Source organism: Odocoileus virginianus, chromosome 29 (genome assembly GCF_023699985.2).
Source record: "Odocoileus virginianus isolate 20LAN1187 ecotype Illinois chromosome 29, Ovbor_1.2, whole genome shotgun sequence".
Taxonomy (NCBI): domain Eukaryota; kingdom Metazoa; phylum Chordata; class Mammalia; order Artiodactyla; family Cervidae; genus Odocoileus; species Odocoileus virginianus.
This window is the reverse complement of record NC_069702.1, coordinates 34152127-34440484: the sequence shown is the minus strand read 5'-3', so window position 1 is coordinate 34440484 and position 288358 is coordinate 34152127. Positions and strand designations below refer to the sequence as shown.

General features: G+C 36.8%; 1 pseudogene; it reads right to left on the bottom strand.

The window, feature by feature from the left end:
• Positions 1-95180: 95180 nt before the first annotated feature.
• Positions 95181-263838, bottom strand: LOC110137401 (cilium assembly protein DZIP1 pseudogene; annotated as a pseudogene).
• Between the last annotated feature and the right edge of the window lie 24520 nt (positions 263839-288358).

The window sequence follows — 288358 nt, the reverse complement described above, 5'->3', positions numbered from 1 at the left end:
AATATACAAGCAACTCCTGCAGCTCAATTCCAGAAAAATAAATGACCCATTCAATAAATGGGCCAAAGATCTAAACAGATATTTCTCCAACTGAGACAACATACAGACGGCTAACAAACACATGAAAAGATGCTCAACATCACTCATTATCAGAGAAATGAAAATCAAAACCACAATGAGGTACCATTACACGCCAGTCAGAATGGCTGGTATCCAAAAGTAAAAGCATTAAATGCTGGAGAGGGTGTGGAGAAAAGGGAACCCTATTACACTGTTGGTGGGAATGCAAATTAGTATAGCCACTATGAAGAACAATGTGGAGATTCCTTAAAAAACTGGAAATAGAACTGCCGTATGATCCAGCAATCTCCTTCCTGGGCATACACACCAAGGAAACCAGAACTGAAAGAGACACGTGCACCCCAATGTTCATCACAGCACTGTTTATAACAGCCAGGACATGGAAGCAGCCTAGATGCCCATCAGCAGACGAATGGATAAGGAAGCTGTGGTACATATACACCATGGAATAGTACTCAGCCATTAAAAAGATTTCATTTGAATCAGTTCTAATGAGATGGATGAAACTGGAGCTCATTATACACAGTGAAGTAAGCCAGAAAGATAAACTTCAATACAGTATACTAATGCATATATATGGAATTTAGAAAGTTTGTAATGATAACCCTATATGCAAGACAGAAAAAGAGACACAGATGTATAGAACAGACTTTTGGATTCTGTGGGAGAAGGCGAGGGTGGGATTATCTGAGAGAACAGCATCAAAACATGTATATTATCAAGTGTGAATCGGATTGCCAGTCCAGGTTGGATGCATGAGACAAGTGCTCGGGGCTGGTGCATGGGGAGGGAGGTGGGAGGGGGGTTCAGGATGGGGAACACATGTAAATCCATGGCTGATTCATGTCAATGTATGGCAGAAACCACTACAACATTGTAAAGTATTTAGCATCAAACTAATAAAAATAATTGGGGGGAGGAAGAAATATAAGTTCAGTGAAGTGAAGTAATTTGGTCATTGTCATAAAGTGACAATATCTCGGTAAATGCCAGAGTCTGTGCTGTGCTCCTATATTTGCTTTATAAATATCTAGAAAGTATGTAGATGCATTTATAATATCTTACTTTTAATTCACTGTTGATTCATCTGTCAGTGAGCATGTTTTGATGAAATCTTGAGATCTATTGTTAGGATTAAATACATCAGTCTAGGAATTCTTCTATAATTTTTAAATAGACTTCTATCAATTTTATAGATTAAGATTTCAAGCCCACAAGACAGACTTTCTAGATTCAAAGCCCAGCTCCCATACTTAGCAATGTTATTTTGTGCAAAATGCTAAAATGTTTTGCACTTCAATTCCTTCCATGATAAATAAGAATAATATAGTACCTACCTCATACATTTGAGTTGATGATTTATTAAAAACAGTAGACATGTAATAAGAATTCAGGAAATATTAGCTATTACAATTATGTGTAAGAAAGGAGAAATAAGAATGTATATTCACATTTGCTTGTATTTTCATGAAGAAGGAGTAGAAAAATGAAAATAAAAACTAATAAAAATATCCGCCTACAGGAAGAGTAAAAGTGAGACTTTGACTACAATTTTTTATACAGTTTTGACTGTACTTGATTATCAACATCCTTGGTGAATGTATTTCCCGGCAATTATTAAACCAAATTTTTCTCTTTCACACACTATGATATATTTTTCTAATCTACACAAAGTTTTACATAAATTTTGAGTTTTATATGTTAAACTCATAAAACTTTAACATTTGTTAAAGTTCAGAGTGTTTAATAGGTAAATGGTAGGATTCTGTGATACAGTTCCAAATGGCAAATATTAACAATAAAGAATAGAGGGGTAAAAACGAGTATAATACAACAAAACTGGAAAAGGATGTGACTTACACTTCATTAAAAGTTCAGTAAGAGCTACAAAATCCTATTGATAAATGGAAAAAAAAAATCACTACTTTAAGTGAAAAAGAGGTAGCTAGAGAGTGAAGAAGTAGGTAAAACCAGACTCAATTGTCTCAATGTGTGTCTGTGCATTTGTGGAAAAAAAGGAAAATACAAGTTTTCCCTATCCTGAAAAAAATCAAGCCAAAGTAAATCAAGTTAAAGGAAGAGAGATTTCAGCTAGACATAGAAACAACAAAATAGAACATCTTTTGACTATTATGATAATGAAATATTATCCCTGAAAGCCTTTGAGGTGGTTACATGCAACACAAATGTATTCAATATAACCGAGTCACTAACGACTTTCAGAACTACAGATCAGGTCATATCATCTCCAAGAGTTTTACTAACTCTGTTATTCCATGATCTTGAAAATCAAAAGCAGAAAGCAAATCACTACATTTCAACAGTTTCTCCTGTCTTACACAAACATGCACACACATACACACACACGGCTGTATTTTAATTAGATTTTTATATGTACTTTTTCTAGTATCACCATCTTTTTTATTAATTTTGGTCACTTTTAATGCTTAGATTATTTATAATAGAAATAAAGTATTATTGTAAAAATCAACTTTGAGAATTGTATATTTTTCTTTTTACTTTTCTTTTTACTTTGTCAACAACGTCCATCTAGTCAAAGCTATGGCTTTTCCAGTAGTCTTATATGGATGTGAGTTCAACTATAAATGAAACTGAGCACCAAAGAGCTGATGCGTTTGAACTGTGCTATTGGAGAAGGCTTTTGAGAGTCTTTGACTGCAAGGAGATAACACCAGTCAATCCTAAAGGAAATCAGTCCTGAATATTCATTGGAAGGACTTATGCTGAAGTTGCACCTCCAATACTTTGGAGAAAAGACATGTATATTATCTAGGGTGAAACAGATCACCAGTCCAGGTTGGATGCACGAGACAAGTGCATCAGGCCTGGTGCACTGGGTAGACCCAGAGGGATCAGGTGGAGAGGGAGGTGGGAGGGGGGATCGGGATGGGGAATACATGTAAATTCATGGCTGATTCATGTCAGTGTACAGCAAAAACCACTACAATATTGTAAAGTAATTAGCCTCCAACTAATAAAAATAAATGGAAAAAAATAGAATAAAAATAAAATACACCATTTTATCATCATGCATTAATAACTGAACTACAAGAATAACCATGGAAAAAAAATGTTTACTGTATATTAAACTGAAAACAATGAACAAAAAAATTAGAAATAAGTACAGATAATGGTGATTGAAATCAAGCAAAGTTTTTCCATAATAAATAAAATTACTTTTCTGAAATTTGTAAATTACAACAACCAACTCTAAAGCAAAAGTTTTGAGAAATCCTAAAACATGTATGTATTGACACATTAATTTTCCATCCTCTGAAAACTCTCATAGACTGCAGGTTGGAATATAGATTGGTACTTTTGAGAGAAACATATCAAAATATAGTAAAGTTCAACATGCATATATATAGTACTCTAGCAATTTCACACATAGTAGGTATAAACCACAGAAAATCTCATTCCTATGTGCAAAGGAGTCATGTAAATGACTGTTGAATGCAGCATTCTTGTGATGAAGCCTAGTGGAAACTTTCCCAATGTCCACTCAAAAGAGAAATGCACTATGACATTTTATAACTTTATAAAGTGAATCAGAATTAAGTACATTAATATGAATGTGTTAAAGATAAATAAAACTTGTGCAGTCATGCCAAAATAAGAATCTATAGATGGATACATACAGATATATATAAAATACAAATGGATATATTGGGGAAGGATGTGATTTCCTCAGTTCCGTCTCACTGCAGCAAAGATTTGAAATAGCAGACCAGCGTTACAGCTTGGTTACAGCTCAGAGTTTTATTCAGCAAAAGAAGGATAGCACACCCTCCAGGTGTGGGGGGGGGGGGCAGCGACCCCCTAAAAGATGACCCACTCCTTATTGGCTCCCTCTTTTTACAAGTTTTGTCTGCTCCTCCCTCAGCCTGCCCTATGCAAATTGGACTAGCCAAGAAGGGGGCATGTTTGTTTCACCTGAAGTTCTCACAGAGGTCTGCTGATTTTCTTTTGTTCCTTTTTCATGGGCTTTTCCCTTTCTTTTTCTTTTAGCCGCCACCATTTTGGACTCCTTTATGGATTTATACATTTATAATAAAATCTTGTATGAAAGAAGCAAAGAATTTTAAGTAATGCCTACCTTGGTGTAAAAAGCTGTGGAAAGGCAGGGGGCCTCCAACTGTATTTTAAAGATTTTATTTCTTTAAGAAAAAGTTTAGAGAAAGTTCTCATAATAACCAGTAAAATTCTAAAAGAGTAGGAATCATAAAGTTGGCCTTTGATGTAGTTTAATGAACACTGGCTTTCTTCTATTTTGCTTTGTTTGATTTTCACAGTGAATTAACTCTCAATGTGAATGTTGAGGCAATACCTTGAATAAGAAAATAATAGTTTCCCTTACCCACTCCTTACAAAATGTGTTTATTGACTAGATGTTTAAATATACATCTGTAAGTCACTAATTTAAATGAGTGAATGCAAGTCATGAAATGACACTTTACTGCCGTTCATTTTCTCTATCTTTACCATTTTAAAATATGCCCCTGGGAGAAAAATGTTTTTCTTTGAAAAACTGTTTTTGTTTTTTTTTACCCTCAAAAATATCCCAACTTATACTTTATGACACTTTAAAATAATGAAATCTTTCACTTTCAGGATAAACCAATTCAAAAAATATGGGATTTGATGTTAACCAGCTTCCAGCTAATTTTATTATTGCTGCTGGATGTGGGCGAATGTGTCTATTGCCTTTAACACTATCAGAGTTAAAGACAATAGCAAAGCTGTGGGTAAGTCAGTCTCTACAGTGATTTCAAAAATGCCCATTTGGTCTACAAATTAAAAGTATATTTTAGATAATAAACAGCAACTTCAACATCATTGATTATGCTTTCTCCCCAGTCTTCTCCCATCTGGCATATTTTTTTGGCATCAGACCAGAAAATCTGGAATTCAAAAAAAGTTTCAAGAAGAAAAAAAAAAAAGTAGATTTCGCAGCACTGACAGAGTTGGATGGCAGTGGGAGGGATGCTTATGAGTACAGGTCTCAGTAGGGTGACAAAACAGGAATAGAGAATCTTCCCCATGATAGCAAAGCTCTCAGGTAGACAAAAGATCTGCTTTGAGAATGAGAACACTGAGGTACATTAATTAGGATTTTGACTGACAAAGAATGTAAGGGAAGCAACTATGAGAAGCTGTGAGCTTACTTTCTTGGTTGGTATAATATTTCATGATCACTATGCTCAAATCAAGATATGAACCATAAAGGAAAGAAGTTTAGGTACCTGTATTATATTCCCATACATTTTTGTTCTATTGCATTTTCTTGTTAAACTGAAACAATTTTACATGCTATTCCTGTTCAGAAATATTTTTGGATCCTTTTTTCTACATTTTTAAGACAGCTTATTTTCAAACCCTGATATTACATATTTATTTTAGGCAAATAATTGATGGATAGATTCTGAACATTAATATATCTCTTTATTCTAATCAGAAGAGATTCAGAAATATTGCTAAAAGAGAAAAATTATACCTTTCCAGATTTTCTGCAATATACAGTGAATTCAATTCTCAGTTTTCATGATCCAGTTTCTGTTAGGACAAGAATTTGAGTGAACTAGTGTTATACATGAATTTTGAATTTATTGTATATTTTAATTTCACCATATATTTAATTGCCTGCACTTATCTTATACATTGGGTTTCCCTTGTGGCTCAGCTGGTGAAGAATCAGCCTGCAATACGGGAGACCTATGTTCAATCTCTGGTTTGGAAAGATGCCCTGGATAAGAGAAAGGATACCCACTACAGTACTCTGGCCTGGAGAATTCCATGGACTGTATAGTCCATGCGGTTGCAAAGAGTCAGACAACACTGAGCAACTTTCACCTTTGATCTTTGCTTTCTTTGGGAAATTCTTCCCCAAAATTCATATGAGTCTCTCCGTCATTTTATACTTAGTACTTTAAAAAGCAATGTTGTTGAGTGGTAATTTTACTTCTATTTGTAGGCTACTAAGTATGGATATTTACATGTGAGTATTTCTAGTGGCTTATCTCAGCTTCCCACTATTCCATTTAACATACACTTAAATCTATATCCCTTTCTTTCTCTCTCTGTTTTTTGGATGTAGAATCTTCTATTATACTTTACACTTTTAGTTTCTCTCATGTCTATTTGGCACTGTATTTTAACACTCTTTATTAGGCCTGCTTCATACTCACACTTAGGCAATTGTAGCCACTCCTGCAATTTAATTTATTTTTTATATAATGATTCTTAGGCATATATATAACATGTAATATATATATATATATATATATACAAAAGCAGAACACACACACACACACGTATATATATAGTGTGTACCAAGAGACAGAGCATGAGTGTATTTTGTATTTCTAGCTGCCAACCTGTTATAGTTATTGGCTTTATTACACACTCAGCACATCTAAAATTGAACTAATTTTGAACTAAGTCCTGCTCTTTTCCTATTCCCATCTAACTACACAAATTTGCTCTTCTTACAACATCAAATTCTGCTAAGTGCCCCCAGTATCTTTGCAAACAAAGGACCAGCTCTGTCCAGTTCAGTCAATCAGTCGTGTCCGACTCTTTGGGACCCCTTGGACTGCAGCACTCCAGGCTTCCCTGTCTATCACCAACACCCAGAGCTTACTCAAACTCATGTCCATTGAGACGGTGATGCCATCCAACCATCTCATCCTCTGTCATCCCCTTCTCCTCCCACCTTCAATCTTTCCCAGCATCAGAGTCTTTTCAAATGAGTCAGTTCATCACATCAGGTGGCCAAAATATTGGAGTTTCAGCTTCAGCATCATCCTTCCACTGAATATTCAGGACTGACTTCCTTTAGGATTACTTTTCTCTATATCCACCAACAATTTTCTGAGTCTGGGCCACCATAATCATCTGTCTGGATTTTTTGCCATCTCTACTTTTTTTGCCATCCTCCTGTTTTCTTGTATTCCATATAATTACTAACTAGAGTGAGTGATTTCTCCAAAATGAAGAATGAGTCACATTACTTGCTGTTTACCTTCAGTGCCTTCAAATCCTTGTGAATAATATTCAAACTCTTTATTGTAACTTCCGAGACAGTTTTCTATTGTCTCTGTCTATGTCTCCAGATTCATCTCTTGTTATATCACGTCTCCACTCTAATCTCCAACAATATTTGCCTTTTAATTTTTGAATCTACCTAATTCTTCTTGGCCTCCAAGACTTTGTATTTGTCAATAGCTTTGCTTACAATATGTCCCCATGTCTCTTCTTAGCCTGGACAACTCTTAAGCATCATTCAGGTACAAATTGATAACCATTTTTTCCAGGATACTTTCCTTATCCTTAAAGGCTAGAGTAGGTCCTATTGTGTTTACCATGTCATCTATCCTGCATTTCCCCTATCACTGCACTTACTATACTTTTTAAATTGTCTTCCTAACTGAACTTTAATCACTATGAAAGCATGGACTATATTTATCTTGTTCACCATTATACATCTATGATCAAAAAGTTTGCATAGGGCATAGATGATAGTAATTATTTTTTTAAGTGTGCAAACGCAATAGTGAACTAAAGGAAAACACTGAGGCATATGCTTTTAATAGTTAGGCAACTTTGAAACATCTATTAAAAAATCACAAATGATCAAAATAATTGTATATATGTATATATTTGTTTCACTTTATTAAAATATTTCCATAAATTTATTGACAAGTAAGTGAGTTATTTTCCCCAAGGCACTCCAATAAATCTAGAATTTCAGTCAATTCTAGGCTTTTTTTGGTTTAATATTCCCCCCTTTGTATTTTTTGACATTTTCTTTTGCTCAGTTAAGTTTGGTAAAACTATGACATTCTTTACATGCAAATAAATAATCCATGGGACAATAATACATACAGATAAGATAATACATGTAGATAAGAATAATTCTTTAAAATATAGTATCTATGCAATAAGAATAAGTGGAATAGACTAATAAAATTGCCCTTTCAATATTGAACACAATTACTAGATTTAGCTAATGGGTTTTAGTTTGTGTGCCCCTTCTGACCAATTGCTAGAGGCTGTTTTATATTCAGTTAGGAGGAGAAGTGAAAAGGCATGTGATAATTAACAAGAAAAAATAACATGATTAATTATTGATTTCAACCAGGAGGGTGGGAAACAAAAGTGATGGCACGTCTGCCACATATGTGCCATCATAATATTGTGCAATTATTCAGTAGAGAAATAAAAATAAATGCAAAAGGACTTCAGTAGCTTGCATAAAAGGGGTAGAAATTTGAGCTAATAGTACTTAGAAATACCCTATGTATAGCAAGCATACATTTATACTCACATATACTCAAAAACTCACACAAACTCTTATACACATATAAAAGGCTGTCATTAGTTTATGATATTATAATATTTTTGAGGTAACTCTATTAAGAGTCAATTAGAAAAATTTTAGTGAATCTTCCAAATCTGGTCTTATAAATGAGCTAAAATATAATTATATATTTTACAATATGCTCCATTTCTAAAAGCATAAATAGAAATATTTTATGAATTTCTATGTAAATGTTATATTAATAGAACTTGAAAAGTTTAAGATTTAGAAAGAGTCTAAATTTAATTCAGTATTTGCCTTCCCTAAGCAAATATAGAGGCATGATTGTATTGTAATAAAAATTTGTGAAAAGTTGAATTTTATAAAGCTCATTTTTTCCTTTTATTTAGAATAGTTACATAATTTCAAATGTTTTTAAGAGCTTTTATGATATCAAACAGCAATACTTATAAAATTTACTAAAATAAGTTATCTAATACCTTACATAATTGTCTTATGGTTTTTAGCAAAAAGTATTATAATGCCATTGAATGTTGAAGTATACACTTAAATTATGCTTTTAACTTAGAGGATTAAACTTTTTCCAAATAAGAATCTTTTATTATAGTTAAATTTGATTAACTTTTTCTTAAATGATGGGCACCTTAAATAGAGATAGTATTCTGGATTTCTTTTTCACGTTACTCACTTTTATGCATAAATTACATTGCCTGGAAATAGTTTGTACTTAAAAAAATTCCAAAGGCTACTTCACAGAATGTACATTCATGACATAATTAATAAATGTAGAAATATACACACAATGAATGATAGTATTGATGTTTTTTGAAAACAAAAGCATAACTTTGATTTAGTGGCTGAAAAACTGAGTTCAAAGGAGATTGAATAGCTATTTGTGGATGTAAAACTTGAATTCTGATATTTTCTGTTCTCTGACTAAAATGTACTTCACAGAATGTAGTCATTAAATTAAATCTTTCTATAAAGAAATTGGTTATATTTGACTAATTCCATAAAATAATTCACTTACAACTGATATAATCTGTTAACACAATGTACCCATTTATGCACTGATGAATTACCTACATAACAGCTCTTAAGTAAATCTTCAAGAGAATTATTTGAGCCCTAGAGCTGGAATCAGGCCAGGGATGTTTAATTAACTGGTTTACATCCAGTCATTCCACAAGATGGCAGTGTAGCATTACTACAAATAATACCCCTCCTGCATATTTGTAAAAATTTAATAATGAGAAATTGTTTTCACACACATTAGCAAATTGTTTTGCTTCCCCCCCATAAAAAATATCTTGAAGCTAAACAAATTCTAAATGAATATTAGACATCATAAATTGTACAAAAAGGACAAAATGAGCTTGTTTCTGATCCGCGAATGATGCAGATGATCCAAGATTTATTAAGTATCATTTCAATATCTTGAAGAGAAATCTAACTTTATTTAAATAAGAAATGTCATGTATATATGATGAGGAAACAATGGATTTTATTTCTTTCAGTCTTACAAAACCACAGTATGTTGAAAGTGATGATTTCTCACAGTTTATACTGGGCCAAACTAAACAGGGCTTCTCTGGTGGCTCAGTGGTCAAGAATCTGCCTGCAGTGTCGGAGACCCGGGTTTGATCCCTGGGTTGAGAAGATTCCCCTGGAGGAGGCCATGGCAACTCATTCCAGTATCCTTGTCTGGAGAATTCCATGGACAGAGGAGCCTGGCGGGTTACAGTCCATGGGGTTGGCACAGAGTCAGACAAGACTAAAGTGACTAAGCGGCAGCAAACTAAGCTAGTAGTCTGCTTTTAAATTTTAATTTCATATTTGCCTATATGCTTTGCTTATCATGAGCAAGAAAAAAAATCACTTATAATTATTGCATGTATAAATTGATATCACCAATAGATACTTCTATTTTAAACTATAGTCTTTTAAATAAGAATCACTAGAGTCATACACATCAGTAAATGGAAGGGTTTTTGTTTGCTTCATTCATTTTCCAACCATAATTTTGAGTTAACAGGAACCAATCTAAGTCTCAAATAGAATTCAAGATGGGCAGTTAATCTACACAAATATCCAAAGTGTATCTCATCAACACTTGGTATTTGTAATACTTTTCACAAAATGACTGAAGTCATGCTCTAGTGTTCCTGATACTCAACAGACTGCATGGGCAAGGGGTTAGTTATGAAGCTTACAACACAGAAACATCGAGATTTTGGCAGATAATTTATGATATATTATTTTGTTGTCCTTCTTGTTTCAATAACTTGAAGTGAAATATGCTTGAAGTCTTATGTGCTGTAGGAAAAAAAATGTCTATAGAGAAGCAATTCTATTGCATATCTTTACAGAGTTATATACAAACTAATGAATGCATAAGATAATAAGAACAATTTTATCACTCATCTTCTTTATTTGCTTTCTTCTTTTTCTCAGTCTCATTTTCTGACCTAACCAGTAATTGCCTACTGGAAAAATAAATAAATGAATAGTTCATAAAGTATGAACTATTGTAATATTAAGATTTCCTGAATTTGGTTTGATCTTTCCACAATTCGGTCTTTTCACTTTTTAATGGTAATAGATACTCCTCTTTTCTCCAGGAAAAAAAAAAAAAAAAAATTTTTTTTTTCTTCTACCTAACACTTTTCTGAAGGATTTCCAGTTATAATGCTCAGACAATCTAGTTATAGGGTTGAATCAATATCCCAGACCTGGGTAAACATTTCATTCATGCCTATGGTCAGAAAAAATAATTTAAAGGCAGACTTATTACTGAATCCAGGCCAATCACAGACCTTCCCTGGAACACAATATAATAGAGTTTAGAGAGAGAGAGAGAAAGAGAAAGTTCAACTGCCATATGAAAGGATTTAGCCAAGCAGAGAAAAGATGAAAGAGGTTGCAGGGCAGGGAGTGGAGAATCTTGACAGTACAAGATAATTCTTGCTTATCTTACATTAACTCTGTGAGTCACCACAGGATCTTTCCAATGAATGCCATTTTCTGCTTCACTTAGTTTATTTGGGTCTCTGTTGCTTGCAACCAAAAGAATTCTGGCTGGAATAGCTATTTTTCAAGATACTTCTTTATTAATATACAATGTATTTTAAACATTTGAAGATGGTATTCAAAAAAAATGTCTTTTGATCATCTGGAGTAATACTGTAGATAAATCACAAAAAGTATAACATAGCCTAAAATGTATAATGACCATATAGACCCTTATAAATATCAGATTTGGAAGTAGACTTACATTGCAAAAAAATATATTAAAAATAAACAAATATGTTGTTATAGTTTAGACACAATTTTAACTTGATAAAGGGTTGTGTTTCTTCTTAATTCAGTTTTCAGCACTACATCAACCTCTCCCACACCCCATACCTTTTCCCCCAGCACGAGTATGCAGGGGAAAGATAAGTAAGTGAGGAGGGGAAAAGGTCAAAAGTAAGAAATATGTTTAACGTTATAGACTTGTAAAACAAAGAGCAGAAGCCTGGAGGGACGATACCTATGGAAATATCAAGGAAATAGCAGACTCTATTTTTACGTGGAGTTAAGGAGAATAACCAAAAGTCAATGGCCATGAATAACAACAAGATGCATGAAGACCAAACTCTAGAATGTAAGAATGGTAATGTAGAAAGGAATAGTAGGAACCAGTAGAAATAAGGAAATTATGGAAGTATGGGGGTTTATTAAGGATATTTGGGTATTGTAACTTGATTATTATGGAGAACATCTTCTTTGGCAAGGCATATTTTGGTTTATCATTCTTCAGCTTTGCTTTTAGTTTCTTGCACTCTTTGTTTTTCTTGTTCTGACATATTTTTAAGAGGCAAACTGTGTATCTGTTTGATTACAAATGAAGATCATCTTAAGAGTCACCAATTTAAAAAGAGAAGTAAAAAGATTTAGATCTTTATACTTTTATAGTCCAAGAAAATCATGTTGTCTTTTACATCTAAATTTTTTATAGTAGTGTGCAAAGTTAGTTGAAAGCAACATCTTTATCTTATAATAAAGGTGGCAAAACTAATTAAAAAACCATTTTAAATTTGGAGAACAATGAAAGTGCCAATATATTTTTGAATTAGAAAACATATGCTATTGATCAGAAACAAAATCAATGATAGTGCTATGGTTATTAAGTTTTCAAGAGACACTTTGTTTCAGAAAGACAATATCAGAAGAAAAGGGCAAAAATCTCATTAAAGGACAGATTGTACTAGTGTTCAATTCTACATTTTCAGTGCTTCACTGCCAATTAAGAAAAAGCAATGAGATAAAAATTCCTTCAGACTATGGGAGATTAGCTTTGCTACCAGTGTGGAAGATAAATATTTTTAGGCCACATTGATGGGCAATGTAATAAGGGAAAAACAATTCTTGACTTTTTCCCAAAATTCATTCTTCCTATTTTCATTAAACAAACTTAATGAGTCAGAAAAAACCTAGTTGATCTCTCCCAGATACACGTCCTACATAATGAACCTCAATTATAATTATTTGGAAAGCCTCAATTCTGTATTAGTGTTTCATTTTTACTTTCAATCCAAGCCATTATCATGCTTCCCATTCTTTTTATTCCCTTTAGTGAATACAAACAATGGTGATATATCTTGATTTGATAGCATATACTTTGAAATATTTAATCTGGAAAAGTTAAAAAAACAAATAAATGCAAGTTGTTTTATGTTTCATTTTGCCAAAATGGTAATTTGCCTAAAGAGTATAACATCATTTTTTCTGGAATTATGACATAGTGCCACTTTTTACTTTTTAGGGAAAAAAAATGAAAATAGTGAAGCTGTTTTCAAGGAGACCTATAGTATTATATTCCAATCACAACACTGAAAGAAAAGCAAAACCTTTAATAAGAGTTACTATTGCCAAATACATGTTTAACAATGGGGTATCAGTTGTGGCAAAAAATAAAAATGGCATAGAAATATTTTTGAGTAAAAAGACTGAAGGAGTGGAGACAGTACAAAAGATTATTATTTGGGCAACAATCAGCACAAATGTCTTTTTCTCAGTGCCAGTCTGAGAAAAGAAATATGATTTTTTTTTTCCAAGAAACCTCAGAAAGCATTTTATAGAAGACATTCACCTGCCAAAACTTTTGACATATTCTATTGAAGAAAAATATAACTTTAGTAGTATTTTTATTTTCTACACAGATTGTGTAATCACCATTAGGATCAGAATTAAGTATGAGAAGCTAAGGAAAAACATATTAAAGGTAATTCTCTTTTTAGTAATTTTTAGAGAGATTGAAACCTGTATCACAGCCTGTATAGCAGAAAGGAACCACATTTGTTAATATATTTCACTATGAAGTATAAAATATTATAAGATGTCAGGAAAAGTAAACCTGGGCCATTCTGATGACTTCCAATTAAGAATTTAAATAATTTCCTAATTAAATATTGAAGTGGTCATAATAAAGATACAATAAGTATAAATGTATATTCTCTGAGCTCATTTTAATAATACTTTAATAAGACATATATTAAATAGAATAATTATTATGTAAGAAATCATATACAGGTTTCCCTCGTGGCTCAGTCAGTAAAGAATCCACCTGCAATGCAGGAGACTTGGCTTCAGTCCCAAGATCAGGAAGATCCCCTGGAGAAGGAAATGGCAACCCACTCAGTATTCTTGGAGAGAATTCTATGGACAGAGGAGCCTAGTGGGTTAGAGTCCATGGGGTTATGAAGAATCAGACACAACTAAGCAAATAACACTAGTGTGTGTGTGCTAAGAATATACAGTTAATTCTTTCCTCAATATATTTTTTCTAAACAATTATGTTGTTTTAAAACTAAGTTAACATTTCCATGCATACATTACTAATATTAACACTTAAATCCAGTAGACCCAGCAATCATAAATGGTGACTTAGATATAACCTTAAATTTTGTAAATATTTAAGTATTTTATTTAAAACCAATTTTAGTTTACTACTCATTTGTAATATTTATGAGATTATACTATATGCACCATATCAAGGGCTTTCCTCATAGCTGAGTCGGTAAAGAATCTGCCTGCAATGCAGGAGACCCAGGTTCAGTCCCTGTGTCTGGAAGATCTGAAGAAGGAAATGGCAACCCACTCCAGTATTCTTGCCTGGAGGACAGAGGACAGCCTGGCAAGCTACAGTTCATGAGGTCATAGAGTTGGACACAATGTAGGCAACTAAACCACCACTACCACCATATCAGAAAATCTCAAAATGGTAAGATTTTAAGTTTTCACCTTCTCTAACATATTCATGGATTCTGGAACATATTCATGCAAATTTCCTTTACATGAACTTTTTTTAAAAAGTATTAGAGACTTCAACGTTTTAGTGCAGACATCTGTAGAGATCATACATAATTAAACTGATGGTACTCCCCAAAGAGCTATGAAAATAAATGCTATTCAGTAACTGTTTTCAAGTTCATATATTTAAGAAGGTACAGAATTGTTGTTTAGTTCTGTGATGTCAGCGAATGCCTTAGAGATCAATGGTTACACGCTGTCCCGAGGCTTTAACTACTCAGTGTCATGTTGCAGATTCTGAATGGTGTTTCTAAGAGTAACAATAAGAGAGCATCCATATCTCAGAGACTCATGTGGTGAAACAAATAAGGCACAGAGTGTCTACCACTTAGCTTAAGCCACCTCTTTGTGGGGAAATGATGATGAATTTCCTGTGAACATGCTCAAATGACTTAGGAAATGACTGGAGGGTAGTTGATATTCCAAGATTCAAGCATCTGGTGTTCGAATAAACACAATTTAACTGTGTCCTATTTCTACAAATTTGTTGTCAAGACAATTTGGGCTAAGCAGTATGGTCATGTACTTATTCCAGAGCACAACAGTCCACTAATCTAATTACAAATGGGTTCTAAGAAGAAGAAAATTAAATTAAGAAAAAATGTTTTGCATAGCAGTGATTTATAGCCTCCTTTACTCCCCAAACTTGTCAGAAATGTGAACTGAAAGATATTCAGAATATGATTTTAATAGTAAAGAGGAAAAATTTAGTATGAAGAAAAGGGGGGAAAAAAAAGACCCATCAAACTAAAACCGGAAGTCATACATTTACTGTTTTTAATAGTAGCATTTGAATAATAATGTTTCTTTATTCTTGTAAATAAAATATCCATTATTTTTCAAGTATAGCAGATTAGTTCAGTTTCCCGATTGTAGTGCAGTATAATTTTAACTTCTTGTGTATGCAAAATATTTATGTATTGATAATGTGATTTTTCCTATTATATATTCACTTTCAAGTCCTGATTATTTAAATTCCTCTGAGCTTCTTACTCCATGAAATTAGTCTTTGGACTCAGAATAGAATGTTCTCTCATATATCTCACCTAAATTACGTCCAGTTATCTCATCATAATACTGCATGCTAAGCCATACTATATTAAATACATAAATCAAAAAGTGGTTAACTGTAGGTTGCAACATTTTCAGGCTGAAAGCATATTAGAAATATTGTTAAAATTATAGTTTCACATACTTTACACTGAAGGGATTTTAAAACAAAAAGTCTTACAAAATGTTAGATCAATAAGTGATTTCATAGTGAAGTAATTAAATTATTTGGAAAGTTATTTTCTCATTCTACTATAGTGTCAATCAAAACTCTTCCCTCCTACTTCTTTCTTTTTCTCCTTTCCTCCTTCTTTCTTTTCCTTCTCTTTTCTTCAAATCTAATATCCAGAGAGCCCAATTCCCTGTAAAGTTCTTATGGGCTTAATTGCCAAGTGAAACACTACTTTCTAAATTTATATTTTTGGTCACATTTTCTCTAATGAATGGATGAAAACTATGCAGACTTATTACAGGAAAAATCATTTGACTATATAACTATTTTACAGATTTATAGAATTATAAGATTGCTCAACCAAGCCCAAACACAGGCACCACAGTGACTGATTCTTGAAAATTCTCTCTTAAAAAGCACTTGAGTGTATGTTATTTGAAATAACTGAAAGTTAACTTAACTTCTCAAGACAAGCAGTACCTCACTGTACTCTATGAAAGATGGAGAAATAGGCTAAATTTTATTTTTACTAGAAATATTCCCTGACTTTCAACATACTGAATTTTATGCATCACATGTAAAATCATGATTCATCCAAAAATTGTTTTCAAAAGTTGTTCATGTACTGAACAACTACTGTGAAATAAGCATTGTTTTTATTTTACAGGAGTATAATTATACAGATATGTTCCTGCTGCTGCTAAGTCACTTCAGTCATGTCCGACTCTCTGCAACTCTATAGAGGGCAGACCACCAGGCTCCACTGTCCCCAGGATTCTCCAGGCAAGAACACTGGAGTGGGTTGCCATTTACTTCTCCATTATACAGATATATATATCTATATAATTATATATATTAGTTCAGTTTAGTCACTAAGTCATGTCCCACTATTTGTGACTACATGGACTACAGCACCCCAAGCTTTCCTGTTCATCACCAACTCCCAGAGCTTGCTCAAACTTATGTCCACAGAGTTGGTGATGTCATCCAACCATCTCATATTCTGCCATCCTTTTCTCCTCCTGCCTTCTTTCTTTCCCAGCATCAGGGTCTTTTCCAATGAGTCAGTTCTTCACATCAGGTGGCCAAAATATTGGAGTTTCAGCTTCAAAATCAGTCCTTCCAATGAATATTCAGGACTGATTTCCTTTAGGATGGCCTGGTTGGTTCTCCTTGCAGTCCAAGGGATTCTTAAGAGTCTTCTCCAACACCACAGTTCAAAGCATCAATTCTTCAGTTCTCAACTTTCTTCACACTCCAACTCTCTCATCCATACATGACTACTGGAAAAGCCATAGCATTGACTATACAGACCTTTGTTGGCAAAGTAATGTCTCTTCTTTTAAATATGCTGTCTAGGTTGGTCATAGCTTTTCTTCCAAGGAGCAAGCATCTCTTAATTTCATGGCTACAATCACCATCTGCAGTGATTTGGGGTCCCCTAAAATAAAGTCTGTCACTGTTTCCACTGTTTCCCCATCTATTTGCCATGAAGTGATGAAACAGGATGCCATGATCTTCATTTTTTGAATGTTGAGTTTTAAGTCAACTTTTTCACTCTCCTCTTTCACTTTCATCAAGAGGTTCTTTAGTTCTTCTTCCCTTCCTGCCCAAAGGGTGGTGTCATCTGCGTAGCTGAAGTTATTAATCATTCTCCTGGCAATCTGGATTCTAGCTTGTGCTCCATCGAACCTAGCAGTTTGCACGATGTGCTCTGCATGTAAGTTAAATAAACAGGTTGACAATATACAAACTTGAGGTACTCCTTTCCCAATTTGGAACCACTCTGTTCTTCCATGTCCAGTTCTAGCTGTTCCTTCTTGACCTTCATAGAGATTTCTCAAGAGACGGGTGAGGTGGTCTGCTATTGCCATCTCTTTCAGAATTTTCCACAGTTTGTTGTGATACACACAGTCAAAGACTTTGGCATAGTCAATAAAGCAGAAGTAGATTTTTTTTTCTGTAATTCTTGCTTTTTCAATGATCCAACAGATGATGGAAATTTGATCTCTGGTTCCTCTGTCTTTTATGAAACCAGATTGAACATCTGGAAGTTCATGGTTCACATACTGTTAAAGCCCGGCTTGGAGAATTTTTAGCATTACTTCGCTAGCATGTGAGATGAGTGCAATTGTTTGGTAGTTTAAACATTCTTTGGCATTGCCTTGCTTTGGGATTGGAATGAAAATAGACCTTTTCCATTCTTGTGGCCACTGCTGAGTTTCCAAATTTGCTGGCATATTGAATGCAGCACTTTCACAGCATCATCTTTTATGATTTGAAGCAGTTCAACTGGAATTCCATCACATTCCCTAGCTTTGTTCATAGTGATCCTTCCTAAGGCCCACTTGAATTTTCATTCCAGGATGTCTGGCTCTAGGTGAATGATCACACCTTGTGGTTATCTGGATCATGAAGATCTTTTTTGTATAGTTCTTCTGTGTATTCTTGCCACTTCTTCTTAATATCTTCTGCTTCTGTTAGGTCCATACAATTTATTGTGCCCATCTTTGCATGAAATATTGCCTTGCTATCTCTAATTTTCTTGAAGAGCTCTCTAGTCTTTACCATTCTATTGTTTTCATCTACTTATTTGCACTGACCACTGAGGAAGGCTTTATCTCTCCTTGCTATTCTTTGGAACTCTGCATTCAAATGGGTATATCTTTCCTTTTCTCCTTTACCTTTCACTTCTCTTCTTTTCTCTCTCTCTCTCTCTCTCTCTCTCTATATATATATATATATATATATATATATATATATATAGATACAGATATAGATATAGATAACTCATTAGTTCCATGCAATTGTGCCATCATTTCACCTGTTTTCTATATAATTCTAACACATAGCATGAGGGTATAATTATCTGTCTCATAAAATATCTTAGCAGTGGTATTAATAATAGATATCAATTTTTGAGCACCAGTACCAATTAATATACCATTAATAAGTTCTTCACAAGTGTTGTCTCATTCAATTTTGAAACCTGAGAGTAAAAAATAAAACTGTAATATGATAATAATAATTATATTAAAATGTATTATAAAGTAGAAAAAAATTGCCAACTTTTCCATAGAAAAAACATATGATCTGTGGAATAGTAAACTTGATTCCTGGATGGTTTGAAGATATTAAGTGAACTAACCCATTATGAGCGGCAAATTTTAAAAATATTCATGTTTTTTGGTTCCCAGGGGACTTCTCTGCAGGTTGATCCCTGAGGCACAGAAATGCCTCTGCTTCCCACCAAAGCCACTTCCCTGGAACCTATAGATCCATTCTTGCCCAGAACCTTGGGATTTCTTGCTATGATCTATGAAAGTCCCAAGAAACTACTGTCTGGTCAAGGTTGGCCAACCTCCCTGTAAAAGCTAAACAAATGCCCAGGATACTAGGCACCTGCATGGAATGGAGAGCCCAGTCTCCACCACAGAGCAACCATAGGATGGTGGGAAATCAGACCTTGTCCAGCAACAGACCCAGGATTTTATTGTTGATGTTCTACAGCCTTGAGGGAGAGTACAGCTGCTGCCTGTCAACCTAGCATATGTGTTCTCTGGCCCTTCAATACTAGATCTCAGCCTCTCCTGGCTTTCTCGCAGATGATTCCCCCAGGTGGTATCTGTTGTCAGCATCCTTGCATGGTCTGGCAGAGGGGGCCCCTTTGCCTTGAAGAAGACCAGGCTGGGGAAAGAGTTCCCTCAGTACATCAGCATGAGTACTTAGGAGTTGTCACTCTGCTCCTAACCTCCATCTGACACCCCATAACCTCACTGTCACCAATCAACCTTTTGGCAAATCCTTCCCATGGATGACTCAGATGGAAAAGAATCTGCCTGCACTGCAGCAGACCTGGCTTCAGTACCTGGATCGGGAACATTCCCTGGAGAAGGGAATGGCTACTTGGTCCAGTATTCTTGCCTGGAGAATTCCATAGACTGAGGAGCTTGGTGGGCTACAGTCCATGGGACCAGAAACCAACCCAAAGAACAGGTTCACCACATTCCTAGCCTCCAGTGCAGTGATCCATCCTCTGGAAGAAGAAAGCAGAAGCAGGAGGGGCAGATGGATACTGGGAGGGAATCTTTTTTGTGACATTCAGAATGGAAGTACCTTCCATCTTTCACCCAAAAGCATGTCTTGAGCACCAAATGCTGTGGTAGGAAGCTATAACCATGAATAGAGAAACATGACCCTGCCTTCATGGAATTTATCATCCAGTGGAGGAGGCAAAAAAACAAGCAAGGAAGCAAAGTCAAGAAATAACATTTATATTATAATGAGTGCTCAGAAGGAGATAGTTACCCTAATAGAAAAAAAGTTTCTATTTTTGTCATTTAAATAAATTGCAAGAACATTTATATTATATTCTACAATGTGTTTCAACATGGGAAAAATGTATAAGGTGCTAGGTAGGTTAACTATTATATATCAAATATTTGAATAAAAATAACTATCCAAGAAAATACACTGTGTTCTTGTTCCAAACCTTTACAAAATCTTGGCACTTCATCAAGTACCTGGTAAGAGATTAATGTATTCTGACATGTGACTAATCTGGAATCCGTAGGAATAGCCTTTATCCCACTTGGAATATTCATCTCTTCCTTGCTCTAGCTGTACTCACCTGCTTGCACACACATACACACACACACACACACACACACACACACACACACAAGTTCTTGGGGAGATCCGAAGTGGCAAACTGCCGGTGGCAAAGGGAAGTAGAAAGCAAGAAGAGGCAGATAAGTCCTCCAAGTCACAGTAGTCGACCTCTCTACCACTTCTTTTTTTTTTCTCTCTACCACTTCTCACCCATGATGGTTAGCTACAAACTTGATCCCACAGGTAGTTTGCTCAGGATCTCTTCTTTATCTTTACTTCTAGTCTCCAAGAGTTCCTGGGATATCACTGTAAAAGAACTTATGAATGTGAAGGATGTAGAGACAGAATATTCTGATTTGAATCCTGCTCAGGTTCTTGGTTGGAGAAGGAAATGACAACCCACTCCAGTACTCTTGCCTAGAGAATCCTGTGGACAGAGGAGCCTGGCGGGCTGCTGTCCATAGGGCCTCACAAAGTCGAACATGACTGAAGCGACTTAGCATGCATGCATATCCTGAAAAAGAAAATGGCGACCCACTCCAGTATTCTTGCCTGGAGAATCCCAGGAACAGAGAAGCCTGGTGGGCTGCCACCTATGGGGTCACACAGAGTTGGACAGGACTGAAGCGACTTAGCAGCAGCAGCAGCAGCAGCAGCAGGTTCTTGGTGGCAGTATGAAATTTGCCCTATCTAGGAACATGATCATCTGCTTATCTGAGGTTACTGATATTTCTCCCAGCAATCTTAATTCCAGCTTGTGCTTCATCCAGCCCAGCATCTCTCATGATGTATTCTGCATATAAGTTAAATAATCAGGGTGACAATATACAGCCTAGACGTACTGCTTTTCCTATTTGGAACCAGTCTGTTGTTCCAGTTCTAACTGTTGCTTGCTGACCTGCATACAGATTTCTTGAGGCAGGACAAGTGGTCTGCTATTCCCATCTCTTTCAGAATTTTCCAGACTTTGTTGTGGTCCACACAGTCAAAGACTTTGGCATAATCAATAAAGCAGAACTAGATGATTTTCTGGCACTCTCTTGCTTTTTTGATAATGCAACAGATGTTGGCAATTTGATCTCTGGTTCCCCTGCCTTTTCTAAAACCAGCTTGAACATCTGGAAGTTCACAGATCATGAATTGTTGAAGCCTCGCTTGGAGAATTTTGAGCATTACATTACTAGTGTGTGAGATGAGTGCAATTGTGTGGTAGTTTGAGCATTATTTGGCATTGCCTTTCTTAGGGATTGGAATTAAAACCAAATTTTTCCAGTCCTGTGGCCACTAATGAGTTTTCCATATGTGCTAGCATATTAGATGCAGCACTTTCACAGCATCATCTTTTAGGATTTGAAATAGCTCAACTGGAATTCCATTACCTCCATGAGCTTTGTTCATAGTGATGCTTCCTAAGGCCCACTTGACTTCACATTCCAGGATGTCTGGCTCTAGGCGACTGATCACACCACTGTGACTATATGGGTCATAAAAATCTTTTTTGTACAGTTCTTCTGTGTATTCGTGCCACCTCTTCTTTTTATCTTCTGCTTCTGCTAGGTCCATAACATTTCTATACTTTATTGAGCTCATCTTTGCATGAAATTTTCCCTTGGTATCTCTAATTTTCTTGAAGAGATCTCTAGTCTTTCTCATTCTGTTGTTTTACTCAATTTATTTGCACGATCATTGAGAAGGCTTTCTTGTCTCTCCTCGTTACTCTTTGGAACTCTGCATTCAAAGGGTATATCTTTCCTCTTCTCTTTTGCTTTTTGCTTCTCTTCTTTTCATAACTATTTGTAAGGCCTCCTCAGACAGCCCTTTTGCTTTTTCGCATTTCTTTTTCTTGGGAATGGTCTTGCTGCCTGTCTCCTGTACAATGTCACAAACCTCCATCTATAGTTCATCAGGCACTCTGTCTATCAGATCTAGTCCCTTAAATCTATTTCTCACTTCCCCTGTGTAATCATTAGGGATTTGATTTAGGTCATAACTGAATGGTTTAGTGGTTTTCCCTACTTTCTTCAATTCAAGTCTGAAGTTGGCAATAAGGATTTCATGATCTGAGTCAGAGTCAGCTCCTGGTCATGTTTTCTCTGACTGTATAAAGCTTCTCTATCTTTGGCTGCAAAGACTATAATCAATCTTATTTCAGTGTTGAGCATCTGGTGATGTCCATGTGTGGAGTCTTCTCTTGCATTGTTGGAAGAGGGAGTTTTCTATGACTAGTGCATTCTCTTGGCAGAACTCTATTAGCTCTGGTCTATAAAGAAAGCTGAGCACTGAAGAATTGATGCTTTTGTTCTGTGGTGTTGGAGAAGGTTCTTGAGTGTCCCTTGGACTGCAAGGAGTTCCAACCAGTCCATCTGAAAGGAAATCAGTCCTGAATATTCTTTGGAAGGACTTATATTGAAGCTGAAACTCCAGTACTTTGGCCACCTGATACAGAGGGCTGATTTATTTGAAAGGACCCTGATGCTGGGAAAGATTGAAGGTGAGAGGAGAAGGGGACGGCAGAGGATGAGATGGTTAGATGGCATCACCGATTCAATGGACATGAGTTTGTTTAAGCTCCAGGAGTTGGTGATGGACAGGGAGGCCTGGCGTGCTGCAGTCCATGGGGTTGCAAAGAGTCAGAGAAGACTGAGCGACTGAACTGAACTGATAAACATGATCACAATAATATATAATTTCTCAGATTGTCTTGAGGATTCAATGACATAACACTTATAAAAACATTTTGTATCTTAAAAATGTCATAATAAAATTTTGTGTTGGCTATACAAATGCTGGAAAACCTAAGCAATACTTAGGAACATAATTGTTTTTAGCCTGATATATACGCAAAGATTCTGTTAAAATCCACACAGTTCCATTTTTTACCCATACAAAATCTAAAGGATACATAGAAAGAAGTGGCCTTTAAAAAAGCATATACATTAATAATTATTATTTGTATGTGATTCCAAAGTGTTGTGTTGTTGCTACATACACATAACAGTGTGTATAGTTTTTTCTTCAAATCGTCTTCTTTCCTAACCTCCTCTAGATGGGCAAAATGGAGTATTTTCCATGGACGACCAGGGGAAAGAAGTAAAACTTATGTCAAAAGTTGCAGCACAAGGGGCCAGGTAAAATCAGATGGTTTGCACAAGAAAAAAAAAGAATGGGTATGAATGCAAAGAGGTCTGCAATAAAACATATCCATAGAGCATGGCATAAGTAAGCTACCTTGCTCATTCTGTTTCACCATATCACTGAAAGACAACTAAGGCTCTCAGCTTGGAATTTAAAGGGATCCAACCAAAATATTACACAATTTATTTCCTCAGGACACCCCTACCCTAGACAAAATCTATAATCAGATAAAATTCTAGTTGACCAAATATACATTGGACATTTATACTCCTGTATGCTTATTCTAGGACTAGGTGTTAGTTTTCCATTGCTGTTAAGCAAATTACTGTAAACTTGGTGGTTTAAACAACACCAACTTAATACTGTACCATTCTGAAGGTCAGAAGTCTGAAATGGGTCTCAATGTACTGGGAAAAAAAATAGTGTACATCAGGTTGTGTTTCCTCTGGAAGGTCTAGGGGAGAATTTATGGTCCTATCTTTTCTGGCTCCTTGGGCTGCCTTCTTCCTTGTTTGTGGCCCCTCTCTCCATCTTCAAAACCAGCAATGTAGGGTCTTCCATCTCCTTCTGATTCCACAATCTCACTTTAACTGATCATTATGAATATACTGCATCCAATTGGATAACCAGGGTAAATTCCTTATTTTAAATCTGATTAGCAGCCTTTATTCCCCTTTGCCAGGTGACATAACATACTTATATTTTTAGAATTAAGACTTGGACTTTTGGGGGTGGCCATCATGCTGCCTACCACAGATCTTACTCCAAACTAATCTCTCATATTCTCAAACCTACAGCAATATTTTCTGTGTGTGCTGTCACTTCAGTCATGTCTGACTCTTTGCGACTTTATGGACTATAGTCTACCAGGCTCCTCTGTCCATGGGATTCTACAGCAAAAATACTGGAGTGGGTTGCCATGACCTCCACTAGGGGATTTTCCTAACCCAGGAACCTGTGTCTCTTACATCTCCTGCATTGTCAGGCAGATTCTTTACCACTAGCACCACCTGGAAAGCCTCATTCTCTGTATTCTGCAGTCACCTATTGTTTAACCATGAATTGTTTTATAGTATTATTTTCATCATTACTTGTTTATCTTATACTTCCAGACAACGATCTTAATACTTTAGATTTTCTGCCTTCATTTAAGGGCTTGAGGCACCGAGGTGACAGTTTAGCAGCCCAAATGCAAGGATACTTTCATTCCCCTGCTAAGTATTTCTTTGAAAAGTCTAAAATGAAAACATTCACTTTATTCATTTAAGGTATTGCTCTTTGGGAAATTCATCTGGTCATTTGATGCTGCTTGACAATCCACAAATATCCTTATGTGATTCAATAGGAATTCTTATCATACCACAAGACCTATGCTGATACAACAGCCAAGGGCAGGCATAATTTATTCGGAAGCTACATTTCTCAGACTTGGTGCAAAGTAAAGTAGGGTCTCTGCAAACCAGCCAGGCACTAGGAAGCAAGTGAATGGGGAAAGCTTGTTGATGTTGTCTTCTGATCCCTCTGGCTCTCCTTGCTCAAGTACTCTTGCAGTTCAGTTCAGTTCAGTCGCTCAGTCATGTCCACCTCTTTGCAACCCCATGGACTGAAGCACGCCAGGCCTCCCTGTCCATTACCAACTCCCATAGTTTACCCAAACTCATGTCCATTGAGTTGGTAATGCTATCCAACCATCTAATCTTCTGTCTTTCCCGTCTCCTCCTGCCCTCAATCCTTCCTAGCATAAGAGTCTTTTCAAAGTAGTCAGCTCTCTGCATCAGGTGGCCAAAGTATTGGACTTTCAGCTTCAACATCAGTCTTTCCAATGAACACCCAGGACTGATCTCCTTTAGGATGGACTGATTGGATCTCCTTCCAGTCCAAGGGACTCTCAAGAGTCTTCTCCAACACCACAGTTCAAAAGCATCAATTATTCAGTACTCAGCTTTCTTTAGAGTCCAACTCTCACATCCATACATGACCACTGGAAAAACCATAGCCTTGACTAGACAGACCTTTGTTGGCAAAGTAATGTCTCTGCTTTTTAATATGCTGTCTAGGTTGGTCATAACTTTCCTTCCAAGGAGTAAGCATCTTTTAATTTCATGTCTGCAGTCACCATCTGCAGTGATTTTGGAACCCAAAGCAATAAAGTCAGCCACTGTTTCCACTGTTTCCCCATCTATTTGCCATAAAGTGATGGGACCAGATGCCATGATCTTAGTTTTCTGAATGTTGAGTTTTAAGCCAACTTTTTAACTCTCCTCTTTCACTTTCGTCAAGAGACTTTTTAGTTCCTCTTCACTTTCTGACATAAGGGTGGTGTCATCTGCATATCTGAGGTCATTGATATTTCTCCCGGCAATCTTGATTCCAGCATGTGCTTCATCCAGCCCAGCATTTCTCATTATGTACTTTGCATATAAGTTAAATAAGCAGGGTGACATTATATAGCCTTGGTGTACTCCTTTTCCTATTTGGAACCAGTCTGTTGTTCCATGTCCAGTTCTAACTGTTGCTTCCTGACCTGCATACAGATTTTTCAAGAGGCAGGTCAGGTGATCTGGTATTCCCATCTCTTTCAGAATTTTTCACAGTTTATTGTGATCCACACAGTCGAAGACTTTGACATGGTCAATAAAGCAGAAATAGATGTTTTTCTGGAACTCTCTTGTTTTTTCGATGATCCAGCGGATGTTGGCAATTTGATCTCTGCTTCCTCTGCCTTTTCTCAAGCTAGCTTGAACATCTGGAAGTTCACGGTTCTCATATTGCTTAAGCCTGGCTTGGAGAACTTTGAACATTACATTGCTAACATGTGAGATGAGTGTAATCGCACAGTAGTTTGAGCATTCTTTAGCATTAGCTTTCTTTGCGGTTGGAATGAAAACTGACATTTTCCAGTTCTGTGGCCTCTGCTGAGTTTTCCAAATGTGCTGGCATATTGAGTGCAGCACTTTCACAGCATCATCTTTTAGGATTTGAAATAGTTCATCTGGAATTCCACCACCTCCACTAGCTTTGTTTGTAGTGATACTTCCTAAGGTCCACTTGACTTCACATTCTAGGATGTTTGCAGAGATGGTCCATAATGACAGTAATTGAATTAAAAGGCAGACCTATGTGTACATGGAGCGAGTTCATCTGGAGGAAAACCAGAGCCTGTGTCCAAACTGTGGCAAAGTAAATGTCGCATCTAAATCGTCCTCCTCACATGACTGCCACCACTGAGACAGGCCCAGCAACACACTGAGCTAGGTTGACAGAGAATGCAAATTATCTTCCTGTAATTTTTGATTAGAATCAGAATGCTCACAGGTAGCTTGTTAAGAACAAATTTCCTAATTCATTTTCCCTGGAGAGTCTATATGTTCATGTATATTTAAAATTAAAAGCAATAATATTTCCCTGTTCCAGAGTGTGGTTTTTCACTTTTGGAGAGATATGAAAAGCTCACATATAGTGCAGAATTAATTTCAGATTTATAGTAGATAGGAAATGTCTGTTTCTCCTTCTCTCCTTTGTTCCTTACCTATGCTTTCTCTCTTCAGATACTTAGAACATTTTGCAATTTGTGAACTTAAACTTCCATTGCAAAAGTATACACTAATAACTATTTTGTTACTACAAATTGTAAGGTTGTAAACTTTTATACATACCATCACATCTTGCTCTCCACTGAATCGATAGGTGTAATATTGCCAAATAGAAGGAGAACTATAAAAGTGGGTTTAGTCAGTTTGATTAATTCTCCAGGGAAATGATATAGTATATCCTAGACAAAACAAAGGGGCAGATTTGACACTTAGATTATTTAACCTATGCCAAAAACCACTTTTTTATGTCATTGTATTTTGTTAATATTTTTCTTTTCTTCCAACAAGGAGGAAGTAAAAAGTAAAGATGAAAAAAATACATGATTTTTATCCAATTTGGCAGTGAACATCTATAGCTTCCAGTTCTTTCAAAGTATATATATATATAATTTTATTCTTAAATAAATGTATTAACATATATGTATATATTAATTTATTTGAAAAAATGCAACTCCTTTGGCCATGGATGCATGAAAGCATGCTTTAAGACTTAATTGATTAGATTAAAATATTTACATGAGTTCTGCAATAATGATGCTTGCCACTGTGCACTTTTTATGAAATGTAAAGTTTTAGGCTTTCCTTTTTTTCTGGTGTTATGCATAGTTTAGGGCTTCCCAGGTTGTAAAGAACCTGACTGCCAATTCAGGAGACATAAGAGAGTTGGATCCCAGGGTGAGGAAGATCCCCTGGAGGAGGGCATGGCAACCTGCTCCAGTATCCTTGCCTGAAAAATCCTATGGACAGAGGTGCCTGGTGAGCTACAGTCCACAAGGTTGCCAAGAGTCGGACATACCTGAAGTGATAGCAAGCATGCACACACATGTATAATTTACATACAGATAAAAATAATAAATGGATCTCTGTAATTTTATTGAAATACTGGTAGTTCAGCATTTCAATTTCATTTGAGAGATTATTTTCTTGTCTCTGTGCTCTGCTGCATCAATGCGGGGAGAAGGTCCTTTCTTGATTGGCTCAGTGCTGAGAGAGAGCACACAGGATGCCAAATACCTAAAATTGCATCATGCAGGACGAAGTGTAAATGTTTTCCTCTAATTTTTAGTGAGTGCTTACTATCATAGCCACAGCTCTCAGCCTATATGTGCCCTGTATCATTTAAGTCTAACTTTAGGTAGGGTTTCTCTGGTGGATCAGATGGTAAAAAAGCTGCCTGCAATGCAGGAGACCCAGGTTTGATGGTCCTATATTAGTTTTCTGTTGTCATTGTAACAAATTACCACAACCTTACTGACTTAAAACAATGCAACTTTATTCTCTTATGGTTCTGGAAGTCAAAAGTCCATGCCAAGATCAGTTTCATTGTGCTAAAGTCAAATTGTTGGCAGGGCTGTTTGTGGAGGAGAATGTGAGAAGTTAGCCCATTTTTTTCACACTTGGCTTCTATGGCTGCCATTAGTCTTTGGCTTGTGGCCCCCTCCTTCTTCAAAGTGCATTAATCCAACTTCTCTTTCTGCCATGTATCACTATCTCATCTTCTGTAGTCAAAAATCCCCGTCTCCTTTTTTTTTTTTTTTTTTTTGGACAACTGTAATTATATTTAAGGCACATAGGGTTAATATAAATGGTCTCTCCATCCCAAGATTTTTACTTATTTTCCCTTATTATTAATTTAATCACATCTGCAAAGTCCCTTTTTCCATATAAAATAACATTTATAGATTCTGAGGATTAGTATTTATATATTTATAACTGTTAGATTCTCTACATGTTTTGGTTCACAAACTTCTGGCTTTCAAGAGAAATACCTGTGACTAATAAGGTACAAGGATTCTTAATGGAGAAAAATATATTTTTGAAAATGTCATAATTTTATAATGGTTATTATTTCAATACTTACCAAGAGTAAAGAATGTTTTCCATGCAGCTTCTAAAAATGTTTTACCCCTTGGCTTTTGGCTTCCATAATGATATCATTAGAAACAAACATTAAATGACCTTATATGCTCAATAGTTTTTACTCAATGGAAAAATGAAAAAATGTCAAAATATAAAATGTGTGTATCATACTACTGAGTTACTAACAACCTTCCAGGGAAAACAGGCAAGTCAGTTTTGTATGTAGATGCAAACTTACTATTTTAAGATTCATCTCTATTCTTAGGAAAGAAACATATACATTCAGAACTTTAAACAAATTTTATTTTTATTTACAGTAATAATTGATTAAACCCATTGTTTCAAATTGGGTTCCCTAGAGGCAAAACTTGAAACATAAATTTGTTTCACATGACTTATTGAGGGAGCATTCTCAAGAGAAGGGGAACAAGAAAAAGATGTGTTTCAGAGGCTGTAGCTGTGGACTAATACCCCAGGGATCTCTGTAACATGAACTGCACAACAGATTTAGTCCCTTGAAGCAACAGGGTCTGGGCAGCTGTAGCCCTGATAGTCAGTCATCAGTGGCAGACTGTGCCTGAAGTTGGGGTTAGACATGTGCAACTTATCTGACAACCTGACTCCCAGTCAACATTCAGGCAGGAGCCAGGTCTCAGAGAAGAGGTCGGCTGTAAGCTGGTATCAGCTAATGGCCACAGCAACTTGGTTCAGCACCAAAAATGTCCCTTATATCCCTAGGGCCCCAATCCTGAAATACTTTTTATTAAAAAATGTAAGTTTTTGGAAAAACCATTTAATTATTGTATTCCCTATCTCTCGCTTCATGCAACACTGTAAATTTCTCTGGCTTCTATAATGACTTATGGCTATATCTACATAATTATATCAACCTGGCTGAAAGGGGTAAAGTTATTTAAAGAATTAATTAATTAAAACAATTCAGTGTATCACATTGTTTGGCTTCAGATTATTGACAGATATCCTCTATTAAATTGTCCCTCTACAAATAGTGGGTAACTGAAATACTAGTACTGTATATTTAAATACCATCCTACTCTGCTTCATGAAATTGAACTACAATACATTGGATGGGAAATATTAATCATTTTGTGGTTTCAAAATAACAATTATTTTATATTGAATATGTAATAGCAGTTCTCATTTCTAGTATTATCCATATAAAATAATGACCTGTCAAAAAACTGGTCAGTGGATGATCCACTTCATGAAGAATAGTTTTTTTATCCTTACTCCAAGGAGGAACATTGTATTAAATAAACAGCTCTCACATCAGACCGTGAAACTCAAAATAACTTTACCAAGTGCATTTGTTGAATACATGGTAATTTTCCTACTAAATTAATTTCTCAGTGATCCATGACCTCAAAGAAAGCAGAGGTGGTACATCAACTACTTGCTATGCATCTGAAGAAAAACTATGGTTCCAAGTTCACCATACTTGTAATTAGCAGTCTGAAAATGTTTTCAAATGATCCCTTATTAATAGAAAGCTGTGACATTCTCACACTTCAGGCCAGTAAGGGCACAGACATTATTTGATATATAGTTAAGAAAGAGGCCCTGCTTTTAAATATACAATACAATATTTGGTTGATAAGCTGCCATAAGCCCGTCCAGCATAGGAAATGAAGAAATTAAAAGAAAAAGTTTCTTTCTGAGGTCACAAAAACACTGCATTACTAATTTCCCAGCTTCATCAGTGGAGTAGACATGAACAATTAAAGATTCCAAAGAAATCTCGCAGTCTTTGCTATCTAAATTTATATGCAATGTTTTACAAATATATAATGACAAAGCCAAATATTCATTTCATGGGCTTTTCTTCTTGTCCTAATCTGAGTTCCATTTTCCCTTTTAATGTTTCCTTCTTCATCATAAACACATATGCACATTTGGCAACCCAATACTCTATAGTTCTCAAAAAATCCATTACTTCTTTTCTTTCTCCATTCTGAGGCCAGATCTGATAACAAAAATACACAGGAAGGAAAAGCAGACGTTTTGGACATCATCCTCCTCAAATTCACCACTGGATCAGAATAGTATAAAATACTTCAAATTAATTTCACTCTCAAATCAGTCTTTTCCAATATTCTGCAAAGAGAATGTGAATTTTTTCTTCCTGGTCTTCTAAGACTTTGGTTGTTTATATGAATGAAGCCAATATAAATCTACATAAATTACATAAAGGAGATGCATATAGAAGTTCACATAAATCAATTAAGAAAATTACATGTTGCAATGATTTACATAACCTTAAAATGATTGCATAGAGCTTTAGATTCTCATCTAAATAACAATATCCATTAACAGTCTTCTGTCTTACTAAATCCTTCTGACACTCCCAACCTTTCAGCAGTCCAAGACCATAACTCCTGGGAGTATACATATTTTACTCATTTAATTTTCAATACTGTGGAGCCAATCAGTATATTATGTACTGATTACATTTATCTACTCTCTTTTTTTCCTAAGTAATAAAGCAACTCTGATCCCTAGATTAGTTATCAAATCTTGACCTAGCTCAGTATATTTATCTATAAAATGGAGAAAACATCTAAATCTCATAGTGTTTAAGAGGAAAGTCAGACACAATACTTAGGAGATAAACAATGGATAAAAATTGTTCCTGTTTAAAATTTGCTTTGGATATTGTTCAAAAGCTAAATTAAAGCAATAATTAGACTCATATTCGTATTCTATAAACTTCTGCCAATGAGGCTTACCCTCCCTAATTTGCTACAGCTTGTTAAAATTTGTGTATATTATTAAAGACTTTATATTGTGTTATGTAACTGTTTCACAGTATAGTGGAAGAAAGTTTTAGATCCCTTGTCTTTATCTTTTTCAACCATTCCCCAGGGAAGAGGAATGACTAATAGAATTATTTATGTTCAGAGGTCATTAGTTAGCTCACATTTACTAATGAGTAGGATGGGTATTCTTTAAAAGGTTCATTTGCCTATATATGGTTTTCTTTCTACTGATTTCACATCATTAGTCTACAGAGAAATAAACAAACTCAAATTATTTGACAATGGTAATTTCTCCAGCTCTTTATATGTGTATGTACAGAGGATGACTGTTGATAGCTTTTTTTTTTTGTTTTGTGTTTTTGGCCTCTCTGCATGGCATGTAGAATCTTAGTTTCCCAACCTGGGATCAAACCCACATGAACCGGCACCCCTGCAGTGGAAGTGCATAATCTTAGCCACTGGACTGCCAGGGAAGCTCCTATTGATACATATTTTTATAACATGGAGCCATACAAAGCATGATAAAAAGACTTGGATTGGAGGTAAGCCCTTAAAGACATTCTTCCATCACTCATTTAAACCAGGTGCTCCTATCAATCCTTACCCATTATCTGCACTTGGGTTTATCAGGCTCTTGCTTAGTGATGAGTTAATTGCCTCATGTTTATCATGTATAGCTCCCTTAAGAGTTCCCTAAGTGGGAGATGTATACCAAAGAGAGGTAAAGGTGATTGAAAAACTGGCTTAAACGTGCAGATATGTGTCAGTTAAGGCTTAATGGCAGATGACATGAGGCAAGTTTGCTAGTTAATGTGGAAAGGATTTAATCCTGAAAATTGGGTTCTTGCCGAACAAGGCACAAAGAAGCAAGCTCCATACTAGCTTTCTAGAAGTGATCCCTAGAACAATCCACAGAACTGACTCACAAGTTGCCGCTTCTGTCATGATCAGGAAATTGAAGACTTGGGGAACTTCTGCTTGAATTTCTGAGTATAGATCACACCACCATCCCTTCCAGAACTGAGGAATCTGAAGGAAGACAATCCTGAAAATATTGTCCCCAGGTACACACTGCTTTAATCATGATCCAGGATAACAAAAATGAGCCTGTGCTCTGCCACTCACCACCCAGGTAATCTTTTGAGATTGTACTCTCATCATTGATAGGAAAACAAAAAAACCCATTACAGCAAAGCAACTGCTTACTCCATGATGAAGCTTGCCAGCAAGAACATTGCCTGTCTTCCCCACCTAGTAGTGTGCACAAGACACAGAAGAGCATGCTGCTTACTGCTTCAGCAGATCCAAACATTATAATGTCATCAATTTGTTGTGTTAATGTACAGTGCCCTGGGATGGTGAGATCATCAAAATTTCTCCAGACTAAATTACAGCATCAAGTGAGACAGGTGTTATATTTCACAAAAATAGCCAAAGTATACTGCTTTCTACTCAGTTGCAAACAAGCAGATTCTACATATTATGCACCAAGTAGCAATATACAGAAAATAATGTGTAAACTTTCATTATCTGTAGTCACATATTAGATGTGACCACCAGTGAAAAGATCACATCATCTCTATAAGAGCAGCTACCATTGGTGTCACCACCTGATCACATGCCCTTATAATCTCTATTTCATTCTTTAGGTTCTGTCTATCCTATGTATATTGTCCTATGTATAACAAACAGCTAATTTATGTAAGTATGTGATAGAGATCAACACTCCTGAATCTTTTAGATCTTTGGTAGTAACATTAATCTCTCTGGTGGCCCTGGAAATTATGATTTTACTTTATTCTTTCTATAGGGAGAAAGTGGCTCTTCCTACTATAATAAACCTTCATTTCACAAATAAGAAAAACAATGTGAGAATTCTGCCTGTGATACATATAAATATGCCAACTACAGAATCAGAAATATATGATATATTCCTGGAACCACTGCCCTTACTACATTTTGAGACAGATCAACCCCACGTTCCTTTTATATCCCTTGACTTCCCTAATCCCTCAATCAAACTGGTGAGTGGGCCAGTTTGCTTTATAGATGTTTAGACAATAGGGTCAACCTAATGTCAGTATCTATCAGAGAAGGCAATGGCACCCCACTCCAGTACTCTTGCCTGGAAAATCCCATGGACGGAGGAGCCCGGTGGGCTGCAGTCCATGGGGTCATGAAGAGTAGGACATGACTGAGCGACTTCACTTTCACTTTTCACTTTCATGCCTTGGAGAAGGAAATGGCAACCCACTCCTCGGTTCTTGCCTGGAGAATCCCAGGGATGGGGGAGCCTGGTGGGCTGCCATCTATGGGGTGGCACAGAGTCAGACATGACTGAAGCAACTTAGCAGCAGCAGCAGCAATGCCAGTTATCTATGAAACTCTTCACAGACCAGGAAGAAGCTGTATGTCTGTGGGTTGACAGTCCTTTCAAATGTGTCCCAACTTCCCTTCATTCAAGGTCTCATACCTGTGAACTGACTAATGTCTGAGAACTTGAAAAAAAGTAGTGAATCTATTTACAATGCAGGCACACATCAAAACTCTGTTCATTAAACTTCGTGAATTTTGGGATTTTTTTTCTATATAACTCAAGTTTGAAAATAAAGGCTGTCAGACTATTTACTGACAAAGACTGATCAACTAACCCCTGTCAAATATCCATGTGGGTCAAACTGTTAAACTTACTCTGACCTAATGTCTGTTCTAGGAGCTTTCGTTCATTGACAGGGGGGTTAAATGCTACTACTTGTCTGCTCAAGCACTTTGCATATTGAACTGTTCACCTAAAAAATGAAAGATATTATTATCCTTATTTTTAAGTTAAAGATATAATTATGTGTATATGGGTGAATATGATATAATGAACTTATATAAAGAGTGAGGACAACTAGTACGTTTCAGACCATCGAAGAGATACACAAGAGATGGTGAAATCACGTGCTTCAAATACAAAAATAATGAAAAATGACAAGAGGATCCTGACAGAAATATTTACATGAAAGGTGTACAAGTGAATGTCAAGAATACTTCAATTATAGAGGCAATGAGATAAAATTTTAGTAACTAACAAAGCAAACCTGCACTACTCTAAGGAGAGAAGCCCTGCCAACTAACGCTGATGTTGCAGGAACACTGCAAATGTTGTAGCTGAGTTTCTGATGTAATTAGTTCCCGTATGGCAGTAAACTGATCTTGAGGCTTTATAATCTAGAGTAGTGGCAATGACTGTAGAAATAATGCATGTCTTGCAAGTAACAAACTTCTGGAAACTAACCAAGTGACCTCCAGTGACAGCCAGGAGAGTATGCTGACTACACCAAGAAAACCTGTGACCCTCTCCCATAAGGCACTGTATTTTTAAAGACGTTTGTCTTCAGAAACTTCGAGGCATGCTGTTCAGTGTTCACTGGAGCTTGTAATTATGTTACCTTGTCACCTTTACTTTGCCAGACCCTGACTTACATAACTGTTAAACAATATCTTGTTAAAATATGAGGATTTGATGTCCCTGAAAACAATAGGAAGCAATCGAGGGAAACCCGGTAAAGGGTAAAAACATGACCCAACTTGTGTATTAATAAGGATCATTTTGGCAGAGTGTGGCATGATGGATTCCAGGTGGACACAAAAAGACTGAACATATGGAAATGCTTAAAAGCTAACGAGGGTAATCTAAGTATGAACCTAAGTCCTGAGAAAGAAGGGATGGATTGAAAAACATTTAATAGGTTGACTTAGTAGATATAATGAGCAGTCAAAATGCCAACATTTTGTAAAGAGAAATCTAGGATGATTATCAATTTACCTTCTAAATAACTGGGTTAATGATGGTGGCATTTATGAAGATTGGTAATATGGTAAGCATAAAGAGAAACACTCTTTAATTTGTTCTATCCCCCCCCACCACCACCCCGCAAACTCCACTGAGTGTTTGTCTCCATCCATATACACAGAGATTAATTGAGTGGGAAAATTGGAAGGGACTTTACTGACAAAGGAGATAAGTGATAAAGATTCAGAGCTTAGAGGAAAATAGAATGAGACTTTTTCCTAGAACATTTTCACTTGGAATAGTTTTAAGTCTCTTGGAGAAAGTACAGGCAAAGAACCTGGGAGAATATTCAAGCCTTGAACATAAGAAAAGAGATGTCATGGACCCTGGTAGCACCGGAGAAAGCATCTTAATAATTATGCTGCCAATTTCATGGTGGGCAAAGGCAACTATGAGTCTCCAAAGAGCTTTGTAGACATCTCCTGGGAAGGATGATCACACATGCTCACAGGAGCTGCAAGACATAGAATAATTTGTAGGCATTTATTGAAAAGTTTCTTGGTCTACTTCCAAAAAATATTAATACTTATGGTATAGGACCAAGGTTGAATATACGAAAATTTGGAAAAAAAAACCTAAAAGAAGACAAGGAGTTCAGATTTTATATGTGATATTGATAACAGCAGATTAAGTGCAGATCTTAGTATGCATGAGGATATATGAATCTGAGTATTTTGATGCTGGTTTGAGTTAGCTGCATAGTATCAGATATTTTGGAGAGTACTGATAGTTTGAAATATATGTAGGGGTCATTCAACAACTAGAGTACTTCAGTTCAGTTCAGTCACTCAGTCGAGTCTGACTCTTTATGACTCCATGAATCACAGCACGCCAGGTCTCCCTGTCCATCACCAACTCCCGGAGCTTACTCAAACTCATGTCCATCGAGTCGGTGATGCCATCCAGCCATCTCATCCTCTGTCATCCCCTTCTCCTCCTGCCCCCAATCAATGTAGGGGTCATTCAACAAGTAGAATACTTAGGGGAAACCAAAAACAAAAACAGAGCCAAGATGGAACTCTGCATAATGGAAATGTGAGATTTAGCACCTCGTTGAACATCTTGATCTGGAAATGTTCCCATTTAAAATAGCAATGAGATTGAAAATCATATATTGTGACCTGTTCACTTTTCTCGTCTTATTTAATTTTCCTCCTTTGTTCCCACATACATGCAAAACTTCTCATCACACTTAACCTCTCTCTTTGGAGAATTCCAGGTGCCTAGACTGGCTTTATATGAATGATTTCTAAATTAAAGGAAAGACTTTCCCAGACCAATTGATAGATTCCTAAAATTAATTTAGCATAAAACAAAATTTTAAATTGTATTTATTTATTTTCACAGTTTTAAGCACTTTATACACATTGTCAGTCTACCCAGGTGGTGCTAATAGTAAAAACCCACCTATCAATGCAGGAGACATAAGAAACATGGGTCCAATCCCCAAGTTGGGAAGAACCCCTGGAGAAGAGCATGCCAAGCCATTTCAGCATTGCCTGGAGAATCCCATGGACAGAGAGTCCTGGTGGGCTACAATTCATAAGGTTGCAGAGTCGCACATGACTGAGGCAACTTAACACACAGGCACACATACATTAACTCACTTAATCCTCATAACAAGCCTTGGGCATGGGTACTATTAGTATCATCAGGAAACTTACACACACAGAGGGACGTCATTCTCCCAAGGTCCCACAGCTAGCAAACGACAGACCTGGGCTTCCAATCCAGACATCCTGATCCTAGGGGCATTAATCTCAAGCACCATGCTGACTGTTAACTATGCCTTCCTTCACTGAGCTATACAAAAAGCAAAAGCAGGAACAAATAAGCATAAGTGACTTTCTAAAGTTGTATCAAGAGCTGATGAGGAGGAGAAGATGGAAAGGAGCCTGTCAATTTGGGAAAAAAAAAAATTAGAGATAGACTCAATACAAATATCTCTGGAGGTGGGCACACAAGACTTGATTATGTGATTATATGCAAAGACTAATATCAGAATGTAGATTGGGCTTGAGGGAGTTTGCTTATGATTAGCCAAAGAAGTAGTGTTGACCTACTTCCAAAAGTACAGTTATTTCCAGATACATTAGTACTCATTGGCACTTTCAAAGACTATTAGACCATCTTCTGCGAAAGAAGAGGAAGACCAGTAATTAAATTTCCATTCTTTATAGAGGCCCCTACAGATTTATAACTATCCTGAATATTAGGCAGAACTTTAGTCTACAGGTTGAAGCAATTTATTTAAACTTACTTAACTCCTAAGAAATATTTGATGAATCAGTTTGGTTCTCCTAAGGAGTATTTTGAAGATAATCTTCAACTTAGTGATTTGCAATGCAGAAAATCTGCCTTTGAGTTTCTTTTTGTTGGTGGCCAAATGTATCAAATATATTTAGAAAAGTTTTTATCCAGTTTCACATTCCAAAATATAAGCCTTGAAACTGACCAAAGGCTCCTCAGATCTATTTCCTCCTCTCTGTTGTGCTGTGGTTATGAACTCAGTCTCTGTAGATAGATGGACCACAGTTGAATCCTAACTTCATCATTTATTACGTTTTGTTTGGGAAAGCCAATTAAGCTTTGTAAGCCTGTTTTTTAACCTGTAATAGAGAAAGTAACCTGGTATCTCAAATGAATACAGTGAAGTATAAAACAGACAAAATTGTCAAACTCTTAGCATATATGAAGCATACAATAAATATTAACTATCATCATATTCTGCTTTTATTTTCTATTTTTGTAATTTGCTATAAGCCCCTTTCACAGGCATCCTAGCTGTGAATCTGAGTACTGGGAAAAAAGAAAAATATTTAAACAAAAGATAAAAGCCAACTGGGGAAAATATCAACAAGAAAAGGTGATTAAAATACATAACTTGTAAAATAAAAAAGTCATTTTAATTGAAAATTAGGTATATTTGAAATTATCCATAACTTCTCCACTAACAGATGGAAATAGTCAAAGATGTCAGGAGACTATCTCTTAGAAACCTGTCATATCAAATTGACATAATTATACTTTAAAATACCTCATTATTCATGTGTTAACATGAAAATCTCATACTAATGTACTCCTTTGTCCATATACATGCCCAAATTCTACTATATGAAAAAGAAATAATGCAATATTCAGTTTATATTTTGACATCTTTAACATAATTTCAAACCCTGTGGTGGAGAGTGTTATAAAGCTACTCCTTTTCTCATTTCTTTTTTTGTGTGGCAAAAATGATGTATTTTTAGCATACTTTATTTGAGCAAGTTCCTCTGTAGGGCATTGACAATATTACCATATAGTCTTAAGCACAAAGGTAATTTGAAGTAACTTTTTAATGTTCTATGATTCTTTGACACAGTTTGGAATAACCTAAGAAATAGTCACTATGTGGCCTTTTTCATCAAAGTCACATGTTCTGTGCAAATGGTTATAAAGGCAGTCTAAAATAAATTCTTTTTTAGATGACAGAAATCATCATATTTTAAAGGAATTGGGCATAAGGGAGAAACTATATTCTTCTTTACCTACAACTTAATACCTAGAATCATCATATCTATCACCATCATTATGTTTTCCCTTCCTGGCCTTTCAAGCATACCTCACAGAAAATTCTCATGCAGTTATATATTCTGTGGGAAGGCACTATAAAACCATTTTCTTCTGCAAACAAATTCTCTCTACAAAAGCCTGAATTATTTCTTTTGCTTCTTTAGTTGTGCTTCTTGAACACTGCCTCCATAAGAGTAGTCAAACCTATCATAAACCATGATGTTTATGCCTATCAGAATACACAGTCTAGAAGGAGTCATAATCTTTGCAAGTCTGTTCCTTTTTCTGTTCTGCATTGTATCTTCAACTCAGGCTTTATTTTTTCCCCTAAAGATCTATCATAGCTTATCTTTTTTTTCATTTTGCTTTCTTTTCCATTATTTAGAACTCCATTACCATGGCTTTATTGTTAGACCAGTGGCATGTGGATGGATTTTTCCTTGTTCCAGGAGGCAGATGACACCACCCCTATGGCAGAAAGTGAAGAAGAACTAAACAACCTCTTGATGAAAGTGAAAGAGGAGAGTGAAAAAGTTGGTTTAAAACTGAACATTCAGAAAACTAAGATCATGGCATCCAGTCCCATCACTTCATGGCAAATAGATGGGGAAACAGTAGAAACAGTGGCTGAAGCTGACTTTATTTTTCTGGGCTCCAAAATCACTGCAGATAGTGATTGCAGCCATGAAATTAAAAGACACTTACTCCTTGGAAGGAAAGTTATGACCAACCTAGACAGCATATTAAAAAGCAGAGACATCAATTTGTCCACAAAGTTCCATCTAGTCAAGGCTATGGTTTTTCCAGTGGTCATGTATGGATGTGAGAGTTGGACCATCAAGAAAGCTGAGCAGTGAAGAATTGATGCTTTTGAACTGTGGTGTTGGAGAAGACTCTTGAGAGTTCCTTGAACTGCAAGGAGATCCAACCAGTCCATCCTAAAGGAGATCAGTCCTGGGTGTTCATTGGAAGGACTGATGTTGAAATTGAAAGTCCAATACTTTGGCCACCTGATGCAAAGAGCTGACTCATTTAAAAAGACCCTGATGCTGGATAAGATTGAGGGCAGGAGAAGGGGATGACAGAATAAGAGATGACTGGATGTCATCACAGACTCAATACATGGGGTTGGGTGGACTCTGGTAGTTGGTGATGGACAGGGAGGCCTAGCGTGCTGTGGTTCATGGGATTGCAAAGAGTTGTATAAGACGGAGTGACTGAACTGAACTGAGGAGGTAAGTACAAACCACACTTATCTTGTGTTTAAGAACCCCAAGATGATAAAAATTCAGTAATTATTGCTGTCTTTTTACATAGTTTCTGCCCCGGATTTCCTGTTTTACTTGGCATTATTTTACTTTTATTTTTAAATATATTTGCTCTGTGGTAACTATCTTATTCCATTAGCCCTTCTTTTATTCTGCCAGTCTGAGAATATTTTATTTGTACCATTGGAAATGATGATTTATCATTCCCTGATTGTTTAATGATTATTTTATATTTATTTTTTCTGTCATATGCTTTCCCTCATTATTTGCTTTCCTTACATATTAGTTATCCTACTGTAAGTAGTGATACTACTACAAATTTTTTCCTTGGCCCTGAGTCTTTCAGTATCATTATCAGCACTCTAACTTTCCCCACAAAAATAATCAACACAAAACAACATTTTTAAGACATGCTGTTAAGTCACTTTAGCAAAAACAAGTTTATGGTTCTAATAATTTTTTCAGTATCATGCAAATTTCTCAACTTGCAATTTCTATGGCAATCTATATTTTATGAAGTGACATTTGTAGGACCTGTAGGAATTTTGAACAACAGCTTCATTTTTTTTTTTTCTCATCTCTAATTTTAATGTCTGCCCACATGGGGTAATATCAGGTTGGCCAAAAAGTTCTTTTGGGTAAAACTTTATGGAAAATCCAAATGAAAATTGTGGCCAAACAATATAAGGTTGCGTAAAAAACTCATTAACATTAACTCAAATCCAGTTCTGTAAAAAAGTTAAGAGAGTTCAGAGATAAATGAAGCTAATCTATTTCTTTAATTTGAGGGGAAATTTCCAGAAACTGCCCAAAATAAACACTTCACTCAAAATTCTAACTAGATCAATATTATTTTACTATTGATGAACTACTGCTTAAATTTACAGATTTGTATTATGTTCTCCATGTAAGATTTGTTCTTTCTTGGGTTTTATATCAGATAAATTACCTCATTCATCAGTTGAAAACAGTTTAAGTCCTAAATTTTAATGATGATTATTATGTTAAAGTACAGAAAAAATTAGGGAAAACTAAAAAAAATGTTTTATACTTCCTTGCCTTTAACTGTGTAACAACCTCAGTAATAACTTACTGCATATTTATTTTATTATAATTATAAATGCTGATTTTAGTGTTTAAACTATGAAGGAAACTAAAAAGCATTTGCAATCTCACCAAATGTCACTGAATATTTATGACAGGAAATTAGAAGTCACATTAATTTCTCTCTGTGTGCTGTTTCTATCCACAGTAATAACATGAATAATGCTCTTGAACTGAATTATTTTATTAACTCTTACAATAATGAGTAAAAATAACTGGCTCAGTTGGAGCCTTCCATTAAATTGAGTACTGTTTATTTGTTTATATTTTATTCATTCATTCAACAGTTATTTATTGGACTCTGACCATAAGCCAAATATTGAAATAGAAAAAGGGAATAGAAAAATATATGAATGTTATTCCTCCAAGCAAATTGCTCATAATATGATGGGTCAGCACAAATATATGCAAAAATCATACCATGATGAGTGTTATAATACCAGTGTGATAGAAACATAATATAACATAACTATGGACAAAGGTTTGTGACACTGTACAGGTGACAGGGATCAAGACCATCCCCAAGAAAAAGAAATGAACAAAGCAAAATGGCTGTCTGAGGAGACAAATAGCTGTGTATTTGTGTATTTGTATATTTGTATTTGTGTATTTGTAAGGACAAAGAGCTGTGAAAGAAGAGAAGTGAAAAGCAAAGGAGAAAAGGAAAGATATACCCTTTGAATGCAGAGTTCCATAGAATAGCAAGGTGAGATACAAAAGCCTTCCTCAGTGATCAGTGCAAAGAAATAGAGGAAAACAATAGAATGGGAAAGACTAGAGATCTCTTCAAGAAAATTGGAGATACCAAGGGAACACTTCATGCAAAGATGGGCTCAATAAAGGACAGAAATGGTATGGACATAACAGAAGCAGAAGGTATTAAAAGAGGTGGCAAGAATACACAGAAGAACTGTACAAAAAAGGTCTTCTTCATGACCCAGTTACTCACGAGGGTGTGATCATTCACCTAGAGCCAGACATCCTGGAATGTGAAGTCAAGTGGACTTTAAAAAGCATCACTACAAACACAGCTACTGAAGGTGACAGAATTCCAGTTGAGCTATTTCAAATCCTAAAAGATGATGCTGTGAAAGTGCTGTACTCAATATGCCAGCAAATTTGGAAAACTCAGCAGTGGCCACAGGACTGGAAAAGGTCAGTTTTGATTCCAGTCCCAAAGAAAGACAATGCCAAAAAATGTTCAAAGTACCGCACAATTGCACTCATCTCACACGCTAGTAAAGTAATGCTCAAAATTCTCCAAGCCAGGCTTCAACAATACACAAACCTTGCACTTCCAGATGTTTAAGCTGGTTTGAGGAAAGGCAGAGGAAGCAGGGATCAAATTGGCAACATCCACTGGATCATCAAAAAAGCAAGAGTTCCAGAAATACATCTATTTCTGCTTTATTGTCTATACCAAAGCCTTTGACTATGTGGATAACAATAAACTGTAGAAAATTCTGAAGAGATGGGAATACCAGGCCACCTGACCTGCCTCTTGAAAAATCTGTATGCAGGTCAGGAAGCAACAGTTAGAACTGGACATGGAACAACAGACTGGTTCCAAATAGGGAAAGGAGTATGTCGAGGCTATCTATTGTCATCCTGCTTATTTAACTTATATGCAGAGTACATCATGAGAAACGCTGGGCTGGGTGAAGCACATGCTGGAATCAAGATTGCCGGGAGAAATATCAATGACCTCAGATATGCAGATGACACAACCCTTTTGTCAGAAAGTGAAGAGGAACTAAAAAGCCTCTTGATGAAAGTGATAGAGGAGAGTGAAAAAGTTGTTTTAAAACTCAACGTTCAGAAAACTAAAATCATGGCATCCGGTCCCATCACTTCACGGCAAATAGATGGGGAAGCAGTGGAAACAGTGGCAGACTTTATTTTGGGGGGCTCCAAAATCACTACAGATGGTAACTGCAGCCATGACATTAAAAGATGCTTGCTCCTTGGAAGGAAAGTTATGACCAACTTATACAGTATATTAAAAAGCACAGACATTACTTTCCCAACAGAAGTCTGTTTAGTCAAGGCTATGGTTTTTCCAGTAGTCATGTATGGATGTGAGAGTTGGACTATAAAGAAAGCTGAGGGCTGAAGATTTGATGCTTTTGAAATGTGGTGTTGGAGAAGACTTTGGAGAGTCCCTTGGACTGCAAGGAGATCCAACCAGTCCATCTTAAAGGAAATCAGTCCTGAATATTCATTGGAAGGACTGATGTTGAAGTGGAAACTCCAATACTTTGGCCACCTGATGCAAAGAGCTGATTCATTTGAAAATACCCTGATTCTGAGAAAGATTATAGGTGGGAGGAGAAGAGGATAACAGAGCATGAGATGGTTGGATGGCATCACTGACTCAACGGGCATGAGTTTTAGTAAACTCCAGGAGTTGGATGGACAGGGAGGCCTGGCGTGCTGCAGTCCATGGGGTCGCAGAGTCGGCCATGACTGAGCAACTGAACCGCACTGAACTGAACTGGGAAACATAATAATGCATTCTAAAGAAGGAGTGTTACCATGGAGAAGTTGATTTTTTTTTTTTCTGGACTTTATTAAGTAAGTAGAATTTTACCAGGCAAGAAAGAGTAATATCACAGGACAGAGTAACAGCACAGAGAGCTAAACAATGTGGTAACTTTGTATGCTGTAAGTATTGTCACCCACAGCATGCATGGTGGCATTTGATAGAGGACGAGTCTGGAAAATTAGTTTGGTATAATATTGTTCAGGAAATTGAGTAGATTGCTTAAAGAAATTAGATTTTTGTTTTGCTGAAAATTAGAAAACAATAAGATATTGTCCAAAGTCTCAGAAGAGTATACAATACACTCAAAATTTGACTCCTGACACCCTCTTCAACCTAATCGCTTAGATTTACCAATAAATAATTTATGTATTTTAGGTTCTTTTAACTGATTATAGTTCTATATCACATCCCTGGCTTTACAGGGATGTGACTTTCCTATGACTGGGACTTATTTTCCTTTCTAGCCCTCCTTCACTTGCCTGATTCCTACTTTGTTTTCAAATCAAATCTCAGATTACACATCACACCCTCCAGGAAATGTTGCCTAATTCTGATAGAGAGTTAGGTGTGCTTTAACAATAATCATATCACTATCAAATTTATGATGTATTATATTTTTTCTCTTCTATCAGACAATGAGCTAATTGAGGACAAGAACCATGTATAAAAACTCCTCATACAATGGAGAATCCTAAACTATTAACTTAACCTAGTGGTCAGAAGTATTGTGACCAGTAATATGGCATACAGATGTTGTGCACTCCACGAAAGGATAAACTGAGGAGGGCACATCGCTTTTCTGGTACCGTCACAAAAATTCATTACTTAGTCTCATCATGAAAAACCAGAAACAAATCCAAACTGAGAGGCTTCCTGCAAAATAACTGATCTTCAAAATGGCAAAGCCATGAAAAACAAGGAAAGATGAAGGAGTTTTCACAGATTAGAGAAGGCTAAGGAGACATAACGGCTACATGCAATGTAAGATCCTGGATTGGATCCTGGAGCAGGAAAAAAAAAAAAAAAAATATATATACATATATATATATATATATATATATATATATGAAAAGTAAAATCTGAATAAAGTCAGTAGTTTAGTTAATAATATTGTACCAATAGTAACTTCTCAGTTATGTACTACGATTATGTAAGATGATTGCAGAATACAAAGCAGATTGAAGGGTATAAAAGAACTCTGTACTATTTTTGCAACTTTTCTGAAAGTCTAAAATTATATCAGAATAAAAAGATAAAAGAAGCTCCTTAAGTATTTGTTAGCTAGGTAAGTTACTGATACATGGTGTTTTGGACTGTAAACCACTATTTTCCTATTCTGTATTTCCAAGCTGTATTTATTGAATACCTAGTCTATAACTTGTACTGTTAGGCACTCAGAAATCTCTTAATAACAGATGAATAATAATCACTGAACATGCACTTTAGTGAACTATTATCAAAAATTTTAATTAAATGCAATTCAATGTAGTGTTAATTATATTATATATAATATATAATTCATTTGCACAAATTTTAATATGCCAGTAAGCTTTTTTCTGCTGTCAATGTGCTACATATGCTGTATTACTGTAGTAATCTTTATTAATATCAAGTTAGTAAATGTTACATAATGTCAGGTAGCAACAAAGAAGCCATACTACCATGAAAACATTCAATTTCTTGTAGAGTGAGCTGTATTGGGTAGCTTTTGAAGATCAAAAGATAAACTTCCTCATGAATGTCAATCATGAAAGTTCTCAACAAACAATCCAATATAATCAAACCATTACCTGAGAAGCAGACACAGTTACAGTCTTCAAAGACATTATTTTTTTAAAGCAATAATCCAAAATATACTACAGAGAATAGTTTCTTAAAATCATCCTCAAGGGGAAGTAAAAACAATATCTTATGATATGCAGTAAATTAAAGCATCATATTAAAAATGCACTTGGAAAATGTCTATAAATATTGTAAATTTGATTTATTACTGACTTCCTCTTATTCTAGACTAATTGGATATTTTTCAGTTTTGTAACTATAAGGTGTAACTCAGCTTATTTAAGCTAAGGTCACATTTTATTGTTTCATTTTCACAGAATTTCTAACAAATAAAATATTGTACATAGATTTAAATATTCCATTAGATGTTACAGGAAAGAAAATGTTGGCATAAGCATTTTAGAAGCGGGAAAAAAAAAATTGAAATTACCAAGATCTTCTGTTATACCATAAATTGTAAAGACCAATGTATATTTTAGCCAACTTCCACTTCTGCTTCTCTTAAGGTTTTAAAATTTCTTTTTAAAGCTATACCATTCACAATCTGGTATTTACCTACAATCTAAAATTTACTCAAATTAAGAGCCATTGTTTTGGGGGGGAGAGAAATTAGGAGACATTGGTTTCCACAGACACTCCCAGTCTTAGTGTACGACTCCTTAAAAAGGACCCAATGTCTCAGAAGCAATCTCTCAAAATGAAAGACTGCTAAGTCTTTGTGACGGTCAAACCTCCTGTTTGAGTACCACAGTTTTTGTCACTCTACAAGCATCTCTATTTCTTTATTTAAATTACATTTTATTGTTGAAATAATACTAAATATGAGATGTTGCTGCTGCTGCTGCTAAGTCGCTTCAATTGTGTCTGACTCTGTGCGACCCCATAGACAGCAGCCCACCAGGCTCCTGTGTCCCTGGGCAAGAATACTGGAGTGGGCTGCCATTTCCTTCTCCAATGCATGAAAGTGAAAAGTGAAAGTGAAGTCGCTCAGTCGTGTCTGACTCTTAGCGACCCCATGGACTACCAGGCTACCAGGCTCCTCTGTCCATGGGATTTTCCAGGCAAGAGTACTGGAGTGGGGTGCAAATATGAGATGTATTCTCTAAAAAATGTTTAAATATACAATATATTATTGCTAACTTTAGGTACAATGTTGTACTGAAAATCTTTAGATACTATTCCTCTTAACATAACTAAAATTTTATGCCTTTTTTCTAGAAACTGGACATTTCCCCCTCTCTTGCCAACCTCTGGAAATTAACATTCAACTTTTTGATTCTATTTGTTATCGTTCAGCTGCTCAGTCATTTCCAACTCTGTTCAACCTCATGGACTGCAGCAAGCCAGGCTTCACTGTCTTTCACCATCTCCCAGAATTTGCTCAAACTCATGTCCATTCAGTGGGTGATACAATCCAACCATCTCATCCTCTGTCCTCCCCTTCTCCTCCTGTCTTCAGTCTTTTCCAGCATCAGGGTCTTTTCCGATGAGTCGGCTCTTGGCATCAGGCGACCAAAGAATTGGAGCTTCAGGTTCAGCCTCAGTCCTTCCAATGAATATTCAGACTGATTTCCTTTAGATTGACTGGTTTGATCTCCTTGCTGCACAAGGGGCTCTCAAAAGTCTTTTCCAACACCACAGTTCAAAATATCAATTCTTCAGCACTCAACCTTTTTTATTGTTCAGCTCTCACATTAGTACATGACTACTGAAACAACCACAGCTTTGACTAGACATACCTTTCTAGGCAAAGTAATGTTTCTGCTTTTTAAAATGCTGTTTAGGTTGGTCATTGTTTTTCTTTCAAGGACCAAGGGTCTTTTAATTTCATGGCTGCAGTCACCATCCTAAGTAATTTTGGAGCCTAAGAGAATAGTCTTCACTGTTTCCATTTTTTCCCCATCTGTTTGCCATGAAGTGATGGGACCGGATGCCATCATCTTCATTAATTGAATGTTGAATTTTAAGCCAACTTTTTCACTTTCCTCTGTCACCTTCATCAGGTCTCTTTAATTCCTCTTTGCTTTCTGCCATCAGGGTAGTGTCATTTGCATATGTGAGGCTATTTATATTTCTCATTGCAATCTTGATTCCAGCTTGTGCTTCATCCAGCCTGGTATTTCACATGATGTATTCTGCATATAAGTTAAATAAGTAAGGTGACAATATACAGCCTTTACTTATCTCTTTCCCAATTTTGAACTAGTCCATTGTTCCATGTCCCATTCTAGCTGTTGCTCCTTGACCTACATACAGGTTTCACAGGAGATAGGTCAGGTGGTCTGGTATTCCCATCTCTTTAAGAATTTTCCACAATTTGTTGTGATCTACAAAGTCAAAGGCAGATGTTTTTCTGGCATTTTCCAACTTTTTCTATGATCCAACCAGTTTTGGCAATTTGATCTTTGATTCTATAATTTGACTATTTTAGATATCTCCTATAAGAAGAATCATGCAGTGCATACCTTTCTATGACTGGTTTATTTCACCTAGTGAAATAAGTAAAAGGTTATATTCTAAAGGTTCACTCACGTTGTCACATTTTCCAGAACTTCCTGTTTTATTAAGCTTGAATAATATCCCATTGTAAGTATATGGAACAGATCCTTTAATCATTTATCTGTTGATGACCATTTATGTTATTTCTACATCTGTGATAATTCTCAATGAACATGGGAATGCTAATATGTCTTTGATATCTTGATTTCATTTGTTTTAGATAAATATACAGAAATGAAAATTCAAGATTATACAGAAGTTCTACTAGATGGTAGAGTAACTTAAAAACAATTAGTGCAAAACAATAGACTCAATTAGTATATCACTATCTTTTGTTGTTGTTGTTTAGTTGCTAAGTTTTATCTGACTCTTTGCAACCCCATGAAATGCAGCACACCAGTCTCCTCTGTCCCCCACTATCTCTTGAAATTTGCTGAAATTCATGTCTATTGAATCAGTGATGATATCTAACCATCTCATCCTCTGCTGCCCTCTTCTCCTTTTGCCTTCAACCTTTCCCAGCATCAGGGTCTTATATAATGGGTCAAATCTTTGCAGAGATGGCCAAAGTATCGGAGCTTCAGCTTCAGTCCTTCCAGTGAATATTCATGGTTGATTTCCTTTAGGATTGACTGGTTTGATCTCCTTGTGGTCCAAGGGACTCTCAACGGTCTTCTCCAGTACCATAATTTGAAAGTATCAATTGTTCAGCACTCAACCTTCTTTATAGTCCAACTCTCACATCTGTACATGACTACTGAAAAAGACATAGCTTTGACTATATGCACCTTTGGCAGCAAAGAGATGTCTTTGTTTTTTAATACACTATCTAGGTTTGTCACAGCTTTCCTTCCAAGGAGCAAATATCTAATTTCATGGCTGCAGTCACCATCCACAGTGATCTTGAAGCCCAAGAAAAGAAAACCTGACACTACTTCCGCTTTTCCCCCTTCTATTTGCCATGAAATAATGGGGCCAGATGCCATGATCCTATTTGTGAATGTTGAATTTCAATCCAGCCTTTTCACTTTCCTCTTTCACCTTCATCAAAAGGGCTTTAGTTCCTCTTCTCTTTCTGTCATTAGGGTGGTGTTATCTGCATATCCAAGACTGTTCATATTTCTCCATCAGGAGAAATCCTGATTCTACCTTGTGATTCATCCTGTCCCGTGTTTCACAAGATGTATGCTGCATATAAATTAAATAATCAGACTAATATACTGCCTTGATGTACTCATTTTCCAATTTTGGACCAATCCATTGTTCCATGTCTGGTTCTAACTGATGCTTTTAGATCCGCATACAGGTTTCTCAGGAGACAGGTAAGGTGGTCTGTTATTCCCATCCCTTTAAGAATTTTCCAGTTTGTTGTGAATCACACAGTCAAAGGCTTTAGCATGGTAAATGAAGCAGAAGTAGATGCTTTTTCTGGAATTCTCTTGCTTTCTGTATGACCCAATGAATACTGACAATTTAACTCTGGTTCCTCTGCCTTTTTAAAACCCAGCTAAAACACGGTAATCATCTAACATGGGTAATTTATGCAAATCCCATTCTATGGTATATATGACCTTCCTAGAATACTGAAAAATTTACACAACAAAGATGTTTTAGTTTTATTTCCTCTAATTTTATTTGGTTGTTGATTTAAGTGTATAAGGGGTCATAAGTACATATTTTATATTTTAAGCTAATTTTAAAAATGAATTTTGAAATCTTTCTGTGCTAAAGTGGGCTTGAGTAAGTAATTAAATACATTGATAAAATGATGTAGATAAAGGTAAAATTGAATTATTTCCTGACCTTTACTTCCCCAAATAATTTCTTCAAGTAATGTTTAATATACAGTTATCCACAATGTTTAAAAATAAAAATTTCTCCATAATCCTAAATTTGCACATACATAAACCCTCTTTTAACTGTATTGAAAAGTGTTATTGACAAAAGGCAGCATCTCTTAACCACAGTAAGAAAGACATCTATATTTAACTGGGAAGACAAAAATCTCAGATACTGAAGAACACAGGACATCTGTAGGGCTTTATTACATTTAGTGGCACAATTTCTCCAAGGCCCCAGTTTTCTGGGATGATAATAACACATTCTTTGCGATATGAAGCTCCTGTTTCTCTGTGTTTCCTGCCTGTTCCACATTCTTTTTGTCTGTAGCATCTGATAGGGGTACACAGTTGGAAATATATCAAATCAAAAATTACCTAATTTTAAATTCTTCTAATTATCTAATGTGAAATCAAGGAAGTGTATGTCATTTTCTGGGAAAAGATCTGGGTTTTAGTAATAAGTGACTGATAAACATGAAATGCTTGAAGAAACAGAACCTGCTAATTCTCCAAGTACAGAAAAACAAAACAAGATAAAACATGGGCCTGGTTAGACAAAGAGTCTTCTAACAGAGGTTGTCCTCAATAATACTCCTCTTTTTCCCTCAAGGTACATTTCTGAAAACAAATGCTTTAATATCTACTTTATGTGATGAGGGACACTAAAATTTGAGACCTTTGTAACTATGTTTATTTTACTAGTATGCTTATGTTTCTTCATATCATGTTTTTATTTCTATTTTCTAATAAGCTGGGTTAAAAAAAATTATAAATGAGGGTTCTTTCAGAACTACAACTATCAAGAAAATGAAAATTTAAAACTCTTATTTACAAATGTATTGTTATTATCTAATTAAAGCTACTTTTATTTAAGGTAAACATCTTGGCAAGTAGCCTGAGAAAATGTATCTATACAAGTAATACCTTTTGCTTCCCACAACCCTGAATATTCACTGGAAGAACTGATGCTAAAGGTGAAGCTCCAATACCTTGGTCACTTGATGCCAAGAGCTGACTCATTGGAAAAGACCCTGATCCTGGGAAAGATTGAAGACAGGAGGAGAAGGGGATGACAGAGGATGAGATGGTTGGATGGCATCACCGATCCAATGGACATGAGTTTGAGCAAACTCTGGGAGAGAGGAACAGGGAAGCTGGGTGGGCTACAGTCCATGGGGTCACAAAGAGTTTGACATGACTTAGCAACTAAACAACAACAAAATTAAATGACTTAAGATATTAAAGAGTGATAAATATTGTGTCTCTTTCCATTAGCAGGAAAAAAAAATGATTTTAGGAGTAAAAAGGTAACACACCAATAGCGCATACATCCCTCTCCCCTCACAACCTCCCCCCCAACACACACACACACACACACACACACACACACACACACACACACACAACTCACTCACTCTGAGAATGACTTCAAAGTTTGGAAATGTTTACATCTCTCTATCTTCCAGTGATTTTTTTGTCTTCCTAGCTGAATGAGATAGAAATCCATGCAAAACACTCAATGCAAATACCTTTCTCTCCCTTTCTTTCTGCTTTTCCTCTTGTTCTATATGCCACAGAAGTTAACCTTTCATATCTGACATCTTACATATAAAAGGCCTACCAATGTTTACAATGTGTAAGAGGAAAATATTGTCCAAGTTCTTAACTAGGTCATGGAACCCAGTCAGTGAGTTGCTGTAGGTTTTGACAGCTGTTCTTTTTCCTGGCTGTAGCTCTGTTGTGTTCCTAGGGGTTGCACCTCTCTCCAGATGCCAAGTAGCAAACCAGCAGGGTGCTGATGGCAATTAGAGCTGTGATAGTCAGCCAGTTTGGTACATCTCCCCAGTTGGAAGGCTACTGTCTTCAAAAGTTAGCTTTGGGTACTGCTTTCTCTGATGTTTACAAGAAAATCACAGCCAAATGCCTTGCCTGTCCATCTGTGCCATATTAGACATCTGGACAAACTTGGCCCTTGTATGCACATCAGTGGGATGGCTTGCAGATTTGTTTTGTCAACATTCACAGACCACTGGTCAAGATATGATTCCCAAAGAAAGTCTCCTTACCGGTATTTCTAAGAAGTCCTTTGTCTTTGGATATGACTCATAAATTGGATATATTACAAGAGAAGATTTATATCATGGAGGTTTTGAAAAGTCTGTTCATTCTAAAAATTCCCTTGCTTACTCAACTTGCCAATATTTAAGTGCCTTCCCTTAGCTGTGATATTAATTTTTGTATGCAGTATCTCATTGCACCAAGTCTCTATAGCTATTTACAAATTATACAACATAATTTCAGGTGGAAATTCTTGAGGATGAAATCTTATTTAACATTTAACAAATCTAACATTTAACATTGAAATCTTACTTAATATTTAACAAACATGAATAAATGTTTTATATAAATATTTTTTACTTCAGTGCTATCTTGTCCACTGTCTTTTCAATCCATAACCCATTTCCTCACCCCTTTGTCTGCACCAGCCATCATTGCCATTGTAAATGTGTGTACTAAGTCACTTCAGTCATGTTTGACTCTGTGTAACTCCATGGACCATAGCCCTCCAGGCTCCTCTGTTTATGGGATTCTCCAAACAAGAATACTGGAATGGATTGTCATTTCCTCCTCCAGGAGATCTTTCCCACACAGGGATTGAACCTGAATTTCTTATGCCTCATGCATTACAGGCAGATTCTTTAACACTAGTGCCACCTGGGAAGTCCCACCTTTATAATTAATTTACTACAACTTCTGGACTAAGGATCAAAAATGGCCACCACGTAAAGAACAAATGTATGGATATCAAGGGGGGAAAGGTAGATGGGATGAATTGGGAGATTGGAATTGACATATATGCACTTTTGGTTCTATATATAAAATAGATAACTGATAAGAACCTATTCCATAGTACAGAAAACTGTACTCAGTGCTGTGTTGACCTAAATAGGAAGGAAATCCAAAAAAGAAGGGATATATGTATACATACAGCTGATTCCCTTTGCTACACAGCAGAAACAGACACAGGATTGTAAAGCAACTATACTCTAATAATTATTTTTTTTTTTAATGACCTTCCACTTACCAGTACTCTTCTGATTCAGAAGTCTTTGGCGTGGCTGGATGCATGCTCTTCTTGCAGCCCTTATTCCTATTTGTGACAGTGACCTTTGAAATAGCTGATTTTTATCTCACCCTTTCTTGTCTTAGTCTATTTTAATAGCTACTTTCCTGCCCTCACACTTCAGACTGGCATTTTCAAAGTTCTGGCTCCATTTTCTTTCCTATATTATTTTGCTCTTGACTCTCTTGCCCTTAACATAGGATCACACATTGTAGACACAGTTAGTCTCCAATCCTCACACCTGCTAAACTCAGGTAATGATAACTATGTACTAAACATACTGTATAGAACAGTTATCATGTTATTCAAGAGATGGGAATAGCAGACAAACTTACCTGCCTCCTGTTAAATGGGTATGCAGATCAAGAAGCAACAGTTGGAACCAGACATAGAACATAGGACTGGTTCCAAATTGGGAAAGGAGTATGTCAAGGCTGTATATTCTCACCTTGCGTATTACTTATATGCAGAGTACATCCTGTGAAATACTGAACTAGATGAAGCACAAGCTGGAATCAAGATTGCAAGGAAAATATCAATAACCTCAGCTATGTAGATCACACCAACCTTATGACAGAAAGCAAAAAGGAGCTAAAGAGCCTCTTGAAGAAAGTGAAAGAGGAGAATGAAAAAGCTGGGTTAAAATTCAGCATTTAAGAAACTAAGACCATATTCATGGCATCTGGTCCCATCACTTCATGGCAAATAGATGGAGGAAAAAATGGAAACAGTGAAGATTTTATTTTCTTGGGCTCCAAAATCACTGCAGATGGTGACTGCAGCCATGAAATTAAAAGACTCTTACTCCTGGGAAGAAAAGCTGTGACCAAACTAGACAGCATATTAAAAAGCAGAGACATTACTTTACCAAGAAAAGTAATAATTTTTCCAGTAGTCATGTATGGATGTGAGAGCTGGATCATAAAGAAAGCTGGACACTGAAGAATTGATGCTTTTGAAATGTGGTGTTGAAGAAGACTCTTGAGAGTCCTTTGGGCAGCAAGAATATCTAACCAGTCAATTCTAAAGGAAAGCAGTCCTGAATATTCGTTGGAAGGACTGGTGCTGAAACTGAAGCTCCAATACTGTGGCCACCTGACGTGAGGAAATGACTCATTGGAAAAGACCCTGATGCTGGGGAAGATTGAAGGCAGGAGGAAAAGGATGAGGTAGTTGGATGGTATCACTGATGAGTTTGAGCAAGCTCTGGGTGTTGGTGATGGACAGGGAAGACTTGAATGCTGCAGTCCATGGGGTGGCAAAGAGTGAGACTGAACTGTGTGTGTCTGAACTGAACTGAGTATATGTACCACAGCTTCCTCAGTGTTTCAAAAATAGTTTGCACAGTACGTTTTAGCATGTACTGTGTATTAAGTTAATTTTTAGCTGTTTTATTCCCTTTTGTGTTAGTTTACTATTCCTACTGAAACAAATTAATGTAAATATAGCCATTCCAGTTCAGTTCAGTCATTCAGTCCTGTCTGACTCTTTGCCACCCCATGGACTGCAGTATGCAAGGCTTCCCTATCCATCACAAACCCCTGAACCTTACTCAAACTCATGTCCATTGAGTCAGTGATGCCACCCAACCGTCTCATCCTCTATCATCCCCTTCTCCTTCTTCCTTCAATCATTCCCAGCATCAGGGTCTTTTCAAATGAGTCAGCTCTTTGCATCAGGTGGCCAAAGTATTGGAGTTTCCGCTTCAACATCAGTCCTTCCAATGAATATTCAGGACTGATTTCCTTTAGGATGGACTGGTTGGATCTCCTTGCAGTCCAAGGGACTCTCAAGAGTCTTCTCCAACACCACAGTTGAAAAACATCAATTCTTCTGTGCTCAGCTTTCCTTATAGTCCAACTCTCACATCCACACATGACTACTGGAAAAACCATAGCTTTGACTAGATGGAACTTTGTTGGTAAAGTAACATCTCTGTTTTTTAATATGCTGTCTAGGTTGGTCATTGCTTTTCTTTCAAGGAGCAAGTGTCTTTTAATTTTCATTGCTGCAGTCACCATCTGCAGTGATTTTGGAGCCCCCCAAAATAAAGTCTGTCACTGTTTCCACTGTTTCCCCATCTATTTGCCATGAAGTGATGGAATCAGATGCCATGATCTTAGTTTTCTGAATGTTGAGCTTTAAGCCAACTTTTTCACGCTCCTCTTTCACTGTCATCAAGAGACTCTTTAGTTTGTCTTTGCTTTCTGCCATAAGGGTGGTGTCATCTGCATATCTGAGGTTATGGCTATTTCTCCCAGCAATCTTGATTCCAACTTGTTCTTCATCCAGCCCAGCATTTCTCATGATGTTCTGTGCACATAAGGCAAATAAGCAGGGTGACAATATACAGTCTTGACAAACTCCTTTTCTGATTTAGAACCAGTCTGTTATTTCCTGTCCAGTTCTAACTGATGTTTCTTAACCTGCATACAGATTCCTCAGGAGGCAGGTCAGGTGGTCTGGTATTCCTGTCTCTTTAAGAATTTTCCAGTTTCTTGTGATCCACACAGTCAAAGGCTTTGGCATAGTAAATAAAGCAGAAGTAGATATTTTTCTGGAACTCTCTTGTTTTTTTGATGACCCAGCGGATGTTGGCAATTTGATCACTGGTTCCTCTGCCTTTTCTCAATCCATCTTGAACATCTGGAAGTTCATGGTTCACATACTGTTGAAGCCTGGCTTGGAGAATTTTGAGCATTTCTTTGCTAGCACGTGAGATGAGTGCAAATGTTTGGTAGTTTGAACAATCTTTAGCATTGCCTTTCTTTGGGATTGGAATGAAAACTGACATTTTCCAGTCCTGTGGCCACTGCTGAGTTTTCCAAATTTGCCGCCATATTAAGTGCAGCACTTTCACAGCATCATCTTTTAGGATGTGAAATAGCTCAACTGGAATTCCATCACCTCCAGTAACTGTTCATAGTGATGTTTACATTGCAATTTAGCACTGTATAACATTATTAATCTTACAATTTTATGGTTCAAAAGTTCAAAATGGGTCTCACTGGAGTAAAATCAAAGTTTCACCCTGGCTGTATTTTTTTCTGGAAGCTCTATGGAATAATGGATTGCCAAAAGCTTTCAGATTCTAGAAGCCACACACCTTCTCTGATTTGTGGACTTCATTCTCTAGCACCAAGGTGAACAATAGCAGGCCAAATGATCTGATCTCGTATCACCCTGACCTCCCTTGCTGACTCCCTCTTTCATTTATAATGACCCTGAGGTAACATTGGGTCCACCATGATAATCCAAGATAATCTCCCTATTTAAGGTCAGTTGATTAGCAACCTTAATTCTCTCTGCCCATTGCCTTCTCTGCCCTTTGCCATCTTACTTGACATCTTCACAGTTTCTTGGATTTAGTGATTTATAACATAGACATTTTGGTGGGGATTACTATTCTGCCTACCACACTTTATCATCTCTTTGCCTGAACTATTATTTCAGCACAACATTTTCTTGATATAATCCGTCAAAATTTAGGATAAAATATTTGGAATTTCATCTCTGAGTCTTGGGATTGGAGAGATTGTGGGGAGTAAAAATTTCACTTTTTGAGACACTTCTGAATCTTGCATTAGGCTAAGTGTATGGTATTGCTGCTGGCGATAAGAATATGATGAAGAAGGTGCTGTATGGAGGGAACGTTGGAACTGCTGGGAATGATTACAAAATGAAGTAGAGAGAGTATCAAAGAAACAAAAGGGTGGAAAAATAAAAGTTTCTGACTTCAATGGGAGCTTCCATAATATATGTAGGCTGTTCATAGTTTTCATGCTCCATATAATCATCTATTCACAGCTTTATGAAATTAGAAGTTATAATGACATCTAATGACACTGCATTCATTAGATGTATATACTATGTATGTGTGTGAGAATTACTTTAAAAGTGTTTTTTAAAATGTTCATTTAGAGTTTACTCTGTTTAAAGCTTGCTAACAATTTCAAAAGGTACCAAGATGATAGCACACAGTCATTGCTCTGCTCTCCAGAGGGAAAAGAGACAGAGTAAGACAGTCCTGATGGAGAAAATGAGTTGCTTTACAAAGGTAACACTCTTCTTAGAAGAGTTAAATATATGACAGAGCCTTCTGCCTTTAATATTCCCATGCCTCCCACAGGAAGAGAAACAAGGATTTCTGCAGAAAAAGGATTCTAATAGTTTAGACTCTTATCTGGTTCACCTTGCCCTTGGTTCATTAGCCAGGATCTTCCTTAAATATTGGGATTAATGTCAAGGTCCCACCTTGTTTTTTGGAGTTTTGAATTAACACTTCCACCCTTAAATCCTCATCTTCATGGTTATTCATGCCATCATTCATAACTTGTCGACAGGACTATTACCCTCCAGAGTATTGTCTGCTCTTTATGTTTGGCCTCTCAGTTCAGATATTTAACAGCTAAGATTTCTCAGTATTTTTTTGTTACTGATTCTCATGATTGTCTGCCTTAGCCTAATGAGACTGTTTTTGTTTCTCAATATCAGTCATTTCTGCTGGCTAAGCCTTGGTTCTGGCAGGAACCATTCTAAATACAGCATATTCACTTATTTTGAATACGGACTGTATCTTTTAATATTAACAGTTCTCCCTTGTACCAAGTATCCACATAACACATTTAACATTACTGCAGAAGATATTTGTTAGTTGAAACAAAGAATTCTAGCTCCACACTTCCTGCTTTTTCTCCCTGCAGCATCTTTAAAATTTACTGTATTGACATTAGCCAGTGTTCTACAGAAAAATAAAACCAATCAGAGACTGATAGATGGATTAACTGATTGATTTTACACATTGGCTCACAAGATTATGGAGCAGTCTTAGAATCTGCCTTTGGCAAATGGAGAATCAGGAAACTAAATAGTGCTATTCAGTCCAGAGAACCATTAAAGGTGATGGTGAAAGTGTTTGTCCACAGACCCAAGAATTGAGGAGCCCATGGTCTTAGTCCTGGTCTGAGTCTGATGACCCAAGGACCAGGAGCAAAGATGCCTGAGGGCAGAAGGTGCATATATCAATTCAAACAGAAAGAGAAAATGTGCCTTTCTTACTCATTTCTGTTCTATTCAGAACTTCAGTGAGCTTGGATAATGACCACCTGTATTGAAGAAGGCAATCTTTTTTACTCAGTCTACTAATTTTAATGTTAATATCTTCTGGAGATGTTCTCATGAACACACCCAGAAATACTTTACCATCTGGCTGGACAATCCTTTGCCCAGTCAAATTGACACATGTTATTTACTATTAATGTTATACATGTTAGATTATTCTTGACTTTTTTGGTCCTATGGTTAGTAAAATCTTTGCAAGAAACTTTGGTATAGAGATTGAAGTTCATTGCTAGATACCTACAAAACACATTTCCACTTGAACTACTGCTATATTTATTTTCTTTACTTTTTACCAAAGCTCTTGAAATAAATTTTCACTTTTTACTGTATCCAATGTTTCCCTTCCCATTCTGTGTTGAACTCACCCCCACTGGAGTTTGAAATCCATCACTCCTCAGAAACTTAATCATGATTCTTTTCATAGTCACCTTTCTAGATCTATGGCCAATTTTCAGACCTTACTTTAACTTCACCTATCAGCAGTATTTGGTACAGTTTGTCGCTACTTCATCTTTCATGCATTTTTCTTCATTCAGTTTTTAAAACACAGTCTAGCATTAGTTCCATGATACCTGAATGACTAATCCTTTTCTTTTGTCGTTTGATGATTCTTCCTCTTTTTCCCAACATTGAAGCACTGAGATTTTTATTCTTATTTGTTCTATCATATACTATCTATAGGCCAACAACTCCAATATTGACATCTCTATAGTAGACCTTTCTTCTAAATTTGAAGAGAGTCCGATACGAATGTGTAACAGACATTTCAAATTTAATACACACAGACAAACCTAAACTTAATCTCTTTCCCTCAATCCTACTCCTGCTTTAGTTTTTCAAATTTCAGTTAATGGCATTTTTTCTTTTCTTCAAAATGACACAAGCCAAAAGAATGTGGAACCATCCTTGATTCTTTTCTTTTTCTCTTACACCACATCTAGTGCTTCACTTAATGCTGTTGGATATACTCCATCATCTCTATTGCTAATATCCCAATCTAGGTTATCATCTTCTCTCATCTGGATTGTTGAAAACCCTCTTTACTAATCTTACCACTCTTGACCTTGCCATTCAGTCTATTTTTAATATAGCATCAAAAATGATGCCATATTTTTCCTGATAAAAAGTAAGTCATATTTTTATTATTTATTTCTTCAAAAGCCTTTAATGACTTTATTTATTTATTTGATGTTTATTTACTTATTTGATTATACTGGGTCTTAGTTGTAGTATGTAGGATCTTTAATTTCAACATGTGAACTCTTAGTTGAAGCATGCTGGAGCTAGTTTCCTGACCAGGATTGAACTTGAGCCTCCTGCATTGGAAGCATGGAGTCTTAGCCACTGGACCACCAAATAAGTCTCTTTTTTTCTTTTCTTTTTTTCATATATTTTTATTAGTTGGGGGCTAATTACTTAACAATATTGTAGTGGTTTTTGCCATACATTGACATGAATCAGCAATGGATTTACATGTGTTCCCCATTCCGATCCCCCCTCCCACCTTCCTCTCCATCCCATCCCTCTGGGTCTTCCCAGTGCACCAGCCCTGAGCACTTGTCTCATGCATCCAACCTGGGCTGGTGATCTGTTTCACCCTTGATAGTATACTTGTTTCAATGCTATTCTCTCACAACATCCCACCCTCGCCTTCTCCCACAGAGTCCAAAAGTCTGTTCTATACATCTGTGTCTCTTTTTCTGTTTTGCATATAGGCTTATTGTTACCATCTTTTTAAATTCCATATATATGCATTAGTATACTGTGTTGGTCTTTATCTTTCTGGCTTGCTTCACTCTGTATAATGGGCTCCAGTTTCATCCATCTCATTAGAACTGATTCAAATGAAATCTTTTTAACAGCTGAGTAATATTCCATTGTGTATATGTACCATAGCTTCCTCATCCATTTGTCTGCTGATAGGCATCTAGGTTGCTTCCATGTCCTGGCTATTATAAACAGTGCTGCCATGAACATCGGGGTGCACATGTCTCTTTCAGATCTAGTTTCCTCAGTGTGTATGCCAAGGAGTGGTATTGCTGGGTCATATGGCAGTTCTATTTCCAGTTTTTTATAGAATCTCCACACTGTTTTCCATAGTGGCTGTACTAGTTTGCATTCCCACCAACAGTGTAAGAGGGTTCCATTTTCTCCACACCCTCTCCAGCATTTATTGCTTGTAGACTTTTGGATAGCAGCCATCCTGACTGGCATGTAATGGTACCTCATTGTGGTTTTGATTTGCATTTCTCTGATAATGTGTGATGTTGAGCATCTTTTCATGTGCTTGTTAGCCATTTGTATGTCTTCTTTGGAGAAATGTCTGTTTAGTTCTTTGGCCCACTTTTTGATTGGGTCATTTATTTTCTGGAATTGAGCTGCAGGAGTTGCTTGTATATTTTTGAGATTAATCCTTTGTCTGTTGCTTTGTTTGCTATTCTTTTCTCCCAATCTGAGGGCTGTCTTTCACCTTGCTTATAGTTTCCTTTGTTGTGCAAAAGCTTTTAAGTTTAATTATGTCCCATTTGTGTATTTTTGCTTTTATTTTCAATATTCTGGGAGGTGGGTCATAGATGATCCTGCTGTGACTTATGTCGGAGAGTGTTTTGCCTATGTTCTCCTCTAGGAGTTTTATAGTTTCTGGTCTTACATTTAGATATTTAATCCATTTTGAGTTTATTTTTGTGTATGGTGTTATAAGGTGTTATAGTTTCATTCTTTTACAAGTGGTTGACCAGTTTTCCCAGCACCACTTGTTAAAGAGGTTGTCTTTTTTCCATTGTATATCCTTGCCTCCTTTGTCAAAGATAAGGTGACCATAGTTTCGTGGATTTATCTCTGGGCTTTCAATTCTGTTCCATTGATCTATATTTCTGTCTTTGTGCCAGTACCATACTGTGTTGATGACTGTGGCTTTGTAGTATAGTCTGAAGTCTGGCAGGTTGATTCCTCCAGTTCCTTTCTTCTTTCTCAAGATTGCTTTGGCTATTCGAGGTTTTTGTATTTCCATACAAATTGTGAAATTATTTGTTCTAGTTCTGTGAAAAATACTGTTGGTAGCTTGATAGGGATTGCATTGAATCTATAGATTTTTGTGGGTAGTGTGGACATTTTCACAATATTGAGTCTTCCAATCCATGAACACGGTATATTTCTCCATCTCTTTGTATCCTCTTTGATTTCTTTCATCAGTGTTTTATAGTTTTCTATATATAGGTCTTTTGTTTCTTTAGGTAAATATACCCCTAAGTATTTTATTCCTTTTGTTGCAATGGTGAATGGTATTGTTTCCTTAATTTCTCTTTCTGTTTTCTCATTGTTAGCATATAGGAATGCAAGGGATTTCTGTGTGTTAATTTTATATGCTGCAACATTATTGTATTCATTGATTAGCTCTAGTAATTTTCTAGTAGAATCTTTAGGGTTTTCTATGTAAAGGATCGTGTCGTCTGCAAAAAATGAGAGTTTTACTTTTTCTTTTCCTATATGGATTCCTTTTATTTCTTTTTCTGCTCTGATTGCTGTGGCCAACACTTCCAAAACTATGTTGAATAGTAGTGGTGAGAGTGGACACCCTTGTCTTGTTCCTGACTTTAAGGGAAATGGTTTCAATTTTTCACCAATGAGGATAATGTTTGCTGTGGGTTTATCATATATAGCTTTTATTATGTTGAGGTATGTTCCTCCTATGCCTGCTTTCTGAAGAGTTTTTAACATAAATGGATGTTGAATTTTGTCAAAGGCTTTTTCTGTATCTATTGTGATAATCATGTGGTTTTTATCTTTCAATTTGTTAATGTGGTGTATTATGTTGATTGATTTGTGGATATTAAAGAATCCTTGCATTCTGGGATAAAGCCCACTTGATCAAGATGTATGATCTTTTTAATATGTTGTTGGATTCTGTTTGCTAGAATTTTGTTAAGGATTTTTGCATGTATGTTCATCAGTGATATTGGCCTGTAGTTTTCTTTTTTTGTCGCATCCTTGTCTGGTTTTGGAATTAGGGTGATGGTGGCCTCATAGAATGAGTTTGGAAGTTTCCCTTCTTCTGTAATTTTCTGGAAGAGTTGGAGTAAGATAGGTGTTAGCTCTTCTCTAAATTTTTGGTAGAATTCAACTGTGAAACTGTCTGGTTCTGGGCTTTTGTTTGCTAGAAGATTTCTGACTACAGTTTCAATTTCCGTGCTTGTGATGGGTCTGTTAAGATCTTCTGTTTCTTTCTGGTTCAGTTTTGGAAAGTTATCCTTTTCTAAGAATTTTTCCATTTCTTCCAAGTTGTCCATTTTATTGGCATAGAGCTGCTGGTAGTAGTCTCTTATGATCCTTTGTATTTCAGTGTTGTCTGTTGTGATCTCTCCATTTTCATTTCTAATTTTGTTTATTTGGTTCTTCTCCCTTTGTTTCTTGATGAGTCTGGCTAACGACTTTTCAATTTTATTTACCTTTTCAAAAAACCAACTTTTAGCTTTGTTGATTTTTGCTATGATCTCTTTTGTTTCTTTTGCATTTATTTCTGCCCTAATTTTTAAGATTTCTTTCCTTTTACTAACCCTGGGGCTCTTCATTTCTTCCTTCTCTAGTTGCTTTAGGTGTAGAGTTAGGTTATTTATTTGACTTTTTTTTTTGTTTCTTGAGCTAAGCTTGTAATGCTATAAGCCTTCCCCTTAGCACTGCTTGTACAGAGTCCCATAGGTTTGGGGTTGTTGTACTTTCATTTTCATTCGTTTCTATGCATATTTTGATTTCTTTTTTGATTTCTTCTATGATTTGCTGGTTATTCAGAAGCATGTTATTTAGCCTCCATATGTTGGAATTTTTAATAGTTTTTTTTTTTTTTCCTGTAATTGAGATCTAATCTTACTGCACTGTGGTCAGAAAAGAAGACTGGAATGATTTCAATTTTTTTGAATTTACCAAGGCTAGATTTATGACCCAGGATGTGATCTATTCTGTAGAAGGTTCCATGTGCATTTGAGAAAAAGGTGAAATTGATTGTTTTGGGGTGAAATGTCCTATAGATATCAATTAGGTCTAGCTGGTCCGTTGTGTCATTTAAAGTTTGTGTTTCCTTGTTCATTTTCTGTTTAGTTGATCTGTCCATAGATGCAAGTGGGGTATTAAAGTTTCCCACTATTATTGTGTTATTGTTAATTTCCCCCTTCATTCTTGTTAGAATTTGCCTTACATATTGTGGTACTCCTAAGTTGGGTGCATATATATTTATAATTGTTATCACTTCTTGGATTGATCCTTTGATCATTATGTAGTGTTCTTCTTTGTCTCTTTTCACAGCCTTTATTTTGAAGTCTATTTTATCGGATATAAGTATTGTGACTTCTGCTTTCTTTTGGTCTCCGTTTGCGTGGAATGTTTTTTTTTCTAGCACTTCACTTTCAGTCTGTATGTGTCCCTTGCTTTGAGGTGGGTCTCTTGTAGACAGCATATATAGGGGTCTTGCTTTTGTATCCATTCAGCCAGACTTTGTCTTTTGGTTGGGGCATTCAATCCATTTACATTTAAGGTAATTATTGATAGGTATGGTCCTGTTGCCATTTACTTTGTTGCTTTGGGTTCGTGTTCATACAACCTTTCTGAGTTTCCTGTCTAGAGAAGATCCTTTAACATTTGTTGAAGAGCTGGTTTGGTGGTACTGAATTCTCTCAGCTTTTGCTTGTCTGTAAAGCTTTTGAATTCTCCTTCATATCTGAATGAGATCCTTGCTGGGTACAGTAATCTGGGTTGTAGGTTATTCTATTTCATTACTTTAAGTATGTCCTGCCATTCCCTTCTGTCCTGAGGAGTTTCTATTGATAGATCAGCTGTTATCCTTATGGGAATCCCTTTATGTGTTATTTGTTGCTTCTCCCTTGCTGCTTTTAATATTTGTTCTTTGTGTTTGATCTTTGTTAATTTGATTAATATGTGTCTTTGGGTGTTTTGCCTTGGGTTTATCCTGTTTGGGACTCTCTGGGGTTCTTGGACTTGGGTGGCTATTTCCTTCCCATTTTAGGGAAGTTTTCAGCTATTATCTCCTCGAGTATTTTCTCATGGCCTTTCTTTTTGTCTTCTTCTTCTGGGACTCCTATGATTCGAATGTTGGGGCATTTCACCTTGTCCCAGAGGTCCCTGAGGTTGTCTTCATTTCTTTTGATTCATTTTTCTTTTTTCCTCTCTGCTTCATTTATTTCCATCGTTTTATCTTCTACCTCACTTATCCTATCTTTTGTCTCCATTATTCTACTGTTGGTTCCCTCCAGAGTGTTTTTGATCTCATTTATTTCATTATTCATTTTTAATTGACTCTTTTTATTTCTTCTATATCCTTGTTAAACATTTCTTGCATCTTCTCAATCCTTGTCTCCAGTCTATTTATCTGTAACTCCATTTTGCTTTCAAGATTTTGGATCATTTTTGTTATCATTATTCTAAATTCTTTTTCAGGTAGATTCCATATCTCCTCCTCTTTTGTTTGATTTGATGGGCATGTTTCATGTTCCTTTACCTGTTGGGTATTTCTCTGCTTTTTCATCTTGTTTAGTTTGCTGTGTCTGGAGTGGGCTTTCTGTATTCTGGTGGTCTGTGGTTCCTTTTTATTGTGGAGGTTTCTCCCAGTGGGTGGGGTTGGACGATAGGCTTGTCAAGGTTTCCTGGTTAGGGAAGCGTGAGTCGGTGTTCTGGTGCGTGGAACTGGATTTCTTCTCTCTGGAGTGCAATGGAGTGTCCAGTAGTGAGTTTTGAGATGGGTCTATGTGTTTGGTGTGACTTTGGGCAGCCTGTATATTGACGCTCATGGCTATGTTCCTGCATTGCTGGAGAATTTGCATGGTATGTCTTGCTCTGGAACTTATTGGCTCTTGGGTGGTGGTTGGTTTCAGTGTAGGTATGGAGATTTTGGATGATCTCTTATTAATTAATGTTCCCTGTGTCAGGAGTTCTCTGGTGTTCTCAGGTTTGGGGCTTAAGCCTCTTGCCTCTGGATTTCAGTCTTATTCTTTCAGTAGCCTCAAGATTTCTCCCTCCATACAGCACTGATAATAAAACTTCTAGGTTAATGGTGAAAGGATTCTCCACAGTGATGGACACCCAGAGAGGTTCATAGAGTTATGTGAAGAAGAGGAGAGGGAGGAAGGAGATAGAGATGAGTAGGAAGTGAAAAGGGGGGATTCAAGAGAGGAGAGAAAGATCTAGATTGTACTCTGTTCCCTAAGAGTTCTCCACAGCCTAGAATACCCACAGAGATTCACAGAATTGGATTGAGATGAGAAGGGGGAGGGAGGAAATAGAGGTGATCTGGGGGAGAAAAAGGAAAATCAAAAGGGGGAGAGAGTGATCAAACCAGTAATCACACTCCTGAGTAAAAATGGGTACTGAAGGTTGGATTCTTAAATGTCCAAAATTGATATCAAATACTGAAAAACAAAGATTAAAAATCTAGAGTAGAGGTTGACTCTTAAAAATACAATAGTGAAAAACCACAAAAACAAAAAAATTTAAGAAATGGATATGGGGTTCGCTTTAAAAATAGGGTCCTTTTTTTTTTTTTTTTTTTGCCAGGTTATAGTGGGTTATAAAAATGAAAATTAAGGAGTAATAGAGGACTTAAAAAAAAGAAAAAGTAAAAAAGAAAAAGAGAAAAAAAATTTTTAATTAAAAATTTTAAAAAAAATAGTAGTAAAAATATATCTAGGAATTTCTCTGGAGCTGTTGTGGGCAGTGTGGGTTCTGTTCAGTTTCAGATAGCTCCTTGTTCCAGCTTACACTTCTTGATATCTATAGGCCCCTTCCAGTGTGGTCGGTGTTACCTACAGCGATTTTAATCTGTTGCACCAGTCACTTCTGAAGTGGTTCCCTTTGTTTTTTTGGCTTCTGTTTGCAGGTCTCTTCACTGTCTAATTTCCGCCCTGACACAGGCAGGTGGAGGTGGTCTCTTGTTTAGGTTCGCTTGTTCAGTCGTGCTGTGGGGAGGGAGGGGCACTGCAGACAAATGTCACTGGCCTGTGTGGGGAGCACTCGCGGTTTTCCGGCCACACTGGGTTTGCCCCTGCTTGGGGCGAGTGTGTGTTCTTTTCCCGTCTACACTGCTCAGGCTCCAGGCTGCTCTCCAGGGAGAGGGCCCTGCATTGCGTGGACTTCCCAGGCCTAAGCAGCTCAGATTCAGGTTTTCAGGTATTCCACAAAAGCACAGACTCGGTTGGGCCTGCGTTTTGTGCCTTCCCCAGTCAGAGCAGCTCAGGCAGCCAGGAGCTTGACGAGCACACTCTCCCCGGGTGCAGGGTGCCTTGTCCCTTCTGCGGTCCCAGCCTCAGTTTCCACGTGCGCCAGTCGAGTGCGCCTTGTGTCAGTTCTGGGGAGCTGGACTCTAGCTGCAACCCTCCAGTCGGATGTCAACCATCCAAAATCTCAAGGAAGTCTTTGGTTAGAAGCTGGAAGCCTGTTTGCAGTTTGGTAGGGGATGCCATCTCTGGGGCCGAGTTTGCCCCTTTCCCCTCCCCGCTGCCTCCTGCCTCCGGTGGGGGATGGGCCAGTCCAGCGCCGGCTAGCTCTTCTATGGTATTCTCTCAGTCCTTCATTCTGGGAACCGGTGGGTAGTGCCTAAGTTTAGGGCTTTTCCCAATTTAATTCTTTCTCTCTTGCGATCCCACAGTTTAAGTTGCTATCTCATATTAGCTCCCTCTGATTGCCCTCAGGGTATTCAGGTCCAATCCTTACCCTAAGCACTGCTGCCGGCTCCTCTCTGTTCCGCCCCCACTTGCTGGTGGCGGATGCGAGCATCTGAGGTACTTTTCTGCCGGGAGTTGCTTTTAGGCATGTAATCTGTGGGTTTTATTTATTTTTCCTCCCAGTTAGGTTGCCCTCCAAGATTCGAAAACTTCCCCCAGGCCCGCCAGCAAGAGGGTTTCCTGGTGTTTGGAAACTTCCTCTATTAAGACTCCCTTCCCAGGACAGATCTCAGTCCCTAACTCTATTGTCTCTTTTTATCTTTTATATTTTGTCCTACCTCCTTTCGAAGATAGTGGGCTGCTTTTCTGGGTGTCTGATGTCCTCTGCCAGCGATCAGAAGTTGTTTTGTGGAGTTTGCTCAGCAATCAAATGTTCTTTTGATGAATTTGTAGGGGAGAAAGTGGTCTCCCCATCCTATTCCTCCGCCATCTTAGTTCCCTCTCCAATAAGTCCCTTATAACACAATAAAAAATAAAAACCAAAATCCTGATCATAGTTTAAAAGGCCTTAAGGGATCAGAATCCTGTTCAGCATCTCATTTTGTACCCTGTATTCTCCCCTCACTCACCCTGTCCCAGCTACACTGACTTCTGCTTCCCTTTAACACCACCTAACTTCTCCCTCCTCAGGACCTTTAATTTACTCTTACCTCTTCCTGAAATTCCCCAAGGCATTCCACAAATACCAACAGGGCTCTGTCTATCACGTTTGTTCTTTATGAGCCTCCCTTTCCAAGAAAAAAAAAATGAAATTCAGACTTGCATAAAGTTTTAAAAATCTTCCATCTTATGATGCTTTTTCTTTAACACATTTAAAACCTGTGGCTAGCAAGCTGCACTACTTGTCATCTCTCATTTCTTTTTACATTTAGTGTGACAATTAAAAGAGGTGGATTTGCATAATGGTAAAGAAAATTTCAACTGACACAAGACTTTCTGAGTTTGACTTATTGATCTCTGCTACTTTATAGTGTGATACCTTGAGCATGATAATTTTACTCTCTGTATTTCAATTTACTTTTCTGAAAAAAATAAGAAAATAAAATACCTGCCTCACAGGGTTATTGAAATAAGTGAGTTAAAACAAAATAATTTAGATCAATGACTAGCAGTTTGGTAGGCAGTAAGTATGGGTCTGTATTCACCAATCATTTTTGACTGATTAGAGGAATCAAACTCATGGGTAAAATTTGCATTATGACTCAGATTGAGTTATTTTATGTCTAAGTGACTTCACATTGATTTCTTAAATTCTATGAGCTTCATTTTCTACATCCAAAAGTGGAGGTGGTGTCACCCTCTCTCTTACTTACCATAATAGTTGTGAGCAATAAGTTTGTGAGAAGACTTTGAATTCCTAAAATTACTCCTTGCTATTAAACTAATCATCAATTCTAATTTCTTGGACATGTATTTTCTTATTAACATCAAAGCAAACATGACTACTGTGCATCTCAGGTATATTATTTTCAGTAACATCCATCATTTTTATTAAAATAAGTGTGTAAAACTTTAGTGAATACCAGATGTAAAGACATGGTAGTCTTTGACCTCATGGAATCTAAAATATAACCAGATTGTGAGATACAGCTGTGGTAAAACAAATAAATAAATAAAAGTGCAGGGTAAAAATAATAAACATCTGTTGGAACATAGCTTTAAGCATTCTTGGGGGGGTGGGGGAGCACACTTTCTTCATCAACACTCAGCACAATGCCTGACACAATTTATTTTATTCTTTAACTTTTAAATTAATGAATGAACTAAAAAAAAAATAACTGAATGGATTTTAAAGCTGTAAGTCCTGAAGGCAACACAAGGAGGTGGAAATAATTTCCTCTTTTACTTTCAGGAAAGTCTTAAGTTAGACTTTCATTTGATCTACATCACAAAGGACAGTATTTATACTAATTGAAAGTGAAAGTGGGGGGAAGGGTGAACCAAACAAGGTGTGTAGAAAAGAAAATCCTTATTCAACATCCATTTATGATAAAAATCCTCCAGAAATCAGGAATAGAAGGGACATAACTCAACATAATAAAAGCTATATATGACAAACCCTCAGCAAATATTATCCTCAATGGTGAAAAATTGAAAGCATGTCCCCTAAAGTCAGGAACATGACAAGGGTGCCCAGTCTCACCACTACTATTCAACATAGTTTTGGAACTTTTGGCCACAGCAATCAGTGCAGAAAAGGAAATAAAAGGAATCCATATTGGAAAATAAGTAAAACTCTCACTGTTTGCAGATGACATGATCCTCTACATAGAAAACCCTAAAGACTCCACCAGAAAATTACTAGAGCTAATCAATGAATATAATAAAGTTGCAGGATATAAAATTAACACACAGAAATCCCTTGCATTCCTATACACTAACAATGTGAGAACAGAACGAGAAATTAAGGAAACAATACCATTCACCATTGGAACAAAATAGATAAAATACTTAGGAAGATATCTACCTAAAGAAACAAAAGACCTATATATAGGAAACTATAAAACACTGGTGAAAAAAAAAATCAAAGAGGGCACAAATAGATGGAGAAATATACAGTGTTCATGGATCGGGAGAATCAATATAGTGAAAATCAGTATACTATCCAAAGCAGTCTATAGATTCAATGCACTCATCATCAAACTACCAACGGTATTTTTCAGAGAACTAGAAAAAATAATTTCACAATTTGCATGGAAATACAAAAAACCTCGAATAGCCAAAGCAATCTTGAGAAAGAAGAAAGGAACTGGAGGAATCAACCTGCCTGATTTCAGTCTCTACTACAAAGCCATAGTCATCAAGACAGTATGGTACTAGCACAAAGATAGAAATATAGATCAATGGAACAAAATAGAAAGCCCAGAGATAAATCTATGCACCTATAGACACCTTCTTTCAGCCCAATGTTTCTCAAAATGTACTCTGTATATAAGTTAAATAAGCAGGGTAACAATATACAGCCTTGATGTACTCCTTTTCCTGTTTGGAACCAGTCTGTTGTTCCATGTCCAGTTCTAACTGCTGCTTCCTGACCTGCATACAGGTTTCTCAAGACGCAGGTCAGGTGACCTGGTATTTCCATCTCTTTCAGAATTGTCTACAGTTTATTGTGATCTACACATTTGAAGGCTTTGGTGTAGTCAATAAAGTAGAACTAGATGTTTTTCTGAAACTCTCTTGCTTTTTTGATGATGCAACAGATGTAGGCAATTTGATTTCTGGTTCCTTTGCCTTTTCTAAAACCAGCTTGAACATCTGGAAGTTCACGGTTCATGTTATCCTGAAGCCTGACTTGGAGAATTGTAAGCATTACTTTACTAGCCTGTGAGATGAGTGCAATTGTGCAGTAGTTTGAGCATTCTTTAGGATTGCCTTTCTTAGGAATTGGAATGAAAACTGACCTTTTCCAGTCCTGTGGCCACTGCTGAGTTTTCCAAATTTGCTGGCATATTGAGTGCAGCACTTTCACAGCATGATCTTTCAGGATTTGAAACAGCTCAACTGGAATGCCATCACATCCACTAGCTTTGTTCATAGTGATGCTTTCTAAGACCCACTTGACTTCACATTCCAGGATGTCTGGCTCTAGGTGAGTGATCACACCATCGTGATTATCTGGGTCATGAAGATCTTTTTTGTACAGCTCTTCTGTGTATTCTTGCCATCTCTTCTTAATATCTTCTGCTTCTGTTGTTAGGTCCCTACTATTTGTGTCCTTTATTGAATCCATCTTTGCGTGAAATGTTCCCTTGATATAAGAAGCACAAGCTGGAATAAAGATTTCTGGGAGAAATATCACTCACCTAGATATGCAGATGACACCACCCTTATGGCAGAAAGTGAAGAGGAACTAAAAAGCCTCTTGATGAAAGTGAATGAGGAGAGTGAAAAAGTTGGCTTAAAGCTCAACATTCAGAAAACTAAGATCATGGCATCTGGTCCCATCACCTCATGGGAAATGAATGGGGAGACAGTGGAAACAATGTCAGACTTTATTTTGGGGGGCTCCAAAATCACTGCAGATGATTGTTGCAACCATGAAATTAAAAGATGCTTACTCCTTGGAAGGAAAGTTATGACCAAACTAGACAGCATATTAAAAAGCAGAGACATTACTTTGCCAACAAAGGTCCATCTGGTCAAAGCTATGGTTTTTCCAGTGGTCATGTATTAATGTGAGAGTTGGACTGTGAAGAAAGCTGAGTGCTGAAGAATTGATGCTTTTGAACTGTGGTGTTGGAGAAGACTCTTGAGATTCTCTTGGATTGCAAGGAGATCCAACCAGTCCAAACTAAAGGAGATTAGTACTGGATATTTATCAGAAGGACTGATCCTGAAGCTGAAATTCCAGTACTTTGACCACCTCAATGGCCAGTGGTTTGACTCCAATGAGTCAATGAAGAGTTGACGCCTTGGAAAAGACCCTGATGCTGGGAGGGATTACAGGCAAGAGGAGAAGGGGACTACAGAGGATGAGATGGTTGGATGGCATCACCAACTCAATGGACATGGGTTTGAGTAAACTCTGGGAGTTGGTGATGGATAGGGAGGCTTGGCGTGCTGCGATTCATGGGGTCATGAAGAGTTGGACATAACTGAGAGACTGAACTGAACTGATAAACTCCTTATCTTTGACAAAGGAGGCAAGAATATACAATGGAGAAAAGACAATCTCTTTAACACGTGGTGCTGGGAAAACTGGTCAACCACCTGTAAAAGAATGAAACTAGAATACTTTCTAACACCATACACAAAAAAAAAAAAAAAAAAAAAAACTCAAAAAGGATTAAAGATCTAAATGTAAGACCAGAAACTATAAAAACTCCTAGAGGAAAACAGGCAAAATACTCTCCGACATAAACCAACAAAGGCTCCTCTATGACCCACCTCCCAGAATATTAGAAAGAAAAGCAAAAAATAAGCAAATGGGTCCTAATTAAAATTAAAAGCTTCTACACAACAAAGGAAACTATAAGCAAAGTGAAAAGACAGCCTTCAAAATGGAATAAAATAATAGCAAATGATGAAACAGACAAAGGATTAATCTCAAAAATATACAAGCGACTCCTCCAGCTCAATTCCAGAAAAATAAATGACCCAATCAAAAAGTGGGCCAAACAACTAAACAGACATTTCTCCAAGGAAGACATACAGATGGCTAACAAACACATGAAAAGATGCTCAACATCACTCACTATCAGAGAAATGCAAATCAAAACCACAATGAAGTACCATTACATGCCAGTCAGGATGGCTGCTATCCAAAAGTCTACAAGCAATAAATGCTGGAGAGGGTGTGGAGAAAAGTGAACCCTCTTACTCTGTTGGTGGGAATGCAAATTAGTACAGCCACTATGGAAAACAGTGTGGAGATTCCATAAAAAAATGGAAATAGAACTGCCATGTGACCCAGCAATCTCCTTACTGGGCATACACACTGAGGAAACCAGAATTGAAAGAGACATGTGTACCCCAATGTTCATCACGACACTGTTTATATTAGCCAGGACACGGACGCAACCTAGATGTCCATCGGTAGACGAATGGATAAGAAAGCTTTGGTACATATACACAATGGAATATTACTCAGCCATTAAAAAGAATACATTTGAATCCATTCTAATGAGGTGGATGAAACTGGAGCCGATTATACAGAGTGAAGTAAGCAAGAAAGAAAAACACCAATAGAGTATACTAAGGCATATATATGGAATTTAGAAAGATGGTAATGATAACCCTGTATGCGAGACAGCAAAAGAGACACTGATGTATTGAACAGTTTTTTGGACTCTGTGGCTGAGGACGAGGGTGGGGTGATATGGAAAAATGGCATTGAAACATGTAAATTATCATATGTGAAATGAATTGTCAGTCCTGGTTCGATGCATGAGACAGGGTGCTCAGGGCTGGTGCACTGGGATGACCCAGAGGGATGGGATGGGGAGGGAGGTGGGAGGGAGGTTCACGATGCAGAACACATGTACACCCATGGAGGATTCAAGTCAATGTATGGCAAAACCAATAAAATATTGTAAAGTAAAATAATAAATAAATTAATTTTTTTAAAAAAGAAGTTGAGCAGATGTAATTTGAAAGGCAATGACTTTTAAAAAGAGAGAGCAGTGGTGTCAGAAACTAGGTTCTTATTCTTGTTCAGCAAATTGGGTCAACTTGAGCAAGTGTTTGACCTCTGTGCTCAGTATATGAAATTGGCAAGTAGTGGTTGATTATCCCTAGTTCATACAGCTAATGTAGTGTTATTGTGAGTCATGTCTAACTCTTTGCAACCCCAAGGACTGTATCCTGCCAGGTTCCTCTGTCTACGGGATTTTCCAGGCAAGAACCCTGGAGTGGGTAGTCATTCCCTTCTCTGGGGTATCTTCCCAACCCAGAGATTGAATCCATGTCTCCCACATTGCAGGAAGATTCTTCACCTTCTGAGAAACCAGAAAAGCAAAAGTGAGTAAATATTATGCATAAGAGATTGTGAACTGTGAAGATCAAAACAATTTTAATATTAGCAAAAACTGAATTCACCCTAAAAACAAATATATAGAACTATGACATAAAAATGAAAAAATAGATTTTAACTGTATTTAATCAGTTTAGATTATGAATATTCAGGAAGTTACCATTTTATTGAAGTAGAGTTGATTTACAATGTTGTGGCCAATGCAAGTTGCTTTTTAATGAAAATATGACTAAACTAATTTTGCTATTATTGTTTAAGAATAATTAATCTAACTGGAGATCCTGGAAGAGTCGAATGAAGTAAAATATTTGAATTAAATAGTCCTTGCAATAATCCTAGTGTTAGAAGATGAATAGCTGTAGTGTTATTATGCACAATGAATTTATGAAATATGGAAAGGATAAAAATATATAATATTTCAACACTGCTTTATAAATAAACTGAGGAAACTGAATATTATTATACAATGATAATTTGGTACAAGAGTAACTGAGAAAGTAAGCAGGTTGAGGTGAAAATATTTTGAGATCTAAGTAGGAGTCAATTAGATGATTTAAATGTTTTAGAAAATTTGAGATCACAGAAAATGCCAAAAGAAATAATAAGAAGCTCAGAAAGCAAGAGAAGGTCAGGTTTAAGAGAAAGACATCCCATAAATATTGAGGGTGTTAGTTAAGATATAATTTTAACATAAAGTTCGTCTAAAAGGAGCTATCCTCATCTCTTTGTGTTTTCCATATTGTGAATCTTGTTACAACTTCTCCTTAAGAAATGACTCTTTTTTTTCTCATTGTCAGAGATCCTATGAGTAAAACTGATAAGTATTAATTACAGGAATCCAGAGATTTTTAAAGTAGCTCTGTTTTATCGTTACCAAGAGAAATAGCAACAAAGGATCAAAGACATCCAGGGTACAATTGAGCGAATCAAATCAATTCAGTATATCACAGAGTAAAGTCAATAGCCCAAGGCTCTTTGATAATTAATACCAGAAGCTGTAAAATTATGATTCACATCATGATCAAATAAAGCATATTATATATTCAATCAAATATGTCAATATGATTGTCAAAATACACATACATCAAGTAAAGATTTATCCAAATTAAATTTGACAGTCTCAGATGATTACTTGTCTTTTCTTTCTTCCTTTATTTATTTTTTAAATTTACTTCTATTTTTTTTTCAGGTTGAAAGTATACATTTCAAATGTGGAAAGACTTTTTTGTTAAAAAACAAAAATAAGCAACGATAACAGCAGAAACATCAAAACTTTGTTAAATTTCAAATGTTTATAAAATTCAAAACCCAAGGTTTTTCTGGATTTTGTGTATATTGCTGCTGTTTTCTTCACAGAGCCACCTGCAAGGTCAACTTTCAAAATGCTCCCAGTTGCAATCTTGACATTATTATGAGGGATTATGCTGCAATATTTGCAGAGAACCACTGTCTAAATTCTTAGAGTGCATTAATAGAACAGACAAGAAATTGAGTCTTTAGGCTTAAGAGAAAAAAATCAGATGCCTTTTTACTCTTACAATTGAAATCTTAATAACAATGATGATAATTACATGATAGTGATCTTAAATACTCATTTGAGCTGGAACTTATAAGAATAACAGATATCCACAGTAGATTTATAATGGCATTTTTAAATTATTCAAATTAAAGGTCATAAAACCTTTTAAAGTTATTTTATTTGATTTATTAAACTATTCAGTACATTCCATAGTGATGATAGTTTACATTCATTACATAAGATTTTGAAAATAATTTGAAAATTCCTATCTGTCACAGATTTGTTCTCCAGAAATCAAATCTTGCTTGCTTGCTTTGCTTGCTTACTTAGTTGCTCAATCCTGTCCTACTCTTTGTGACCCTTTGGGCTCTAGCCCACCAGGCTCCTCTGTGCATGAGATTTTTCAGGCAAGAATACTAGAGTGGGTAGCCATTTCCTTTTCCAGGAGATCTTCCCAACCCAGGTATTGAACCTGCTTCTCCTGTGTCTTCTGCTGAGCTATGGAAGAAACTGGTCTTCATCCCTGAGAGGTCTGAACCTCTGGTCATTCTGCTCTTTGGGGGCTATTGCTGCTGAATTTTGCCATTTAGTGTGAAAATTGTTTAAGAGAGCACCCAAAATAGAATCCATTATGTAATAGTAGTGCTATAAGTTTCTGATGATTAGAATCAATGATTGCTGCCTGGTGTGTGTAACTTCTTTTCTTATCTGCTGGCTCCTTGGCATGAGGAATTGGAAACCTATATAGTTAATGCAACTTTCACTATGTCCTCATTTGGGAACCAGGGCCTGTAAAGCCACTTACAGCACAGATTTGCAGTGTTAATTCCTGACTTCAGCCCTGGATTCTTAGAGCAAGTTATCTCACCTGTTAGAAATACTAGTTTTCCCTGCTTAATATACATACTGAGACTCAGAGATTGGTGCTCCAGTCTTACAAGTTCTTTCCTGTGAGTGGGTGATACATTTGTGCCTTCAACAGGCTGCTCCATCATTCTATCTGACCAGAAGCTTCTGAGTCATACAATGTTGTTGTTGTTCAGTCATGCCCAACTCTTTGTTGGAATGCAGCATGCCATGCTCCTCTGTCCTCCACTATCTCCTGGAGTTCACTCAAACTTATGTCCATTGAGTCAGTGATGCTATCTAACCATCTCATTCTCTGCCACCTCCTTTTCCTTTTGCATTTCTTTCTCAGCATCAGGGACTTTTCCAATGAGTTGGCTCTTCACATCAGGTGGTCAAAATATTGGAGCTTCAGCATCAGTCCTTCCAATACATATTCAGGGTTTAGTTCCTTTAGGATTGACTGGTTGGATCTCATTGTTGTCCAAGGGACTCTCAAGAGTCTTCTTCAGTATCAAAATTTGAAAGGATCAATTCTTTGGTGTTCAGTCTTCTTCGTAGTCCAACTTTTACATCCATACATGAGTACTGGAAAAACCATAGCTTTGACTATACAGACCTTTGTCAGCAAAGTGATGTCTTTGCTTTTTAATATGCTGTCTAGTTTTATTACAGCTTTCCTTCCAAGGAGCAAGTATCTTTTAATCTCAAGCTGGAGTCACCATCTGCAGTGATTTTGGAGACCAAGAAAAGAATATATATTACAGCTTCCACTTTTTACCCTTCTACTTGCCATGAAGTGATGGGAGCAAATGCCATTGCGAGAGTCAATTCCTAGGCAGATTGATAAGAAGTTTGGAGGAGATAGGGGTCTGGGGTTCTTGAAGCAAAGATAAGGGTCTGGAATTCTCAAGGAGGAGGAAAGGACAAACATCTTTTTTTTTTTCTCTACATTCCTTAGTCTTAGTCACATAAAACGTTCTTTTTCTTTAAGCCCAGAACTGATGATCACACAACAAACAACTCAGTTTCAACTCTGTACTAAGGATTATATAACGACACTGTATCCTGCTTGAGGATAGTTTCTCCTTCCTAAAAACCTTCTGGCTAATCCTGTTATCCTAAAATGTAAGTTATGGGAGTGTTTCTAGTAAGATATTTACAACCTTGACACATTGTTTTGATTTATTGTAATAACTAATTAAAAAGTATATAACTCCCTTGCTAACACTAGCGAGGGGGTATTCTCCGTCCCCCTTCTGACGTCTGTCAGAAGATTTCTCTGTCCCTTTTCATTCTTTAATAAAACTCTGCTACACAAAACCTCTTGAGTGATCAAGCCTGGTCCCTAGTTCCAAAGCTAAATATTCTTCTTCGGAGATCAAGAATCCAACACCATTCACCATAAGCTATCACCATGATCTTAGTTTTTTTAATGTTGAGTTTTAAGCCAGCCTTTGCACTCTCCTCTTTCACCTTCATCAAGAGGCTCTTTAAGTCCTCTTCACTTTATCTGAGATTGTTGAATTTTCTCCCAGTAATCTTGATTCCAGGTTATGATTCATCCAGCCTGGTATTTCTCATGATGTACTCTGCATATAAGTTAAATAAGCAGGGTGACATTGCTGTACACCTTTCCCAGTTTTGAACCACTCTGTTGTTCCATGTCCGGTTCTAACTGTTGCATCCTGACCTGTATACAGGTTTATCAGAAGGCAGGTAAGGTGGTCTGGTATTCCCATCTCTTTAAGAATTTTCCACAGTTTGTTGTGATCTGCACAAAAGTTTTAGTGTAGTCAATGAAGCAGATGTTTTTCTGGAATTCTCTTGCTTTTTCTATGATCCAACAGATGTTGGCAATTTGATCTCTGGTTCCTCTGTCTTTCTAAACCCAATTTGTGTATCTGGAAATTCTTGGTTCACATTCTGCTGAAGCCAAACTTGAAGGGTTTTGAGTATGACCTTGCTAGCACATGAAATGAGCACAATTATACAGTAGTATGGACATTTCTTTGACATTGCCTTTCTTTCGGAGTGGAGTGAAAGCTGACCTTTTCCAGTCCACTGCTGAGTTTTCCAACTTACTGACGTATTGAATGCAACACTTTAACAGCATTATATTTTAGGATTTGAAATAGCTCAGCTGAAATTCCATCACCTCCAGTAGCTTTGTTCATAGTAGTGCTTCCTAAGGCCCACTTGACTTCACCCTCTTTCTGCTCTGGGCCCCCTCGAAACTGAAAGCCTTTTGTGTCACCCAATTTGTGGTTCAAATAGTATTTTCAGATGTATAATATGGCAGTCTCAGAGTCTGAAGAGATGTATTCTGTGGTGAGGTTCTTGTGTGTGTGTGTGTGTGTGTGATTAGCATACTTTGTTTGGATATTCCAATATGTTCTAGACCACTGAAGAATTTTTCAGGTATACCAGGCCCCTATGTACTATTGCCCACCCTCCATACCATCCTTGTCTTATTAAGACTTCTAAAGTACTAGACACTAATTGCTCAGATAATCCAATTAGCATGTTGCCATTGATAGAGTGGATCAGAGTGACATTCTATAGGATAGCTAGACTGTTGAAGTCTCTTTGGATTCTATTTTTATATAGGATGGGAAAGATAACAATCCTGATGTATCCAAATGAGAAAGACAGTCTATTTCTTTTCTTTCTTTCTTTTTTTTTTTTATAGGAAAACCCCATACACACACACACACACACACACACACACACACACAATGGTCTCATTCTGTGTATCAAAGACAGTGAATCTATTCTGGCAAAAGCCCAGTGTCTGTTACAGCAGATACAGTTGCACGAGCTTGTTGTAGATAATGTCATTTCCCCAAATCCATCTTGTTTTTATAGGTGCCAGATTGCTGAATCAAATAGTGAGAACCACCACTTCTACATTCTTTAGTTTTGAAAGGTGGCCATAATTCTAATGTTCCCCTTGGAATGCAGTATTGTGATTTATTATCTTGTTTGGGTAGATGCTGTTTCATAGTGGCTTTTCTTAGTATAATTGACTTTCCTTCATAAGCCAGTAAACCAATGTAAGGGTTGTACTGACTCCCAAATAGATCTGTTGTAGTTCTGTACTTGGGGAACAATAAAATGAACAGAGAATACATCCATGGACACACTGTAAACTAGACCTGGATCAAGACTGTTTATTATCTGATCCTTATGAACTCTACTCTAAAAGGGGACCCAGTTTTCTCGAATTTTTGTCCCAAAACCTCTAAAATATATGGATATTCCCTTCTCTAGTGTACAGTTGCCTAAATAAATGGCTATGGAACCATTTCAGGAAAGACTAGTGAATACATTATCATATAGACTTCTAGTGATTTTACACCTTCCATTAGAAGATATAAATTCTCTTTCAGTCAGTGTGTATGAAGTACATTAACATAGGTCCAGAAGCTGGATCATATTTTTAATTAATTTTAAGCTAATTAATTCATTATATTACTTTTTATATTGAGATATAGCTTATTTATGGTATTACATAAGTTTTAAGTGTACCACACAGTTTTTCACAAGTTGTAAAGAGTATGCTCCATTTATAGTTATAAAATTTTGGTTATAGTCTCTGTGTTGTACAATATATCCTTGTAGCTTATTTACTTTATACATAATAGTATATACTTATTAATCCCCTACCCCATTCTTTCCCCACTACTAACTACTAGTTTTTCCTCTATATTTCTGAGTCGCTTTCTTTTTTTGCTATATTCACTAGTTTGTTTAACCTTTCAGATTCCACATACAAGTGATATCATACACTATTTGTCTTTCTGTCTGAATTATCTCACTAAGCCTAACACCCTCTATATGCACCTCAGTGTTCCTAGCAGCACTATTCACAATAGCCAAGATATGAAAGTAACCTGTGTGCATCAACAGATGAATGGATAAAGAAGTTACAGTATGTGTGTGTGTGTATATATACATATACATATATATATATATATATATATATATATATATATATATATATATATCAGTTCAATTCAGTCGCTCAGTCATGTCGGATTCTTTGCAACCCCATGAAACGCAGCATGCCAGGCTTCCCTGTCCATTGCCAATTCCCGGAGTCCACCCAAACCCATGTCCATTGAGTCGGTGATGCCATCCAACCATCTCATCCTCTGTCGTCCCCTTCTCCTCCTGCCCTCAATCCTTCCCAGCATCAGAATCTTTTCAAATGAGTCAGCCCTTCACATCAAGTGGTCAAAGTTTTGGAGTTTCAGCTTCAACATCAGTCCTTCCAATGAACATCCAGGCCTGATCTCCTTTAGGATGGACTGGTTGGGTCCCATTGCAGTCCAAGGGACTCTCAAGAGTCTTCTCCAACACCACATTTCAAAAGCATCAGTTATTCGGTACTCAGCCTTCTTTATAGTCCAACTCTCAATTCCATACATGACCACTGGAAAAACCGTAGCCTTGACTAGACAGACCTTTATTGACAAAGTGATGTCTCTGCTTTTTAATATGCTGTCCAGGTTGGACATAACTTTCCTGCCAAGGAGTAAGTGTCTTTTAATTTCATGGCTGCAATCACGATCTGCAGTGATTTTGGAGCCCAGAAAAATAAACTCAGCCACTGTTTACCCATCTATGTGCCATGAAGTGATGGGACCAGATGCCATGATCTTAGTTTTCTGAATGTTGAGCTTTAAGCCAACGTTTTCACTCTCCTCTTTCACTTTCATCAAGAGGCTCTTTACTTCTTCTTCACTTTCTGCCATAAGGGTGGTGTCATCTGCATATCTGAGGTTATTGATATTTCTCCCGGCCATCTTGATTCCAGCCTGTGCTTCCTCCAGCCCAGCGTTTCTCGTGATGTACTCTGCATATAAGTTAAATAATCAGGGTGATGATATACAGCCTGAATGTACTCCTTTTCCTATTTGGAACCAGTCTGTTTTTCCATGTCCAGTTCTAACTGTTGCTTCCTGACCTGCATACAGGTTTCTCAACAGGCAGGTCAGATGGTCTGGTATTTCCATTTCTTGAAGAATTTTCCATAGTTTATTGTGATCCACACAGTCAAAGGCTTTGGCATAGTCAATAAAGCAGAAATAGACTTTTTTCTGGAACTCTCTTGCTTTTTTGATGATCCAGCAGATGTTGGCAATTTGATCTCTGGTTCCTCTGCCTTTTCTAAAACCAGCTTGAACATCTGGAAGCTCACAGTTCACATATTGCACTAAGTCACTAAGTGATTTAGTCACTAAATCGTGTCCAACTCTAAGACCCCAAGGACTGTAGCCCATCAGGCTCCTCTGTCCATGGGATTCTCCAGGCAAGAATACTGGAGTGGGTTGCCACTTCCATATATATATATATATATATATATATATATATATATATATATATATATAAAATACCTCTCAGCCATAAAAAAGAGTGAAAATTTGCCATTTGCAACAACAGGCATCATATTAATACTTTTTAAATTTGGTAGACTGCTGTTAGTCTCTGGATAAACCACTCTTTATTTCTTTTAAATGTACAGATGTAACAGTATCTGTCTTGGCTTCCCATTGGTTTGTTTCTATATAACATATTTTGTCTATACCATAATGTATTAGCCATCTCTATAACTCCCTGTGGGTCAGTATCCCCCACTTTGACTGACACCATGTCTTTGCCACTCATTTACAATAATTTTATCTTGGCATCTGATGACAAGGCAGAATAACCCAGTCGCATGTAGTTTAGCTCTATAGTGACAGCTATTACTATTAGCTGTGTTTAAATGAAAAGAGACGCCATTTAATTTAGTAAATGATGATGGTACATTGCTCAGTGTCCTGGTAAGTGTTGCATCATGTAGAACTCCCCTCTGGTTGGTTTTCCAGACTCATTTAATATATCCACTCTGGTTCTTTAATCCTTTTAATTCCTTCTTCTACTATTATTCCCACTTTAGTGAGTTTGGCACTACTGTGTCATTTAGACTGAACCATAGATTTTTCCATCCTTCTAGTTTTTTTCCATGCTTCTTCTATTTTATATATGTATATCATATACACCAATTTATATACCATATAGTCACACACACACACACACACACACACACACATATTGGTGTGTGTTAGTATATATATATACCAATTTGATAGACTTTCTCTTATTCAGTCTATGTTGTGTCACTCTTGTTCCTCAATATATAGCCTCATGTGTGTTTTCCCAGCTTGAGCTAGTATAGGAAGACTGTATCCTGTGGGTACTTCAGACTATAGTTTTCTTCTTTCCTTGTCAAATTCAGCACATTTTATTGCTACTTAATGTCCTTGTAGCCAAAAGTGAACCTGCAGAGGACTTTATGTTGTCTTAGAAAGGTGATGCCTCTGGGTCATCTCCAACAAGTTGAGGAGGGCAAGATTCCTAAAAAGGGAAGGTTGGGCCATTTCTGTATATTAAACATTTTCAAGGGGACTTGAAAATTCAAAAATTCTTAGCTCATCAATCCAGAGGTCTCTATCCAATTTGGTAAAACCACATTCTTTTTCCACCTGGGTCTTTACCTTAGTGTAATGGACCTGCAAAATTACTGGGGCTTTAGACACTTTTATGCTTAAGTCCTAGACCTTGTCTACCATTGTACATGACTTTCTGCATTATGAAATGAAGACCTCTTTCTATAATACTAAGGAAGACTTCTGAACTGCCTACTTATTAAAACAATTTTATTACCAATTCATGATCCTCAACCTTTAGTTATTCTACTCCAAAATATTAATTGAGATTAGCAACAGCAGTCCAATTCCACCATCTTTATATTTATTCTTTCCTCCATACTCTCCAAACTCTTGATCATCATGCCAGACCATATTTCTTTTTACAAGTAACTCATCTCAATTTGCAACAAGTAGAAGATTTAACAACTGAACTGAAAAATTGTGCTAGTTGTCAGCTGTAATCTATTTACAACACTGATGTTCTTATTGCCATATTGACCTAAAACAAAGAGACTGTCATATATTTCTCCAGCAAAGGTAGATTTGTTTTGGATCAACAAAGAACTTCAGTTTTAGGTCTTCAACATTGGTGAGCCATGTGCATGTCCAAGTTTGCCAAGGCAAAGGAAGAAATGCACTTTTATAGAGGGGACAAGGAAGATGGCAGGGTTGTAATAAACAGCCTTTAAACAGGGTTTTCTTTGGCAGGAAAGAAAAGGAGTCTTTCTTTTTGTTTGGCTCTTCTGTCCTCACAGGGTGTGAGGGCTTTCCCTTCTGGCCTTCCAACTCTATTTAACTGAGGTTTTTAATTGTTTATTAATTTTTACAGCCAACTGAGTGGTGGATGAGCCAGCTTCAAAATTCCACCTAAGTTTTCCCTCACCTGGGTCATTTTCTGAACCACCTGTTGTAGATTAAAACCCACTACAAACAAACTCTAATATAGAAATTAGCTAGGAGGAAGCTCAAGCTACATAAAAGAAAGGACATATAATTGAAAATAGGCTACGATACTGTCTCAACAAAGACCTCAGTTGATCCTAGAGGGATCTCTGACTCTAGGATTATCCTTCAGATTTGTCCAGTTTGCAATGAGGTATGTATAACCTTTCTTGACCATTCATTTGATCCTGGCTTCCTTAGAAAGGAGATGATTTTAGGTGATGTGGCTCATGTCAGCCAAGATAATTGCAAAGAAGGTTAACAACTGATGCTATTCACCAGCAGCACTTCCAGCAGTGAGAGTAATAAGGTCTCTGAGTCTTAAAGGGAGATTTGCACACTACATTCAAATGCAAATCTGTAGTTCAAACTCTCATTGCCACTATACTCTTTAATTAGGATTAGTCACATATTAGTACCACCGGAGTTTAATAGAGTTAAACTTTGTGTCCACTTGGTTTCGGCCCCAAACATTTGCCCTGACCTATTTTTGCATAGGATAACTGAAGTGGTTAAATAAAGTTGTATGCTGAAATTCACACAGAAAATTTGAAAAATATGTATTGGGGATATATTATTATTATTTACCTCTAACCATATTTGTTCATATTCTTTGCTCTACTGAATTTCCTCTTATAACACATCAGATGTCTAATATAATAAAATGTATGTCCTTGTCTATACAGTTTTAGTCTGAAGGAGACTTTGATGACTTAGAATTAATTTCCTCTCTTCCAAGTGGACTCTAAGAAATATAAATACAATCAACATTATTTTCTCTTCATTCTTATAATTCCTGACAATGAAAATGAGGTCACTGATTTTACTTTCATGAGCACTTTTGTCTTTGATTAGAAACCTGAATCTCCTATTTGGCCCCACAGGAATTGCCTTAAGTATTGTATTTAGCATATTTGACACCTGGAACATTATTTTTTTAACACCATATTTCTCTATATGGCAAAATTTTTATCAGTAGTAACAGTGACATAAAACGAATAATAGTAACAGACAGGAAAAAATACTCATGGGGGGAATTTATTGTTATAAAACTTTATGTGGCATTGAAATTTATATGTATAATTATATAAAGGAATATGAAGTAAAAGTTATGAACAATTCTTTTCAATTATATTAGTGTATTTACAAATTAGGGGAAAATAAATATATACCTAAATATATAAATATATACCTAAATATTTAAAATAAATAAATATATACCTACATGTTGATTTGTCTTCAGTTCAGTCAGTCGCTCAGTCGTGTCCGACTCTTTGCGACCCCATGAATTGCAGCATGCCAGGCCTCCCTGTCCATCACCAACTCCCAGAGTTTACCCAAACTCATATCCATTGAGTCAGTGATGCCATCCAGCCATCTCATACAGCCACCTCTGTCATCCCCTTCTCCTCCTGTCCCCAAGCCCTCCCAGCATCAGGATTGAGTCAACTCTTTGCATGACATGGCCAAAGTATTGGAGTTTCAGTTTCAGCATCAGTCCTTCCAATGAACACCCAGGACTGATCTCTTTTAGGATGGAGTGGTTGGAAGTCCTTACAGTCCAAGAGACTCTCAAGAGTCTTCTCCAACACCACAGTTGTCTTAATAATGATTAATGACTACAATTTCTACTTTTTGAGGTGTAACTTCTGGAAATTCATCAATGACTTCATCAAAACTGATCTCCTTAACATAATCATGTTCAATAGATAGTCTAGTCAGATTTGCCCATCTAGCTTTGCTCACAGTTGATTGAAGAGTGATAGTGAAAGTTGCTCAGTCATATCTGAATCTTTGGGACTCCATGGACCATGCAGTCCATGGAATTCTCCAGCCTAGAATACTGGAGTGGGTAGCCTTTCCCTTCTCCAGGGGATCTTCCCAGCCCAGGGATCGAACCCAGGTCTCTAGCATTGCAGGTGGCTTCTCTACCAGCTGAGCCACAAGGGGAGCCCAAGAAAAAGGGAAGTGAGTAGCCAATCCCTTCTCCAGTGGATCTTCCTGACCAGGAATCCAACAGGGGTCTCCTGTATTGCAGGCAGATTCTTTACCCATTGAGCTATCAGGGAAGCCTGATTGAATAATGCTTTTTATTAATTTTTATTTTAAAAATTTCCTTTCACATGAATAATTGAGATATACAAATAGTTTTGAAAAGTCTTTTTTTTTTTTTGAAAAGTCTTAAAGATAAGTTTGACAGAAATTTATAAAAATCCCATTTCATAATGAATTTTAGAAATGGGAATGTTGTCTTTGTTTCTTCAGGATTAATTATAGAAGCTTTGAAATGCCTCTGTAGAAAACAATATGTATATAAATATATGGAGAGAGAGAGCCTAAAATAAAATAAATAAATAAAACCAAAACTCTAAGTAGTCACATTGAATGACAGATGAAATTAACTTAGGTTCTTTTCTTTTGTCCTTTAAATCACTCTGCAATCACTATTCATTCTGAGTTAACAGATTAATACCTGAAATATGTGGTACTGGAAGAGTTAAAGACTTTCTTCCAGAGTGAGCTCAAACAATCCCAAGTTTTAATGAGTTTAGTTTCAATACAAATATATGTATTTGAATCCACAAGGTTTGAGGGCAAACTGTAAAACCCAAGTTAATTTGCATATAAAGTATATTGAATAAAGGGTAAATATTAAGTATCTGTTAAGTTGAAAATTGCATATGTACCTAAATGTAAAAATAAATATGTTTAGAACTTAATAGGTGCAGCAGTTGCTTAAAGAAGTATTTTATCGCTAACATAGAACTGCTAGCACATGTTTATAATAAAAAGCCATCCATGTTTTGTTGTCAGATTATTGGCACTCAAATTGTCAGGCCATCAAATATAGTCAACACTGTGGCCACAACAATTCACATCTTTCCCATGTGCAAATACATTCATCTCTTCTCCAAGTCTCCTTCTATTAAATAACCAACTTGAAGTTTAGGGTTTGATTATCTCCATCAAGATGGAATGCAAATAAAGATCCTCAGGTGTGGCTTTTCTCCAGATGAAGACCTTGAACTAAAGAAACATGTTATTGTCCCCAAACACCTAGCACCAGCATCCCTTTGTAAAAGAAGAGTGTGATTAACACAGTGAAAGTGTTAATCACTGAGTCATGTCTGACTCTTTGTGACCCCATAGAGTGTAGCTTGCCAGGCTCCTTTGTCCATGGAATTCTCCAGATAAGAACACTGGAGTAGGTTGGCATGCTTTCCTTCAGGGGATCTTCCTGACCCAGGGATCAAACCCATCTCTTGCATTGCAGGAAGATTCTTTACTGTCTGCGCCACCAGGGAAGCCCAACACAGTAGATACTGCCATATAAAATGGGAAGAAATAAGAGACACCAAGCCATAGCTGGACCCATGTTGTCAGAGTTCCTTGATTAAGCACTTTCAGGAGAGCTTCTCTGAAGCTCTCAGCTTCACCCTCCATGCTCTTTGTCCCCCAACCCCTCCCCACCCCACTCCCATTCTCACCAATCTTCCTCTTTTTTTATTAAAAAAAAATGGTCCAGTTTTACAATTGAAAGACTTTTCTTTGTCATCCTACAAATAAAAGTTGTATATCAGAGGCTTGTATTCATTTGGTCTCTTTCTCTGTCACTTTTAGTTCAAAATGGATCACTCTTTTAAATTATTTAAGATATTTTTATATAACAATTTATAATTCACTCCTTTAGACAAAAGCTACCACATAAATTCTTTGTGAAGAGCCTCTCTTTACTTTGGGCTGCAAGTGTGATGTTGTGGAGAAATACTCTCAACAAACACTTTTTGTTTACCTACGAGGGTCTGCAGGTCCTATTTTGAATCATTAAAAGGTCTTGATAATGGTGTCTTTATTTGTGCCAAGTCACTTCAGTCCTGTCTGACTCTTTGTGACTCTATGGACAGTAGCCTACCAGGCTCTTCTGTCCATGGGATCATCCAGGCAAGAATACTGGGCTGGGTTGTCATGCCCTCCTCCAGACCAAGGCATCCAACCTGTGTCTCCTGAGTCTCCTGCATTATCGCTGGTTTCTTTACTGCTGAGCCACCAGGGAAGCCCAGCAACCTCTGTATGAATTATCAGTTGCTGTAGAGTCAAGCATAAAAAAAGAAAATTAGAGATACCAAGGGAATAATTCATGCAAAGATGTGCACAATAAAGGACAGAAATGGTATGTACCTAATAGAAGTAGAAGAGATTAAGAAGAGGTGGCATGAATTCACAGAAAATCTATACAAAAAAGATCTTAATGACCCAGATAACCACAATGATATGATCACTCACCTAGAGCCAGACATCCTGGAATGCTAAGTCAAGTAGGCCTTAGGAAACATTAGTACTAACAAAGCTAGTGCTAGTGATGGAATTCCAGCTGAGCTATTTCAAATCCTAAAAGATGATGCTGTTAAAGTGCTGCATTCAATATGCCAGCAAATCTGGAAAACTCAGTAGTGGCCATAGAACAGGATAAATGTCTGTTTTCATTCCAGTTCCAAAGAAGGGCAGGGCCAAAGAATGTTCAAACTACTGCACAATTGCACTCGTTTCACATGTTATCAAAGTAATGCTCAAAATTCTCCAAACTTGATTTCAACATTATGGGAATCAAGAACTTCCAGATGTACAAGCTAGTTTTAGAAAAGGTGGAAGAACAAGAGATCAAATTGCCAACACCCCCTGGATCATAGAAAGAGTAAGGGAATTCCATAAAAGCATGTACTTCTACTTGGTTAACTATGCTAAAGCCCTTGACTGTGTGGATCACAACAAACTGTGGAAAAGTCTTAAAGAAATGGGAATACTAGACCACCTTACCTGCCTTCTGAGAAGTCTGTATGCAGGTCAAGAAGCAACAGTTAAAACCCAACATGGAACAAATAAGTGGTTCAAAATTGGGAAAGGGGTACATTAAGGCTGTATACTATCACCCTGCTTATTTAACTTCCATGCCAAGTACATCATGAGAAATGCTGGGCTGGATGAATCAAGATTGCCGGTAGAAATATCAATAACCAAAGATATGCAAATGGCACCACCCTTCTGGCAGAAAGCAACTAGTAACTAAGGAGCCTCTTGACAAAGGTGAAAGAGGACCTTTAAAAATTTGGCTTAAAACTAAACATTCAAAAAACTAAGCTTATGGTATCTGGTCCCATCACTTCGGGGCAAATAGATGAAACAATGGAAACAGTGACAGACCTTTACTTTCTTGAGCTCCAAAATCACTACGTGTGGTGACTACAGCCATGAAATTAAAAGACACTTGCTTATTGGAAGAAAAACTATGACAAACCTAGACAGAATATTACAAAGCAGAGACTTTACTTTGCCAACAAAGTATAGTCAAGGTATGGTTTTCCAGTAGTCATGTATGGATATGAGAGCTGGACCATAAAGAAAGCTGAGTGCTGCAGAATTGATGCTTTTGAACTGTGGTGCTGGAGAAGACTCTTAAGAGTCCCTTGGACTGCAAGGAAATCATACCAGTCAATCCTAAAGGAAATCAATCCCACAAATTCATTGGAAGGACTGATGCTGAAGCTGAAGCTCCAGTATTTGGCCATCTGATGCAAAGAACCAAATCAGTGGAAAAGACCCTGATGCTAGGAAAGATTGAAGGCATGAGGTGGGTATGACAGAGGATGAAATGGCATCATGGATTCAAAGGACTTGAGTCTGAGCAAACTCTGGAAAATTTTGAAGGACAGGAAGCCTGGCATGCTGCAGTCCGTGAGGTCACAGAGAGTGGAACAAGTCTTATTGACTGAACGACAACAACAAGAAGCATAATTTAAGCCCAAATCAGGGACTATCTATTGCAGATATTCAACTTAATTATCCCCAAAATTTAAAGGGTAGATTTTAGTACACTGCTTAAACTGGGTGAGGAAATCTGCTTATCTAGTTCTAGGGTTAAATATTAGGCAGCCCAAAATTTCTATGGGTAGAAACGCTGACATTTTCTTCTCTATGTACTCCTTTTTTTTTTTTTTTTTTTTTCATCAGTTGGAGGAGAATTACTTTACAATATTGTAGTGGTTTTTGCCATACATTGACATGAATCAACCATGGATTTACATGTGTTCCCCATCCCTATCCCCCCTCCCGCCTCCCTCTCCACCGGATCCCTCTGGGTCTTCCCAGTGCACCAGCCCCGAGCACTTGTCTCATGCATCCAACCTGGGCTGGTGATCTGTTTCACCCTTGACACTCTTTTTTGTTTCCTTCTGAAAAGTTAATTTAGAAATTAATTACATCATTCGTTAGTCCTCTCAGGCCACAATTTGAACTGCATTAATTTACCATGTGTATCCAAAACACATTGGGCTTCTCTGGTGCCTCGGTGGTGAAGAATCCACCTGCCAATGCAGGAGACACAAGGTTCTATCCCTAGGTCTGGAAGATTCCCTGGAGAAGGAAATGGCAACCCACTCTAGTATTCTTGCCTGGATAATCCCATGGACCAAGAAGCCTGGCAAGCTATAGTCCACGGAGTTGCAAAAGAGTTGGGCATGACTTAGTGACCAAACTACAGCAGCATAACAAATACATAACAATGCCAAGATCATAGTCATCTTTCAAAAGATATTTGTTAAATGAAAAAATTCTTAGCTGTATAATATGAAGACTTCTTGGAGACATCCTCAAAAAAGACTATCTGCAACCTAGAGAAAATATTTCTCCTAACTTTCCTCAAATACTGCCCTTTGAATTTCTCCTAACCTCCAGGTTGTGCATCCAAAACTAAATAATTCATTATACTAAATAAATTTTATTGTCTATGATTTTTGAACTCTGGTGTACTTATATGAGTCTGTGTTTAAAACAAATTTCAGCATGTATTTGTCAAAACATTATACTTAGAGATTATAACATCATAAAATCAGGGCAAGATATAAAATCTACAGAGAGAGATTCCACTGCTTCTCCTTTAGCATCATCAACCCCTAATTAACATTTCAAAATGTAACAGTTGAAAATCAGAGCTGCTTGAAAGTGAAAACATGTATTTTTTTTTTTTTTTTTTTGGTCAGAATAGCAATAGAATGTTGCCCTTGATTCAGTCTTCTAGATCCAAGGAAATGATAGTCATCTTCTTTTAGATTACCTCCAATAGCAATATAACAGACATATACTGAAATAATACTCAAATTAATCACATCTAATTTTGAAAATGAGAAGCAATTTTTTTATGACTAGCTGCATAGGAAAGAATAACAAATATGTACAAATAGAGTGTTGCAAGTAAAGCAAATTGAATATATTTGGTTCTAACAAACTAATAGACTTAATAGGAAGGGTTTACAATATGTGGGTTTGATTGACAGCACTGTTGTGAATGAAAATCAGTGTACACTTTGGAATTTCAAAAGATTACTGATTTATATGAACTTCCCCAGTGGCTCAGTGTTAAAGCATCCACCTGCAATACAGGAGACATACGTTCCATCCCTGGCTCGGGAAGATCCCCTGGAGAAGGGAATGGCAATCCACTCTAATATTCTTGCCTGGAGAATCCCAAGGACAGAGGAACCTGGTGGTCTACAGTCCATGGGGTTGCAAAGAGTCAGACATGACTGAAGCAACTTAGCACACACTAATGTATATATACACATATAAATAATTGAATATACTTGTTTTTACTCTGAATATTTGTTTAGCATGGCATATGATAAACATATGGCATAAAATACATGTCTTGGAAAATAAATTCTTCTTTCCCTATTATGTGCATGCCCATTTTATTTTATGGTTATATCTGTGAGCAGACAGATTCCAATATGGCCCACAAGATTTCCACCTCCTGTTGTGAAAAGTCTTGTATAGGCTCCCCTTTTTGTGTGTGGGCAGAACCTATGGATATGATGCACCTTTTCCCCTTAATACCTTACATTGTATGTGGAAGGTGATTCAAATAATAGTAGTTTGTGTGACTTTGATTTAATCATAAGGGCTTGGGATGGGGTGGGATATCCTGACCTAATCAGGTGAAAATTTAAAATAGAGCTTATTCCTTCCTTAAGATGAGAGAAATTCTCCTTCTGACCTTAAAAAGCTGCTACTGTGAGATATGAAAGAAATGAAGTGTTCCAACAACCACCTGAGATGTTAAGAAGACTCAGAGCTTCAGAAAGGGAGGCTGCTTGAAGTGGTCATCAAAAAGGTGGCAAGGAGACTGCAGACACCATCTCCCACCAGAGATCAACAAGTAGATAGCTGTTTGCAAACAAAAGCAGCCATAGAGCTCTTAATTCCATGTTAGAAATTTCAGCAACACAGTGAAACAAAAACCTTGAGAATAACTGCACAAGACTCCATATGTGAGACAACAAAAGAGACACAGATATAAAGAACAGACTTTTGGACTCTGTGGGAGAAGGCGAGGGTGGGATAATCTGAGAGAACAGCACTGAAACATGTATATTACCATATGTGAAATAGATCACCAGTCCAAGTTTGATGAATGAAATAGGACACTCAAAGCTGGTGATCTGGGACAACCCTGAGAGATGGGATGGGGAGGCAGGTGTGAGGGGGATTCAGGATGGGGGACATATGTGCTCCCATGGCTGACTCATGTCAATGTATGGCAAAAACCACTACAATATTGTGAAGTAATTAACCTCCAACTAAAATAATTAATTAATTAAAAAAGAAAAGAATAAACAGCTTCATTTTGCCTTCATCATTCTATTCCCAAAGCTGGCATTGCTCAATGCCAAGAAAGAACTCCCCAGCTAGAAAGAATCCCCTCACCAGGCAAGGAAGAGCAAGATGAGAAACAAGCTTCCCATACAACACATTCAAATCACATAGAACTTTTCTGGGTTAGTGGCAGTCTGCTTTCTCTGTTTAGAAGATCACTATGTGTGGCTGAACATTAATCTTTAATAAATTATGAGGGCTTGTGTTAAAACACAGAGAAAATAAAATTTTAAAAACATTACATTTTAAAACAAAAGAGAGAAATAGAATGAAGAATGATTCTACCAGAAAATCTGGGCAAGGTTACTGAAATTGAGGGTAATCCTGAATGCTAAATTTCAAACTAGTCTATGAATATTTGCATCAAAAGAGAAAAATATTTTCTTGGCTCTGAATTTCTAACCTGTAAGTTTCATAGAAGTAATTTGTTCTATGGTATAAATTAGAGTTCTGATTATTTTCATCGATTAAATTGATTAATCACCAAATCCCATAGGTGTATATTTTTATAGGTCTAATTTAGATTAGGCAGTCCCTGAGGCATATATTCACATACACTGTGGAAGCTCTAGCATTCCAGGTCTTGGTCTTCCCCAGTTCAACACAGCCTCATAGAATAGTTTCTAAATGTGGAGAACAAGAAGGATCCAGGTTACCAAAGAGAGCTGCACATAGCCATGGAGTAGGTCCCTTGACCCAACCCCACATTGCTCATCCAGCATATTTCAGAAAAGTCCTACAGATATAAGGTAAGATATCTGTCTTTTCTTCAGGGCTGATTCTTCCACCTGTATTCATACCTTCATTTTCTTTTTCCCTTATCCCCACTGTTACCTTGTTCCATCAGTAACTGCAACTTCTGTTTACATTTCAAGCATCACCTCTTTATAAAAAGCTATTCCTTTTTCAATATTTATCAACATGCACTCCTACTGTAAAATAAAACAAAATCTTTCATTTGATCCTCCCTTTCTCCTCTAGTTCATATTGCATCTTTCTTCTTCTCTTCATTTCTGATTCCCTGGCATAGAGATGGGGATGGAGAGTACAAATTCTGTTAAAACTTTCTTATCTTTCTGGCACTTGTTTCCTTGCTTTACCGCCCCCCCCAACCCAAGAGTTTATATCTTCTCTTCTGATGCTTAAATCTTTCCAAATACACTTACCATTGCTCCTGTAACTTTCTGGTTTGGTATTCTCTTGCTTTCATAACAATCTCTTCCATTACACTTAAAAATTCTTAAGAGTAAGAACATTTACTCATATTAATGTCATCCCCAACTGGTCCAGTGCTTCCTACAAGGTGAAAGTGAAAGTGAAAGTCGTTCAGTCATGTTTGACTCTTTGGGACTCCATGGCCTATACAGTTGATGAAATTCTCCAGGCCAGAATACTGGAATGGGTAGATGTTCCCTTCTCCAGGAGATCTTCCCAATCCAGGGATGGAACTCAGGTCTCTGGCATTGCAAGCATATTCTTTACTAGCTGAGCCACCAGGAAACCCAAGGTGAGCATGAAGCAAACACTTTAAAATAAAATGTGATGAAAATAGTTTTCCTGAACATATATTAAAGATGTTTACAACTGCTGAATTCTCACCAGTTGGACACATCTTGGAAGTCAGAACCCAGACTGATAGACAGAAAATTGCCATCATACCAGAAGTTCCCTCATTCTATTTTTTGTTACAAATTCACACTTCCACAGTAACAATTATCCTGACTTTTAACAGTGTAGATTAGTTTCAACAAGTTTTGTACCTTATAAAAATGGAAATACATTGTTTAAACTCTTTTATATATGAAGCCTTTTATACAACATTTGTTTGTGAAATTCATTCATATCATTGCTTTTAGTTATAAATTGCCCACGCATCAATGTCACATCATATTAATCTAATTAAATGTTGATGAACATTTTAACATTATTTTTAGTTTAGGGAAAAAAAGAATAGTGCTTCTATAAACACTTTGGCATATGACCTTAGATGATGTATATCCATATACATAAATTTATATTGAATGTATACCAAGAAAATAATTGTTGGTTCATAACATGTGTATATATTCAGCTTTAATAAATATTTTGAAAATAGAAATAGAAAATATGGATATTTTCAATATACATAAATATAACAAGATACTTTCTTGACTTACTTTAAAATATATTGCTGATTTTGTTATTTCCCCAATACCACTGAAACTTTTCTAAATCCAGCTTAAACATATGGAAGTTCCTAGTTCATGTACTGCTGAAGACTGGCTTAGAGAATTTTGAGCATTACTTTGCTAACATGTGAAATGAGTGCAACTGTGTGGTGGTTTGAACATTCTTTGGTATTGTCTTTCTTTGGGATTGGAATGGAAACTGACCTTTTCCAGTCCTGTAGCCACTGCTGAGCTTTCCATTTTTGCTGGCATCTTGAGTGCGGCACTTTCACAGCTTCATCTTTTAGGATTTGAAATAGCTTAGCTGGAATTCCATCACCTCCACTAGCTTTGTTCATAATGTTGCTTCCTAAGGCTCACTTGACTTCACACTCCAAGATGTGTGGCTCTAGGTGAGTGATCACACCATCATGATTATCTGGGCCATGAAGATATTTTTTGAATAGTTCTGTGTATTCTTGCCACCTCTTCTTAGTATCTTATGCTTCAGTTATGTCCATACCATTTCTGTCCTTTTTCATGCCATCTTTGCATGATGTGATCAATGTTAAGAAATAAAGGGAAGCAATAGAATGGGAAAGACTAGAGATTTCTTCAAGAAATTGTTTTCCTCTATTTCTTAGCATTGATCACTTAGGACGACTTTCTTAACCCTCCTTTCTACTCTGCATTCAGATGGGTGTGTCTTCCTTTTCTCCTTTGCCTTTAGTTTCTCTTCTTTTCTCCACTATTTTTAAGGCCTCCTCAGACAGCCATTTTGCCTTTTGGCATTTCATTTTCTTGGTGATGGCTTTGATCATCTCATGCTGTACAATGTCAGGAATCTCTGCCTGTAGTTCTTCAGTAACTCTGTATATCAGATCTAATTCCTTGAATCTATTTGTCACTTCCACTGTATAATATGAGGGATTTGATTTAGGTCATACCTGAATGATCTAGTGGTTTTCCCTACTTTCTTCAATTTAAGTCTGATTTTTGCAATAGGGAGTTATCTGAGCCACAGTCAGCTCCCAGTCCTGTTTTTGCTGACTGTATAGAGCTTCTCCACTGTCAGCTGCAAAGACTGTAATAAATCTGATTTTGGTATTGACCATCTGGTGATGTCCACGTGTAGCGTTGTCTCTTGTGTTGTTGGAAGAGAGTGTTGGCAATGACCAATGCTTTCTCTTTGCAAAACTCTGTTAGCCTTTGCTCTGCTTCATTTTATATTCCAAGGCCAACCTTGCCTATTACTCCAAGTATCTCTTGACTTTCTACTTTTGCATTCCAGTCCCCTATGATGAAAAGGACAGGGTTTTTTGGTGTTAATTCTAGAAGGTCTTGTAGGTCTTCATAGAACCATTCAACTTCAGCTTCTTTGGCATTAGTGGTTGAGGCATAGACTTGGATTACTGTGATATTGAATAGGTTGTCTTGGAAATGAACAGAGATCACTCTGTCATTCATTTTGAGATTGTACCCAAGTACTGCACTTCAGACTCTTTATTTGATTACGAGGGCTACTCCATTTCTTCTAAGGGATTCTTGCCCATACTTGTAGATATAATTGTCTTCTGAATTAAATTCACTCATTCCAGTCCATTTTAGTTTGCTGATTCCTGAAATGTCAATCTTCACCCTTACCTTCTGCTGTTTGACCACTTCCAATTTACCTTGATTCATGGACTTACCTAATATCCCAGGTTCCTATGAAATACTGTTCTTCACAGCATCAGATTTTACTTCCATCACCAGTCATATACACAGCTGGGCACTGTTTCTGCTTTGGTTCAGCCTCTTCATTCCTTCTGGAGCTGTGTCTCTGCTCTTTTCCAGTAGCATATTGGGCACCTACTGACCTGGAGAGTTCATCTTTCAGTGTCATATCTTTATGCCTTTTCATACTGTTCATGGGGTTCTCAAGGCAAGAATGCTGAAGTGGTTTGCCATTCTCTTCCCCAGTGGACCATATTTTGTCAATACTTTAGCCACTTGACATGATGAACTAACTCATTAGAAAAGACACTGATGCTGAGAAAGATAGACGGCAGGAGGAGAAGGGGACAACAAAGGATGAGATGTTTGGATGGCATCACCAACTCAATGAACATGAGTTTGAGCAAGCTCCAGGTGTTGGTGATGGATACGGAAGCCTGGTGTGCTGCAGTCTGTGGGGTCAAAAACAGTAAGGCATGACTGAGTTACTGAACACCAAAAAAGTATATGTCAAACAGTGAAGTTTTTAGTAATGCCTCATATATGAATTTAGAGTCCTTTTTTGATGCCTTCAAAGCAGATCAAGTATGTAACTAACATTCTATTCATGTGTCCAAGGAGAGATCTTTTGCTAGAGTTTTTCTTGTGGTCATCCATCAAATCCTGGGGAACTGAACTTTAGTCATGTTGATTCAAATTCTATCAGGCTAACCTGGCAGAGCAGTTTGTCTTTGAATATACATCATGTAAGTTATTACTATTGACAAGTTGTTCTTTAGCCTTCTGTATTTCCCTTTGTCTTCTCACTGAGCATTTTCCATCATTTTTGCTTCACTCTAATTACCAAAAGTAATCAGGTGCTTTTCTAATTCCCCAGGCTAGTACATCATTACTCTGAGAGATCATTTATTTAATTGAGAAGGATGTCTTGGAATCCAGGTAGCAGAGTTAATAATTTTCAACAAGATTCATTAGAGACTCTAAAATCTTGTTGACCAGTGAAGTCTCCTTAAATTTCCTGAGTGAAACTGCACTTACAAAATACAGATAAGAGTGTTCTTCAGTGAAACCTGCAACATGTTTCTCACATAGAATCAGATTAAAAGGATGAAGCACATCTGGAATCAGCATCTGCTTTCTTAAATTTAATTTTCTAGAATTTCAGGGGAACTACGATCCCATGAGCTGTGCAATGCAGCCAAAAAAAAAAAAAAAAAAAAACAAAGAATGAATAAATAAAGAAATAAAATTTCAGACAACCTATTTCTAGGATTATACTTTTTTCCTTAGTGAACTAACATCTAGAGAACAAAAGACTATGACCCCTACACTCTCCCCTCCAACTAAATGCTATTCAATACTTACACAAGGAATATTGATAGTATGAGTACTCCAGTGAAGTGTTAATTCCATTTCTATGACCTAGAAAAGAAAACTATCTGATTCTTTTCACAGAAAACAATGACTAAACTGAAAACCAAAAATACTAATAACATAATATTTCACATTCTCTGTCAAGTTCTGGTTTTATATAAGCATACCTTTTAAACATAGGTACCAAAACAAATATCACTTGTATATATTTTCTTAAAAAATATTTCTAATTACTTATGTAGTCCTCAAAATAAATCAAATGGTTTTTGTGCATTTTGCCTGTGCTTTAAAAAAAAATTAGTTTAGATCACTTACAGTTAATCTGATTTGTCTCACTATGATGATGTCTATGTAAAATGAATGAGTCATTGGGAGATATAAAGGGTTAATTTAAGGTGACCATGTCAAGATTCGCATATGCCTTTGAGTAGATGCACACTAGAAAAGCTTTTAGGATGATGCAGCCAGGAACCAAGGAATACCAGTGGCCTCTAGAAGTAAAACAGTCAAGGACAGATTCAACCCTGAGGGCCCCAGACAACTGATTCAGCTGACATCTTGCTTTACCTTTAGTAACACTTTTTTTCTTTCATTTCTTCCCTTTAGAACTATAAAAAATAAGCTTGTATTGTTTTAAGCCACCAAAAAATAAAAAGCTTTTAGTTCTAGGATTCACATCTGAGTGTAAGCATACAGGATATCACAATAATTTACAGTTGTTCTGAATGTTATACAAGCCCAGTGGCTACCATATAACCTCAAATGCTGGAAAGTACATAAGCAACATAAGAAACTTTGAGACTCAGAGAATTGGCAAGAAAAGTAATTTCTGATGGGAGAGGAAAAATGGAAGTTAAAAACGGATAAATGCATGAAATATATATGACTTTTGCACGTATCAATCTAATAAGAATGCAAATATTGTGAATACTTTCTACTCATACAGTACTGACATTTACCAAATAGAATTCTGTTATTTGACCTCCTTCTGTAAACATTGACATTGCAGTCACATTTATAATAGATTTCTGTCTGTTTTACTGCAGCTGAATGTTTCCACCGGGAATGTTATTAGTTATTATGGCTGAAAATGCACCTGCACCAGCTGTGCGGCTAAGCATAAAGAAGGCACCAGCCAAAATCCCGGAGTCTCTTAACAGACCTCTGCTGCATTACTGCCATGAATCCAACATCCATCCTGAAACAGCAGGGAGGAAAAGTTCTTCCAACACTTCATTTCCATAGAAATGAGGATCTGTCTTCTACCCTTGCTTTCCCTCATAACAGTATCTGCTCTTCCCTTCCTTGAATCCTAATCTTTCGCGTTTATCCATTAGCTGTAGACAGCCTCATGTTGCGTTAGGAAAAACTACTGGAAGAAGAGGATGAAGTCAATTAAGTCATAATGTTGTTGTTTAGTCTGTAAGTCATGTCTGACTCTTTGCAGTCCCCATGGACTGTAGCCCACCAGGCTCCTCTGTCCCTTCGATTTCCCAGGCTCGAATACTGGAGTGGGTTACCATTTCTGTCTCCACAATTGAGTCATAAGACAATATAAATGTAAAAAGAAAAAAAAAATAGGTCAACGAAAGCAAATTTATTTAAAAGCACAAAGAGAATGGGGAAAAGCAAGAATGTGTTTATTTTTCAAGTTATTGAATTATTAACACAAATTACATAATGGAGATGCACATTATTTTATAAAGTAATTGACATAAAATAACAATATTATCATTAATTAAATGTGCATTCACTTGAGTTATAAAATGAAAATAGTAAAAACTAAGTATAATATTCTTGTGACTCAACAAATGCAAAAATGCACTTTGATCAAATGTAGAAATAAAATGTAGAAGAAAAGAAAGATAAAAATAGTTTAACTATCTTCATTGATTAATTTCTTTATCAAATATTAAGAAAATTTCAAAGCAATTATCTAGATTCTTATAAGGGAAAATGTGAAGGATGAAATAAAGTTTTGATTACTACAGCTTTTGACAGAGGTATAACTTCATATATTCTGGGTATATAACAAGAATTAAATGTATGAATATAGTTCAACATAATATATCTGCAAGAAAATTCTGCCAACTATTTATGGTCTTGGAAAAAGCAACTGATCATTGAGTAATAATTAAATTATTCTTAACCATCTCATGTGTGGCAGAATAGTTGCCACACTTACTTTGTTAATCAATGCATTCCGATGTCAAAGTAGCATTTTGATTACCTAGAAACTACTGCAGATAATATGTATTTCCATGGTGCTCATAGCAACAGAGGCAAAAAATAGGTAGAAAATAATGATACCAAATTTAGATGGCAAAAGTTGATAATTATCTTATATTATATGTCAGTTATATTTAAAAACATATTATATCAACTAAACAATTGTGCAGTCAACAGCAGATAGAGATTTCCAAACCAGAAAGAAAAACTTCAGAGTCAAAAATTAATGTGAATACAATGTAAGCCTTGTATGAATCTTTTTTTCCCTCAAGTTAGTTACTAATTTCATAAAAGCTAGACAAGATATTATAGCAGAACCTCTTCTCAAGTACAGGCCAGATCATGCTTCCCTAACAGAATTCCCCAGAGAAATTCTGCTAGAGAATTTCCTATTCTATATCTTTAGACATTTTTTTCTCCAAATTTTTTTTTAGTAATTAGTTCTATAACTAGATGTTCTTTCAGAAGAATTTTCATTGCAATTACATTGAAATTGTAAATATATTTTATTAAAAATTTTCTAATACTCCACTAAATAGAATTGCAACACAGCTTTGTTATAGAAGTAATTTTCAAACTAGCTGCTCAGTGAAAATACTTTATGCCAGCCCATTTACCATTACAGGAATGAAAATAAGGTAACAAGATAGCTGATCTTTTAAAGCATGTTTTCCACACCAAATATTATACAACGTATGAAAAATGTCAAATTTTGCTTAATGCTCATTACAACCTTGAAGTGGATATAATTATTACATAGGTATAGTAAATAATAAAAGTGAAGGTTGGATGAGTAATGTACTCTAGGTCACAGTCATTACATGACAGAGGCAGAGTTCATCCTTGCATATGTATTGAATAAAGTACATGGGATTTAGTTCAGGAGAAAAGAATAACAGAAAAAATCCACTGTTCTATACCTCGATTTTTACATTAAAATGATATGTTTTATAATAAAACTGAAGCTACACAATACATTAAAATCGATTGTCCTAGTTTAAGGCAGAAAATAAAATGAACTCAAATATGAACAACATCCCAAAATATGGATTCTAAATCTATCTTTAGTACTGCATAACTTGAGGAAGAATCATTTTGAAATATTCAGGAGTGTACTTTTTCATTTATGAAACATGAAAATTAGACTAGCTGGTATTTAACATCTTCCCAGATCTAAGATCTCTGTTATCTTATTTTCTCAGAGTTGCCAAAGACCAGTGATATTACTGTGAAACAGGGACTAGGTAAAATGTTCCTTATAACCCGTGTATTTCATAAAATCCATGAGTGATTAAATAACTTTCTCTAAAAAATAACTGAGTTGTTAAAATCTAAGAATAACATAATATTACTAAAATATCTCTCTGACTAGACAGTAGAAATGACAGATATAGATTAAACAACACTTAATTTTGAATAACACAGAGAATGGGGAAAGGGGAGTGGCCAGGTAAAACAACTGGATAAGTAGAAGCAACTTTCTAGAATGGTGACCATTGCGGAAGGCTAAGTTTGAGAAGGACAAGCTTGTTTTGGACATGTGCTAAATTAATGAGATGTGTTAGGTACTTGATTAGGCATTTAATTTTTATTAACCAATATATTGAGATAATGAATAAAAATATTTAAGGCCTTACAATATATCACCAAATCACCCTTTGAAGTGTTTGTACAATTTATCTTGTCCGTGGGTATAGTATGAGAATGCCCATTTTCCCATACTATTGCTAAGTGCTATTATTTTATATATACAGAGACTGTTGCCAGTTTTTCAAATTAAAAAAATATGACATCTTTCAGGGAGAAATAGAACGTTGCCTTAGAAAGCTTAATCTGTGATGTAAATTTTATCTGAAGAGGTCATAACTGGTTTTAGATCTGGTCAATTGGAGTTGATCATGAAATTTAAATTACCTATCATAGCAAGTATTGGAGACTTGATGTATTAGTTATCAAGTGTTGCATAACAAATGACCAAAAGCTTAGAGAGGCACAAAATAGCATACATTTATTATCTCATTATATCCGTAGGTTAAGAATCTGAAAGTGGCTTGGCCGGATCATAGTCTCAGTATCTTCCAAGACTGCAATTGTGGTGTGAGCTGGGTTGTGTTCTTTTTGAAGCTCAATATCCTTTTCAACTTCAAATAGTTGCTGGTAGAATTCAGTTTCTTATAGTTGAAAATTGAAGGATGGAGGCTCCTTTTCTTTTCTGTCTGCCAGCCAGGGATGCTCCCAGCTCATTGAAGCTACCTTCAGTTCTTTGCTGATATGATCCTTTTAAAAAATGCAGCTCCGGGGGAGGAGCCAAGATGGCGGAGGAATAGGAGGGGGAGACCACTTTCTCCCCTACAAATTCATCGAAAGAACATTTGAACCCTGAGCAAATTTCACAAAACAACTTCTGAACGCTAGCAGAGGACATCAGGCGCCCAGAAAAGCAGCCCATTGTCTTCGAAGGGAGGTAGGACAAAATATAAAAGATAAAAAGGGAGTCAAAAGAGCTACGGACGGAGACCCATCCCAGGAAGGGAGTCTTAATAGAGGAAGTTTCCAATCACCAGGAAACCCTCGCACTGGCGGGACTGGGGGAAGTTTTCGGCAATCTAACTGGGATGAAAAATTAAACAAGGCCCACAGATTATGTGCCTAAAAGCAACTCCCAGCAGAAAAGTACCCCAGACCCCCGTACCCACCAGCAACAAGCGGGGGCATAACAGAGAGGAGCGGGCGGCATTGCTTAGGGTAAGGACCGGCCCGAAGACCCTGAGAGCAATCGGAGGGAGCTTTTTTAAACTGAGGGATAGCAAGGGACAAAATTAACAGGCCCGAACACACTGCCGGCGGTTGGCAAAACAAAGGGACTGAGAAACTCCAGAGAAGAGCCAGCCCATCCCCGCTGGAGGTAGGAGGCAGGGGGGAGGGGAAAAGGGCAAACTCAGCCCCTGAGAAGCCACCCCCTCCCACACTGCAAACAGGCCCCCGGTTCCTATCTAAAGACTTCCTGAGACCCGACTGGTGGCGCGTGCTGGGGCCGCGGAGGGAAAAAGTGCGCCGTACCCGGGGAGATTGCGCCCAAGCCTCTGGCTGCCTGAGCCGCTCGCCACGGAGGGAAAAGGCGCGCCACATCCAGGGAGAGTGCGCCCAAGCCTCTGGCTGCCTGGGCTTCTCGACGTGGAGGGAAAAGGCACGCCACACCCGGGGAGAGTGCACCAAAGCCTCTGGCTGCCTGAACCGCTCAGGCCGGGGAAGGCACAAAACACAGGCGCAACCGAATCCGTGCTTTTGTGGAGTACACGAAAACTGGAACCGCACTCAACGCAGGGCCCACTCCATATAGAGCAGCCGGGAGCCTGAGCAGTGTAGACGGGGAAAGCACTGACACATGTGAGCGGGGCAAACCCAGTGTGGCCAGTGAGTGCTATCCACACAGAGCGGTATCTGTCTGCACCACCCCGCCCTCCCCGTAGCAGGACTAAACTGAACTAGCGAACCTAAATAAGAGATCACCTCCGCCCGCCTGTGTCAGGGCGGAAATTAGACACCAAAGAGACGGCAAATAGAAGCCAAATAAACAAAGGGAACCGCTTCAGAAAGGACCGGTGCAACAGATTAAAATCCCTGAAGGTAACACCGACGATACCGGAAGGGGCCTATAGATATCTAGAAGTATAAGCTGGAAAGAGGAGCTATCTGAAATTGAACTGAACCTACACTGACCGCAACAACTCCAGAGAAATTCCTAGATATATATGTATTTTTTTTAATTAAAAAAAAAAATTTATTTCTTTCCTCTTTTTTTAATTTTTTATTTTTTCTCTTTTATTTTCTTTTAAAATTCCCTATTACTCCCCCATTACTCCTCAACTTTCATTTTCATATATTTTTATGAATTTTTTTTTAATTAGGGAAAAATTTTTTTTCTTTTTCTTTTCTTTTTCTTGTTTTTCTCTCCTATTTCCTTTCAAAGTCCTTTAATACTCCTCTATTATTCCTTAATTTTCATTCTCATTTCACTATAACCTTGCCAAAAAAAAAAAGAGAGAGAGAGAAAAGCCCTATTTTTAAACCAAACTTCATATCCATTTCTAAATTTTTTGTGTGTTTTTGTTTTTGTTTTTAAATATTGTATTTCAAAGAGTCTAACCTCTACACTAGATTTTTAATCTTTGTTTTTCAGTATGTGATATAAATTTTGGACATTTAAGAATCCAATATTCAGTTCCCATTTCTATTCAGGAGTGTGGTGATTACTCTCCCACTTTTGACTCTCTGTTTTCTACCTCAGAACACCTCTATTTCCTCCTTTCCCCTTCTCTTCCCAATCCAACTCTGTGAATCTTTGTGGGTCTCTGGGCTACGGAGAACACTTTAGGAACAGATAACTGCGTAGATCTATCTCTCTCCTCTTGAGTCCCCTTTTTCTCCTCCTGCTCACCTCTATCTCCTTCCTCCCTCTCCTATTCATGTAACTCTGTGAACCTCTCTGGTTGTCTCTCACGGTGGAGAATCTTTTCACCATTAACCTAGAAGTTTTATTATCAGTGCTGTATAGTTGGAGAAGTCTTGAGACTATTGGAAGAATAAAACTGAAATCCAGAGGCAGGAGACTTAAGCCCAAAACCTGAGAAAACCAGAAAACTCCTGACTACACAGAATGTTAAGGAATAAGAGACCATCCAAAAGCCTCCATACCTACACCAAAACCAACCACCACCCAAGAGCCAATAAGCTCCAGTACAAGACATACCACGCAAATTCTTTATCAACGCAGGAACATAGACCTGAGTGCCAACATACAGGCTGTACAAAGTCACACCTAACACATAGACCCATCGCAAAACTCATTACCGGACACTCCATTGCACTCCAGAGAGAAGAAATCCAATTCCATGCACCAGGACGCTGACACAAGCTTCCCTAACCAGGAAACCTTGACAAACCAATCGTCCAACCCCACGCACTGGGTGAAACCTCCACAATAAAAAGGAACCACAGACCACAAGAATACAGAAAGCCCACTCCAGACACAGCAATCTAAACAAGATGAAAAGGCAGAGAAATACCCAACAGGTAAAGGAACATGAAAAAAGCCCACCAAGTCAAACAAAAGAGGAGGAAATAGGGAATCTACCTGAAAAAGAATTCAGAATAATGATAATAAAAATGATCCAAAATCTTGAAAACAAAATTAAGTTACAAATAAATAGCCTGGAGACAAAGATTGAGAAGATGCAAGAAATGTTAAACAAGGACATAGAAGAAATTTTAAAAAGTCAATTAATAATTAATAATGAAACAAATGAGATCAAAAACACTCTGGAGGGAACCATGAGTAGAATAACAGAGATAGAAGATAGGATAAGTGAGTTAGAAGATAAGATGGTGGAAATAAATGAAGCAGAGAGGAAAAAAGAAAAAAGAATCAAAAGAAATGAAGACAACCTCAGGGACCTCTGGGACAATGTGAAACGCCCCAACCTTCGAATCATAGGAGTCCCAGAAGAAGACAAAAAGAAAGGCCATGAGAAGTTACTCAAGGAGATAATAGCTGAAAACTTCCCTAAAATGGGGAAGGAAATAGCCACCCAAGTCCAAGAACCCCAGAGAGTCCCAAACAGGATAAACCCAAGGCGAAACACCCCAAGACATATATTAATCAAATTAACAAAGATCAAACACAAAGAACAAATATCAAAAGCAGCAAGGGAGAAACAACAAATAACACACAAAAGTATTCCCATAAAGATAACAGCTGATCTATCAATAGAAACCCTCAGGCCAGAAGGGAACGGCAGGACATACGTAAAGCAATGAAAGAGAATAACCTACAACCTAGATTACTCTACCCAGCAAGGATCTCATTCAGATATGAAGGAGAACTCAAAAGCTTTACAGACAAGCAAAAGCTGAGAGAATTCAGCACCACCAAACCAGCTCTTCAACAAATACTAAAGGATCTTCTCTAGACAGGAAACACAGAAAGGTGGTATAAACGTGAACCCCAAACAACAAAATAAATGGCAACGGGACCATACCTATCAATAATTACCTTAAATGTAAATGGGTTGAATGCCCTAACCAAAAGACAAAGGCTGGCTGAATGGATACAAAAGCAAGACCCCTATATATGCTGTCTACAAGATACCCACCTCAAAACAAGGGACACATACAGACTAAAAGTGAAGGACTTGAAAAAAATATTCCATGCAAACGGAGACCAAAAGAAAGCAGGAGTCGCAATACTGAGATAAAATAGACTTTCAAATAAAGGCTGTGAAAAGAGACAAAGATGGACACTACATAATGATCAAAGGATCAATCCAAGAAGAAGATATAACAATTATAAATATATATGCACCCAACATAGGAGCACCGCAATATGTAAGGCAAACGCTAATGAGTATGAAAGAGGAAATTAACAGTAACACAATAATAGTAGGAGACTTTAAAACCCCACTCACAACTATGGACAGATCAACTAAACAGAAAATTAACAAGGGAGCACAAACTTTAAAGGACACAATGGACCAGCTAGACCTAATTGACCTCTATAGGACGTTTCACCCCAAAAAATCAGCTTTACCTTTTTCTCAAGTGCACACGGAACCTTCTCCAGAATAGATCACATCCTGGGCCATAAATCTAGTCTTGGTAAATTCAAAAAAATTGAAATCATTCCAGTCATCTTTTCTGACCACAGTGCAGTAAGATTAGATCTCAATTACAGAAAAAAAAATTATTAAAAATTCAAACATATGGAGGCCAAACAACACGCTTCTGAATAGCCAACAAATCATAGAAGAAATCAAAAAAGAAATCAAAATATGCATAGAAATGAATGAAAATGAAAACACAACAACCCAAAACATATGGGACACTGTAAAAGCAGTGCTAAGGGGATGATTCATAGCATTACAGGCCTACCTCAAGAAACAAGAAAAAAGTCAAATAAATAACCTAACTCTACACGTAAAGCAACTAGAGAAGGAAGAAATGAATAACCCCAGGGTTAGTAGAAGGAAAGAAATCTTAAAAATTAGGGCAGAAATAAATGCAAAAGAAACTAAAGAGACCATAGCAAAAATCAACAAAGCTAAAAGCTGGTTTTTTGAAAAAATAAACAAAATGGACAAACCATTAGCAAGACTCATTAAGAAAGAAAGGGAGAAGAACCAAATTAACAAAATTAGAAACGAAAATGGAGAGATCACAACACACAACACTGAAATACAAAAGATCATAAGAGACTACTACCAGCAGCTCTATGCCAATAAAATGGACAACTTGGAAGAAATGGACAAGTTATTAGAGAAGTATAACTTTCCAAAACTGAACCAGGAAGAAATAGAAGATCTTAACAAACCCATCACAAGCAAGGAAATCGAAACTGTAATCAGAAATCTTCCAGCAAACAAAAGCCCAGGACCAGATGGCTTCACAGCTGAATTCTACCAAAAATTTAGAGAAGAGCTAACACCGATCTTACTCAAACTCTTCCAGAAAATTGCAGAAGAAGGTAAACTTCGAAACTCATTCTATGAGGCCACCATCACCCTAATTCCAAAACCAGACAAAGATACCACAAAAAAAGAAAACTACAGGCCAATATCACTGATGAACATAGATGCAAAAATCCTTAACAAAATTCTAGCAAACAGAATCCAACAACCTATTCAAAAAAATTATACACCATGACCAAGTGGGCTTTATCCCAGGAATGAAAGGATTCTTTAATATCCACAAATCAATCAATGTAATACACCACATTAACAAATTGAAAGATAAAAGCCATATGATTATCTCAATAGATGCAGAAAAAGCCTTTGACAAAATTCAACATCCATTTATGATTAAAACTCTCCAGAAAGCAGGAATAGAAGGAACATACCTCAACATAATAAAAGCTATATATGACAAACCCACAGCAAGCATCACCCTCAATAGGTGAAAAATTGAAAGCATTTCCCCTGAAATCAGGAACAAGACAAGGGTGCCCACTCTCACCACTACTATTCAACATAGTTTTGGAAGTGTTGGCCACAGCAATCAGGACAGAAAAAGAAGTAAAAGGAATCCAGATAGGAAAAGAAGAAGTGAAACTCTCTCTGTTTGCAGATGACATGATCCTCTACGTAGAAAACCCTAAAGACTCTACCAGAAAATTACTAGAGCTAATCAACGAATACAGTAAAGTTGCAGTATATAAAATTAACACACAGAAATCTCTTGCATTCCTATACACTAACAATGAGAAAACAGAAGGAGAAATTAAGGAAACAATACCATTCACCTTTGCAACAAAAAGAACAAAATACTTAGGAGTATATCTACCTAAAGAGACAAAAGACCTATACATAGAAAACTATAAAACACTGATGAAAGAAATCAAAGAGGACACAAACAGATGGAGAAATATACCGTGTTCATGGATTGGAAGAATCAATATTGTCAAAATGGCTATACTACCCAAAGCAATCTATAGATTCAATGCAATCCCTATCAAGCTACCAACGGTATTTTTCACAGAACTAGAACAAATAATTTCACAATTTGTATGGAAATACAAAAAACCTCGAATAGCCAAAGTAACCTTGAGAAAGAAGAATGGAACTGGAGAAATCAACCTGCCTGACTTCAGACTCTACTACAAAGCCACAGTCGTGAAGACAGTATGCTATTGGCACAAAGACAGAAATATAGATCAATGGAACAGAATAGAAAGCCCAGAGATAAATCCACGAACCTATGGTCACCTTATCTTCGACAAAGGAGGCAAGGATATACAATGGAAAAAAGACAACCTCTTTAACAAGTGGTGCTGGGAAAACTGGTCAACCACCTGTAAAAGAATGAAACTAGAACACTTTCTAACACCATACACAAAAATAAACTCAAAATGGATTAAAGATCTAAATGTAAGACCAGAGACTATCAAACTCCTAGAGGAGAACATAGGCAAAACACTCTCCGACATAAATCACAGCAGGATCCTCTATGACCCACATCCCAGAATATTAGAAACAAAAGCAAAAATAAACAAATGGGACCTAATGAAACTTAAAAGCTTTTGCACAACAAAGGAAACTATAAGCAAGGTGAAAAGACAGCCCTCAGATTGGGAGAAAATAATAGCAAACGAAGCAACAGAAAAAGGATTAATCTCAAAAATATACAAGCAACTCCTCCAGCTCAACTCCAGAAAAATAAATGTCCCAATCAAAAAATGGGCCAAAGAACTAAACAGATATTTCTCCAAGGAAGACATGCAGATGGCACAAAAACACATGAAAAGATGCTCAACGTCACTCATTATCAGAGAAATGCAAATCAAAACCACAATGAGGTACCATTACACGCCAGTCAGGATGGCTGCTATCCAAAAGTCTACAAGCAATAAATGCTGGGGAGGGTGTGGAGAAAAGGGAACCCTCTTACACTGTTGGTGGGAATGCAAATTAGTACAGCCACTATGGAAAACAGTGTGGAGATTTCTTAAAAAGCTGGAAATAGTACTGCCATATGACCCAGCAATCCCACTTCTGGGCATACACACCAAGGAAACCAGATCTGAAAGAGACACGTGCACCCCAATGTTCATCGCAGCACTGTTTATAATAGCCAGGACATGGAAGCAACCTAGATGCCCATCAGCAGACGAATGGATAAGGAAGCTGTGGGACATATACACCATGGAATATTACTCAGCCATTAAAAAGAATTCATTTGAATCAGTTCTAATGAGATGAATGAAACTGGGACCCATTATACAGAGCGAAGTAAGCAAGAAAGATAAAGACCATTACAGTATACTAACACATATATATGGAATTTAGAAAGATGGTAACAATAACCCTATATGCAAAACAGAAAAAGAGACTCAGATGTATAGCACAGACTTGTGGACTCTGGGAGAAGGCGAGGGTGGGATGTTTCAAGAGAACAGCATCAAAACATGTATATTATCTAGGGTGAAACAGATCACCAGCCCAGGTTGGGTGCATGAGACAAGTGCTCGGGCCTGGTGCACTGGGAAAACCCAGAGGGATCAGGTGGAGAGGGAGGTGGGAGGGGGGAACGGGATGGGGAATACATGTAAATCTATGGCTAATTCATTTCAATGTATGACAAAGACCACTGCAATGATGTAAAGTAATTAGCCTCCAACTAATAAAAATAAATGGAAAAAATTTTAAAAAAATTAAAAAAAAATAAAAAAAAAATGCAGCTCATTTATTTAAGGCTAATAGGAGAATCTCACCCGAGTCGGCTAAAACAGTTTCATATAATATAACTTAATTGGGGAGTGACTATCCCATCACCCTCCTGTACTCTATTGGTTAGAAACAATTTACACATGCTTCCTGAATTTAAGAGTAAGAGAATGTAAAAGGGTCTGATTCATTGAAGAAACCCCTAGGGTATATTCATCACTTCTCTCCTTTAGGTTACCAAAATGCATTGTGTAAGTTTTGGTTAAGATATATATGTCTCCAAGTATCAGAGTCTCTTTCTAAAACTAAATAAAAATTGGTGGGTTTACTATCTCACAGTGTAAGAAGAATAACTGTAGGATAATTTCAACATTGATGTTGTAGCTTCATGAAACAGCTAATGGTTTTTGGTGGTTGTTGTCTCTGTGCTGTTTCTATTCTTGAGGTCACAAATTGAGCTCAGCAGTTCTAGGCTTCATGTAGAGGCATCAAGCAATGAAGAGACAGAATGTCTTTCATTCACTTTCTTTTTTTTTCCTTTTTTAAAAAAAGTATTTATTTTCAATTGGAGAATAATTGCTTTACACTATTTTGTTTCTGCCATATATCAACATGTATCAGCCATAAATATATGTATGTCCCCTCCCTCTTGAAACTCCCTCCCACCTCCTACCCCATCCCCCTGCCCCCCTAGGTTGTCACAGAGCACCAGATTTGAGCTCCTGGTATCACACAGTAAATTTCCACTGGATATCTATAACTGAAAAAAACACATGCATCCCAGTGTTCATTGCAGTACTATTTAGAATAGCTAGAACATGGAAGCAATCTAGATGTACATCAACAGATGAATGGATAAAGACATGGTACATTTACACTATAGAATATTACTCAGCCAAAAAAAGGAACACATTTGTCTCAGTTCTAATAAGGTGGATGAACCTAGAGCCTATTATACAGAGTAAAGTAAGTCAGAAAGAGAAAGACAAATATTTTTTATTAATGCATATATATGGAATCTAGAAAGATGGTACTGATGAACCTATCTGCAGGGCAGCAGTGGAGATTCAGTCATTCACTTTTAACATGAAAGAAAATGTCTCAGAAAACATCTTGGATCCCATTGGGTTGGATTGAATACATAACTAGCCCTAGCAGCAAGGGTGTCTGGAAAAACATGTGGTATTCTCAGATGTGACAGTTTTGGAAGGAAGTCTTCCATCAGAGATGGAGCATGGCAATATGGCTGTTGGGTGTACTAACAGATAGTATCTTCCATATTATTAAAACATAATTTTAACAAAAATATCACCTTTTATCTAAGGCCTGCATGTAAATATATTTTAGTATATCCAGAACTTGTAGGACAAACTACTCTCTTCCTAAAAGACTCAAAGTTTCATCCTATCAATAAGAAGCATCTGTTTTATTTCAGTTCAGCTTTGTTGCAGAGAAATCTGTTTCCAATCTTTTACATAATGGTTCCTCTGAGAGAAAAGAAATACCAGTGAGATAGGTCCCACACTTTTCACCTCCAAGCTCACTGGAAACAAACTGTCTTCAGGATTTCAAACACCCTCACAATTAGAAACTCTGATAAACAACTATGTTTGAGATCTCCCTTCAATAAGTTCCATACAATGTGTTATTTCATTTCCCCATCTAAGGAAGACTTGCATGGGAGATGAAAGCATGTGCTTGTTTAAAATGATGCTTTGGCTCAGGTCAAATGGCACTCCCTACTTTAAAGAAAAATGTCATTTGAAATCCCAAGATAAGGCAACAAATTGGCCATAATTCAACAAAGTCTAGGTTTTCTATGACATTTGGCACATTTGAAATCCTCAAACAAATTGAAGTTTCAAATTACTAGACTATCTTCCTGCATCATGAAAATTGCTTCAAAAGGCTCTCAGGCACTAATATATTTAGGATCCAATTACAGGCTTTCTGTAAACAAGTAATTTTCCTAAGTAGCTGATAAAGTTTTGTGTCTTTATTATTATGCTGCCGCTGATCGATGGCAAAGAAAACACAAATATGACAAAGAATTCTTTTTCTGGCATTTGAATGTTTCAGAAATTCTCTTATTTTCCATTTTGGCTTGCAAACTGCTATTGCTAGTGTCCACTGACAAAAAAAAAAAAAAAAAAAAAAAATGTTTCCCAGATGTGCCAACAAAAAACAAAATATTTAAAAAATGAGACTTAAATAATTAAATGTTTGAAACAACACATAATTTAAAATAATAGCAGTTGATAAGTAGGATAATGCTACCCAAAGCTAGTATATGTTTTCTTAGATGCATATGTTAGTGGAAGAAATATATACGTATATTATATCCATTAAAAAGTACTTCCATACAACTTGCTATTTATTTGTCTTCTCATCAAGTGATACTCTTATTTTTTTTTGTAGTTGTTGTTATTTTAGACTAAAATGAGGCTGGAAATTTCCAGAAATAACACCCTAGTTGTCAGGAAAATGTGTATCTATATCTTTGTGCATACACACATACAAATATGCATACACATATATGTAAATATTCATGTATAGACACCCGCATGTACATTTATAACAGTTTCTACATCTAACTCTGTATACATACACACATGTATATATATATATGACATGAATTTATACCAATATTTTAATTTTAATCCATAAAGGAGTCTGTCAAGGCTATGTATTGTCACCTTGCTTATTTATCTTATATGTGGAGTGCATCATGCAAAATGCTGGGCTAGATGAAGTACGAGCTTCATCAAAATTGCTGGGAGAAATAGCCATAACCACAGATGTGCAGATGACACCACCCTAATGGCAGAAGGTGAAGAGAAACTAAAGAGTATCTTGATGAAGGTGAAAGAGGAGAATGAAAAAGCTGGCTTAAAACTCAGCATTCAAAAAACTAAGATCATGGCATCCAGTTCCATCAGTTCATAGAAAATAGATGGGGAAACAATGGAAACAGTGACAGACTTTATTTTCTTGGGCTCCAAAATCACTGTGAACAGTAACTGCAGCCATGAAATGAAAAGACTCTTGCTCCTTGAAAGAATAGCTATGAAAAAACTAGACAGCATATTAAAAAGCAGAGATGTTACTTTGCCAACAAAGGTCTGTTTAGTCAAAATTATGTGTTTTTTCTTTCCCCAAAAGTCATGTAAGCATGTGAGAAATGGATCAATAGAAAGCTGAGTGCCAAAGAATTGATACTTTTGAACTGTGGTGTTGAAGACTCTTGAGAAGACCCTCAAGAGGAGTCTTCTCAAGAGTCTTTGGACTGCAAAGAGATCAAACCAGTCAATCTAAAGGAAATCAACTCTCCATATTCATTGGAAGGACTGATGCTGACGCTGAAGCTCCAATACTTTGGCCACCTAATGTGAAGAGCTGACTCATTGAAAAAGACCCTGATGCTGGGAAAGATGGAAGCCAGGAGGAGAAATGGGCAACAGAGGACAAGATGGTTGGATGGCATCACCAACTCAAAGCTTGTGAGTTTGAGCACACTCTGGAAGATGGTAAAGGATGGTGAAGCCTGGAGTTCTGCAGTCCGTGGGGTTGCAAATAGTCGGACATGACTTATCAGCCAAACAACAACAGCAACCGTAAGATTTTTTCTAGCCTTCCTTCTTCCCTTGTTTGTAAAACCTCTTCAGTTATATTTAATGGAGAACGCTGTGGGAAAGGGGAGACCACTTTACTTATTACATTTATATATATATACTTATTTACTTGTATACGTTTATAATATCAGTTCAGTTCAGTTTAGTTGCTCAGTCATGTCCGACTCTTTGCGACCCCATGAATCACAGCACACCAGGCCTCCCTGTCCATCACCAGCTCCCGGAGTTTACTCAAACTCATGCCAATCGAGTCGGTGATGCCATCCAGCCATCTCATCCTCTGTCATCCCTTTTTCCTCCTGCCCCCAATCCCTCCCAGCATCAGGGTCTTTTCCAACGAGTCAACTCTTCGCATAAGGTGGCCAAAGTGTTGGAGCTTCAGCTTCAGCATCAATCCTTCCAATGAACACCCAGGACTGATCTCCTTTAGGATGGACTGGTTGAATCTCCTTGCAGTCCAAGGGACTCTCAAGAGTCTTCTCCAACACCATAGTTCAAAAGCATCAATTTTTTGGCTCTCAGCTTTCTTCACAGTCAAACTCTCACATCCATACATGACCACTGGAAAAACCATAACCTTGACCAGATGGACCTTTGTTGGCAAAGTACTGTCTCTGCTTTTTAATATGCTATCTAGGTTGGTCATAACTTTCCTTCCAAGGAGTAATCGTCTTTTAATTTCATGGCTGCAGTCACCATCTGCAGTGATTTTGGAGCCCAAAAAAATAAGGTCTGACACTGTTTCCACTGTCTCCCCATCTATTTCCCATGAGGTGATGGGACCAGATGCCATGATCTTAGTTTTCTGAATGTTAAGCTTTAAGCCAATTTTTCACCCTCCTCTTTCACTTTCATCAAGAAGCTGTTTAGCTCCTCTTCACTCTCTGTCATAAGGGTGGTGTCATCTGCATATCTGAGGTTATTGATATTTCTCCTGGCAATCTTGATTCCAGCTTATGCTTCATCCAGCCCAGCATTTCTCATGATGTACTCTGCATATAAGTTAAATAAGCAGGGTGACAATATACAGCCTTGACATACTCCTTTCCCTATTTGGAACAAGTCTGTTGTTGCATGTCCAGTTCTAACTGTTGCTTCCTGACCTGTATACAGATTTCTCAAGAGGCAGGTAAAGTGTGTGGTATTCCCATCTCTTTCATAATTTTCCAGAGTTTGTTGTGCTCCACACAGTCAAAGGCTTTGGCATAGTCAATAAAGCAGAAATAGATGTTTTTCTGGAACTCTCTTGCTTTTTCAATGATCCAGCGGATGTTGGAGATTTGATCTCTGGTTCCTCTGCCTTTTCTAAAACCAGCTTGAACATCTGGAAGTTCATGGTTCATGTATTGCTGAAGCCTGGCTTGGAGAATTTTTAGCATTACTTTACTAGCATGTGAGATGAGTGCAATTGTGCAGTAGTTTGAGCATTCTTTCGGATTGCCTTTCTTAGGAACTGGAATGAAAACTGACCTTTTCCAGTCCTGTGGCCACTGCTGAGTTTTCCAAATTTGCTGACATATTGAGTGCAGCACTCTCACAGCGTAGTCTTTCAGGGTTTGAAATAGCTCACTTATTACATTTACTTTCTAAAAATTCAATTTATTTAAACAAAAAATGAAACCAAAACAATTCACTCATTTCTCACACCACCCGATATCCCTACCTCTGGCAAACATTCTTTTATTTTTTGTATCTATGAGCTTGTTTTTTTTTATGTATTTATTATTTTTTGGATAGTGCATATGAGAGAGATATGATAATTGTTCTTATCTTTCTGACTTATTTCACTTAGCATAAAGCCATTGCAGTCCCTTCATGTTGTTACAAATGGCAAGATTTCATTCTTCTTTATGTACAAATAACATTCAATTGTATAAATTCTTTATATATGTTGGATATTAGTCCCTTACCATTCAGTAGGTTACATTTTTATTTTTGTGATGGTTCCCTATGCTGTGCAGAAGCTTTTGAGATTGATGCAGTCCCACTTGTTTATCTTTACTTTTCTTACCTTTGTGTGTTCAGATTTTAAAAATCATTGTCAGGACCTATGTCAAGAAGCTTACCACCAAAGTTTTCTTCTAATAATTTAGTGGTTTCAAGTCTTACTTTAAAGTCATTAATCCATTTTGAATTAGTTTTCATATATGGTGTAAGACAGTGGTCCAGTTTCATTTTTTTGCATGTGGTTGTCCAATTTTTCCAGCACCATTTATTGAAGAGACTATTCTTTATGCAGTGAATAATTAGACTCCTTTGTTGTAAATTAATTGACCATATAAATGTAAGTTTATTTCTGAGATATTTATTCCATTTGTCTCATAAATATGTTTCTGTGTCAAAACTATCCTCCTTTAAAAAATATATTGTAATATAGCTTGAAGTTGTGATATCTCTGACTGTTCTTCTTTCTCAAGATTGCTTTGGATTTTCAGCATTTTCTGAGGTCTGATACAAATTTTAGAATTATTTGTTCCTTTTATGTAAAAAAAAAATGCCATTGGAATTTTCATAGACATTGCATTGAATCTGTAGATTATTTGGGGTATCATAGATGTTTTAATAATGTTAATTCTTCCGATTCAGAGTATGTAATATCTTTCCATGTTTGTGTGCATCTTCAGTGTCTTTCATCAGTGTCTAAAGTTTTCAGTGAGTACGACTTTCACCTCCTTGTTAAATTTATTCCTAGGTATTTTATTCTTTTTAAGAGAATTGTTTTATTAATTTCTATTTCTAATAGTTATTAATGTATAAAAACAACAAATTTCTGCATATGAGTTTGTATCCTGCAGTTTAACTGAATTAGTTCTGACAGATTTTTTTGGTGGAATCTTTAGGGTTTTCTATATACAGTACTATGTCATCTGCAAATAGTGACAATTTTATTCTTCCTTTCCCTTTTATTTACTTATTTTCTTTCCCTTTACTTACTGTTCCTTCCTAAGTTGTCTAACCTGTTGGTGTATCATTATCTCTCAGGGGCAGGTCTTAAAAAACTTAAAAGTTGGGGTGCCTTATGTGGAGCACAAACCCTTCACTCCTCAGAGAGAAGCTCTGGGTTTAAGTTATCTCCTGAGTTGACAGTTGGGATGGTGTCTCAGCCTATCCTACCATTTTGATGTGGAATCCTCTTTTGTTTGATGTGAAGGGATCACTCCACCAGATTTAGTTTTTGTTTGTTTGTTTGTTTGTTTGTTTTCTTCATAGGAAATTGATGTTTAATGATTACACAGATAATCAATGATATGTTGAATAAATTGTACTTTTCTGTAGGTGATGCTTTCCTAACACCAAAGACAATGTATAGTCATAATGACGAACTTCTATCATTATGATGGGTGTTAGCCACTCAGCTGTGTCTGACTCTTTGTGACCCCATAAACTATTCTTGCCAGGTTTATCTGCATGGAATTCTTCAGGCAAGAATATTGGAGTGGGTTCCCATTCCATTCTCCAGCGGATTTTCCCAACCCAGGAATTGAACCCCAGTCTCCTGCATTGTAGGCATATTCTTTACCATCTGAGCCACATGGGAAGTTGATTTGGGTTATTCTCCTATAAATTTTCCATATCAAATTGTGATTTAGCATGTTATCTAACCCTAGGTTCCTTGGCTAGAAGATATCTTCTGCTAACATTCATAACTTGTGAAAAAATATTTTAAAGAAAATTTGTGAAGATTTACAAAATAGATTATACATAGCCTAATAGTTACTATACTGTGCTTTCAGGTTTCACTAGTTATGTGGGTTTCTGAAAAGGAATGTGAGCAAAGATAAAATGAATGATGTTATATTAATTAACAGCAGATGCCTACTATATGTCAGAAAACCGCTAAATATTGTCTCAATCAAAATTTTATACCAGTGAGCTGTTATTTTTGTATTCATTGCACAAGTGATGAAAAATGCACAAGTTCACAGAACCAGTAAGCTATGCAAGGATTCAAAGCCAAGAAGCCTAGTGTTAGATAAGATGCTAAATCCCGATTTGATGTGAAAAATTTGTAGAAAAATCACCAAATCACCAAAATAAGAACGTGAAAAAGGGCGTATAGGAGAGAAATAAAATGCCTACAGCAGAATCTTCAAATCCAAGAATTATACTAAATTACTTCCAAGATCACCATCCTAGAGCCAGACATCCTAGAATCTGAAGTCAAGTGGGCCTTAGGAAGCATCACTATGAACAAAGCTAGTGGAGGTGATGGAATTCCAGTTGAGCTATTTCAAATCCTAAAAGCTGATGCTGTGAAAGTGCTGCACTCAATATGCCAGCAAATTTGGAAAACTCAGCAGTGGCCAAAGGACTGGAAAAGGTCAGTTTTCATTCCAATTCCTAAGAAAGGCAATCCCAAAGAATGCTCAAACAACTGCACAATTGCACTCATCTCACTTGTTAGTAAAGTAATGCTCAAAATTCTCCAACCAGACTTGAATAATATGTGAACCATGAATTTCCAGATGTTCAAGTTAGATTTACAAAAGGCAGAGGAACCAGAGATCAAGTTGCCAACATCCACTGGATCCTTGAAAAAGTGAGAGAGTTCCAGAAAAACATCTATTTCTGCTTTACTGACTATGCCAAAGCCTTTGACTGTGTGGAGCACAACAAACTCTGGAAAATTCTGAAAGAGATGGGAATATCAGACCACCTGACCTACCTCTTGAGAAATCTGTATACAGGTCAGGAAGCAACAGTTAGAACTGGACATGCAACAACAGACTTGTTCCAAATAGGGAAAGGAGTATGTCAAGGCTGTATATTGTCACTCTGCTTATTTAACTTATATGCAGAGTACATCATGAGAAATGCTGGGCTGGAGGAAGCAGAAGCTGGACTCAAGATTGCCAGGAGAAATATCAATAACCTCAGATATGCAGATGACACCACCCTTATGGCAGAAAGCAAAGAGGAACTAAAGAGCCTATTGATGAAAGTGAAAGAGGAGAGTGAAAAAGTTGGCTTAAAGCTCAATATGCACAAAACTAAGATCATGGCATCTGCTCCTGTCAGCTCAGTTCAGTCATTCAGTTGTGTCCAACTCTTTGCAACCCCATGAATCGCAGCGTGCCAAGCCTCCCTGTCTATCACCAACTCCCGGAGTTTACTCAAACTCATGTCCATCGAGTCAGTGCTGCCATCAGCCATCTCATCCTCTGTCGTCCCCTTCTCCTCCTGGCCCCAATCCCTCCCAGCATCAGGATCTTTTCCAATGAGTCAACTCTTCACCCGAGGTGGTCAAAGTATTGGAGTTTCAGCTTCAGCATCAGTCCTTCCAATGAACACCCAGGACTGATCTCCTTTAGAATGGACTGCTCCTGTCATTTCATGGCAAATAAATGGGGAAACAGTGGAAACAGTGACAGACTTTAATTTGGGGGTCTCCAAAATCACTGCAGATATTGATTGCAGCCATGAAATTAAAAGACACTTGCTCCTTGGAAGAAAAGCTACAACCAACCTGTACAGCATATTAAAAAGCAAAGACATTACTTTGCCAACAAAGTTCCATCTAGTCAAAGCTATGGTTTTTCCAGTGGTAATGTATGGATGACAGAGTTGGACTATAAAGAAAGTTGAACTATAAGCTGAGTGCCGCAGAATTGATGCTTTTGAACTGTGGTGTTGGAGAAGACTCTTGAGAGTCCCTTGGACTGCAGGGAGATCCAAACAGTCTATCCTAAAGCAAATCAGCCTGAATATTCATTGAAGAACTGATGCTTAAGCTGAAACTCCAATACTTTGGCCACCTGATACGAGGAAATGACTCATTTGAAAAGACCGTGATGCTGGAAAAGCCTGAAGACAGGAGGAGAAAGGGGTGACAGAGGATGAGATGGTGAGATGGCATCACTGACTCAATGCATATCAGTTTGAGTAAACTCCAGGCATTGGTGAGGGACAGGGAGGCCTGGCATTCTGCAGACCACGGGTTTGCAAAGAGTCAGACACAACTGAGCGACTGATCTTAACTGAAATGAACTGAGTTCCAAGAGGTCAATTGATGTCCCAATGAACTTAGAAGTTTAGATGAGGCCTAATTAAATATTTGATTCAGCACCTGTTTTCCATAAAATAATAGAGATTTTTTTTTTTTTCAGGATTATGTAAGGGCCACTACCTCTTTATATAGTACTTGATAATATGTTACTGTTTCCATGCAAGCTGCAATCCATGGGGTTGCAGAATCAGACACGACTGAGGGACTGAACAACCACAGTATGTTAGTGAAATAGAGTGCCTTAAGGCCATCCTTTCTCCCCATCCCTATGTCACTGGCTCAGTAGGACACCACAGGCCCCACATTGAGGATCTCAACATATTTAATGATGATTCATCAATTAAATACTATTTATGGCTTATAAGAAATACACAATATGATTGACTCTTTAGCCCCAGTATTCAATTACTGAAGTATTAGAAGTTTTGAAACTTCTTGCCACGTAATAAACAACAAAATTTCATTTTAATTGGTACTTTTTAAATTTATAACAGTTTAATACTATCTGTGTCTCAGCACTAAATAGTCTGTGTGCAATGCAGAAGAATCAGGAGACACTGGTTTGATCCCTGGGTCAGAAAGACCCCCTGAAGGAGGGCATGGTAGCCCTCTCCAGTATTCTTGCCTGGAGATTCCCATGGACAGAGGAGCCTGGCAGGCTACAGTCCATAGGGTCACAAAGAGTCGGACATAACAGAAGTGACTGAACATGCATGCAGCAATATTATATCTTGATTGACTTTATATTTATTTTCTAGTGAAATGTTTGATAAAATACTTGGCCCTTCTTTACAAGGTGATATAGATACAGACAGCTATTATATATGTCTGTGTTTGCATTATATTTAAGAGCTATATATAGAATATAGATATTTTGAAATTTTAATACACAAATCAAGTAATATTCCCAATTCATAAATGGCATGCCAAATCAGTTTACTTAAAGTTCTGTTTCACTGATTAAAAATTATTATAGGAAAAGATAGTCATGATTTGTCTCTGGTTTCTATAATACCTTAGGGTCAAGACTGAAGAGCTCCTTCCAGCAAACAGCATTCACATAATATTCAGGGGAAAGGACACCAATCACTTAATGCTACAGGTAAGAGGTTTCCTGAAATTTAGCAACACAATTAGTTTTCTTAGATTGGGCTTTCCTATCTCCAAAATTATTTAATTATCTCCAAACTTTTGTTCTTAATATGTTTATGGTTCAATACTTTTTACAATTAAAAATTTAATTTAACTGGAATACAGTTTCATTTTATTTTAAAATGGAAATTTTTTCAATATTATGAATAAACATTTAAGTTCTTTCCTCAACAAGTAAACTGTTGCAGCAATATGTTTTTAATAAGCCATTCTTTTATCTTTGATAAGAAATCTCAGCAATCTTATAATTAAAATTTGACATATATTTAGTAGTATTAGGTGTGGTTAATTCTATTCATCTCATTCATTAGTCATTTATCTTGGCAGAAGTATCACTCTGTTCTGATTATGGAGATTTTCTAATATGCCTTTGTATCTAATAAGATGAAACACTCCTTTTGCTACTTTTTACTATCCAAATATTCTTCTAAAAAGAAAAAAAAAGCAATTCAGGTAATAGAATACTGTATATATGATGACTGTGAATATTAAATGAGGTGATTGCTTAGTACTATGTGAATTAGTAAGTGCCCATTAAATGTCAAGTTTTAAATAGTATGATTCAGAATTAAAATTAACATTTTCAAGGGGGAGAAAATGTGACACAAATGAAGGGTGTGAATTAATATAAGTATGCACATATGCAATTGTTTCAAGAAACAAATGCAACAACAGAATGGAGAAGTCTTGGAATCATGTCAGCTTAGAAACAAAAGTTCCAGGGAATCCATTTGTCTAATAGGTCAACCTGAATCCACAATCTGCAGTATGGAAGCAGCTTAGGGTAATGCCCTAAACAGAATATATGCATTAAACAGACAATATGTGACAGATTATCTTCACAATGTAGAATCACACACAGGATGGTATCCACAGAACAACCCAGACAATGAAGGACCCAGAAACACTTCATATACGAAAGGTTTGAAAGAACTAATCATTGTTTTTTTTGGAAAAGAATTCTAGGGAAATAAGAGAAACATGAGAAATGGTGATTAAATTATTCTGCTTTCCCAGAAAACAGAGTAATCATGATTGTGTGCAATTTTAAAGAAATCAGTTTTTTAGGGAGTCACTTATTTGATGTAAAAATTAAATTAATAAATCTAACCAAGAAGTAAGTTTTCTCTTAGTTTAATTATGTGAATGAAGGTAGATACCTTTCCATTTGAATGTGCTTAGAAACTGATGAGTGTCTAAGACTTCCTTTGTTATCAACAAAATCTGCAAATCAATCCAAGAAATACTGAAAGGATATGAATCAAACTAAATCAACTGTTGTGAGTTAGCACAAGGTTCATTGTGTATATTTTGGGGGCTCATTGTAACATTGGGTATTCTACTCAGGCAAATACTGAAAGTAGCATTTAGTTTAGTATACTAAGGCTACATTTATTATAGCATAATTTAAAATATAATTTATTTTTAAAAAACATATTTCACCTTTCACAATTTGTTTAAAACATATTTGTTACACTAGAGTGATTGCATGTCTAAGAACCTGATATTAAAATAACAGATGTTAATTCCCATCATTATTTGAAATTCTTTGTTCACAATATCCTGAACTCCATCTATTTACTTAAATACTGCATTTTATAATTTAAACACCTGCTACTTTGAACTCTCAATATAAATAATTAAGAAGAAAGAGTTTAAGATCCAAATAACCCTGGTCTTTATCTGGTCTGTTTTGTTTGTTTGTTTTATTTATTTATTTATTTATTTTCACAAAAGGGAAGAGTTAAATCTCCAGGAAAGAGACAACAAAATTATTAATCTCATCAGTTGGCATTGTGATGAAATAATTTTAATCATAATGCCAAAAGTGGCTAGACTTTTAACTTTCAAGCAATCATTAGTCAATGGGCTAACTTCTATATTTGAACTAATTCATGTGTTAATTACAGAAACTCTCTAAGGTAGGATGAAGAAAATGAAAAACAGAAATATTTTATTAGACCTAGGTCACACAATAGGTAAGTGTCCTAGCCACAATTTGTCCTCAGTTTGTGTGGTTATAGAATCTTCATTTTAAACATATTCTTTAATTATTTCAGTAGAATAATTAAAACTTGTGTATGTCAAATTATAATAGTACACTAATTTTTTAAAGTAATGCTATTGAATATCTACACAAATAATGAAAAAAGGTACCAAACATATGACTCCACAGCATATAATAAGGAAAATCTCATATTTTAAAAAGACTCTGTTGATAAAGGGAATATTTCTGTGAATATTTCTTAGAATTTCCTTGAAAAGACTTTAAGAGAGGTTGAAATAATTACAAAATCTAGGCCTTTTCTCACCTCCTGTAGCAAGATACTTAAAGAAATCTTATCTCATCTAAAGCTGAATGTATCTCACAAAATTCCTCTGTTTGGTAACATTACATCATTGCCATTTTCCTTGACCTTCCACCAGATGGAAAGCATCGACTCTAATAATTTTGCCTTGGAAATCATAATGTTTGTTGTTCTGTTTGAGAGGAAATAGCATATTGTTGCATCTCTTCCAACAGTGTTCTTGTTATTAAATCAATGATTCCATTTCCATAAAAAGGGTTCCATAAGAACATAACAATCTCATAAATAAAACAGGCCCAGCTTGTCTGGTGAACTGTTTCTTACACATCAAACAGTGCCAGATGCTCTAAGGGTACTGGTACTGGGCCACAATATTATTTTGAGCAGATTATTTACATCACATTCATTCATCCAGTTCTTCCCTTGAATAAATATCATTATTTTGTTAGCCATAGCACAATTAAAAAGACTTCTCATAATTTCATAATGATTTTTCCAAAAGGAAGTTAATATTCAAATCAGATCCAAATCAAGGAAACAGACCAGGGCTACCTAGAAGTAACAAGATTCTCTTCATCTTGGTGGACTTGACATTATGATTCATTACAGACCAATTGATTGCTATTGTTGCTTGAGAAAGGGGAAGCACCTTACCCTTAGAGAAGTGTAAAATTCTTTTTTGAAAAAACTCGTGATACTGTAACTCTTTAGCCAGATACTATGATCCGTAATATAGGGTTTAACTGGCGACAAATGGGAAGATGTACCTGAATACAGGATTGCTTGCTTTTATTCATGTCAGATGAATAAGAAGAGACAGACTCAGTTTATACAACATACACAGATACACCCATTACCATCACCGTCACCACCACCATCACCACCATGTCTTAAAAGTCATGTTGGACTCTTCAAAGTTAACAACAGAATGACAATATCATCATATGGGAGACAATTTGGTTAGCATTTTTAAGGGTGGTATTTAGGATTTATAATGCTTTTCTGTATTTGATCTTAAAACATTTTTAACATTGCATATATCATTTATTCACAATTAAAGTCATATAATTGTTAGTTGAGAAGCATCAAGTGACTCAAGCACTGTTATAGAAATAAATGTATAGTTATTAATGAAGTCTTCTTTAACATTTTGAATTGTGTAACTGTAACTCAAGACAAAATTACTTTACTTCATCTATATAGCAGGAATATATTGTATTCATTTCATTCCTGCAACAATCCATTCCTGACAAGTTTTATATATGAAATTACACCTTTAATGTTACCAAATTATAACCATCTTTCTGAATAGTTTTAGCAACAGCAAACCAAGAACAAGAATCAATGAGCTATTGTTAGCCAATATTTAGTGAGCACTTATATGTTAGTTTACTTAGTACAATATATTAAATAGTAATTAAATATTAATATATTAAAATATACATAATCATACCTAATAGGATTATTCTTTTGTGTATTTTACTATGAGTTACCACACTACCATGTTATTGAGAAAGAAAGGGACATAAAATATGTTTCTAGGACTTAGAAGTTCTATGTTTTTTTAAAAAGATACAAAACTAATGATGCCAAAATATTAGAGAATAATTGACTTTGTTGGTGGTGTAGTAAAAATTACTAGCTCAGAATATTTGATAATTAATATTGACAGGAAAAATACTTATAAAACTTGTAGGCTACATAAAAACTGAGCCACACTTAACATAAAGGGTAGAATTTTTATAATTAAAAGAATAAAAAGAATTCCTTCCTAAGTAGGTGTCAAGCACAGAGCCTGTCATCCACGTTGAATGTATCAAACACAAGTTCCAACATGGGACAAAGAGGTTTCAAAGGGTAATACTGAGAAATAGGATTAAATAGATGAAAGAAAAAACTAACACCAATCTCTATAAAGCTGAGGGCTTGGAGTTTAGCTTTTGATATAAAAGATCATTAAGAGCAGTTATATAATAAAATTTCCCTTCTGTCATGCTCTATTCAAATAAAAATTTAGGTTATATTCTGTTCTCAGTAGTTCAGTCATGTGTCCAACTCATTGGGATGCCATGGACGATATAGCCCACCAGGCAAGAATACTGGAGTGGGTTGCCATTTCCTCCTCCAGGGGAACTTCCCAACCCAGGGATCAAATCCAGGTCTGTTGCATCTCCTGCAGTGGCAGGCAGATTCTTTATCACTGTGCCACCTGGGAAGCCCCGGGTTATGTTCAACTATTTAGTATTACTTTTACGGCAAACTATAAATATTTCATTAAAACTGATTCCAATATCCAACTACATGTCGGTTACTCATTAAAAAATACTTTTGCTAGAATTACAAAAGGATGCGGACTGAAATAGAATCAGGACTGGACTACAGACACGGAGATCCTTTGTATTTAAAAACACATGTCGTTAATAGAAGAGATTGATAGCATACTGTGAACTAAGATGGAAAAGCATTGAGAGGAAAACAGAACTAAAGAACATATTTCAGAAATTTCTCAGCAATGCAAAATGTGAATACTCTAGGTTAATTCCAAAGAGGTATTAAGGCAATAAGATATGCATGATTCTTCAAGACCTCAAGAGTTGAAATGCTCTGCAGAGACTGGGACTCAAAATTTGCAGCTGTGGTGAGGGATAGGAGAACATCTCTATTTAGATAGCAGGTAGACTGTCCTTAAGGTTTATGTGTCTTTGAAACTTCCTTGGCAGTCCAGTGGTTGAGACTCCATGCTTCCACTGCAGGGTGCACAGACTCGATTCCTGGCTGGACAGCTAAGACACTGCATGCCAAGCAGTACAGTCAAAAAAAGTAAATAGGTTAAAGCTCTTTTTTAAAAAATTATGTATCTTCAACAAAGAAAGAAAACCTCAGGCTTCTCAACTGAAACTAATGAATAACTAAATGGAAAAATGTGTATAGACCAATTCAAGATTAGTAAATATATTTTCAAACTTTGATTTGATATCAAAGGCATCATCCCATAAAATTCAAGGTGAACAGGCTGAAGTTCATGCTAGAATGAAGTCCAAAATAAAGATAAGTAGTTATTTGGAAGTTTTTATATAACTCAAAACATCTTCCTTCAGTATTTTAATACATACTTGAATTTAATGCAAGTTTTCAAAACAATGAGCAATATTCAGTTGGTCCACTCCTTGAACATTATCCAGCTTTCCTATAGATATTGCCTTTGTGAAAACTAAAACACCCTGCACAATGATTTTGTCTTCATCTATTTTTTAAATGCCTATTTGATCTAGCAATTCCTTCAAAGAGCAAAGTGAATGTTTCAGATTATAACTGTCAAGCTCACAGCATGTTCAAAGGCTTTAGCATTTGGAAAACATCTTATATTCATTTGTCCTGGAACAATAATCAGGGTTACTGTGATCTCCCAATATGTGTGACCAAATTTAAATGTATTGACTACTATTAGCCTCGAGAAGATATCAGATGAGGGATTTTCTCCAAGTAATTTTTCCCCAAGATATTCTCAACCCATAGAATCTTTCATGTATAACTATCAGGAATTTAATAATGACATAATTTGGAGGGAAAGCATTATTATTAAAATAATTTATTTCTAACTCTTTAGGAAATTCACCCCCATTTAATTTTTTTCATTCTAAAATATTTTAGCTTTTTAAAATTTTTTTATTTTATGTTGGAGCATAGTTGATTAACAATGTTATGATAGTTTCAGGTGTACAGAAAAGTGATTTAGTTATACATATATATGTATCTATTTTAATTTTATTTTAATTTTTTCCCATTTAAGTTGTTACATATTATTGAGCAGAGTTCCCTGTGCTATACAGTAGGTCCCAGTTAGTTATCCATTTTAAATACAGCAATGTGTGCAAGTCAATCCCAAACTCCCTAACTACCTCTGTCCCCACCCTTCTCCCCTGGTAACCATAAATTCATTCTCTGAGTCTGTGAACATGCTTCTGTAATAAGTTCATTTGTATCATTTCTTTTTAGATTCTGCATGTAAGAAATACCCTACAATATTTCTCTTTCTCTGTCTGACTTATCTCACTTAGTATGACAATCTTTAAGTCCATCCATGTTGATATAAATGACATTTTTTCATTCTTTTTAAAGGCCAAGTATATTCCATTTATATACCACATTATCTTTATCCATTCTTCTGTTGATAGACAATTAGTTTGCTTTCTTGTCTTGGCTATTGCAAACATGCTACAGTGAACATTGTGATGCATGTACTCTTTCAGACCATGTTTTTCACTTGATATATACCTAGGAATGGGATTGTAGGAGCATATGGTAGCTCTATTTTTAGTTTATAAAGGAACCTGTATACTGTTTTCCAGAGTGGCTATATCAATTTACATCCCCACCAACAGTGTAGAAGGGTTCCTTCTCTCCACACTCTCTCCAGCATTTATTGTTTGTGGATTGTATTGATGACTGACATTTTGACTGGTGTGAGGTAATATCTCCTTGTAGTTTTGATTTGCAAAACTCCAATACTTTGGCCACCTCATGCAAAGAGTTGACTCATTGGAAAAACCCTGATGCTGGGAGGGATGGGGGACAGGAGGAGAAGGGGAAAACAGAGGATGAGATGGCTGGATGGCATCACCGACTCGATGGACATTAGTTTGAGTAAACTCCGGGAGTTGGTGATGGACAGGGAGGCCTGGCGTGCTGTGATTCATGGGGTCACAAAGAGTCGGACACGACTGAGCGACTGAACTGAACTGAGCTGAATAAGTCACCTGCCCATGAACTGCTGCCAGCTTCTCTTGTGCCTTTGTCTCAGTCCTCATGTTGGATTTCTTCTTGAGTGAGAGAGCATGGCTTGTTCTGAGATAGAGCCTTAGCACAAACTGCAAATATGTTGGAAACAAAGATTATAACAGGAGGGTTGTCTTTGCTTCCACATCTCATAAAAGTTGTATTTAGTGTCTAGGTTTCTTGTGGAAGATAATCAAATATTTGTCCTTTCACACACATTAATTTCTCCTCTCTCTTGGCTATAACATCAAGGTAGCTTTGATGTTTCTGATACATAATAGCAAGAACAGTTTGGGATATGGTGGCCACTGATACTAAATAGCATTGATCTGAAATTTATTGTCTAAATGACTTGCCTTCTTGGCACCAATGGTTTATCCTAAATAACTTATCATTTGATTAATTTTTTTCTTTGTTATTTTTCAAGACAGCATCATATAAACTCCATATAATTTCCATGATTAACTTTATTAAAAAATTATTTCCTTTTGCCTGATCATTTCTCCTAATTTTCATTATTTATAGTCATGTAATAGTCTCCTCATAGGTTTTCAAAGGAACTTACTTTTTGATGCCAATTTTTGACTAGATTTTTTCAAGGAGCTCAGTTCCAAAGTCTCACCCATCCAATGCACTGGTAACCATATTTCTTTGATCTGGGAGAAGTAACATGAGATTATCCATATCTCCTGAGCCAGTTCTTCAAATTCTTGTTCAGAATTTGGATTCATATTCAATTTAGTCTCCCTCTTTCTGCTCTTCCTTCTAGAATGTTAGAAGTAAAAGAGTCCCTGAGATTGCTTTAATCTCTCCTAAAATATATGTCAGATGAGAATAGTCCTCTTGAGGGGTGACTTTCAGTTCCACTATCAAGATCTTCTTTACTAATCACTAAAACAAGATGAATATTTTTGATCTAGACTTATCACAGAATTTCTTATACTGCAGAAAGACTCCTTCCATCACATCAAACACAATGATGTACCCATCACAAATGCAATCAGCTGTTTATATATCAGAGGTAAAATCCATGTGTACTAGAGTGTATCAGATTAACCAGAAATCTCCCATTACTTGGGTATATGAGGGCAGCTGTGTATTGCCTTCAAGCTGGTCAGAGATCCCCACCTGCCTCTAAGCCTGACACTTTTGCATATTGTAGTGAGGTGGAAATGGATTTCATAGGGATCCCAATCCTCTGCTCATTTTCTCTGCGGTCCACATACCTTTACCCCTCCTCAGATATGTCTTGACTATCATTGGCTCTTTGTTCTTCTATATGAATTTTAGAATCAGTATATCAAGTTCCTGCTTACCAGGCCACTGCCATTATTAAATATAAGAGAGTCAGTCGTTGCAACAGGAGCGAACCCACAGACATGCCTGATGTTGGCAGTGTTTCTCTGGAGTTGAATCATCTTATGCAAATGCTTGGACCCTGTGGCCACTTTATTTCTCAAAACAACTTGAGCCCTCAACTCACTTCTCAGTACCCAGCACCACACATTTGAGTGAGGTGTGAAAGCCTCCAGGATTTTTGTTTGTTTGTTTCTGTCATTGTGAGACTTCATAATTGACAGGACTTTCTACTGCCTAAACTTGCTTTTTTAAAAGACCTTTGAGAAGTGAATCAAACATCTCTGAGGCTTGCACAGTATTGGACTAACAGACTAAGTGGCTCCTTAATACTTTCCCTGACAAAATGACTCCTTTGGGAGTTGTAACAGATCTCTCAGCAGTCTCTTCAGCGGAGGGAGGGCTATGCTAACCTAACATCCAGCCCACTCACTCAGGGCTCACAGAGAGTGACCAGTCATCACAAGTAGGAAGAAATATTATCCACCCATGAATAGGATAGCTTCTTTCCAAAAATTCATTGGCAGAGTGGAGTATGTCCCTTAATAACTAACAATTGTCTTTAAAATATAGAGTGTAGACATAAAATGATAGTACCATAAAGGCACAGATAAGTGATGGGGTTTACTAGGAACATCTTAGAAGCATATAAGGAAGAGAGTGTCTAAAATATGTTATCCTATCTCATAGTCTCCACTGGACATAACTGAACTTACATGCATGTTGGCCAACATTTGAGGAGAGAGGAAGACTGTCTCAGTGATGCACTACTAGTTATAGGGGCAGATGAGCAGGAAAAATACATGGGACTATGTAAGGGTAGAAGCTTCTTGGTTTGGGAAGTGACTTTATTATAAGGGGAGATAATATGAAACCCATTGACCAACATCAAACTCTTCTGCCCTTGAGTAAACTTGGATCTACTGAGGATCTATCCATCAAACAACCAAAGAGGGGAGAAAATAAGTTGCCACCACCTTCCAAATCTGTCTTTCTTCACTGATGTTTAAAAATCTACTCATGAAAATATTCTTTATAATTTCCTAGTTTTTTTTTTTCACATCTCTCATATCTGAGTCTATACTCCATCTTGTATTGTTTTTATCTGTACAATATAAAATAGAAGCCAACATCTGTGTATGTGTGTATGTGCAAATGTATACATATTTTCCAGGCTGCCAGGCTCCTCTGTCCATGAGATTTTCCAGGCAAGAATAGTGCGGTGGGTTGCCATTTCCTTCTCCAGGGGATCTTCTTGACCCAGGGATTGAACTCATGCCTCCTGCATCTACCTGCATTGGCAGGCAAGTTCTTTACCACTAGTACCACCTGGGAAGAACATATTTTTCCCATATGAGTATCTAACTAACATGAAGCAATTTATTGAAAAGGCTTTCTCTCCTGAGTACATGGCTATTGCAGTGGCATATCTGTAAAGTAACTATATATGCAGGTTTGTTTCTTAATTCTCTCTTGGTTTATTTAACTGTTCTGCCAATAAATGTCTATCTTATTCAATGTTATTTCATAATAACCCTTGATATTGTTGGAAGACAATTCTCCGGGTGTCTTTCAGATTTCTTCATGTTTTGCAAGCATAAGAATTGACTACTGTTGTTCTGGTTTAACTTTTCAAGGGAGTTAGTAAATTGAGAAGTAGTAGAAGATAAAAGATGGCCTCTTTTCCCAGAGCAAGGGGAAACTTGGTTTATTATCTCAGAAGGTAGGGATAGTATCTACCTCTGGAATGAAAAGGACTTCCCAGGTGATGCTAGTGGTAAAGAATTTGGCTGACAATGCAGTAGACATAGGAGATATAAGTTCAATCCCTGGGTTGGGAAGATCCCCTGGGGTAGGAAACAGCAACACACTCCAGTATACTTGCTTGGAAAATCCCATGGACAGAGGAGCCTGATGGGCTACAGTCCATGGGGTTGCAAAAGAGTCAGACATGACCGAGTGACTGAACATGTAGCTTGTAAAGACATCTGGAACAAAGAACAAGAATGCTCACTGTCTATTATAACAGAACAGGTTCTATAAGTTCTGATGCAATACTCTGCATATGCTGGTATCATCTGGGCCTCTTTGCATTATCTTGTAGGAATTAGGGCTTAGGGAACTGGCACAAATATGCTGTTGCTGTTCTGACTCAAGGATAGATGCTTGTGTGATTTTGTCATGTGAAGGATGCTGGACTAAACTACTAGTTTCTTTCCTTCAATAGACTGAATCATAACACTAGACCAAAAGGCAAAGGTCAAGACTGCAAAAACATACTGATTTTCAGGGAAAGCATAGAAGCAAACCATAAAGAACCACCAAAATGAATAAGTAAGGGAGATATAATTCTGTCTGCAAACACAATATTAACCCATGTTTTGATAATGTGATGATTATGCACTATGTTCCAGACATATAAATTTTATGGTGGTAATTTAAGTAAGGAGAAGCAAGTCTAACATCACAGGTTTCATATGTTTTATTCATTGATTCTTTTTTTAAAAAAAATTAACTCAATGTTTATCACAATAGTAATAAAGAATAATATCTAAGCATTTCATTTTCAGAAATCAAGAAGTAACTCTGATACAATTTCATGGAATTATAAGAGATCAGATGAATGAGATTTTGATATGTTAAACCTATCCAACATTCACATAATGCAGTTCTGTTTGATTAATTTCATTGTACTTCTTTTTATAGTTAAAGGATGTTCTTATCCATCTTGTCTAGGTATAAAATGCACACAGACTCTAAAAGCTAAAGAATGCCAGGATTCAGTGTTAAATTTAAAAGACAATGTGTTTCAAAGCAATTAATTAAAGTTGGCTCCTATCAGGTAAAAAGTGCCATATAATAAAGTCCTTAGAAACCGATGTTAAAATCTAAGAGTTAAAACAGTTAGTTTTAGACCTACTCTGCTATTGACTTGATTTGTAAGGAGACAAAGGGTTAGTATCCCCCAGTCTTGTCCCCACACACAGTTAAACCAAAGTGTTATTGCATTTTTCATTTCATACCAAATCTTGACATCCTTTTGAATTTATTTTACATACTTGGAGAACATGAATACAACTTCATGCTTTCATCCTTTTATAAGACATTCATTATGTGCATTAACTGACAGCTGTGAAATTATCTGCCACTTGTCTTAAATAAAAGCCAGAAAATTCAAAATAGATGTGCATTCTGTACTTAGGCAAATTTCACAGAATCTTCTTTAATTCAAATTTCTCTAGACACTTCTTTTAACATAAGCTTTAAGTACAGTGAATATGTTCAGTCATTACTACACATTGAGTGTCTGATGGTTTTTGAAAGCTCAGGAGGCAGTCTACATTTTTCTCACTTGTTTTTAGTGTAACTAGGTTTTGGCAGCTCTATATGAGTTTTTACATCTTAAAAAATCTCCATCTCTATTGCATTTCATTGTATATTAATGCTGTTCTTTAAATTGTTTTAATATTCATTTTGCTATTTAAGGCAAAGTTGTCCACACAGAAATGACTAAAGAGCCCAGCATTTTCAGCCAGTGAAGCTCATGCCTCTTTTTAAAGATCATTTTGGTTACAAATATGAAAAAATAGCTAGTGAGAAAAATGTTTCCTTTAAGGAAGAGTGTCTGGGAAAATATTAATGGTCATTTCTAGATATTGGTCTTTGTTCTGCTTTTCAGAAAGATAAAGAAGATCTGATCAGATCAGAAGATAAGGACACAGGATTTAAGGGAAACAAAACTGTGTAAACTGAGAAAAAGTGCAAAACCTTGTCCTAGAAATTCAACTGTGGACACTCTCATCCTCTTTTCACTATTATTTAGATTGTCTAGCAGTAAGTTGCAGTAAACAAAATAATAGCTTCTCTGTAGAGTAAAAGATAAGTCAACACTTAGTTTCAATTCTTGGGCAAAAACTTCTTTTGGAACATGCACACATACTTTACTAAATTGATGTGTACTTTTGTATTTAAAATATAGATATTAGAGACATAGATGGGTAAATAGGTATATAGTAGATGTTCTCTTAATAATTAAATAAGCATAAAGATATGAGACCTAATTGCTTTTTAATTTGACTTCTTTTACTTTGAATGATACATTTAGATATATATTATCTACTATCTTGTGCTTCCGAGATCTTCTGTGGAAGGTATAGGTCTGCCCTAGATAATTTATCTGCTGGGATACTAACTTCAATCACTAGGGTATACAGCTTCACTTCAGTATTTACCTCAGTTTGTGTGTTTATGTTTGTTGCCTAGGTATGAGTAGTTATGTTATTTTTAAACTTATTACTATGACTATTAGTATTATTACTAGTATCATTAATACAGAGAACACATGAACACACAAGTTCAGAAACAAATATAATAATATAACTGTAGTAAGTGCAACAAGGCAGAAGTATTTCAGTGAGACAAGATAAAGGGATAAAATTCCACTGGAGATATTGTGGATTGTTTTCAAGTAGAAAAATCTTTTAAAATGACATCTGAAAGATGATTAGGTGTTAATTAGGTTAAGTATTTGCAATTCCAATAAAAACTCTCTCCATATTATTCATGAGGTTTGACAGGCTTCTTCTATATTTTACTTGGAAAAACAAAGTATTAAGAAGAGCAATGTTAATTTTGAAAAAAGATAGAAAAAATGTTGAAATGCTTGTCCCATCAGATATCAAAGTATGATAATTAAAAATATGTTATTAACCAATGAAGAGGTAATTGGAACAGTGGAACTAAATAGAGAACAAAGAAGCCTATGCTTATAAGGAAATGAAATATGATATAGGGAGCTTTACAGATCAGTGTGAAAAGATGGGCTGATATTAAATGCTTCCTGCACAATTAATTATCTGTGTGGGAAAAATGGATCTTTGCCTGACATCATATATATTTAAAAACTTTAATTTTGTAACAAATGTTAAACTTAGGGAGAAATATACTCTCTTCATAAAATCTCCAATTCTTCAAAAAAATCTCTAAATAAATTTCCAGTAAGACATAAAACACACCAACTTTAAAGAAAAATGTTGATAAATTTGATTACTTTATAATTTACAACAATTTATATTCATAAAAAGACCAGCCAAAATATAGTCTTAGATTGGGAGATATTTCCATGAGTTTGTATCCATAGGATATTTTTAAAACTTAAGGAGAAATGCTAACCCAGTAAACCAACAAACAAAGTGTTAAATCGGACAGCTAACAGACTAATAATCTGCCTGCAATGCAAGAGACATCGGTTCAATCCCTGGGTTAGGAAGATTCCCTGGTGGAGGGCATGGCAACCCACTCCAGTATTCTTGCCTGGAGAATCTCCATGGACAGAGGAGCCTGGTGGACTACAGTCCATGGGTTCACAGAGTTGGACACGACTGAGCGACTAAACACAGCACAGAACTCAAATTTTCTACTATCAGGAGAATGGAACTAAAAACCTAGTAAAATAGAACTTCACAGTAAGTGATAACAAAAATGCAGAGATATGACATCTCTTTAGTCTGATAAAGATATATGAACTGGTGTGATCATTTTAGTCAGCAATATGATAATTCCTAGAAAAACTGAAGATGCACATACATTGAATTCTACCCAACCATACATATGTACACAAGAGAAATATACTTGCTTGTTCATATCAGCATTTGTTTTATCATTCAAGAAAAGAAAGTGCAGAGGAAGGAAGGGAGGAGAGGAGTGAGATAAGTAGGGAGGAAGGATGAAAAGAAAGAAGGAAATTTAAAACCTTAAATGTAATCTTTAGAACGGATGAGCAAATGTTAATTGCATTCCTAGATTACATATCAAACAACAATAAAACTCTTTTACTTACTCTTTATAAGTTTATAGAGCCTATAAACTAGTTCTATATTTATAAATATAGATGAATTTTTCAAGTACTGTTGCTTGTAAAAAAGTAAATTGCATGTGCATATATATCATGATATTCAATGGCATCTATCATGATCTTATTTATATGAAGTATTAAAACCTGGAAAACAGGGACTTACTGTACAAGGATACAAGTATATGTAGTACAAACTATTTGTTAAACATGTGGGATTGAAAAACCTTTAAATCAGAACATTGGTTACCTGGAGTTGAGAGTGAGAGGGGAAGTAGATATGGATGGAGTGACAGGAATTCAGCTCTATTGGCAATATGTTATTTCTTATGTTCATTGATGTAAACACAATTGTTGGCTCTAGTCTCTATCCCTTCTTTTGTGTGTCTAACAGGACATGGAAGGTAAGGACTTTTCAGACAGAGGAATTGGTATGCACTGAGGCCCAATGGATGGGGCTTCCTTGATGGTTCAGTGGTAAAGAATCTGCCTGCAATGCAGGAGACAAGGGAGACAAGGGTTCAGTCCCGGTTAGGGAAAAATCCCCTGGAGTAGGAAATGACAACCCACTCCAGTATTCTTGCCTGGGAAATCCCATGGACAGAGGAGCCTGGCAGGTTACAGTCCATGGGGTGGCAAAGATTTGGTTGTGACTGAGCGACTAAACGATAATTAGGCCCAGTGGAAGGAAGGCGCTTGACACTAAATGAAGGCCAGGTGCCTAGGTGGAGCCCACCAGGGCCAGTGTATGAGACGAGACCAAACAAGTTAGGCAGGTAGGAAGACCATGCAGATAGATTCTTGCTAGCTGTGCTAAAATAGCTTTGTTCTCAAAGTCATGAGGAGATTTTGAAAGAATTTAAGTGGAAAAGTGATGTGACCGTATTTTTCTTATAAAACAATATAGTCCCTGTTTTAGTGCTTAAAAGTGATTTCCTTCTGCCTGGTTTTATGGATATAACCTAAATTTGGGCTTCCCTGGCTCAGTGGTAAAGAATCCACCTGTAATGCAGGAGACCCAGGTTTGCTACCTGGGCTGGGAAGATCCCCTGGAGAAAGAAATGGCAACCCATTCCAGTATTCTTGCCTGGAAAATCCCCTGGACAGAGGAGCCTGGTGGGCTAGGGGTTGCAAAAGAGTCGAACAGGACCTAGTGACTAAAAATAATAACAATCTAAATCTAACCATAGATATTTGAAATAAAAATATAATCTAAATTTGTACTGTCCAATGCAAAAGTGGAAAATCTACAGGAACATAGGACATACTTGCTTTTTCACTAGGGATTTAATAGGACAGTAGATTTTTCTAGATGTCAAAAGATTATTCACAGAAGGCCATTCATGTCCCTGGCATAAAGTCAGTGTACTGAACATTTTCCCATAAAGCTACACATGGAGCAAAATTATTGTCTTCCTTGTCTCATTTAAGTATTAGTACTAAATTTTATTCCAAAATATTAGAAGGGCTAGTATTTGGATACACACTTAAAACAGGATTTTTCACACATGGTTAATTTTTATAATTTAGCTAAACACAACTTCTTTAATTAGACTGAGTGCTTTTCATAAACCTGAACCAGGTTTTTTTATCTTTTTTCTTCAAATACTACCATTTAGGATGTTCTGTATAAATAAGTAGGTGCTAAAGATGTTGCACATTGACCAAAATTTCTTATACTTAATAGAAATATTTCAGTCCTCTAATCAGCTGTACAGTCCTCTGGAGAAAGGACACCACCTGATTTGCTTCATAGAACAATGCTCGTAACTCCTGCATTAGCTTCCTCATCAGAGAAACAAATGCACTACAGACTTCTTAGTAACTGACTGAGTCTTCCTATGGAACTGAAGCCACTTTGTTTTCTAAGTCTCATTCTTCTTCAGCAAGTGAACAACTCTGAAGAATACAACAAAACTTAACGTTCATGATGAATTATCCAATTCATCACTTGAACTATCACACTGCCGTGATGTTCATGTCATAGATCTTTGGTACAAAGGCACCATCATGATATATTACTCAAAAGGTAGGTTCTTCTTAACTGTGGATTCAGCTTAATAAGAACCTTGCCAATTGTTTGGAAACATAAATTTTCAAAGTGACACTTTATGCCAGACCCAATGCCACCTTTCACTCAATAAACAAGCTACCTGTTATATTAGACTGCTTAGTTGTTCAGTTATGTCAGACTCTTTGTTACTCCATAAATTATAGCCTGCCAGTCTCCTCCATCCATATGATTCTCCAAGCAAGGATACTGGAGTCAGCAGTCGTTCCCTTCTCAAGGGGATTTTCCCAATCTGTGGATGGAACCCGGGTGTCCTGTATTGCAGTTACATTCTTTACTGTCTGAGCCACCAGAGAATGAAAGGTATGAAAACATGCTTTTGAATGCTACATATAAATAAATCAAAAGGGACAATCATATGATTTTAGAACTTAAATTTAATAAATCTATATATCTAGTGAAATTAAGTTTAGAAGAAAATATACATTTTAAAGCTAACAGACTGTCTTAAATGCTTTTCTGTCATTTTTCTCCTACAGCAATTACTCATATATATACATAGTATCTCAGTATATTTAAGAAGTATAGCAAAATTGCCTTAAAATAAATATTACAAAAAATCATACTACAATTTTTCAGGATGTACTCTTTACTTTTTTGTCTTTTGAATATTAGATTCATTGTATGTAATTTATCATTTGATCTTATTAGAAAATAAATATTGATTCTTCAGGGTTTTCATGGAATTAAAACCTGTTAGATATAGTTTATTTTACCAGACAGGCTACACTGAACAAACAGAAATCATCCACAGTATACAGGACTGATTATCATTCCTACCCATAAAGATAGGCATGGGAATGTAATCAATCTGCTTTCGGAAATATAGTCAATCTTTTTTCTGGGAGGTGTTATGACTTTATTAAGAAACAAGTGTTACTGAAAATAAATTACCTTTTTTTTCCTGTAAAATAAGTATTCTTTTTACTACAAATGAACTTTTATTTGGGTCCAAGTTACTTCTCTTATCTTTATTTATTAAGTACACATTAAGGCCATTCCGACGCCGTGAGTGATGCTTTTGTGTAGTATTCCATTTGGTTGTGTGGTATCTCCTTCAGTATATCAGATTTATTTTGAACACTTTTAGGAATAAAAGATTCAGAATATCAAAAACCAGTCAATAAAAATCATACTTTTCCATAAAGGATCAGAAACCACATGATGGGAAAAAAATATATATGTGTATATATATACTTTTTATTGGAGTATAATTGCTCTACAATGCTGTGTTGGTTTCTGCCTTACAGCAGGTGAATCAGCCATAACTTCACACATATATCTCCTCTCCCTCTTGAGCCTCCCACTCACAGCTTCCCACTTCAGGAAAAGTAATTATCCAACCAAGTATCCTTGTGGTTCTGACACTGCTGAATGGCAAGGTAGTCTGGGTCAGAAAACTAAGAATGACCCTCAATATTATGTTATGTTATGTTACATGGCATAAACAACTTTAAATACGTAATTAAGGTTTCTAGTGAGGTGAAGTGAAATGAAAGTCACTCAGTCCTGTCCAACTCCTTGTGACCCCATGGAGTGTAGCCTGCCAGGCTCCTCTGTCCATGGGATTCTCCAGGCAAGAATACTGGAGTGAGTTGACATTCTCTTCTCCAGGGGATCTTCCTGACCCAGAGATCGAACCCAAGTCTCCTTCACTGAAGGCATAGGCTAAAAGAGAAGCCCATGACCCTCAATACAAGACAACAAATCATCGGCAAATAGCACTTCCAAAAATACATTAATTAAAAGAAGGAAAAGGCCACAAATGTTATCTGTATCTATCTGTATTTAAATCTATATGTGTGTGTGTGTGTATATATATTCTCTCTTTCCTTCTCTCAAATAAAACCAGATTCCATAAGGCCATACCTAATTCTAATTCCTTTCATACATTAATATTTGACAATTATTAAGATACCTGAGTGATTTATAACCTCCCAAAACACAATGATTTAATAAAATTATTTAAAAGGATGATAGACACCAGTGCTAAATAACCTTTTCCTTTCATGAGGATTTTTAAATGCCCATCCTCCTTTAAAATATAGTAAATGCTTTTAAAAATAAACAAAAACTTTATTGTTAAATTCTAATAATTTTCATACAGAAATATTTTCCTCTCAGATCAATGCTTTCCTTGTGTTTGTCTTAATCAATGGCATTGTATCTTTTGGACAATATCCTGGCACTTTATGCTTTTATATAATCATAAACCACAAAACAATGGTTTTTATTTAAATCTATTTTTGCATACATCCCGTAATTACAAAAAGAACATGGGTCCATTTGTTCTAATCATAATACTATTGGTTTATATGGTTAAAAAAATGTTAAGTGAAAAAACAAGTAAAATAATAAAATGAAACAGATTTCTAAGACCTGAAAAGAAAGCTCTACATAAGTGTAAGCCTCATTCAAAATTTAACTACATTCTTCTTACCAAGTATCCTAGAGTGTGAAAAATATTGTCAGTTCACGTCTGATATAGAAATTTGGTAGCACAATAAAAAGTTTTTTGTGTGTTCTCATAATAAGATGAAAATTAATTGATAAGTTTCTTACCAACATTTCTACAAAACTACAATATATCTCTTAGTTTTTTTCTTAGATAGAATTCTTCAATGAAATCTAATGAAGAACAATATAGAAAATGAATATTTGTTAACATTATCTTCTACTTTTCATACTTCCAGGCATCAAATATCCCGTAAACATTCCTTTGCTTCCTTCTTTCCACACAGAAAATACTCTGAAATTTCTCAAGAGAAATAACCCATCTTCCTGTCCAGTCAACTCAGTTTAAAGCCAAGTTCTCTGGGTAATGAATTTTGTGCCATATTTGGGTGTGGCTCCTTTTGGTCCACTGACTTAAGATGTTATCTGCCCATATGCTTCATACACACACACACACACACACACATACACACACACACCATGCAAAATGGTAGAAGAATGGTAATTAATATCTCTTATTTGAAATGAGGAAGAAAAGGGAAAAACACTATAATTCCTTATATTCAAGTCAAAACCACAGAGACATACCTATACATCAAGAGATATCTCACTTCCAAAATATTTTCTCCCTCCTTCAGTTTCAACTCCAAAATAATGATGTGTGGAATCTTTACATACTTTTCCTCACACCATTAAAGATTTTAAAAACAATCAAAAGACACATTTTTTCCTGTATTTTGAAGAAAAATCAAAACATTTTTATCTAGGAATCTATCTTTTTTCCTACCTGTGTATTCATATTTATTATGTGCCACCTATATATCTTTTTTCTTAATATTGTGTCATGAATTTTCTTCCAAATCAATGTAAATAGGTCTAAATAATTTTTTAAAGAGCTAGAAAGTACTTTCTACTATATATGTGCTCTATGTACAGGCTAAGATTTACTCCATCATTCTCTAATTTATAGGTTTTCAGAGATTGTTTTCCTCAATTATTTCCCTGCAGCAGATTATCACACACACTGTGCATTTATTTTTGTGGAATATAATCTCAAAAGTGGATTTTGAATCAAATTTTATTTATTTTATAAATCTATGATTAAGATTTCCAATACTATGTTCAATAAAAGTGGCAAGACTGAATCCTTGTTTTGCTTCTGATATTAAAGTAAATGCTTTCAGCTTTTCATCACTGAGCATGATGTTGACTGTAAGATTGTCATATATGGCCTTTATTATGTTGAGGAATGTTCCTTACATACCTGCTTTGTTGAGAGCTTTTATCATAAATGGATGTTCAATTCTGCTGAAAGCTTTATCTGCATCTATTGACATGGTCATGTGATTTTTATTCTTCAGTTTATGAATGTGGTGTATCTCAATGACTGATTTGTGTGTTTTGAAGTATACTTGCATCCCTGAGCTAAATTTCTCTTAATTGTGGTGTATGATCTTTTTAATGTATTATTGAATACTATTTGCTAATATTTGGTTAAGGAATTTACATCTATGTTCATCAGGGATATTGGCCTATAATTTTTTTATATACTTTCTTTATCTGGTTTTTCCTGTCAGTGTGATGCAGTCCTCATAGAATGAGTTCTGAAGTACTTTTTCCTGTGCAATAATTTGGAAAAGTTTTAGAAGGATACACATTAACTCTTCTTTAAATATTTGGTATAATTCAACTGTGAAGACATTGGGTTCTAGATTTTTGCTTGTTGGGAGTTTTTGATCATGATTATTGTGATTACTGATTCAGTTTTATAACAGGTAAGTTGTCTCTTCAAATTTTGCAGTTCTTCCTGATTCAACTTTTGAAGATTGTACACTTCTAAAAAAATATCTATTTCTTCTAGATTGTCCATTATATTCTTATGTAGTTGTTCTTCTAATTAATTTTTTGTGAATTTTTGGGGAGTGGTATTGTGCTGCAAATATTTCTTTGAGACAGTTTTTCTTTATTTGTATTGTATTTGAAGGGAGTTTCTTTTCTTAACTTTAAATTTTTTATTAATTGAAGGATAATTGCTTTACAGAATTTTGTTGGTTTCTGCCAAACATCAACATGAATCAGTCATAAGTACACATATGTCCCTTCCCTCTCGAACCTCCTTCCCATATCCATCCCCATCCCACCCCTGGTTTTGTTGTTACAGAGCCCTGGTTTGAGTTCCCTGAGTCAGACAGCAAACTCCCATTGGCTGTCTACTTTACAAATGGTAATGTAAGTTTCCATGTTACTCTCCCCATGCATCCCACCCCCTCCTTTCTCCCCTCCATAAGTCTGTTCTCTATGTCTATTTCTCCATTTTTGCCCTGCAAATAATTTCAACAGTGCCATCTTTCTAGATTCCATATATATGTTTTAGCTTAGGATATTTGTTTTTCTCTTTCTGACTTACTTCACTCTGTATAATACACTCTAGGTTCATCCACTTCATTAGAACTGACTCAAAGACTTCCTTTTTTAGCTGAGTAATATTCCATTGTATATATGTACCACATCTTTATCCATTCATCTGTCGATGGACATCTAGGTTGCTCCCATGTTTAGTTATTGTACATAGTGCTACAATGAACATTGGGGTATATGTGCCTTTTTCAACTTTGGTTTCCTCAAAGTATATGCGGGGAAAGGAAATGGCAACGCACTCCAGTATTCTTGCCTGGAGAATCCCGGGGACAGAGGAGCCTGGTGGGCTGCCGTGTAAGGGATCCCACAGAGTCGGACACGACTGAAGAGACTTAGCAGCAGCAGCAGTAAGGTATATGCCTAGTAATGGAATTGCTGAGTCACATGGTGGTTTTATTCCTAGTTTTTTAAGGAATCTCCTTACTGTCTTCCATAGCGGCTTAAAAACAATCTTTTATTTTAATCAAAAATATATTGTGTAATTAAATATATTTTCTCTTTAATTCTGGATTCTGAGTTTCCTTTCTAACTTTTAAAATTTTCCCCAACCCGAAGCTTACATAAATATCTTTCTATTATTTCCAATATTGTATTATTTCACTTTTTATACTTATATTTTTAAACCAAGCTTATAATCAATCTAATGCTTATTTTGTAGATTTGGAAGTGCATTTCTTCCTTTCAAAACTATAATAAAAATTTCAGTGGCATTTATACAATAAAATATTTTTCTCAAAGAGATGAAGCTTATTGTAATACATTTTAATACTCCTATATGCATGTTCTGCTTATCAGTTCAGTTCAATTCAGTCACTCGGTCATGTATGACTCTTTGCAACCCCATGGACTGCAGCAACTTCAGGTGATGCCATCCAACCATCTCATCCTCTGTCGTCCCCTTCTCCTCCCACCTTCAATCTTTCCCAGCCTCAGGGTCTTTTCCAATGAGTCAGTTCTTCCCATCAGGTGGCCAAAGTATTGGAGTTTCAGGACTACTCATTGGAAGGACTGATGTTGAAGCTGAAATACCAAAGCACTGGAGATTTTGCTTATGGAGTACTACATTTTTATATTCACTGTATCCTCAGTTATTAATTTTAAACAATGATGTGAACATTATTTTCTGTAGCAGAAGCATGTTTTCTTCTCCTCAGTTATTGTTTTAAAATTATATTGGAAGTCTTATCATGATTATTCTTTCAAATAAACTAATTATTTTCAGCTCTAAGAAAACAATCCAGTTAAGATTTATATCAAAATTTATTTATTATCAAATACATTGAAATGTTCATGCATTTTATATATCTCCATTTAGTCAGTTTATGAATATTTTTGCATAATACACTGTTATATTTTCTATTTTTTTCACTTATTTTCAGTATCTCCTTCTATATACTATAAAGTGGTTTTATATATTAAGGGATTAGAGGATTCCACTTTTTGCATAATTCTGATTATGAAATTTCATTAATTTCCATATAAATTTAAATGTATTTTAACCTTTCTACTTAAGAATATATACATATGTATGGTTATATGTATGTGTATACATATGTGTATATATATACACAGTTATTTTTTAAATGCTATGGAAAAGTTGAATTAAGAAATGGAATGTTTTGTATAGAGAAAGCAAAGTAATAAAATAATGCTGATTTTCATTGGTCAAAAAAAGAAAAGGAAATCTAATGCTTTTTTAAATGTGGGAGTCTAATGGATATTCTAACCTAATTTTATCTTCATGCCATTTCTGCCCAGTTGTGAATTGAGAATGTATCTAATAGAGACCCAAACTATTCTTAGTTAATTCCTGAGATCCTTCTGTTCCATTCCCTGAAAGTGGAGGAGTAGCAGGAGAACAAAGAAAAGAAAGAGGAGGAAGAAAATTCTCAGTGTAATTAACCAGCTCTTATATGGTAGAATATGAAAAACCTGAATACTTTAGTCCAGAGTCATAATCACGTACTTCAGCCATAAAGTATAAAGGGAAATATAGAAATAGAATCAATCAAAGAAATGCACTCATAACATCACTTATTTTGACAAGTTGTTCTTCCAAGGGAACCAATTAGAATAAATTAGTTTTAAAACAAACCTGTTACCAACTATATGCTTTCAATCACCATATGATTGTTAGAATAAGTTAATTTAATCTGAGAGTACTTGTGCCCAAAAAAAAATAAATTTAGTTCTAGGAAAATTTATCTAACTATCAATCTCTGTAAGTGTTTAGTTATCATAAAAGTATCTACAGTAGTAGCATCTGCCTATGAAATCATAACATTATTTAGTGGCCTACAGTTATGATTTTGTTCATGGTAAATGAGAGGTGTAAATCTAAATTGTGGAAAATAGTTTCAAATCAAATAGAAAATGTTAGACTGGAACAAGCCAAAACATACCCTATTATACACTAATCAAAATTTTTACTTAGATAGGATATTGTGCATTTAAAAAATTACAAGCTCTGCCTCAGTTATTTTTATCTTTTTAGAGACTGTAATTATTTCTATGGACCTCATATCTTTTTAATAATGGTTGATTGTTCTAAATATATGACATTATTGAGATATATACATATATGTATATTTATTGCTATAGTAACTTACTAATATTACATATTTAACTATAAATAAATTGCGTTCAGAAAATAAAGGAATGGATGATAATTTTCTATATATATGGTGATAATGATGACAAGTGATGGCTGTTAGGAATTTTACATGTCATTATAGGTTGTACTTCACTTCAATAGTTTCTAAAACTATTTCCAATATTTTCACAGTAGAAAAGTCAACTTTCTTATAGTCCTATCTCCCTGTTATAGTGTCAAATTCACTGAAATCACTAAAATCTAAAAGATTTTGAGGTCAAATTTATTAAATATTATCTTTCAGTTATACAACATGATACACAGTGAAAATTAGGTAGTGGCCTAAAACTACACATAATCTGTTTGGGTGAATCTGCTATTTTGAAGAACAAATAAATTATCTTTTATGCAGTATAAATTAATTAATATTTACAGTTAGAGGAGAACAATTTTATAATGAAATGTCAAACAGTTAAATGATGTGTGCAATAGAATCAAGATGACTTTTGCTGTAATTTCACTGCTAAGCATATATTTACCTAATGAATACTATGCATCTCCTAGTTCATCTATATATTGACCCAGTTAATTCTTACCACTAACCTATAAAGTAGCTACTAATAGTATTAAGCTAATTTTGTAAATGAAAAAACTGACACACAATTTATGTAATTTGTCCAAGGTTAAATAAATAGTAATTCATTTAGAGAGAATTAAATTCAGCCATGTGATTGTGGAGACATTCTATGCTAGAATTATTCTCATCATTATTGACTCAGTGCAAATTTTAGACTCATGGCATGCACCCTAGACAGTCAGCTGTCATCTCAGAATGAGAGAAATTAATTAAGCTCAGAAAGAAATGGATAATCACTCTAATTCATTACAAAAGAAAGGATTAGAGATCAAAAATAATAGTTCTTTCTAGAATCCTCTGTGATAAGAGAAACTTAAATATCATTGTGAATAGAAAAGTGTATCCTGCTAACTACAATCACGATGAGATACACACTTTCTTCCCTGATGTGGAAAGTGACAATATGCATCTTTGGAGGAGGAGAATTAATGAATTTAATCAACTAAGAAGAAACATGTATTAATGTTTAATTGTGTGTGACCTTAATATTTAAAAGTCTTAATTGACTTCACCATTTTTTTTCATTCTTTCAAAAGATATATATGCAACATTTATAAGGTATCAGATGCTATTCTAAATGCCATTGTTATAATGATGAAGCACAGATTGTTTTCCTTTCATAGTATTTACATTATTTTGTTGTGTGAGGTGTAGGAATAAGCAAGTTAATGTAAAATCACAAAATGAACTAGGTGATTCTGAATAATGATAATTTCTATGAAGAAATGAAACACAATGACTGAATAGGATTAATTTAGATTGGGTAGCCAGAGGCTTTATTGAGAAAGTGATATTTGATCAGAAACAGAAATAAGAAAATAGGGAGGATCTAACCATTATAGTATTTGGGAGCCAGAGAGTTTTAGGCAGAGTGTTCCATAAAAGCAAATATTATGAATCATAAATGAGCTTAAAATGCTTTAGGTCCTGGCAGAATATCAGGATGGATGGAATGAAGAGAGTATAACAGAGAAAGATAGGCCATAAGTCAGAAAGGTTGAGTAGAACTAGACAGTGTAATGCCTTGTGGGTCACGATGAGATTTTCAGGTTTATTTTCTGATTGTGATGTGAAATCATTGAAAGGTTTGTATAAGTGAGTAAAACAGATAATTTTCATTTTAAAACAATGTCCAGTTTTGCTTGTAGAGAACAGAATCTTAGATGAGAATAGGACTAAGGAGACTAGTTAGTAGGCCATTTCAGTAGTGAAGATAATTTTTTAAGTACAATGATATACTAGTATCCTATTGCTGCTATAAACAATTACCACAAATTGAGCAGCTTAAAGCAGTAGACATTTATTATCACATAGTTCTTGAGATTAGAATTCTGAAATAGGCATCAGTGGGATAAAATCAAGATGTAACAGAGTATGTTCCTCCAGGAGACTCTAGGGAAGTCTGTGCCTTGCCTTTCCCAGTTTCTGGAGGCCACGATACTTCTTACTCATGACATTTGCTTCTATATTCAAAGTCAGCAATGTCAGCTAGAGCCTTTCTCAAACTGCAGTCTTCCCTGGCCTCCCTCTTTCATGTTTAAGGACCCTTGTGATTACAGTGAGACCACCCAGAAAATCCAAAATAACCTTCTCCATAAAAATCTATGGGCTTCCCTGGTGGCTCAGTGGTAAAGAATTTGCCTGCCAAAGCAGGAGATGCAGGAGACCCAAATGCAGTTTCTGGCTGGGGAAAATCCCCTGGAGGTGGAAATGGCGATCCATTCCAGTATCCTTACTGGAAAAACCCCATGGACAGAGGGGCCTGGCAGTTACAGTCCATGGAGTTGCAAAAAGTTGGCCACAATTGAGCAACCGAGCATGCATGCATCAAGAGCTACTGATTAGCAATCTTAATTCTATCAACAACATTAATTATTCTTTGTCATGTAACCAGGATTAGGACACAAAACATCTTCGGTAGTCTGTTGTTCTGCCTATCACTGATAACAACATTAAGAATTGTAAGTGGTGGTCAGACTCAGAATATAATTTGACAATAGAACTAACAGGATTTATGAATGCATTGGATGTAGAGCAGAAAGCAAAAATCGGTAAGGGAAGATTTCTTAAATTTTTGGTCTTAGTGAATGGTGATATCGTTTACTGAGAGTGGACAGTTCATTATAAGAAACTTGCTTCCAGATTACAGCTTAAGTCTACAGCTGGAGATACACATTTTGGAGAATTCAAACTTAAGTTTGTTTTTTCTTCTTGAATGTGTTCCATTCAGCCTTCTACTTTGCATGCCATAATACTAGTAAATGAATTATTCTTCACTCTTTCTCATTTACTTGATTTCATAATGGCTGCTTTATGTGTGTCTTCTTATGTAAATTTTAATTATTTGGTGCTAAACAAAAGAGTAATTCAATTTGGAAAAGAGACATTGCCATCCATCACTCTTGTGTTTTGACAATGTAATGAGAAATCTCTTACTTGATTTGCTGTCTCACTCTTAATAATACAAAGCACTCAGCATAATCCTGCTAGAAGGGTTGCATTAAACCAAGGAGTGGATAATTACTCTTCTTACTTTTAAAGGAAAATCTTAATTCACTCCATTAAAAAATGAATTTAATTCTAGTAAATGAGGCCTGTAGATCTTCTAAAACTGAACTTATCTGTAGAAAGAGGTCACTGCTCTGAGAGTTTTCAAATAATTCACCCTATATGTAAAATCTTGTAAAATCATGGGCTTCCCTGGTAGCTCAGCTGCTAAAGAATCCGCCTGCAATTCAGGAGACCCCAGTTCAATCCCTGGGCTGGGAAGATCCCCTGGAGAAGGGAAAGGCGACCACTCCAATATTCTGGCCTAGAGAATTCCATGGACTGTATACTCCATGGGGTCACAGAGTCAGACAAGACTGAGCAACTTTCACTTGTAAAATCTAATATTATAGTCATTAACAGTAGGTAAATAATTTACATGTACACAGATTTTATCCTTAATTTGGCTGAAGAAGTACATGTAGCAAAGTAGAAAGAACTTTTATGACTTTCCAAAACATAGAGGAGATGAAAAGGCAGATATAGATACAAATAATCTGTTTCATGTGTCCAAAATTGCATTCACCAACTGACTTGGAACAGATTGAAAAGCAATAGGAGCAGGTGTAGTTTCATAAAAGACAGTCAGTCCATCACTCATGGACTCTGAGAGGGCTTGAGGGACCACAGATCTGGGTCTCTCAAAAATTGTGAATGACAGTAGATTGGGGAGGAATACAAGCAGCATATTACATTTGTAACTTAAGAAAATGTTTTTAATTGACTGTTATACAGAGCCTTGAGTATGGGAAACTGCTATGCTTATCTGTGTGAACTGCCATCTGTATTTAACCACCAACATTGTCATGGATATGGCCATATGTATAGGTTTAAAGTCATTTACTACTTTGATGAACAGTTGGGGTTTTTTGTTTGTTTGTTTTCCTCACAAAGGCAATAACATTTTGTTTACAGGCCTGGCTGTAGGTGATTTAACTTCATAAAATCAACTATTAAGTACATACTATTAATTTTATTCATTTTTTTTTCATTTTATGAGTAAAGTCAATTAAAGAAAATCAGTGGTATCCAATTTAGACAGTTTTGTGAGGAAAATATACTTAAATGATCTTAGTAGTTGAAAAAATTTAGTCCACCTAAGTTACTAGAGAAAAGGTAGTGTGTAAATTCTTAACACACTCTGACCTTATTACTTACATTTGACAAGAAAAAAAAAAGAATTTTTGATTAAATATTAACTAACATTTTAATTATACATACACACGCACACACGTGCACACAAACAGTTTGACTAGCACTGTGATTGCTTACCATGTCTGGCTATCATTTATTAAGTGCATTAATCAGATTCTCAGTACCTCAACACATAACAGTGCATTTGTCTCTCACACAAAGTCGTGCTGGTCTGGCACCTCTTCAGGTTAGCTCCCTTCAAGCAGTGACTTGTGGATCCTGGCCGCTTCCTTCCCGTGACCGCTGTCTCACCAAAGAACCTTTATGGTCATCACAGCCGAAGAGAGGCTGATGATGGAGCAAGAACATTAGCTCTTTAATTCCTCAGCCTGGAAGTAACACTTCATTTCCTTGAATAAATTTAGTTCCTTTCAGCTAAGCGCAAAGGATCTTGGGAAATATACTTTTCCTATGTTCTCAGGAAGAGAAAAATCAAAAGGAACGGTGCTCACATAACTTGTTCTCTGCTGTAGTGATTGCTATCCTGGAAAATGTGCTACATGCTTTCCAAAGTGAAAGTCACTCAGTTGTTTCTGACTCTTTGTTACCGCATGGACTGTAGCCTGCCAGGCTTCTCTGTCCCTGGAATCTTCAGGCAAGAATGCTGGAATGAGTAGTCATTCCCTTCTCAGGGGATCTTCCAGATGCAGGGATCAATCCCAGATCTCCCACATTGCAAGCATATTCTTTACCATCTGAACCACCAGGGAAGCTCTGCTTTCCAAACATCATTTCATTTAATTTTTCCCTCAACACTAAGAGGTACGCACATTTTTGTTTACATTCTTCAGGTAAGATAACAAGTCACAAAATACTCAGAAATTAGTAGCTCCTCTATTAAATGGAGAGGCTTTTATTTAAATCTGAAGCTATCTGAATTTTAATACTAAATTTTAATGTAAGATTTAGTGCTTCAAGATATAAGCCTTATTTTCCAGAATATAAACCTTAACAAACAAATGATATAACTCTGCCCAGTATACATTGGCTTTTGAATACATATTCATTATTGGAGCATTTTTTTAATTTGCAAGTTTTGATCTGATTACAAATTATATCAAACTTGATATCCCAGCAGTTATTTTATAAACTTGAGCAACATTTGTCTAACTATATGGTTATTTAGGTTGAATAGATGAGCAATTGGTCAATATGTTAAAGTTCAATTTTAATTAAGCTTGGTATAATATGAATAGAAATATTCCTTTGTAGAAAAATTGGTTTAAATTATTTAAAATATCTAAAAAATGTAGACATATTTTAAAGTATTTTAATGGACCAAAATGAAGAAACAAAATAATCTTGCAAGCTGACTACAGAAATATCAAATTATTCACACTGTACTCTGCATTTCCACTAGGAGGCACAGGTCTGATCTCTGGTAGAGGAAGATCCACATGCCATGTTCTGCAACAGAGAAAAAATATCATTTACTTCGTACCAGAAAGACCAATGGCAGCAACAAAATTCTATCAATTGTCCCAGTGGAACATTAACAAAATGCTTTAGTCGCTAGGGTTTCTATAGGCTTTGGTAGCTCCTAATCACTAGGTGTGATAGACTAAATACAGTTTTAAGAAAAGTGATAAATTCTATAAAATGTTCAATCAAAAATGCCTCATAGAATCAATGAGTGGTAATTCCACAAATAGTTAAATTTAGCAATTAATCTATGAGTATGGCTTCTTACATGGAATTTACTAAAAATATATTATTTTTAATACCTAAATTTATATTAAGCACTTATCCAAGAAATAATTTTAATATTATCCAAAATTGTCAAAACAAGTTGGAAAAATTTAAAAAAAATCATTTTGCTGTTGGTTATTAGTTTGATTGATTAATAAAGAAAAATACATATTCTTATAAACTTATAAAAATTTTACCAAAGTCACTTACTTGTATAATGTATTTAATCATATTTGTTTGTGTATAAATACTTTCAGTTTGATTCCTGAAATAACATAGTATACACAATAGTTAAGGGCTACATAAAATTTGATTTAGATAACATTTATTGATATAATTTTAGTATCATTTTAATAAAAATCATGCTCCTTGCACTAACAGAATAGAACAATACATCTTATTGTGAAAAGAAGTGAAAGTGTTAGTCACTGAGTCAGGTCCAACTTTTTGAGAACCCATGGATTGTAGCCCACTAGGCTACTCTGTACATGGTATTCTCCGGGCAAGAATGCTGCAGTGAGTCTCCATTCCCTTCTCCAGAGGATCTTCCCTACCCTGGGATCAGCCCAGGTCTTGTGCATTGCAGGCAGATTCTTTACCATCTGAACTACCAGGGAAGTCCACATTTTATAGTATGAAGTTAATAAATGTAGTTATTATTGATTAAATTAATAAGATAATAGTGATGTTTCCATTGAATTAAGAATTTAATCATGTAATTCACAGGTCAGGAATTCAGGGAGAGAAGAACCAGCAACTTCTTAGTTATTCTGGAAAAGTTGTTGGTGAAATGATTGTGTACTCATAGGTCAAATTTTGTTATTAAGATAGCCAGAGCTGTTATTGTTATTCAGTCATCAAGCCATGTCTGACTCTTTGCAACCCAAGGGCTGTCAGTGTAAAATAATGCTTTCTGACCTCAAAGGATTATTCAAAGAATTGTTCAGCAACCCTTGCCCTCATATTACATAAAGCTGACTTACTAGGAACTGAGAATAAATCAAACCACGAAGGTATCTCTATATGTGCTTAGCCTTAGCATAGTGGCTCTGTCTTAATACAGTACACATTTCCAACTCTCTAACACACAGTAATGCTTAAAGCCCTTATGAAAATATATTTTGTATGAATTAAAGACATAGGGCGAGACTCTCATCCTTTGTAACTTCAGGGGAATACCTACTCATCAGATCTACTTACACTGCATTTCCCTAGAGTTAAGACAATGAGATTCTGGCCTGTAGTACTTTATTCTCTTGCCTTGGAGTGCTTTAGCTTTTTCAGAAACTTCATAATTTGAAAATCTTACTGTCCCAGTTTTCTCTTCTTCTAACATATTTCTGCCAAACTCTGAGTCTTGTTGCTTCATTTTATTAACTTTTATTCCTGACATTTTGGGCACTTAATCTTTTCTGAAATATTACTGATGCTCTGAGGTAAAAGGTTCTTTTGTTTCTGTTTTGTCCATATGCTGAGATGATCAGCAGCAACACATAGAAGAAAATGGTCATTTTTTTTTTCCAGTGAACATAGATCAGTGATAAGAAAATTAGTGCCAGATCTTCCCTTCTTTTTTTCCTACTATATATACTTAAGTGAAGTGAAATGAAAGTCATTCAGCCATGTCTACCTCTTTGCAACCCCAAGGGAAATTCTACAGGCCAGAATATTGGAGTGAGAAGTCTTTCTTTTCTCCAGGGGACCTTACCAACCCAGGAATCGAATCCAGGTCATCCACATTTCAGGTGGACTCCTTACCAGTTGAGCTACCATGGAAGCCCAAGAATACTGGAATGGTTAGCCTATCCCTTCTCCAGTGGATCTTCCTGACCCAGGAATGAAACTGGAGTCTTCTGCCTTGCAGGCAGATTCTTTACCAATTTAGCAATCGGGGAAGCCCTACATATACATAGGCTTCAAACAAAACATAATTTTTTCTTTATTTACTTACAATAAATGCATATGTGAGGCACATAGTAGGAATTCAATTATTATTTAATGGATAACTAAAGAGAAAAATATGGCCAACTCATCAAAAAATACCTATCTTTTCTATATTTTAACACATCTTTAAGAGAATTATCATTAACTGACTGATCTATCTATTGATCTGGGTGTCAAAAGTACTGTTATGACATATAAACACATTATTAGTTTTTGTTTTATAATTTGAATTCTCTTGGCCTCACAGAATGCCACTACCTTTATGCAGCCACTTCTTTTCATAGATCAATTAATGGATTATTAATTCAATCTATTAAGTCATTTCTATGTGACTGATGCTGGATTGTTCTACTCAGTTTGGATATGTTGGTAAAACAGGAAAGATACTCCTCTTCATAGAGCTTACATGAAGAAGAGATTTAACTTAAAAAAAACACAAATGAGAAAATAACATAAACGGCACTAGTTTAAAAAAAATGACAAGCAAACAAAAAATGAAGCAGAGTACAAAGCAAAAATACAATTTTAAGTAGGAAGATCAGAATTAGATTTACTGGGAAAGTGATATTTGAGTAATGACTTAGATCAGTGAAAAAGTGTAATCTTACAAATATATGAGAAAGTTAAACTAGAGGCAGAATAAAAGGACAACATAAGTGTCTGAAAGGAAGAACATTCTCAGTCCTTAGTAAGTGCATCTAGGAGGGCAGTATGGTGACAAAGAATATGCAAGAGAATTAGAATATAAAATTGTTGAGAAAGGAAAGGAAAGATCACATTGGACCTTAGAGCACTTCATGTACCATGGTATTTTATTTGAGTGAAATGAAGATCGATTATATAGTTTTGAATTGTGAAATGACATGATCTAATTTAGCATGTCACTTAAAAAAAATTCACTGTGGCTGTTGTGTTGAGACTAGACTGCAATATCTAAGATTTTATCCATGTGGCCAGTTTAAAGGATAATTACAGTAATCCCAGCAGGAGATAATGGCAACCTAGTACAGTGCTCTAGAAGTGAAGCTGGAAAGAGTGGTCAGAATCTGGTGATGCTTGAAGGTAGAGGCAACAAGATATGATGTGAGATCAGCTTTGAAGTGTGAAAGAAAGAAGATGTCAAAAGAGTCTACATTTCTTTTAACTAAAAAAATTAAAATATCATGAAAAGGGGGAGAAACTCACAAGAGTTCTGAGATGAGTGAGCAATAATATAATAAGAAAACCTAAGAGTATGTCAACATTAAGCAAAGTGAAGAAAGTGTTTCAAGGAGTAGAATGGGATCAATTGCATCAAGTGCTACTAACAGGTCAATTAAGGAGAGAAAAGAACTGAGAACTGACCGCCAGACTTAGCAATGTAGGGCCAGTAGTGACTTTTTTTTTTCCCAATTATTTTTATTAGTTGGAGGCTAACTACTTTACAATATTGTAGTGGTTTTTGTCATACATTGACATGAATCAGCCATGGATTTACATGTGTTCCCCATCCCATCCCTCTGGGTCATCCCAGTGCACCAGCCACAAGCACTTGTCTCATGCATCCAACCTGGACTGGCGATCTGTTTCACGCTTTATAATATACATGTTTTGATGCTGTTCTCTGAGATCACCCCACCCTTGCCTTCTCCCATAGAGTCCAAAAGTCTGTTCTATACATCTGCGTTTCTTTTTCTGTCTTGCATATAACGTTATTGTTACCAACTTTCTAAATTCCATATATATGCGTTAGTATACTGTATTGGTGTTTTTCTTTCTGGCTTACTTCACTCTGTATAATGGGCTCCAGTTTCATCCACCTCATTAGAACTGATTCAAATGAATTCTTTTTAATGGCTGATATGCCATTAAATTCTTTTTAATACGCCATTGTGTATATGTACCACAGCTTTCTTATCCATTCATAGTGACCTTAAAAACAGTTTTAATGTGAAGATATAGACAAAATCTTGATTGAAATGGATTGAAATGTGTTCTCTTAAAAGATTCTGATGTTTTAACTCCCAGAGTTCCTGAATGTGATTTTATTTGGAAATTGTCTTTGCAGATGAGCAAATTAAGATGAAGTCACTAGCTGTTCTAAGTAATTCAGTCATGTCCATGCAACCCCATGGACTATAGCCCACCAGGCTTCTCTGTACATGGGGATTCTCCAGGCAAGAATGCTGGGGTAGGTTGCCATGCCCTCCTCCAGGAATCTTTCCAATCCAGGGATTGAACCCAGGTCTCCTGCATTGCAGGTGGATTCTTTACCAGCTGACCTACCAGGGAAGCCACTAGAGTTGACCCTAATATAACATGATCACATTCTTATAAAAAGAGAAAATTTGAACACAGAGGCAGACATGCATAAAGGAAGATGATGTGAAGACACCAAGAGAATGTTATCTCCAAGTCCAGAAACACATGAAGATATCAGAAGCTAGGAGTAAGTATGAGATAGATGCTCCTTATGGTCCTTAGAAAGAACCGGCCCTGCCACACCTTGACTTTGTAATTCCAGCCCCTAGAACTCTGAGATAAATTTCCAGGGGTTGGCCACCCTGTTTACAGTACTTTGTCATGGCAGCCCTAGGACTCTAATACAGAGTGCATGTAATAATGTGGGGAGAAATTGGAAACAGAGTACAGTCATATGTGGTAACTATAGATATGATAACAGAAGATGGAACTTACATGTCTCTATGCCCTTTAGTGCCAGTGTGTTTTTGTATGCTCAATCACTCTGTCATGTCCCACTCTTTGTGACCCTATGGACTACAGCCTGCCAGGCTCCTCTGCCCATGGAATTCTCCAGGCAAGAATACTGGAGTGTGTCACCATGTTCTCCAGGAATCAAACCGAGCTCTCCTGCATTGCAGGCAGATTCTTTACCATCTGAGCCACCTGGGAAACCCCACTTTTATATAGGTAAAAAGTGAAAGCCAAAGTCACTCAGTTGTGCCCAACTCTTTGTTACTCTATGGACTACACAGTCCATGGAATTCTCCAGGCCAAAATACTGGAGTAGATAGCTGTTCCCTTCTCCAGGGGATCTTCCCAACCTAGGGATTGAAGCCTGGTCTCCCACATTGCAGGAGAAATTTTTACCAGCTGAGCCACAATGGAAGCCCAAGAACACTGGAGTGGGTATCTATCTATCTATCTATCTATCTCTCTCTCTCTCTCTCTCTCTCTCTATATATATATATATATATATATATATATATATATATATATATACATATCTGCAAAATAAGAATTATTACACATTTTACAGGTGAAACACTTCCCAGCACAATGATTTGATTTGATTCATTCTCAAACATCTGTTTATTGAATGGGCCATTTAACTTTGATAAATCGGCAGTGGAGAGTGGGAGTTACAGAGCATGTTATCAGGCTCTCAGTCACTAGTGAACCTCTGCTACATTTTCCTATTTACAGCTTTTTCTAAAAATAAAGCTCTGCTTGATGTCACCATCCAACCCCTGCCTGCCCAACCCCCCCCAGTTCTCAATTCTGACTCTGTCTTATGCCTCTCCTCCCCTCACTCATTCTGTTTCACATTCCTGATCACCTTTGAGGGATCAGGCTTGTTGCCTTTGAAGAAGTCTCTGCCTATGATGTTCTCATCCCAGTTTCGCTACAATTCCCTCCCTCCCCTCCTTCAGGCCTTTACTCAAGGTGCATCTTCTGTGAGAACTTTCCTAATCAGAACTTTCCTAAAATTTTTACTGTCCTCCTTCCCACCATGGAAATATAAGAAGGTAGAAAGAGCAGAAATAGAACAGATCAGTAGTAGAAGACTCTTTGTAAAAGACAGAGCAAGTGTACAGAAAAAAAGATATAAATAGAATAATGAATAGCTAGATTTAATAAATAAATTGTATATATACATACCCATATGTACACATAGATGATAATAGAAGATAATGTAATCAAAACACTTACACTGACATGAGAAACTAGGAAATTGGGCTTCCCTGGTGATTCAGTGGTAAAGAATCCGTCCGCCAATGCAAGAGACATGGGTTCAATCCCTGGGTTGAGAAGATCCCCTGGAGAGGGAGATGGCAATCAAGTCCAATATTCTGGCCTGGGAAATCCATGGACAGAGGAGCCTGGCGGGCTATAATCTGTGGGGACACAAAAGAGTAGCACATGACTTAGCAACTTTTTAGTCAGAAAACAAAGAACTAGACTCTTTTCTGAATCTTAGAGTGCATTTATAAAGATCTTCTATATATTAAACCAAAAAGGAAATCTCGGTGACTTTGTTTCTCCCTGCCAGATTCTGTACCAAAGACACTGCCGAGGAGTGGGTCCAGGTACAAGAAATGGGAACAGGCAGGCAGCACTTTGGGAACCACAACTATAGCAATTTCCTTGTTACTGTGATTTGAGGAGAGAATATGCACTGACTAGGCTGCTCAGCATCCTTCTTGCAGCTCCTTACCCCCTAATCACCCACACCAGCAGATCAAGCGTGTCCACAGTAAAGGAAGACTTCATTAAAGTATTAAAACTTCTTAAAAATGAAAAGACTAGATCAATTAGCCAGAAAGTAATTACTATTCATCTCCTATTTTTGCTGCTTTAGACTTGAAGATCTGAATTAGAATAGCTAAAAAAAAAAAAAAAAGTAAATTCTTAGAAATTCAGTTTAACAGCCATTGCCTTATAATTTCAGGTAATTTCCCTTTAGCCAACTTTGGTGAGGCAAAATTACTGGCAAATTTCTACCTCTTCCTTCTCCCATCAGTCAGTCAGTCAATTCAGTCACTCAGTCTTGTCCGACTCTTTGCAGTCCCATGAATCACAGCACACCAGGCCTCCTTGTCCATCACCAACTTCCCAGAGTTGACTCAGACTCATGACCATTGAGTTGGTGATGCCATCCAGCCATCTCATCCTCTGCCACCCCCTTCTCCTCCTGCCCCCAAGCCCTCCCAGCATCAGGGTCTTTTCCAATGAGTCAACTCTTCGCATCAGGTGGCCAAAGTAGTGGAGTTTCAGTTTCAGCATCAGTCCTTCCAATGAACACCCAGGACTGATCTCCTTCAGGATGGACTGGTTGGGTCTCCTTGCAGTCCAAGGGACTCTCAAGAGTCTTCTCCAACACCACAGTTCAAAAGCACCAATTCTTCGGCTCTCAGCTTTCTTCACAGTCCAACTCTCACATCCATACATGACCACTGGAAAACCATAGCCTTGACCAGACGGACCTTTGTTGGCAAAGTAATGTCTCTGCTTTATAATATGCTGTCTAGGTTGGTCATCACTTTCCTTCCAAGGAGTAAGCGTCTTTTAATTTCATGGCTGCAATCACCATCCGCAGTGATTTTGGAGCCCCAAAAAATAAAGTCTGACACTGTTTCCACTGTCTCCCCATCTATTTCCCATGAGGTGATGGGACCAGATGCCGTGTTCTTAGTTTTCTGAATGTTAAGCTTTAAGCCAACTTTTTCACTCTCCTCTTTCACTTCTCCCATAGCACCCTTCAAAAACCTCATCTATTGCCTTTTAAAAGGAATATAAATAGATTAGTAAAAAATATTTTTGGCAAGCCTAAGCATTTACAAATGTGCAACACATACACCACCAGAGGGAGAAATTTGTCTTAATTAGCATTGTTACTCATCAAACACAGAACGAGTTGCTGAAAAACTGATTATCTGGAAGAAAAAAAAAAAAAAAAAACCTAAATTTCATTACCACATATAGCTTTTGCTGGAAACTGCTAAGTTTCAATTAAAGCTGCTATTTATAGGTATATTAGTGACTCCAGGTATGATGGAATTGTTTTATTCTTACAGCAGAATATAATTTGTATATAAAGATAGTGGGTTTTAATACCATTGTATATTTTTTGTACTGAAGACTTGATTCTTGCTATTACTGAAGAGACCATGTGATGAGCAGGCTGAATACATTTTAAGGCCATATTACTGAATGGTGGCCAGAGTTTTTGCCCCTTAAGTCTTTCTGTGTTATTTTGGTCCTTTATCCTTTTCACCAATTCTAGCCAGCATTTCCTTGTCCTTCTCCCTAGGCATTAAGCTAACCACAGAATAGGCACTTTAACCAAGAATCAAATTTAGAAGGAACTAAAATTACATCTGCCTCTATTATCTAATCCATATTGGTCTAGGTTAGCCACAGATTTGTGAGTCAGCTTTTTGAATTTATCCATTAATTTTTTTTAAATGATGTAGAAAGTTAACCAGTATTATATTTATTGGCATAATATAATTTTGCATGTTCCTTAATACTTTTACTGTATTAATGGCTCAGGATATGATGAAATTGTTTTATTCTTACAGGAGAATGTAATTTGTGTATAAAGATAATGGGTTTTAATACCTTTGTATATATTTTTTTTAACTGAAGACTTGAAAGAATGGAAAGAATGCAATATTTTTTTCTTTTCTAAGAATATGTCATGCTCACATCAATTTGTATAAAGAAATATGAATGGGCTGAAGGGAAATATTTGGATAATAATTTTCCATTGAATGAGAATCCTCAGAAAGAATTGACCTTATATCTATGAGTTTTAAATCAAACAAACCACTGAGCTTTTCTGATGTATGGAAACACACTGTTGAACTGAATCATACTTTATTAAAAAAAATCAAATTCTCATTGTCTCAAAAATGAGGAGCTAGATTAGTTCCTTAAACTCCAGTTATATGCTAAACACTGTTTTAAGTACTAGAGACTAGAAAAGTACAATGGAATCCCTGTTCTTAAAGAGCTTATATTCAAATAGCAGAAATAGAAAATAAATATGCAAACAAAAAAATATATAAGAAATATTATTTATAATTACTATGAAGAAAATTAAGTAAGGTATGGTAGAGGGTTACTGGGGGCTGGTCATTCAAAGAATTGATTTGAGCTAGCCTGAGGGCAGAAGACCTGTGAAAGAGAATTATGTTTGAATTCACACCTCAATGATAGGAAGGAAGAAAGAAAAGAACTGTGAAAAGTGTACTTCAAACAAACAAACGAAGAGAAGAGGAAAAGCGAAACATCCTAATTAGCACAAATTTAGAGCAACTCAAGTCAGGACTCTTAAGCAGTAACTGCAGCCTAGTCAAAGTGGAATGCTGAAAACACAAGCTGGAGACATTTGCCTATTTGACTTATAAAGAAATATTACTAAATATCTGGAATGTATTTTCTACACTCCAGGCTTTAGACCTATAAGAGTCTATGGTTTCTAAGTGTACCCCGAGGGGCAATAAAGCAATGAAATCAACAAGCCCCAAAATAGAGTAAATACAGAACTGACTTTAACAAAATTTATAATATCTAGGAAAGTTCAAAAGGAAATAAAAAGGGAAAAGAAAATATGAGCTGGCAATTAGAGCCAGGGAAAGGATAAGATAGACGTGAAATAGGCATTTCAAGAGTCAAGCAATTATAACATAATTTGAGAGATTCCTGGGAGATCAGAGCTAAACCTAGAGAATAATCTTTGTCTTTGCAGATCTGATTCAGGTTGGAGGTTATTTTCTGTCCAACAATTTAAAAAAAAAAAAAAAGAATTCATTTGAATCAGTTCTAATGAGATGGATGAAACTGGAGCCCATTATACAGAGTGAAGTAAGCCAGAAAGATAAAGACCAATACAGTATACTAACGCATATATACGGAATTTAAAAAGATGGTAACGATAACCCTATATGCAAAACAGAAAAAGAGACACAGGTGTACAGAACAGACTTTGGGACTCTGTGGGAGAAGGTGAGGGTGGGATGTTCTGAGAGAACAGCATTGAAACAAGTATACTATCAAGGGTGAAACAGATCACCAGCCCAGGTTGGATGCATGAGACAAGTGCTCGGGGCTGGTGCACTGGAAGACCCAGAAGGATGGGATGCGGAGGGAGGCGGGAGGGGGAATCGGGATGGGAAACACTTGTAAATCCATGGCTGATTCATGTCAATGTATGGCAAAAACCACTACAATATTGTAAAGTAGTTAGCCTCCAACTAATAAAAATAAATGGAAAAAAAATAAAAGAAAAAAATTATCCTTCGAGATTTTGAAACTCTTCACTTTATGAGATTTCTGTGTCACTATTCTGGGTTTCTTGTTTTGAAAGAGATCTGGATAATTGCCTCCTTCACAGAAAAGAAAGAAAAATAATGAAGGGAAAAGATGTATAAGAAGTAATGAAAACTGGGAAGGAGAACTCAACTAAGCAGACAAGTAAACAAAAGAATACAGGTAATAGTTAAAATTGTTTCTTCCAATTTTGAAGCAAAAGGAGAAAAGCAAAAGATTAAAATATATTCTGTTCCATGTTTGCACTTTCAGAGAGGAGGAAGAACTACAGTTGAGAAGTTGCAAAACTGCAAAATTGAGAATTGCAAAACTTTTTCAAGCACCAAAGTCTAAAATAAATTCTTTACTTCTTCAATTTCTTGAGTAATACTATGAAAATGCACAGTAAAATCAATCATTCAATATTTTTAGCAAAAAAAATGAAATATTTCATATGATTCATCTTATGATATTCTTTTGTATATGGTTCTTCTTATAATATTTTTGATAACAGCCAATAATATAAAAGTATAACATGTGAAAGGTATTTTTTGGTAAAGCTAAAAAATCATACCTGATAACACTTAGTTTTCTTATTATCAGGATTTATTCAAGGAGAATGCAAAGAGTCTAAACATGGCATATCTTTCAGAAATGTTTTCTAAATTCCTTCCTCAGGTGCGGTTTTGATAGGAACTTGAGAGAAAATACTTCATGAGATCTTTTAAAAGGACTTCAATTGTTAACATTTTTAGGTAGAGACTGAAGTTGCAAAAAAAAACTCCATAAACATTATGTAAATGTGTAATAACATAAACATTCTTCTGTGAAAAGTTAAGAACCTAAGCAAAACCCCCAGTTATTGATTTTAGGTTAGTTGGTTTTGTTTATCTTTATTATTAATGGCTTTTTCTCTATATATTTAACACAAAACATTAGAAATTTCTTTGGGTGCATAAAAGATCCCCTGGAGAAGGAAATGGCAACACACTCCAGTATTCCTGCCTGGAGAATCCTATGAACAGAGAAGCCTGGCAGGCTACAGTCCATGGGATCGCAAGAGTTGGACACGACTGAGTGACTAAACCACCAAACCACCAGTATAAGGCAGGCTCTTTTTTATTTTAAGTTTTCTTTTTTAAATGGCTCTTCTGGGTCTTCATTTCTTGGCTCTGGCTTTCTTTAGTTGCCGTGTGCAGGCCTTTCATCGCGGTGGCTTCTCTTGTTGCGGAGTTCGGGCTCTAGGTATGCGGGCTCAGTAGTTGTGGTTTAAAGGCTCTGAGTGTGGCCTCAGTAGCTGTGGTGTGCGGGGTTTAGCTGCCCCACGGCACGTGGGATGCTCACAGAGCAGGGATAAAATCTATGTCACCTGCATTGTCAGGTGCACCCCCAACCACTGGACCACCAGGAAAGTCCCAAGGTATGCTTTTAGCACAAAGTATTTGGTAACTCCACTTGAAACAGTGATGAGCACGGTGTGTCTTTATGACTAATGGACTCTCAAATTGGGTGTTTCTAATCCTAATCTATTTAAGAGTCATACCAATTTCCAAAACATCCTAAATTTGCCTTCTTTTTAAAATCTTCTTATCTATTATTGTTTTTCTGTTTTACATAGCATGTCTGTTAATTCGGTCTTTTGTAGGTTTGTCTTCTTTGAAAGTGGCTATTGATCTTAGTCTTATGTGATTGAATTTTTTCCCCCCCTTTGGCATCATGCCATCTTTCTGTTTCTGTTCTCTGAACATAGGAAGCAAAAGATGGTACAGGGCACTCTGAAAGAAAGTTCCAAATATGTTGCAGAACCCTAGGGAAATCCAATTGAGCTCAGTAAGGGAAACGCTGGGCAGGTATCAAAGGAGATACTGTTAAAAAGGTAACAAAACTAAGGCACCCAAAAGATAATCAAAATGTGTCCCAAGTGAAGACAGCTAACATATCATCTAAACAAATGTAGTGGTATCATCTATGGATCCTTTTTGGAAACCAGGAAATGTAGTAGATTATTTTCCATATCAAGGGTAGCCTTTCTAACAGGACTGTTCATTGGATATTTTACAAAAGAAATTGTGAAAAATATGCTAAGGTAAGTAAAGTTAAATGTATTTCTTTACAGCAAGATAGTTCAGTCTCTGAAATGCCAATACACTGTTGAAATCTCCAACAGGAGAAATATGAAATGTGACTTTTCCCAAATAGGTATACAACGTTCTCATGTGACATCCATTAATCTCACAGAATTTTGCTTCTGGAATTGTTTCATGGAAAAAGCGCTTGGGGAATTTTCTTTCAAATGTGAATTATCTTTCTGCTAGCTTTCTCTTGTATGTCAACTAGTTGCTATTAGTGATTCCTAGAGTCCAGAGAGGTTTTCCATTCAGCTGTTTGTCATTCAGTTGACTGAATAAAGAAATTGAGTTTTTTTGTGTGTATATAAAGGCTTGCATGAATATCAGGGAGTGGTCTGAAATGGATCAAGAGACAAAAAGAAAATAACCTCTTTCCTGATTTCTGATTCAGCATACACTATACACTGAAGACTACCCTTTTCTTGTCTTTGAATGATAAAAGTTATCTTTCCCCTCTAGACTTTTTAGTTTGCTGTAGTTAATACCATACCACTCACTTGTTTTATGCATTAATAACAAATACCTAATCTTTGATTAGACTATGACAGCAATTACTTTGGTGAAAGTTATATTGGTGATTTGAAGAGCCACAGTTTTATTCTGTGGTTCCAAAACTTGATTTTAAGTGCACCTCCCATTTTCCCATCTTTCTAATCCAAAAGAATGTTGCATAATGGGTGAGGCTCAATTCATAGAAATAGCTGCACATAGCTTTACATATTTGACTAACTTCTAGATTATGGTATTTTTCTTATCAATATTGTAAGTAGAAATGTAACTAATTTGTTTCATTGAGTTAGCCAAGCCACTTTAAATTTATCATTTAACTTCTTAACTCAACCTGTATCCAGAAGTAACCATTTTCTCCCATGATATGTGACATTTTACCAAATTCATGAATATTTATATCTTCTCTATTTTGTGCTATTTTAAATGAATATATTTGATGAACCAACACAATAATGAAAAATATTGATAAGTGGATGTGCCTTGGATTTTTTCTTCAACTACTTAAAGATTTATATAAATCAGTATTTTTCTAACATTTCTAAACTGAAAATTTTTTATATTCATAATTAAAGGCTCACAGTCACTTCCATCTTTAATTGACGCTACTCCTTGAAACATGGTTGATTCATTAATACATGTGTTTTTCAGGAAGTATAATTTTATTTCAACCCAGTTCTTCTGAGATATTTCAACAAAGTCCTTCTGAGAACACAAGTCTTTCTAAAACAGAACATATGTTCCATTTTACAACCTGTCTCACTTTCTTAGTGATTGTGTAGATTTATTTCCTTCCAAGTTGGCTAAGATGTTTTCCAAATAGCTTCATAGATATATAGAATGTTTCAAAAGTTTTATAGTAAAAAGTATTACAAATGTGTGTATATATGAGTGGATTACATATAGTTAAAAGATACTTTAAAAAATATAATGTTCTCTGGAAGTGGGTAGAATCTCATTTTCAGATATTGGTTAGTATCCAAACACATTTGAAACAAGTATTGTTCTCACTTGAAGTCATAGCTTGAAATAGTAAAATACTAGAATTTAAAAGAACTGGTTCTCAAGGGTGGTGAAGGAGCATAAGTAGACAAAAAGCAGGTCAAATAAACGAGTTTAGAAACAATGAGTATCTTAAGTCAGAGATTTACTTCTTTTGTATCCATATTACTCTTATAACTTAGTTCAGGGGGTGCATGTGTGCGAAGTCACTTCAGTCATGCCTGACTCTTCACGACTCTATAGACTATAGCCCACCAGGCTTCACTGTCTATGGGATTTTCCAGGCAAGAATACAGGAGAGGGTCGCCAATCTCTCCTCTAGGGGATTCTCCTGATGCAGGGATCGAACCAGCATCTCTTATGTCTCCTGCATTGGCAGGTGGGTTCTTTACCACTAATGCCATCTGGGAAGCCCAACTTAGTTCAGTAATAAATACTTATTGAGTAAATGATTAAATAAATAAATAAATGAATAATACATCAAGAACATGGTTTGAGCTATGCAGGCCCACTTACATATTATTATTTATTTATTTATTTATTTTTTCATTTATTATTTTTTTCAATAAATATACAGTCTACCTTCTGATTGTACAAGCTTCACATCCTGTACTATGTTTATGCACCTGGTTGGTTGAATTTTCAGGTGTGAAGCCCCAGGGTATGGACTGCTGACCTTGGAACTTCAACATCCCCAGATTTTAGTATTTGTGGTGGGGTCAGGAACCAATCACTCACCTCAGAAACTAAGGGATGACTGCATAGTACCTCACACCCTTGAAGATGACCCCATTAAAAAACTCTGCATGGGAGTTTCCCTGTGGCTCGGTGGTAAAGAATCCACCTGCCAATGCAGTAGACACTGATTCAAATGCTGATCTGGGCAGATCCCATAGGTTGCAGAACAGCTAAGCTCAGGGGCCGTAGAGCCAGTGCTCTGCAACAAGAGAAGCCACACAAGAAACCTGCACAGCACAATGAAGAGAGCCCCTGATGCAACTAGAGGAAAATCCAGGCAGCAACAAAGACCCAGCACAGCCAAAAATAAAGAAATTAAAAAAAAAAAAAAATCAACATGAAAATCAATTCAGATCTATCCATTTCTTAAAAAAAATTATTAAAAATAATACTGAAAGTTTGCCCCATGTGTGTCAATGTACACAGATAGTTTTAGTGCATACCAGGTTGTATAAGAATATTTTTGCCCTCTATATTCCTAATCTAGTTTTACAGATCCCAAAGGAAACCACACATACACATATTATTACTTTCTTGCATGAAAATGTCTCTTCAAGAGGTATATATTGATAGGAATCTTAAGTATCAACTCTGTCCTTAGAGTAAATGACAATAAGCTAACAATTTGACAACTTCAAAAAATGCAAAGTGGATAAAAAAAAAATTCCATCTAAACTAAAGTGGAAATGAAACCTATCAGGGTCCTTGTGATGCATAAAAGTATATGTATAGCCAAGCATTATCTTGACTCTCAGGATATAAGCAAAACTTGTGATTTGTGATTACTGCTTCTCTCTGCAGAATATAAATCCAGAGCAGACTCTCATTGACAGGGCTGATCTAAAGCAACACAGGAGACTAACTAAATTCCCAAAGTCCATCCCTTTGTATCCTGACATTCTCAAAAATCTTCTGGGGAACTTCTGAGGTTAGTTTCTATTAAGTTCACCTTAGGGATTTTGATACTTGTATCACCATTACTGCTAGATGTTGCATGGAAATTCTTTATGATTGATTTTTTATCAGATAATAATGCCATTTTCATGAATTTTATGGATTCTAGATACTATTTATTACCTCTTAATAGTATTTGTAATGGAAGTGCTGAAGGGATTGTGACACCATGGTTAAAGGGATAATAGAAAAAGGTCACATGATGACCAGTGTTTCTCATAGGTAGGCTGATCTCTGACAGCTGCTGTGATGAGAAAGGCCCGACTCAGTAAAGGATGTATATAACTTCTCTTCATTGGCCTTCAGTAAAAATAGCTGTACACAGTCCTAGATTAAAATTTCTAATTGACAGTTTAGATGTAATTTACATACTCAGGGTGCTGGATCTTAAGTGGTGATACTTTGTATGTATAAAGTAATAGTTGCATTTTATTCAATGTAGCTTTCAAAATATGATTATTTCATATTTTAATAACAAAAGATTTCATTAAAATATCAGGTACATGTATGCTTGCATGATTGTTTTAATATATCTTAAGTCAGTATAAATAATACACATGAAATTTTGAGATAATGTAAAAAGTACATTTAAAATTTTAACAAATTATTTCCCTCCTAGAGAGCTGACAAGGACTAGACAGTTAACAAGGATTTACAAATTCACAAGAGTGTCCAAAGGGATTTGTTCCTATACTTTTGCCAAAAGGCACTCAGAGTTTTGAAATATTTTTCAAGATATTAGGTGAAAAAATGCTATATAGGGAGTTTCCTGATAGGCCAGTTGTTGGGACTCTGAGCTTTTACTGAGGAGCCCAGGTTCAATCCCTGGTTGAGGAGCTAAAATCCCATAAGCCACTCAGCATGGTCCAAAAATAAATAAATGAAACTTTAAATGCTATATATTTTAAATGTTTATCTAAAGATGAGTGAGAATTTTTTCACACTGTATTGAACTTTATTTTTCTATTCACAATCTTTTAATGCCATTTGGATAATTTTCTATTATTTCTATGTTATTAATTTTTATAACAGCTAAAAAGCTAGAAATTGCTCAGCCTATCTTCTCTGTATGAATGCTTTCTGCTGAAGAGACAAAAAATAAAATCATTATCAACAAAAACATACACACAGACAACTACTAACTTCTCTTGAGCCAGAAGCTAAGAGGATATTGGTTTGAGAGTCAAACCACAGAAGCAAAGTACTGTCAAAGAAGTAAATAAACAGAATGCTTGTAGGAGCATTAGAATATGCTTTATTTTTTTTTTTTTTAGTTTTATTTATTTTTTCACTCATGAATTTTATCAGTAAGAGTTTGGGGGGTTTTTGTTTGTTGGGTTTTTTCTATCTTTTTTTTTTTTTTTTTCCCAAGAAGCTCAAGTATTCTTTATTCAAAGCTTAAAATGTAGCACAATTCACTTTTGAAAAAATTCACTGGTACAAAATATTTTGAAACAGCCAAGAAAAATTAAAAGTTGATTTTTAAATTCATTACAGCAAACTGTTCTTACAGTACTTTGCAAATTCAGAATTTCAAACTGCATTTTTTTTTTTTATGTTGTCCATAGTACTCAAGGTTCCTGAAGCTAAGGGGATTAGGAAAAATGTAGATAAATGTTTTCACTCCAGAAAAACTGCACAAGATGTATAATTACTAAAATCTAGGGATTTAATGTATACTATACCCTGTTCTCCATCTTCAAGTTGAAATATTAAATGAATATTCTATAAGAGCTCAAGGGAAATTAATATAACCTGCCTAACAGAAAGTAATGAATCATGATAAACATCTTCAAAGGGACATTCAAAAAACACTGATATGAACACACAAGAAATTACAGAACAGAGTTTGAACATTGGGATAAAACAACTGTGTCTATATTCTCAGAATATTCTCCTAGCAGTGTGAAGACTGTGAAGACAAGTACTATGGAAAAACATCCCAAGAGAAGTTATTACAGTAGCTCAGGCAATAAAAAAGATGGTGAAGATTCTAAAGTATTAAAGCTAAACATGTAATAATGAGGGTGTATTAAATGTTTAAAGATAGAATTAATATTAGGTATTTGAAGTGTTGTTGAGTGATGGTACTTAAGGAAAAGGGAAATATCATTGAAGACATTGATGACATTCTGGGATACACTGTTAGGTGGTTTTGATGCAGGACTGAGACAGATGTCCCTGGAAAAAGAGGAGGATTTTGTGTTGTGTTTTTCTGAGGTTACAGAGAAATTATGAAATTAGGTTTGTTCAAGTTTCCTGTGAGACATCAAGGTGAGTTTGTTAAGTCAGAGTCTTGGAAATGAAGAGAGTTCTTACCGAGAGCTATACATTTTCAAATAATAATCAAATTCATGTTATGGGACTAGATATGATCACTCAAGGAGACAGTGTAATATAAGAAAAAGAAGAGCCAAGGATTGAGCCCCTTAGAGGAATATTGTCATTTTGAATGCAGACAGAAAGATCCAAAAACAGACCTATAAGTTGGAAAGTTCTCTCTGACACAAGTGAAAAACCAGGTGATTATGGTATCACACAGGCCAAAGGAAGAGAATTTTTAAAGGATGGTATTAACAACTGAAAGCAACAAAATGCATCTGGAAATTTAATTAGGATAATTTTTGCAAAAATGATGGAAATTAGAAATTTCATCAAATGAAAACCAGAAAAAAAAAAAAGAAAATTAAAGAGTCCTTTATTTCTCTGTAAGTAAACAAAGAAGTTTGTTAAATAAACATTTTAAAAATGAAAAGCCTGAAGATTTTTAAAATGAGCAGCCACCAATCATTCCTCTTGTCTGTTCAGTTGCTAACTGAGGAAGTTTCAGGGAGCTAAGTCCTCCAAAAAAAGGCTGATGTGTAGAACACAAAACCTCTGCAAAAAGCTAGCAGGTAAAGATGCTCAACCCACAAAGGGCTCATATAATCAAATATAAAAATATTTGCGGAGTATCTAGTAAATTGATGAAATGCTTACAATACAAGAAGTTAAAATATGAGAGTTAAAACAAACAAAATAAAACTTCGTTATATTTCTAGTTATTTTCTTGTATATGTATTTATACCAAATGTTAATAATCATCTCCTCTGAGTAGTAAGCCAATGCACAGTTTTTGAGTCTTTGCTAATTTCTTTATTTTGAAACTTTTTAACTATGGAAATATATTCAGGAAAATGTTTCAAGAAAAGTCTGTTCACAAAAGCCCATGAAACGAAGAACACAGTCAAACTTGAGTGCTTTTGCACACTCAGTCTGATTCTTTGTGACCCTATGGACTGTAGCCTGTCAGACTTCTCTGTCCATGGAATTTTCCAGGCAAGAATAGTGGAGTGGGTTGCCTTACCCTCCTCCAGGGGGATCTTCTTGACCCAAGGATTGAACCTGAGTCTCCTGCATTGCAGGCAGACTCTTCATCGCTGAGCCACCAGGGAAGCCCCTTGAATACTGTTAGTTGATTCGTATTCCAAATCTGGAGCCTCCAGTTTTCACAAGTAGTGGGAATTAGGTGGTCTGGGGAGGATCTCTGGAATCCACAACTTGTGAAATGAAGATTGGATTTGAGGAACAAGGCCAATGTTTATGTTCATAAATGATCTGAGAATGAATACCTTTTTTAATTAAAAATAAAAGTTTTGAAATACAGTTCTTTACAAAATATTGTCATTATATTTCTTTTTATTTTGTGGTTTTAAAATGTTTTATAAAACTGGGCTATAATATCTTGGGATGTTAAAAGTAACAGATGCATCAAAGTCTTGCTAATAAAGCACAGGAGTAGTGAATGACAGGCAATTTCAAAACCAAAATGATTACATCTTTTCACATAGTTCTCATAGCTTTACCACCAGGGAAACTGTCACATTTTTCAGTAAAGCCCCTAATTTTAAAATAGTTCCTGCCAGCTTCCTTCATTTTGTTTTATTTCACCTGACAAAACTAGTATTTACTTCATGTGATAGGAACAGTGTCCCGGTAGTAATTAAGAAAATGTTATGAACAGAGGTTGGTGGCAAAACACTTTATTGCTGATTTTTGGTCATGTCTTTTCATTGTCTATCAGCTTATAAATTCAGAATATTGTTGGCACTTATGGATAATAGGATTTCTAATAAAAATCATAATACTTGGTAAGTAATATCTCATAAACAAGATTCATTGTATTTTTCAGTGAAACACAATCCTTAATGGTGAAAATCTCAAATCAGAATTCAGTACTCTAAATATCAAGTAAAAACATTTTCTTTTAAGTATTGCCCTGCTTTCTTCAAGTTAGCTTCACATTTCTGTTACTGTTATTTCACCTCCTTCCTCTCTCTCTCTCTCTCTCTCTCTCTCTCTCTACATATGTATATAGAGAGAGATCAACTGAAACTATCAACTATGGATGAGACACATATTGAAAGATACCTCATACCATATGATAATGGAAACCTGAATTTAGTGAAAACAACAGAAATCATAATAAGTTTTGTCTGAGTATTTTACAAACCAAATTTCACTTTAGGACACTCAGACAAGTAGTATACTGTTTAACTGTATTAGATGAGGTTATTTCAATGTTCACTGTAAAACAAGTTTGTGGGATATTACAGGTTAAATGTTAACAGTTAAACATGTTTGATCTAAGAAGACATCTGGAAATGCTTATTTACATAATTTAATCATTACTGACTGGAGAACTTGTCAGAACATTTTCAAGAACTGTGAAGGTCTGGGCTTCTACCTTGCTTACAAGATAACAAGTTAGCCTGCTAGGGTTTCATGGATTCCTGGGTCAGAGACAAGTGACTTTGTTATTTACAGCACAGCAGGCAGCATGAACCTCAGCATATTTACTTCAGTTCCCTTTGCCTTTATATCCTATACAGGCAATGAGAATGGGCCCAGACAAAGCCAGCACATGCAGTGGGTTGCATTACAGTAGAGGAACCCTGAGTTTAGGAAAATCAAATTTATTATACTGGGCTGTGAGCATTCTTCTCCTTTGTTTCTATCTTCCAAAGCTATTCACTGTACAAATATTCTTGAAAAGACAGTGCAAATCAAAACACATTCTCTGCCTTCCCCTGCAAAACATTCAGACAAGAAATATCCCATAGAGAATAGCCTCCTAAGAATCTTTTTAAATGATTATTTGATTGTGAATCTATTAATAGGATTTCCCAAGTCCAATTTAAAATGGAAATTGTGTATCTGTGTATGTATGTGTGTAAAAGTTCTCTTAGATGTAGAAATCAAGAAAAAATGAAATAAATCATTTTCCATTTCATATTCTGGTTTACATCAACCTGACATTCTCTTATCACTGCATTCTTATCCATTTCAAGACATAATAGGAAATGGAACCTCTTTGTAATGTTCAGTTAAAATATTTACTTAGGTATAATAACCTGTGGAGGGATCTCAACTTCAACACTTACTGTTTAGAAGTAGAAGGAAAATTAAGAAAACATTCTAAGAACTTTAAGTTTTTGTCTCAAAATCTTACCTGGTGAATAAATTTATTTCATTAAATGAAACAATTCATTAAATAACAATGTTTTGCCTCATTATAGATATTTTATGGGGCTTTCCTGGTGGCTCAGATGGTAAAGAATCTGCCTGAAATGCAGAAGAAACCTAGGTTCAATCCCTGGGCTGGGAAGATCTCCTGGAGAGGGAATGGCTATCCACTCCAGTATGCTTACCTGGAGAATTCCATGGAGAGAGAAACCTAGTGGACTACAGTCCATGGGGTTGCGAGGAATCAGACATGACGGAAGTGACTAACACTAACTAGGTATTTTGTATTAATATCTTCCATAATATTATGTATTATTAATAAAATATTAAAATCATAAATAACCATAAAATCTAAAATTACATTGATACAGATGTATAAACTAAACGTCAAGTGAAAACTGAAATAGTTACACACAGAAGCACATACACACACATAAAACATTGTCATTGGAAAGTGACAAATACCAAAAACCAAGCAAATTTTAATATCTAACAAATGTCAAATACAAGATAAAAACACAAATAATAAGGACAAAAAACACTTCATTTTAAATACTTCACATTTGTTTTTAAATTATCTGTATAGATGAGATCAGAAAGCAAGGCTGTTAACTGGTCTATCATACTTATAGTTGGAAGCAAAAATAAGGGTATTAATATTCCTCCTGAAATTGTATGAAAATAATGCCAACAGACAAGTTTATATGCTTTATATTTAGTAAGAATTAATATTATAATTCATAGGAACCACAATATTATAATTCATAGGAGCCACAATCACATTAAAATTTGTTTTAAAATGTGTCAAAATAATTTATAATTAGAAAAATATTAATACTTTCCCTTTATTCAAATCAGAAGAAACAGAAAAAGAATGTTTCAACCAAATTCCTTTTAAGTTGTATGAAACTTAGACTAAATGGGATCAGAATAAGGGCATCCAAGGATAAAACTCAAACATTATGTGCTCATTTACTTCTGTTGTATTCAATTACTTTACTATAAGTTTCTATTTGTGTATAGTAGTTAATGAATACAAAAAAGAGATTTTTCTTTCAAGTTTTACTGCTGTCTTAGGTTACTTATTCTAACAAATTAGCCAGAGTTAAATATATTTTTTCAAAGATGCTTTAAACAAAAGTCATATAAAACATTGGTATGGAAGTTGTGAACTGTTTAAACTACCAAAGCTCAAAAATACCTTGGCAGCATTGCCTTTGTTAATGAATTTGGCATAAAAATCCTCCAGATGAGATATTAAACTAAGGTGTTTTCTGTAAAGTCAAATTTTCTTACTTGTATTTTTTCCAGATGGCCTTCTGAAAGCCATCATTTTTCAGCTGTTCATGAAACAAATGCTAGGCCATCTATTTGGGAATTACTTCTCCAGAATCGTTAAACCCATGTTGAGGGTAGCAATGTGAGAACTCCACAAGAAGTTTGAGCCATAAAATATTAATAAAATACTTGACCAAGTAAAATGGCTTAAAATGTAGAGTACCGTGAGTGTAAGAAATCCAAAATCTCAAGACTTATGTGCCTGATACATAGCATTCATTTAGTTAGATGCAACCACTGCTTAATTCTCTACAGGGTCTTGAATATTTCTTTGATAAAAAAATCAATACAATATTCTGTGAAAATAATCATGTGTCAAGAACTTTTGTGTGTTTTGAAGCACTATTATAATCAAAACAAGAATAAATAACTTTCAAACATAAAACAGTAAGTAAAAGTCTGAAAGAATGATTGCAGTTTTAAGGATGTGTGTATTTGACTATTAAAAAATGTTTTGCTAACTATGGATAACAGAACTATTGCTCCTATAAAGCAATTAATATTTTAGAAAACACATGGATTTTGTCTCTAGAGATGAAGTAGTCAAGTGTTTAGAAAATTGGAGACTAGGAATTTATGAAATGCAACATGGTTTCTATTTTCTTAATTTTTTAGACTATTTCTTTGTGTTTATTAGTATGTGCTCAAGTGCTGTTATTTATCCTTTATTTCAACTTCATTTTTTTGAACTTGAGCTAATAAAAGATTCCAAATAATTATTTATGTTTAATATCATTAGAGTCTTAATTTTGTCCCTATGCAGCTATACAAATCAATATGGCAGTATTAATCTAGACATGGTTATGTACCATATACGAATTCATAAAAGTCAGAATTTTTATTATGAAGCCATTTGCTTAACCATTTCCATTTTCTAAATAACTTGGTTGAAATGAAAACCCAAATACAGTTGAACTCTTTCCACAAGAAAAGTATTCATGTTTTTCACTATCACTTGATATTAACTGTTACTAGTCAAAGGCAAAAATATGAGAATCTAGAACAAGGACCTACCTGATATAAGTAAACAGAATACAAAAATTAACTCTAGGCATAAATTACCAAATTAGTAAATCAAGTTAGTCCAAACATATATATTAATTTGTGTAAAATGGAGACTATACAGTGCATTAGTTAGGACCCTGAAATTTCTCACATGTGACTGTATGTATTCTTCATTCACTCATTCAAAACTAATCTATTGTATACCTATAATTGGATAGGAACTATTTTAGGCACTAGCGATACAGTGGTGAGCAAAACACTAAACAAATAATGTCCCTATTTTATGGATATACTAGTTGGAAAATAGAGAAAGTAATATTAAATAAACATAAAAATTCAGCCATAAGTTTCACCATTATAGAAAAGTGGATGGCTGCCGAGAGCCAGCACACAAGATCCTACCCATGACAAGGTCATGAGGAGAAGACCTGACAAGCAAGGCAGATCAGGATCTCAGGGATTTCGAAAAGCTGCCCCGGCACTCACCTTAAAGATGATCTCTGTCTTTCTGATGCTACTATATTAGACTACTCCCTAATTTCTGTGACACAGGTCAAAGGCCTTCCCCGATCTCTTTCCAACCAGAATCAACTTAGAATGTTATAGCCATGCTTTCTGGGAAACAAACTCACTCAGAAGCACAATGCAGATAGTGGAGTACAGTTTATTACACCGGTGGGTTTAAGGCAGAGTCTCCTCTTAGCCAAGGACCCTGACCAGCATTTGTGAAAATCTTTTATACACCATGTGTACGTGTCCAAATCCACCACCCCAATTCCCTTGAGACTTACATAAACAAAGGTGTGGTAAATACAATCACAATAACCCCATCATTCACGTGTTATGTGTTCAAACAGTCAATAATCAATAAGCCCGCAGTTACATTCCAAACAATTAATAATCAATAAGTTTGTGGTCACATTCCAACCAGTTAACTATCGATAAGCCTCTGATTACATCCTGATAGATACGGGAAATGTTTATGACCTGTCCGGAGACAGGGGTGATTACGGTATGTTTCCTCTTAGGCAATGAGTAACCTGGATGTGATCTTCAAGATTCCCCTGTCTGGAGGGGGTCTTATCCTTCCATTGTTGTTCCCACAGGCACTAAGCAGAGAGTTCAGAGTCCACTGAAGAGGCAGCCGAGCATGATCAGCACAGATAGGCCTGAGATGGAGTCCTGGCCCTATGAATTCCTTCTTCAAGAACTTTAATCAATTTGTCCCCCAGACGGTGGTATCCTATAAGATTATCCAGGATGAAAGGAGTGTTTCAATCTAGATCCCTTTACTGGCATTCTAGCCTGCTTGGCAAATGTATACTAATGCACATGACTGCTCACAACACCTTAATCATAAACAGCATAAAGAACCTGATCACATAAAGGCCCTAATAAGCACAGAGCCCTTCGGGGGTGAAGAAGCCCTATTAGAAAACATAAAATTATTATTCTAAAAGTGGTTATAGTTAATGATTTAGAAAAATAAGAGTTTAGAATTGTTCATTTTAACCAGGAATGCTAAACAGGGGCTGCCTCACTGGAGCTGCACAGCCTCTGTGTGGTAAACCTTTTAGATAAATTTAACTGATAACTTCTGCAAAACGACTGACCTTTGTGTTCATTAAAGAACAGATTACAGAAAACAGTTTTGAAATTCACCTAGGTCATAAAATGTCAATAGTCCCCAAGGCCAGAAGATAATGTACAAGATTCTCACAAAGAAGTATGCAGAAAACACCCTGGTTTCGTGAAGGATAAGCCAATGTAATATTAAACTATCTTCCCCTTAAAAAATGTACTAACTTAGAATATAAAAGCTACGGTAAAAAAAATAAAGATTTGCCAGACTCTGCTGCACATCCGCAGTCTGCTCTCTCTCTCTCTCTCTCTCTCTCTGATGCCATTCATCCTGAGGGTACCCCTGGATCCTGCTGAGGCTGGACCTCAGCAGATGGCTTTATTAAACCGTAAGGCTAAAGAACTTGGTGATATCATCCTTGAAGAACTGACAAATAAGTTGAGATCTTAAGGATAACTCAGGGAAACTAAAAAAAAAAAAAAAAAAAAAGCGTAAGAATTCATGAGGGAAGAAAATGAATTGTCCCCACTCTGTAGTAGGAAGCATCATGGTATATACAAGAAAGTGCAAAGTTCGTTATGACTGAAATGGAAGTTGGAGACTGAAAGAGAGAGTAGGATAGAAAGGTGGGTGAGGGGACTGCATGTGGTATTGAGGATTTCAGTTTTCTGTCATTGAAGAAGGAATTCATAGGGCCTGGACTCCATCTCAGGCCTGTCCGTGCTGGTTGCTAGTGGCCACCTCTCCAGTGGACTCTGAACTCTGTGCTTAGCGCCTGTGGGAATGACAATGGAAGGATAAGACCCCCACTCTGGGCAGGGGAATCTTGAAGAGCACCTGTGGGAATGACAGTGGAAGGATAAGAGCCCCTCTGGGCAGGGAAGACACTAATCACCCCTGCCTCCGACAGTGTCTATTGGAATGTAACCACAGGCTTATCGGTTATTAACTGGTTGGAATGTAACCTCGGGCTTATTGATCTCTAACTGTTTGAACACATAACACGTGAATGATGCGGTTATTGTGATTGTATTTACCCTTCCTTTGTAAGCCTAAAGGGATTTGGGCTGGTGGGTTTGGACACGTACTCAAGGGGTATAAAAGATTTTCACATAATGCTGGTCGGGGCCCTTGGCTAAGAGGAGACTCTGCCTTGGGCCCGCCGGTGTAATAAACTGCACTCCACTATCTGCATTGTCCTTCTGAGTGAGTTTGTTTACCGGAAAGCGTGGCTATATCATAAGGGCCAGAAGAAAGTCATCAAAGGCTTTAAGTAGGAACACAAGTTGTGACATATTCATATCAATTCTATTTTCCTCTGAAAAAATGTACTTCTGTTTACATTCTAGAGGCCATGTTGGAGGGAGGAGGTTGAGCAAGTCAAAATTTTGAGCAAATAAGAAAACTCCTGCAGCAGTCCAAGTGTGAACTGTGTAGCTATGATGGATGTGGAGAGAGAGAGAGAAGAAAAAAAATAAGATTTAAAGCACATTTAGTGGGTAAAAAGGCTTCCCTGGTGGCTCAGTGGTAAAGATTCCTCCTGCCTATGCAGGAGACGCATGTTTGATCCCTAGGTAGGGAAGATCCCCTGGAGAAGGAAATGATAACCTGCTCCTGTATTCTTGCCTGGGAAATCCCATGGACAGAGGAGTCTGGCTGGCTATAATCCATGGGGTCACAAAAGAGTTGAACACAGCTTAGCCACTAATTAACAAGCAGTGGTTAAAAAGAGAAGTTTTGGAGATGGATAGAAGAGGAACTTGGAATAAGGGTGAGTGATGAAGTCTAGGTTTCCAGATTTCACAGTTAATTGGATGGGGGTGCTAATCTCTGAAATGGAAAACTCTAGGCTAGAATGACTGGGAGGTATTGGGGGAAGATGACGAGTTTAATCTTGGAAGAACTGAGTTGAAGTATCTTTCAAATATCCAAGAGGAACTATCAGAGAGTTAGGCAAATATACAAACATGGTGTCCAGGTGTGAGGTCTTGATGGAGATTTAAATTTGGAAGTTATCTGGGTATAATTGATAATTAAAGCTGCCAGTAATGATTAGATTCCCAGGAGAGGAAGTATAGGGGGAAATGTTGTAGGACTCACCTGAGGAACTCAGACATTGAGAAGAAGAGACAAATTGGAAAAAGAGATGAATGGACATAATTTAACAGGTAGGAGAAAACCAGAAGGGAGTGTTGTAGAAAGAAAGTTGATGAGTGTAGTTGGTGATGTTTGGAATTATAATAAGGTTTCCCAGTTGGGGCAGTGGTAAAATTATGGTAAAAATTATGCCTGCCAATATAAGAGAGGCAAGAGACATGGGTTTGATCCCTGGGTCAGGAGGAGGAAACAGCAACCCACTCCAGTATTCTTGCCTAGAAAATCCCATGAGCAAGGGAGCCTGGCGGGCTATAGTCCACGGAGTTGCAAAGAGTCAGACACAGCTAAACACACACTCACAAATAATAAGGCATGAAAAATATCCTTAGAATTTAATGATAGAGAGATCACAGTTAGCTTAGCAGTTCTGAAATAGTAAGAAGTGGAAATGAAAACTACATACACCAAAGTGTTAGTCTGGGTATGTTTAATATAAATATTAGGTTCAGAGAATTAATGCAGTTACTATATAATGGACTTCCCAGGTGGCAATAGTGATAAAGAACCTGCCTGCCAATGCAGGAGACATAAGAGATGTGGGTTCAATCCCTCAGTCAGGAAGGTGGGCATAGCAACCCATTCCAGTATTCTTGCCTGGATAGTCCCATAGACAGAAAGCCTGGCGGGCTACAGTCCATGGGGCCACATGGACATAACTGAAGCAATTTAACACTCATATGCACTCTCTATAATATGAGTATAATGTAAAGTGGGAAAGTGTTCCATCTCACCAGCCAAAAGAAGGGTTCTTTAATATGTTTACTATTTAAAATTGACAATACTTAAGTATTCTAGGCACACAGTTTTACATGGGAAACAGTGTTGGATGTCAATAAGAACCTTGGCCCTGAAGTTATAACACACTGAGTCAAAGCAAAACTTCATGTGGCTAAAAGCAAGCATCTCTTGTGAACCTCAATATCTTCCTAAATGATAGATTTAATGGTAATCACTAACATATATCAGGATTGTTTTGGAGATTCAGAAAGAAAAAGAGATGGAAAATATATAGGATATACTCTATAAAGCTTATGTAAATAAATCAGAAATAGATTGTTCTGATTGTGTGAAATGGCGTCCTAAATGGTGTCTCTATGTCAGGTCTTGTTACCCAGGATTCTACCCTCTAACTAGTACCCTGTGTTATCCCTGCTATATTCTCCCCTCTGAAGTTCTAGTGCTTAATATAATATCTATGTCTTATACCTTTGTGTCTCCCTACAGTGCCCAAGGCTTCCTTAGTGGCTTGGTAAAGAATCCACCTGCAATACAGGAGCTTGGTTTTGATCCCTGAGTCAGCAAGATCCCCTGGAGGAGGAAATGGCTACTTACCCCACTTTCCTTGCCTGCAAAATCCATGGACAGAGGAGCCTGGTGGGCTACCATACATTGGGTTACAAGACTTGGACATGACTCATTGACTAAACCACCACCATCACAATGCCCAAAGTAATACTTTTCACATATTATAACCACAGATGTATTATTTAAATCTCCAAAAAAAAAAATTAGATACATTTATTGTTTGTTATATATTCAGACATACCTTGAGAGATTCTGCTTCACTGCTGTCATTTCTTATTGTGTTCACACAGTAATTTTTTTCCACTGGCTTTTAGAAAGTGTGATTAATTGAAGTAAATAATTACAAAGCAAAGCAGTCAGTATTGACATTTGCATTTTTTAAAACCCTGTTGAATCAGTGTTGTTTCCACATTCATCTGAAGTCAAAATGCTGACAAACTTATTAAACACACTTATGTGTTCTAACTTTGAAATACAATTGTATTTTCTCATCTTTCTTAGCTGTTTTGCTTTCTCCTACTTCCTCTACCTTGAGTCAGTTAAGGACGGCCGTGTTTCACTCAGCACTAAAGGATATACACAGACTTAGCTTAATAAATACCAAGTTGAAACCTGACAGGAATCAGCTGTGCCCCTCTCCAGATTGATGGGCCCTTTCCAGGAAGCTTTAATGTGCACATAAAATGTCAACTCTCTGAAATAATTTGCAGAAGATTAGTTCCATGGTGATTCAATTTGATAAGAATGGGTATTAAGAACTACCTCGGAGGACTTATTTGTACCAGTCTGGCTTATTGGTCATTTCCATAAAGATCACTGAAGTGTAGATGATAAACTAGCAGGAGGAATAGCTCTCAAACTGCCAGCCCCCAACCATCCTGACCTGCCAGCCTTCTGGTTGCTGAATGCTTTCAGTTTGCTTAATATATATCTCTGTTACATACATTTATGACCCAGGATTCAAATATGCAGCTATCACTGCCAGCCTTTTGGCCTCGAATTATAACACCTGAATTCCAATTGTCTTCATCATATTTTATTTGTTTTTAAATGAGAGACCTGTACTATTATTTGTCATCTTAAAAGAAATAAGCTGGAGGGAAATGTCAAAGTAGAAAATATGTTTGCCTGTGAAAGGTGGATTCCTGGATAACATTTCTGATTTGTTTCTTTTTGTTTTTGTTGTTAAATTTTCTTACTTTTCAAATTCTTTGGTCACCAGGAAAAAAAATATCAAATAGAACATATTTAAAATGATGAATTAATATATTTGGCAAACAGTCATTTACAATACCCAGAAACAGTAAAACAAAGAATTCTCTGTAACCTAGAAAAGATCCACTGTCATTTTGTTCCCTGTAAATTTGAGGTTACGAACGTCACAGAAAGAATACAGTGAAAGACAGAGTGGTTGGTAAGAAATGGATTTATTTAGAGAGAAACACTCTCCACAGACAGAGTGTGGACCATTTCAGAAGGTGAGAGAGCCCCAAAATATGGCATGACTAGTTTTTATGAGATGGGTAATCTCATAGGCTAATGAAGGGGAGGATTATTTTGATTATTTTCAGGAAGGGGCAGGGATTCCAAGAATTGAGCCACAATTTGACCTTCTACAGTTAGCTTTAGAACTGTCATGGTGCTGGTGGGTGAGCCACTTAACTTATGCTAATATATTGCAATGAGCATACAATGAGGCTCAAGATCTACTAGAGGTCAAATCTGCTGCCATCTCGGACCTAGTTGATCCTAGCCAGTATTTGTCAGATCCTAAGGATATGCATGTGTACTCATGCTTAATCATTCAGTCATGTCTGACTCTTTGAGATCCCATGGACTGGAGCCTGTCAGACTCCTCTGTCCATGGAATTCTCCAGGCAAGAATACTGGAGTGGGTTGCCATGCCCTTCTCCAACGGATCTTCCCAACCCAGGGATCAAACCCAGGTCTTCACTGCAGGTGGATTCTTTACTCTGAGCCACCAAAGAAACTTTCTTTAAAGATTATGTCTTTACCCCTTCCCTCCTGTTTCAATTTTAGTTGAGACAATGAGTGCCATCAAACTATAAAACTTAATATATGAGATATATAATATAAAGCAGGAACATAAAGAACATTTACAGGTAAAAATGCATAAAGACTATCACACTGTAGTAGCTATTATGCAGAATATCCAAGGATCAAAGGGTAGCTTTTCAAAAATTACACATAATGATTATTTTGTGAAGCTTTTGTTAACCATTTGCTTTCACCTTCTAAAGTCTTTGGAAAGAGGTTCACATTCGTTCATATTGCTCCTCTTCACCTCCTTATTTCTTCCCTTTGTGCTTAAGACGACTACTTCATATTCTTAAGACATTTCCTTTCTTTGCAACACTATTCTCTTCAGATGGTTTCCTACTTAAATGTTAAGGAATACATTGAAATAGACTACAAAATCATAAAAATCACAAAATGAAGCCTTTAATATGTCAGCATCCAGTAGTTGAGTTACAACACTAAAATAAAGTTAGAAAAATGGTTTTTAATACTAAATTTAAAAAGGGATATGATTCACAGTTACAGAAATCTGACAAGAATGAATACGGTGATGATGATCTTATGCTAAGTGGCTTCAGTCATGTCCAACCCAACTCTTTGTGACCCCATGGACTCTAGCTCACCAGGCTTCTCTGTACATAGGAATCTCCAGGCAAGAATACTAGAGTGGGCAGCCATGCCCTCCTCCAGAGGATCTTCCCAACCCAGGGATCAAAACTGTGTCTCTTATGTCTCCTACATTTCAGGCAAGTCCTTTCACTACCACCACCTGGGAAGCTCAATGATGATTTTAAATGAAAATATTAAATAACCATATTTACATATACCCCAGCAGCTGAAAGTTACATAAAAGGAGGAATACTGTTTTTAATTCATGTTTCCACATTATCTTTCTAGTATATACAGTAGAGTTAGTACCTCTTTGGTCACTGCTGCTGCTACCACTCATCCTGCAGTGCCATCCCTCTCGCCTCAACTAGCTCCACATACGCCCTTCCACAGCACTCCACACCTCAGTATACTGGACACAGATGTGGTACATTGGATCCAGAAGCTAAGGATTACTCATGTTTTCCTTCCTGTGTGTGTGTGTGTGTGTGTGTTAGTCACTCAGTCGTGTCTGACTCTTTGCAACCCCATAGACTGCAGCCCACCAGGCTCCTCTGTCCATGGAATTCTGGCAAGAATACTAGAGTGGGTTGCCTTTCCCTTCTCCAGGGGATATTCCTACCCTAAGGGTCAAACTCTCATCTTCAGATTCTTTACCATCTGAAGTACCATGGAAGCCCATCTTTTCCTTTATTCCTTGGTAAAGGTAATCTTTACTCTCACCTTACTACTACCAACTTTTTGGTAAAGCCACTGTCATAGATTTACATTACAGATCCCCCCCACCCCTGCCCCGCCCCAGTAACTACAGATGAGTGCATGAGGTGAGCTGGTGAAGGACTTGGGTAACATATCCCATACACTAAAATAATTTCTTCTCTCCAAACTTGACACTCTCTTATGGAGTCAAGTTTGATTCCACAAAACTTATTTTTATTTAAAACATTTATAAAGCACTTACTTTGTGCCAAAAGGAAAGTGAAAGTCACTCAGTCGTGTCCCTCTTTGTGATCCTGTGGATGGTAAACCGCTAGGCTCCTCTGTCCATGGAATTCTTCAGGCAAGGATACTGGAGTGGGTAGCCATTCCCTTCTCTAGGGGGTCTTTCTGACCCAGGAATCAAATCTGGGTCTCCTGCATTGCAGGCAGATTCCTTACTATCTGAGCCACCAGGAAAGCCACAATCTGTACCAAATGCTATTTTAAATACTTTATTAACATTAATCCCTCTAATTCTTACTCTAGATCTAAGAATGAATTGCTCTTATTAGCCTCATTTCACAGATGAAGAAACAGCAGCAGAGAAAGGTTAACTAGTTCAAGGTCACACAATGAATGAAAGAGTCAAGCTTCAAACTCAGGCATGCCGGCTCCAGCTCTGCGCTATTTTTTTTTTCCATTTATTTTTATTAGTTGGAGGCTAATTACTTTACAATATTGTAGTGGTTTCTGCCATACATTGACATGAATCAGCCATGGATTTACATGTGTTCCCCATCCTGATCCCCCCTCCCTCCTCCCTCTCCATCCCATCCCTCTGGGTCTTCCCAGTGCACCAGCCCTGAGCACTTGTCTCATGCATCCAACCTGGGCTGGTGATCTGTTTCACCCTTGACAGTATACTTGTTTCAGTGCTGTTCTCTCTGAATATCCCACACTCGCCTTCTCCCACAGAGTCTAAAAGTCTGTTCTGTACATCTGTGTCTCTTTTTCTGTTTTGCATATAGGGTTATCATTACCATCTTTGCTGTGGTACATATACACCATGGAATATTACTCAGCCATTAAAAAGAATTCATTTGAATCAGTTCTAATGAGATGGATGAAACTGGAGCCCATTATACAGAGTGAAGTAAGCCAGAAAGATAAAGACCAATACAGTATACTAAGGCATATATATGGAATTTAAAAGATGGTAGCTCTCTGCTATTAATAGCTCCACTGAAGCAGTCTGCCTCTGTCCTCATGGAAAGTGACTCAGTATCTCATGTAAATATACACCTGGCAAACCTGACCCACATTCCATCTTAGTCTGAAACCACAGCCCGCTACAGAGACATCATGCCCTCGATTTGGCTTCAGTCATATGAAACTGAATGCACCTATTCATCAATCCTTATCCTTTTGTTTCAAAGCTTAGGCAATTGCTAAGGTGCATATTCCCATCTTTCCTTTTATTTCTGAATATTCCTCTTCTAATCATATTAACTTGTTTTTGTACAATGCAAAATAAGTAGCCCCTGTGATGGAAAGGACAACTTTTGTAGGAAGTCAAGAGACTTGGAAGAACACGCAAGTTTGGCCTTGGAGTACAAAATGAAGCAGGGCAAAGGATAACAGAGTTTTGCCAAGAGAATGCACTGGTCATACAAAACACCCTCCTCCAACAACACAAGAGACAACTCTACACATAGACATCACCGGATAGTCAATACTGAAATCACAGTATTATATTTTGTGATTATGTTATAATAACATTATTAATATATTATTTATACTATTATATATCAATAATTATTATTATATTAATATTATTAATTTATTACTATATTATAATTTATGAATTGCATTAATTCTTGATTATATTCTTTCTCTTTGGAGAATCTCTATACAGTCAGCAAAACAAGACTGAAAGTAGAATGTGGCTCAGATCATAAACTCCTAATTGCCAAATTCAGACTGAAATTGAAGGAAGTAGGGAAAACCACTAGACCATTCAGGTATAACCTATATCAAATCTTATGATTATACAGTGGAAGTGACAAACAGATTCTAGGGATTAGATCTGATATAGTGCCTAAAGAACAGTGGACAGAGGTTCATAACACTGTACAGGAGGCCATGATCTAAAAAACCCCCAAGGGAAAAAAATACAAAAAGACAAAATAGTTGTCTGAGGAGGGCTTACAAATAGATGAGAAAAGAAGAGAAGCAAAAGGCAAAGGAGAAAAGGAATGATACACCAATGTGAATGCAGAGTTCCAAAGAAAAGCAAGGGGAGAAAAGATAGCCTTCCTCAGTGATCAGTGCAAAGAAATAGATGAAAGCAATAGAATGGGAAAGACTAGAGAGTTCTTTAAGAAAATTAGAGATATCAAGGGAACATTCCATGCAAAGATGGGCACAACAAAGGATAGAAATAGTATGAACCTAACTGAAGCAAAAGATATTAAGAAGAGGTGGCAAGAATACACAGAAAAACTATGCAAAAAAAGATCTTCATGACCCAGATAACAATGACAGTGTGATCACTCACCTAGAGCCAGACATCCTGGAGTGTGAAGTCAAGTGGGCCTTAGAAAGCATCACTACGAACAAAGTTGGTGGAGGTGATGGAATTACAGCTGAGTTATTTCAAATCCTAAAAGATGATGCTGTGAAAGTGCTACACTCAAAATGGCAGCAAATTTGGAAAACTCAGCAGTAGCCACAGGAATGGAAAAGGTCAGTTTTCATTTCAATACCAAAGAAAAGCAATCCCAAAGAATGTTCAAACTACTGCACAATTGCACTTATCTCATATGCTATCAAAGCATTGTTCAAAATCCCCCAAGCTAGGCTTCAGCAGTATGTGAACCAAGAACTTCCAGATATTCAAGCTGGATTGAGAAAACACAGAGCAACCAGAGATCAAATTGCCAATACCCGTTGGATCATAGAAAAAATAATTCCAGAAAAATAATCTACTTCTGCTTCACTGACACACTAAAGACTTTGATTGTGTGTATCACAACAAATTGTGCAGAATTCTTAAAGAGATGGGAATACCAGACAACGTTATTTGTCTCCTGAGAAATTTGTGTGCAGGTCAAGAAGCAACAGTTAGAAGCAGACATGGACCAAAGGACTGGTCCAAATTGGGAAAGGAGTACATCAAGGCTGTATTTTGTCACCCTGCTTATTTAATTTATATACAGAGTGCATCGTGAAGTTCTGGCTTGGATGAAGCACAAGCTGGAATCTAGCTTCCTGGGAGGAATACCAATAACCTCATATATGCAGATGACACCACTCTCATGGCAGAAAGGAAAGAGGAGCTAAACAGCCTCTCGATTAAAGTGAAAGAGGAGAGTGAAAAAGCTGGCTTAAAACTCAACATTAAAAAAACTGAGATCATGATATCCAGTCCAATCACTGCATGGCCACTAGATGGGGAAACAATGGAAACAGTGACAGACTTTATTTTGGGGGGCTCCAAATTCACTGCAGATGGTGACTACAGCCATGAAATTAAAAGACACTTTCTCCTCGGAAGAAAAGCTATGACCAAACTTGATAGCATATTAAAAAGCAAAGACATTATCTTGTTGACAAAGGTCCATATAGTTAAATCTGTGTTTTTTCCAGTAGTCATGTATGGATGTGAGTGTTGGAACATAAAGAAGACTGAGAGCCAAAGAATTAATGCCTTTGAATAGTGGTGTTGGAGAAGACTCTTGAGAGTCCCTTGGACTGCAAGGAGATCCAACCGGTCAATCCTAAAGGAAATCAGTCCTGAATATTCATTGGAAGGACTGATGCTGAAGCTAAGGCTCCAATACTTTGGCCACCTGATGTGAAGAACTGACTCATTGGAAAAGACACTGATGCTGGGAAAGATTGAAGGCAAGAGGAGAAGGGGTCGACAGAGGAGGAGATGGTTGGATGGCATCACCGACTCGATTGTCATGAGTTTGAGCAAGCTCTGGGAGTTGGTGATGGACAAGGAAGCCTGGTGTCCTCTAGTCCATGGGGTCGCAAAGAGTCGGGCATAACTGAGTCACTGAACTGACTGAACTGAGGCAAATAGCTTAGAATAGAATTTAATAAGTGTGTGGATTTCGCCCTGATCTGTTTATGAGTCCAGACTGCCAATTTTTATGTGAGCTTAGGTAAGTTATTTACCCTTTTTGTGGCTCAATTTTCCAAAATGTAAAATAGGGAAACAATAAAATCTACTTTATAGGGTACTAATTAAATTATTTACAGTGTGTGCAGCACCTAAATAGTGTCTAGGATGTGGTAAGCATTATGTCAGAGTATATATTGTGTATTTGTAAAGCCTGATACCATTTCTATACTGTAGCTTGAACCTTGATAATTATTGAACAATTATTATTCATACTTCTTTGTAATTCTAGAAGTGCACAGTTTTTTGCCTAAATCTGGTAAGCATAGTAAAGCAACAATAAATGAATTAGTATATCCACTTACCCTTATATTGTTGACAAGAAGCCAGCTAAAAGGTAAAGACTTAAAACAGGAATATAATACAAATTTCTCTGTGTTTGTGATAGCTCTTACTCTGTGTAATTCCACCCAGACTTCAGATCTTTTTCTAACCATGTGGGAAGCATACCTGCTAAATTACAAAATATTTCTGAGAGAAAAATACCAATGAGATATTGGAAATTTTGATGGAGTTATTTTAACTTTTGATTAATGTGCAGAGATACCAAGAATCAAATATATTAAATACTTCAAACAAATAGTTCATGGACCATATTTCCATGCATTTTAACCATTTAACCTGTAATAGGTTGACTTTTGAAATGACAGGCCAAATAACTTACCATAGCATATGTAAACACTGGTATAGAACATTTAATTTCTGATGTTATTATTGAGTGGTATTTTAAAACTCTGATAAAGTAACAGGATTTGATCACATATGATTACTAATATGCTCACAAACTGAGGTCAAATATAAGATGATTAGTCAAGTTATATCTAATATTGTTTATAATCCTGTGCTATTAGAAATGTCAACTGAGCAGTAACTTTAAAAAAATTGACACTCTATTTTCTTATCTTTTTTTTAAATGTCATACCAAAGAGCAAAATATATGTGGGACAGAGAGTATTAAGAGTTGTTCTCAGACTAAAGTTTTTGTATGTTGAAGTCAGTATGTGTTTTGGTTTCATTTATATGATATCACCTTATTTCAATGAAAACTGGAATGCAAACAAGTTGAAACATAGCATAAGAGGGAAAAATCTAAAGATGCTGACAGTGAGATGAGAGAGCTTAGTGCTTCCAATTCTGGGCCATTCAACTCCTGCATCAGTTCTCCAAAGTACATTCAATTGGATAGCTGGGTAGAAGCCATTGTTCTTTGGTATGTTTTTCAATATTATTCAGGACTTTCAGAGTCAAGTTTCAGATTCAGATTCTGGCTCCAGGAGCTCCTGACATACATTTACCAGATTTCCATAAGTAATGAAACTCTGTTTATTCATGCAACATATATTTATTGAAACTTGAATAATTAACCATCTCTGTGCTGAGATCTGAAATGGTTCCTACTCTAGAAATGTTTATAGACCACTGACAAAAATATACAAGTTCACACAGGTACTTCATGTCAGATATATCTACAAGACATGATGGAAGCTTATGGTCGTGATTCCCAGTTTAGAGGGGACACTTAGAGAAGGAATCTGGAGGAAGGAAAGACAACACATCTGAGGTCTGAAGCATTAACAAGAGTTACTTGAGAGTCTGAAGAGTGTAGTGTCAAGAGACACATGCTTTGAAGTAACTGAATCTCAGTTCTACCAACAATAGATTATATAAACTTGGCAGACTGCAAAGTGTCCATTATAACATGGTCTCTCATCAAAGAAGCAAGTCGTGGTGAAAACCAACCAAAGCTCTACTTAACAACACACAGGTCATGGAAATACCTGTAGCTGTTTAGAGTATACATTTTCTAGTTCACAGGCACGTTAGGGGCTAAAGACAGACCTGATGTTGGTTTAGGGACTTGACATTATCCTTCAGGTTATCTAAAATGTACATTATAATAGTAACTATCATATAGTGTTGTGAGGATTATATGAAATAACTCCTATAATTTGCTTTGTAACTAGGCAATGAAAGCCATTGAGTCATTTCTAAGTCTTTGCGACCCAATGAACAGTAGCACACCAGGATCATTTGTCCATGGAATTCCCCAGGCAAGTATACTGTACTGGATAAGCAGAACACAATAAATGGTTTGTCTTCACTAGAAAAGATGGAAATGGGAAGAAAACATGGAGAAGAGTGGTTTCCAACTCCAATATTCTTCCAAGTTGAAGTCTAACACTACGAAAATGAGAAAAAAAGAGAAAATATACTGAGATATGGGACAAAGATCATGGCATCCAGTCCCATCACTTAATGGCAAATAGATGGGGAAGCAGTGGCTAACTTAATTTTGGGGGGCTCCAAAATCACTGCAGATGGTGATTGTAGCCATGAAATTAAAAGATGCTTGCTCCTTGGAAGGAAAGTTATGACCAACCTAGATAGCATATAAAAAAGCAGAGACATTGCATTTCCAACAACAGTCAGTCTAGTCAAGGCTATGGTTTTTCAGTGGTCATGTATGGATGTGAGAGTTGGACTGTGAAGAAAGCTGAGTGCCAAAAAATTGATGCTTTTGATTTGTGGTGTTGGAGAAGACTCTTGAGAGTCCCTTGGACTGCAAGGAGACCCAACCAGTCCATCCTAAAGGAGATCAGTCCTGGGTGTTCATTGGAAGGACTGATGCTGAAGCTGAAACACCAATACTTTGGCCACCTCATGCGAAGATTTGACTCATTGGAAAAGACCCTGATGTTGGGAGGGATGGGGGCAGGAGGAGAATGGGATGAAAGAGGAAGAAATGGCTGAATGGCATCACTGACTCGATGGACATGAGTTTGAGTAAACTCCGGGAGCTGGTGATGGACAGGGAGGCCTGGCATGCTGTGATTCATGGGGTCACAAAGAATTGGACACGACTGAACTACTGAACTGAACTGAACTCCTTGGGGGGAAAGTTATGACCAACATAGACAGCATATTAAAACGCAGAGACATCACTTTGTCAACAAAGGTCCATCTAGTCAAGGCTATGGTTTTTCCAGTGGTCATGTATGAATGTGAGAGTTGGACTATAAAAAAAGCTGAGCACTGAAGAATTGATGCTTTTGAACTGTGGTGTTGGAGAAGACTCTTGAGAGTCCCTTGGACTGCAAGGAGATCCAACCAGTCCATCCTAAAGGAAATCAGTCCTGGGTATTCATTGGAAGAACAGATGTTGAAGCTGAAATTCCAATACTTTGGCCACTTGATGTGAAAAACTGACTCATTTGAAAAATCCTGATGCTGGGAAAGATTGAGGCATCACTAACTCAATGGACATGAGTTTCTGTAGGCTCCAGGAGTTGGTGATGGATAGGGAGGCCTGGCATGCTGCAGTTCATGGGATCGCCAAGAGTCAGACTTGACTGAGCGACTGAACTGAATGGGACAATCACAAACATGAACTGTTAATATATCTGACATGCTGAATTTAGAATAAGTTATTTTACACTAGATGAACATTGTTCTTTACTTCTTGTATTTTTCTTTACTTTCTATCCATATTTTATTTCTTCTCACTTTCTAGTCTTCCTTTTCCCTTTACATCCACTATATAACAATGACCTACCAGTCTTGCTCATGAATGTTGCTAGTAGCAACTAAAAGCATCAAACTCCAAAACATACATTTGGCTAGCCACTGAACATTTTTTAATATACATGGTCTTGAATATGCTAATAGATTAATACATTACCTTCCATTTTAATTTTCAAAACAAGGTAAACAGAATGATATTTTAAATATCATACACTTAGCCTCTGCTGATTATATGTCTTTCTACTGAGCTTCTCATACCAGTACCAGTGCCAAGGAAATGATTCTTTTTGATTAGAAAATAAATGGAAATTGAAGATCTGTCACAATGTATCCAGTAGAATTGCACAAAGCAAAATAATTCTTCAACACTGGGATGAAAGGATGAACTCCCTCTGTGATCATCACTTCCTAGGATTGAACAGTTCATGGTTGTGTGGTTTGAAATTAAACTGAGTTCAAAAGTGTGAAGTGGTTTTTTGTTTTGGGTTTTTTTTTTTTTTCTGTTTATCTTCTGGAGGGGGGGGGGAAAAAAAAAACTGAAAAGACCATACCAATGGGATATCTGTATTACTGTGGAACATAACTCACTAGTAACAGATTAAGAAAGCAAATAACGGGTTATTAATAATTTCTTATATCATTGTGTTACTCAGAAGCCCATACAATTAAAACAGAAATTACCATGAGTTTAGTCCATAAATGTTAATCTCTAGTTTTCTGTTTTGCCATTATTATATTTATGCTCCTCAACATAGCTAAAAACTTCTTAAATATATTACTAGAAACAATGGCAAAAGGCAGACTTCCCATGTGGCTCAGTGTGTAAAGAATCTGCCTGCGATGCCAGAGATGCAGGAGACTCGGGTTCTATCCCTGGGTCAGGAAGATCCCTTGGAGGAGGGAATGGCTACCCACTCCAATATTCTTGCCTGGAGAATCCCATAAACAGAGGAAACTGGAAGGGTCCTAGAACAGTCCATAGGGTCGCAAAGAGTCAGGACATGACCAAAATGACTGAGTACACACGCATGGACATAACAAATGGCTAGTTTATGTAGAATGTTCAATAAAAATAACAGGGAACTTGGAAATATCTTAATAAATTGAATAGTTAGTGAATAAAAGCATACCTTTTAGGCAACTTCCGAAAACTTTATTCTGAGAAAAACACAAAACAAAACAAAGTATTATTCTTCAAAAACCATCACATCATGGTTAAAGATTACAGATGTATCTCCTGCAAACTTCTGCAATGGGAAATACAAATTGCAAGTAATATAAAATATTAGCAATATTGGAATTCGCATAGTAAAGTACATCTTGATTTTACAACAGTGTAAACTTCTCATCAAATTAAAAACTAAATTAGCAATTATTAACAATAATAGAACACAAGTACTTACTTTTGGTATACAACTTTCTTACTCACCTTTAGTCATTTGGTGTTTTGGTCATGATCTTTTAAGGATCTATTTTGAATCAACATTTATCCAAAAATAATGTTGTGCCAATTATTTTATCTCTTGTTTCTCAGTTCCAATACTTTTTCAATCCTTGCTCCATTTCCCTTACTAATTTATATGAGGATTGCTGGTTAATTTTACATTCGACCTTAGGCTGTATGATATTCAGGCGAATATCATACTAAATAAAACTAAATATCATACTAAACAAGAAGTTTAGAATATCATACTAAAAAAGAAGAGGGATACTATGGCTGAGATCAGGAGATGAAAACCACAATCCTTTGGAATTTGCATCTAGCCTTTATGAAGTGAGGGTGAGAGAGGCTTAATTTGTACCAAGGAGAATTACACTTTATTAGATGGAAGCCTATAGTTCGCATTTGTCATAACATATTTATAGGATGATGTATTCAAGCTATGAGTAATGTGCACGTAACTTGCCAATTTTCTCTCAGCTCCAAATAAAAGAATTAAAGAGCCTCTTGATGAAAGTGAAAGCGGAGAGTGAAAAAGTTGGCTTAAGACAAATTCAAAAAACTAAGATCATGATATCCGGTCCCATCACTTCATGGCAAAGAGATGGGGAAACAATGGAAACAGTGACAGACTTTATTTTCTTGGGATCCAAAATCACTGCAGATGGGGAATGCAGCTGTGAAATTAAAAGATGCTTTCTCCTTGGAAGAAAAGCTATGAGCAACCTAGACAGCACATTAAAAAGCAAAGACATTACTTTGTTGACAAAAGTCTGTCTAGTCAAAACTACGGTTTTTCCAGTAGTCATGTATGTCTGTGAGAGTTGGACCATAAAGGAGTCTAAGCACCAAAGAATTGATGCTTTTGAACTGTGGTGTTGGAGAAGACTCTTGAGAGTCCCTTGGACTGCAAGGATATCCAACCAGTCAATCCTAAAGGAAATCAGCCCTGAATATTCATTGGAAGGACTGATGCTGAAGCTAAGGCTCCAATACTTTGGCCACCTGATGTGAAGAACTGACGCATTGGAAAAGACCCTGATGATGGAAAATATTGAAGGAAGGAGAAGGTGATGACAGAGGATGAGATGGTTAGATGGTATCACTGACTCAATGGACATGAGTTTGAGCAAGCTCCAGGAGTTGGTAGTGGACAAGAAACTCTGGTGTGCTGCAGTCCATGGGGTCACAAAGATTCAGAAACAACTGAGCAACTGAACTGAACTGAGAAGGAAACTGGAATAAGAAGAGAAGATCGCATTTACTTCTTGCTGTCTCTCATGGTGGTGTCCAGCCAGAGCGCTTTCTTCCAACATCTTCAGGTGGTTCTCCTCCTGCTTCTTTTGACAGTTTTAGAATGAGTCTCATCATTCTGCCTTAGTGGGACCAGTCACACATCAATTACAATATTTTTCCCCTAGAATCTAAGTTCTACATCACTGTTGCCCTTTTCAGAGATTCTCAGTCTAACAATCTAATTTCTTCCTTTTGTCCTCCTAGTTCTGCTTTTTTTGCAGTTATTATCTCTGATTTATTTCTGTGCTCTCTTTTTACTCAGAAGGCCTTCCAACTGCTTTAAAGCAAATTCTTTATGTTAAATATCTTTTGTTGAAATACTTGGTGTGGTTTCTGTTTTCCTGTTGGATCCAAACCAATAGAAATATTGAAACCAAAATATCTTATTTGTCAAAAATAGTTGAACTTCTATTATAAACCTTTACTCTGCCATAAATCTTGCATGTATTTTGAAAATCACAGAAAGAAAATGCTACATATCAACCTTAACTTTACCATAAAATATTAAAGTTCAAATTGCCTCATAATTTTATATGGAATCTTGACATGTGGATATATGATGGATTTAACTTTTTGTTACTTGTTAAGGCTTTTACACTTTTGAAAAAAATTCTAATTAAAGAATAACTAAAAACAAGATTTATATTTTAAAATAAATCAAAATGAACAAAAACATGAAAATCAGTGACATTATTTTGAAAAAGTGATTTGGAAGTGAATATTAATTCCTTTTAAAATTTTCTGAAAATTATCTTCTGTTTTCTTGAAATAGTCAGAAAAAAAAAAAGAGGTGTAACTTAAGATATTTCATTTTTGAAAATGTTCTTTGAAATAAAACTGCAACTTAATTCTTTGAATAAAGTTATTTGGAGAACTATTAGAAAACAGACCAAAAGTAAAGGAGAAAAATATGCCAAGTTATATATCCATTCATTAACTGATTCTTTGAAAAATAGACAAATCCAACAAAAAAAGTAGAAAAATGGAGACTGAATTGTTGTTGGTTGACCCAGTGATCACAGCTGGGTCTCCAGCATTGGAGGTGGATTCTTTACTATCTGAGCCATCATAGAACCCCAGTAGATACACACTACTATATATAAAATAGATAAACAACAAAGAATGACCATATGACACAGAAAACTATATTCAATACCATATAATAATTTATAATGAGAAAGAATATAAAAAATATACAATATATTCAAACTGAATCAATTTGCTATACACCTGAAACACTGTAAACCAACTATACTTCAATTTTTAAAAATTTTTAAAAACTAATAGTACAAGTTTATAAATTAGCTCCATTATCAGTATAATTTGTTTTACTACCCTTTATTTTTCTATCTGTGTCTACTTGGATTTATATATTTTTACATTTAATGATGCAAATCTCATTAAATCCTTTTGGGAGATAATTTAATATGCAAATATATGCATGCATATCATACTCTATCTCAAATGAACTAGTCCATGGGGTCCCAAAGAGTTGGACATGACTGAGTGACTTTCACTTTTATTTTTTCCATTATTTTCAAACAATTTTAATCAATTCGATTATCTATTTTCCACCCTTTCCTTCATATACTGTTATCCAGTACACCATCCTTGTGTATTTCTATTTTTATACATATATGTTTGTATTTATTTTAATTTCACAAAGAACTGTATGTATCCTTATATGTGTTTACCTATTGGTTCACACAGTATAGAATCTGCCTGCAATGCAGGAGACCCAGGTTGAATCCCTGGGTTGGGAAAATCCCCTGGAAAGAAATGGCAACCCACTCCAGTATTCTTGCCTGGTGAATTCCATGGGACCTGATTGGCTAGAATCCATGGAGTTGCAAAGAGTCAGACATGACTAAATAACACACATATTCACAAACACACACACACATACACATATCCTCAGCACATTATGCCTTAAATAATTCTTTTTAAAATACTTATTTACTTCTGTTTTAAATTTTTTACTGTCTGTCTTAAATTAGAGTCCCCCCCCATGGTTGCCCGATGCATATATACACTGCTACAAGATGAATTCTTAAAATTAAAAACAAAAAGTTTGGTTTCTATTTTTAAACTTTTGATGTTTCAGTCTTATCTATTATTTAATACCTGATACTTTCAGCCTCCTTATAAAGTTTTCCAAAATCAGACCTGACTTGGGACTGCCCTGGTTGGGGTTAAGGCTCTTCTCTTCCACTGCAGGGGGCCTGGATTCCATTCCTGATCAGGGAACTAAGATCCTACATGCCTTGAGGCCAGAAAAAAAAATTAGGCCTGACTGTAAGAAGATAATAACCGCTTTTCCCCAGTCAAAACCTACTTCCCAAGTAGGTTTCTTCTCATCTGTTATTAACCTTTCTTCTCATCTATTATTCATTACCCCTAATAAAAAGAGAATATATTCTCCAGTTTGGGGACTCTTTCTTCTTCTATTTTTTTTGGTAATAGTGGTTTAGTCACCAAGTCATGTCTGACTCATGTGACCCCATAGACAGTAGCCCACCAGGCTCCTCTGACCATGGGGTTTTCCAGGCCAGAGTACTGGAATGGTTGGCATTTCCTTCTCTAAGGGATCTTCCTCACCCAGAGATCAAACCCCAGTCTCCTGCATTGCAGGAGGGTTCTTTACCTTCTAAGCCACCAGGGAAACCCATTATCTATAATAAAGCAATATATCAATATTTTCTCAAAGACAATCAAAATTCTTACTCTCTAGCATCCTTTATCAAAATTCATCAGTAAGCATAATAATTCTATAGGATTTATTTTCTTTATTATTCCTTTGATTACTTAATTACATGTACTGCTATCATTTTTCAACTTTGTATTCAGTTTCTCATGTCTCTACCTTGGTGGAAGCTTCTAAATGAAAATTTTAGAGGTAATTACTTTTTACATTTACATTTCCAGATGTACAAGCTGGATTTAGAAAAGGCAGAGGAACAAGAGGTCAAGTTGCCAAAATCCATCAGATCATAAAAAAAGCAAGGGAACTCCAGGAAAAGCCTCTACTTCTGCTTCATTGACTACAACAAAGCCATTGACTGTGTGGATCACAAAAAACTATGGAAAATAGTTAAAGAGATGGTAGGTAATACCAGACCACCTTACCTGCCTCCTGAGAAACCTGTAAGCAGGTCAAGAAGCAACAGTTAGAACCGGACATGGAACAGACTGGTTTCAAATTAGGAAAGGAGTACGTCAAGCCTGTATATTGTCACCCTGCTTGTTTAGATTCTATGCAGCATACATCATGTGAAATGCCAGGCTGGATGAAGCTCAAGCTGGAAACAAGATTGAAGGGAGAAATATCAATAACTCAGATATGCAGATGACACCATCCTAATGGAAGAAAGTGAAAAGGAACTAAAGAGCTTCTTGATGAAGGTGAAAGAGGAGAGTGAAAAAGCTGATTTAAAACTCAACATTCAAAAAACTAAGATCATGGCATCTGGTCCCATCACTTCCTGGCAAAACAATGGAAATAGTGACAGACTATTTTCTTGGGCTCTAAATTCATTGTGGACAGTGACTGCAACCATGAAATGAAAACATGCTTGCTCCTTGGGACAAAAGCTATGAAAAACCTAGACAGCTTATTAGAAAATAAAGACATCACTTTGCTGACAAAGGTTCTTATAGTTTAAGCTATGGTTTTTCAGTAGTCATGTATGGGTGTGAGAGTTGAACCGTAAAGAAGGCTGAGCATTGAAGAATTGATGCTTTGAACTGTGGGGCTAAGAAGACTCTTGAGAGTCCCTTGGACAGCAAAGAGATCAAACCAGTAAGTCCTACAGTATGAATATCAACTCTAAATATTCATTGGAAAGACCGATGCTGAACCTGAAGCTCCAATACTTTGGCCACCTGATGCAATGAGCTGACTCAGTGGAAAAGACCCTCATGCTGGGAAAGATTGAAGGCAGAAGAAGAAGGGGGCAACAGAGAATGAGACAGTTGGATGGCATCACCAATTCAAGGGGCGTGAGTTTGAGCAAACTCCAGGGGATAGTGAAGGACAAGGAAACCTTGCTGCAGTCCAGCAAAGAGTCGGACACACTGCGCCAACTGAACAACGACATGCTCTCAGTAATTAGTAAAATGCTGTAATTGTAAATGGCCCCTTAAATGGTTCCTAATAAATATTATTTGCAGACACTCTTCTTATATGTTTCTAATATATTTACTATTAACAACATTTGACAGCAACTTCATTCATTTTGTTAAGTACTCTCTAATTGTACTTATTTGGAATGGACCATCAAATATTTGGAAATAATTTTTTAAAAAAATCAAAATTATCAAATGAAAATTCACAGTAAATGGTTTTCCAAGTGTGCTTTTGGGGATAAAAAATTACCATATGGTTATAACAACAACAAAATCCAATTCAAGACAATTTTGTGTACCTAACAGATTGGAGTTTTATTACAAATATGTTGGTTAGCTAATGAATTCATTTGAGTGTGATTAACTTCTGGATTGTAGCAAACCTGTTTATGTATGAAATTATGGTTTGGAACCATCATCACTCGTTGGCTTGTGAATCAATAATTTGGTTTGTATGTGGAAAATTCAACGTGCATATGGTATGAATGCCACTTGTAAGAGTATAATTCACAGGAAATGGATAGTGTGAATTTATGGTGACTGCAAATTGGCTGACAACTTGTTTTGTCACATATGCCCAGAAGGAATGCTTTATGTAGCCCATAAAAGAGGGTTTTAAGTCCTAAATCTTATTTTCTCCATAGATTGCAGTCAAAGGGATATGAAATTATATTTTTGGATTTCTTTGCAGTTAGTTGAAATGATAAAAGTGAAGGAATTAAGGGTTTCTCAAAAACTTTTTATACTAATAATTTCTACTAATTGTGAAAAAGCCTTTTGAAACAGTTTTTGATTTATCTATGTTTTTACATGTAGAATATGTGTAATGTCTACATTACATAACTTTTATAACATAATATTGAAATTAAGAGAAATTTTCAATGATTTGAAATCTGTACATAATTGGGTAAGATGAGGAAGGTTTTGAAGTAAATATTTACTAATTCTTTTTTCTTTTAGCATCCGTTTTCTTTAGTTTCACCTATAATTACCATTTTGGTTAGTTAATTAGCATCTCCTGCATTGGCAGGTGGATTCTTTACCACTGAGCCACCAGGGAAGCCTTCACCAGTGATTTACTTGCTGCTAATTTAAATGGACGTATTTCAGCCATTATTGTCCTTGATATCTTAACAATTTTGCTCTGACTTGAGAAGTTTGGAAAGGACAACACTGAAAGTGCTCAGAAATATTACCAGATATATAACAGGTAAAACTGGAATGGATCCATTAGTATGAAAGATTGTGAGAATGATTGTGGCTTTAAAAAATATCTTTTTATTTTAACTTTTTGGAGCAATTTTATCTTCACAGCAAAACTAAGAGGAAGGTATGGAGATTTTCTACAGACTACTGTACTCCTACATATACACGGCCTCCTCCATTAAAAATATCTCTTAACAGAGGGGTACATATGTTAAAATTGATGAACCTACAATGATACATCAATATCACTTAGAGTCATAGTTTACATTTAGACTCACTCTGGCATCACACAGTCTATGGGTCTGTACAAATACATTCATCATTACAGTATCATACAGAGTATTTTTACTACTCTCAACTCCTATGTATTTCATCTATTTGTCCCTCCCATCTCCTCACCCCAACCCTGGCAATCACTGATGTTTTAACTGTTTCCATAGTTTTGCATTTTCTAGAATGGCCTATAGTTGAAACAATACAGCATATAGCTTTTATATGTCTATTTCTTTCACTAGAAATATGCATTTAAACTTCCTCCATCTCTTTCAGTATTTGTTGTTTCATATGTAATATTCAAGGGAGGGCAATTTTTCACTGAAAATTTGAAAAGAATACAGTAGAATGATCTAAACATGTATTTATAAATTCTGATGGTGCAAAGGTGATCATGGTGATGGGAAAATTATACTGAACTTATATTGCTCCTTAAGTCATAGTCTGTCCTTTGCCCTGGGAATATAAAAAGCATGCTCTCTGAGCAAAAGGGAATCCTCCAGCAGATTGCCTTCAGCCTTCATGTGCTCAATCAGCTCTTCTAGGTCTCCAAGATTCTGGCCTTTGTCTTGGGGCTGGAACATCATCTCTTCAGGCTTCAGAACTCAAAGTTTGGGATAAACAGCTTCCATAGTTACAAGAGTCAGTTCTTTATAAATAAATATATTTCTACATATTGTTGTTTGGTCACTCAGTTGTGTCCCACTCTTTGTGACCCCATGGACTGCAGCATGACAGGCTTCCCTGTCCTTCACCATCTCCTGGAGCTTGCTCAAACTCAAGACCATTGACACCATCCAACCATCTCATTCTCTGTCGTCTCCTCCTCTGGCCTTCTGTCTTTCCCAGAATCAGGGTCTTTTTCAATGAGTTGGCTCTTTGCATCAGGTGGTCAAAGTATTGGAGCTTCAGCTTCAGCATCAGTCCTTCCAATGAATATTTAGTGTTTATTTCCTTTAGGATTGACTGGTTTGATCTCCTTGCTGTCCAGGTGATGCTCAAGAGTCTTCTCTAATACCACAATTCGAAAGCGTCATACTTTGCCAATCAATCTTCTTATGGTTCCATTCTCACATCCATACATGAATACTGGAAAGATCATAGCTTTGACTATATGGACATTTGTTGAAAAGTAAAAACTCTGCTTTTTAATATGCTGTCTAGATTTGTCATAGTTTTTGTTATAAGGAGCAAGCGTCTTTTAATTTCATGGCTGCAGTCACCGTCCACAGTGAATTTGGAGCCCAGGAAAATAAAGTCTGTCACTGTTTCCATTGTTTCCCCATCTATTTGCTATGAAGTGATAGGACCAGATGCCATGATCTTAGGTTTTTGAATGTTGAGTTTTAAGACAGCTTTTTCACTCTCCTCTTTCTCTTTCATCAAGAGGCTTTTTAGTTTATCTTCCCTTTCTGCCATAAGTGTCATCTGCGTATCTGAGATTATTGTTATTTCTCCCTTCAATCTTATTTCCAGCTTGAGCTTCATCCAGCCCAGCATTTCACACGATGTATTCTGAATGTAAATTAAATCAGCAAGATGACAATACACAGCATTGACATACTCCTTTCCAGTTGTGAACCAGTCGATTGTTCCATGTCTGATTCTAACTCTTGTTTCTTGACCTGCATACAAGTTTCTCAGGAGGTCGGTAAGGTAGTCTGGTATTCTCATGTTTAAGAATTTCCCAGTTTGTTGTGATCCACACAGTGAAAGACCTTAGCATAGTCAATGAAGCAGATATTTTTTCTGGAATTCTCTTGCTCTTTCTATGATCCAGTGGATATTGACAATTTGATTTTTTCTACATATACACATGGCTTATTAGTTTCATTTCCCCAGACAACCCTAATATGCCTACTTTCTCATTAATACACATTTCAAATCTGGGGTCTATGTATCTGTCTTCTATTTGTGTGTAAATATGATTAGAGATAAAGATAGCCAAGTTTATATGAACAACCCTGTCTCTAGTAGTCTGGAGGATTTCAGGCCTTTTCCATGTGAAAATTCTTTGTCATCTAGAAATACTTGGAATTTGTAAATTGTCACAAAGAAAACCTGATAGAACCAGGCTTAAGCCATTCCATTCCCATGAGGCAATTTAAGTCAGTTATAACAAGGAACTAGAATGAAAGCACACAGTGTCCCTTTGTCTTTGTTTCCCACATTATGTCATGAGAAAGTCTTTCATGCCTGCCACGTTGTGATATCTCTGATGGTGAATAGAGAAGCCGGTCCCTTAGTGATGCAAATGAGAATGGAAAAGTTGTAATTAGATGTCATCACAGTCAATCATCTTAGACATAAAGGAGGGAGGGAGGTTATCTCAAGGGGGAGAAGCAGTGTGTCCAGATTGTGTCCATGGAAACACAACCCCTTTGTCTACCCTTCTTCAGACATAGAGTGTGGAATCTAAGGTCAGGAACCAAAACTGTCAAGGAAAAATACTTCATCATTAGAAGACCAGGAAGCAAGTATCAGTTATTGTATTTATTAGGCCATGTTACCTTTGGTAGGGGAAAAAGAAAAACCTTGGTAAAAACTTTTGCCTCTGACTGATCTGCCTTTTAACTTTTCAATATCACAAAGTTACAACTGACAAAAAAAAAAAAAGGTTTTTTTTTTTTTAGTAGAAACCTTGACAAATTAAAATGCAACTTCCCTAATATTGGCTAAAATTCTCTTAAACAATCAGCTTATCCTAATTCTAAAGATAAAATTTATTATTCTAGGGGATTAAATAACTTGTTTATTTAATCACTCAGCATCCCAAGGGACATCCTGAGAACATTTAATTTCTGAAGAAGTCAGATTCTAAATCCCAGGCCTCTGACTGGAGGACACTTAGCACTCAACCACTCTCTGCTTCTCCCTTTTGGAATGTAAGTGCCATAGGGCAGAGACTGTCCTGTATTTTGCTCGCTGCCATATTTCCAGCACCTTGGATAGTACTACACACATAGCAGGCACTCTATATGTATCTGTTAGGAAGGATATATATCCAATACAATTTGAAATGGCTTGCGAATATTTTTCCTTTCTGTGTGTACATACATGTGTCTATATACACACATATACAAGCATATATGAGGAACACTATTCAAACTAATAGAATATTCTCTATATATTTTTGTTTTCTAATATGTGTCATTCATATTTTTCACTGGCAAATTGACTAAGCAACCAAATTAAAGTAATTCTTCTTTTTTTTAATGATGTATTTTGCAAAGTTCATGGTTGATTTAGGACTTGAATTCCTCCTCTGATGTCAGTCTTGGTCACAAGTCACTGAGCAGGCAAAACCTGAAAAGAATGTCATTTACTTTGGTCAGCATTTAGTACTTCAGTATGTAAAATTTCATGCAAGATATTTTTGATGTTATAATACTTGAGATAACTTCTTCTTGGTGTTCCAAATGAAGTCAATGACCTATGATATATGCTGCTAGAAAGATTTTTTTAAAATAAAGAAATTAAAATAATGATAATTTGAAATCCTACAGTATCTTTCTTTCTAATCCACTAGTAGAAATATTTTTCAGTATGTTCAGTTATAGAAAGCTTTTCTAAATTCCAGTTCTGAAGCATTTTGTCTACAAAAGAACGACATTTTGGTTTAAGAACATTATTAAAACTTGAGTCTTTGTTTAAATGTCAACCTTGAAATGTATTGCATTTCAAAAAAATCAATAAGGTTTCAATTTCCTTTTGGTAAATATATCTTTCATATGAAGAAAAGTAAGAAAGTGTCAGAGGATCTAACCTCTTGTGGTCACTAACATAGGATTTCTTCTAATTTACCTAGAGTCTTACAAAAAGAGCACTTTCAGTTGTTCAGTGTCATTCTGTGTTTTTAAATTGCTTAAAATAAAGGAATTCCAATGTTTTATCTTAATTGTTACAGTATTCTTCCATTGTTTACATATTGATTTGATTTATTTATTCAACTTAGGTAACACAAAATCTGATATTTTGATTCAAAGTGATATATCACATACATTTATGAACATTTATTTTCTAATTATTTTATCATTTGAAGAAATAGGGTTTATTACTTTCTATCTTTCTTTAGTATGTGGGGGTTGAGGGACACCCAGGAAGATTTTTTTTTTTTTCTCTTCAGTTAAACACTACTGTTGGATGACTTCAATCTTTTCCAAAAGCAAAGAAATGTCAGCCTGTGGCTCTTGAGAGACACAGTTAAGGGAATTGTTTCTTCTGATAAACCTGCAATTGACCCTCATGGTCTATTTTGAAGAAATGGGTCAGATTGGTGAAATGTCATTTTTGTTATTTGTCTTTTGCAGTTTGTAAGCTTAGAATGCCGCAGAATTTTGAGAGCCAAGAGCAATGCTGGCATGATCGTCAGGTCGCTGTACCTTAACACATGCCAGACATAGGAAGATGGGTCTCAAAACACTTACGTTCAGAGAAAAAGATATCAGAAAATTTGTGTGCCAAGTTTTTAATGGAAATAATTATGTAAAATTATTCTACTAACCTAAGTCATGTTCATTTGATGCTGTACTTCCATAGCTCCTGAGATTTCAAAATATAGAGCAGCTGTTTAAATAGCAGATGTATGCTACGTATTAACTATACATTAAAGATTGTCAACAGTTGTATTTCTCTGGAGATCCTTGAATGTTACTAAGGATTTTGGAAATGCCCCAAACACAAACACATATTGTTTTAACTATTTTATATTCTGAGATGTGGCCATAGCATTTTTTTAGGAACATTATTAAACTGCCTTAAATGAATTTTTTACAGCTTGTGATTCTCCAACTAGTCTGTATAACTACCACCACCATTGTTATCAGGACTAATTATTCTATTTTCTAGGACTTTTCCAAAGTCTTTAGTTATTATATATTATTTAATAATAACATCCTATAGCAAAACTATAGTTACTCTTATTATGGATGAGAACATGGAAGCACAGAGGATTTAAGTCACTTGTTCACAGTCCAACAACTAAGTATCAGAGCAAAACTTGATCTTATGAATTCTGGCTCCAGTCACGAACCTGCTTCTTAGTGTGAAAAGAAGTGTATATTAGTCTTCTTGGGCTGCCTACACAAAATGTCACAAGCTATAGAATTTGAAGCTATGGTACATATACACTATGGAATATCACTCAGCTATTAAAAAGAATTCATTTGAATCAGTTCTAATGAGATGGATGAAACTGGAGCCCATTATACAGAGTGAAGTAAGCCAGAAAGATAAAGATCCATACAGTATACTAACGCATATATATGGAATTTTAAAATATGGTAACGATAACCCTATATGCAAAACAGAAAAAGAGACACAAATGTACAGAACAGACTTTTGGACTCTGTGGGAGAAGGCAAGGTTGGGATGTTTAGAGAGAACAGCATCGAAACATGTATACTATCAAGGGTGAAGTAGATCACCAGCCCAGGTTGGATGCATGAGACAAGTGCTCAGGGCTGGTGCACTGGGAAGACCCAGAGGGATGGGATGGGGAGGGAGGTGGGAGGGGGAATCGGGATGGGGAACACATGTTAATCCATGGCTGGTTCATGTCAATGTATGGCAAAAACCACTGCAATGTTGTAAAGTAATTAACCTCCAACTAATAAAAATAAATGAAAAAAAAAATAAACAATAGAAACATATTTTCTCACAGTTCTGGATGTTGGAAATCTGAGCTCAGGGAGCCAGCATGATATGGTCAGCTTCCAGTAAGCCTCTCTCCTCATCTGGCAGGGAGGCACCATCTCTTTGCTTCCTCACATTGCCTTTCCTCTGTGTACACATAGAACGAGGTTGCTCTCATCTCTGCTTCTTCTAATAAGGACAACAGTTCTATCAGAGTAAGGTCTCACCCTTGAAATAATTTTCTTAACCCTAATTGCCTCTATAAAGGCTTTATCTCCAAATATTGTCACATTGGAGGTTAAGATTCAACATATGAATTTTGGAGGGACATAGTTTAGTCCCCAGTACAAAAGTATATAAACATAGTATTCAATACTATGCCAAAATGTTTTTTTCTAGAAATTTAAACTTTATATTGATTCAACCTATTTTATTTTCATTACTTCATAGCAAATAGATGGGGAAACAGTGGAAACAGTGGCTGACTTTATTTTTCTGGGCTCCAAAATCACTGCAGATGGTGATTGCAGCTGTGAAATTCAAAGACACTTACTCCTTAGAAGAAAAGTTACAACCAACCTAGACAGCATATTAAAAAGCAGAGACATTACTTTGCCAACAAAGGTCCGTCTATTCAAGGCTATGGTTTTTCCAGTGGTCATGTATGGATGTGAGAGTTGGACTATAAAGAAATCTGAGTGCAAAAGCATTGATGCTTTTGAACTGTGGTGTTGGAGAAGACTCTTGAGAGTCCCTTGGACTGCAAGGAGATCCAACCAGTCCATCCTAAAGGAGATCAGTCCTGGGTGTTCATTGGAAGGACTGATGTTGAAGCTGAAACTCCAATACTTTGGCCACTTGATGCGAAGAGTTGACTCATTGGAAAAGACCCTGATGCTGGGAAAGATTGAGGGCAGGAGAAGAAGGGTACGACAGGATGAGATGGTTGGATGGCATCACCAACTCGATGAACATGAGTTTGAGTAAACTCCGGGAGTTGGTGATGGACAGGGAGGCCTGATGTGCTGCGGTTCATGGGGTCGCAGAGTTGGACATGACTGAGCGACTGAATTGATACTAATTTTATTTTCAACCAGGTTTAAAATATCTTATAGCTCCATTAATACATAATCTTAAAAAGCTTAACTGTGGTGACCTAAGCTGAAAAGAGGTCTATAGTCTTTTGAACAGTTGATGCCTAGACTGTGTTACAAAATGTAAACAATACAAGAAGTAGATTTAAAGAACTAAGAAAATGGACTATTTTCTAGGCTCATACTTTGTTTATAAGTATTTATACCTGACTACTAAAATTTTGGAGGTAAGATTCACTGCCAACTGAATAGGTTCTCATATAGAATAACTGCATTAGAAACTGCTGCTTCATTTTTTTACATTGTAGAGTGTGGGAAAATATGCACCACTGAAGAACGGGTGAAATAAATTATAATATTGCTTCCTCTAAGAATTCCAAAATGTTGAAAAATATGGACAAAGTGTAACTTCAGTTGAGAAGCCATGTACAGGAAATGGGATTTGGTATGGAACTTTGCTTCTCAAGGTGTGGTTCAGGGATGGGCAGCACCAGCATCACCAGGATGTTGGAGATTCTCATTCCAGGTCTACTGAATCAGGATCCGCATTTTCTCAGGATCTTCTGGTGAACTTCAAGAACATTATTGCATAAGATGCATTAGTATAAGGAATGTGTTCATGTGGTGGTGAAAAAATTTTGTGGGGAGGACAGTTCTTGGATTTTTATCATATTACCATATTACATGAGTCCAGTGATCTAGTTTTTAGAGATTACATAAGAATTATGTAATGCCTCTTCTATTTATTTCCATTAGGATGATAAAAATAATAAGGAAAATGGCCTAGACACAGACTTTATTGCTTTCATTTAAACTTGGAATTTTGCTTCAACTAATTCGAAATAACACTTTTGATTCAGAGACAAATTGATTAACAAGATGAAATAGTGAGATAATCTTCAGAAAAGAACTTTTAATCAGTCCATGAATTAATAATTCTAGAATTTTTTTATATATGAAAGTGGGCCAGAGTAGAAATCAGAAAGAGCAGATTGATATAAAAATGCAATATTCATCAAAATTGATATAGAAGAAGATTGTAGTAAATTCTCCAGAAGTTTTTTTAAATTCCTATTGTTTACCACAGTTCCTGGCTCATAAATGGTGAAAATAACATTTGACAAAAGAATTAATACATTTTTGGTAGAAAACTTTCTAACTTGAAGATAGGGGTTCAAACTTTTTATGGCTTTTTGAATAGAGATCTCCATGTCACCATGCTACCTTGTTATTTGGGATAAGAGGCTTTTGATTTAAACCAGTGGGACTTAGGCAAAGCATTAATTTCCTATTGCTGCTGTAACAAGTTACAAGTTTAGTGCCTTAAAAGCAAATTTATTTTCTTACTGTTCTGAAGGTCAAGAGTCTGAAATAGGCTTCAAATGGGCAAAAAGCAAGGTGCTGGCAAGACTAAATTCATTTCTGGAGGCTTTAGGTAAGAATTTACTTTCTTGCCTTTTCCAGATTTTAGAAGCTGCCTGCATTCCTTGGCTTGTAGCCCTCTTCCATCCTCAAAGCCAGCAACCATTAGTGGAGTATTTCTCATACCACATCACCTTGGCTCTACTCTTATACCTCCTTCTTCCACATTTATCAATCCTTGCAATTATATTGGGCCCATCCAGATAATCCATGATATTCTCTCTATTTAAAGGTTAGATGACTCATTAGCAACTCTAATTCTATCTGCTACCTTTATTCCCTCTGCTATGTAGCATAACACAGTCACAGATTTCAGGGTTTAGGACGTGGCCCTTTTAGGGAAAGCTGTGATTCTACCTTCCACAGAGAGAAGTCCTAACCGGGAAGGCAAGATAGTTAACCTTGTGAGTAGAGCCCTTTGGAGCAACTTAATGTACTGCAATTACTTTCTTAACACATGAATGTATAGTAGGGGTTGCTGAGTTATATGCATGGATATTCCAGACCACCTTACCTGCCTCCTGAGAAACCTGTATGCGGGTACAGAAGCGACAGTGAGAACTAGACGTGAAACAATGGACTGGTTCCAAATTGGGAAAGAAGTACATCAAAGCTGTATATTGTCACCCGGCTTACTTAACTTATATGCAGAGCACATCATGTAAATGCCAGGCAGGATTTGGCATTTCAAATCCAGCACAGGCTAGAATCAAGATTGCTAGGAGAAATCAACAGTCTCAGATATGCAGATTACACTACCCTTATGCTGGAAAGCAAAGAGGAGCAAAAGAGCCTCTTGATGAAAGGGAAATAAGAGATTGAAAAAACTGGCTTAAAAATCAACATTCAAAAAACTAAGGTCTTGGCATCTGGCCCCATCACTTAATGGCAAATAGATGGGGAAACGATGGAAACAGTGACAGACTTTATTTTCTTGGGCTCCAAAATCATGGCAGATTATGACTGCAGCCATGAAATTAAAGACCCTTGATCCTTGTAAGAAAAGTTATCACAAACCTAGACAGTGTATTAAAAAGCAGAAGCTACTTTGCCAACAAAGGTGAGTATAGTTAAAGCTATGGTTTTTCCAATAGTCATGTATGGATGTGAGAGTTGGGCTATAAAGAACACTGAACACTGGAAAATTGATACTTTCAAACTGTGCTGTTGGAGAAGACTCTTGAGAGTCCCTTGGACTGCAAGGAGATCAAACCAGCCCATCCTAATGGAAATTGGTCTTGAATATTCACTGGAAGGACTGATGCTGAAAGCTGAATCTCCAGTACTTTGACTACCTGAGGCAAACAACTGACTCATTGGAAAAGACTCTGATGATGGGAAAGATAGAAGGCAGGAGGAGAAGGGGATGACAGAGGATGAGATGGTTGAATTACATCACCAACTTAATGGACTTGAGTTTGAGCAAGCTCTGGGAGTTGGTGATGGACAGGGAAGCCTGTCATGCTGCAGTCCATGGGGTCACAAAGAGTCGACATGACTGAGCAACTGAATAACAACATGCATGGATTTCCCCATTTTGCACATTACTTCAACTGGGGAACACTTCATGTAGAGAAGTGCTGCTATCTTTGTGATCTCACAACCCTAAAGAATATTTTGAACTACAAATCCTGTGACTGATAATGGCATGTTATGCAATATACATTTGATCTTTGTTTCTGGGTCCTGAGAGCTTCTAATGTGCTGTGCTAAGTAGCTTCATTCATGTCCAACTCTTCATGACCCTATAGACTGCAGCTCACCAGGCTCCCCTGTCCATGGGGTTCTCCAGGCAGGAATACTGGAGTGGGGTGCCGTTTCCTCCTAAACCTATGTAATTTCCTGCGTGATAGGGTGACAGCAGCATCTTTTGCTTCTGACACAGAAAATCCCAAGGAATTTTCAGGGTGATAGGAGCCTCTTTTTTTCTAATGATGTGACTCTTGGTGAGACCCTAAATAAATTCAGGAAAGGGGCTGGTTACTGGAAAGATTAAGCTTTGATTAGACACCTCGAAATTTTAGCTACATTCTATCCAATCTCTGAGGAGGAAAAAGGATCTGGAGATTAAGTTAGTAATCAATCAAGTCTATGTGGTGAAATATCCATTAAAGCACCTAATTGGTAAGGTTGGAAGAGCTTTGGAGTTGTTGAAAGCATCCATGTGGCAGAGAGTGGCATATACTAACTCCATCCCACTCTCAGGAACCTTCTGAACTTCACCCTGTGTATCTCTTCATTGGGCTGTTCATCTATACTTTATAATATTCTTTGTAATTAACCAGTAGATTTAAGTAAAGTGCTTTTCCTAAATTCTGTAAGCCATTTTAACAAATTATCAAACCTGGGTTTAGCGGGTGAATATGGAAATTGCCTAAATCTGTAGCTGGTCAGTCAGAAGTCCTAGAAGTTTGGAACCTGACTGGCATTTGCAAAACAGCCAGACAAGATTGAGCAGGTACATACGCACTAAGCTAATTCCAGAAAGTTAGTGTCAGAAATGAATGAAATTGTAGGACACTCAGGTGGTGTCCAGAGATCTGGAGAATAGATTGTTAGTGTGAGGGAATATCTCATACATTTGAGGACAGAAGAATTGTGATTTAAAAAAGAGTTAGTGCTGATTACTGCACTAAATTAAACTAGGAAACTGAGGCATCCTCCAACTTGGAATGTTCCATAGGACTTTGGACTCTTAATATTAGTAGTTTCCTTCCTGATACAGATACCAGAAATGTCTCCTTGGAAAAATAGTTATTATTTTTGTTACTGAACCCTGGCAGAAACTGTCATGTAATTCTTAGGCATCCATTCTGAGTATTTAGACAGATAGTCCAACTAATCATGCCTGGACATCTATTAGATCAACACAGGATGGTCTCTTCTGCATCATCCATGCAAATATCTGCCAGAATCCCTGGATGTCTGCCTCACTCCCATTCCTGTAGTTGTCTCTCAGTCATCCGATGGATGAACAAATGTCATCCAGTCCATGAGTGGACAAACAAGACAGGTTGTATTGACTGCCTTTTAGCAGTTTTGACATAAGCATGCACTAAATGTAATTATTCTAACTGAATTAGGACTCCAAGGCTCACCAGCCAGCCAGAGGCCACGTTGAAGATGTCTTGAACTTGCACTCGCTGAGTGATGTAAGTCAAATTTGAAAATCATGAACGATTGTCAACAGTTCCCCACAGTGGAATCACAATTTCCCACCAGGGTATCACACTTAAAGAGTACTTCTTGTGGAAAGCCAAGAATTAACTTGCCTCTGAGAAGCATGGTGATTGTATCTTGGTGGTGGTAAGGGGAGCCTTTCAATGGTTTAAGTCAATACCACAGTCAATCCTGTAACTTTCAAATGGCTGTAGAGAAATCTCAAAAGTGAAACTATGCTTGCTTACTTATTGTATTTAGCAGAATAGTGGCCTCCAAAATGTACATCCTAATCCTTAGAACCTGTGCATATTACTTTATTTGGAAAAAACATCCTTGTAGATGCAACCTAGTTGAGAATATTTAGCTGATGTGTTTATCCTGGATTATCAGGTGAGACAAGTCTAATGAATAATGTTCTTATAAGAGAAAGACAGATGGAGAATTGACAAACCGAAAAGTTGGAGGCAATGTGACCACAGAGTCAGAGATTAGAATGATTTAGCCACAAGCAAAGTGAAGTCTGGAGCCACCAAAATTGAAAGAAGCAAGGACCATGTCTTGCCTAGAGCCTGAGAGGTAGTGCTAACTTGTTGTTGCTCTGCTCATTCGCTAAATTGTGTCCTACTCTTTGCCATCCTGTGGACTCCAGAACACCAGGCTTCCCTGTCCTTCACTACCTCCCGGAGTTTGCTCAAACTCATGTCCATTGACTTGATGATACCACCCAACCATCTCATCCTGTCGTCCCCTTTTCCTCCTGTCCTCAATCTTTCCCATCATCAGGGTCTTTTCCAAAGAAGCAGCTCTTCACAACTGGTGGCTAAACTATTTTGGACTTCTGGCCTCCATAATTCTAAAAGAATAAATCTCTGATATTTCCAGTGACCAAATTTGTGGTAATTTATTACAGGGACCACAGAAAACTAATTCATTCAAAAAGCTTCCTGGAAGGATAAATGGTCCATTAATTTTCTGTTTCTCAGAAGAGACAGTTATCCCAAGGAAAGGAATCCTTTAATTAGAAAGATCATATTAAATCTGTACCTAACTTTACTCAGTGTAATCAATGCCACAATTCTGGCCTTTGGAGGCAGTCAGGACATCCTCAAGTCACTGACCTGTGTTGTTAGGAATGATAAAACTTGCTCTAAACTTCTCTCCATGAACCAAGGCAGTTATATGTACATTTACTAATATGTCCTGCTGCACTTAGAACAATAACTTCTGCCAAGAAGAAAGTTCAGTTTATAAATCTAAGGAGAAATCCATGTGGCTTTCTAAGATAGACACTGATGGTTTGGCCTGGGGACTAATTCTCCAGGTTAGAGCCAGAACTCTTGATTATGAGGCTGTCAGTTTGGTAAGCTGGTTTCATCACACTGCTTGGAATCTTACTGATAATAGTCTTAACTAAATACTGATGGGAGAAATTGAAAAAAAATTGTTATTTTAGTTTTCACAACCTGGTGTAAATTTCTGGCAAATATGCAAATACTCTGAGATACTATCATCAGAATTTGCTTGCTACTTGTCTTAGTTTTATGTTGCTTATCACAAATTTACTGGTTTAACCAGTACAGATTTATTATCTTATAATTCCGTGGGTTAGAACCCCTGCACATGTGTCACCAGGCTCAAGTCAAAGTATTAAAAGGCCTTCATTTCTTTCTGGAGACTTTCAAAGAGAATCAGTTTTCTTACTCTTTTTGCTTCTTGGCAGAATTCTGTTCATTGTGTTTTCAGATTGGTTATCAGCTGAGGTACATTCCCATATCCTAAAGGCCACCCACAGTCTTTGGCTCCTTTCTCCCCTGCATTTTCCTCAGAGTCCACAGGAGTGAATTGAATCCTTCTCATATTTCATCTCTGCCCTTCTTCAGTTGCCACATTTCTCTCTGAAAAGAACAGGAAAAGTTCTTTCTTTTAGGAATTTGTGTGATTAGACTAGGCTAGAGCAGAAAATCCAAGAAGTCTTCTCCATCTCCAGGTCCATAATCTGAAAAAGTCACTTTTGCACATGAGATAAACATGTAGAGTTTCCAGAGATTGTGGTGTGGACATCTAGGGAAGGGATGTTATGCTGCCTAATACAGAGTGACATATTTGTTCCTTGATGAGTCAGTGTATTTTACCCATAGGAAGACTTAATAGTTTGATGTAGAAATAATAAAATAAATTCAACACATAAAAACTACTTTCAGTAGTTAAAAGACTATTATGTGCATATTTAGAATTATTCACATGTTTTTGAAAGAACTTGGCTTAACTGAGTAACAGTTCTTCCCAAAGTAATTTATGATACTACAATATGTGTAATTATTATTATAAGCTGAAATTTTACTCAGGCTATAAACTTTACTGGAATACTTAAATGAACTTAATAGTAAAGATATTTATAAGTTTAATTTATCAGATTCACAAGTATTACTTAAGTACTTGAGAAGATCTATTGCTGTACTTAATAAGAAAATCAAATGCATTAAATATGTAAATACAGTTTAAAATTTTAGCAAATGTATCTAAGTTTATATATTAGAATGGGTGTTAATCAAAAGGCCAATTAAAGTAATAGTTAAAGTGTGCTAGTTTTATAAATAGAAGAGTAATATTTATAAGGTGTAAATAAACATTTAAGAAAAATATAGTTTTGAGCTTAGTAATTTGAATTAATATAATAAAATTTAACTTTAAATAAAAAGAAAAATGCAAGTGGTATATTCTGTGCATGGGATGTACAAACACACACATTTACTGTTAACAAGTTAACATAAACATCATGTGTCTTAGGTGGGTACCATAAAACATGTATAAATTAGTCAAGTATAGACAGAAAAGAGGAAGGAGAAGAATGGGCAAGTAGTAATTTAAGTGGCAGGACAAAAAGAAAGTTTGACTCTTTCAAGCCAAAAGAACAGACAACAGTCTTGATGCATTCCATATATAGACATCAAGATATGAGAGAATGGAGTATTCTTTACCCTAAGATACTGGGTTCTTGTTGGTTGCCATTAATTATACTGAGAAATTGTAGACATGCATACATTAAAGTTAGTTGTACATTAATACATTAAGCATGCATAGAACTTCAAGTGTAGGCAAATACATTTATTCTAAACTTTCTTAGAATATGGGGACCATGAACTATGCTTAGTTGCTCAGTAGCGTCCAACTCTTTGTGACCCCATGGAGCCCACCAGACTCCTCTTTCCATGAGGATTCTCCAGCAAGAATTCTGCACTGGGTTGCCATGCCCTCCTTCAGAGGATCTTCCCAACCCAGGGATCGAACCTAGGTCTCCCACGATGTGGGCAGATTCTTCACTGACGGAGCCACCAGAGAAGCCCAAGAATACTGGAATGGGTAGCCTATCACTTCTTCAGGGGATCTTTTTGACCCAGGAATCAAACTGGGGTCTTCGGAACTGCAGGCAGATTCTTTAACAGCTGAGCTACAAATTCCATGTTAACTTTTTTTTTTTTTAATAAAACCCCAAATTCATGATCTGTACTCTCCAATTTTTTCTTTAGAACAAATTTGGAATTTGTAAAGCAATATAGGCATTTGTAAAGCAATATGATGGTGGTAATTTAGTTGCTCTCTTGTGTCTGACTCTTGCGACACCATGGTTGCAGCCCTCCAGGCTCCTATGTCCGTGAGATTTCCCAGGCAAGAATACTGGAGTGGGTTGCCATTTTCTTCTCCATGGGATCTTCCTGACCAAGGGATCAAACCTGGATCTTCTGCATTGCAGGCGGATTCTTTACTGACTGAGCCACGGGGGAAGCAATATATACATTTGTAAAGCAACATAGGCTCAGATTTACACGTGTATTATCCTTTTCACTTAATTTACTTACTCAGCTCAATTATATTTTTATAAATTTAGTTTTCATGGAAATAATGGGCTTTTCCTTCGCATATTTCATTGGTTTCAGCTCAGTTCAGTCACTCAGTCATGTCCAACTCTTTGCAACCCATGAACCGCAGCATGCCAGGCCTCCCTGTCCATCACCAACTCCCGGAGTCCACCCAAACCCATGTCAATTGAGTTGGTGACGCCATCCAACCATCTCATCCTCTGTCATCCCCTTCTCCTCCTGCCCTCAATCTTTCCCAGCATTAGGGTCTTTTCCAATGAGTCAACTCTTCGCATAAGGTGGCCAAAGTATTGGAGTTTCAGCTTCAACATCAGTCCTTCCAATGAACACCCAGGACTGATCTCCTTTAGGAGGACTGGTTGGATCTCCTTGCAGTTCAAGGGACTCTCAAGAGTCTTCTCCAACACCACAGTTCAAAAGCATCAATGCTTCTGCACTCAGATTTCTTTATAGTCCAACTCTCACATCCATACATGACCACTGGAAAAACTATAGCCTTGACTAGATGGACCTTTATTGGCAAATTAATGTCTCTGCTTTTTATTATGCTGTTTAGGTCGGTCATAACTTTCCTTCCAAAGAGTTAAGTGTCTTTTAATTTCATGGTTGCAATCACCAACCATGCAGTGATTTTGGAGCCCAGAAAAATAAAGTCAGCCACTGTTTCCACTGTTTCTCCATCCATTTGCCATGAAGTGATGGGACTGGATGCCACGATCTTAGTTTTCTGAATGTTGAGCTTTAAGCCAACTTTTCACTCTCCTCTTTCACTTTTATCAAGAGTCTCTTTAGGTCTTCACTTTCTGCCATATGGGTGGTGTCATTCATTGGTTTACAAAATGGTTAATCAAACCATAAAAACAATAACACCATAAAAGTACTTGGAAACAAATATACTCCTGGGAAGGATCAAACTCACTAGATAGAAGAAGTGTTGATTTTTATGAGGAAGAACTGCTGCAATAGCCATGGGGATCTATCAATATGATTTACAGAGTGAATGACAAGCCTTTCTTAATCGAGAAATAAGGTGAAGTGGGGGTTGGTTATTTAATAGAATTTCACTTTAAAAAATAAATACATAAATTCAGCATAGAGTGTGGTAGGGAAAAAGGTAACTCCAAAATGAATCAAGTCCTTAAATGCTATCATAAATAGATATGCATGCAGGAAATTTCCTAACATTATATATTTTTCTTAGCTTTTACCATCTTGATTACCTACCTCAGAGCATTGTACACAATAAGTACTTAGTAAACTGTTGCTGCACTGCATTTAAGTAAGGTACCATCAAGAAAAGGGAACTTGAACAGAAGACAGGAGACTTTAAGAGACTTAAATTATACTAAGTAACTTTGAGTGCTTAGTAAAGTTAAAAACAGCAGGTGCTATTTGTTATAACTCACTAATTTGTGAACTATTTTTATCCTCTCAGACTCTCATGTTATTAAAATAATAACTCCTCAAGTGAAAGAAGAAATGGCATGAAATCCATAAATTCCACAATGCCTAATGCAATTAAAAGAACAAATCCTCTTTTAGAAGTGAATCCTAAAACTATCTGAATCATATTCTCTCCTGTTGATCTAACCTGATTAGCCATAGCCCTAAAATTGCACTCAATCTTTGACTCAGACTTTGGCAGACTACTGTATCCAGTTCTCACAAACTAAAGTGAGGCAGGAGAAACCCACATGTTATCTGTTTTGGGGTCAATGAGGCTGCAGGGGTGTAATGAAAGATATTCCCTGGAAGAATTGGTCCATCAGGAAATACTTTCTATGAAAAGATCTGTTGGCAAAGGTTTTCTTTTATATGAAGACAAAATGTCAGTCTTTGTAGCTTAAAAACGTGCAGTGCTTTGCATCTTATGTGAAGTCTCACTGTTATAGGAAAAGAATGTAAATACAGGTATGTCACTGACAGATTGGAGGGATGCGGGAGGAGGGGACAGAGAGAAATGAACAAAGAACAAATCTAAATGACTTCAGGCTAGGTGAGATTTTTAATTTAGCCAGGATGTTATCTCATTAACAAAGTGTCTTTATGCCCTGAAGGTGTCTTTATTCTTTTTTCTTAGAAACAAATTACTCAACTAGTCTTCTTGTTTTACAGCTGCATCTTGCAGTAGTCAATTCATAAGTTTCTTGGGGTTTGTAGCCTGAGGACAGGAGGGTAGAAGGATAGGCTCAAATTCATCATGGGTAGTATTCTACAACAGATTAGGGATTACATGTCTAGGAATGTTGCTCGCTCAGTGCCTGGTGGAAAATTTTCTCTTTTCAGTTAAAATTTTTCATCAAAATAACTTAAAAATATTATATTTCATTTCAAGCATGATCTTAGAAGTAAATTACTGCTGATCATTTAAAGCCAAGCATATAGTCAGAAATCTTCTGTCCCTGTGAATGTCACTGTTTTGCAGTGCTGGTACAATAATGATTAGAATATTTGTGAAGGAATATTTGTTGTAAGAGAATAGAATATTTGCTGTGTTAATGCTCTGCTAGTTTTGATATTTTTAATTGCCTGTAAGGCTTCAGACATATTTAAATAGCACCACAGTGTTTTAAATATTTCTAGTGTTAGAATAGGCAGAGAACTTTCCTTTCTAATATCACACAGATTCCTTTGTGTACAATCCCACAGAATGTTGATCTCCAATTAAATGTCATAAAAGCTCTTGGCTGGGAGCATTGCAGTTTGCCAAAAATTTCCCCCTGAACTTGCAGCTGGTTGTGCCGCAAGATATACAAGCCATCCAGTTCCACAGAACTTTAAAAAATGGTTTTATATCAGAGATTGCCCTTTATTTTCTTTCCAAATAATAGCATTTCTCAGACTCCACTTCTCTGTACATTCTAAGCATAATTTATATGCAAATAGCCTTCTTATTATAAACCTCGATCCTCCTCAGATGAAGCTTAGAGAAGATTCTAAACGTATTTTTGGCTTGCTGACAACAAACATATTTAGGAAAGAAAGACTGCAACTTACAAAAGCCTCCTTACAAAAGCTAAACTGATTTCAAGGCCTCTGAACTAATCAGATAGAATTAGCAGGGAGGAGTGGAAGATGATGAGGGAGAAATGTGTTAAGTGTTAAGAATATCATGGTGGTTTGCTTCCTCTCATGGCCTGACAGCCTTGATCAGCTAATTAGGAAACCTTTACCCAAACTAGTGTCAATTTGTTATTTAACCCCCATGGGAAATTTTCACAGCTAGAAGTCACTTGTGTGAGAACATGTAGAGATATTTCATTTGAAAACAAGGAGAATCTAAAAAAAGATAGATGATAAAGGGAGGCCATTCTTTACAGATTATCTTTTTTGTTATTTTCTGTTATCTAAACGATGATCTTCAGAATGAGAAGAGGCATTTGTGTGCCCTGTGTCAACTTTTGATCACTTGACATATAATGTAAATCATATGGCTGATTAAATCCATCTCTTATGCTAAGCATGAAGCTTAATTATATCAAGATCGCCAAAGCCTCACTGGCTGGTTGGGTCTGACTGACAGGAACAGCATTTACTGTCAGATTCCATCTGAGCCTGGCCCTTTCCCGTCTTAGAGCTTTCATTCATCAGACAGTGTGAATGTTAGACCCATCTCTTGAGATGGGGCCTCTCAAATAGTAATAGTGAAGCATTCTGTCTAGTGATGTACTTAGGCTTTTGCAAGGGAACTGCAGTGGGTACCAGCACAGGAATTAAAGCAATAGCCTGCCTAGAAGCTTGATCTTTATTTCATTGAGAACCACAGTTTTTTAAGGTGGTGTTATTTCTCTGAATTATGCACTTTTTTTTTTAATTTCTGAGAAGAGAAAAAGGATTTTCACAAAATCTAAACATTTAGAGAACTCCAGCCTATCAGTTTCAGAAATAAAATACTAGATTCAAATATACTTAAATCTTGCAGATTTTATTTCCTCTTAAATTTAAAAGGGAAATCTTTAGACAAATAAATCTTAAAATTAATTTTTAATCTTTCAAACTGCTAAAGATGAAGATAGATTGAAGAAAAACAAAGCTATTAGGTTGGTGCAAAAATAATTGCGGTTTTTACATTGTTGAAATTTGCCTTTGATATTGGAATACATTCTTAAATAAATGTGGTTATGTTATACTTCATTTTAATGTACATTTCTCATTTGGTGGGTTTTTTTTTTTGCTAATAGCTTATTACTTGTTTATTTTATATTTATTTTAGACTATGTAAATGGTGTTAGACAAAAGCAAATTTGAACAATTTTCTTATTTCAGTTCAAAATGGGCCATAGAGCAAGGGAGACAACTTGCAAGATCAATAATGCATTTGGCCTAGGAACTGCTATTGAAGGTATAGTACAGTGGTGGGTCAAGAAGTTTTGAAAAGGAGTCAAGAGCCTTGAAGATGAGGAGCATAGTGGCCAGCCATCAGAAGTTGACAATGACCAACTGAGTCATCATTGAAACTGATCCTCTTAAACTACACAAAAAGTTCCTGAAGAACTCAACACTGACCATTCTGACTGACAGGAACAGCATTTACTGTCAGATTCCATCTGAGCCTGGTCCTTTCATGTCTTAGAGCTTTCATTCATCAGACAGTGTGAATGTTGGACCCATCTCTTGAGATGGTATCTAAAGATCCCATTTGAAGCAAATGGGATTTGCTTCCTGTTTGGCATTTGAAGCAAATTGGAAAGGTGAAAAGTTTGGTAAATGGGTGCCTCATGAGCTGACCTAAAATCAAAACAATCATCTCTTTGAAGTGCCATCTTCTCTTATTCTATGCAACAACAATAAACTATTTCTTGATCAGATTGTGATGTGCAGTGAAAAGTGGATACGAGAATTGGCAATGACCAGCTCACTGGTTGGACTGAGAAGAAGCTCCAAAACACTTCCAAAGCCAAACTTGCACGCGAAAAAGGTCATGATCACTGTTTGGTGGTCTGCTAATTCACTGCAGCTTTTTGAACCCCAACGAACCCAATATATCAGAAAACTTCAATGCCTGCAGATGGCATTGGTCAACAGAATGGGCCCAATTTCTTCTCCATGACAACACCCAACTCCACATCGTACAACCAACACTTCAAAAGTTGAACAAATTGGGCTACAAAGTTTTGCCTCATCCACCATATTCATCTGACTTATCACCAACAAACTACCACTACTTTAAGCATCTCAACAACTTTTTACAAGAAAAATGCTTCCACAACTAGCAGAAGAAGAAAGTGTTTGCCAAGTGTTTATTGAATCCCAAAGCATGGATTTTTTATGCTACAGGAATAAACATATTTTTCAGCAAAAATGTGTTGATTGTAATGGTTCCTATTTTGATTAATAAAGATGGGCTTGAGCCTAGTTATAATGATTTAATATAATGATTTGAAACCAAATTATGTTTGCACCAACCTCATAATTCATGTTGCTAACTTATTATATATTAGATGAAGGAAACCAGAATATGTTCCCCCAAAATATGCCTTTTTGTTGTAAAAATTGTTTTAAGCAGAGCAAGTAAGGAGTAAGCACAGAAAAAGCCCCCCTTTTTTGCCTAAAGGCAAGAAATAAAATTTCCTTTTCTGGAGATATCCCTTATTATCTACAGATGGCATCAGAGGAATCTTCAACCAAATTTTGTTAAACTAACATATTTCTTCTGACTTAAAGAAGATAAGGAACTACCAAAACCAAATTTCACCATCCCTAGCCCAAATCCCTTTGTCTTGTCAATTCTTCATAAATTTATTTATTTACTGTCTTCTCTAGTCACTTCAGTTCAGTTCAGTTCTGTCACTAAATCATGTCCAACTCTTTGAAACCCCATGGGCTGCAGCACACCAGGCCACCCTGTCCATCATCAACTCCCAGAGACCACCCAAACCCATGTCCATTGAGTTGGTGATGCCATTCAATCATCTCATCTTCTGTCATCCCCCTTCTCCTCCTGCCCTCAATCCTTCCCAGCATCAGGGTATTTTCCAATGAGTCAGCTCTTCACATCAAGTGGCCAAAGCATTGGAGTTTCAGCTTCAACATCAATCCCTCCAATGAAGACCCAGGACTGATCTCCTTTAGGATGGACTGGGTGGATCTCCTTGCAGTTCAAGGGACTCTCAAGAGTATTCTACAACACCACATTTGAAAAGCATCAATTCTTCAGCACTCAGATTTCTTTATAGTCCAACTCTCACATCCATACATGACCACTGGAAAAACCATAGCTTTGACTAGATTGAACTTTGTTGGCAAAGTAATGTCTCTGCTTTTTAATTGCTGTCTAGGTTGGTCATAACTTTTCTTCCAAGGAGTAAGTGTCTTTTAATTTCATGGCTGCAATCACCACCTGCATTGATTTTGGAGCCCAGAAAAATAGTCAGTCACTGTTTTCCCATCTATTTGCCATGAAGTGATGGGACCGGATGCCATGATCTTGGTTTGCTGAATGTTGAGCTTTAAGCCAATATTTTCACACTCTCCTCTTTCACTTTCTTCAAGAAGCTCTTTGCTTCTTCACTTTCTGCCATAAGGGTGGTATCATCTGTGTATCTGAGGTTATTGATGTTTCTCCCCGCAAACTTTCTGCCATAAGGGTGGTGTCATCTGTATATCTGAGGTTATTGATATTTCTCCCCGCAATCTTGAGTCCAGCTTCTGCTTCCTCCAGCCCAGCATTTCTCATGATGTACTCTGCATATAAGTTAAATAAGCAGGGTGACAATATACAACCTTGACATACTCCTTTCCCTATTTGGAACAAGTCTGTTGTTTCATGTCCAGTTCTAATTGTTGCTTCCTGACCTGCATACAGATTTCTCAAGAGGCAGGTAAAGTGCATGGTATTCCCACCTCTTTCAGAATTTTCCAGAGTTTGTTGTGCTCCACACAGTCAAAGGCTTTGGCATAGCCAATAAAGCAGAAATAGATGTTTTTCTGGAACTCTCTTGCTTTTTCAATGATCCAGCGGATGTTGGAGATTTGATCTCTGGTTTCTCTGCCTTTTCTAAAACCAGCTTGAACATCTGGAAGTTCATGGTTCACGTATTGCTGAAGCCTGACTTGGAGAATTTTGAGCATTACTTTACTAGCATGCGAGATGAATGCAATTGTGTGGTAGTTTGAGCATTTTTTGGCATTGCCTTTCTTTATTGGAATGAAAACTGACCTTTACCAGTTCTGTGTCCACTGATGAGTTTTCCAAATTTGCTGGTATATTGAGTGCAGCGCTTTCAGAGCATCATCTTTCAGGATTTGAAATAGCTCAACTGGAATTCCATCACATCCACTAGCTTTGTTCATAGTGATTCTTCCTAAGGCCCACTTGACTTCACATTTCAGGATGCCTGGCTCTAGGTGAGTGATCACACCATCTTGATTATCTGGGTCATGAAGATCCTTTTTGTACAGTTCTTCTGTGTATTCTTGCCACCTTTTCTTAATATCTTCTGCTTTTGTTAGGTCCCTACCATTCCTCTTCTTTATTGAGCCCATCTTTGCATTCAATGTTCCTGTGGTATCTCTAATTTTCTTGAAGATATCTCTAGTCTTTCCCATTCTATTGTAACCCTCTATTTCTTTTCACTGATCACTGAAGAAGGCTTTCTTAACTTTCCTTGATATTCTTTGGAACTCTACATTCAAATGGGTATATCTTTCCTTTTCTCCTTTGCTTTTTGCTTCCCTTCTTTTCAAAGCTATTTGTAAGAACTCCTCAGAAAACCATTTTGCTTGTTGGTATCTAGTCACTTATTGAACCATAAAGAAGGGTGAACACTGAAGAACTGATGCTTTTGAACTGTGGTATTGAAGAAGAGTCTTGAGATTCCCTTCGATTGCAAGGAGATCAAACCAGTCAATCCTAAAGGAAATCAGTCCTGAATATTCATTAGAAGGACTGATGCTAAAGCTGAAGCTTCAATACTTTGGCCACCTGATGTGAAGAACTGACTCATTTGAAAAGACCTTGATGCTGGGAAAGATTGAAGGCAGGAGGAGAAGGGGATGACAGAGGATCAGATAGTTGGATGACATCACTGATTCAAAGACCATGAGTTTGAGCAAGCTCTGGGAGATGGTAAGGGACAGCAAAGCCTGGTGTACTTTAGTCCATGGGGTCACAAAGAGTTGGACAGGATGGAATGACTGAACAACAACTGGTCACTTCTTAAGGTTTTTATTCTCTTGTGAAGGCCCCCATGTACATGTAAAAACTCAATGAAATTTGTCTGTTTTTCTCATATTAATGCCTTTGTCAGTTTAATTTTCAGACCCAGCCAGGAAACTTTAAGAGGGTTGAAAGAAACTTTTTCTTCTCCTACATAAATGTTGTTCAAAGTATTTTATATGTATTAAATCATTTATTTCTCACAACAACCAAGTGAGATATGTTTGTTACTATATCCATTGTGCAAATTAGGAAATTTAAGCTCAGAAATTTTAAGTAATTTGCCCAAAGTTAGATAAGTAGGTGTTAGAAATTCATTTCAAGTTTTCAAATGCCTCTAAGGTAATATACACAAGTTAATACAATAAATGTATATAATTATCATGATCATTTTGCCATGTGTTCATTGTATTTCCAAAGCTCCTTGAATCCACTTACTAGCCATTTATGGAGTTCTTTCAGTTACTGCTGTAAGCACGGAATATGTCAAAAAATATTCAATTTTAGCAGACACTCTAACGTTGAAAGCCATGCCCTTCATCTTATAGCCTGAGGCTATTAGTGGCTAGGGGATCTTTTCTAATAGCCCTTGGCATTTCTTTCATTCTCTGTTTGTTTAGAGTGAACTTCATAACCTAGGTGAGTGCTTATTTTCTCTGTAGGTGAATCTGAAATTACCATATATCTAAAAATTTAAAGGCTAAGAAAGTCTTTAAAAATTTTGCTAAAATGTTCTTAGTTCAGACTTTGATTTCACAGGTCTTCATCAAATAAGAAAAATCCATTTCTTATCAGTTTAAGAATTAGAAAGCAAAGAAGATATACTGGTTAATTAACAAGCTTAAGTGAATAAAGATAAATTTTAAACACATGAAGATTAAAAATTATTAATTTAGATTATTCTTTTCATTTGACAAGTCTTTGTGAAAACTATCATGTTAAGGTACCCTGTTGGGCTGCACCCTGCAGGCCTGCAAGACCTGTACTTGCACAGCCTCGAGTTCAAAGAAAGAGCCTGGAGTCAGCAATGGAGATAAATGTCAATAGTTTAAAGGATGACAAGGGGGGATCTTACACGTCTGAAGCAAGATCTTACAGTGACACCCCACTATGTGCAGCAAACAGTGGGCAAGACAAGGTGACAGTCTTTGCTCCTGGGGGAGGGAAGGGGGACCTTGACAATTAGAGTGGGAATTGACATTAGATTTGCTCATCAGTTATCAGGGAAACCAGCATGTGGCATCCCCACCCCCATCACTTTGATAAGCAGTGTGGAGAGTTTTGATCTCAAGTTATAACAGTCATTATCTGGGGCCTGGGGCAAGTATGTAGGAAGGTGAGTCATGTGAGTAGGGTGTAGGTAAAGCAGGCACTGGTCAGCAGGGTATGGAAGAGAGGAGGAACAGACCCATCTTGAGCAGCCTGACCATTCAGTACCTCCTTACCCAAATAAGGCATTCATCCTAAAGAATGAAAAGGCTAATGAACAAATAAGTATTAATAAATACAGAAAAGGTCAAATGATTACAAGGACAAAACAAAAACCAAATCAGAGGACTAGAAAGGATTACTGCTTTTTTATCTAGAGTTATTGGGAAATGATTCTCTATTAAAGTGACATACCCAACCATAAAGAACATTCTCTGGAGAGAAGTATAGTGACCTACTAAGTGGCTACTGGAGATTAGTGAAGAAATGACTCCAGAGAAGAATGAAGAGAGGGAGTCATACCAAAAACAACACCCAGTTGTGGATGTGACTGGTGATGAAGTAAAGCCTGATGATATAAAGAGCAATGCTGCATAGGAACCTGGAATATTAGGTCCATGAATCAAGGCAAATTGGAAATGATCAAAAAAGAGATGGCAAGAGTGAATGTCGACATTTTAGGAATCAGCAAACTGAAATGGATTGGAATGAGTGAATTTAACTCAGATGACCATTATGTCTACTACTGTGGGCAAGGATCCCTTAAAAGAAATGGAGTAGACATCATAGTCAACAAAAGAGTCTGAAATGCAGTACTTGGAAGCAATCTCAAAAATAGCAGAATGATCTCTGTTTATTTCCAAGGCAAACCATTCAATATCACAGTAATCCAGGTCTATGCCTTTACCAGTAATGCTGAAGAAGTTGAAGTTGAAGAATCCAATGAAAAGCTATAAGACCTTCTAGAACTATCACTGAAAATAGATGTCCTTTTCATTATAGGGGACTGGAATGCAAAAGTAGGAAGTCAAGAAATACCTGGAGTAAAAGGCAAATTTGGCCTTGGAGTATAGAATGAAGCAGGGCAAAGGCTAATAGAGTTTTGCCAAGACAACACACTGGTCATAGCAAACACCCTCATCCAACAACATAAGAGAAGACTATACACATGGACATCACCAGATGGTCAATACTGAAACCCATGAAATTAAAAGATGCTTGCTTCTTGGAAGGAAAGTTATGACCAACCTAGACAGCATATTAAAAAGCAGAGACATTACTTTGCCAATAAAGGTCCATCTAGTCAACGCTATGGTTTTTCCAGTGGTCATGTATGGATGTGAGAATTGGACTATAAAGAAAGCTGAACACTGAAGAACTGATGTGTTTGAACTGTGGTGTTGGAGAAGACTCTTGAGAGTCCCTTGGACTGCAAGGAGATCAAACCAGTCCATCCTAAAGGAGACCAGTCCTGGGTGTCATTGCTAGGACTGATGTTGAAGCTGAAACTCCAATGCTTTGACCGCCTGATGCGAAGAGCTAACTCACTGGGAAAGACCCTGATGCTGGGAATGATTGAGGGCAGGAGGAGAAGGGGACGGCAGAGGATGAGATGGTTGGATGGCATCACCAATTCAATGGACGGGTTTGGGTGGACTCCGGGAATTGGTGATGGACAGGGAGGCCTGGTGTGCTGCAGTTCATGGGGTTGCAAAGAGTCAGACATGACTGAGTGACTGAACTGAACTGAACTGATATTCTTTGCAGCCAAAAATGAAGAAGGTCTATACAGTCAACAAAAATAAGACCAGGAGCCAGCTGTGGCTCAGATCATGAAATCCTTATTGCCAAATTCAGACTTAAATTGAAGAAAGTAGGGTAAATCACTACACCATTCAGATATGATCTAAATCAAATCCTTTACAATTATACAGAGGAAATAAGAAATGGATTCAAGGGATTCGATCTTATAGACAGGGTGCCTGAAGAATTATGGACAGAGGTTCATGACATTGTACAGGAGACAGTGATCAAGACCATCCCCAAGAAAAAAGATGTAAAAAGGCAAAAAGTTTGTCTGAAGAGGCCTTACAAATAGCTGTAAAAAGAGAAGCAAAAGGCAAAGGAGAAAAGGAAAGATATACCCATTTGAATGAAGAGTTCCAATGAATAGCAAGGAGAGATAAGAAAGCCTTCTTCAGCGATCAAAGCAAAGAAGTAGAGGAAAACAATAGAATGGGAAAGACTAGAGATCTCTTCAAGAAAATCAGAGATACCAAGGGAACATTTCATGCAAAGATGGGCATAATAAAGGTCATAAATGGTAATGGTATGAACCTAATAGAAGCAGCAGATAGTAAGAAGAGGTGGCAAGAATATACAAAAGAACTATACAAAAAAGATCTTCATGAACCAGATAACCACAATCATGTGATCACTCACCCAAAACCAGACATCCTGGAATGTGAAGTCAAGTGGGCCTTAGGAAACATTGCTAGGAACAAAGCTAGTGGAGGTGATGGAATTCCAGTTGAGCTATTTCAAATCCTAAAAGATGATGCTATGAAAGTGCTGCACTCAACATGCCAGCAAATTTGGAAAACTCAGCAGTGACCACAGGACTGGAAAAGGTCAGTTTTCATTCCAATCCTTAAAAAAGGCAATGCCGAAGAATGCTCAATCTACCACACAGTTGCACTCATCTCACACGCTAGTAAAATAAAGCTCAAAATTCTCCATGCCAGGCTTTAACAGAATATGAACCATGAACTTCCTGATGTTCAAGCTGGATATAGAAAAGGCAGAGGAACCAGAGATCAAATTGCCCACATCTGTTGGATCATCAAAAAAGTGAGAGAGTTCCAGAAAAACAACTATTTCTGCTTTACTGACTATGACAAAACCTTTGACTGTGTGGATCACAACAAACTGAGAAAAATCCATAAAGAGACAGGGATACCAGACTACTTTACTTGCCTCCTGAGAAATGTGTATGCAGGTTAAGAAGCAACAGTTAGAACTGGACATGGAACAACAGACTGGGAATGGAGTATGTCAAGGCTGTTTATTGTCACTCTGTTTATTTAACTTATATGCAGAGCATATCATGTGAAATTGTGGATTGGATGAAGCACAAGCTGGAATCCAGATTGCTGGGAGAAGTATCAATAGCCTCAGATATGCAGATGACACCACTGTTATGGCAGAAAGTGAAGAAGAACTCAAGAGCCTCTTGATGAAAGTGAAAGAGGAGAGTGAAAAAGTTGACTTAAAACTCAACATTTGGAAATCTTAGATCTTGGCATCTGGTCCGATCACTTCATGGTAAATCAATGTGGAAACAGTGGAGACAGTGACAGACTTTATATTTTTTGGCTCCAAAATTACTGCAGATGGTGACTGCCACCATGAAATTAAAAGAGGCTTGCTCCTTGGAAGAAAAGCTATTACCAACTTTGATAGCATATTAAAAAGCAGAGACATTACTTTGCCACCAAATGTCCATCTAGTCAAAGCTTTGGTTTTTCCAGTAGTCATGTATGGATGTGAGAGTTGGGTTATAAAGAAAGCTGAGCTCGATATTTCTGATGCTTTTGAACTGTGGTGTTGGAGAAGACTCTTGAGAGTCCCTTGGACTGCAAAATCAAACCAGTCAATCCTAAAGGAAATCTTTCCTGAATATTAATATTCATTTTAAGGACTGATGCTAAAGCTAAAACTACAATACTTTGGCCACCTGATGCGAAGAACTGACTCATTTGAAAGGATCCTGGTGCTGGGAAAGACTGAAGACAGGAGTAGAAGGGGACAACAGAGGATGAGATGGTTGGATGGCATCACCGACTCAATGGACATGAGTTTGAGTAAGCTCTGTGAGTTTGTGATGGAAGGGAAGCCTGGCATACTGCAAGCAACGGGGTTGCAAAGAGTACGATATGACTGAGTGACTTAACTGAATTGAACTGACCTACTAAGCAGAGAACACTATGTATAAATGCCCAGAAGCAAGATTATGCTTTGAGGAATTCAGAGAGATTCAAAGAAGTCAGCTTGGCTGAAGCAATGATAAGTAAGAAGGTACTGGATACTGATGATTTTAGGTTGTAAGCAGAGGGCCAGTTCATGCAAACTTTGTAACAACCTTGAAATTTACTCTCAATGAGATTGAAAGGATATGGCATGACATAATCTGAACTACATTTGGAAAATTCCAATCTATATGGTGCATGGAAAATAGACAAAAGGGTACAAAGTTGGAAAGAGAAAGACCAGTTACGAGTCTTTAGTTAAGTGAAGCCAACTCTAAGGAAAGAATGGCTTAGGTAGTAAAAAGTCATTGGACTCTGGGTATATTTTCAACATAGATTTCAAAGATTTCTATTGACTTCATCAATAGAAAATACCAATGGAATGAATATGGAGAGTGAGAGAAATGGGTTAAGGATGACCCCAGCTGCTTATCCTGAATGGGAGGAGAGAGCTGCAATTAATTGAGCTGAAGAAGAGTAGATGAGGGACAGATTTGAGGTGTGAATTAAAAATTCTGACTTGGGTACATATCAATGTTTGCAGTACCTGTTAGATTTCAAATATAGGTATCTAATAATTGGTTGGACAGCAAGTCTTCAGGTGAGAGAAAAGGCCCAGGCTGAAACAATGAATTTGGTATCATATGCATTTTATTGTTGTTCAGATGCTAAGTTGTGTTCAAGTGTCTGTCCCCATGGACTTCAGTGCACCGGACCCCCCTGTCCAAGTTCATCTCTATTGAATTGGTGGTGCTATCCAGCTATCTCAACCTCTGCCAATCATATTCATAGAGATCACAGTTAAGATTATAAGATTGAATAAAATTACTATGAGAAGATAAGATGTCTGAGGAATGATCCCTAGGGCACTACAGCATGTAGCACTTAAAAAACACACAAACAAACAACAAAACAACAAAATCCCACACAATTAAATAATTAAGTTAAAATCTGTAACACTCCTGTAAAAAGAAAAGAAAAGCCCAAAACCCCGGATTTAGCAGTGAAAAGGTGCTGTTGTTTTTAACAAGAGATACTTGGGCATAGTAGGGGCAGAAATGCCCAAAGGAACTTGATTCAAGAGGGGAAAAGATCAAAAAATTAAGAAAAAGTGAATAGTGAAAAACACTTGATATTTTACTGTAAAGTAGAATGAAGAAAATTGATAAACCAAGTCTCCCTAAAATTGAATTCCTCTGCCAAGCTTATGATTAACCTCTATCTAAAACATTATTCCCTTTCTCTTCCCACACGTGTGTCTCTCCAGATTGAAAAGTATCAAAGAAATGGGAATACTAAAATCAAGCAGGACCCTGGGAGGCCCTCACAGTACAAATGCCTTTCTGTGTCCCCTGTTTCTTGTTTGTTGGAGAAAGGCTTCAGCCTTCTAGACCTTCCCTGAGTTCCAAAGGGCAGCTGTTAACAGGAGTGAGGTAATGCAGAAGCAAAGCAGGAACAGGCAAGAAACAATAGTGTAGGAATGGACCGGGGTCCTGGTTCCTCTTTAAGGCATATAGGTAACAATCTGATACATATCTCAGTTCTTTTAAAGGAACAAAGGGCCCTATACATGTGGAGAAGGATAACTTCATGCTGAGCACAAATGCTGGACCCCAGACTGATCAAACTAAAAGGTTGCTACTTGAGATTCCTGAAACACCACCCTTTTATCTCACCACCAACCAATTAGAAGAAAATCAAGCTGTGGTGTTGGACAAGACTCTTGAGAGTCTCTTGGACAACAAGGAGATCAAACCAGTCAATTGTAAAGGGAACTGACCCTGAATAATCATTAGAAGAACTGATACTGAAGCTGAAAGTGACCTGCAATACTTTGGGCACCTGATGCAAAGAGTTGATTTGTTGGAAAAGATCCTGATACTGGGGAAAACTGAGAGCAGGAGGAGAAGAGGGTGAAGAGGATGAAATGATTGGATGGCATCACCGACAATGAGTATGAGTTTGAGCAAGTTCCGGGAGGTGGTGAAGGACAGGGAAGCCTAATGTGCTGCAGTCCATGCGGTGGCAAAGAATCGGACACAACGTAGCTACTGAACAACAATACACACTTTGCAGCTCTCCCTCCAAATTTGCCTGTAACTAGTATCACCTCCACTCTCAATAATTTCATAAATGAAAATAAACCCAGAAATCTTTAAGAGGCCATGTGATTGAGGATGAGAATCAGTGGTTTACAGTAGAAAGACTAAAGGCAGAGGAAATGAGTGAAGGTGCAAGTTGACTGACGAAGGTGGAGATGTAAGAGGAGTTCATTGTGTTTCTCAAATGTGAGAAGGAGGAGGATGTATTGGAGGTTGAGAAGAGGAAAACTCCATGAGTAAAAGAGATAACAAACTGAGGAAACTAAGATTTCTGGAAAGAGTTCTGGACTGAAATATTGCTGGTGATCCAATAATGCTGATCAGGCATCATGGCTTTGTGACTTTTTCCTTGCCCCGTTAGCTGCACTAGTTGGACTTACTCAGGTCAGAACTGATGGAGGGGAAGCACTGCAGATAATACAACTGCCGGTGGAGTATAAAGTGGTTTGTTTCTGTGGCATAACCTTAAAACTGAAACTTTCAGGATGGAGGGACCATAGCTCTAAAATGATGATAAACACACGCCTCCTGTCATCTGTGTCTGATAAACTGCCACTACTGTATGAGGTAACAGCATCCTGAAAGGAGAACCTCCTTTTAGTTGATGTAAGACAGTTCAGAAGGAATACTTCAGACGGTGGGGGCTGAGGGATTTTACTGAGACAGGACTATACGGGAAAGCCGAGGAGAGTGACATAGGGACTAGAAGGGAGAATTACAGCGGACTTTCTTTCTTCCCTGAAGGAACAAGAGGAGAGAACAGAGAATGAGAGAGAATCGCATGAAGAGCCCACTTGAAAGAAGTTAGACCTTTGGTCTAGAAGAATCCAACCCCACAGAGCGCCCACAGTGAGGGAGACTGAGGGACTTCTCCAGTCTTCTCTGATTCCCGTTGGCTGTGTCCAGTCAGAAGCCAAGTACAAGAAAAGAGTTGGTGTAGCCTATGTTGGTCAGCTCTCTGGGGACACAGACTGAGTGGAGAATTCTGGAGAGTGAATTTGAAGGATTGGGAAATGCAGTCAGGTCATAAGAAGCACAGACCTCTAACTGGGTGAGAGGAGAGCTTCCCAGGTGGCACAGTGGTAAAGAATCCGCCTGCCAAAGCCAAAGATGCAGGGAACGAGTGTTCAATCCCTGGGTTGGGAAACTCCCTTGGAGAAGGATTGCCTGAAAAATTCCATGAACAGAGGAATCTGCAGAGCTATACTGTTCATGGGATCACAAAGGGTAGAACATGATGGAGCGACTAAGCAAGCACACACACCAGGTTCTGAAGGATGATACAGGAGTCCTGGGACTTTATATGGCCTTTGTCAAGAGGGAAAGGCATGTGATTTAATTAGTCCTAATAGTCTCCTTGGTAAGCTGTGATAAGGTAGTTTCCCTCAAATAAGGATTTGAGGAAAAAAAGAGAGAAAATTTTTGAAGGGACATATGGGACTCTCTGGCCCACTGTTAAATTTGTTATGCTTTGGATAATACTTTACTACATATTTAGCTCCATAAAAGGTTTTTAACAAATTCTGAATGTAAAATTTCATTTAACACTTAACAAAGCAAATTTGTACCTAGCACTTTTTGTGAGCTGGGGTATGTTTCATGTGCATTACACATGAATTAATTCTTTGATATCTTATGCAAAGCCCTATGAAGTATGCAATGCTATTATTCTGGAAAAAAAAAAAAAATGATGTAAAAAGAAATTACAGAACCTGTCATGTTTGAACAGGCAGTTAATTGACAGATCCAGAATCCAAATCCACCTTGTACTCACTAACCAACTTAACAGATATGCAAGAAAATATAATGCAATCATATTAATTCTCAAAAATGAGAGGGATAATACTAATAAAGGAAAAATTCTGAGTTAAAAATTATTTTTAAAATGTCATTTCAAAACTGAATTTTAGGCCACTCTGGCCTTCTGAGATATAGTGTGTTTCTCTCTAAATAAATTCAGTTCTAAAAACAAAAACACTCCTGCATTTTAAAATTAAAACATCAGTAATCTGAAATAGTGATAACTTTAATTTAATGGGTAAATTAATTACAACTTTTAAACTCTGTGTATTAAAAAAAAAAATAGTGTAAGGTGGTGGTTTGTATGCAAAATCCAGAAGTGGATTCTCTGCATTTAAGTTCCAACTCTGAGTCCTTAGACACGCTCTCTAAAGTTTCTGAACTCTCATCTGAAATGGAAAAAACTAATACTGCCCAACACTTGATATTGCTATGGGGGCAAACATGAGAAATGTGATACTCTTAAGAGACTTTCTGAGCTATAGTTATTGCTCAGTGCATACTGGGAAAAAAAAAAAAATGAGTCCATTCAAGAACTGAGGGGAAATCTTAATAATGTTAAAGAACGAAATTCAACTAAGTAAAAAGTAAAGATCTATTTGGTTTTATTCAACAATTCATGAACTGTGCAGCATCCCAGATAGCAAAAAAATAGAAAAGAGTCTGAGGAGCTCCACAAAATGGAAGACTTTTACAGGCAGAAGGAAGCAGGCAAGGAAATCATTCTAGAACAGAGTGGATTGTTTCAGGCAGATCACCTTCTTTTGGGGAAAGGTTGTGGTCAGTCATGCAGATGACCTCACTAGTGCTGACCAGGTTATTCCAGAATGACTGGTTGAAGGCCACATTGCTGTAAGAGGCTGGAACTGAAATTAGGTTGGGCATTAAGTCTTGGTTTACTGATGTGAGGCTTTTGGTGTTTGTTCTTTTTTAATAATAATAATAATAATATCATAAGTATACTCACACATTAATAATTATTTCCTAGACCTACCATTTTGAACATAGAATTACTACTGAAGCAAAATAAGATTTTAATGAACTTGAAGCATATCACTATGTGAATAAGGGGGAGTCTATGTTAATGAAACTTGTAAAATCACTTGAAGTTATGAAATATAACTAAATTAGATCATTATCTTCTTGGGGGGGAGTGGAGTTATTATAAATCAGTGGTCAAAGAAGATCATCACCACAGTGACTTAGAGAAGAAAAAGATTTTTTGTTTAAAAATTGGTTTAGAGCCACTTACTAAAATTCTATATTGCTATTGTTCAGTCACTAAGTCATGTCCAGTTCTTCTTTGTGACCCCATGAACTGAAGCACGCCAGGCTTCCTTGTCTTTCAGTATCTCCTAGAGTTTGCTCATATTCATGTTCATTGAGTTGGTGATGCTATCTAGCCATCTCATCCTCTGCCACCCTCTTCTCCTTTTGTCTTCTATCTTTCCAAGAATTTGAGTCTTTTCCAATGAGTCAGCTCTTCTCATCAGGTGGCCAAAATATTTCCCAAATTTAGAGGCTTAGCCAGAAAAAAATAAAAGAGCATTCTGTGACAGTGAATTGGTCAGGACACTGTTAAAGTTGAAGTTCTAAGAGAATGTTAATTTTAGAAAAACTATTACTTAATAGAGTATCACATGTGAAATTTTCAGTTTCTATACTTACTGAACTCTTCATTGTATTCTTCCAACTTATTCCTTACACATATAGACCCTTTAACTCAATAATGTGACTTGGCATGATATGTCTATGACCCATCCATTTTCAGTGACTTGATCACAGGCTTCATACTCAGTGGGTTCTCTAACTTACCTCCAGTCATAAGGATTGGCAATGTTTGAGCATTATTGCTCCCTGATGTTTCAAGCCCTTGATGGCTTTTTTTTTGTAATTGTGATTTGAGTCTAATTACAAATGTACAGAATAAATTATCAAAAGAACTCAGTGTACTAGGATAATGTCTTTTGTTTCAAAAGCCTCTCTTATTAACATTTTGCCTTTTGTATTAGCATCTGATTTTGCCTTGCCATCTCAGTTCCCATTTTTATGTAAATAATGGCTGACCTCTGGCACTCCGTGTGTTATTAAAAATGCACACTTGGAAGGACATGTATTTACTAATTAGAATGACTCAGAGACTTTTCAGGGCCAGTAAAGAACAGTGTTCATGATAATTAAGCTTCCCCACTTCTCGCTATTGCTTAAATTTTAAAATGTTGTTCTTTGTTCACCTGAACTCTATCCACTTTTTAAAATAATATTTTAAAATACAGAACCAAAGACACTTGGCAAATAATTTTTAAAAATGTAACTCAGTGGAGCTGAAAAGTCCTGAAAGCTCAATAAATCTAATATAAATTTGACATTTTGCTGCTAAGTTTATGTTCAAGAAAACATAAACATTTTTGTTATTGTGTGTAAGACAAACTTCATATTTGTCAATTACATCATTAGAGTTTAATTTACAAAATCCATAAAGTCATTCTTTAGAACTCTTCAATTCTAATTAATTTAAACCACGTTCTGCTTTAAAAACATTTAAAAATCTAGTTTATAGTTATTCTGAGCCCTTCATAGAAAAATCGCTATTAGTCTATTTAGTTTTGTGATTGAACAGATTAAATAGTAACATATTGGAATTTCACTACTATTTATAGTAGTGTTACTGAGAAAAAACATGTCTTAGGGTGTCTCATTATAGATGATTTGGTAGAGTATGCTACCTTTAAAATTGATACTCTAATATTAATAACATTATGAGTTTTTAAAATAGATGCTTTAAACATTTAGTCTTCCTTTTTCCCTTCATCTGCTCCAATAAGCAGAACAAATTTGGATAGATAATTCAATTCATTACAAGCAATCTTATAATTTGACATTCATGTGTGTATTTGTGTGTGGATGTTTCAAAAATATAAAAATTATTTTTTCTTGATAAAAATGTAACATATTTTCATGTTAAAAAACAGAAATTAAAAATTTTAAGTTAAAGTTGCCTAAGAACTAACAATCCAAAAATAATTCTTTTTAGTAAGTTCTTGCTTAATATCATACACTTACTTCTTATATGGGAATGGGGATAGAATACTCTCCCTTCTCCCTACAAGTGTGCTCAAACTTCCAAAATATCTTGTAATTTGTTGGTTTAAGTTAACATTATATAGTGAATATGTCATAGATTAATAAAAATTATATGGTGAATATTTGATAATTTTATTTTATGTTTTATTTTATGTTTACCCCGTGTCCAAGGTCAGGAGCAGCAGCCGTGAGGAGATGCCCCACTTCCAAGGTCAGAAAAACCCTAGTAGGCCCTGGAGCAGCTATGAGGAGGTACCCCACATCCAAGGGCAAAGGCGAAGCCCCAGCAAGACGGTAGGAGGGGCAAATTCGAGTTTAGAATCAAACCTTGTTCCTGCCAGAGACACTCAGAGGGCTCAAACAAACCTTGTGTGCCCCAGGACCCAGGGACCCCACAGAGACAGACAGAACTGTGTTTGAGCGTCTCCTGTGGAGGTACAGGTCAGCAGTGGTCTGCCACGGGGACAGGGGCCCTGGGTGTGGGTATGGCATAAGTCCTCTTGGAGGAGGTCACCATTAATACCACTATAGAGCTGCCAGAACTTACATAGGACTGGGAAATAGACTCGGAGGGCACAACAGAACTTTGTGCACCAGAACCCAGGAGAAAGGAACAGTGACCCCACAGGAGACTTGCCTGTGGGTGTCTGGAAGTCTCTGGTGAAGGCTTGGGTCAGTGGTGGCCTGCTGCAGGGTTGGGGGCACGGACTGTGGCAGTACTTGCCTGGGATCTTTTGAGGGAGGTCACCATTATCTTCATTATATCCACTATAGTCTGATCCCAGGTAAATAGCAGGGAGGGAACACAGCTCCACCCATCAACAGAAAATTAGATTAAAGATTTACTGAGCATGGCCCACCCATTAGAACCAGACCCAATATCTCCCTCAGGCAGTCTATCCCATCAGGAAGCTTTCATAAGCCTCTTATCCTTCTCCATCAGAGGGCAGACATACTGAAAACCACCATCACAGAAAACTAACCAATCTAATCTCATAGACCACAGCCTTATTTACCTCGATGAAACTATGAGACATGGCAAGTAGGGCCACCCAAGATGGACTAGTCATGGTGGAGAGATCTGACAAAATGTGGCCCACTGGTGAAGGAAATGGCAAACCACTTCAGCACTCCTGCCTTGAGAACCCCATGAACAGTATGAAAAGGCAAAAAGATAGGACACTCAAAGATGAACTCCCAAAGTCAGTAGGTGCCCAATATGCTACTGGAGATGAGTGGAGAAATAACTCCAAAAGGAATGAAGAGATGGAGCCAAACCAAAAACAACACCCAGTTGTGGATGTGACTGGTGATAGAAGTAAGGTCCGATGCTGTAAAGAGCAATATTGCATAGGAACCTGGAATGCTGGGTCCATGAATCGAGGCAAATTGGAAGTGGTCAAACAGACAAGATGGCAAGAGTGAATGTTGGCATTTTAGGAATCAGCGAACTAAAATGGACTGGAATGGGTGAATTTCACTAAGATGACCATTATATCTACTACTGTGGGCAAGAATCCCTTAGAAGAAGTGGAGTAGCCATCATGGTCAACGAAAGAGTCCGAAATGCAGTACTTGGATGCAGTCTCAAAAACCACAGAATGATCTCTGTTCATTTCCAAGGCAAACCACTTAATATCACGGTAATCCAAGTCTGTGCCCTAACCAGAAATGCTAAAGAAGCTGAAGTTGAACAGTTCTATGAAGACCTACAAGACCTTCTGGAACTAACACCCAAAAAAGATGTCCTTTTCATTATAGGGGACTGGAATGCAAAAGTAGGAAGTCAAGAAACACCTGGAGTAACAGGCAAATTTGCCTTTGGAGTACAGAATGAAGCAGGGCAAAGGCTAATAGAGTTCTGCCAAAAGAAGGCACTGGTCATAGCAAATATTCTCTTCCAACAACACAAGGCTATACACATGAACATCACCAGATGGTCGACACTGAAATCAGATTGATTATATTCTTTGCAACCAAAGATGGAGAAGCTCTATACAGTCAGCAAAAACAAGACCAGGAGCTGACTGTGGCTCAGATCATGAACTCTTTATTGCCAAATTCAGACTGAAATTGAAGAAAGTAGGGAAAACCACTAGACCATTCAGGTATGACCTAAATCAAATCCCCAGTGATTATACAGTGGAAGTGAGAAATAGATTTAAGGGACTAGATTGATAGACTGCCTGATGAACTATGGACAGAGGCTTGTGACATTATACAGGAGACAGGGAGCATGATCATTCCTAAGAAAAAGAAATGCAAAAGAGTAAAACAGCTGTCTGAGGAGGCCTCACAAATAGCTATGAAAAGAAGAGAAGACAAAAGCAAAGGAGACTAGGAAAGGTATACCCTTTTAAATGCAGAGTTCCAAAGACTATCCAGGAGAGATAAGAAAGCCTTCTTCAACCATCAGTGAAAAGAAATAGAGGAAAACAATAGAATGAGAAAGACTAGAGATCTCTTCAAGAAAATTAGACATACCAAGGGAATATTTCATGCAAAGATGGGCTCAATAAAGAACAGAAAAGGTATGGACCTAACAGAAGCAGAAGATATTAAGAAGAGGTGGCAAGAATACACAGAAGAACTATACAAAAAAAGATCTTCACAACCCAGATAATCACGATGGTGTGATCACTCACCAAGAGCCAGACACCCTGGAACACGAAGTCAAGTGGGCCTTAGCAAGCATCACTATGAACAAAGCTAGTAGAGGTGATGCAATTCCAGTTGTGCTATTTCAAACCCAAAAGATGATGCTGTGAAAGTGCTGCACTCAACATGCCAGCAAATGTGGAAAACTCTGCAGTGGCCACAGGACTGGAAAAGGTCAGGTTTCATTCCAATCCCTAAGAAAAGGAATGCCAAAGAACATTCAAACTACCGCACAATTGCACTCATCGCACACCCTAGCAAAGTAAAGCTCAAAATTCTCCAAGCCAGGCTTCAACAATACATGAACCATGAACTACCAGATGTTCAAACTGGTTTTAGAAAAGGCAGAGGAACCAGACATGAAATAGCCAATATAAGCTGCAATTTCAAAAAAAGCAAGAGAGTTCCATAAAAACATCTATTTCTGCTTTATTGACTATGCCAAAGTCTTTGATTGTGTGGATCACAAGACACTGTGGAAAATTCTTAAAGAGATGGGAATAGCAGACAACCTGACCTGCCTCTTGAGAAACAATAGTTAGAACTGGTCATGGAAAACAGACTGGTTCAAGATAGGAGAAGGAGTACGTCAAGGCTATATATTCTCTCCCATTTATTTAACTTATATGCACAGCACCTCATGAGAAATGCTGGATTGGAGGAAGCACAAGCTTGAGTCAAGATTGCTGGGAGAAATATCAATAACCTCAGACATTCAGATTAACCACCTTTATGGCAGAAAATAAAGAAGAACTAAAGAGCCTCTTGAAAGTGAAAGAGGAGAGTGAAAAAGTTGGCTTCAAGCTCAACATTCAGAAAACCAAGATCATGGCATCCGGTCCCATCACTTCATGGCAAATAGATGGAGAAACAGTGTAAACAGTGACAGACTATATTTTCTTGGGCTCCAAAATCACTGCAGATGGTGATCACAGCCATGAAATTAAAAGACTCTTGCTTCTTGAATGAAAAGTTATGCCCAACCTAGACAGTATGTTAAAAAGCAGAGACATTACTTTGCCAACAAAGGTCTGTCTAGTCAAGGCTATGATTTTTCCAGTGGTCATGTATGGATGTGAGAGTTGGACTACAGAGAAAGCTGAGCACCGAAAAATTGATGCTTTTGAACTGTGGTTTTGGAGAAGGCTCTTGAGAGTCCCTTGGACTGCAAGAGATCCAACCAGTCCATCCTAAAGGAGATCAGTCCTGAATGTTCATTGGAAGGACTGATGTTGAAGTTGAACCTCCAATACTTTGGCCACGTCATGTGAAGAACTGACTCACTGGAAAAGACCCTGATGCTAAGAAAGATTGAATGCAGGAGGAAAAGGGTCAACAGAGGATGAGATTGGATGGCATTTGTTGGATGGCATCACCTACTTAATGGGCATGAGTTTGAGTAAATTTTGGGAGTTGGTGATGGATAGGGAGGCCTGGTGTGCTGTAGTCCATGGGGTCACAAAGAGTTGGAAAAGACAGAGCAACTGAACTGATCTGATTTTATGTTGAATAAATTTATATCTTTATTTAACCAAATCCTTACCAGCTGAGATTTTAGTTGATGTTGCTATTTTGACATCATAAATAATACTGTGAATTATTTTGCACATCTTTGTACATTTCCAATTATTTTTCTTTGCATAAATCACCAGAGGTGAAATTGCTAGGTCAAAGTATAAGCACATTTTTAATTTTTTATGCATATTGGTTTCTAAAAAGATTGAACAAAGTTCCACAGTGTTCAACAGGATATGATAGTGATTATTCCCACACACCCTCAGCAATTAGAGTGGGTTAAAGCGTCGATCAGGAGAAATGGTATATCTTTATTTAACTGGCCTTTTTTATTATCATTATTATGGATAATTGCTCACAAGTATCTTTACATATGTACCATGTAATAATGTTTTTTTCCATATACATTGCAAATTTCCCCCAGTTCTTTCCTTCTCAATATTTTTATAGTGTATTTTTTTAATGTTACACTCTGAGTAAATTTCACACTTTTATGAAATATTAGGTAACTTAACTAATTTCTGAAGTACAAATGAATGTGCTGTCCATTACTTCCACAGAGTGAAATTTTTGTTACTTTTATTATTTTTTATTACTTTGTCTTTATTCAAACATCAAGAGATCCTTCTTCTCAAGACAATGTATCCTTGCATTTTTAGACACTATTCTCTACAACCAAGGAGAATATGCTAATCTGTCTGCAACCCAACTGCAGCAAAAATTATTTGCCTTAGCTTCTCCACTCTTTGTTTCCCAGGGCAAAGAACTTCTTTTACCACTCCAATTTTCCTTTTTCTCATTTCCATTCCCAAGATTTGTGTATGTGTACAGATGACATGGGCTCCCCAGGTGTCTCAGTGGTAAAGAATCCCCCTGCCAGTGCAGGAGACACAAGAGACATGAGTTCAGTCCCTGGGTGGGGAAGATGCCCTGGAGTAGAAAATGGCAATCCACTTCAGTATTCTTGTCAGAAAAATTCCATGAACAGAAGAACATGGCAGGCTACAGTTCATGGAGTTGTAAAAGTTGCACATGACTTCCAGTAGTCATGTATGGATATGATAGTTGGACCATATGGTTGAGTGCCAAAAACTGATGCTTTCAAACTGTGATGCTGGAGAACACTCTTGAGAGTCTCTTGCAAGGTGATCAAACCAATCAGTTCTAAAGGAAATCAACCCCGAATATTCATTGTAAGGACTGATGCTGAAGCTGAAGCTCCAATATTTGGCCACCTGATAAGAGCTGACTCATTGGAAAAGATCCTAGTGCTGGTAAGATTGAAGGCAGGAGGAGAAGGGGACAACAGAGGATGAGATGGTTGAATGGCATCACCAACTTAACGGACATGAGTTTGAGCAAGCTCTGGGAGATGGTGAAGCACAGGGAAGCCTGCTGTGCTGCAGTCTGTGGGGCTGCAAAATGTTGGACACAAAGAAGCTATTGGACTGAACTGAGCAACTGAGTGCACAGGCACACACACACACACACACACACACACACACACACACACATGCTCACAGAGCTTGGGCATAGGAAGCTACAACCCATGTATTTTCACAGATATATTCCGTATTTGTTGTAATAGAACATTTTCTTGAAAAATATTGTATGAGTATATACTGAGAAGTTACAGTCTTTATTTCTAAGAATATTTTATGATTGTCAGAATTTTCTTCTCAAATAAAAATAATTGAAGCAACCATAATATTATTAAATCTATATCAAGATTTTAGTGATTTATACTGAAATACAGATAAAACATTTCCTTTAATACATGAAAGGTAAGTGCTCTGGTCTAAGGACAACAATTTTTTTTAATAATAAACATTATTTTAAATGTAATATAAAACTTTTTGAAATAGTTTTACTAAATGTAAATTTTAAAATAGTAATTTTTTGGGTAAAAAAATACTAAAAGTAAATTTCAAAAGGAATTGTATGAAGAAACAGGGAGATTTTTCCAGAAAGAGAAACTTCTGATTTTATGTGAATAATGATGAAGAAAGCATGAAATAAAACCATATAGTTCTGATTAGTAATATACATGTAATTTAATTGAAATCACATAATACTTATATTTCTAATTTCTTCAGTATACAAATGAGAAAATGATTTTGATTGAATCACGCAAAATAAAGTCTGATACATAGGGATTGTACATAACCAGCAAAGAGAAAAACATGGAGTGTGAGACAGAAGAATCACTAGAAGATAAAGGTAAAGCAAAGTCCTAAGATGCTGGAAGTGCAGTGAGCCCTGAGAGCAGTCAGGTTGAATGGGGCAGGAGGAAGGGGGGCTGCAAGCTGGAAGAAAATGGAAATTGACAGATTAACAGATAGACTTTACCCTATGAAAAATACTATATATCTGAGGGAGCATGTGGGGAAAAAAAAGTAATGCAAAAATATGGATGACTGAACATTTGAAGAAAATAAAACAACCACTAACTTCTAGAAAATAGAAATATCAATCTGGCTATTATTTTCATTGTTCCTTATAGTCTCTCTTGTTATATTTTAGAGTTAACTCAAGAATTATTAAAATAAAAAGAAAAGAAAAGAAATATAATTATATATATAGTATACTACTTGGTTCTTCAGAGAACATTTTTGAGAGATAATAAGAAAACTCTAACTGCTGGTTTAAATTTAATGACTTTAAAATTATGTTGGAAAGATGAGAAAGGGTGAAACAGTATAGACATGGGTTTGTTCTCACACATCGTGACTGTTAAATAGAAAAGGCTACAATTGGCAAGACAAAAATAGCAGTGGAGCACAATAATTAGGAGCTGAAATAGCAAAGGAAATATCTGGAAAGACTGAAAAACAAGTGCCTGTGAGAAGCAGGTTAAAGGAAAGGGTCAGATCATGACCCTTGCTCTTATGAAACTTTCTGTACTATATAATTTTAAAGAATCTATGTATATGCTTTACATTGACAAAAATATTAACTTAAAGTAGTTTAAGGAAAAAAATTCAAGCATTACCTCAGGACATGAAATAGCACAAGTTTACTGTTGCTCAAACATTGAAGTTTATCCCTATCACTAAGGGCAGTAGCTCTTCTCAGAAAGAGATTACTCTAGAACTATTATAAGGGTAAATTCAAATATTTGTAAGAAAGCATTCCACTGACATGAACAATTGGCAAACATGCGTATCATATTTATGTAGAAAATTAAAATTTTCTAAATTTTTTCCTCTCACCCTTTAAACTCCAGTTCTCACACTGGCAGCTTGTTAGTTCATTTTTCCCTCCCCCATTATAATTTTAAGGTAGTTTTGATCTTAAGGCAGTTTTAAAGATAATCTGATTTTAATTCTCTAGTAAAACTAATTATGGAAAAGATTGCATGGCTTCAAAAAGATTTTGCACAGCCCCCACATCCACAAACCAGCTTTGTTTCCTTTGGCGCCAGCAGTCACTATAATCTTTCTTTTTTATTTTGACTCTCTTTTTCCTTTTTCTTTTTAAACTGCGTTTATCAATGTCAAGGTACTCTCGCTTGCTCTATTAAGCCTTATGATAAGACATTTAAGAATAATCATTCTTTACAATCCAGGGAAGCACATCAGTCAAGGAGTTGTGTTTGGAAAGAGAAAATGATGTAATTGGACTTTAGAGCCATTACCTCTGAAAAATTAAAAGTAAGTCATCTTTTTTTCTTTCTGTTTTTTTTTTCTTAATGTTAATATGAGAAGCAGCAGTTTCATCTTATAAAGTAGAATTAAAACACGTTTTGCAAAAATTGGCAAAGCAGAAGAAATTGGTAAAATTCTTTGTAGAAAGAAACAAACAAAAGAGACCAGAGTGAAATATAATAAAGCTTTGCTGATGATAATTGGAAATCAAAACATCCAATCTTTTAGCTTAATAGAGTAGCTGTATTTGTGAAGATCTTCTTAAAGTTTTCTAAGCCAATAAGACAGAAAAATTGAAAAGTAGTGAATATAACTCGAACATCAACTGAAAATAGGAATAGTGTGTTAAAAAATTAAGAGGTTGTTTAATAAAGGAGGTCATCTTAAATTTCTAATGCTGTTACAATATGTATAGCACAGTTGAGTAGGGGGAGGGATAATATGACCTCTTGAAGCCCTTTACAATCATGATTCCAGGCAGTTGGACAGTTGAGCTAATGTAACAGTTGTATATAACGAGCCACTGGCTTTTGTGATTATTGAGCTCAATATTTTTCCTATATAAATATGATTTATTGATTAATGCATCAAAGCATAACAGTATGATATCTTTAAATGAAACTAAATTATGCAATATATTCTAAATCTATTTATAAGTTGGCAATATTAACCTAAATCTAATCATTCATTAATCACACTCAATACTAATTTCTGATTGTCTCTGGGAATATTTAAGATTACTCTCTTTACAGAAACTGAGGTACAAAATTTCTCCCAGTATGAGTCTTAAAGTTTAACAATTTTTAAATAACCATTACTATAAGCATCACCTTGTCATTTTAAGCTAATGGAAATGAATTTTTTCAAAAAGAATGTGTGCTATTCAAGACTTTTAAAATTAAGTATTGGTTCAGTTCTGACTTCTGTGTGAGTGATTAATTAACTTGCATTTGGTTCTTGGTCCACTTCTCTGAGTTTCTTAATTCCAAATGTTTAATAAATATTTTGATACATAATGACCTTATCAAATTTATTGTAATTACTTTTGAATATAGCCTTTCTATTCTCTATTCTGACATTTAACACAACTCTAAAACCTTTTAAGTATTTCAAGAATCTCCTTACCTTTAAAATCTCCATGTTCTTATCTATTCTGCCAATCCACTGTAATTTTATTGTTAAAGAACAATTCTGATTATTTTACTTCTGATCACTAGACTTTGAATAAAGCAGGTTATACTCCATAATATAAGTGGGCCTCATTGAACTAGTTGAAGGACTTAATAGAACAAAGACAGATCAGCGAAGACATTTCTGCCAATAGATGCTTTTTGACAGACCCTCAGCTCTTTCCTGAGTCTAGGTTGCTGTATAAGATGCTCTGCCAACTGGGTCATTTAATGAAACAGATCGAATTGCTCTTAAAATGTTAGGGATGTTGTTTGGTGATGCTCTCTAGGTGAAGCACAGTGTAGGCCCTTAGGATTCTGGGGCAAAGTCCTGCCATGCTCTGTGGATAACTACTGAGAAGCAGCCTTGGATAGCTCCTGGGCCTTAGGAGAGAATGTGTATGCATGCTCAGTCCTATCCAACTCTTTGTGACCCTATGGACTGTAGCCCACAGGCTCCTCTGTCCATGGGACTTCCCAGGCAAGAATACTGGAGTGGGCTGCCATTTCCTTCTCCAGGGGATCTTCCCTACCCAGGGATCAAACCCATGTCTCTTGTATTACAGACAGATTCCTTACCACTGAGCCACCTGAGAGGCCCAGGCCTCAGTAGAGACTGACCACTTGACCACAGGCCACCGAGTTACCATGTGGTCTGAGCTGCCTGTCATGACCTAGGTGTTATCTGACCCATCAAACTATGACGTCGGGCTGTGCAGCGGCACTCCAAAATTAAACAGAAGTGGTATATATATCTGAACTGAGCAGGCCTTGAGGGTACACGATAATTACATGAATAATTGGTCCAGTAGTCTATGATCACCACTCCAGCTACACTACACTTTCTCTTCAGGCACATCCATGGCCTCATGAACAGCTCCTCATGATCAGCTGACACAGGAAAAGAAGACTCATATTGGGTATATAGATGGTTCTCTTGTGTTACCTGCCAATCCAATCTGAAAGTGGGCAGCTGCAGTACTCTAGCTTCTTTCTACCATAAAGTACAAATAAGCAAAATTGTTCAAGGGTAGATTTGTTATTTGATCATTTGATACTGATCAACTATTTGATCAATAATTTTAAGTATCAATGTGGCTAGCCACAGTGCCCGGATATTTGTGTTTGGTCAAATATCATTCTGGATGTTTCTGTGAAGGTGCTTTTGCCTGAGATTAACATTCAAATCATTTTAAACTACACACACACATATTATGAAATATATTTTAATATTATTTACTTTGTGCTTCTAACTTCTGTGCATTACTAAAGGAAGACACTTTGACTGAATTTTGGCCTTGACTATAAAATACAAATTATTTTCCAAGGCCAATTTAAAATGATATGTACTTCTAGTTTTAAGATACAGTCAGTCTAAAAAACCTGTGTGCTGTTTCAAGTACTTGATGAAGCACCAAGCATTCCCAAGAAAGCCCATAGAAAACATAGGCTTTGCTAATATGCAATTGAATTCAAAACAGAACTTAAAACAAGAAAGGGAACTATTTATGAATCAAAAGAAGGTTTAGAAAAAGAAACAAAAACTATAGTGCTTATTATCCCTGAAAATGCCAACTATTACCCTCAACTGTCACAAACTAGATGCTTTGCTACTGTTTCTACAGCCCAAGAGCCAATGTAATCAGGCCCAGAAGATAACTGTGATGCAGAACTTGATCCTCAACTTGGAAAAAACAGACATTTAAAAATAAGCACAAAAAATCAACAAAGATAAAAGTATAACTCAAGAAGATGATAATAGAGAAATTGAATAATAGCTTTAAAGTAAAAATATAGGGGACATTTTTAAGTACTTTTAAAAAAAGAAAATGTCTTTATCTTTTTTCTCCATGCTCGGTGGCATGTGGGATCTTAGTTCCCTAACCAGGGTTTCAGTGTGTGCCCTCTTCAGTGGAAGTATGAAGACTTAATCATTGATTAAGATTGACATATACATACTATGATGTATAAAATGGGCTCCCTGGTAGCTAACCTTGTAAAGAAGCCACCTGCAATACAGGAGACCCCAGTTTGATTCCTGGGTCAGCAAGATCCCCTGGAGGAGGGCATGGCAACCCACTCCAGTATTCTTGCCTGGAAAATTCCCATGGACAGAGAATCCTGGTGGGCTACAGGCCATGGGGTCACAAGGAGTCAGACACGACTGAGCAACGAGGCACAGCACATGTATAAAATAGATAACTAATGAAAACCCTGAGAACCTATTCTATAGCACAGGGAATTCAGTGCTTTGTGGTGTCCTAAATGGGAAGGAAGTGCAAAAAAGAGGAGATACCTGTATGCATATAGTTGATTCACTTTCTGTACAGCAGAAACTATACACAACATTGTAAAGCAATTATACTCCAGTAAAATGTTTTAAAAATGTGTGGGAGCTTCAGAAATAATGAAGAGACTTTCATCCATAGGGGAAAAACCAGAAGAGACTACAATAAATATACGCTGTTATTTTTAGACCTAGGAAAGGAAAAATATCATTTCTAATGAAGACTACTGTGCCCAGAAAACAAATGAGGATGCTGCAAGATCAATCTGAAGAACTATCCCATTTAAGAATAAATGTTACTACAATTAAATTACTCCAGTTAAACATTTTGAAGAAGAAAAAAAAAAAACTTGAGAGATGGAAAACAGCTTGAGAAGTTCTGGGATTCATTTAATATGAAATTTAGTAAGAAGAAATGGAGTAAATAGAGAAAAGCAATGGTTGAAAATAACAGCTGTTACTTTGTCAGAAATGCAGAAAAAAATAATGCTCAGATTCACAACTTAGAACCATACTTAGTATTAGGGCCATGGAGACAGATAAGCCAGCTTCCATCAAGCATCATTCCTTTAATTAGAGAGGAATGCATGTGAAATTTAGACCTGCATGGAATATTAATTCTGTGTATTGTCATCTACCATCAACTTCCTTCTCCAGGTTTTGGTCTCACTTTTAATATGTGTATGTAAAATCTATAATCCATATCCAACCCACTTTCCTTTGCTTACCCCATTATTATCCTCATGCTAAAAAAATCATTTTTCATAGCGTTCTCAATAATTGCTTGTAAGAAATCAATAAATAAAGGATTCATTAATAAATACCAAAGTAAATATAACAATTGAGGAGTCTATTAAAGGAAACAGAAGGCATTTTAGATGTAAAATGACTATGAGGCTGAAGCGAAGACTTAAATATTCCTAGAAACAGTAGAAATCCCATTGTTTTATCTCAACATCTAAATTATACATAAGAGCTTTACATTGAACCAGTACTAATGTAACTAGATACAGACAATTGTAATAGCATAGCTTGTCATGAAATAGTGAAAATTGTGTCTAAACCAGTATTTCTAAAATATTATAGAAATAAACGACTTTAATTGTTTGTCCAATAAGCATTATTTTTTATTCTCTTTGTATTTATTCTGTTTATGCAAAGCAACTTATTACCTAAATTTCATTATAGAATGACGTAATTACAAAGTTGAAAGAGTACTTAAAAGGATTTTAACCACCAATTCTTTTCCTTTTTCAGTAGATAGACTTAGGTTTTCCTTTTAATAATTATATTGCTTATGAAAGTATTAGGTCTTTATGGATAACAGAGAAACCAGAAGTGGGGTGGTACTGAATACTCTATCTTGATAGACTTCCAAATTCTTCTACAGATAAGAGATGGTGATGTAAACCATATATATTTTTTCTCTGTTTTCTTTCTTTTTCTTTTTTTTTTTTTTTTTTGAGGCTCTAAGACTAGGGTGGGCTTCCCTGGTAGCTCAGTGGTAAAAAATCCTCCTGCAATGCGGAAGATGCGGGTTCAATCCCAGGGTGGGGAAGATACCCTGGAGAAGGAAATTGCAAGCCACTCCAGTATTCTTGCCTGGGAAATCCCATGTACAGAGAAGCCTGGCAGGCTACAGTCCATGGGGTCACAAAGAGTTGGATATGACTTAGAGACTAAGCAACAAAGAATGAGGAAGCAGAGATAGTTTATTCTTTCAAGGTAGTATTCAGATTCTTTATCAATGAAGTAAATACTAAACTTGAACTTCTAATTGTCATGGTATGCTATTCTAAGACTAAACATGAATATAAAAAACTGGAAGCTTTGGAATACTCTTTTATTCTTCCATGCATTCTTCAATATATTAGAGTTCACTATCTATGGCACAGGGATGTAAAGATGAATAACTCTCCTATTTTATCTTTATAGTGTGAATCAGATTTGAGCATATACATGTATATTAATATATATATTGGATTTCCAAAGGAGGTTCTCATAGAAATATAAATAAAATTTTATAGTAAGGAGAGTCTGAAATTAGGGCTTCACAGTGCATATACTTGGTAGAAGGCTTATCAGATGGAAAAAAGAGGGACAGAGGTGGACCTTGCATTCCAGCCAGAGGAGTGTTTATATAAGCAAAGCAGAGGCAAGAAAGGATAATGTCAGCTCCAAAAATTCCAGTTGTCTACCATATGCTGTGTTGTTGCTGTTCAATAGCTCAGTCATGTTCGACCCTTTACGGCCTCATGGAGTGCAGCATGCTAGGCTTCCCTGTCCATCACCAACTCCCGGAGCTTGCTCAAACTCATATCCATTGAGTTGGTGATGCCATGCAACCATCTGGTCCTCTTTTGTCCCCTTCTCCTCCTGCCTTCAGTCTTTCCCAGCATCAGGGTCTTTTCTAATGAGTCAGCTCTTTGCATCAGTTGGTCAGAGTATTGGCGTATCAGCTTCAGCATCAGTCCTTCCAGTGAATATTCAAGGTTGATTTCTTTTATGCATAGAGAACAGAATTTATGTTTGATTGTGACATGTTTGGGCTGTGCCCTCATCATTATAGGGCTTATATGTCAGGGGCTGGATTTTATTTTAGAGACATAATAGAAACTATTATACATAGTCAAGCAGCAAGATCATCTAGCTTATCTTTTAGTAAAATCAATATGGCAGTAGTATTGAGCCATAGTTTTCAATTACTTTTGACTGAGAATTTTTTCATATTATAATAGATTGTGATAACACTGCAGTGTCTCAGCATTCAGAACTCATTTCATGAAGGATGAAGTTGAATTCATGGGAGGCAGAAGGCGTGAATGTCTTTAAAGCAGTGATTCTCAAACTTTAATGTGCATATGGATCACCTGGGCATCTTGTTAAATGGAAATCATGATTCTTGGGTCTGGGGAAGAGTCGTTGGAGATGCAGCATTTCTCACAAGCTTTAGCATAAAGTACCGAGTAAGAGTATATTGCTGTCTGTACACCCAAGTTAAAAAGTCCAATCCCTGTTTATAATCACTTCTCCAATCCTGGAGAAAAATTTTGGTATCTCTCAGGCCAAGAGCATAGTAAAAATCCTGTGCAATCTAAAGAAAAATGCAAAGCCTGAATCCTATAGAATAGCATCTAATACTGCTACCAATTTTATGTAAATCTTAAAATTTTCAAGTAATTTGTACCTGAACTTTTTCAAAGTGATGACCCAGAATTCAAACACATTATGTGTGTGCTCCTGAGAGAAATTTTGAGTGGTTTTCGAGTTCAAAATGCTTAGGATACTTTTTCTTAATCTGTATGCATTTTACTTTTGTACCTGTATTGTATCGCTTTAATGAGAATTTCAGGATAATCTTTCTAAATCCCTAGTATCTTTCTTATTTTTATCTCTCAAGACGAGCCAAAAGAAACATCTAACTATTGCTATTTACATTGATATGTAAATTTGGTCATACATATTTTATAGAGACATGTAAATGACTCAGCTAAAGCAGATTCACCTGTTTGTCCCCTGGATCGATGTGTGTACCCCTCTTAGCAACACAACAATTGCAGACACCTGCTTAGCATAAGCAGCTTATTAAAATGCAGTAAGGAGGAGAATGCCTTTGTGAGCAATTTTCTTACAGTATTAATAATCCTGATGGAGAAACAATACAACACAGATATGGACCTTTTCACCAGTGAACCGTCTGGGCTTTTTCAGTGTGAATTAATACAAAGGGCTTAATGGTTTCAGGGAGGTTAATGCCCAGTGAAAAGGTTCACATTACTAGAAAAGGCAAAAAAGGAAGTAGAATGAAAGGTTTCTCTTTGACTTGAAAAGAAAATCCATGGAAAACAGTATAGAATTCTCAGTTGGAATGAGAATGAATGACATAATTTTTGAAAAACTGAAATAATAATTGTTCTCTTTTTTATTATAAAACTTTTTCAGATTTATCTCACTGGATTCTGATCAGAAAAGTATTAAAAGAACTAAATTTAAAAAAAACCTGATTTCTGAATAAAGTTAGATCTTATTATCTGTACTGTCAGTTTGTGATTTAAATTAATGTTCTCAAGATTTGAGGGTATCAAAATAAATATGATGACAAGAGTGATTATGGACTTTTCTATATATCCTTAAATGATATTTGCTTATTATTAATGTAATAATGTAGTAATACTTTTTATTAATTTTAATGTAAAGTAAGCATTTTTAATGAAAAGTAAATATTCAGTTCAGTTCAGTTCAATTCAGTTGCTCAGTCGTGTCCAACTCTTTGCCACCCCATGGACTACAGCATGCCAGGCCTCCCTGTCCACCACCAACTGCTGGAGTTTACTCAAACTCATGTCCATTGAGTCGGTGATGCCATTCAATCATCTCATCCTCTGTCATCCCCTTCTCCCACCTTCAATCTTTCCCAGTGTCAGGGTCTTTTCAAATGAGTCAGCTCTTCACATCAGGTGGCCAAAGTATTGCAGTTTCAGCTTCAGCATCAGTCCTTCCAATGGATATTCAGGACTGATTTCCTTTAGGATGTACTATTTGGATCTCCTTGCAGTCCAAGGGACTCTCAAGACTCTTCTCCAACACCACAGTTCAAAAGCATCAGTTCTTCGCCACTCAGCTTCTTTACAGTCCAACTCTCATACCCATACATGACTACTGGGAAAACCATAGTTTTGACTAGATGGACCTTTGTTGGCAAAGTAATGTCTCTGCTTTTTAATATGCTGTCTAGGTGGGTCATAGCTTTTCTTCCAAGGAGCAAGCATCTTTTAATTTCATGGCTTCAGTCACCATCTGCAGTGATTTTGGAGCCCCCAAAAATAAAGTCTGTCACTGTTTCCACTGTTTCCCCATCTATTTGCCATGAAGTGATGGAAACAGATGGCTTTACATTAAAAATTAGGAACACTTGTCCACTAAAATTGAGTTTTTTAAGTTATATTTTAATTATAATGTCAATTTTAATATATATTTCTGTTAGCATGTATATAAACAGAAGTAGAGGGATCATCAAGAAAGTTCCAGTTCAGAATTCTGCTTCTGTTCAGAGCAAAATTAGTGTCAATCAGATGTTTTATTTGATAACTCTATGTCTATGCATGTGTGCTCAGTCATGTCGGACTCTTTGCAAGCCTGTGGACTGTAGCCCACCAGGCTTCTCTGTCCACGGGATTTCCCAGGGAAAAACACTGGAGTGGGTTGCCATTTCCTCCTCCAGGGGATCCTCCAGACTCAGGGATCAAACCCCCGTCTCCTGGGCCCCCTGCTTTGCAGTTGGATTCTTTACCACTGAACCACTAGGAAGTCTTACTTTGGCTTTAAAATCAGGAAACCTCAGACCTGATTACCTTGTAATCTTCCATAATGAGGCTCTTTAGGCTGCCTCCTTGTGGAACATATTTGTATTAGGAAAAATGTGGAAAACTTTGAAGTGAATAAATGATTACTAGGTATACTCTCTGTGGAATGTTAGGTGTTGCTAGTGGGCACATGGGGGCAACCTGCTTCTTTGGGGCTATATACCTTTCATTGTCTCTACTGATCTGGTATACAACTTTGTACAAATGGAAGTTAACTTGGAAGGCTCAAGTCCTTTTTGTTAACACAGATAATTATGTCTGGTGGAGATGCAACTGATTTCCATCCCAACCTGCCAGGTGGAAGATAGAATTCCAAATATCACCTTTTAATTTTTTTTTTATTGAGTAATTTTGCATGTATTTGTAAGCTTATTTTAGTATTCCTGATTGCTTCTGTACACTTCTTTTCTTAACTCTTTTAAACCAGTTCTAGCATCTTATTGTTTCCCTATCAATTACTGAGTAAAATAAAATCTTTGACTGATGGCTATTTTGCATTTATCTGTGAATCATGCTTTTACCTTTATCACTTGTTGATTTAAAGGTTGAACCTTTTACCATTGGGCATGGTTTACCCTCCAGATGTTTAGAACTTTGAGATCTGGTTGAGAATTCTCTATATGTTTCCTCCTTGTAATTTTTCAAGTTCACTTGAGAATTTCACTCAGGTGAATAAAATTATTTTACTAGGAAAACCATTGAATTATTAAGTAAAATAGTTCTTAAAAAAGGTATATAGGAAGTCAGCTTAGCAAATTGAACTGATCTCACTTTTTTCACACTATCCATTAAATGATACATGAGCTCCCCTGGTGGCTCAGATGGTAAAGCGTCTGCCTGCCATGCAAGAGTCCTGGTTTCAATCCCTGGGTCGGGAAGATCTTCTGGAGAAGGAAATGGCAACCCATTCCAGTACTCTTGCTTGGAAAATTCCATGGATGGAGGAGCCTGATAGGCTATAGTCCATGGGGTTGCAAAAAGTCAAACACTTCACTTTCTTTCACTTTATTCTTCTTATGATCAGAAAATTCTATGTCAACATTAACCTTTTTACTATATATCAGCATTTTGTGGTTTATATGCCACATAATTATTCACTTATTCTATATAATAATAACCTCTCTGAATTTAAAATATGCTATATGGCTGTTTATTTTTCTTTTCAGTTAACTGGAATCATCATGTGCTTCATTGAAATAAATTAATGTATTGAGAACATTTAATATATGTTTCAGGAAGCTTAAAATCATAAACCAGACTAGCTTCCGAACTTTGCAACCTTTGTGTGCTAGAAATGGATTCCATTTTTCACACTGATATAATGATACAGTGAAGAGGAAGAAACTTAATATTCAGACAAGAAAGGGAATGACTTTGATGCAAAGACCTTGAGAAGGTGAAAAAGAATGAACTCAAGAGTACAGAGAGGGATTGAAATTATATAGGAACCTGAACACCATATTTAATGATCTGAATGGAATAAAGAAAATATAGACCAGTAAATATGATAGTGGTAATTCCTTAATATATATATATATATATATATATATATATATATGTACCTTTTCTCTCTGCTGTATGAGGTAAGGGCACCCAATCAGATTGAAACCCTATTATTGTTCAGTTTCTAAGTCATGTCTGACTCTCCACAACCCAACCCCATGGACGGTAGCACATCAGGCTTCCCTGTTATTCACTGTCTTCTTGAATTTGCTCAAACCCATGTTCATTGAATTGGTGATGCTATCCAGCCATCTAATCTTCTGTTGCCCCCTTCCCCTCCTGCCCTCAATCTTCCCAGCATCAGGGTCTTTTCCAATGAGTTGGCTCTTCAAATCAGGTGACCAAAATATTGGAGTTTCAGCTTCAGTATCAGTCATTCAAATGATTATTCAGGTTTGACTTCCCCCTTTAGGATTGACGGTTTTATCTCTTTGCCATCCAAGGGAACTTTCAAATATCTTCTCTAGCATCACATTTTGAAAATATCAATTCTGTTCCAACTCTCACATTTGTACGTGACTACTGGAAACACCACAGCTTAGACTATACAGACCTTTTTGGCAAAGTGATATCCCTGTTTTTGAACCCACCGTCTAGGTTTATCATAGCTTTCCTTCCAAGGAACAAGTGTTTTTAATTTCATGGCTGCAGTCACTGTCTGCAGTGATTTTTGAGACCAAGAAAAGAAAATCTCTCACTGTTTCCACTTCTTACCCGTCTATTTGTCATGTAGTGCTGGGACCGCATGCCGTCATCATTGTTTTAGAATGTTGAATTTTAAGCCAACTTTTCCACTCTCCTCTTCACCCTCACCAAGAAGCCCTTTAGTTCTTCTTCACTTTCTGCCATTGGAGTGGTATCATCTGCATATCCGAGGTTGATAGTTCTTCCTGCAGTCTTGATTCCAGTTTGTGATTCATCCAGCCTGGCATTTCACATGATGTACTCTGCATAGAAGTTAAATAAGCAGGGTGACAATATACACCTTGATACACTCCTTTTTCAATTTTGAACCAGTCCATTGTTCCATAAACAGTTTTAATTACTGCTTCTTGACCTGCATACACGTTTTTTCAGGAGACAGGTAAGATGTTCTGGTATTCCCATCTCTTGAAGAATTTTCCACAGATTGTTGTGATACACACAGTCAAATGCTTTAGCATAGTCAACAAGGCCCTATTACTTCAGTTTTAGAAGTGAAAAGATGATTATTGTTTAGTCAGCAAGTCATATCTGACTCTTTGGGGACCCCATAGACAATAGTCCACCAGGCTCCTATGTCCATAGGACTTCCCCCCTTGCAAGAATACTTCAGTGGGTTGCCATTTCCGTCTCCAGGGGATGTTCCTGACCCAAGGATCGAACCCACATCTCTAACATTGGCAGATGGTTTCTTTACCATGGAGCCACCGGGGAAGCCAAAGAGAAGATAATACTCACAAGCAATGGGAACCTTATGGGCAGGTAGAAATACATACAAAATATAACAAAAGACCATCTAGTATGACTAAATAGCTAAAAAAAAATATGTATTAGAAGATTGAAAAGGAGAAAAGAATGATAACCTAAAGTTAAATGGAAAGGATCTTGAATGCTTTTTCTTAAGTAGTAATTTATTTGTATGTAATGAAGGATTGTTAAACTTTTTGACATCATAAGAGCAATGTTTAAAGGTTTATTCAGTGGCTGAATAGCTGACTTGAAATAGAATAGATGAAAGGCAAATACTTTGCCTAAAAGCTTTCATAATAGTGTATGTTCCACTCTGCTCAATATTATGTGGGAACCTGGTGGGGAGGAGAGTTTGGGGAGAATGGATCCAAGCAAATGTATCGCTGAGTCCCTTCCGTGTTCACCTGAAACTATCACAACATTGTTAATCAGCTATACGCCAGTACAAAATAAAAAGTTTTTAAAAACAGTGCATGTTTCAGGCCATGAGAACTGAATTAATGTACTGTTGGTAAAAAAAAAAAAAGAAAGAAAAGAAAGAAAGAAAGAGGAAAAAATAGGGCAAAGAATTACAGAAAATTGAGGAAGGTTTTTTAAGATCCTCTAAAGAAAGATAAAACCTCTCTTTGGAAGCTTATTCAAAGAAAAATATACTACTCAGTAAATTATAACACAATGTATACTAAATGAAAGAAGTTTCTACTCTTTTTTTACTAATGATCTATGGGTAAGATAGAATTTCACTAATGCTATCTTTTCCCTATCATCTTATCACATCATTTCCAATAGATTCCATAAATATATGCTTAAATAATGAATTTCTAGAAAAAATAGATAATACACTTTGAGCAAGAATGAGTTTACTCTAAGTATATGAAAAATTAAGCATGCATAATACAAAAGATAACATCTGCTGCTCTATATATTCTACATAAGTGAAAAAAATTATGTTTTCTAGCTGCTAAGAATCTTAGTAATCATAATCTCTTATTTTAATATGGCAAAAATAAAAAAATATTAAAAGCTAAACTAAATAAACAGAAACAACTTGGCAAGGCTATTTATAGTGAGTGATAAAGTTGTCTTTTTTGTTTGTTTGTTTTACAAAATCTTCTTTATTTATCATTGGAGGCTTCTGAGATTCACAGTTTTTAAAAAAATTACTCGAGTCAGGATTTGTGATTTTGCTCTTATTGACTGATTTGCTGTGTGTGTATGTGCTTAGTCACTCAGTCATGTCCAAGCAAAAAGTGTTCATCAGTAAAAGTATAGACACTTCACTGGAGTTATTTTATCAAACCACTTGTGATATGTCTTCTTATATACCCCAATTCAAGTGTCCTAAGATCATTTCTTTAGAAAGATTTTGAAGTGTCCTTTCTTTCATATCTCTGAGGTCACTTTTTACTGGTCTTGTGAGAGTCCTGTAAAACTCCATAGTTGTGAGATGTTTTGAGAGGCATAGATGTGACTGCCAGACTTATTCACCAGACAGAAATTTGATAACCTTCAAAATAGAATCTATGAATGTATAGATAACCAAGCAGGTTTATTTGAAAATCGGATTGATAATTAGTTTAAATATTTAAGATTTAGGCTTCAGTAAAATGTGTGGTATTCATATTATAAGTTTCTTTGAAGAGTGTGTGTCTGGACATTTTTGATCTCTCAGGATGTGTCAGGAAAAAAAAATCATGTTAGAGATAAACAAAAATAAAAAAATTAATTCTATATTTTTGTGAAGATTTGAAGTAAAAAATATGGTAAAGAAAGTATGTACTGTCAACAAAAACAAAATGCCAATTAACTTTACCCATCAAGAAGAATAATACAAAGAACAAAGTTTAAGGGTTCTAGCAACGTCTTAGCTTATTATTGGAAGAGTCCAAAGGAACAGAAAGCTGGTGTTAAGTAGGTGGATGCCACATGGAGCCTGGGGCACCTTTGTTCACAGGCTCCTGCCCTCCATTCCTTGAGGGGTATCCCTGGGGAAATTAACTCTTCATTCTATTATTACATGTTTTTCCCAAGTTTGTTAAGAGCAAGACCTTTGGAATATTTATTTCCATCTTCTTTTGTATAAACTTAAAAATGTGATTAGATCAAATAGTTTCTTTTCCTTCAAGAGCATGTGCTGTCAGATTTCTACTTCTCCAAATACTTAATACCCTTTGTGCTTTATATCTTTTACATTTGTTTGAAACACTTTTCTTTCTTGATGTGCTTGCCTGGTGGCTCAGACAGTAAAGTATCTGCCTGCCAATGCAAGAGACCAAGAGACACAGGTTGCATCCTTGGGTCAGGAAGATCCCCTGGAGAAGGGAACGGCTACCCACTCCAGTATTCTTACGTAGAGAATTCCATGGACAGAGGAGCCTGGCTGGCTAATGTCCATGGGGTCACAAGGAGTCAGACATGACTGAAGGACTAACACATTCTTTCACTTTCTTTACTTGCTTCAAAATCAATATTACATTTAATTGTTGCTGTTTTTCAGTTGCTAAGTCATTTCTGACTCTGTGACTGTGGACTGCAACTTGACAGCCTCCTCTCTCCTCCACTATCTCCTGGAGTTTGCTCAAATTCACATCCACTGAGTGGGTGATGCTATCTAACCATCTCATCCCCTGTCACCCCCTTTTCCTTTTGCCTTCATTCTTTCCCAGTATCAGGGTCTGTTCCAATGACTCACCTCTTTGCATCAGGTGGCCAAAGTATTGAAGCTTCAGCATCAGTCCTTCCAATTAACATTCCTCAGTTGACTTCCTTTAGTTTTTAAAAGTATATCTTTTTATATAGCACCATTTAATAAAAATAACAATGCCTTAGAGACAAAAACCAAAGAAAAACAAAAAGGAAAAGAGACAAAGTACATATAGGATGAAAAAAGAATAGGGAAAATCATTAAGCCACCTACCTAGTCCTTCAAAGTTGGTGTGGTACCTGGAAAAATTGCAGCACAGTCTGACTCATTTTGCTGAAAAGAATACACACACCCATTATCAAGAAGAGAACTTTAACTTCCCTTAGTTTTAATAATTCACCATTGTGAAAACTAAATCTATTCCTTAGTATTACATTAAAAAGTAATGAAGAAAAATGAGTATAGTTTTAAAAGCTTTTTTAATCTGGTTTCCATGCTTATTCTATTACTGCGTTCCAGTAAGTAGACTTGAATATCTCATCTTCTGTGGCTATGTTTTTTTTTCTTTAAGATAGAAACAGAAAAATAGATTTTATTATGAATTACCCTCCAGAGAATTTTCCTTTTGATTGAATTTTCTCTTTGACTTTATTGGACAAAGGATGATAGTAATTAGAGGAATGTGGGCTAATCTAACTAAATATATAAATATATGTATATATACATATATTTAAAATTATATCAGTTCTTTATGTTTTACTCTAATATCTTATAGAAAATCTCAATATAATAGGAAATTACCAAAGCATTTTGTCTATATTATTCCTGAGTTGTAACTATGAGACTGATTGAAAAACCCAATTTTTAAAGCATACACGATGACATTAGGCCATATTATTCAGAAACTGACCCCAAATCATGTAATATGTTTCTGGATTTTTTATTAAAATATTATATGAAGTTACACATAAGAAGAAATCACATCTTTTTGTCATCCTCTATCAATTCAGAAAAGAAACTGAGGGTTCATGGAAGACTATAGTTCACTTAAGTTCAGTTCAGTCACTCAGTCATGTCCAACTCTTTGAAACCCCATGGACTGCGTTACCCAGGCCTCCCTGCCCATCACTAACTCCTGGGGTTTACTCAAACTCATGTCCATTGAATCTGTAATGCCATCCAACCATCTCATCCTCTGTCATCCCCTTCTCCTCCCACCTTCAATCTTTCTCATCATCAGGGTCTTTTCAGATGAGTCAGTTCTTCATATCAGGTGGGCAAAGTATTGCAGTTTCAGCTTCAGCATCAGTACTTCCAAAGAAAATTCAGGACAGATTTCCTTTAGGATGGACTGGTTGGATCTCCTTGCTGTCCAAGGGACTGTCAAGCGTCTTCTCCAACACTGCAGTTCATAAGCATCAATTCTTTGGTGCTCAACTTTTGTTATAGTCCAACTCTCATATCCATACATGTCTAGTGGAAAAACCATAGCTTTGACTAGATGGAACTAGATGGACCTTTGTTGGCAAAGTAATGTCTCTGCTTTTTAATACGCTATAGAGGTTTGTGATAGCTTTTCTTCCAAGGAGCAAGCGTCTTTTAATTTCATGGCTGCAGTCACCATCTGCAGTGATTTTGGAGCCAGAAAATATAAAGTGTATCACTGTTTACACTGTTTCCCCATCTATTTGCCATGAAGTGATGGGAAGAGATGTCATAATCTTAATTTTCTGTATGCTGAGCTTTAAGCCAACTTTCACTTTCTTCTTTCACTTTTATCAAGAGGCTCTTTAGTTCTTCTTCACTTTCTGCCATAACGGTGGTGTCATCTGTATATCTGGGGTTATTGATATTTCTTCTGGCAATCTTGATTCCAGCTTGTGTTTCCTCCAGCCCAGCATTGCTCATGATGTACTCTGTATAGAAGTTAAATAAGCAAGGTCACAATATACAGCCTTGACGTACTGTTTCCCTATTTGGGGCCAGTCTGTTGTTCTATGTCCAATTCTAACTGTTATTTCTTAACCTGCATAGAGATTTCTCAGGAGGCACATCGGGTGGTCTGGTATTCCCATCTCTTTCAGAATTTTTCACATTTTGTTGTGATTCACACAGTCAAAGGTTTGGCATAGTCTATAAAGCAGAAGTAGATGTTTTTCTGGAATTCTCTCGCTTTTTTGATGGTCCAACAGATGTTGGCATTGGATCTCTGGTTCCTCTGCCTTTTCTAAATCCAGCTTGAACATCTGAAAGTTCATGGTCCATGTACTGTTGACGCTTGGCTTGGAGAATATTGAGCATTACTTTGCTAGCATGTGATATAAGTGCAATTGTGTGGTAGTTTGAGCATTCTTTGGCATTGCCGTTTTTAGGGATTTGAGTGAAAACTGTTCTTTTCCAGTCCTGTGGCCACTGCTGAGTTTTCCAAATTGGCTGGCATATTGAACACAGCACATTAATGGCATCATCTTTTAGGATTTGAAATAGCTCAACTGGAATTCCATCACCTCCACTAGCTTTGATCATAGTGATGCTCCCTAAGGCACACTTGAATTTGCACTCCAGGATGTCTGGCTCTAGGTGAGTGATCACATCATCATGGTTATCTGGGTCATGAAGATCTTTTTTGTATAGTTCTGTGTATTCTTGCCACCTCTTCTTAATATCTTTTGCTTCTGTTAGGTCCATACCATTACCATTTCTGTCCTTTATTATGCCCATCTTTGCATGAAAAATTCCCTTGGTATCTCTAATTTTCTTGAAGAGATCATTAGTCTTTCCTATTCTATTGTTTTCCTCTATTTCTTTGCATCGATCACTGAGGAAGGGTTACTTATCTCTCCTTGCTATTCTTTGGAACTCTGCATTCAAATGGGTATATCTTTCCTTTTCTCTTTTGCCTTTCACTTCTCTTCTTTTCACAGCTATTTTTAAGGCCTCCTCAGACAACCATGCCTTTTGCATTTCTTTTTCGTGGGGATGATCTTGATCACTGCCTCCTGTACAATGTCATGAACCTCCGTCCATAGTTCTTCCGGCACTCTATCAAATCTAATCCCTTGAATCTACTTCTCACTTCCAATGTATAGTCATAAGGGATTTGATTCAGCGCATACCTGAATGATCTAGGAGTTTTCCCTACTTTCTTCATTAAGTATGCATTTGGCAATAAGGATTTCATGATCTTAGCCACAGTCAGCTCCCAGTCTTGTTTTTGCTGACTGTACAAAGCTTCTCCATCTTTGGCTGCAAAGAATATAATCAATCTGATTTCAGTGTTCACCATATTGTTATGTTCATGTGTAGAGTCTTCTCTTGTGTTGTTGGAAGAGGGTGTTTGCTAGGACCTGTGCATTTTCTTGGCAAAACTCTATTAGTCCTTGCCATGTTTCATTCTGTACTCCAAGGCCAGATTTGCCTGTTACTCCAAGTATTTCTTGACTTTCTACTTTTGGATTCCAGTCCATTATATTCCAGTATAATGAAAAGGACATCTTTTTTGGGTGTTAATTCCAGAAGGTCTTGTAGGTCTTCATAGAACCATTCAACTTCATCTTCTTCAGCTTTACTGGTTGGGGCATAGACTTGGATTACTGTGATATTAAATGGTTTGCCTTAGAAACAAACAGAGATCATTCTGTCATTTTGGAGATTGCACCCAAGTACTGCAGTTTGTACTCTTTTGTTGACTATAGAAGGAACATTAACTATTAGCCCAAAGGTACACACTGTCTTATTGGGATTACTTAAGCCCAAAGTAACTACTCTATTAAATACGAGCAGATCATAAGACCATCATAGTTAATATATCAAAGAAAATATGGTAAATGCACTTTGTTACTAAAAACAAACAAAAATAAGAGTCATGGCAAGAAATTGTGATGAAGCAAAACTATAGGATTAATATCTACTTCTACAGAATAGTTTGAAGAGATTGGCATATGGAGACAAAGAAAGTTCCTGTGTTTAACATCTTTTGATCTTAGATTAACAACCAGCTCAGATGGTACTGTAGCTGTTGTTGTTTAGTTGTTAAGTCATGTCCAACTTTTTGTGATCTCATAGACTGTAGCCTGCTAGGCTCCTCTGTCCATGAGATTTTCCAGGCAAGAATACTGAAGTTGGTTGCCATTTCCTTCTCCTGGGGATCTTCTCAACCCAGGGTTTGAACCTGTGTCTCCTGCATTGACAGGCAAATTCTTTATTCCTGGGCCACCAGGGAAGCCCAAGTGGTACTGCCACCAATGTGTTATTTATAGATATAAATTGCAAAATATGCATGCTTCTGCTGGATGATAGTTTTGTTAACATCTTATTTTTTGGTCATTTTAATTTGTTCCTATCTAAGAAAAAAATTGACTTCTTATAGAAAGCATAATTATGGAACATTGAATGTTAGTTATGGTAAAATAAAAATTATAGAAGTTTAAATTGATCCTACATGCTGTACTACCTAATATTAATTGTGATTGTCTTCTTGATGACATTTAGTCTTCATAGCTATGGAGTTTAATAAATTTGGACCAAAATCTAGGCTAGTCATCTAGGACACAACAGAGTGCAAGCCTAAGACTCAAGGTTGTGCTGTTACTGAGGTATGTCAAGGACAGTCATCTAAGTTAAGAATTTACACTCATGGGATTAGAAGCTAGTAGGAAAGCTAGCTATCAACCCAATAAAATCACACTAATCAGTGTATACTTTTCAACTCAGAAGCTCTTCATTATAGCAGCATTTCCATTCCAGATTCACATTATAGCATTTATTTTATTGGGTTGAGAAGATCCAAGAGACAATGGCTGAATATGATTCTCATTACTGCTCCAGCTCATTTGTTTAGTCACTCGATCCTTTTGGGAAACTGAACCAAGTAAAGGGAGATATTATAGGAGGAAAAAATAAGTCTTCATATAAGAAAGCAAAATAAGTAGAGGATTAAAAAGTAAAATAATAGCAAGAATTGGAATTTATAAGCTGTCAGTAAACGGATGGGTTTGGGAACCAGACCAATGAGATGTAAATATTGGCCCTATCATTGTGTGATCTTGGGCAAATTGTTTAACTTCTCTGTGCTTTCCTTCATATATACAAAAGTAACTCTGATTCAGACAGCTATTATGAAATTTAGTATAAACACCTAATAATCATCACAATATATTTTATACTTACTATTATTACTCTCTAGTGATTTAAAAACCAGAATTAGTCATTTAAAAAATGATTGTCCATCATATGTCCAGTTTAAGCATATCTTGGTTTATATCAGTAGCTATAAAATTTGCAATAATAACAGCTTTTCCTTAAAAAGTTTTATAATTAGAATAATACCTATACTTATCTGTCTGGTAGAAACCCCTTCAAATACTCCTGCCTGAAATTCATTTCTGCTTCCAGCTGAAATAAAAATGTGTAAATAGATGTCATTACAAGCTATCTGTTCAGTCATTCAGTCGTGTCTGACTCTTTTGCGACTCCGTGGATTACAGCCCGCCAGGCTCCTCTGTCCATAGGATTTCCCAGGTAATAATACTGGAGTGACTTGCCTTTCCCTTCTCCAGGGGATCTTCCTGACCCAGGGATCTAACTCATGTCTCCTGCATTGGCAGATGGATTCTTTACCACTAGCGCCACCTGGGAAGCCCTTACAAGGTATAGTAACTGGCTTATTCATATTTCTTAAAACCACCTCTTCAACTTTTCTAGTTCATGTTTTAATGGAGGTTCCTGTGGGCTTGGGGGAAATATCCAAGTCCTCAGTTTCACTTCCCTCAGTCCAATCAGTGTCACTTTTGATGGTGTTCTTTCTGAAACTACTCTTGCTGCTTTTAGAAGACAGCATAGAAAGTAAGTCTGGAGAGGCAAACACCTGGATGAGGTTGTCAGCATTCAGCTCCTCCTGGGAACTGAAGGGAGGGGTTGCAATAGTGGAAGACCTTCTGGGAAAAAGATTTTCTGTGATATTTTTCTTAACTTTTGGAACAGATATTCTATCAGAAAAAAACAGGTCTTTGTCTAATCAGCTGTCTGCTTTTGGGAGGAAGGTGTATCGCTTTGGGTATTTCTCCAGTTGAAAGGGTATCCATTTGAGAAGCACTGTACCTGTCTATGGACAGCAGTGTTCTCTTCAATTTTACAGCTGACCTGATGTTGAAGGAATCTCGAATTTGCTGAATGTTAGGTATTTGTCTTTCAAACTCATGTCTTGCTGATTCCATAGCTTTTAGCACTCTATTCAAGTGACCACTCGGAATACTGTGTATATCTGTATTAATCCCCAAGTTTTCCAGTTTCTCCACCAAATTCTGCTCCAAGACAGTTATTTCCTTAGTGAGGGAAGGCTTATTCTTCAAAGTTTTCCTTGTATGTGTCTAGTTGTCATTTAATTTCTGTTCATTTTCCCTTTCATGTGCTATTGTTAGATGTGACTTTGCATCCAGTGTCTGGGTGGCTGGGGCATTCATAGTTACAGTTGGGGCAGTTGGCTTAGAATCAAAAGTCTGCCAGGTTAAAAGATTCCCCTTGGGTTCACTGTCACTGTTTAATGATTTAGTGGTGAACTCTTTAATCTGCTTTTTCTGAGTGATAATCAGCTCGTTCTGCTCCTGGAATCTCTGCCCTAGCTCTTCTATCCTTTTCTTGTAGAAGACATTACTTGCATTTTGATCATCTATCATTGAGGTTCAAAGTTTCTCTATATGTGATAGGAGCCGGCTCTTTCCTTATGTTCTTGAGGAAGAGCCTGAACATGAACTGTCCACTTGCTTTCCTGACTGTCAAGTAGCTGCATCACATCTTGAAAGTCATGGGGATGCTGGGGATGTTCTTTAAACTCATGTGCATCTTTTAGCATGCCTATGTTAGACTTGATCTGCATATTGGGCCTCTGGATTTCTGACAATTGATATTCTAATGCTGAGTTCTTAGAAGTCAGTCCTTTAAACTCCTTCATAAACATTTCCTTGACTTTTTCTATTTCATCAACTAGTTTCTCCTTTTCTTCTTCTTCTTTCCACCTACCGAATAACTTCAAAAATTCTTCCTCTTTTGTTTTCTGCATTTCGTGTTCCTTAGAGAACCTGAGTGCGTGGGCATACTGTGCAGCCTCTAGCTGAGACTTGGTGAGCGGCAGCTGCTCCTTCAACATGTCGATCTCACTTTGGAGCTTGTCGGTCTGTGCCCTTGTTTTATACTCAAGATGTGAACCCTCAGGGTGGTAGCGCTGAATATGACTTCGTAGGAAAGCTTGGTTCATAAAGGCCTTGTCACAAAAATGGCACTGGTAATAGCTGGCTTCGGCCTCGATCACCTGCAGCTGGGTGGAGATCAACTTCTTCCTGCGTTTACAGCCTTCCTTGAGCCGCTTGATCTCGCCTGCTTGCTTGGTGAGGCGCTTCTTGGTCTGCGTGCCCTCGACCAGGCTCCAGCGCAGCCGCGCCTCCAAGGTCATGCAGCTGCGAGGTGCAGAACTCCGGCGAGCGCCGCAGGTACTTGATGGTGAGCTGCTCCAGGCGGATGAGCTTTAGCAGCACCTGGTCCACCCACGACTGGCAGCTTGGACACTTCTCATCCTACCAGCTTGCAGAAGATGATGTTCTGCAGCGTGAGCGCGTCCACGGCGCCCGCCACCTTGTCCGCGTCCATGGTGCTCAGCTGCCGCCAGTCCACGCTCTCCAGTCGTCACAGGCGGAACTGGAAGAAGGGCAGGGAATAAGCCAGTTGGTGGAATTAATGTTGCTGACATGTTCATCAAAAAAGAACTAAAAGATTTAAAGTATACAGATGTGGACGATGACTGCTGGGGCATATCATCCTCAGAGGAAGAGAGATCTATGCGGAGAAGATTTGGGAGAGAAGAGACGGAACCTCCTCCACATGTGAAGAACGGGTCTGATGCTACTCAAATGCCAATGCCTGGGGTGCAACTAACCTGAAACGGCCGAGGGGAGAAGGACCTCAGGATGAATCCGTACACTGAAAAGCAACTTAGTAACTGTGACTGATTGGAGTGACTCTTTAGACGTGTAACTGTCACCTGTGCGACAGGAGGTCCCTCCAGACTTCAGTATTTGGTATCGCAGTATTTCAGCACTGCCTACCCAACTATAATTGTCCTACCTGACAATATCTCCTGCAATAACAAGGAAACTGGCTCTCAGAGAACAACAGTCTCTTCAATGGCACCTAATGCAATCTTAAAAAAAAAAAAAGCAAATTGTCAACAGTATTTTGAAGCATATAAAAGTGTTTAATATTGCTATTGCTTAAAAATAATGTGTCACTGAAGTCATAAAAAGTTTTTTCTTTGGAACGGTACTCTAGGTATATTTTTTCCAACTAATTTTAAAGTGAATTCTTTTTTAAAACGGATAGCAGGTTTTATTTTAAACATTTTTTTACAAAAAATGTCTTTCTTATGTACATTTTCATGTTGGAAATGTTTTCTTATAAAGTTCTGTTAGTATCCTGAAAATGGAGTTGGTGGAAATTAGTGAAATTTTAAGAGTAAACAGCTTATTTTTCAGCTAGAAGTAAGTTTAGAGTTAATAAAAAATTAACTAGGCCCATGTTAAGTACATTTTCCAGAAGTACTTGTACCATATGCAGCTTTGGGCCACTGTAAGCATGTTGTTTTAGAACTTAAAATACTATTTCTGCAGCATAACCTTGACCTTGGATATTTTATGAATATAATGTAGCCATTTTAAATATTAGTTAATTTAGCAGACTATGAATAGAATAGATTGAGTCAATACTGAATTCATATGTCTATAGGGGTTTTTTTTCACTTTTTTAAATGCCCACCTTGCATTAGAAAATACCTCAAAACTAATTTCCTTATATTCATAATAGTGGCATTGTCAATAGTCAACACGCTCATATAAGCTGGTTGTTGCTTTTTTTTATACTTTGTGGTAATATCTGTACTCTTGCTTCCCCCCACCCAAAGTAATATTTTTTAAAGTAATATTTTAACTAAATGGTTTGTTAGGATTTGGATCTCTCTTCATTTTGTCAACCTTCCAAGTAAAACCCTCTATGACACACACACACGCACAATATATAGTAATTGATTATAGTTTAAATAGGGCCTCCTGGGTGGCTCAGCAGTAAAGAATCTGCCTGTGATGAGGAAGATGCAGGAGATGGCACAGGTTCAATCCTTGGGCCGGGAAGATCCCCTGGAGGAGGGCATGGCAACTCACTCCATTATCCTTGTCTTGCAGAATCCCATGGACAGTGGAGCCTGACAGACTACAGCTCACAGAGTTGGACACAAGTGAAGTGACTGAACACATAGTTTAAAAGTCCTAAGCCCAATATCATGGGTGCGCAAAGAGCTGGACACGACTAAGCAACTGAACTGAACTGAAGTCCAATACAGTTTATTCAATTTTACACATAAAAGATGAACATAATATGCTATAAGGAGGAGATAACTGTGTTTGTCATTGGACCGGGCAGACAAATTTCCTAATGCTGAATTCATTGCCTTTTCTTTCCTCTTTGCATCTCATCCTGGCTTAGGTTCTCCGACTTGCACTTCATATTATCTATTACCCAACATCATGGTTTCTTCCATGTGTAACAGGCAGAAATTAGAACTGTTTATTCTGAAAAGATAGTTATAAGAAAGCTCTTCATTACAGCAATACTTTCATTACAGATTCATATTTTAGCATTTATTTTAAATATTATCTTCTCTGTATGTGGGGAGAGGTAAGTATAAGGAATTCACACATTTTTCTCTTCAATTTGGGATCTTTGTGTGTTATGACAATATTGACTAAAATTATATTCTTTAAAAAATTGTAAAACAGGCTTTTATTTTTTAAAATATAAAGACATCATTTAAAAAGTTGTTTAACTACAAATAGCTTTTCATTCCAAAAATATTTCTTTCTTTGTAAAAGTATTGAATGATGGAAAACATTATATTCTTGGGCTTATATTATTAAGATCAAGTTGTCTTTCAATAAAGGAATAGTTCCAGTCTTGCAAAGTTAAGTTTAACAAACTTTATATAAGCAATTATTTTCCACTGGCTGTTGCTCTAAAAGCCAAAGGATATTTTATTATTAAAAAGTGTTTTCTAGATGAAATGCACTTACAGCATAACAAAACTTCCTAAATGATATAGGAAAGACAATAACTTTCAAATAATAAAAAATTTCAAGGCAAAAGCAATAACTTTCTTATAAAATATTAACCGTGTTTTAATACTGAACACATTCAAACTACTAGCAGTTCTGAACTACTATAAGTACTCAGATAGAAAAACAAGTAAAATATGGTATAGTACACAAAATTTATCAGACAATTGTCTGTGTTCTAAGCATGCTAGTTTTAATATGTAAGCAACTATGATTTGAACAATGCTTTTTGTTTATTGCCAACTTTTGCAAATGCTGTTATTTAACCCAGTGTATTTTTATGGTTACTTACTTGTAACAATAAGAAACCACAAGCATCATTTGATGAAATAAATCCTTTTCTAGTAAATACTACTTGTTACTAATTACATGGTATGGGATAGTATTCTTGTACAAGAGGAGACCAGAGAGAGGAAAAGGGAAAGTGAAAGAGACAAGATGCAGGGCACAGAGGTGGAGGGAAAGAGAAATGAAAGAGCAGCTACAAAAAACCAATGCTGAGAGAAAAAGAAAATGAAGAAGTGATGTCAGTGTTAAGTATTCTGGTGCAAAGCTAGAGATCTACAGAATAAATTATGAAATGGTGGTGTTTCATTTGGCTATCACTGACTGCCAAAATAATAGATATTGTTGAACTTCAGTCCAGTCTTGAGCATTAGAGAGTTGGGGACATGATTATTCAGGTAGACGGAGGACAGAAAAATAAAGCTGTTTCAGATTTTTGTATTTTGTAAATATTTTGTCTCTCTTCTCCCCCTGCCACATTCTCTTTCTTCCTATAGTGAGCATGTACACTCTTAATTTCAAACTTCTGACTGCATTTCTGGAAATGCTTATTTCTAATAGGAAAAGTCTGTTGCATTTGCTCATAGACATAAACATCCAAAACATCGATCAATTTTTATTGCTGTGCTAATCATGTACTTGCAGTATTGAGTAATGGAGGGAGCATTTATCTCAGTACATCAGTGGATGTTTATGAAACAGACTTTATCCTTTTGTCCATTATCAATTCTGTTATAATAAAAGCATTTAAAACTATGTTGCTGACATTTATCAGATTAGGCAAAGTTCCTTACACCCATCGCCTCACTTGTCTTTTTTTTTTTCTTAGTTCTGTGAGAAACTTGCAAATAGTTTCATCTTCATTATAGTGATAATGTATGGGAAATGGCATAATTTTCACCAAAGAAGTTTAATTCTCGAGAAGCATTTATTTTCCTCAGGCGAAATAAATGTTCTAAAGCAGACTACTATGTAAATGATGTATCTTATTTCCCTAGGTTTATCCTAATGACTGCTCTCACCTCCTAAACTGGTTGAGTCCAAAACCTTTTGTTAAGCCACTCATTCAATAGGTTTTTACAGAGCAGTTGGTTTTTCCTTCAGGCACAGAGTTCTGTAATTGAGATGAATGCTAAGCACAAATACCGTTCGGTGCCCTCTGGACATTAAATTTTAGGCAGATACATAGATATCAAAGTATATGATTACAGTAAAATTTGACAAATGTGGTAAACACTGTCATTCTTCTTAACTAATTGTTTTCTCATTCACTGATAAAAATTAAATGTTTCCTTTTTGTGTATAATTCAACACTATCTAAATCACCCTTCTCCTTCTTAAATGATGTCTTATTAATCAATCTCTTCTCTCTTTGAAAACTTGTGTATCAGGTATTTGGACTTTCCAGGTGGTTCAGTGGTAAAATATCCTCTTTGCCAATGCAAGAGAAAAGGATTTGATTTGGGGGTTGGGAAGATCCCCTGGAGGAGGAAATGGCAACCCACTCCAGTATTCTTGGGTGGAAAATCCTATGGACAGAGGAGCGTGGCAGGCTGCAATCTATGGAGTCACAAAGAATCAGACACAATTGAGTGACTGAGCACACACATGTGTCAGGTATTTATTTAGATAAGTAGATCATAGCAATAAGCAAAGCAAATACAATATTTGTTCCAAAAGCTTTGCATCTAGTAGCTGAAACAGACAATAGGCACAAAAATACATACATATCTGAATTCAGATAGTAAAGAATTCTGTTATGGTAAATCAAGTAGAGTAAAAAAGACTCATGTGGAGTGGGGACATGGAAGGGAATGTTTGAGCAAAAACATGAGGAAGGGAGAGAATTCTGGATATATCTGTGGGGGATAGTAGTCCAGCAGAGAGAACAGAAAGCCAGTCAAGAAAATTAGGATGCTTGAAGTACTGCAGTAAGAACAGGCCAGTGTGGCTAGGATTAAATGAATGAGATAAAAAGCAAAACACACACAAATTTAGGAGATAGAATCAGAGAATTATTGAAGCTACACTCTTATTAGAGAAAGGGAAAGATATACCCAACTGAATGCAGAGTTCCAGGAAATAGCAAGGAGAGATAAAGAAATAGAACAAAACGATAGAATGTGTAAGACTAAAGATCTCTTCAGGAAAATTGAAGATATCAAAGGAACTTTCATGCAAGGATGGGCACAATAAAGGACAGAATTTGTAAGGACCTAACAGAAGCAGAGGAGACTAAGAAGAGGCAGCAAGACTACACAGAAGAATGACACAAAAAAGGTCTTAATGACCCAGATGACCACCATGGTGTGAGCCAGGCATCCTGGGGTGTGAAGTCAAGTGGGCCTTAAGAAGCATCACTATAGACAAAGCTAGTGGAGGTGATGGAATTCCAGCAAGCTATTTCAAATCCTAAAAGATTACACTGTTAAAATGTTGCACTCAATATGCCAGCAAATTTGGAAAACTCAGCAGTGGCCACAAGACTGGAGAATGTCAGTTTTCATTCCAATCCCAAAGAAGGGCAATGCCAAAGAATGTTCAGACTGCCACACAATTACACTTATTTCACATACTAGCAAGGTCATGCTCAAAAACCTTCAAACTAGCCTTCAACAGTACATGAACTTAGAACTTCCAGATATACAAGCTAGATATCAAAGATGCAGAGGAACCAGATTTCAAATTGCCAACATGTATTGGATCATGGAGAGAGCAAGGGAGTTCCAGAAAAGCATCTACTTCAGCTTCATTGACTATGCTAAAGCCTTTGTGCAGATCACAACAAACTGTAGAAAATTCTTGAAGAGACGGGAGTACCAGACCATCTTACCTGTCTCCTGAGAAACCTGTATGCTGGTCAAGAAGCAACAGTTAAAACCAGACATGGAACAACAGACTGGTTCAAAACTGAGAAAGGAGTACAACAAGGCTGTGTGCTGTCACCTGTTTATTTAACTATTATGCAGAGCATATCATGTGAGATGCTGGGCTGAGTGAACCACAAGTCGATCAAGTTTGCTGAGAGAAATTTCAGCAGCCGTAGATATGCTGATGATACCACTCTAATGGCAGAAAGTGAAGAGAAACTACAGAGCCTCTTGATGAGGTTGAAAGAGGAGAGTGAAAAGCTAAAATGTTGAAATGTTGAAGCACAACATTAAAAAAATAAAGATCATGGCATCTGGTCCCATTACTTCATGCCAAATACATTGGTGAAAAGAGGAAATAGTGACAGATTTTATTCTCTTGGGCTCCAAAATCACTGTAGACAGTGACTACAACCATGAAATTAAAACACACTCTCTCCTTGGAAGCAACACTATGACAAACCTAAAAAGTGTATCAAAAAGCAGAGATATCACTTTGCCAACAAAGGTCCATATAGTCAAAGCTATGGTTTTTCCAGTAGTCATGTGCAGATGTGAGAGTTGGACCATAATGAATGCTGAGCACCAAAGAATTGATGTTTTGAATTGTGGTGCTTGAGAAGATTCTTGAGAGTCCCTTGGACTGCAAGGACATCAAACCAGTCTATCCTAAAGGAAATCAACCCTGAATATTCACTGGAAGGACTGATGCTGAAGCTCAAATTTTGGCCACCAATGTGAAGAGCTTACTCATTGGAAAAGACCCTGATGCTAGAAAAGATTGAGGGCAAAAGGAGAAGGGGGTGACAGAGAATGAGATGGCTAGATAGATCACTGAATCAATGAACATGAATTTGAGCAAACTCTGGGAGATAGTGGAGACAGAGGAGCCTGGTGTTCTGCAGTCTCTGGGATTGCATAGAGTTGGACATGACTTAGCAACTGAACAAGGATAATAACTAATTAGAGTTCTGTCACACATGTTTAAAAGTTGGATTTTGGAACAGAGAATTATTGTAGAGTTTGAGAAGCAGGCTAACATGATACAGTTTATTTTCTTAATGGACAGGTATTATCATTTTAAGATTTTACTTAGGGGAGTAAGAAGAGAAGCAAGAAGATCAGGTAGGTGGTATTTTTATCTTATATAGTAGAAATAGAAGTGATGAGAGGTGGTCAAATTTGGAATCTATTTTTAATGTGGAGCAAGAAGAAAGAAGAGAAGCAGGCTTTGGAGCACAAGGATGAAAATTTGTTTTCAAAATGTCATAATTACAATATTTTTTAGACATCCAGGAGATATTATGAAGACAGTTGAGTACATATGTCTGCAACCAAGACGTTAGGTGTGAAAGAATATGCTTTAGAGATAGTGGCATAGTGATATAGAAATCATTTATTGTTATCAACTGGAGTGTGGATTTAGGCTTCCCTGGTAGCTCAGCTGGTAAAGAATCCACCTGCAATGCAGGAGACCCCAGTTCAATTCCTGGGTTGGGAAGATCTGTTGAATAAGGGAATGGCTATCCACTCCAGTATTCTGGTACAGTTTGGGCATGGATAAAGAACTATCAGAAGAAATCCTGGATAATTCAAGAACTATGAATCTGCTTCAGAAGTTAAATGAATAGGTGTTTCAGGAAGATTTTGATATCTCAGAGGCTAAGAGGAAGATTAAAATTGACCATTGCATTTTGTCAATATGGAGCTCAATACTATTAATGAAACTGGCAGAATCAGCATAATTGGAGTGGCTAAAAGAGTGCATGTGCATTGGGAAAATAGGGCAGTTATTGTGCAAAATCACTTTTATAATTTTTGCTGCATAAAGATATAGAGAAATGGAGCAGTAAAGAAATGGAGAGTTGAGAAATCAATGGTCATTTATGGAGGACATTATTGCTTGTTTGATCTTTATGAAAATGGCATAATAGAATGACAGTATTGATGATGTTGTAGAGACAGAAGCTTATTTCTGGTGAAAACTAATCTTTAAATAGGTAAGGGAAAGAAAGTAAATTAACTGGACAAATGCAATAAAATTGCCAGGCATTCACTTGAAATTTGTGATACTAAATGTAAAGTGATTCCATCAACAGTGGCCTAATAGTCCCTACTCTCATTCTACAGGCAATTAAAAGACACATAGGAAAATTAAGTAGGTTTCAGTTTTGCTGATTGAGGAGTACAGAGGGAGTTGGGGCAAACTATTTAAGGATGACTATAAATGTGATTATATGATTATAATGATAGATTATGGCATGTAAATTGTGAAAAGAAATCTGGGGATGGTAACTGAAAGTGAAAATGAGACAATTAAAGAATTGAAAGTTGAAAAGTTATGACAATGGGCAAGGAAAGTGATTTGGAAATATTAGAGATGGTAGTCAGAGAAGGGGCTGATTTTGCATAATAGCAGTCATGGTAGGAGTCTGGGAGTTGGTGGTAGAGGTAGGGTGGCACTAAAATCAAGGACAATTATGAAAGTATGAAATTTAAAAGAAAATGAAATTGAAAAACCATTTGCTTGGGACAGTGTGGTACTAAACCTTTGGCAGGCTGAACTCTAGGCTCTACTTCTAGGCCTGGGCTCTGGATGGAGGCTGATCTCAGACTGAAGGAAAAGACTCCTTTTTAAATTGATCTGCCTGAAGATCAATTTAAAAAGTAGCCTCTATTAAAATTCATGAAGAGATGAGACCTTTTTAAATAATTTGAACAAAAATACTCTGTGCTACCAAGCCCTAATTTGAAATCAGCAAAGTATAACAAGGAGTTAGAGTATTAAAACTGTCAAGCAATGAGCAGGAATGATAAGAAGGCTTGCAAGGACCACAGCCAAGAAGGGGAGTAGACAGTATGATCTGTTGTCATTGGCTTCAAGAGGAGTAAGATTTTAGCTTAAAGAGCAGGGGACCAGCATGGTCTGGAAGAGCTACAAGAAGCAAGGAAGATGTCTTGATGTTTACAGGTCCTGTATCACCTACCATTTGATATGGCTGCAAAGTAAGCCATACCTTGAAGTAACGGCATATCTCAGATTAAGAAGATGAAGAAAAAGTTTCCCAGAATAATTTCATGCCTCTACCTCTTACTATGTGTTGTTTCCTAGTCAAATTCTTTGTGCTTTGGTTTTCCAAAAGCATTACATCTGTAATGTAAGAATGATATAAATTTTCAAATTACTGAGAAAGATAATATACACGAAGCACATACAGGTTTCCTAACCCACAGAAAACACTTAAATATGGCTTATTATTTTTTATTCAGCAGTTCTAAGAATGTTGTTGTTGTCAATATGTGTACAGAGAAGAAAATGAGAGAGAGAAAATGAGGGTGGGTGTGATGTGAGGGAGGGCTTAGGTAATGATAGTGTTACCATGAGAACTCCTAGCTGAGGAGATTTCTTCGAGAATGCACTACTGATCTTTATTCTACCCTTTAAGTGTAAAACCCCCTGTCTTGTGAATGTATGATTTAAATGTAATATTCATTATCCAACACAATTTTCAGTCACTACTCTTTAACCTTTGAACAGATTTGGAAGATTTTCACCCTGCATTATTTTCTTTTTACTCGTTTGTTTATCATTCCAACTTGAATGTTGTGGGATGGTGGCTCAGCCAAAACCTGGCCTGTTTATTCCCTGAACTTTCATCCCTGAAATTCTTCACTTTGAAAATCACTAAATAAAATATTTCCACTTCTGATAATATTTATGTCGGGTGGCTTGAGGTGCATATGGAGATTCAAGAGGAGTTACTAACTTTCCTCAATTTAGTTCAGTCTTTCAGTCATGTCTGAATTTTTGTGACCCCATGAACCGCAGCACGCCAGGCCTCCCTGTCCATCACCAACTCCCGGAGTCCACCCAAACTCATGTCCATTGAGTCGGTGATGCCATCCAGGCATCTCATCCTCTGTCATCCGCTTCTCCTCCTGCCCTCAATCTTTCTCAGCATCAGGGCTTTTTCAAATGAGTCAACTCTTCTCATCAGGTGGCCAAAATATTGGAGTTTCAGCTTCAACATAACTTTCCTACTCACTACCATCTGGGAATAAAATCTGGAAGGCTGGGGAGAAGAGCAGATTATTTTAACTACCAGTGCCACATATCCTGGATTGACCTCTTGTTTCAACCCCATGGGTTGGACAATTCCACCTTACTCTGATAATCTCCTATCTCAAGGATCTAGCAGTTTCTCTTCACCCTTCTTCCATGGAGGGTAGACTGGCCCTAGTAGAGTCAGGAGAGAGGGCAGGATCATACCCTGATTTGTAGCGTTTACTAATTTCCCTGGTGTAAAAATTCCCACCATGGACAATTTCAAGCTCCAGCATGAGCTGCTGAATGCACTTCTGGGAAGAAGTATGCAGTAGCACTCCATTATATTAGTATTCTACCATACAGATAATAGACAAATAATCACAAGAGTGTAGGTAATAGAAAATAATTATGACAAGATGGGTTTTGAGAATTAATTACTTCATTTTTCATATAATTTAATTATAAATTTATGGAATTTAATTTTTAATGATGACTGTGTTTTACAACACACTCTCAAAATTCCTGGAATATTTCTACATAAGACCATCTCTAAGGCCCTGGCCTTCTTCAGAGCCATCACTGACTGCTCTATCTGCACACCCATGCAGCCTGAAAGGATGAAGTTATTAACACCCCCAGGGGCAATCCTTGACAAATATCAGTATGAGTTACTGAACAGGTGCCCCAACAATGGCAATTTTTGACACTTCTCAGTGATTGCATGGAAGCCTCAACAATGTACCCTCCCTGATGTTCTTTTCCTGTTTCATTTTCCCTGCTCATTGGCTGCTGATTTCTATGAGTCTCATAAATAAATGACCTGTAGCTATGACTTTGACCCAAGCTATGCTTTGGAGAAAACCCCTCAAACCAAGAAGCTAAAAGCAGAGCATTCCTAGTCAGCAACCATTCAGAATGAGGTTCTGAAACTAGATCACTCTAAGATAAAGTTATCTTGAAGCTAAACTGCTTATTTGCCTTGTCTTTGGGGATGCATGGAAATCTGATACTGACTCTAGTCCACAGTAACGAGGAGATAGGCAGGCTAATCATTTATAATTACCCATTTAATGTGAGGATCCCCAGAAGCCTGAGCCACCTTTTTCATGTTATTTAGGGATGTGTAGATTGATGATTTGGTGAAAGCCATTAGCAGCTGACTTGTACATGTGTGTATGCTAAGTTGCTTCAGTCATGTCCGACTCTTTGTGACACTATGGACTATAACCCACCAGGCTCCTCTGTCCATGAGATTCTCCAGGCAAGAATACGGGAGTGCATTTCCATACCCTTCTCCAGAGGATCTTCCCAACCCAGGGATAGTGCCACATGAGAAGGCCAGCAGTTGATGTGTATGCATGTCCAGTGGGGCATAAAAACCCTCTTGGGGGCGTCTGCCCTAGCTTTTCTGAATAGAGCTCTCTACGGTAGCTCTCTCTCATATATATCTTGGTAGTTCACAATCCAGAGTGGTGGTCCCCAACCTTTTTGGCGTCAGGGACTGACTTTGTGAAAGACAGGTTTTTCCGTGGATGGAGGTGAGGGAGTGGGGAGGGGGTGGATGGTTTGGGCAGTAATACCAGATGTGGGCAAATGGAGCTTTGCTGAGCTACCCACTGCTCACTTTCAGCTGCACATCTCAGTTCGGTCCCCAGCCTTGATCCTGGGTTGAAGAGTATCTGTGTGACTGAAAAGGATTTTGGAGAGCTGTGCCTAGAAATTTCGTGGGCTCCATATGCTTACCTGAATTTTATGTCTACTGCTCTACACAAAATCTTTCAGCTTTGTTAAAGCCTTTCATGAATATGGGGGTTTAGTGAGTTCTTCAGTGATCAGATCCATGTAACCACTGCAGTCTGTCATCATCAGAATGTAACACAGATCTCATCACTAGTGGGAAATGGCCCGCTGCAACTCCAAATTAAGAAAATTCTCTGCTGAGCTGATTTGAGGTAAACTACAGGCGAAGTGAAAACACTGGGTTGTGCATTCTAACCTTTGGTTGGTGTGATATACTACTGGGCAGGAGTAGAGGCTGATGATAAGTGACTTCATGACTTAATAGAGCATCCTGCTGCCATTAGTTCTATTAATTCATTAGGTCCAGTGGGTATTCCCTTGTGGCTCAGCTGGTAAAGAATCCGCCTGCAATGCGGGAGACCTGGGTTTGATCCCTGGGTTGGGAAGATCCCCTGGAGAAGGGAAAGGCTACCCACTCCAGTATTATGACCTGGAGAATTCCATGGACTAGTCCATGGGGTAGCAACGAGTCAGACATGACTGAGTGACTTTCACTTTCAGTGGGTATAGCAGCATCCCGTAGTACAATAGAAAAGGAACATCTTAGATCAAGTACCAGCATACCCAGAGGACCTAAGTCAGTTTCATGAAGTGATGGCATAGTCCCGCATGTTAGCCTACGTGGGGTACACTAATGTCCCTCTTTCAGCTCACAGTTATGACTCAAGGAGCTGGATCCCCATGACTAGTTGGTGACAGAGGAGAATTGGGGGTCTGTGTTTTCACAATTGTTTAGCTTGTTGTGTCAGCATTAGCCAAAATTTACTACTGCATTAACTATGACTATATTACACTAATACTAAGAGGAGAAAATGTGCCTGTATACTTGGAAAGAGGAAGAGTGGCTTGGTAACAATATACACAGGCACGGGGTAGTAGTGAGGAACTTTGTAGGTCAGTTTAGAGACCGGGAAGGGCAAGTTGGAAAGTTAGAGGCAAGGACATCTAAAGAAGTCTAATGTAGATTTGGGGGTATATGAGGATATGCACATGGTCAGAGAATCTTTGTGTTTTATACTAATACCTACCACAGAGCATCTGATGCAGAAGATAGACTCAAAACCCAGGTTCACATGATGACATACCTGGTAGAGGTCAGCTAGCCTAATTGGTGGCTTCTCCAATGCTCACGCAATGGCTTCGCGAGTGGAGTAGTCATGGTAACAGGGCCCAAGAGCATCATCGTCTCTACAAGGCCAAGTGAGCTGTTGCTTTTATGGCAGTTAGTGCTTGATACCAGACCAACCACTTGATAACAAATGAATTCCTTCAGACAGCTTTTCCCCTTTCACAGCTACACCAAATATGGGTTCACCTACCCTGATTATCCCTGGTAGCTCAGTTGGTAAAGAATCTGCCTGCTATGTAGGAGACCTTTGGTTCGATCCCTGGGTTGGGAAGACACCCTGGAGAAAGGAAAGGCTACCTAATCCAGTATTCTGGCTGGCAGCCCTGGCAAACTCTTAATACAGTGACCAACATACAGAATGTACACTTTCTGTTTGTTTCTTAGGCTCTGCTGTGTTGAACATGCTGGTTTAGGTCTGGAAGGAAAAGGTTCCTCTACTCAACCTGAGTTTTGGTTACTGAACCAACAGACAAATGAATTATCACATTGACGGGTATGACTGACCCTCATTATCATGAGGAGCTATGATTGCTCTTACATAATGGGAACAAAGAGAAATTGTGTCAGACTTGAAGAAGTCACTAGGAATTTTTCTCAGGTTTCTGTCTTTTGAGCAGGCTGTTGCAGCAACTAGAGTGTGAATAGATCAAGGCAATCAAGGGCTCAGACCCACTCAGGCTGACAGTGGATATCCTTGTCAGAAGAGCCAGACTTGACTGTTGCCCTGCTGGTGAAGAGTGGAGGAAAACTAGAGTGGGTGGTTGATGAGGGTGAAAATAATTGTCCTTTAGGTCTTCAGGTGTAGTTGCCACAACTTTTTTTTTGGTATATTATATATATATATATATATATGTATTTTTGTTGTTAAGAAATTATTGTTTGCTGCTTCCCTGTAACAGAGCTGGTTACATGATTTGTGGGGCCCAATGCAAAATGAAAATGCAAAACCTCTTCTTCAAAAAACAAAGAGCATGTTGTAAAAGACACTAAAATATATTTTTAAAAATGTTCTTGTATAGTGCAGAGAACTCAATACTCTTTATTGAGTGGATATATGTATCAGTTCAGTTCAGTCGCTCAGTCGTGTCTGACTCTTTGTGCCCCATGAACCACAGCACACCAGGCCTCCCTGTCCATCACCAACTCCCAGAGTCCACCCAAACCCATGACCATTGAGTCAGTGATGCCATCCAATCATCTCATTCTCTGTCATCTCCTTCTCCTACTGCCCTCAATCTTTCCCAGCATTAGGTTCTTTTCCAATGAGTCAGCTCTTCACATCAGGTGACCAAAGTATTGGAGTTTCAGCTTCAACATCAGTCCTTCCAATGAACACCCAGGACTGGTCTCCTTTAGGATGGACTGGTTGGATCATCTTGTAGTCCAAGGGACTCTCAAGAGTCTTCTCCAACACCACAGTTCAAAAGCATCAATTCTTCAGTGTTCAGCTTTCTTTATAGTCCAACTCTCACATCCATACATGACCACTGGAAAAACCATAGCTTTGACTAGACAGACCTTTGTTGGCAAAGTAATGTCTCTGCTTTTTAATATGCTGTCTAGGTTGGTCATAACTTTCTTTCCATGGAGTAAGTGTCTTTTAATTTCATGGCTGAAATCACCATCTGCAGTGATTTTGGAGCCCAAAAAATAAAGTCAGCCACTCTTTCCACTGTTTCCCCATCTATTTGCCATGATATTCACTCTTTTTTTAGCTTCCCTCCCCATATATTCCCTCCCCCATACTCCCTCCCATGAGTACATATATGGGACTTCCCAGATGGTGATAGTGGTAAAGAATTCATCTCCTAATTCAGAAGACCCAAAAGACTTGGACTGGATCCCTGGGTCAGGAAGATTCCCTGGAGAAGGAAATGATACCCCTCTCCAGTATTCTTGCTTGGGAAATCCCATGGACAGAAGAATTTATGACTGGGGTCACAAAGAGTTGGACACTACTGAGCAGCTGAGGTTTTTTTTTTTTTTTTTGGTATGTGTGTAACTGATTCACTTTGCTCTACAGTAGAAACAAACACATTGTAAATAAACTGTGCTCCCACTTAGATACTAAAATATTGTCTAAAAAACCTTTTCCTTCATCTTTCTAGTCTCTTTCTTGACCAACCAGGGATTTTTAAATTAGCTACTAAATGTCACGTTCCCTCCAGTAAGGAGGTCCCCCTTCCCCCCAGGAAGATTGTAGATCTTCACAGGTGCCCAGGATGTCCCCTCAACTCAACACAAATGGCCTTTAGGTTGTCGGACTTGCCCTTCTGCCAGTGACAGGACCAACACACTATGGAGGGCAGGTAGAGAATGTGGGTGGGGGAGTCAATTTCTCTTTTCCAAGGACTCACAAACCCAACCCATGATGAATGGGTGAACTTCAAGAGACTGCACCCTCCATGTTGGAAGACACAGGGTATCAAGATTATACGTGGGCTAGAGGATTATCTCCAGCTAGTCACCTGCCACAATGCTGCCGGCCGGGACCAGGACTGCAGCTGTCATGATTGTTTGAGACACGGCGGGGACTGCAGCCCAGTACCAATCCTGCCTGCACCTGGGCCCGGGCTGCTTCCAGGGTCAAACAGGGATGTAAAATATAGGCCTTCCCCCACACTGGTGTGACCTGGTTGCTATGGGAAAAGGAGGGCTGGCAGCCGTGGTCTAGGGCCAGAGTGGGTCATGGAAACTGGGCACTTGCTGGGCCAGTGGAAGAGGGGCAGACAGCCTAGGACACTTCCCAGGGAGGTGTTCAGAGCTGGGACAGTGCAGGAGCCGAGGAGCCAAGTACTCTCCTTGACATCAGCCCATCCCAACCCCCTCACCCCCTTGCTTCATTGTTCTGTCAGCTTTCATTTTTATTTTTATTTATTTATTTTTTTTTTTAGCTTTCATTTTTAAAACACAAGGACAAAGCTAACATTTTCAAGAATTTTAAGATGGTAACTGCAAAGCATTAAACTTCAAGTACCAAGCCTTACTGAGCATGGGCTTTACAGGACTGCAGTGGTCACGAGCCAGCAAAGCTGGCTCTGTCTTGAGGTGTAGAATTCATATGAAGTCTGAGTAGATCTGAGCGGTGGAAGAGCTGGACTGCAGCAAACACTCATGGTGTCCTGTCGTGTTCCTTAGTCTGACTCTGATTTTTGTCTATAGCTGAAGTAAATAGTCTTGACATGTGGTAAAAACGCCTACCTGGTGTGTGTTGAATAGCTCTCCTTTTGTGCTTCAGGGCCATTGCTGAAGCCAAAGGAACTCACAAAGCCTATGCTCAAGTGTAGCATGAAAGCACCTGGATGTTGAAGCACCTAAAGGCAACTTTCAATCATCGTGAGCAAATTGGCAGCCTCTCCTCTAGAGGCTCATTTTTAAGAGGCATTGTCAAAGCTTCTCAGATGTCCTGGTAGAAATGGAGTCTTTGGTTTCTACAGCATTATTATTTTGTCTTTTCCTCCTTTCCCTTTCCTCACTCTTGCTTTGCAGCGCCATCTAACAGATGAATCTAAGTAAAATGTTACCTCAGGAACTTCTTTCAGGGAATGTATATTAAGATGGGGTCAGAGATGAGCAGCTAGAACACCTACTGTACCCTTCAATCATTCTTCAGTGCTTTAGCGGTAACTCCTAGTAATTTGATGGGCTTCCCACATGGCTCAGTGGGTAAAGAAACTGCCTACCATTGCAGGAGATGCAAGAAACATGGGTTCGATCCCTGGCTTGGGAAGATCCCCTGGAGGAGGAAATGGCAACCCACTCCAGTATCCTTGCCTGGAAAATTCCATGAATGGAGTAGCCTGGCAGGCTACAGTCCATGGGGTCATAAGAATTGGACAGGACTGAGCAACTGAGCATGCACGCATCTCTCTCCTAGTAATTTGATTATAGGAATTGCAAAATCTTGATTGGAACTCCCAAGATATTAATGGGACTTCTAGAAGCTGGGGAAATGAAAGTATAATCTCAAAACCATGGTTCCAAACAATGGAGAACATAACCTCTCTATCCACTCACACTTTATTGAGTATATTTTTTTTCTCCTTTATTCTGGTGTTCTGGAAGAATCTTAAGAATTGTCCCTTTAATTCTAGAGGTTCACAGAAAACAAACCAAGTGTGGGATGAAATCTTTGAGGTAATCATGGGTTTTTGCACTTCTAAGCCTAGTGTTCTTTTGATAATGTAGATTGATGTCCAAGCCTTTCTGAGTCAGCACTTTGTCAATAAAAATTGTGTCGCTATTTTTCAGAGAAATGGTTCTTTTCCAAATATAGATTGTAACTGCCCTGCATGGCAAGGTGATGCATATTTGTGTGGACATGAGTGTTTTCATATTTGAACAGTCACTGAATTCAGAGCTGAGATCCAGGGGCCTGCAGACAAGAAGTGAAAGTTGGTCTCTGTTTTTGGTCAGAGAAATAACCAGGAAAAGAACAAGACTAGATTTATTGAAGCTCACCCTGATCCATAGGATGAAACACCTTGTATTCATTTTCATCATGGGAAGTAGCACTTAGCTACGCAAGCCAGAAATTTTGGACTGATTCTCCTCTTCTCCTAAACAAATGATATCAATCCATCCATGTGTCCTATCAATTCTATCTCTTTAATGTTTTTAAAATTAAGTCTTCCCTGGAACTTCCTTGGTGGTTCATTAACAAAGACTCCGTGCTCCCAATGCAGGGAGTCTGGGGTTCAATCCTGGTCAGGAAACTATATCCCACATGCTGCAACTAAGACCTGCTACAGACAGGTGTTTTCTATTAGCGCCCACAACTACCACTATGTCCTTGGTTTAAACATTTCTCATCTACTTCACTTACTACATCTCTGTCCTAACTGGTTTTCTTGACTTGCTACTCTTGCCCTCTCTAAAGCACTCTATTCCCAGAATAACGCCTGAGACTGCCTGTTCTCCAGATTAGTGTTGTTGAATAGAACTATCTGCAATGATAGGCATCTTCCATATCTGCAATATCTTTTAGGGTGACTACTAGCCACTTGAAACACAGCTAGTGAGATTGAAGATTTAAATTTTTAACTTTCATGAATTCAAATTTAAAGTTAAATAGCCACATTTGGCTGGGGCCACCCTACCAGACAATACATCTCTAGGATGTAAACTCCACAAAGAAGCTTTCTTCTTTATTATCAGAGATTGATTATTTCTTATTTGTTCCTAAAACCTCATGTGCACATTATACTTTAATGTACTTAATTTCTTTACTGATATGTCTCACTTGATAGTCGTAGCTTCTTGAGGTCATGAATCTTATCTATGAAATAAAAGCAAAAATAACAATAACCTCAAAAGCAACAATTGAATACAATTACCACTTACCTCCTTTCCCTATGGTCCTGCTTTAGTCTCTGAAAAGATTCCACAAATAATTCCATTTTCTTGGAAACACCATTGGAAAAACATCCTTTCCGTTACTCTATCATTTGCTTGTGCTTCTTTATTGGGGGAAGATTACTATTACTGTAGAAAGCCTAACATTCATTGGACTACATCATGTATAGCAATATGAGCAAAGCAACACTTTGCTTCAAAAGTTGGTAAGAAATAAATACATCTTGACCAGGCTTTGGGGCAGACTTCTAGAGGAAGGGTTGATCACTCAGAGGCTGTGCCAATGATGTTCTAAGAACTGTGCTGGATGGTAGGGATATAGCAGTCACTGAAAGAGACTGGATTTCTACTTTTATTGAGCTTATGTTCCAGAGGGAAAGAAAAATAATAAAGAAATAATGAAAGAGGCAACCAAAATAAATACATATTTACAAGGTTCTTTGAAAAAGATGGGGCATGGTATGATACTTTTAGACGAGCTGAATAACTCAGCAGACATTTAGTCAGAGTCCTTAAAAATAAGAATAATAAGCCATGCAAAGTTTTGGGGAAGGAGTGTTTCTGGTGTAGGAATTAGCATGTATTAATATAAATAGCCTGAGGTAGACAGTAATTTGCAGAGCTATGTGACAAGAACATAGAGAGTGTCAGGTGAGTGAAATACTCAAAGTAAATTTATTATTGTCTATATGGCTCAGTGGTACAGAATCTGCCTGTCAATGCAGGAGACACAAGTTCAATTCCTGGATCGGGAAGATCTCCTGAAAAAGGAAATGGTAACCCACTCCAGTATTCTTGCCTGGGAAATCCCATGTACAGACGGGCCTGGCAGGGTACAGTCCATGAGGTGTCAGAGTTGGACATGACTTAGTGTCTAAACAACAACAACAAGTATTTACTCCTGATGAAGAGGCTGAGGCATAGATGTACACACCAACTTTCCCAAGGTCATACAGCTAGCAAGTGAGGAAGCCGGATTTTGCACTATGTCTATAGAACCCCAGAGCCCATTTTCTGGATGGTGAGTAACATAAAAGGTGCTTAAATAAATGAGAAGATGAATAAATGAGTTCGGGAAAAGGGATTTCTATAGATAATTAAAACTTACCTAATCAGCCAAAATATTAATGCTAGTCTAATAATAGGAATGACACTTAAGGTAAAAGGCATGTGAAAGATAGCCACTATAGTAATACAGGCATATGATGTCAGTAGCTAGGGATAAGCTTGAGTTTAGGTTTAAGATGATAAACTTGTGCTAAAAATCCTGTTGTGAAAGCAAGCTTATTACATTTCACATCCATATAATTTAATAGTTGGATGACTCCTTACTATTTTTTTAAAACTATTCTCTATGATAATACTATTGTTTTAGATATATAGTACAATTTGTCTACTGCTCAGAATAGTTTTCCATTTAGTTCATAACAAAATAGAAATCAATTGATGTTATCTTTAGATTCCACTATATTATGAAGGTATTATCATCAATATATTTTATCCACTGACCATGAGATACAAGAAGTTAATCTCCTAAAATAATATCTCTTTCAGAAAAATAATGAAAATAGTAGGAAAGCCCTATCGTGAATTGCTTGCTTACAAATACAAGATGTCACTGACTAGAGGATATTCCACGATTGAGTCATGATTTTAAATATTTTATGGTAGTAGCTCTTTAAGAATTTAATGATGATTGTGAGTCCTCCTTTCCAAATTCCAAGCTTTGTGATTTTTCCAACATCCCTGAGGCTATCATTCATAAGTATCAAACAATATTAAAAAGGTTAATAATATCTGTTTTAAGATCTTTGGTTCTAGGTCATTTTTTTCAGAAATATCTATGGAAAATTTCTATATGCATTTTCTTCATTTCATGTATTCTCTATTTTTTGTGTCCTGTACATATGCATTTCCATCTTTATACTTCTCTTTTCCACATAACAGATAATATTCTTAAAGATTAACAAAATGTGTGTGTGTTGGGGGTAGGGCAGTGCATGCACATGCAGAATGTTTTCTGGATTTTCAGTCTAATTTTCTGGCCTTGGTCTTTTCCCCTCGGTTCCTAGGGTTGATGCGTTGTGCTGATGGGCTCATTTCTAATAAGATGCTCACTGCATCAATACTTACTTGTTACACGTTTCTTTTTCTCAGACAATCTCTGTTCCCCTAGTCTGTTGCCTTTCTTGGCTAAGAATGTTTGAAGAACTCTATAACTTTTAATATTGGATGACACATTTGCCAGGGTAGTAACTTTTGTTTTAACATCTTATTCAGCAACCTCTTATTTTAGGGCCACATCTTAAGTATCAGAAAATAATAACATATGATACATATTTCAAAGAGAATAGATTTGAGCAATTCATTCTTATCTGTCTTAGGGACCACCTGACCGCATGCAGCTGTATCGTAATTGTGCTATTGCATTGGTTCCCAGGAAAAATAGGCATGAGTATAGATGGATCATTATTCAGATACAATGCACTGAGGCAGTGTAAACCCAGAGTGGATATTGTCTTGTCATTGCTTGCCTATAGTAACAATGGTTGAGAAAATATAGCATTCTTACGGTTGAGACATGTTCCCACAGGTGACAATTCACTCTTGCAATTACCATGTGGTAATAGTAATAATTACTACCAGCTAAAAGGATTCTATGCTCACATATTTGGGAGTGTATTTAATTTTCTAGGCTATGTTTCCTGCTCATTGTTATCTTTGACTTTTTTCTTATTTTTCTATATTTGCTGGTAATATATCTGAGAAGCATATTTAATATGAAACTAATAAAATTTTATAAGTTTTAGATGGAGGTGAGGGTAAAGAAAATTTAATACATAAATTTTGGATATCTACTTTGTTAACTATATATTAGGAAGTTATCTTCCAGTGTGAGTATGGAATAAGATATAAGGTGTGTTGAAGGTAAAGAAGTCAGTTTGGGATATGCTAATTTTAAAAGGCACACTTTGTAATCAGCTGGAGAGATTTAGTATAAATTACAGTATACTAACACATATATATGGACTTTAGAAAGATGGTAACGAGAACCCTATATGCAAAACAGAAAAAGAGACTCAGATGTATAGAACAGACTTGTGGACTCTGGGAGAAGGCGAGGGTGGGGTGTTACAAGAGAACGGCATTGAAACATGTATATTATCTAGGGTGAAACAGATCACCAGCCCAGGTTGGGTGCATGAGACAAGTGCTCGGGCCTGGTGGACTGGGAAGACCCAGAGGGATGGGGTGAAGAGGGAGGTGGGAGGGGGGACTGGGATGGGGAATACATGTAAATCCATGGCTAATTCATTTCAATGTATGACAAAAACTACTGTAATGATGTAAAGTAATAGCCTCCAACTAATAAAAATAAATGGAAAAAAAAAACAAACCTAAAAAAAAAAAAATTTATCTGCACGGAGCTATATTTTTGGAGAAAGACTGGCACTGAAGATTTAAAATGGAAAGCCATTCCCATATATATTAAAACTGAAGACTTGTGGGTTGATACAAATTTCAAGGGAAAGCGCACTGCATGAGATGGGAAGAGTACCCATAATTTTAGTAATTATTAATAAAAGGAAGGTAGAATAATAAAAGGTAGTGGAAAGGATTGAAAATAATTGGCTAGAAATGTAAACAAACAAGGAATACTGAGATCTTAGATGCCAAAAAAGGGAGGATACTTAAGGTGGACATAAAATCAAAAAGGTCTTCATATTTTTGTGACATTATTCAAGATAAGAATAGAAGGGTTGAGGAAAGAATGTCAATAAAATATTGCATCAGGCCCAAGGGCCATAGGGGTGATGTTTGAGCACTTGATCACTTTTAAATAGTGACAGGAAATACATAACACCAATACACTATTCTGCTTTATCTATGTTAACTCTAGCTCAGAAGAATTAAATATTAATGAAGGAAATTAATCTGCATAAAGGTAGTGAGTAATTACATGAAGAAAGAATGATGAAAATAATTATCTTAAAATTATAAATAAATAGTGACTTGTTCAGTTGCTAAGTTATGTCTGACTTTTTGCAACCCCATGGATTATAGCACATTGGACTTCCCTGTCCTTCACTATCTGTTGGAGTTTGCTCAAACTCATGTCCATTGAGTTGACGATGCCATCCAACAATGTCACCCCCTGTCACCCCCTTCTCCTCCTGCCCTCTATCTTTCTCAGCATCAGAGTCTTTTCTAAGGAGTTGACTCTTCACATCAAGTGGCCAAAATATTGTAGCTTTAGCAACAGTCCTTCCAGGGAATATTCAGGGTTGATTTCCTTTAGGATTGATTGTTTTGACCTCCTTTCAATCCAAGGGACTCTTAAGAGTCTTCTCTAGTACCACAATTCAAAAGCATCAATTCTTCAGTGCTGAAACTTCTTCATGGTTCAACTCTCACATCTGTACATGACTACTGGAAAAACCATAACTTTGACTGTATGGACCTTTGTTGGCAAAGTGATGTTTTTGTTTTTTAATATGCTGTCTAGGTTTGTCATAGTTTTCCTTCCAAGAAACAAGTGGTTTTTAATTTCGTGACTGCAGTCACCATCCACAGTGACAATGATTTTGAAGCCCAATAAAAAGAAAAAAAAAAAGTCCGTCACTCTATCCATTTTTTCCCTCTTCTATTTGCCAAGAAGTGATGGGGCTGAAAGGAGTAGGAAATAGCAATCTAGTCCAGTATTCTGACCTGGAGAATCCCATGAACAGAGAAGCCTGGTGGGCTACAGTCCATCAGTCACAGAGTGAGAAACAGCTGAAGTGACTTAGCATGCACATACAATGGGACCGAATGCTATGATCTTAGTTTTTTGAATGTTGTTTCAAGCCAGCTTTTTCACTCCCCTCCTTCACTCTCGTGAAGAGGCTCTTTAGTTACTCTTCACTTTCTGCCATTAGAATGGTATCACCTGCATATCTGAGGTTTTTTATATTTTTCCCTGAAATCTTGATTCCAGCTTGTGATTCACCCAGTCCTGCTTTCCCCATGATGTACTCTGCAAGTAAATTAAATAAGCAGGTTGAAAATATACAGCCTTTCCCAATTTTGAACCAGTCCATTGTTACATGTTCGGTTTGAACTGTTGCTTCTTGACTTCATACAGGTTTCTCAGGAGATAGGTAAGGTGGTCTGGTACTCCCATCTCTAAGAATGTTCCACAGTTTGTTGTGGTACACACAGTCAAATGCTTTAGTGTTTTCAATGAAGCAGAAGTAGTTGTTTTACTGGAACTCTTTTGCTTTCTCCATGATTCAACGAATTTTGAAAATTTGATCTCTTATTCTTCTGCCTCTTCTAAACCTAGCTCATGCATCTGGAAGTTGTTCACATACTGCTGAAGCCTAGGTTGAGGGATTTGAGCATAAGCTTGCTAGCTTGTGAAATGAGCTCAATTGTACAGTAGTTTTCATATTCTTTGGCATTGCTCTTCATTGGGATTGGAATGAAAACTGACCTTTTCCAGTCCTGTGGCCACTGCTGCATTTTCCAAATTTGTTGACATACTGAGTGCAGCACTTTAACTGCATCATCTTTTTAGGATTTCAAATAGCTCAGCTGGAACTCCATCACCTCCACTACCTTTGATCATAGTAAAGCTTCCTAAGGCCCATTGATGTCACACTCCAGGATGCCTGGCTCTAAGTTAGGGACCACACCATCATGGTTCTGCATTGTAAAGTCCTTTTTTTGTACAGTTCTGCATATTATTGCCACCTCTTCTCAATATCTTCTGTGCCTTTTTAGTTCCTTACCATTTCTGTCCTTTAGTCTGCCCACTCCTGCATGAAATGCTCTCTTAATATCTCCAATTTTCTTGAAGACACATCTAGTCTTTTCCATTCTATTGTTTTCCTCTATTTCTTTGCATTGTTCATTGAAGAAGGCCTTCTGTCTCTCCTTGCTGTTCTCTGGAACTCTGCAGTTAGTTGGGTGTTCCTTTCCCTTCCTTCTTGCTTTTCACTTCTCTTCTCTCCTCAGCTATTTGTAAAGCCTCCTCAGGCAAGTACTTTCCCTTCTTGCATTTCTTTTTCTTGGGGATGGTCTTGGTCACTGCCTCCTCTACAATGTTTCAAGCCTCCATCCATAGTTCTTCAGGCAGTCTGTCTACCAGATCTATTCCCTTGAAGCTATTCCTCACTTCCACTGTATAATCACAAGGGATTTGATTTATGTCATACCTGAATGGTCTATTGGTTTCCCTACTTTCTTCAGTTTAAGCATGATTTTGCACTAAGGAATTGATTAGCTGATCCATAATCAGCTCCAGGTCTTGTTTTTGCTGTCTGTATAGTGCTTCTCCATCTTTGGCTGCAAAGAACACAATAATCTGATTTTGATATTGACCATCTGGTGATGCCCATGTATAGAGTAAAAGATGTTTTGTGTTGTTGGAAAAGGGTGTTTGCAATGAGCAGCATGTTTTCTTGACAAAACTCTGCTAGCCTTTGCCCTGCTTTATTTTGTATTCCAAGATCCAACTTGCCTGTTACTCCAGGTATCTCTTGACTTCCTACTTTTGTGTTCCAGTCCCCTATGATGAGGACCACTTTTTTAGTGTTAGTTCTAGAAGGTCTGGTAG